General features: G+C 44.9%; 5 protein-coding genes, 4 long non-coding RNA genes and 7 other non-coding genes across 23 annotated transcripts; 9 read left to right on the top strand and 7 right to left on the bottom strand.

Annotated features, from left to right (window-relative positions):
• Positions 1 to 16,082: 16,082 nt before the first annotated feature.
• LOC120894849 lies at positions 16,083 to 29,410 on the top strand. Its single transcript, XR_005738246.1, has 3 exons — positions 16,083 to 16,266; positions 28,714 to 28,829; positions 28,898 to 29,410. It is a non-coding gene; the product is annotated as an uncharacterized LOC120894849 (long non-coding RNA).
• An 18,567-nt stretch (positions 29,411 to 47,977) lies between these two features.
• LOC120893954 (zinc finger FYVE domain-containing protein 9) lies at positions 47,978 to 53,598 on the bottom strand. Of its 2 annotated transcripts, none has more exons than XM_040296208.1 (5): positions 53,492 to 53,598; positions 53,077 to 53,309; positions 49,236 to 53,011; positions 49,000 to 49,161; positions 47,978 to 48,919 (listed from the first exon to the last, which is right to left on the bottom strand). In XM_040296208.1, exons 2-5 carry the CDS (start codon positions 53,159 to 53,161, stop codon positions 48,758 to 48,760), a joined length of 4,185 nt encoding a protein of 1,394 aa, XP_040152142.1. In that variant the 5' UTR covers positions 53,162 to 53,309; positions 53,492 to 53,598; the 3' UTR covers positions 47,978 to 48,757. The 2 variants fall into 2 exon arrangements, with proteins under 2 accessions (XP_040152142.1, XP_040152143.1); XM_040296209.1 differs by lacking the exon at positions 53,492 to 53,598 and adding an exon at positions 53,369 to 53,478.
• Positions 53,599 to 53,745: 147 nt separating this feature from the next.
• On the bottom strand, positions 53,746 to 54,412 carry LOC120893955 (protein UXT homolog). 4 transcript variants are annotated; one of them, XM_040296211.1, is made up of 2 exons: positions 54,331 to 54,412; positions 53,746 to 54,275 (listed from the first exon to the last, which is right to left on the bottom strand). In XM_040296211.1, exon 2 carries the CDS (start codon positions 54,245 to 54,247, stop codon positions 53,804 to 53,806), a length of 444 nt encoding a protein of 147 aa, XP_040152145.1. In that variant the 5' UTR covers positions 54,248 to 54,275; positions 54,331 to 54,412; the 3' UTR covers positions 53,746 to 53,803. The 4 variants fall into 4 exon arrangements, with proteins under 4 accessions (XP_040152145.1, XP_040152144.1, XP_040152148.1 ...); XM_040296210.1 differs by having other exon boundaries at positions 54,352 to 54,412; XM_040296214.1 differs by having other exon boundaries at positions 53,746 to 54,269; positions 54,331 to 54,400.
• Positions 54,413 to 57,105: 2,693 nt separating this feature from the next.
• On the top strand, positions 57,106 to 57,647 carry LOC120894428. The gene is made up of 2 exons (XM_040297001.1): positions 57,106 to 57,217; positions 57,299 to 57,647. The coding sequence occupies exons 1-2, from the start codon at positions 57,137 to 57,139 to the stop codon at positions 57,557 to 57,559; spliced, it is 342 nt and encodes a 113-aa protein (XP_040152935.1). The 5' UTR covers positions 57,106 to 57,136; the 3' UTR covers positions 57,560 to 57,647.
• On the bottom strand, positions 57,615 to 197,530 carry LOC120894427 (mpv17-like protein). 4 transcript variants are annotated; one of them, XM_040296997.1, is made up of 6 exons: positions 197,259 to 197,529; positions 164,376 to 164,455; positions 114,714 to 114,774; positions 105,143 to 105,207; positions 80,636 to 80,694; positions 57,615 to 58,360 (listed from the first exon to the last, which is right to left on the bottom strand). In XM_040296997.1, the coding sequence occupies exon 6, from the start codon at positions 58,307 to 58,309 to the stop codon at positions 57,755 to 57,757; it is 555 nt and encodes a 184-aa protein (XP_040152931.1). In that variant the 5' UTR covers positions 58,310 to 58,360; positions 80,636 to 80,694; positions 105,143 to 105,207; positions 114,714 to 114,774; positions 164,376 to 164,455; positions 197,259 to 197,529; the 3' UTR covers positions 57,615 to 57,754. The 4 variants fall into 4 exon arrangements, with proteins under 4 accessions (XP_040152931.1, XP_040152930.1, XP_040152933.1 ...); XM_040296996.1 differs by lacking the exon at positions 105,143 to 105,207; XM_040296999.1 differs by lacking the exons at positions 105,143 to 105,207; positions 114,714 to 114,774.
• Positions 59,020 to 59,092, top strand: Trnak-cuu. Its single transcript has one exon. It is a non-coding gene; the product is annotated as a tRNA-Lys (tRNA).
• Positions 81,155 to 81,236, top strand: Trnas-gcu. Its single transcript has one exon. It is a non-coding gene; the product is annotated as a tRNA-Ser (tRNA).
• Trnaa-cgc lies at positions 81,441 to 81,512 on the top strand. Its single transcript has one exon. It is a non-coding gene; the product is annotated as a tRNA-Ala (tRNA).
• On the bottom strand, positions 108,200 to 108,271 carry Trnat-cgu. The gene has a single exon. It is a non-coding gene; the product is annotated as a tRNA-Thr (tRNA).
• On the top strand, positions 156,042 to 156,113 carry Trnap-cgg. The gene has a single exon. It is a non-coding gene; the product is annotated as a tRNA-Pro (tRNA).
• Positions 173,035 to 173,106, bottom strand: Trnat-cgu. The gene has a single exon. It is a non-coding gene; the product is annotated as a tRNA-Thr (tRNA).
• A 29-nt stretch (positions 197,531 to 197,559) lies between the features above and the next one.
• On the top strand, positions 197,560 to 198,846 carry LOC120894429. Its single transcript, XR_005738197.1, has 3 exons — positions 197,560 to 197,796; positions 197,872 to 198,010; positions 198,090 to 198,846. It is a non-coding gene; the product is annotated as an uncharacterized LOC120894429 (long non-coding RNA).
• A 17,547-nt stretch (positions 198,847 to 216,393) lies between these two features.
• Positions 216,394 to 218,316, bottom strand: LOC120894987. The gene is made up of 2 exons (XR_005738266.1): positions 217,276 to 218,316; positions 216,394 to 217,173 (listed from the first exon to the last, which is right to left on the bottom strand). It is a non-coding gene; the product is annotated as an uncharacterized LOC120894987 (long non-coding RNA).
• Positions 218,317 to 229,595: 11,279 nt separating this feature from the next.
• Positions 229,596 to 229,667, top strand: Trnaa-cgc. Its single transcript has one exon. It is a non-coding gene; the product is annotated as a tRNA-Ala (tRNA).
• Positions 229,668 to 254,902: 25,235 nt separating this feature from the next.
• Positions 254,903 to 256,015, top strand: LOC120895271. Its single transcript, XR_005738305.1, has 3 exons — positions 254,903 to 255,045; positions 255,118 to 255,662; positions 255,755 to 256,015. It is a non-coding gene; the product is annotated as an uncharacterized LOC120895271 (long non-coding RNA).
• A 6,144-nt stretch (positions 256,016 to 262,159) lies between these two features.
• LOC120906614 (centrosomal and chromosomal factor) lies at positions 262,160 to 270,726 on the bottom strand. The gene is made up of 2 exons (XM_040318451.1): positions 266,784 to 270,726; positions 262,160 to 266,687 (listed from the first exon to the last, which is right to left on the bottom strand). Exons 1-2 carry the CDS (start codon positions 268,764 to 268,766, stop codon positions 266,433 to 266,435), a joined length of 2,238 nt encoding a protein of 745 aa, XP_040174385.1. The 5' UTR covers positions 268,767 to 270,726; the 3' UTR covers positions 262,160 to 266,432.
• Positions 270,727 to 288,358: the final 17,632 nt, after the last annotated feature.

Here is a 288,358-nt window from a genome sequence, read left to right as displayed (position 1 = left end):
AACGGGCCAGTCAGCTTCCAAACCGGGCCAGTCGTCGCCGTGAGGGAAGTACGAAAATTGGCTAGGATCTGAGGTGCATGTTAAAGGGCGAAACACACGAATGCGCCTTTTCAATAATAAGCGAAAGTAAACATTGCTCGGGATCGGGTGGCATGGTGTGCTTGCAACAGCAACCACCACTGCACCGTACGTAATACGACGAAAGAGAAACAGGGATATGTGCATAAAGTGCGCAAAAAAGGGCCCCACCGAAAGCGAATGTTTAAATGAAGCTCTTTTGTAGCTTCTTTGGCATCTTCACAGCGACCACCACCTTGCGCCTCATGGTGGACAAATGCAGATGCAAACGGGGATACTACCAACGCACCCTTGAACTGATACAGATTAAAGCAATGCGTTGCGGCATGATACTATGCACCGTTTTGGGAACTGGAGATCGAATGGACAAGGAAGGTGTTCGATAATGTGCATTGCAATGGTTCGTCTGTGCCAGGTTGAAGTGTGGATTTCAGTTGATGACACCTGCACAGTAGAAAAGCAGCAAATAGTGGACAAAAATATGATTCTATTTGGAGAGGAATATGCAGCAGCCCAAATGACGCGAAGGAATCGTAGTAAGTAAAGTTTTATTAGTATACCAGGCATTTTTTAGCCAATTTTTGCATCAATTGTTCGATGATGTTGAACATCAACTTACCCTAGTTTCCCCTTTTTTAATAAAACTTCTCCACACAAACGTATGAAGAATCCATATTCTTCTTAAAGTTATGCATTGAATGGTTTGTGTCCGATTGCAGCAAGATTTCGCCATAGTTGTACTGATGAATTGTAACAACAATTACACCGTAATCAACCTATCCGTCACCTGCACCACATCCACCAATTGCACCCCCTCAGCTGCAGACTCCACCCCTACCCAGGCACCCGTTCCACAAACGAACCATCCTGCAGCGTGTATCCTTCGGCACTCCACTGGACCACTTTTGCTTTCGTTAGGCCAGTCACGAAGCCGACAGTGCATTTGCCCGGCCCGCTTAGACCGCTTTCAAGGACCGCTGCACCTCGTGGTGGCGTTGTATCACTTGAAAATCTTGCTTTTTCCCAGAAGCACAACACGCATGCACACGCACCCATCCTTCCTTCTGTCGTGAACCGTTCATCACCCACCGAACCAAAACCTAGCGTTCGATCCTGCTGGTGCTCGTAATTACGGTTAATTCGTAAGCAATTACCGACCCGAGGCGTTCCCTCTCTCCCCAAACATCCGAAAAACAGCAGAGCTAACCCCAATCTCAAAGAGTTGGACCGAGATCCGGAGGGGTTCCGTCAAACGAAGGCAAGTCGTACTACATTGTTATGCCGTTTGATGTGTCTGTGTGTGTGAGAGAGGGGATGTATTTCTGATGCCAGTGTTGCAGAAAGGCGAGAAAACGATTTCAAACTGCCTGCTCCGCGTAGAATCTCTTCTTAGATGGCGTATAGAAGCGCAGCAAATTGCAAAGTCCGCTGCTGCTGCTGCTGCTCCTGCTGCTGCATGTCGTGCACCCCTACGTTCTGCACAGAGATTTGCATCCGAACGAACGAAGTGCTAAGCGGCGTTAAAGGAATCCCTTGAAATCTAGCACGAATTCGACTACCTTAACCTCCCAACCGTCCGTGGATTGTGTCAAATAAAGGCGACTAGCAGGAAGACGACAAGCCCCCGCCCGCGTGCTGCTAAGCGCCCGACGGAAAAGGCATGAGGGACCAATCTGGAGTGGTTTGCCACCGCCACAAATGAACTCCGGTTCTCATGCCCAGCGCCAACACCTGCAATTCCAAACCGATTCTGGTGGCTGGCATTATCAGACACCCCCGGAACCCGGGCAATAGCGATGCTCACCGATGCGAATTGCGTTGGAGTGCGGTTACAACCGGGCGTCCGGGGCGGATGAGGATTGTTTGTTTCACACCCATATAATGTTTGGGTAGCACTTAATGCCTTTGCCACATACACTCTCTCACACACACACACAAACATGCACTCTCTGTCTTCCTCTCGCTCTTTCTTCTGTGTTTGTTCCGGCATCAAATATCCTCCATCCCAACACAGAACGTGCATTTTGGATGGCCATATTCGGTATCCTCTCTCTCTTCACTGGCAGGCATTCAAAAAGTGCACAAAATCAAACTCCCGCTGCATCCCCTCGTTGCCATTTTGCCAGCTGGCCCACACGCCCTCGTTCACTCAAGAGTATGTAAATTTGTTTGTTTGATTTGATTTCAAACATTTGTTTCGAGAGTCTTCGGGCGCACCGCATTCCGGTGCCCTGTGTTTGTGCCTCGAACTCGTGTTTGTGTCCGGTATGCGCTTTTGGCAGGCGTGCTCTGGTTGCATGTGTGTCGACGCGTCCCTGCCATGAAGGAGACTGAGCGAGATAGGGACAGTCGCATCCCTCGCACCCCTCTCTTCCAGCAGCGTCCATCGGGAGTAGGGAGAAGGGATTAAATCGCATTATAACTGTGCAATAATGAGGTTCCAAACAAGAACATCATCCCTCGCATCAGTGGGTGACAGTGGGAAAGCAGGAGAGCAGGAAAGGTGGGCTACACGATGACATCAAGCGATTTCGGGAGGGTGGATTTTGATTGATCATTTCAATAAGTATGGTTTTGATTAAATCTACGTATTAGCTTGCAGGGCAAACAGATGCAGCACTCGAGAGCTTTTGAAATCGGAGTCTCTTGCCGTGCGATGCGATATAAGCCAGCGGTCCGGACTAGGCACACCAGGACAGACAGAACTGGGAGCTGCTGGGTTGCCCATGTTCCGGCCATTCAAGGGCTAATGTTCAAACGGGAAGCGTTGTAGGCAGTGCCTGGACGTAGCGGGTGAGGCCATGTGCAAATAGCTGACACCTAAACCCAAACGTACCCACTTGAGCCGAATTCGCTCGCAGAAGATTGTGGACAGTGTCAACAAACCGCACTGATCGGCGACAATCCCTAACCCAGGTGCGGTGCTGTTCAAGGGGGCTGTAGGCTTTGTACAATCATGTAGCAGGTTACACGCATCGAGGGCTTATCCTGCCGTGTCCCAGGGGTTTGCCGAGTGGTGCTTAGAGCGTGTTGTTTCGTCTAGTGTTAATTGAGTGTGTGATAAAGTGTGGCTACAATGGGACAGATCCGCTGAAAAACTGTGCTAATTTGTGTTTCAATATTTATTTATAGCTTCAAAACAATATAATGACGCGTTTTAAGGGTTTGGAGGTTTTTAAAGTTTTGAATCAATCACATCATATTGAATTAATTTAATAACATGGGTTGTTTTATGTGCTTATTGATAATGCCTGAAATTTGAAATATACACTCTGTAAAAACATTGAAAATGGTAGAATCAATTTTAACATTTCCATTTATAGTTACTAAGAGAAAATAGAGGAATAACGTAAATTTATTTGCAACCCAAGGTTTTATATTGATGTCATATGAGTCATAATCGATATAAGCCCAAATTTTAAAGCGTTTTAATAAAAATGAAAAAAATATACAAAACTGTAATTGCAAAATCCATGAAAATTATTGAAGGCTTACAATATAAAAATTATGTATTATTTAAAATCACAATTTATTATTTGTTTATAATCAAAACGCTTTTTTATTCTAATATTGAATTAACTCTTCGATATACACATCATAAGAAAAATTATTTGTAATTACAATGATTGTTTCTATTAAACGTTTGTTCATCTAAAGATGCCCTAAAAAGTGTCCTCATTATTTTGTAGCAATCTGGAAATTAATTTGTGGCGAAATTGATGCGCTCAACCTACTCAGCGCTGTAATTTTTTCTGTTTCGTCTAGGAATCTCAGGCAACATAAAATAATACGTCACATTATCGTAACACTTTTGGTCAGTCACTTCCGATAAACATGAGGAGAGTCGCCTTCAGTCAAATTTACTTCTTCTTGTATTTGGCGTAACGTCCTTCGCGGACATGCCGGCCTATATACAGGCTTTCGAGAATTAATTCATTACCACACAGCCGGATAGTCAATCGTTGTTACGGGGTGACGGTTCATTCTAGATTTGAATCCATGAAGTTATTGAGTCTTACGAGTATGAATTTAGTATGTCTCAATCTACGTTCCGTGAGCGTTTGCGAATTCGTCAATTAAACTAAATGTAACGTCCTGTAGCTTGCAACCACTTAGTTCACTAAGACTATGTTCGATGAACAAACTCAATAAATGCTAAATACCAAATACTTATCCTCGATCCTTATATATGTTTTATTCATACTTAACATTGATTTTGAGCTTAGCATTGAACCTTCTTAAATTCGTAGTTTGGAGTGTCTGTAATTTGTACCACAGAATAAGTTTGCGTTGGATATTGGATGATGTGGATTCCAAATCAATATGGATTATTTTCTACAAGGTTTTGGCATTGTTTATAAACGTAGTCGCATTTGAAAAATAATCCTCTGATCTATATGGTCTTATATAAAACTTCACTCCAGACATTTCAAATCGTAAACCACTCAGAATATTCCTGATAATTTCAAATTCAAGAAAAACGTATTACCAAAAAAGCTTAATTAAGCATTTAAATAATACTTCTCCCGGCCGGCTCTTCGAGATTGAGCGTTTAAGTTATTCTCTTGAACAATAAACCAACCATAAATTTGTCCGCAAGCTTCACCGGATATTGCCCATCAAAGTTGCTGTGCCGCAAATTGGTTAAAATTCTTAGAATTAAAACTTTCGCAACCCTCCAAAAAGTCGTCATAAACGAGTAACAAACATTGTAGTGCGTGGACCACCATCGTCCGGAACGAGTCGTCCGGTACCGTAGGGGCTTTAAATCAACGAAATCCACCAAACCAACCGATCCTACCGAGGACCCATCCTACCTGTTGAGCTGCAACATTGTATCACCAGTTGCACTCTCCGACCGGTGCCATTAAACTTAAACACATTAAATATTTATTGAACGCAAGGATTTCGCCACAGATCCTTGTGCGGATACAAACGCAGCAAAAGAAAGAACGCATGCAGAACTTTTGCCGCCAGTGTCTGCAATCTGCACCCCGGACACCCCAGTCCGGCCAGAGGGCTGGCGTCGCCCCCAAAGCAGCAGGAAAATAAAACCCGCGTTCCAGTGCCGAGAAGCTTCGCACGTGATTCAGGGGGGAAAAGTGATCATCGCTTGGGGTTTTGCGAAAGTAAAAATAGCCACAAAAGCACAAAGCACACACACCCGTACGCACCGATAAGCTATAAAAATCAATCCATATTTTTATTGCGCGCCAGAAATTTAACTTATTAGATATTCAACAACGCAACTTTGTTGCGTGAGCGTCCCGATATCCCAGGAATGAGCGTTTTATGATGATGATTTTCTTTTGTCGACCGACATTTCAAGGTAAGCTAATTCGGCGCGTCCCTCGGCGCTCACGGCTAACGCTGAAAGGTGATTTTGTTTTCATTTTGGCAGCGGACAAAACACGTCTGAGGAACGAATTATCCTCAACAGCCGGCCGAGCCGATACATCATTGCGGTGTGTTCGGCAAACCGCACCGAAACACCGAAACCCGAAAGCAATAAAAGTCACCGTAAATTAATTTGTATTTGATTTCTGGTCGATGGACCTGAAAGCTCACATACAAATGTTTGCCCGCCCGGTCTAAAACGATTGATGGAGCGACGGCGGGCGACGATGAGGCCTGCTTGGAGGAAAGGAAACAAATTAAAATCATCGCTCTTTTACGTCCAAAATGCAACCGAAACGATGGTGGCGTCGATTGACTGTGGCTTCCGCAGTGGAACGCAGTGGGGCTTTGGCAGCAAAAACCGCCCAACCTCAGCGACTCCCAAACCAACGACCACCGGGTTTGGTCGACCAGAGGAAGATGCAGGACTTTTTAATGACGAGATTTGACGATTCTGACTCGCTTGTGGGACTCTACGGGCTTGCATGTTTGCATGTCGGGACGAAGAGCGGGACACGAGCGCGTGTGGCAATGACATGCGATGATTTTTCATAACCAGCTCAACCGATTTTTTATGAGATTTAGTAACCCTCAAAAAAATCTAGCCATGTCCAGTCTGGAGCGAAAAACGCAAGCCTGGGACGATCACAAGAAAACGGAAAAACGGAAACGGGGTAGGGCCCGACGGGACGGGTCAGCAAAAACCAAACAGAAACTGTTTGCGCTCGAAAGAAACCCCGAAATGGGTGGCCTTTGAAGCAAATGCAGAAAAAGGGAAAAACGAAGAGCCCGAAGGACAAACTAGTCTATTTCGACAGTGCCACACCAAAAACACGTTAAAAAGCATGAACAAACGAATCGATGTGGAAATAAAAACCGTGCACTCCGCAATGTGTGTGCATGGGGAAAACTCCAATGCTCATTTCGAACGACCCCGGCCAGGCTAATAAAGATCAACTGCTCAACTGAACGGGTTGCTGTTGTTAAAGGGTAGAACGAAGGTGGAATGTACAGATACACACACAAACAAAACCGTGCCCTGCTACTGCATTTCCTGGTGCGCCTCGTGTGGTGTGGCCTTGAGGTGCCAGCCCGCCTCCACCGCGAACGCGTCGTCACACGCGGACGATGCATATTAAAAATATGATTATTTTGTTTTCGAAATTGCATCGTAAAAGTTTACTTTATACCTAAAATATATATTTAAAATATATGAATTCAGAAATCACTCAAGCCGAAAGCTATATATGTGTGTGTGCACACGTTGCATTTGCTTTGAAGGGGGGGGGGGACTGTAGGGAGTATTTTAGAGCTGGCTGACGAAAGGAGCCATAAAAACTTGAACCTCTAGACGACGAGATATAGTGCAAAAACGGTCGAAGGCTACACTCGCTCGTGGCTGGCTCCCCGTTATCGCCAACCGACTACATCCGTGTGTGTGTTTGTGAGTGAGTAAGTGTGTGTGTATTTTTTTTTTCAATTTTTGTTGGTTTGGTTCAGGAAATGAATTATATTTTCTTCTTTGTGCAAAGCGCACACGGGACGGAGCCGAACCGCCCAAGAACACTTGAGCAAATGTGCACCTCGTTCCTCGACTGCAGTTTCAGGCGAAACGGGGCGGGCTCTCGTTCTGTTTTCCCATCCGCCAGGGGCTGCCAGCTTTGCCGGAAAACTTAAAGTTTCGACCATTAAAATCCGGTTTTGATGGCTTTGACGAAACGATTCCAGTCGCGCGATGCGGATCGTCTCGTTGGCGATGTCATTTATGGGTGCAACAGCGTTGAGCCAACAACAGTGGTGATGCATTTTTCCGAGCCGGTTATGGCATGCGGAAAAGCGTGTAGCTTTGCGACCGGGCGGGGAGGACCGGACGGAGAAGGTGTGACGTGACTGGGCGAAAAGCCCGAAACAACCCACTAAGTGATGGTGTGATGGATCTGTCACAAAGCACCACCGCAGTGTTGGGCGGAATTCCGAACGAAAAACTGCAATATTGCGCTGGCGATGTATGCTGGCAAGCGTTAGTATAATGAAGGGGAATTTATGACCCTACCGCCCAGACGTTAATGATAAAGTTTGCCGCTCGACCGCCCCAGGCAAAGGGCCCGGCGCAGAGGTGTTTACGGCTCTGGAGAATGCTCATTTCCTTCCAATATCACTTGGGACGCCTTTTTTGAGCCTTTACGACTAAAGTTCAACTAATTTTGTAATGCTGCTGCTGCTGCTCCTGCCGTTGCTGTAAGTTCCAATTTTAATGGCAAGTTGCAACGATAGTGTGCAGCATCTGGATGGGTTTTTATCCTTTTCAGATGTTTGATGAGAGTACACCGTCCACAAAACCGTCGGTTGACTCAAGCTGACAAAAAGCGTCGCGTACTGTGTACTGTGTTTCGATTGTACCGAAAGTAAGCCGGCCTAACGTTGTAGCACTAGGCCAATTTGTCAGCAAAAGACGATTGCAAAAGTTTCGGTTGTAGAAAAGTTTTCTTTCCTCTTCGAATGCTAGGAGAGGCTGAGCTATGATCAAAGACAGAAAAACGTAAAGGCCAACAGCTGAGTGGAAATTGCTGTCGCGATAGCGTGAGATTAGTCTTGTTTTTCAACACAATGTAAAACACCGTCCCAGTTGACACAAGACGAATTACACCTTTCCGGGAAAATAGCAACCGGAACAATTTCTATACACCAAAACGAGGATGATTTCAAAAGAAAGAAATGTGCTCACTGCAGGGAGTAATGCAATGGACAGGGCTAATATTTAATCTTATTTCATTACCGTCTTACCTCCGCTCGGGTCAAACTGGAAACGGGAGAGCTTGAGAATTGGCTGCTGCAGGGGAAAAAGTTGTCGTATTTACAATTGTTATGGAACTGGTGCATAAAACTTGGTCGACAAAGTACCGGGGAGCTTTCCAGTGAAAAGTTAATTTGTTGCATTAGCTTTAAACGTCTACAAATCCAAATATAATGGTCGACAGCTGAAGGTAGTGGTTCCGTACGCAATTAAACACTAGTCTTTTGGTAGGACTCAGAAGAACAATTTAATTTAACAACAACTATCTACCATTCACTGGATATCGTGGCATTTTTTTGAAAATATCATTAGGTAAATTGAAATGAGATATTTGTTTGTTTACCATTTTTTCGAGTTTTTTTTTATTTTAATTTAGTTTAATTTTAAAACGCCTTAGTAACGCATCCTTTCAAGTGAAAATATCGATCACGAATCATTTTACGCTAGATTTTCTTGTTTGTCATGATTATTTTCTCAATTCAATTAGCAAAACGGATGATTTTATGGAGAAAACTGTTTGTAAATTCTTATAGAAAATTTTATACCGGTTTTGTTAAATTAAATGTTTGAATACAAAGCAAAAAATTACAATTCTACAATGAGATTTTTTAAGACGACGACGATGCATTGCAAGCTTGGGTTACAGATCCAGTGAAATTTGTCGTGAAATTTGGTGGAAATATAAATCCCCAACTATTTAGTCTAATATTGATATAACTATGTAGAATAATATGTAGAGATATATTGAAATAATGAATTAAATGCATTTTCTTGTGATTCTCAACTTTGTTCACGGTGAAAAAATAATGGTCAGTGGGGAATCACAAGGAAATGCATTTAACTAATTATATAAATATGTTTACACTCTAAATAGGGGAACTGAATATTCCTTCTTTTGATGTACAGTATGCCAAATTCTGATAAATATGCAATGGAATATCGAAAAAAAAAATCACGTTCCCTTTCACGCAAGGTCTAAATAAACGATTAAATCGTAAATCAACAAAAGTTTCAAATTACTCTTTAACTGCAATCTTAGGCTCCGGTAGGTTAAAACCAGTCCATAAAGTTCTCTTAAGTCATCTTCAAGCATAGTTGCCAAAATTTAAAATAATAAGCCAAAAATAATAACTGTAATAACGGATTAGCAGACGACGGAAAGATTTCACGACATTTCTGTAGTATATCAATATCTCAAAATGATGGTAACGTACGCTAAAATAGTGGTTCAGTCGAATTTGAAAAATATTGAATTGTTAGAGGTATGCGCTGGATGAGTACGTTAGGAAGAATAGATTAATTTCATAATATTTAAGTATTGAATAGATTAATATCATGATATTAAGTAGTTTTGTGGATGCAATTTTAATGTTTAAATTCCTTTCAGTTCCTAACAATTCCAAATCCGGTTCCGATTCTGATTCCGGAGCCAACTCCGATTATGGAATCGATTCCGGACTTGGAATCGGTCCCGAAATCCAACTAGTTTCGGAATTGGAATTGACTCTGGAATCAGATTCAATAATCTTCATGAGAGTGGATCGTTTTGGATTCTTTACGGCTATCTATACAATCGAAGTATCATAGCACCTCAAACCCTATTCTCACGCCAAGAGATGCCGATATCGACTTCGATTTCAGAGTCGATTTTGATTCCGGAGCCGATTCCGGATTCAATTCCGGAATTGAATGCGAAATCTGTTTCAGGAATCGTTTACAAAAAAAAAAACTTCGGAACTAGCTGGAATCGATTTTGTTGAAAACTTCATTTTTCCCATCACTATATCATAGTTGTAAAATTTATGGGTCGTAAAAAAGTTTAATTCAAGATCCGTTCAATTGTTTCTTGGGGACATTACGGGAGAAAACATTAAGAGTAACTCTTACAAATGAAAATAAATAAATTCTTTAGGCATTGGGTGTAGTGCCCATATATTAATTTAATTATTGTTTGCTTTACGTTTTTGCACTTCAATTCCGATTCGCTTGACTATATTTTCTCTAATAGCCTTAACACTTCAACCCTTATTTAACCGCATACGAAACGATTAAAACATCGTTTGGGAAACATAACTGACAGTTCGGAAGAAACTTATAAAAGCTCCAACAGTAACTATATTACTAACTTTTAAAGTTGGAATGCATGTGTTAGATAATGCTTTTAGTAATACTCCTTTGACATTTTCACACAAAATTCCAAGCCTTCTGAGGAATACTACATATATTCCAACGCAAAAAAGAGTAATTCCGATAAAAAAGCAAATTTGTAAGTTGGATGTTTTTCTCTAACCTAATCACACTACCGATAATTAAAACTTCCACACCGGGAACCTTAATACCACCCACGGGACACAATTTATCGTTGTTCTTTATCACCGAACGGACTAACAGAATTATTCAATTAGCCTTTCTTCGTCATCGGCGCAGCACGAGCGTACGTTCGTCCTCGCGTCACGTCACAGCTTCCCTTCCATCGGTCACCATCGTTTGGTCAGTTGCTCAAGTGCAGCAATTAAGCTTTGCACTTCGTGTTGCATGATATCGAATCCATCCCGACTCACCCTCGGCACCGATTGACTTCGACTCGACTCTACGCTCATCGGTAAACTTTTTTCTTTTGCTCCCTTATCTGATTGCATTTTTCTTCATGACTGAGCACTTTCCCACTTTTATGCTTAGGGGCCGGTGGCGTCGAACGGGGTGGAAAAAGGTTGAGAGTTTGTACGTTATTTTTATGTTATTGCGCCGGTTCTAAATTATGGGACTTTTTACTGCTTTCTCTCTACCCCTCCCTTTGCGAAACGGTAGCGAAACGGAACAGGTCGGCCGTGAGAGAGGTGGCCGTGTTCCAGCTACCGTAATGACACGGTAGCATTCCCGTGTTTGCGGGACTCAGCAGTCACCGTTACTGCGACAACACATCAAACTTTCCTGCACGCTTATCTGATCCGGCCCCTCCCAAGCTCCCCGGCGACACCAGAACATGACACCAACATTTGCCAATTGTACCTCTTTGAGTCCATAATCTTCATCTTCGACGTGCTCACGGTTGTGACATCCACGTGAATAATTGATACAAGCAAATATGTACGTTGGCAGGTATGGTGGGGGTGGGACCGATAGGGGTAAGTTGGTGTTAATGCTCTCCGATACCGTTTCCCTCCCCCACCGTGCAGTGCACTCAAGATGCATAACTTTGCTCGTTAGCATAAGAAAATTCGTCGAGAAATCGTCGATGTGAAAGCAATAAATGTGCACCGAGTTGCTGCCAGTTATCACTCCATAGCTAGCAAACTTTTACGGCAAAGCAGAAGCCCGTAAAATTCGCGTTCGCCGACCAGCCAGCCGTACGGGAGCAGTAAAAAGCGGACATGTTAGAGATCCCGGGCACCAGCTAACCGACCAAGCCCGGGAAAGTGGCGAGCATTTCCCAGAGCCACCTGCCATCGCCCGGGTGCTGATGTGCGGCCGAGTGCGGTGGAAAATGGAATCGGAACAAGAAAACAGATGCTCCCTCCATCGAGCGGGTGGTATAATAGCGCAAAGCCCGCCTAATGTGTTTTCCACCCTGCTTAAGTCCGCCTCCGGTACCGTTCGACTCATATGGCTGGGTGGGCGGAACAAAAGTGCGCTTTTCCATCGTCTGCCCATTGCTCCGCTAGCCCTGGCCTGGTGGAAAAATACACGCAACGACTAGTGGCCAATGAAAACCTACCATCAGCATTACCCCTCGATGGGGTAGTTTAGCTAGAAACGCGTTTTTGTTTGCATTTGCTACGGCGAGCGTTTCGGGAAGAGTAAAATTTTAATTTTAATTGTATTTTATAACAATAATAACCATTAGTGATTATTCGTTTCCCTGTCCGATGAGGCCCGCACGGGAGGCGGAAAGCACAAAAAGAAGCAACAGAAACAGTGAAAGACGAGACGGGACGGGAAGGGATGGGACGGAACGAGGACTGTTATCTAAACTTGTGGAGACCATACAAGCTTCCAAATGGAGACGCTTCTTGTTTTGCCGTTGTTGTTATTATTTCAACTTCAGATGATGAGCCTATTGATTTGCACGAGCACGGTGCCCGAGTGCTTAGATGTTCATGTGTAGCACGGTAGTGATCATTGCTGAAAACTATAACGATTCGGTTAATTGAGTTCAGCACCAAAATGGAGGAAAACGGTGCGCCAACGGATGTTGCATACTTCCATCTATATTTAGATACTTAAAACTGAATGTGTACACATTACAATCGAGTATTGATGAGTAATTCGGTATGTTCGGTATAATACATATTATATCATCTATTATATCATAATGGATTATAAAAAATAATATATAAAACTTTTATTTAATAACTTTTTATAAGGATATCAACCAAACGTAAAAGCGATCACATGAATTTAATTTTAATGAATTTAAATTTAATATTATCCATAACACACACACAGGCTTTGCCAAACCATTGAAATGAATTGCTGAAATTGTGTTATTTTACAATATGTGGAAATTTACGATAAATTTGACGGATTATTCTTATTGCAATTCTTAATCATTGAATTTAAACGGTCAGAAGAAAGATTGCTATATTTATTTGCGAGATAGACGACCTACGAAGTTAAAATAGTGTTTGATGTCCCAGTATGTGATCCACCACATTTTCTGTACCGAATTACTTTGCCCTTATAAAAATTATATACTTTACAAATTGCTACAGTTTTTAAAATAAATATCAAATATCAATATGTACGTCACTAGTAATGTAAATTACAGCCTTGATACCTAAATCATTATCTCAGACTTTAGCGGGGAACACGAATTCAAATGTATTTTTGATATTTATAAAGTTAGAGTGCGAGAAACACTGATACAATAAATCGAAAGGCCAATTTTATACATAATTGAGTGCAGATGTTTTCAGTTTATTTTATCCTTTTTGTTCTATATTGATCCATTCAACAGTTTGGTATGTCCAGGAGGCCATTCTTCAGACTAACTAATCTAGGAATACACTAGCAAACAAATTTGATTTCGTCGGACGCCGCATACGATTTTATTTGTCACTGATTGTGTGGAATTTTGTAGGAACAAAATTAAATTATTTTATTATGATCGTTAAACTATTAAACTCATCCAAATAATCACTATAGTAAAAGATATAGCGTTTGACAGCACGTCCGATAATATCGCATCCGATGAAGTCCGAAAATCGCATCCACTACCACGGCTCTAACTGCAAATATTGAACTAGGCAAAGCTAACCAGATTTTCTAATCAGATTTTATAGTTTACAACAATAAAGGAATCCTTTATGTAATGGGTACAACCTTGTCATATGTGAATATCCACACATTAAAAATACATGAAAATAGCTCAATTTGATTCCAGTGGGAAAAATTTCATAAAATAGTGACACTCTTTTTCATAACACGAATTTCTATTCATTTTAATTGTGATAGTTTTAGTTTAGTTTCAAACTAAACTGTTAGCTCATTTCATATCACATTATGTTAATTTTCATTTTCCAACGTTCTTTCCAAGTTGTATAGAATTCTAAGTATACCTGATCGCTGCACCTTTGTTCCCTCCCCAAGCTTCCAATTAGAAGACGTCAAATTACAATGTCACCAGCAATGTTAAAGCTTTGCTCCGGCACATATCTTGCCGATATTTTGACATTCAATCGCACTCGGAACGCAACACTGCAACTCGTGATCTGATACACACGACCGCAGTCAGTTGCCCACGCCGAACAGTTGTTGATTGAGAATGAATGAGTGCAGTGTGCCTTGCTGCCACTGCTGTCCGGTGTATCTTTCCTGATTACTAATTCCGGCCTATACAACCCACCTTTCCCACGATGCCCCGTACTTGTTGGTCGTCGTCGCTGCCACACGAAGGCACGATGCAACCGTGTCACTTTTTGTCATCCCACTCTCCGAACCGTGTACCCATCATCATCATCATCATCATCATGGCGGCCGACGGCAACACTGACACCGGCTATCTGGCCATCAGTCATCTACCGTACACTAGTGATTTGTTTACGATCCCGCTGAAGAGTGATCACCATCGAGTGTCGGTTGCGGTGGGTTGGTGGGTGCTAGTTTGAAAATAGAAACCGATACGCTCCCCAACCAACCTGCAGCTGATTGCGTTTCGATAAGTGAATTGCAGCCGTGCACACGGGCAACCATGTACAAACTGCACAAACATACACACGCACAGGCACCCCGAGATCTGGGCTCGAAAAAAGGCAGATCTAATTACGACGAATTAATTGTATATTCATTAGTTGATTTTTTTCAGTGCCATTATATTTCTACCGGGAGCGATTTTCACGTACACCTTTTTTATTGTGTGGTCGTACCCTCCTCACGCTGGTCGTACACTCCTGTCCGACCAGCCACAGGTCCTCATTATCGTCTTCAACTTCCCCACCCCGGCTGGCAAAAAACTGACTTTTGACGGCGAACTTTTGACAAAAAAGCCTCACCTCTCACCACCCCATCAGTCGGTCGGTGTGTGTATTTGTCAAATAGAAGGACACAAAAACAAGGGACACTAACATACAATTATACACCTTGCACCTTGTCCTGGCGATGAACAAAAGCCACGCTGATTCCCGGAATCACTCCCGGGCGCAGTATTTGCGCGATAGCAATCGCGTTAAAATTGATGTTTGGTAAAAGCGAAGGCACAAATAATGCCGACCACAGACACATGCACACACAAAAACAGCAACAGCAACAACAAAAAAAGCGCGTCTATAATTGAGCAATTGCATGCCAGAGTTGAAACGAAGTCCGCGAATGGGGGCCGCTCTCGTGAGCCTCGATTTTCCAATCTTTTTGCATACAAACATTCACACACACACACACACGGAGGAAAGAAAATTCGGTTTGCATTAGGGAAGCATCTAGAGTGCATCCCTTCCCATTACCCCCCCCCCCAGAGGGGTACGCGTGTGTCGGGCAGGTCATGTCGGGGGGAATGATTATTTTAATAAATAGCCATCATTATTTGCTGCCGCGGCCGCTGTCCAAAGTATGATGCAAATGAAGGTTTTTCCTCAGCATCAAACTCGCGACATCAGGGGCAAATTGGATGTGGCGGTAGCCCATCATCACAGGCAAAGGATCGCTTTCGAGACGGGGGTGTGGGGCGGGGAAGCTCGGCAAATGAAAAGGTTAACGACGATTCACGACGCTACATAATGTCATTGGGGTATGGGAAACAAAAATGCACTACAAATAATTAGCGTGAAATCAGAAATTAAGGTTTTTCTACTTCCTTTCCCATCGATCCCAAGTGTTTATTTAGGGTGGAGGGTTTCTACCAGCATTGTTCGAGCATTGTTCCATCACAAGCAAACCAAAATGAACAAAAAATCATCAAATTAATCCTCCTAATCGATCAACGATGATTTGCCAATTTTAATCCCGAAATCGAAATAATTATCCCAATATCCGGCTGTGTTATTGAATTTAATCATCCTCACCGTGCCTTCCCTTCTTGCATCCAATTAGGGTCTGTTAACGAGAGAGAGAGAGCAAATCTCCCAAGCCGCAAGCAGCAAATCCGACCGCATTCTATCCTCTGCCCACACACGTACGCGTGTAGCTGACAGGAGAGAGTTAATGTTGTCACATTGTTATCACAAAATAATTTAAAAGACCTCGGTATTGGCTCTCAACGCGCCGACTAATGCATTCCGCGATGCATTGTGCCAAAGCTAATAGACCTGCAGCCCTGGGAAGCGGTGGATCCCCGCCACCGCCAATGTGCCAGTTATCTCTTTTGTTTGTCCCGGGATGGTTGTGCGAGTGTGTTTCTGTGTCCGTCCGACGACGTAAATCCTCCAAATCAAAGCAATGCCACGTGTGACCGTGGGCTGCCGGAGGAGGGGCGCATCCGCGTGTCTGTTGAATAAATTTATGGACCAGATGAGATTGGCTACCGGGGCAGAAGCGGCATCACAAACCGCACAGACATCAAATAGGTATATTCTTATGAAAATATCATTACCACAGGTGTGAACAAAACTTGTGCTCGACTCGCCTTTGCATTTTAAGTAACGGCTTGTTCTTGAGACTTTGAAGTAAGTGTCTGAAAAAGGGTTTCTGAATAACAGTTTGGCTTTTTATTATTAAAACAAAAATTAGATTTTTGTTTTCTACTACTTGTGTACCTAATCGTCTGTTAATAAGTGTACTTTTCTTTGATACTAAAAAGCGCAAATGCAACGGAATGTGCACCAAGCCCTGTAGATCTAACGGGCGCAACCAGCGCCCAGTGTTCTAACGCCATAAACTCGGAATCCTCTGTCACCTTCGAACATCACCGGACAGTGCTTCTACCTTTGGCGACCAACGCGACAGCCTTGTCTCTCTCTCTCGCGCTAAGAACCGAGCAATCGTCAACCACACCTTTATAGATTTGGCGCGGAATATTATGCTACTTCCCTGTGCACTGTCTCCTGCAACCAGACGCTTGCAGCCTGCCATCGACTCCGCCACCGCCCTGCCGAATGAAATCCGATACTGCAGCGCGACTCGGTACGCACACGGACGCACTGCTCGACCTCTGCTTGCGCCGCACAAATTATGAGTATTACTTATTCATAATCTAATTTAAACGAATTAGTCACAAATTATAATTTATATACGCACAACCACACACACACGCACACACATGGGCGGGCATTTCTCGGCCCAGTTGGGCCTTGTTGGATTGTTTGTCCCGCCCATACCCCCTTCGTCCCTTCCCATCGTGAGAAAAGAACACTCCATCCGCGCCAAGTGGAGGGCTAGGGCGTCTGATGCCCGCAATCTGGTGCTGGTGCGGATGATATGGATGAGATATTTTTAAGTGAACGGGGTACGCCGTGCTCGCGATGCACCAAGACTTGCGCTGCGCTACTTGATCCGACCGATCATTGCGCCTCATCCGCACGGGGAAAGCGGCCAGGGGGATTTGATTTCGAGCACACGAATTCGAACTGAAAGCAGCAGATGTGTATACGTACCGATCCTCGATCGCCATCCCGCCTCCCGCGAGGTCCCAAAAACGGACGACTAATTAGTATGACCTATTCGGAATTTAATAAACCATCGTGTTTGTCACTAGCACCCTTCCGCTTCACTACGCTTCCGCGCCACCCCGGCCCAACCGGTTTGATGGGAAATATTTTTAGCGCCATAAATTCTTAACCCAAAGTGCATACACACTCGCGCTGCTAGGGCAAGAAGCGACCGCTATCGATCCATCGGGGCCGGCAAATCGAGACATCGATTGTGTTTACAGTAAACCGCAACACCCCTGTCCCGGCACCGATCGTTGTTACACCACGATAACGATCCCAGCAGCTGGTTGCAATAATCGATTCATTTTTCCCGCCACTAATCCATCGCCCGGCCCTGGGCGCTGGCGGTTGGCTGCTCTTCCTTCACTTCGTCGATGCGCCCTTATCGTGCTGCCCATATCGCACGGCTTGTTAGTAAACGATGTGTCGTGTTTGACGTATGTTTACTAAACAATTCAAACCACCGCACAAAAACCGGCATCGAGCAATCCCATCGAGTGCTGCCGGGCCCGAGATAATGTGACAGAAAGTGTACGCGCCACCCTCGCCACCCTGCCGTTCGCGACAATAACGCTGTGAGTTTCGATTGCGAGAGGATTCATTTTCGATATGATGATTTTTTCTTGTTTCTCTGTTCATTCAATGCTTCTGTATTGCCTTTTTTCGCTTCTGTAAACTTCCCAAAACGGCAAACAATCCGATCACTTCTTCGCCACACACTGTAAACACTCGGGGACAAGCTCTGCAGCCGCAGCTCGACACGGAACTCGACGGCATCGGTCTGATGAAGTGCATTTTTTGTTGCCGCCTCCAGCCCCGACTAAAGGCAAGGCGTTACGGACAAAAAATGAGTTAAATATAAATAAATAATTTACACAACCAACCCAGCCGCAGCTCGATTGAAAATTTCCGTTGATGTGGATTAACAATTGCGTTTGCCCATCGGTCGGAAGCTGGCCCGCTAGGGGTTAATGAGTCAGCTATGAACTGCTGGCCGACGGAAAGCCGATACTTGTGTCGCGTAATCAACCGTACGGCATCCACCACACTGCACGAGGCCAATTGTTGTGTCTACGGACTGCGATTGTGATGCTGAGATTAATGTTTGTGCTTGACATTGATTTGCATTGATTTGCTGGTGCTGGTTTTAGTTGTGATTTTAAAAATTATTTGTTTACTATTTTACTGTTTTAAATGATTTTACCATGTTTTTCTCCAAAGGTATTCACAATGTGAATTAAACTAAGAAACTGGCTCATTGTAATATATTCACAATGTAGCAGATGTATTCTTAACGCTATGGATTGAATTTAAAAGGAACAAATACATTTGTTCACTCACGAACAAAATAAGATCGAAAAGATACTCTCAGTCGATATCCGTTAAGCTGAACTCGGATAAAGAAATTGAAAGCATTTAGAAAGTGTTGTACACGTGCTATCTTACAGCCACTATTTTAAGAAATGCAACGATAGAGAAGCGGTTGATACTTTACTTCATGTTTATTGTTATGATGGGCAAACTGAGTGTCGAACTCAAAACCCAGCAGCAAACAAATATTTACCAACACTCGATACATATATGATCATTAACATAAAAACAACAAATGCAGATTGAGCTGTACCAATCGTAGCACACAACAATATAAAAGAGTAATGATTCATCAGAATTATACTGAATGATTCATTCACCAGCTGCATTTGAGCCGAGTAATTTACAATGGTAAACACTTCAATACAACGGAAGTATGATTTTGTGCAACGAAATTCAAAACAACAACTTAAAATAAGAATGAACCATTGAACAAACAAAAAAAAATAGTAAAATCTAGAACCAATAACAACTAATGCATTTGTATGGAATTAAGCAATCGTAGTAATGTAATACAAGAGCTTCTATTATTGTGACTTCAATATTTTACACGTCGTCAATACATTCTACTTTAAGCCATTGAATTGAAAATGGACTTTGTTCACTTTGTTATTTTAATGATATTTTGTGTTAAAAAGTATACAAAGACGAATTATATACAAAGTGTTATCAATCAGGAAAGGCAAAAATACCAGGTAGGTAAAAATACCTACATACAAATAGGAAAATAATTCCATTAACACTGGGTTTAAAAATGCTTTTTCATATTTCAAAATTTTCGTTATCGTTAATGGATGTGGATGTATACGAAAAAATAACACGATTTACTTACATTTTATCATTTTTTTAATACGCCAAACACACACGCTCTTTGTTTTTTGTTCATCGATGATATGGTTTCTTTTGATTTTTTTAATTTTCTTTCGTTTTGTTGCGTTGAATATGATATTTTGACTGGTAAGTAAATCTGGACGATACAAGTCAAATATAGTACAGATCAGTTCTATTTAGGCCTGAATATGCATTTCTTTGAAACGGACATTCAATTCCAGACAACTCATTTGAATGAAAATGTTCTTAGCGATTTTATTAAGATACAGATGGCATTTCTACAGGAAACTCACACACCTTTACAAAAGTCTGGGATTGACTGAATTGCCTCGTTAATGAAAATTTACAATCATAGAAATAAATTATAGAAAATATAGAAAACAATAGTAAAATGCGTATATTTATTGAAACATAAATGAAAAAACACTATACAAAATGTTCTAACCATTGCACTTGAAGGTTGCTCACGAATCATTTCAACTTAGAATACTATAAACCGTCAATGTATTAGTGTTTAATGTTATTTTGCAGTGTTTTTCTAATCATATAGAAAATGTGTTCTACCTCTAGTTATTTGTGTTTTTCGATACACTTTGGAGCTTATGGTTCATTTCAAGCTTATGATTCATTCAATAATTTGTTTGTTCCACTTCCATTTGGTTGTTTATGACACATTCTCTTTGCAGTTTGTAATGTTAAGTGTTGTTCAAGCGCCCTTATTAATTATCAAAGAATCCTTGATTCGTTACGAATAACAGCACCAAAGCCAAACCGTCCCATTCAATCCTCATGCCATGACGCAATGCTTCGCTTCCAACTGCTTCCTTCATTCCATGCAGCTTGAGTGTATGTTTACAATCATTAGACGACAGTTTTAGCGTACAGCAGCCACGATGCTGTTTATTTTCTCTCCGCGAATGTCGCACACATTCTTCCAGTACATGACTGACATATCTAATTGGGGTTAGACCAGCGGCTACTTTATGAAACGATGCATTTCAACATAATTCCCAGCAATGTGTGCTGGCTAGGTCGTGAGTGCCGTCTTATCCCTTGCGATAATGTAGCGGACGGAACGAACACTCAAGCCAAGCGCTCACATGCATGATGATAGTTTCGGACCGCTCGGGCTCAAGCCGCCTCACAGAAACGCTATTTGGAGCCCGCTTTCGTTTGCCACAGTGCCACTAACGATTATTTATAAAGTGATTATAAATTGTTTCCATTTCCATCAAGCTAGGTTTGTTTTGAGACGGAAATTAGGAGCTCATAAATTAACCAACCCTTTTTCAAAAATAATTCCTAATAAATTGTGCTTTTTCTTCTACTTTTCTTCTGTCCTATGAATAACTGTAAGCCTGCTTGTATTTGTAGCATTTTTGCAGAAACTGTGAGCCAGACTTGGCACAACTTTGCAGTTCCGCTGCTTTGAAAATCAAACACATATTTGCGTCAATCCCTTTCCGTGCTCCCGGTTCTGCAACACATCGAACGGATCGAATGCAACAATTGCCAAGAAACTATCTATTTATGAGTTGCATTTGCGCCCGGTCTGTCTGGTGTCATGTCTCGGCTCGGGGTAATATTTCATCCGTCAGTCGGCAAAATCACCATCCCAGGGGTCCGTGCAAATTGTCCTGGGACCTCTCACCATTAATAAATAGTGCCTCGCACTAATGTCACACGGGCGATTCGGTCGGTATCGCTTACCAAAAACCCGTCCTGTGCGATATTAAAAATAGCAAATATGCAATGTGCCACAACACCGGGTAAAGAGAAACGGCACATGCATCGGTACATCGATCGAGCTGCTGCAGTTTTATGTGGCGTACGATCGAACGATCGATCAGGGTCAATGTTAAGAGGCAACGGACCATATGACAGATGACCAGACAGGCTGCAAAGTGGACAACAAAAAAGGTACCGAATCAGCTGTCTATAAATGTTAATTTCATGAACCGGTACAAAAGGTACAATTAAGAGCTGAGACGAAACAACATTGACAACAATCTACCTGCGGCGGCCCGATGGGAGAGCATTGCTTTCTTCCTTCCTAATCAAAGATTTGCCGTAGCGAAAAGGTAATAAAATTTAAGCAAACAGCCCCACTCCCAGCATCGTTCACCAGGCTCCACCGATTTGACGCACAGTTGATGAGCAACGCACAGTCGCAAAGCGCCGCAAGACACGAAAAAGGACAACGTTTGATGCAGCCCGAACGGCAGCCGCCACTCTTCACCATGGCTTTTCCCCTTGGCTGATAGTTCCGCAGCAGCCTCTAAGCGATATGTTTGTCGGTGCGCCTTTTTTTCTCGCATTTGCATTTCGTTTGCCGAGGCGGCTCGTCACGAGTCACGGCGCGGGGAGCGATTTATTCCTTTCTTCCCTCCGGGGAACCGGGGGTCCATGCTGTTCCGGCCGGTACGGCGGGGGTAACGCTTCGCTTGTCTCATCAATCGTCAGCATAATGGTGTGTCGGATTGTAGCGGTTGCCGAGTTGCGAGAGGACATAAATTAAAGATGAATAAATTTGCCATCATCATTACACCTCGCCGGTGATGCCGTGACTCTGCGCGCATGGGTGTTTGTGGTCCCGTTCATGTCCTGCAGCAATCGATAAGAAACGATGTAATAATTATCCAAAAATCAACGAAGCATTTTATTGCCCGTGCACCGTGCGCAAGTGAAAGTGAGAATGGATGGATGGCAATTAAGCATCCGGCATCTGTCCAGCAGCGGCAACGACGGGGATCCCTGTCACCCGATCCACTCGGCGCGCAGTTACATTGCACAAACCGTGTTAATCTAATTTCGATTATTTACGACACATTTACGGCGCAAGGTTAAAATGAAGTAGTTGCGCGTTTTTAAAACCCTCCAAGCTTTGGTTCGACCTTCTCGAAACACCCTGTATGCAAATCGGGCGAAGCTGCTTGTCTGGGGACGACAGACGCTTCCCACAAAACACGCACCGGTGGCGTCATGCCGGGCAGCAGAAAACCAGAAAACGGAATGATTGGATCGCGCGGGACATAAATTTGGACAGTTTATCGTTATGCGCTGGCAGCGCTGACGGGTTGACGGGGATTGCTTCTGTGTTGCAATGTTAACCGTCCGCTGTTTACATGCTGGGCAAGTGGAGCAGCGGATAAAAAGTGCATCGGCAAGTCTCATCTTCCAATCCAATCTGCACACATTCCAGGAAGTAAGGGAGAACCACTGCTCCCCACCCAGCCGGATTGGATTTGCATAGAAATCGGCCAGGTGCGAACAAACTTTTAATCGTTCGCCCCGTTGAGGCAACATTGCATAAAGCTTAATTAATAAACCTGCAGCCGACTGCACGCGACCGGTCACTCCGGTGCACTCAACAATCAAAACGGCCGGTTCAATCGGGACGGTTCGAAGTTTGTGTATCGAGGGCTAGGCTAACCACTCTAGCCAGGGCTCGTGCTCGTTGCATTCTACACCCATCAGAGTTGATCCACAAAGCAATCTCATTAAAAGTTTCTTCCGATGCGTTTTGCCGTGATTGAGAAGCTTTGGCAGCAACAGCGCCTTGGTTGAATGGTTGAAAGTGATTAGAGTTGATACCAGAAGAACAGAGCTATTGAACCCAAAATAACGCGTGGGAGCTCCTCATCTGTCGTACTAGTGCACTTACAGTGGAACAGGATAATGGAGGCTCCCTTCCCGGCTCGAAGGGGGAAATCGTTTAAAATTATTCTCGAGCGTTTAGAGTCGACCCTTTGGCAATGTTGGTCGTGGCATTCTGGTAGTTTTAATTGAGTTGCAGACCATCTTGCCCCCAAACCATAACCGGGCCCGTTTGTTCGCCCGATTTCGGTGGAAAGGAGAGTAGAAGGCACACAATACCCTCCACACACACATCACATCACACAAACTACTAACGAGATAAGCGATTTTTAATTTGATTATTTTAACTTACAACACGCACAGCACGGAGCGGCACAGGGCGCCCCCTGCAGCGGACAACGTTGGAGTTGGCAACCTGTATGAGCCAACGACAAAAAAGAATCCCCCGACTTCACATCACGCAAATCGAGCCGGCACTTCGATCCAGTTGTTTTGGCAACATTTTGAGATGGCTGTCTTGCGCCGTTTGCGTTTAATGCGTGGTCGGTTAACCAGCCGACCGGCGAAGCATTCCATCATCATCACACCATTGGACGAGCCTGGCTGCGTGAAGAGCCCATATCACGACATGAAATCATTTCCCGCCTGGGCCAACGCCGATCGCTATCGTACGCGCGCGATCGTTCGTGTCCTTTAATGATCGCCGCGGGATGTTTTTCGACACGTCGTAAAGCGAAGGAAACGTTGCGTTGGTAGAAGGGGCCCGGCTGGAGGGACTTCCGCCCGCCTGCTCTGCGCGCTGGGTGAGACGCGTTGGTGATAACAATATTAAATTAAATTAAAACTCAGCGCCCATCATTACCGAACCCCGGACGCCTGAACGCTTGACATTTGCTTATGCACTTTTTAGAATAATTTGATTAAAAAGCGGCCTGGCCCGGCTTGCTTCATGTCACCTGCAAAATCGAACGTGCGCGCTGCACAAGAAAAGATGGGCCCGCTGATTGGTGAAACGTGTGAGCGGGTTCGGCCATTCTTTGTCCCTGCCATTATTAGCCGCATTTTATCTCTTGCCTTCCGACCGTTCCGCTGCGCCTGCCTGTCTGTGCCAGCAGCCCAATTACAATCAGACAGATCGACAAATAGCGGCTCCGTAATGAACGGTGGCAGTAATGTCCGGACAGTTATGCCCGGAACATGCCTTGATATCTTATTTGCGTCGGAAAAGAATGCAAATGATGCAAACCATTACTAACCAGAGACCTGTCGGCCTGGGCCGTGTGAGACGTGTGCGTCGTAATTGGTCAACTCTTCGGCGGGAACGATGAGGCCGCCAGTTTGGAATTGGTGTTCGATTGCGGAATACCGTCGCTCGTGGGAGGGAAAGAAAGGATGAAGTAAAAAAAACACACTCACCCAAGACCCGCATACATTCGTTAGCGAGAGTGACAAATTCGTGAGTCGTGCTGCATTTTTGCACCGCGGCACTTTCACTTCTCAAGCAGCGGGCTTAAAAGAACCTACTCCTACTACTCGCCGCGCCCGAAACGCCCGCGAAGCAAGTGGACAACCATGATGGACGGTATAATTTCTAATCATTATATCGCTTTGCAGTGATACATACGCCCTGCCGGTGGGGTGTATGTTTCGCTTCCCAGTATCTGTTTTCTTGAAAAGGTAACTAGCCTATCAGCTCCCCCTGGAGCCGCCACCATTCCCAGGCACCGCGCTTCGTGGTCGTGATGATGTTGTCTTTTACACTTCATTGCAGTTCGGTACTAATTGGCGACGATTATGGTTAAATTGCCCGTCGCAGCACCGCACCGCCACCACACCGGCCCTTTTATGACTGTTACGGGCTCAGCCATCATCGGCCGCACCACGTGTACGTGTACGGGAAGGTGTCGTCGTGTACGTCCTCAAACCCCCCTTGCCAAACCTCGAGTGAGAAGTGACTTAGACAATGTGGTAAAAGTAGCTCCGTGTAGCTCATCAGACACACAAACACAGAAGAACCGGAAAATAAAACGGCACGACGCACGCCGCACGACCGCGAGGATACCGCGTTCGAGGTCGCATCCAGTTTAAGGGATCGTTTCCGTAATTGAATGCTGTTTCGCTTAATTGGTGCGGGGCAATCATCGCAATTGAAGCGTCCACCCTTGGTCCCGGCTATGGAGGAAGTGTTTGCTGTTTGCAAAACCCTTTTTACCAGATTCGGTGTGGGACAACAAGTGAAGGTGGGTGAAGTGCTATAGGCCATACGGCGATGGCTTTTCTGTTTTTCAAGGATTGTCTAATTTACACACCAAAACAAAGACGTACGGGTGGTAGTACAATCGAAAGGAAAGGATAAGTCATCTTTTGAAGATGTATATCTCCATGAACAGTAACATCTGCTACAGAAACGCTATGAGAAAAATATTTGGCCTTTTTTAGCATAATTATAGGAAATTGAAGGACTTGAAGAACTTTGTAGAACAAACACCATATACACACCATCATTGCTGACATTTGCAACCAATGATGATTGATGGTAAACATAATAATGGTACAAATAAACGCTTCTTTAAATTTCATGCAAAAATAGAGTTTTCAGTCTCAACTTTGCTCTAAAATGGTACGCTCCTCCGAGGATTCTGCAAAATCGGAAGCCTTCTATTACGATTCGCATAACCGTAGTTGGCATAACCGTTACTACGATGCTATAATTATTTTATTATAATTATCCCTCAACTGTAGTTTTGTCATTTTGCATTTCAAAATACTTATCTTTAGCCAAACTATCCATTTATGTTATTTTCTCATTTACTTATTAATTTGAATTACTTCCTCTCCTCATAAAATTGCTTCGTGGTTTTATTTGCTTTTGTTCCCATGTTTTGGTATTATATTTCATTTCGTTCTTGAACATCATTTGATATTCTTTTTCTTGTCATCTTCTTCTTCTTTTGGCTAAACAACCGTGACTTGTGAGGTTGGCTTTCAGTGACTTTTTGAATACCCCCCATAGCAGGATAGTCTTTCCTACGTATGGCGTTACGGTCTATTTGGAGCTTGAACCCATGACGGGCATGTTGTTAAGTCGTACGAGCTGACGACTATAGCCCGAAACCGATTAAAAGGACCGCCAAAGGACCGTTTATTAGTCGTACCTGCTAATATTTGTTTCATAGTTAAGCAGCTATTATTACTATTTTATTTCTATTTTACTTATTGATTCTCCCAGCATGTATAGTCTGATACCTTACATATATATGGTATCTGATGTTTGTGTAGTTCCATGAATAGATCATAAATACTTGATCTATTAAAAAGGCCCTCTTAAGAGTATCGTATTGTATAATAGGTAATAGGTTACGGTATACTATAAGCTATACAGTCGCATATTTCCAAACGAATATATAAAACTTGATGTTAAATATTATAAAATTCGAAACAATATGTTTGTGATAGACGATAAAATTCTTATAACCGGATTATTCAATTGTTTCTCCTAAGCGTTCAAAGTATTGGTTAAGCACATTGTTTGTCATTATGACTTCATTCGATCTGCATTGTATATGTGTCTAAACCAGGGGTCTCCAAACTACGGCCCGCGGGCCGCATGCGGCCCTCAAGAGCTTATAATGCGGCCCCGATGACTTTGCCAGATTTAGAATAAATATCAGGTTATTTTGACTTTTTCAAAAGAAATTGTATTTTTTTACATTTCTCAGACAAAAATCAAGCTTTAGTAACACGAACCTGTTCAAGTATCGTTAGTATTTTGTTATAAAAATAAGATTTAAACGTTCACTCATCAATTATAGGTAACATCAAATGGCCCTCAACATAGTAATGTTTAAAGCAATGCGGCCCGCGGACTGAAAAGTTTGGAGGCCCCTGGTCTAAACAGTGGCATCTACGTCGTGTCGTCGGTCTCTGAATACTAATATTCAATGCATAAAATCTTCAGAAAATATATCATTGAAGACTATTCCCTATTTTATAACAATAATTGGCAGAACTTCTGCTTACAGAGCTACCTCATTGTTGTTTGTTGTCTTACTAATGGCAGGATAACCAGTGCTATTCATGGGAGCACGGTCATGGTGGAAATCAACTATCATTGGGCTTGGAGTGCTTATCTACAAATATTTAGGCAAACCATCACTACTATTCCGGTGATTGCCTGTGCAAAATGTACCTTCTTCTTCCATTTGGCGTAACGTTCTACGTGGACATGCCGGCCTATATACCGGCTTTCGAGACTTAGTTCATTGCCGCGTAGCCAGAGAGTCAATCCTTGATATGGGGGACGGTCCATTCTGAGCTTGAACCCATGACCCCATGACGGGCATGTTATTGAGTCGTTCGAGTTGACGACTGTACCATGGGACCGCCCCGATGTGCCTATGTTAGTCCAATTTGTTTTAACATATTTTACTGACTGATTTATTATCTTAGTTTAGGTACTCAACTTGTTCTTGCAGTAAATGCTACAGATTGCTTGGACATCTTGGTGTCTCAAATCAAAAACATCCGACGTATCCAATCGTAGATTCTGGCTAGGCGTTCGATAAAATAGACCCATTTTATTTCATTATTTTACTTACACTACGCACGTTCAATTGCATCTTTTACAAAACCACTTGAGACAGAACAGATAAAAACAAAAGCATTAAATTCCTTCAAGAAACGCTATTTGGCTTGAATCAGTTGTAAAAAGTGCCGCAATAAAATCATAAAATGACCATGCAACCAAACACTACATTTTATCCCATCTGCAGTATTCAAATCTGCTAGCTGGACCGTCCAAAGATCAGCCTGTCCGTGCAAAACGGATCAACGTCCTCGCGGGCGCGATCAGTGTCAGCGTGGTGACCCGTCCTGGAACGACCCTCTTGACTGACATCCCGCGCTATCGATGCACAGTCGTATAAATCAAGTCGTCCATCATAAAATTGTTGCAATTCCGTGTGTTAGTGTTTGTATGTGTGCGCGGTTTGTGTTGGTGTAATTCTCACCCGCGTTCTCGCGAGATTCTTGCAAACCTGACCTAACGCAACGTGGACGCCCCGCTGATTTCGCTAGGATTAACCTGCTGGGAGGAAGACGCTCCAGGAGAGACAGTAAAAAAGCGATTTCGTCCAACTGCCAAGTCGGCAAACCTCCCACCACCCAGTTCACTTCAATTAATCGCCCTGTGATGGTTCGGCGAGGCACGGACGTGACTTCAATCACACACACACAGACATAGTCACCTACCCACTGATGGAGGCTATGGCGACTTAACAAACAGCAAACAAAAAAAACTCGTTGCACCAGTACCAGATGGATTGAAGTTTTATTAATTTGAAATAAATTGCGCTGCCTGTCCTATTTCGTCAGCGGTGTTGAAGTGCAATTTACTGCGCTTGGCCCGCCGTGCAAATGGAACTGGCGAATAGGACACAGGCCCCCGGTGAGAATCTATCCGCAACATTCGTCCAACGACAGCGCTCGCCAACGGCCCCGCCACGTTCCCCATTTCGCACTTGGAGCGTGCAGTTTGTTTTTTGACTCTCTTTACTTTATTTTCAGGTTTCATTTTCCGGTAGATTGTACTCGAGTACTGTTTACGCCAGTTTTACGATAGCCCGCAGGGGACCGTTCTACCACCCCGCCAGCTTACCCTTTCGAGGGGTTTCGCAGCGAAGGTTCGTTCCTTTTATTGTTATTATTAAGTATAACTTTAAAGCCGCTTCGAAATCTTGCACTTTTACAGCGCGAAAGACGCTGGCCTGATCCGGTCCCGGCATCTCGGGTATCCGGGCTCGGGATGCGCTAGGACGATGTTCTGCGGCTTGGCCCTGGGTGTGGATGGTGCGTCTGTGGTCTGCTGCTGGCTCTTCTCTTGCGGGAGGCAATAAAAGCGGGGATCGCACATACGAGAACGGCGCTACGATTACAAAAAATAACAAAACAGCAGTGGAAGCTGCCCGTGTTAAAATGTGCGCACGGAATGGGGCGGATTTAAACCGGCCGCACGTGAAGACTCCGGCGGAAAGGGAGTCCAACATCCAACCGACTGTGGTTTTGTTGGTCGATTGGGTTGGGAGAGTAAAACAAAACGCCTCGCCGATGGAGCTGACTCAGGACATCACGGTTACAGTATGTGTCATTCATTTGAACAATATTTTTCATTTTAGTTCTAGTTCTATTATAGAATTTTAGAATTTTATACTTTATCTAATCACAATTTGACCAATAATTTATTTCATCCTAACTGCTACAGGTAAGGGAGATGTTTTAATAACAGTTGTATTTTGAATGGCTTTTCTTAATTTAATAGAATGCTAGACTTTCATATTTTAAAAATCTTTTTAAAACTTTTGCACCAAAACTATCGTATCGATTTTAATATAATTTTATTCTATTGCATATAGAATAAACATTAACAAGACTGTTGAGGATATTCACTGTCCTTTTCAAAATTTAGCACAAAAAAAGATGTTACGATCATGATTTTGATTTAATTTTCGCTCATATTTTGACGCTTACTGTAACCATCTCAGCACAAGGATATTAAACCCACACTGCACACACACACACAAGTGCACTACTGCCGGAGAGCTGATTCTTTCTGCATGCAGAAACTATAAAGTCATTCTCAACGCTTTTTAAATTATAGCCGAACGGTATTTAATTTTACGACCCAGGTAAGGTTCATCTCATCCTTATCCCGTCGGTGTCGACGGATGATGCATTTTCCAGGAACGCTACAAGCCCGGTTTGACGTCCAATGTCTTCACTCGGAAACTCCAATCGGGCGTCCGATTGCAGCCACCCTTGCGCGGCCCGAGCAGAAGATACGGCACACAAAACAACACAAAACAGCAAAAAAAACCCAACGAAATCAGACAAGAAATAAAATGCTCCATCAAACAGCTTCTCGCACGGCAAAGGTTTCCCTTCTCCGTCCTTTTTCTTTCGCTCTCTCTCTATTTCGCCATAGTATATTCCACAAATAAATGCAGTTGCAACCTGCAGAAGAAACACACCCGCGTCACAACATAAAAAAAACGCAAACCCAAACGGAAACGGGTCGAGCGTTGGGTTGCTCATAAAAGCGCCCAGTGTTTATGTAGTGTGCCAAAGGTGCTTTTACGGGAAATTGCGATCTGGAGCGATGAAATTTGATTGTCCCCGTGCAACGTCATCCTGCCGTACCGTGGCGTACGGTTCCTCGATCTCTTTCTTTTAACTGTGTCCGCATTTTAATTTTAATTGTCCGCCAAGAAATGCTGCGCGCTGAATCTGAACCTCACCCGGAAGCGTCTGGTTTTGTTTTATTCGTTATCTGTTTGCTCCCACATGAATCAGCCGCCACCCCTCTCTCGCTTTTTTGCCGCCCAAAGTTCAACGGTATCGGGATAAACAAATGGGCGAGACAACTTAAGTAGCAGAACCTTCTTCTCGAGTTCACCTGATTTGACATCTACGGCACGGTTGGGATCAGTCCGGACGACGCTGGAATGTGTTCCCCATCGTCACCATTGTTTCATCTTGTCCTTCTTCCGGCAGGACACTTCACGACCTCCAACGAAACGAATTCGGAAGTGCCACCACACGACAAACAAGATTTGCGATATTGTAAAAATGCTCCTGGTGCGCATTACGCGATAAAACTTTGTCGTCTGTGTCGTTTGATGTGAGGGTCGTTTATGTGTGTGTGTGTGTGTGTTCGAGGAAAGATCGTCCCAAAACCGACGGCAAAGCAACGGCAACTTTAGCTACCGACGAACGGTTTGATGATGATGTTTTCATTCATAAAAGTTTCGGGTAAGTTTTATGTGTGGGAATGCGGCTCGGTGCGCTCCACCACGCGACGACCCCGCCTCTCCCCGTGTGGTACAGGTCGTTAACGGTTGTCAATGAAATTTGCCGCGAACGAGCGTTGCATACCGTGTAGCCGTGTGCCGTAGCTAATATGATTGTACGTGATTTTGCGATTCCTGCTCGGCTGGTGCACCGTTTGACGGTCCGTGGAGAGCCGTACATCCAAAGGGAAGTATCGCAAATTCGTGGGGTGTGTTCTTTGTGTTTGGGATTATCAGCGGTGAGCACTTCATTCGGTTCACCCGGATCGAATCGGGTGGGATTTCTTTTAAAGACGTTTGAAGCTAAGACCAGGATTTCGTTCGTAATTAAACAAGTGTGTGATCTGTATGCATTTCGTGTTTGTATAATTGATTCTTATTAGGAAAGAGCAACTGTCAAATGAGGGCAATTGTATCTAGATATTCGATGATACTTCTGGTATCCTGAAAAATGAAAATTTAAATTATAAAAGAATATGACTTAAATAAATAAAATTAGTGATATCGATAATATTTTAAACATGATCTAATGAGTTCCCGGCTTGGTCGTACGTATTGAATCCATTTTATTCATTATTGTTATTGCTCATATGTAAATGAACATTTATATTCTTGGTTAAGGGCCAGTTGTGTGGTAAAATCGTCCGCTCGTACGACTTAACAACATGCCCGTCGCGGGTTCAAACCTCATGTGGACCGGACCGTCTCCCATAACAAGGACCATACTATCCAGCTACGCGGTACTCAATAATTCCCGAAAGCCTGTATAACATAGGTCCTTACGCCAGGAAGAAGAAGAAAAAGTAATAAAGTATAATAAAGTTCGTTGTTACTCTCGCATAATCTAATAGCGTCCTTAAATGGAAATAGCGGATTTTATGGGGCATTGCTGGCCAGCTGTTTTTTTATGTTCGATTCAATCTCGTTGAAAAGCGTTTCGGTAAATAAGTGTTCATGATGCCTGGAAGAATTAATCTACGAATGAACCAAATATCAAGTGTAGTTGGCTCATCCATTCTGCTGGGCAAAGCGTGTAAGTAAAATTCTAGCACTGAACGAACAAACAACAAACAAATTTCACAAACAAATGTTCTAACATGTGTGCAGAGTCCTTAAAGTATGTTTCACAGCAGTATGTTTCATTCTAAGCTTAAGTTATGATCAAGTGGGGTTCCAAGATCGCTTTGCATTGCTTTATAGATAGATTTTATAAATTATTTACCGGATTTTTTTGCATTAGATATCTCATTTAACTACATTTAACTCATTTATAAAGCACAATGTATCTCAGGTGGACGGGTAGCAATCACATAAATCGCTTAAACATATTTGCAAAACATAAATATTAAATACATACTTTTTCTATTTGTCGCCCAAAAAGAATTAGTGTCATTTAATTGCTTAGAAAAATTTAGCGGTAAAACAAAGGACAGAACATAAAAAATTACATAAATCGGAGAGAACTACAAGCTTCAACCCTTACAAGGCATCCCAATTGAACCGGTAACATATTTTATAAGTGTTTCTTAAGCAGTCTTAAATGCTTGTTACGTACCCAACGGAAAGCCTTTGTACGATAGTATAATCGTAAAATACAAGAACATTTCATGAAATTTTCAAGCTTATTTACAATTCTACGATCGTAGAGGCCTTTCCGATGGGTACATAATGAGCATATTAGTTTTTATAATTTTATTTTGACGCCCCAAACATAATAGCTTCACACAGCTAATGCGTAGGAGTGCATTTGTGCCATTTCCTTAGCAACGATTTTCGACTGTATTTGAGTGATTACTGAGAATACTCAGCTCGACCAGTGTTAGACGCTTCCAACACTACATTTTTGTATTGTTATTTGTCTGTGAGGATCGCGAGAATCAACAGCGCCTTATAGAATCTACCGTTGATTATTATTAAAAGCTGGCAACAATCTTTTTTTTTTCATATTTCTACCTCATCAATCACAACTGTGTCTACATATATAATAAGGCGGTTTTATGTTTTTCGCATTAACTTCATCCCTTGACCAGAAGAGTGTTGGCGATGGCTCACGAGAAGAATATCTTGGTAAACTCCTTTACAAATGTAATTGAGGAAAATAAAAATATAAATGAATGAAAATATAAAATGCTTAATAACAGTGCGTCAAAACCGATACGCGACGCAAATAAAGTGTGTGCAATAAAACTAAGACAATTAAAACAACATCCAATTAAACGTACATATGGATGACTTCCGATTAATCACATTAGTTGTAAAGTATACACTATCACTATCTATTATTTTATCAATTAGGGTAATTTATTAAAAGAAAAACCTTCAATTACAAATCTCACCCAGCACCGGGCCGCTCGATCCGCCCGAGCCGGGCACAGCAAGGGCCACTTCCCTTCAGTTCCTTGTACAAACACTTGCATCTACATCTTCATCTCAAGCACGAACGCATCGGAGATGAATTATTTATAATAGTCCATCGTAAGCGTGAGCCGACTGTTTGCAGCCAAAGTTTTTCACTTTACCTCTTCTTTTTGCCTCTCTCTCTCTACGCTTAAGTGTGCTTCCTTCCAAACGCTCCCATGCACCAATCAATCGTTACGCTGACGGGCGATCGTCGCAGCGTGACAAGACACACTGACCAAGAGAGACACTCGGCGGAGTGTGCTACCCCAGCCCCGACTGCATTCCAACAGCACGAGCAGTGCCGAAGACTCGAGGTCCGCGGGCAACGAAAGGGAATTAATATTTTGCATACCACTTGGCGGATGCTGTAACAACCGAGATATATACAAACGTCACGCCTCACGTCGAGTTTGCTGCGGCATGCCGGAACGGTGAACCAGCGGACCTGGGTAGAAGATGCGGAGGCACAGTGTGGTCCACCACTAACCACACTTAAGAGGATTCTGTTTCACATTCTACTACAAACTGTACTGTTCCTGTATCCAGCATGACGGTGTTGCGAACCGCGCCAGTGAGCCGCACTCGTAGGGGGCCGAAAGTAATCTACGAAAATTAGGTTTCTCTCGCATCGGACGCCCACAGCCGGGATCTGCTGTTCTTTAATATAAAGTCATTTCTGCTGAATAAACACTTTTATCGGTGCGATGTTGGGTGCAAGGACACGAGACACCTTCCATTCGGACCTGACACATCTCTGACACGGCTCCGACACAGCTCATCGACATCTTTCCGAATTGGGCGAACCGAACGAGAGCGAACGACGACTATGACGACAGCGCTGATGACGGCTTGCAGGGGAAGAGTAAGGCCAGTTTTGCACCTCGCACCCAAAAGGCATAAATTTGCATACATTCGTCCGGACGGCACCGTACATATTGTTCACTTGTTTGCAATGTGATTACTTTCTCTAAATACGTTCCTCGGACTCAGATGTCACTGTGTTGCAGGCACATTCGATGCTCCGTGTATCTGGTACGACTATAGCATTGGTCTGGTCCACTATTGTGGATCTTCCATCCAGCCGTCAAAGGAGCGTATCGAACCGATTTCGATCGGACGAAGCCTGGTGCTACGAAAAAGCCTACGGGTTTTCCGCTTTAGTTTTTCCACCCGTGTACACCGAACCAACGTACGGAGAGTTTTCCAGTTACCGGTGCCGCACACACACACACACACAGATATATACACACACTCACACACAAGCACTTGATCAAATTGATGAAAACGATTGCACCGACCCAAACCGGACGACACTCTGGCTCACGGTCAGGTGTCGAGAATGATTTTCCTACACTGCGTCCGAATCCTCCACCGTGTCCTGTGCTTCGAACTTGGCGTTCCGGTGATGACCGGCGACGGTCCTAACCGGCCACACCGGCCACAAAACGGTGCCCACTTCTAGTGGAATAAGCATGTTGTGGGAAATCAGTTAAAGGCTTTGACAACGAGCTAATAGAGTTTCCGTTTCTGGTTTTAGAAAGGACACTCCTCCAGCGCACCGATCCAAGCTGGCCGCGTAACCACCTTCCCCAGTTCGGTGTCGGTCGCCGGCACTCGGTGGCAAAGTTCACAGCTCATCCACAGCCCAACAATCGCACCGCTGCAGTACTGCAGCCTTTCGCACAGGGCTTCGTTGTCATCGTTGGTCAGCAACGACAGCAACGTTCCCCGGGCGGACTCATCCTGCTATCACATGTCATCGAAATTACGTCTAAACGAGCGTTTAAATGATTTCGAATGGACAACAACAAACTAGCAGGGAGGATGGGATTTCACACACATTAGAGGTTCCCCCGGTTTGCAGCACTCTCCTGGCCGGTGGTTTCAGTTACAAGGACCCGAAGTGATCATCGCCCGATAGGATGGAACTTGATGTGTGTGCCTTTGAAAATTAACCTTCTGGTTTTCTCCTCGAGAGTGTCAGTTTTGGCATCCATGGGGTCGTGATTTGTGTACGGGGTTGTATTCTCCTTTCATCGGGCCTGCTCACAAGGTGACAACGTTCTCTCGTACCGCCGGAGGTGCAACAGATAATCTGTCAAAAGTGTGAGAGATTGGTTTTCCAGCACGTTAACCGAAGGGTGAAGGACGTTTGATTAAAATTATATAAAATGTAGTAATGGTAGAGGATGTTCCGTTGCTGTTGCGACTAAAGCGCACTTTCTAGGGCGCAATATTTTGCTAGATTATAAGTACAGAATATATTTATGTGATAGGGTACCACATTATTGTAATCACTCTTAATCCGCCACTGCCCTCTGCTTTAAAATACTTCATTTGGCTGGTATTTCATTCCTATGTTGCATAATTAATATTTTTTCCAAAGGAACAGTGAAAGAAAGTATCCATAGTTGATTAGGGTAAAATTATTTTTAAGGGAATTTGATTTTAAAAAATTAAATGATAAATTTTCAAATATTTTCTTATTACAATAGCAATACAATACAATACAATAGCAATTTCAAAAGAGCTTCATCTCTAGGTGAAAAAAATTGTTTTATATGAGTATGCGATCTGTTGTTAGATACATACATACATATAGAACACGTAGAGCTCATGTACCTAGGCTCTCCAGAATAAATTGGTCAAATGCGAGAAACTGTTTAATATGTAAGGGACTACAAATGTACAACCGAATGCCCAATCACGTGGTTCAAACATGATTGTACAGCTTTAAACAATGTTGTGCGGCATATATTAAGTCAATAATTCAAACCTTGTTTTGAAATACTCAAAAAACCTTAAGTGGCCAACTATGTTGCAGGCTGCGGCTCTTTTCGAACTATTATATATGATACTGTAACTCCCTCCTTCAATACGTACTAGTTTTGTTGTGTTTTGTATCATTTATTAATGAAGAATGTCTTGTTAATTTAAATATCCTAGTGATACATTCGTTCCTCTCAATCCATTGTCGGGGAAAGAGATGGGACTCATCATCATCATCATCATCTTGTAAGATTTAAATTCAATACTGATCTCACGTAGAGCGGTCCCGTGGTACAGTCGTCAACTCGTACGACTTAATAATATGCCCGTCATGTAATGGTAAACAAACATAAAATAAAAAACTGTGCATGATAGCATAACATACCGAGAATACTGAGCTGGTTTGGCACATATGATAATTTAGTCTAGTGGTTCAATTCCTACTTACACCAAAGATCATACCGCATTGTGATTAAGTGTTCGATAATTCGTCTGGTGTACCGCTAAGAAGTAATATTGTTCCAGTATTGTGTGTCTTTGTATTTGTACTTCCTAATTAATCGTTACTAATGTATGCAAACAATATCAAGATGCGCCCATTAGCAATAAAACTGTTCAATACTCCAGCTCAGTTTAGACATGGTTGATTTGATGCTCTGAGAATCCGCTCGCCTAGTATGTCGTTAATTGTGGTGTGATTAGTTTTGCTTGTAAAAAGATTCTCACTGGAAACAACTAAATTCATGACTTCAGTTTAGTTTTACGTAGCACAGGAATTAAAGTCATCGGTATTACTTTTGACTCTCCTTCCGTGAACAGTATTATTATGGTATTTTTTATGGGCTGACTTCTGGTTTTAATATCCTAATCTGCTTTGTTGGATTTTTCGTTGCAACAGTCCAACCCATAGCAGAATTTAATGTTGTAACATAGCCAACACATACTAACAACTGATCTATTTTCTATATTTGTGCCAGGTCTGTATAAGGTCTGTATAAAACATATTCAGAAAATAATTAGAAACATGAGCTGAGTTCCTAGACAGAATTAGCACAAACTTTTTTTGTAGCTAACTCATGAAATTGAAGCACCTGAGCTTCTACCAACTGACCATTTGTATGCTTCAGATCACGCACTACGTCTCCGTAATGTTCTGTTAAGAATTTACCAAGGCGAACTTACAGAGGAGCTCATGATCCATCTCGCTCTATGTGGTACGCTTTCTATGTGCTCCTTTTTCGCTATTGTCACGATCCTTGTTGAAATTTTTGCTTTTGATTGAATATGTAGCTAATAAGCTCATCTAAGATGTTACTTAAAAAATCAAAAGCCCCAGCGCGAGTTAGGCAAATAAGTGTGAATAAAATAAATAAAATAAATCGGCAAATATTGCCATAATTATAATCAAACGTAATCAAACCCAACCAAAACAGTTTTCTTCAAACAACCAAAATTCAGTTCCAACTACAAAATTCGTTTGTCCTTAGAATTTGATCACCAAGAACAAAACATAATTCTCAATATTTGAAAACCGACTATCTATCGCAGTACCGCGTTTCAGTACTGCCTGCTGCATTTCTGCGCAATTTGAACCGATTGACGCATTTGACCTTCGCACGTACCATTTAGTGTTACTTCTTGTCTTAAATATCTCCACGTGCAGACAAATTTGATGCCACACCGCCCGCCCGTCATCCCCGGGTGTGCTTAGAGCTCCCTGCGTCGTTCTAAAATTGCATAAAAAGCACCCCCTAACCCTTCGTGCCCACCCCTGCACACCCACTCACAACCCAACGCGCACCAACACCCATATGTCGCGCTAATGTTTCGAGCATTAATTAAAATCTCGTTGAAACGTTTCCCTCCGCTGCCAGCCAGCATTAATCAAATGCGTGAAATCCACATTCGAAACAGACGGACACACATTACGAGCTACGGGAAAATAGATCATCACGGATCCCTTCCTGTGTGACGCGCCGCAGCTCATCTTGCGCACGGGGCACTCTCGTGTTACAGCGGCGTGACGTTGGTTTCACAAGCAAAATGGCACAACACCCGATATACCCCCCGCCCCCCACCGCGACCGTTGGCTGGCAAACACAGGATCGCGTCTAGGGTGTGAGATCGCGATCGTGTCACTATCAATTCCGTGACAATTTATTAGAAATAATTTGGTGCAACAGGAGCGCGCTGCAGCACATGACATTTGCGGCACAACATCCTCGAGGCGAGGCGAATTTACGATCACCATCTGCTGACAGACAATTGGCGCACAGATCGTCGCAGGGACAGAGGCGGGCACGGCACACAGTTTTGGATAGATTCATTTGATATATTGTAATTGCACCTCGCGTAGATAATTGTTGTGATATTCCATGCGAGAAATTTGAGCACTCGCTGTGCAATGACGCTCCGAAGCCAGTTTGGGTGAGATATTTATAAACCTCTGCGGACGTATTTGAGGTCGTATACCTGTGCATCATGTACCGCCGATCGAGCGAGACGCGCAGGATAATTGAATTTGAATGCAACAAATTGCAGAGCGAGTCGCAAAGCAGGTTTGGGCTGGGCGAGCCGAAGACAAGTTCGAAGCCACCCGTTTGGCTTAAAGACTTTTTTTTAATGAAATCCGAACCCGCTTTCCACCGCGCCGAGGAAACATAATTATTGGCCAACTTTCAGGCCCACACGTCACAGCCACACGGCGTTTCTTGGGGAAGGAAACTGAGTGTGCCGGACTGTGAGCTGAACGGCTCCAACGGATACTTGACATCGCCCAACCGCCCTCCTGCCAGGTAGATTGTAACCGAGCAAGAAATGCATCTCATTTAAAATGCTTCGAGACTGCTCTGCCCAGCTTTCTGCCCGCTCTCAACCGACCGCTTCCACCGACCATCCGAATCCGAATCCACAGATCCCTCAGGGGCAGACAGAAACTATTTTGTAACGTTTGTTGCAGCACAGAGTTCGTAAACCGTTCTGCAGCGCAACCATTTGCTCGTTGCAGCGCAACGGGATGCCACTTTTCCCTGCCCAGTCCCCATGACCCCCTTCCTTTTGGTTGCGTGATAGCATAGATTAGAGTGATTTGAAATGAGATCGAGATCGTTGGAAGATGGATGGTCCCGAAGTGATCGCTGACACGCCGTTGATTGGAATGGATGTGTACAAGTAAACTCGGGCGGAACTCGGGCCGACCGGCCGAAGGAAAAGAAAGGTCCATGAACTGGTGTGCCGTGTCGTTGCCATTTCCCAAAAGGGGCTCATCAGGGCAGTGGGTAGGGTGGTAGATTTCAGCAGGAAAAATCACCACAAATCGAATGTTGGCCGGCGCGCTGCAGTGCCCTTTCTGCTCACAATATTAACAGTACCCCAACGCTCCACACGGTGCTACAGTACCTCACGAGGGGATTGAATGGAACGAACCAATCTTTCATAGTCATCCGGATTGGCGCAGGATAATCCAATCTCTGTTTGCGCCACTCATGTAACGGACCGACGCTCAGGCGTTACTCGTGCCGCATAACCTAGCGACCGGTAAAGACACATTATTCAATGTGTTTCGAGTGTGCGTGGCACATAAGTGCACTGTATCGCGGGCACTAGATGGGGGCTAGAAATTAACGCGCTCCTACCCAAGGATCTACATCACTCGTCCGAATCCTTCCCACAACGCCCAAACCGGCCCAACGCGCAAAGTGCACACTGTTTGACATCAAAGCATGACAGATTACTGGCTTCTTTAGCGGATCGTGCGGCCCAACTCGTTACAATCAACGAGCCTCCTGTCCGGCCTACTCCCCTCCCTCCAGTGGGGAGGCAAAATTAGCCCACCGGACGACCACTTCCCACGAAAGCTCCCAAGGGCCGGGGGTTGATATCAATCAAAACGTTGCTGAGCCAGTAAAAACGCGCTCCAACAGCTGGCTGCCGGTTACTACTGCCACACCGTGTACAGGTGCTCACGCCTGCTCGGGGCTGGTCCTTGACCCGCCCGGACAATAGGGGGACAGTGAAATTCCCCCCCTACATCACCTTGCCGTCAGCATCTCGTTGCATCAAGTGAAGAGAGTAAAATGATTAAAATTAATGATTCAATTCCACGACCGGCCGCGGGATTGGTTGACTCGCGTCCTGGGCCAGTGCCGGCACTGCGCTTTCTTTTCATTCTTTTCCGCGGCCCGAAGAATCCCTGCCGATGTTGCGTTCTTTATTAGCTGCGGTATTCGTTTGTGCACAAAAAGCTTGTGTGAAGCGCGTCAAGTAATTGTTCACGCCTTCACGTTTCAATGCCGATCGTCCATTCATCCAGCGGCCCCGGTAGGATAAACGCACCGGTGCCGATGGTGCCAAACCCGCGCGACTAATGCGAAGTTTTGCCCGGCTCAAGAGATGGGTTTAATCCCGCTTTGATGGAGCGGTTATATTGGTACCCGGAACGGCTATAATCGGTATCGGAATTAAGGGCAGCTGCATTCTAAGGAGCGGTAACATAAACTATTTATGTATCGTTTTTTTAAGGTTTTGTTTTTTTACTTCAAAGTTTGGGGTTTTTGAAAACGTAAATTTAATACCAATATCTTTGGAAGTTTAACTTAATGTTTATGCGTATTTTGAATATCAAACATCCATAGTATTTGCCGTTGCCGAAGACCTGTCTCTGAAACCCGCTCAGATTTTATGGACTTCATTAGATACAAATGAATGCCTTTACGCTTACCCGGATGTTTTTGGCATCATCGGTGTGTGATCCTTCCCCAAAACTATGCAACAGATAAAACATCCTCCCAAAAGTCATCCTGCAGTTCTCCAACTTGTTGTGTCCATTATTGGCTGGAGCCGGCCGATTGATACTGCATCCCTATCATTAGCATCGGTTAACTTTATGGCAACGGTTCAGAACTTTATGGTCGCATCGGTGCAATGCCCTACTGCCACATCGTTACAGCCACTCAGGTCCAATCAGCGTTATATGATGCGAATCAAATGTTAGTTTGTAATTGTTTAACCAAAGCTGATCGGATATAGCTTTGAGGGGTCAATATAGTTCGCAGTGTAGTTTATAATGAGCTATTTATTGCTTTGGGCTTTCGTTGATCCATACAATAAAAGGCGGTGAATGTGATGATAGATATTTTTTTAGCAATAAGGTTTGGTCGTTTTTAAATGTTACGAGGTTATTATGGTTTTTGCATTTTGCAAATTGATTAAATTTAACATGTCATTTATAGTAACAAGCATTGATGTAAAACATGTTTATATTGAGCTCAAGACAAAGTTACTTGATCCTTTTTTTTATTTTCTTCTCCTTTTCTTTTCATTTTAAATTCAGTTTATTTTAAACATTGCAAGTAGATTGTACTAATAAGTGAATAAACAAATAAATAAATCAAATTTAATGCTTACAACTATCAGTGCTTTGCAGATCGTAGTTGTCTGATACAAAAATTTAATACATTTTTTTTTTTGGTTTGGCATAGATCTTAAATTGTTAAGCCGGATTAAAATAAATTGCATCATAATGGTAACAATGCTGCCAAAGAAGAAAATTAGTTTTTCTGTATTTGCTCCATAGGCATGGACATAAGGGTCAATAAACCGAGGGTTGAATGTTCAGTCATCACTGTTAGAAACTGGCGCTCTAACCAAAAAATAAGAGAACAAAGTGAATTTGATAGGTAAGCACTGAGGGTGCACCAAAAAATTAGTTTATTTATTTATTCTCCGTTATCGTCGCTCTTGGGTGTTTTTATCGCAATTATCCCATTTTGCGCGGTTTTCTCCCTTTTTATGCTTATGTCCATACACAAAACATCGCCTTAGCTGACAGTTTGTTGGAATCTTATAACAGTTTCCAACAATCACTAAACACTAAGGATATAATGATTTTTTATTTCATGAATTGGTTAAATGTTTATAGGGTTTCCCACGATTTATTGGTCAGTTCCCATAATTTTTTGGGCTCGCCTCACGATTTATTCATCGTGTCCCATAGATTATTGGTTTTGATGAAATTTAAACAAAAAAGACTTTACAGCTTTGATTTGAACTAAAAGAATGAAACTAACATGTATGTTCGAGTCTAAAATCCCACAAAAAATCTACCAGACAATATTATCCCGAGTATTATTACCAAACTCGATTGTTGCATGATTTTATGACGTTAGTCAATTCAAGAAACAAGCATGTTTTTCAAACCTATGGTATGATATGGTGTGATAAAACATATGAAATAATGAAAATGATAGGAAACAATATGTACAGGTTAGTCTTAATTTAAATTGTAAATACAAATATGATATAAATTCTGATATCCTAGGCAATCTAGAAAAATGTTTTTGAACTCTAAAAATGTATTGGATGTTTTGAACATTTTTTCTCTTTGAACTCGTTGTTGAAGATTCATAAGATACGATGAAAAGTAGCACTATTCCTCAAGGATATTAATGCACTGCAACCATTATTTTTACTTTTAACTTCACTTATTAATTTCACTTTTAACTTCACTTAAGTTTTAGTTTTCAACTAAATTGGTTCTGATATATGTAACCTAAAGATCATCTCACTTTGTTACATCAATTTGTACAACTGTATTGTAGAACCCACTGTAGCTAATAACCTTCGCATGCAGTTTTTGTTTGTTGCGCTTTCATACGAAACCAGAGAAATACTCAAGAAGATTAACAAGTGTACTATTTTGTAATATTTTCACAGCATAAGCTCCTATAACCCGATCCACATCTTTCAAACATCTCTTGTGCTTTATCTTTCCTCCGTTACTCTTTCTTTCTCTCTTTCATACTCTTTGCCATCCATACAGCGTACGATGATGATGGATGCCCCTACTGCTTCACTCTATCAACCCATCCATTTTTTCACCTATCTTCCCCCGTTCACCCGCGAAGAAATGAGCCCTAGATTATGGTCAACCTCTTTCCCACCACTTACTAATTGAGCGTGAATTAGGGCCAGCCCCTCCGCACCGTGCTGATAGAAGGGGCGTTCCACGGGGCTTCCATCGCGATGGCATCGCGATCAATCTGACACCAACGCCCCACAGCATCGTCCTTTTGCTTATCTCGCCCTGCTAAATCTTGGCCGCTTAAGGGCCGCAAACTCGGGCCACAACGCCTCACAATCGAGCCACAATCGAGAGACAGGTAAGACAGGCAAGCTCTAGCCGCCAGTAGCCGCAACGGAACGCTCGGGAAGCCGGCAATGCAAACGCACGGCAGCTTCTTGGCCGCACGCTCTTGCCACGCGGATGCGGTACGGTTCGATGCGCGTGAGATTAATTGAGATAATTAATTTTAATTATGAAATAAATTTTATCTCCATCTGCTCGCTCACACCACACGCGCTCTTTGCCCGGATGTTCTTGGACGCTTCTGCACGGTGTTTCTTGACGTGTTTTGGTGGTGTTTGCGATAAGCTAAAATGGTTCTGTGAACAATCTTTTTGCGGGCGATTGGACAACACTCCAGCCCGCGTTGCAGAATAACTCTCACGCGAAGATAACAGCCGACTATGGGCTTCTGTGCGTTTGACATGGACTTCGGTGCGATCGTAGGCGATGCATTCAAACTTGTACGGCTTGTGTAGTTCAGCATAGGGACAGCAACATACTCGGACGAAATCGAACCTTCCAATCCGTTCACTAGCAGCTGCTTGCAATTGATTGATCTTCTTTCCCGGGTACGACTGCTCGACCGATCCGTCCACCCACTCATCCCACCCATTGGGTGCAATTCCGACGTGTCGTTAATGTCGCGCCCGGGAACATCCGAGACACGCTTGTGTTTCGCGAGATTGAGATAGCACACACACACCGTCAGCTGCCAACTGGTGTCCACCGTCAACTGGCGTAGATCCGTCCGGCGACGGCACAGTGGCCACACACTGACCCGTCCGTTCGTCCCCTTCACCCGAGATGATGCGGGGCGCGGGACACTTTTTCTCGCATGCTTAAAGTGACATTTTGACTGTTTATGGATTAAGTCTGCCAAAGACCGGGCTGCGTGCGTCAACTTTACATTAGTGTCAGTCAGCCCCACTGCCACGTTCACTCCCAAAGACTCCCCATCCCGTGCACCCGGCTCACGCACGCCCGTTCGTTTCGCCCGAGGTAGAAACCCGCGCAGACGATTAGCACACCGGTGATACGATTGCGGCCGGCGAAGATTGATCGATCCTGCCCGGCAACCGAACAGGAGTCATAAATGTGCGCGAGGATCAGTTTTAATTTATTTCCCCTTGCCCTGGTCGCCCTGTCGAACCGATGCCGAAGCCCCGGATGGACCCATGGACAGTCGTCGTGCCGCAGCGGCTTACGCCAGCAACAGACCAGAGATATCACAGCGGTCCGCTCGTACAAAGTTGGCTAGGAAAATGTTGAAAATGCCTCACCACTTTCCCGGTCGGTGGCAGCACTTCTCCCGCACGGTTGTCGCGGGCGTGAGGGTCCTTTTGCATAATGTTTGCTACTCAGAGCAAGCCCTCTTGGCCCTTGATCGCAACTATCTTTCGCTGCGCCGCTGGTTGTTGCGCCGAATGGGTCACAGCGCGCACGATGGGATGGTTAGTGGACATAAAAAGATGCATTATGTGCACGTAACAAATGAAGGAAAAATATAAGAGAAAATAAATGAATATAAATATTACACTTTAAGTCATGAAGGCCTTTAACATTCAACAAGCAAGCTATTTAAAGTTGTTGTTCCTATATCTTATAAACTTGCTCGGAACAGGTCCTAACGAATTCAACAAATCAATAGGAAATAACATATAGAATTGTTACATTCATAATCGAGTTTCAACATCAAATAAATCATCAAACATCAAATAAATCAAAAAAAGATTTCCCCACACATTGAAAGTAACACTCCTCATCAAATTATTAAAAATGTGAAAAATGGTTTTGAAAAATTATTAAGAAAAAAACGCTTTCTTTCTCGTTTACTTTGCCCGGACACTTGACATGATCAAATGGTTTACCGTAATTTAAAACCATGGTAGCACCACTTAACCGGGATCCTTGGGTGATTTTCTATTGGTCATGCTTCACCAGTTTTAACTATGAAACTCTCTTATCGTTCCTCTGCACATTTTACTGGATGAATCTTTAGAGATGAGAGTCCCAATTATCATATGCTGGAGCATTTTTATCGTGGTTTAAATTTTGCCTCTCAAATTCTGATGAATGCGTCGTTCAAGTACACAAAGTTTGCCTGCAACTTCAGTGTGTCAGCTTACGTTTTTAATATGTTTTCAAAGACTTTTGAACCTCGGAAACCTTGGCATTCAGTTTTTACGAGGATACACTTGTTACTAAAAGCTACCAAAGATAATTTAACTTCGTAGTCTTGCTAGGTTGCTATATTGTACTAATAATGAGCAATGAGCAATGAGCAATTATGTTTGATGCGAATATTTCTAGTTCGTTCCGGCTTTTTGCGACTTCGTGTAGTTAGGAAGGAGTTTACTACTCCTCGCATGACATATGGTCTATGACCTATGGCATCATTGATTTTAATTCGGACTGCAATGAGGGATAGGCAGACCATTCAATCATCTGACCTTACTGTAGATTTATAAGGATGTTATAAATGCCCGAAATGTCGCATGCGCAGTCTAATTAATGCTTTTGTCGTTTGTAAACTATCGAATTTGGTAGATACATAGAATCAATCAATACATTTGGAGATGTCGAATACATTTCAATAATATCAAAAGTAAAATTTAATGAGTAATCTAATTTAATATTTAATGATTACTGCTTTTGGCGCCTGATTTGCTGGATAGAGCACCGCAATTGTTCATTAATCTTGAGCATAAAGTTTTAAATAGGAAAAAATATTCAATAATACTTTTGCATTAGCAGCAATTATAATACTTACACATGTCCAGGTGTTGTTTCCTCTCCAACCCACTGTTGAGCGCCGTTTCATGATCTTGCCCGGTCCCGGCGGAATGACAATCGTTCATTTTCCATGTCTTGTGGGTTTTATTCGCTGCTTTCTTCATTTTCATCTCAAAGATCAGTCGTAACGTTGCCTCGCTGCTGCTGCTGCACCGTGACAGTGGGTGTCAGACTATCTGCTGCTAGCGATCATCTTCCCGTCCAAGACAGAAAAAAAACCTCCAACCCCGGTTGGCACTCCGGCGCGTGAAGGGCTCTTGCAAAAACTGCGCAACTGAGAAGTGAATTTCTTTCGCACCATCTGGCCAGCTGCCACTCCAGCGAGCGAGCGAGTGAGTGAGTGGCTCCTACTGCAACAACCGTGTGTCTTCTAATCCTCAGCCAGCATCGTACTCGATCTTCCGCGATCGGTGGGGGTGAATGTGTATGTACTAATAAAACATTCGATATCTTGCAACGTTAGACGACGCGATGCTCGCTGTCCTTCAGCTGGCTGCTCCAGCGCGTCGACGTTCCCATCCCCGCCGGAAGCCTCTCGACATCTTCGACAAACAGGATCATCGTCATGAAGGCGCGCGATCATCATCGGCATCTGTTCGGGCTCATTATCGTCATGACTCGACGCGATTGCGCGGGAAAAGGGCCAGCCCGCCGACGCCGAGCCCCGTTACGCCGAGAGGGTGGCGAGATCGCACGCGGAGAGATCGATGATCCTTAATAATAAAAAGTACCGTTTCGCGCTGGCAACCAATGCAAAGAGGATCGCAACCTCCCTCTCTAACCGCCTCGGGCACCCAACACCGAAGGCGTTTCGAAGCGAAAGTGTGCTTTAGGGCGCACATTATTGTATGTCATTTGTAATGCTAGCGGCGGGAGGAGGTTTTCTTTACTTTGCCATCTTGGCCCTGGCTGCTCGCACCACCCGCACACTTCGCGCTGCTCGTGTTGTATATGCATCCATTTGTGGTTCTTGTTTTGTTTTGTCCGTCCGGCCTCCTCCCCTCCCCGTTCCTTCCGTGGGGCACCGGCCCGCTTATCGCAGACGCAACGCCGTCCCGCGCACTCTCTACGATTCTGTTGTTTGGTTTACTGCTGCTGCTGCTGTTGCTGCTGTTGCACGATGATTGTTATTATTCTTGTTGGACGATTGGTTGTTGCTCACGGGGAGCGCGCGCGCACCTTCATTTTTGTTGCCTTTGCTGCACTCCCTTGCGCCCCACACTCCCCTCGGGATCACGCTGCGAGATCTGGAGGGCATGCAGCTTGCAAAATCTTAAGCTGCTGCAACGCTGCCCTGCACCCTCTCTCGCTCTCTCTCTCTCTACACACAGATATATGCAAATGGGGGTTGTATGCACTCTCCTAGCGAGCGTTTGAGTGATTGGATGGAATGCTGCTCAAGAGGTCACCGTCAGTTGCCTTCCCGCCTTCCGCCGCCATCGTCAGCTGCAGGGCCGTACGTTTTTCCAGGGCCATTGGCACAAGTTATGCCCGAGCGCGGTACGCATTTGTTTCCTTTTCCAGCAGTAGTAGTAGTAGTAGATAGGGCAAACGGTTGGGCATGTACAGGCCGCAGTGTACCCGCGCAATAGTTAATTATGCCGCGTGACTGACGTAATTAGGTAGGAAGAAGTTACGGATTTTATCGTGTTTGCTGTTGTTACGCGCAGACCCTTGCTCATCCATCTACTAATCGTGTTAATCGCTCGACTGCAGCTTTTAACGGACACAGACCATGAAGCCGCCAGAGCTTGACCTACGGTTAGGATGCATTGCTTTTCATTACAGAAGAATAAAACAATTTATTAGCGCGTTAAATCAATCATAGATTAAAATTATACACAAACCAAACTAAACAAAATGACTCGTACGATTCGAACCGCATTCTCAACAAGGGTTAAAAGATCACGCTTACACCTCTGCAATACGTGGTAGGTGCACTCGCGTGCACTAATATATTTGCTATTATCATGCTTGCAACTTGGGCCAACGTTCCGATTTGAATGTAATAACTATCATTGCAATGCCAATTTGCTGCCATTATATTGCGTCAATCCCGTTTCTGTTGTTGTTGTTGTTGTTGTCCGTCGGCACTAAAACTTCCAAATCAAATATAAATATACCTCCCCTTCCACCGCGTCTACCTATAAACAGCGACATAATAAACTTGGTGACTGGCTCTCTTCCTTTCAATAATTTTAACTATATATAAGAAATATATATATCTATATCTATGTATATATGTATACTCTATATATACTCTATATAACTCACGGTGTGCACCTTGGTGTGAACGTTTCCTTCCTCTCTATCCCGCTCGACTTTTGTCGACTACTTCGGTTTGCTATGCACCCCGTGAATGTGTGACCGCGTCCGTTTTACTCTACCTGGGCGGCCAGGCTAGCACTTGGTTATTATAGGGGTCGGTTTGTTCGAAGCAAATAATACAATCCTCAATACATTCGCTCTTTGGAGAGACCCGGCATGCCGGTCAACTGCCGGCTTGGCTGGTGAATGAAAAACACGAAGAAGCAATCTTCTAATCAAATCGTAACGGAACCGCAAAAGGAAAACCAACCGATACTTTTCGAACATATCGTATAGGCTCACATGGTTGGCTGTGGTCGCAGGTTCAGGGACCACGCACGGGTCGATTCAGTCCTTAGCGTTTGAATAACTACTTGTCAAGAATGTGGAATATCAGTTCGAATACAATATCGTGCAGATCGAGATGTAGCGCCGTGGCCTGCCGTTCCAGCAGCTCCATCACCGCCTGTCCGAGCGCGTTCGAATATAGAGGAGCTAGCTGGTTTCCGCCACTTCCCGCCACGTACGCCATCTGGTGGGAAAAAAGAAAAGTTTTCACCTTTTTTTACACGAATCCTTACAAGGAGAGGGATAACGCGCGCATCGCCATACCTGACCGCGATTGGAGCTAATCCGCAGGGCTAGTTTGGTGTGTCCGTTTGACGCCAGCAGATCCAGATACTCAACCAGTGCCTTGCAAGCCGTTTTGGCGACCGTTTCCGAAATCTTCGACATGTTGATCGGATCACCGGGATGGTTAGATTCTTCGTCTCCCTGGAAGAAATACATGTTGATACAGCTGTTAGGAACGATCTTTTACACTGTTTTCACTACCGTTTACACCCTACCTTTAAAATAAAGACCTCCGTCCAGCGGATGATGTGGTTCGAGTTGGAATAGTCCGTGCCCCGGTGGACCCGAATGCTTGGCACACCGTCGAACGCCTTCCGATCGATCGGCGACGTGACGCCTATGTTGAAGTTCAAATCGTTCGACGTCCACTCGATCGACACCAGCTCCTTCTGGCTGTCGTCTCCCTCGGTCGGCCCACACACGATCTGATAGTCTTTCATCGCTTTCAGCGCCTCCTTGACGAGCTGCAGCTTCACCGGCGGTATCAGCACCCGCAGCCCATCCTCCAGGATGGTGCACCGGCCGGTCAGGCCCGAGTTGGGCTTGAGCGAACCGTCCAGCACGAGAAAGCTGGCACCGGTCACCTTGCGCGGTTGGCTCTCGATGTCGATCGCCTGCGTCGTGTACTGCGTCGCTTCCGGGCATCCCGACTCCGTGTTCTGTATGCACACCAGATGGCCGTCCGCCAGCTTGCTAAAGTTGCCGCCCACCGCCATCAGCTGCTCGCTGGACCCGTCCACCACCTTCACCATCTGCTCGTAGCGGTTGCGCGGTATCAGGATGCTCGTCTTGTGATCCTCCAGATGGATCACCATGCCCCGCACGCTCGGAATGGTGTAGCTAAAGTGCCGAAAGTCCGCCAGCAGGTTCACGATCGTTTGCGCAATCTCGACGTACACGGATTCGCGCTCCCGTTCGCTCACGTGCGGGCACGGATAGTACTGGTAGAGGGCGCCGAGGCGCAGCATCAGCCGCAGGGGCAGTATTTTCGCCCACGGCACCTCCCACCGGTGTATCAGGATGCCGATCAAGTACGGAGCTTCGGGCGCGATGACCGCCTTCATGCACTGGTAGGTCGGGCGCACGTACAAAAACCCGCCGTGGTTCTTCGAGCCGAGAAAGTTGTTCGACCGGGCGGGCGAAAACCCGAGCTCGGTTATGATGTGGCCCCGGTCTGCCTCGCAGTAGATTTCGTTCAGGTGCACGAAAATGTCCTTCGGAAGCACGCGCGAATCGCCCAGCACGAGCAGGATGATTATCTCGTCCTGGCCCACGTAGTGCAGCCCGCGGGTCGTGAAGTTGATCACAGTTCGATTGATGCAGCACGCCAGCTCCACCACCGTCACGAGCACGTGGAAGTTCTTCTGGATCGCGAACGTCAGCGTTACCTCGCGCAATCCCTCCAGCAACGATGCGTCGTTTTCGATCTCCACCAGCTTGCTCTCCGTGGGGCTGATTCGCTTCAGCACCGGTGGCAGTTTGTTTTCCTCGGCCGGAATCAGCGACGCCAACTGGCCGCCAACGCGCGGAATGGCGTTAACGTCATCCTCCCCACCGGGCGGTGTCTGGACCCTCGGTTTGCGGCCTCTCGGGGGCGAGGTGCGGGTCGGCACGGCGTCCCAGTTTTGATCCAGCTCGGTCAGATCGCAACCCGGCCGTATACCGTCGCTGAAGATGACGTTCTTATCCTTGCGCATGTTCCTAGGGGCTCCCGCACGCTTCAACACTCCCACCGGGACCATCACCGAGATGGGCGACTGGGGCTGGTTGCTGGCGGCCGCCTGCTGCAACGGAGGAATCACCGAGCAGTACTCCATCGGGTTGTTCGGATTTGGCTGCCGCTGACCGCTGGCACCGGACACCGCCAGGCTGCTGCGGCTATCGCCACTCTGCATTCCCGCCAGCTGATACTGTTCGGCCTCCATCGCCTGCTGCTGCTGAATGCTCAGTATCACGTCGCACTCGATGCACACCCGGGCCTCCGCGTCGCCCAAGTACTCCAGCTTGGCCTTCAGACAGCAGCACGTCGAACAGAGCACCTGACCGCATGCCCGACAGTGGTGGCGTCGCTTGATGACGGAAAACTTTTGGTTACACTGCATGCAGAATTTGGTTGAATTGTCCGGCACCCAGAACGGCTGTATCTTGCCGAGCTGTGCCTGTGCCGGGCTTAGCAGCGGGACGACCGGCACTGGAGCGGCTATCGGCGATTGAATCGGATCGGCAATGGCTAGCCGTGATGCTGCTTCCTCTTCCGCTGCATGTGATGCGGTCCGTGCTTCGATCGACGTTCCAAAATCATCCGAGCTTGTGGAAGATAGTGCAAGCCCCTGCTCGGGAACGATAACGCGGGATGAGGGAGGCGTGTGTCCGAAGGAGGCCGTTATGCCACCATCCGTCAAGCCGGCTTCGTTCACCACGGCCACACTGCCAAGTTCTAGCGAGGTTGGCCGTTCCGGATGCGGCACAACGTTCGCCGGGTCATCTTCGCCGGCAGCCGACTGTCCCAACCGACGCTCCGACTCCGTTTCCGTACAATCGATGAACCTTATCTCGCTTCCATCCTCATCCAGCGTAAAGTCACCCGGTTCCTCCGTATCGATTGGGATGGGAATTTCCAACTCCGACGCCGCTGCCAGGGCTCTATCCGATGGATCCACGGCGGCAGCTACTGGTGTTGTTGCGACCACTGCCGCAGTTGCGCCCATCGCCAAATCGTTAAACTCCAGCGTTGATGCTTGCGAAATCAGATCGTCCTCGTTCTCGCCACGGGAGGAACTGGGACTGATTTCATCATCACTACGACTATCGATACTGTTCTCATCTGCAGCGCGATCTTGCACGATCATTGAACCGTGCTCCACATCTCCACCAGCAGGGGCTTCAATCTCCGGTTGCTGTGATTCTGTGGTTACCGCAAGGTCTAACTCGGTAACGGGCTCTGCGTTTGGCTTCGGTGGCATCGCAGATTCTACATTCACGCTGCGAAAATCAAACTCCTCCAGCTCCTGCAGATAGCTCTCTAGCTCCGTGTCGGACACATCGTCCATCGTCGATTCGAACCCTATCACCGGTTTACGAGCATCTTCGCCCTCGTGCGGCTTGCCCGGCCGTTCCACATCGTCCTGCGCCGTCGTTTCTATCTCATCCTTTGCTACTGGCGCTCCCTCCACCACTTCATTGGTTTCGCGCACCAGCGGCACCTGGCCGCTTCGCGACAGATCGACGGCCACAATGGAGGAGATGGACGAGATTCCTTCCAAATTTATCACATCATTGCTCAGCGTGTCCGAGTACAGGCTGTTCTTGTAAGAGAACGCCGACGTATCCTGTGCATCGCCAGCCGTCGTGCCCTTTCGTGCCCCTCCCTCATTGGTGGTGGCCAGCGTGGTCATCGACGATGTGTCCAGCACGTAATCATCACCGCTCAGGGACGATAGCTCTTCGGGAAGCTTTTCATGAGCCAGCTCATGCCCTTTGGCTTCCTGCTGCTTGTCGGCCTCTTCCGCATCGCTGCTGGACGCCGACGACGAGGACGATGACGCGGAAGAAGAATGCGCAGAAGACGATGCCGATGAGGAAGCGACCCGTGACGAACAGCAGGACACCGAGGAGGCAGAAGAATCGGGCGATGTTGCCGGAGTGGACGCGACGTGCTGTGGGGAAGTCGGCACAGAGGATGACGTAGCCGCAGCGGAGGATGTTTTCACTTCCGATGAAATCGAAGAGGTCGACGGAGGAGTCAGGAGTGGCTTCCGCTCACTGGGTATGCCCAGATCATGCGAGTCCGGGAGGCTTACATGCTTCGTCACTCCGCCCAACTCTGTTCCGCCCGCGTTCACATACTCGTTCAGACTTGAAAACACGGTTGACACATTAACTACGTTGGCCTTAAATTTTAGCTTTTCCTGCGCAGCTGTCGCCGGTCCGAGAGCAGCTACCACTGCCGTCTGTCGATCCGCTGCCGTGCCATTCACTGTGGCCTTGGCGTCTGTAACAAAGCACACAGAGGATCATCGCAATGCGCTGTTTACCTCCACAATATATCATACTCACCCGCTGGCCTCGTCGCAACGCTGTTGCCGTCGTCCTCGTTCAGTTCAAGATCGTCCAACACCTTGTCAATGTCTACCAAATCCATTGTGTGGCGGGGGTAGCTTCCGATGTGCGCAATCGGAACCGCCCTCTAAGTGGTCGATCAAGGACACCCGTTTGCCAATCCTATCCGCAGCTAGCACGGTACCGCTTTCATAGGAAGAGATTTTCACGCAGATTTTTCACTTTGCGAACTGGAAGCAGAGAAAACATGTTACAGCTAATTCCAACAAAACATCGAGGACATTGCTACCATCAGCATCATGTTGCGGCAGTTGCAATGGCTTGGATTGTTTTTTCAATCGTGAAACAAAGTCAGGGAACAAAGTTAAAGGGTATCGTTACAATTTGCACACATTTTAAGCGAGATAATTACCTAAATCTTCCACAGAAAACTATTATTACGCCGAACTATGTCTAGACATAATTTTCCTTTTGCTTACAACCTGTTTATCATCTGTCAGATGACTTCAAGAGAAGGTGATGTCATTCGGACCGATTTGACATCTTAATGACCTTCACAGGATGACAGCCAATGTGCAGCGATCAACAGAAACAACAATCGTTTGTTGTGTCGAAACGATTCCATTTAAAGCTCTCCTTGTGCAATTAAACTGAATCGTGAGGTAATTAGTTAACCATAAATTGTGTATTTATTCTTTCAGCTTATTTTACCGTTTAATAAACCTCACCGATTGTCTTGCATCGTGTGAAGTCGCTGTGAGTCGCCTATCACAAGCAGAGCGAGCTTAATATTGGCTCTCGTTTCGATGCTTTTGTCGCGAATAGTGTCTGCCTGTTTGGTTAACACTTTGATTTTCACGTCCACATACCGTGAAGCTTCTTCAATCGTAAACTCTACATAAACCTTTAGCCCAACGTCCACCAGTATGTGTTCGACGCTGTCAGCACGTGCCTTCATGAACATGTTCCCACCGATGTTGACCTGCGTCTTGAACTCCTCGCGTCGCTCCTGCCCCAAGATTGTTTCGATCATATTCTTTAACTGCACATACTCCATAATTTCTGCGTTGATCAGCTTCAATTGCGTTTCGTACATCCGTAAATCCTCCTTCAGATGCTCGTGGACGAACGCTTCCACGTCCTCCGTCGACATACGCTGTGTGACCATTTTGGAATCCGGCAAAGGGTACCTTAAACTAAAACATTTGATGAATCGATTGAACAACTGCTTTTCACCTAAGTGTGGCATACCGGTTATGCAGCCAAACCTACTTTATTGCTCTAGGAGTTTTTGTGCCCGGCAAAAACTGCTGTTTGTTTATGTTTAGCAAATGACATTTCATTCGGCATTCCCAACCAACAAAATATACGTTCCAAAATAACAAAATGTTTAACCTTTGTGTCAACAGCTGCCAGACACTCTTAAAAACCACCGCAACGAAAAAATTTACAGATGAAATATAACACATTGTACCGCTCCTTTTTTCGGTTGACCGATTTTAGTCCACCCATCGGCGATCGAAATTGCTGTAAGAATGATTCTGCAGTGCAAAATATCAATTTAACACTAAATGATCTCAAGTTTTTTTTTCTATCCTCGTCTAAAATAAATAAAACAAAACACTTTTTTTCTTTACAATAACAAGCGTTATTTTACCGTAGTCTACCTTTTTCGTTACGCTACGGGCCTTAGAACAATTATCCGCTATACGCGATTCTCGATGCGATGGGGAAAAAGTCTTTCCCCAAGTTGCGGAAATAATGCGTTCCAGAGACTTTCGCGTAACTTGGATTTTCGGGTATACAGTAGAACGTCGATTATCCGGGGGCGGATAAACCGGCGGGCGGCTTAACCGTGCACATAAATGTGACAGCTGTTCAAACGTACAGCGAACATTTGCAGCGATAGTCAAGTGGGCAACCAGATTTTTGTGCAGCTCTGAAGTGTCTAATGGTATTTTCAAAATTCAAGTTTTTTCATGAACAGTTGTTAAACCTATAGTTATCGATTAAAATAATATTTTACTAACGACTCATTGAATGATTCATGTTGGGTTAATCATAAAACTAGTGAACTTTATAATTTTTATATGAATTTGACATTTTTAGGACCATTATCCGTGCAAATCGATTACCCGGCAACCGTTCGGTTCCAAGCTGCCCGGATAATCGACGTTCTGTTGTGATATGTGATCAAATGAAGAGACACCGAGAACAGCTAGCATGCGACTACACAGTTTTATTGAAATCCAAGTGTATACCCAATTGACATTTTCGAGCACGAATAACCGGGAATTCGAGCAAATTCCCTTAAACTGGAGCCTTAAACTTCCCTTAAACTGCACCAGTTTAAGGTAATTTAGAAAAAGTCCTGTAAAATCAACTGTGATGCAACTTTTTCGTTGATTTCTTCCAAATTCGATCGGAAACGATGTTTCCTATCGTTATAGTGGGTCATGTAGCCATTTTACACTTAAATGAAATCGATTTTTTATTAAAAAAAGTCACACAAAATTCGATTTTATTTTTCATGAAAAATCAACGCTACGAATGTAAAATGAGCTCGACGGCATAGTCCATCGATAGAAGAAAGTCAAAATTACGAACACGCCAAATCTTAGCGCATTCAACACATTTGATCACACACAAATCCACAATTTCAGGCGTATCGAGTACTAATCGAGCAGATATGGAAAAACATTATCGAGCAAATGTCACTTGGGTATATACAAAGTTCATGAGGCCGCGTTTACACATACAGTCATTCCCCGAGTTACGTGAATAATGCGTTTCGGAGACATTCGCGTAACTCGGATTTTCGCGTAAGTCGAATATCACATGTTACAGCAAAAATATACTTTATTTATCATAATTTTTGATTGAATTTAGTTCATTTATGTAATTTAATACTTATTTGATGCAATTGGTGTAGAAAATTTGGTTATTTATCGGTAATTATTTTTCATTTGACAATTGATGGAGAAAATTGTACTGATTTGACATCTGACCTGTCAAAAATAAAAATTCGCGTAACTCGAATTTGCGTAACTCGAGTGTCGCGTAACTCGGGGAAAGACTGTAGTTGTTGTGTTTACGTATGGATAGTTCGATACTTGAATTGACACCTTAACACGTTCTACTGTATAAGCTTTCTTTGTAAAACACCAACAATTATTTATTTTGTGAAATATTTTACCACTATAATATATCATACCTAAAATGTATGATATATTATCATTAACGCTTGGGCTGAGACAAAAGCAAAAAATTTAAAAACACATCAAAACGTTATTCTATAATTCGCACTCAGTGTAGTGCGAATTACTGAGCGTGAACTGTACATTCAACATGCCTTCATTTTGTATAATAGATTTGTCCTTGGATGGCCTAAATTTATCGAAATGCTTACTCTCCTTGCCTCATAAAAACCGAATTTTTGACATTATGTATAAATTTTCAGATTTTCTTTCAACATAATAAATAATCATATTTATTAAAATAGATGTGTCACTTCAATTTTATTTATCTTAATCTGATTGGTAACATTAATTTTATAGAATTTAGTTTATTTTTACCTTTATATAAGATCAGCAGCACATAGTTTTGAACATGGTACTGCAAGCGCCATCTGTTGCGCATATTATTTAAACGAGTGGAGAAAAAGCGACCTCACTTGTCACACAACGGAACTAATCTTTGGTTCATATAACAGATGACAGCCGATGGAAACCGGCACGTGTTCAAATTTTGTTTGATTTGATTACAGAACAAACATTCTTTGTACTATTTCTCACCACAAGCAAAATTTGAACAACCTCGAACCTTGTAATGTAATCGAGCAAACAGCCCTATTGTGTAATTTCACTTCTATTTGCTCATTAAAATGGCCTGCAATTGCAGCTAAAAGCTTGTCATGCGACAAATTAGATGCACAACCATCGCATGCACATAAGTTGACCAAATTTGTTTTACGTTTACCTGATCGTTGTTAGTATAAAAGCCTGAATTTTGGATGGAAAGTTTTTCCATTGCCAAGGAATAGCAATAGAAGTGCAACATGTTTCATCTGCGCTGTTGGATTGGTTCGGCTACATTGCTCATCTGTGCGCTTTTGCTCAACGCAACAGCAGGACGAAGTGTAGGGAGTCTCGTTACTGTGAACTGGTGTGACTGTTATAGGAAATGATATCTGTATTTTATGTTTTGTGTACTATCTTAGCTGTCTCGTCCAGTTCGTGATACGGTGACAGATGGCATCGAAGTAGAGCTGTCCGCTTCGGGAGAGGACATGCGGTCAGCTATTCCAGTGATCAGCGACATTCAACGTGTGGAGAAAATTGCCGATCTGTTGATTTCTATCGGGGAACACGTAATTCCTGCCTTGCTGGATGGGTTGGCCGAACAGGTAACTGCTGCTAATCCGGAACGAAGGCTTTTGCACCACATCGACAAAGCAGTAGCGCCGGATCAAACATTATAGCTGCGCATAAACCGAATGCCTTAATGGTAAAATGTAAAACGCTGGAAGATAGTAGATAAATACAAACTATCTATTTATTAGCACCATCGTTGAGAGATACACTTTACAGTAGCTCTTTAGAGATACATTGCAACAACCTAAATCAGTCTACCACTGTTGTAACCAATCGGAAAAGTCGAAAGAATTTTTACAGTTCTACATCGCTGCTGCCAACTCGGTGGTCTGCTTTTTGCTCGTCTTTACGTACGCCAGAAACGTTGTCCAGATGAGACTGAAGAACCCGGCCACGACGATCTGGTTCTTGGGTTTGACCAGCGAAAAGTTTACCGTCTGCACCATCGGCCAGTAGAAGAACCCGACCTTATAGGTGTCAAAGAACTTGTCCCGTACCTCGTCACCGGCTTGTTGCTGCGACCGGCGCTCCAGGATGCTCATGCCGTAGAAGAACAGCACGATGGCGAACGGGTCGTATGCGGCCTGCTCGGTGAACGCTTTCGCCAACGACGACCGAAAGTCCGTCCGGGGCCACATGATGTTGGCGCATCGCATCCAGCAGTAGAGCATCGGCGCGGACACGAACGTACCGTATAGGCTGTAGCGTAAGCATCGCTCCCAGTCGTAGTTCTTCAGCCGCTTGCCCTCGAACGTCTGTTGAATGAGACACCCGATCGGCCAGAGCGCCGAGTACGAAATCATGCCCCGCAGGATCTTGTACTCATTCGTAACCTCGACGATGAATTTCCACCACATGGTTAGGGTGTGTGGGTCGACTAGTGTTGGAGCGGCGGTAGCAGACAGTTACTGAAACAAAACAAAAAAAGAAAGAATCAAAATAGTAGCAACAGAGGGTGTGAGAAACGGTTTGGCATGATAGACAGCATACGGGGAAAGAGAGGTTCATACGTGGCGCGACCGACCATGCTACTGCCCATGCACACTGGAAGCGGAGATGAAAAATCAATAAACTTAAAGTAGGCCAACGCCTACCGGTCCCGGGAGAAGCGCAAGACCGCGACGACGCGTAATCCATTCACCTTCGACGAATGGGTGCCCGTCGTCAGCTGACTCGTGTGCGTTGATGGTCAAAAGCAAGTTCAAGGTTTTTGCTTGCCCCCTCCTTCGCGGCAGTTTTTGCAGCCAGTTACACGACCGCGCGTTAGGGCTTATTCCATACCGACCAGAAACGTTGTCCTGATCGAAAACGCGTTTGCATGCGCGATTTAAAAAGGGGTGAGAATAATCAATTACACGCAGATGTATTTTCGGGCAAAGTTATATGTAGAATAGCAGATGAAATTGCAATGCGATATTGCTCACTCATTAAATTCCAAATAAGAATTGCAACCAAATTTCTAACTTGAAATTTGTTTACCGGTTCAGAATAAGGTCTTCGTAATGTTTGAGCAGCGTTCGGGGCGTGGCTAAGTTTTTATATGCTATTTAGCACCTCCTCACCAACAGCCCGGCTAGCTCAGTCGGTAGAGCATGAGACTCTTAATCTCAGGGTCGTGGGTTCGAGCCCCACGTTGGGCGCTTGACTTCTTTTTTTCACACCCCAGTCCATACACACCACTGTGATTCTTTTTATTTTCCAGTTTGCAGGATTTGTATCACGCCCACTATATATTTCCTCGCTGCAGCCATCTATTTTCTTTCCAAACGCAGCCAGAAACAATGTGAGAAATGGTTTTAACTTTGGCGCAAAGTTAAACTTGCTTTTATCAATCGTCGTTGTTCAGCGCGCTGTGTGGCAAGGAGGTTGGTATGATGCGAGAAGAGGGCGGTCCAACCCGCCCGAAGACATAGTTGTGTGCCGTGCAACTTTTGTTGAAAGTTTTCTAATTTATGCACTCCGTTATCTGTGATAAAATTGGATTTCTCTCCCTTGCTGTGGTGTGTGCGGGGCAGTGTTCGTAGGCTTAGACACTTCCGTCCTAGGCTTTCCGTTTGGGCAGCGCTATATAATTTGCAGAAATTGTGAAGCGTTTACTAGCGCACTTGTGCTGTATAACAACCTGTGAGTGTTCGGTTCGTTGTATGCAAATTCTACTGCAATTGCATTCGGAAGAGTGGTCGTCGGCCTGTGGGTGGGTGGTGTTGGTGTGAGTACTTCTTATCGGAGTAATAATTTATTATTTCATTCAGGAATGCAGTGGAAAGCCTCTTCGCTTCCGGCGAGTTATTCAAGTGGGGCTTAGCAGAGGGGGTGGTAATATTTCTCACCAGTGGGACCACTCCATCCAACAGCATAGCTGCATATTGATCGAGCGGGACGAGGAACTGGCTTGTGCCGTTGCATGTCGTTTCGTGAGAAAATCCTACCTCAAAAGCGTTTTGTCATCGTTAACATGATTCGGAATTTTTATGCTCCATCGCCGGAGTAACACGAACGGTACCAACACGGTAAGTTGCCATCCAGGTAGCGGACAGGCACTGTATGCATCATCAGCATCATGGGCACGTGATAGTGATTGTTAGCAGCCAATTTGGACGAATGGTTGCCTACAGCACCACACTGCCGCCACACTCGGTCAAGGGCCAAGTAGCTCAAATGTTAGCTGCCTTTGTCCCGCACAGTAGAACGCATAAGATAACGACAATCTTTCGGAGGCTGTATGCGGAAAGGATTTTTCCAGACATGGAAGAGAACATGCAAGGTGATAGAAGAAACACAACACAATCGTAGATGCAGCTGTGTACTCAACGGCCCATACAGACCGGACCATAGTGTTTGCGTCTGATTTGATCTATTTATCTGTCGTATTTATCTGCTCTCGTCCACAATGCCATCGCCATCAATGCAGCGCGTCTTCTACTCCCCATAACTTCGTGCACAAACGCGATTGAAAGATGTAGGCAATCGCAGCCCATAATGACACATTCCACGAGGTAAGGCTGAGAAAGGAAACACGACTTAGCAGGCGTACGCTAGGGGCCTGCAAGTGACTCTAAAGGCAAGCGGCTGCTAACAGCATAATTACATATTTACTGTTGCTCTCGCTGACACAAACAACATGTGCACACAACAGCGCGACTTTCGAGATTTCATAGCTGAACCGTGCCATGGGGTGCGCGTTAGAGTGGTTTCTCGCAATCAGCCGGCAATGCGTAGAAATGAGATCAAATTGATGTATAATAGGAGCAAACGGCAGCAAAACCGTACGCCGAGTGCAATGCATTACCTTCAAGTGGCGTCGTACGTCACTGCAACAATTGAAACTGGCTGAAATGAAGTTACATTAGTTTGCATAAAATTATAGGCAAACAATGCATTAAATGGCCAGGGATTGTTGAAGCAGATAAGAACTTTACGAACGTACTATTCAAATTATGGTTTAGTATCTCGTGCTTAAAAACAACATATACATTAACATATACATATACAGAGATGAAAATACATTTTCATTAACTACTCATTTATGTATTTAGCTTGATGCGATAAGATATTATACAAAAATCAAGATTTTGCACTGGAGTAGTGGGTTGAAAATATTCGTTCTGCTGTTTTAAGCCCATTCAAGTTAAATTGCAAAATGTTGAAGAGAGCCGGATGATCCCATTTCACGGACTAGTCTCTAACAATCTCTGGTATGGGGCACAATTTGATTTCCAAAATTGATAGTCAAGTTTAAATGGAATTTTAAGAATATTTGATAAAAAAAGGCCATAACAAAATCATTTATTTGTGTATTGCCAATTATCCGCATTGCCTCTTATGAGGCTTCAGCAACTTAAGAACTATCCTGCGCTATTTATAAACGATTAGTCTGTAAAGAGCTGGCGTCACGATAATTGAAAAGAGCTAATAGTCGATCGTTTGAAGAGGCAATGGAGCAATCAATGAATAAAAATATATGGAGGACAAATTGAGACTTCGAGACATAGAATTCCTGATGTCATTGTGCCCTAGTTGGTATATTCATGTTTGGACTAGCTAGCAGATCTGGGGATCATGAACAGAAACAATCTCTGATATTATAATTATCATCAGATATATACTTAAAGTACAGTGTGAATGTGAACTTTGACGCATTCTATCTTCACGGGATCAATTCGTTGATATGTTTCGAGTTTTGCATCTTCGTCGGCATATTCTCGTAGAGTTTAAAGCGTTCAAGTTAATGCTATGCCTTTTTCTATTTCTTTTTGGAACACAAAGAAAACATTCCTATATGACATATAGGAAACTAGCTAATATACAATAGCAAACATGGAAAGAGATAATACATAAAATTGTTTGTTTATGTAATTCAAATGTAATATAAACCAAGAATATATAGTGAACGTAATCGTAAAGATTTGATTTAATAACCTCATGAACACAATTCAAAGGCTGAGTTGAAAATCTCGACAACTGTCGCCTTTGCTTTAATTATGTTAGTTTAACCAACACGCGAAGGCTATCACTCCAGGATGCTCTCTGCGTGCGTGCGGCAAAGCTGTTGCCATTCACACTTCACAACATCTAATTCCTCAAACTTTCCGCATTGGTCTGTGCGGGGGTAACGTACGGGCAAACATTACACTCTTCAAGCGCCACACTCTCTGTGCAACGTGGAAAAGCGACAGGCGACACCTCAATTGGCACCGAATGCACGCTGCTGCTGCTGCCGTGAGATGATGGCAGTGCAGTGGCCACGTGCCTTGGTAAAATGCTCACATCGTGCACCGAGCGGTGATGGTGTGTGCGATGAATTATTACAATTTAAAGCAATCACAGTCGCAGCACACACCAGAAAACTGCACATTCTTTGCCAGCAGCGCACGACGAGCGGACGGATTTTTGGATTCCTCACCGGCTCTCACCAACGGTGTCGAAAATGGCAGGGAAAAAGATGGAAAATTGTCCCTCCCCCTACCCCCTGCTTCCCATGGTGCGTTTGAAAAATGTGCGCAGCGTAGAAGGCAGCGTCGGTGGAGTTGCCTTCACGTGGTGGAAATTTGAGGGCGATGGAAGGTGTGGTAATGGGTAGCCCAGGGGCGTCGAGAGATGAAGGCACGTTTGTGTGCGCACACACACGGGGTTCATATAATTTACGTTCATTTAATCATACGAGCTGATGAATTAATTGTTCCGACAGCGATAGCTAACAGCAGCAGCGGTTGAAACACTGTCCGGGCACGTACAGCGAACCTGCCCCAGCGAGGGTGGGTTACCGTGTGTGTGTGTATACTGTTATAAATTACCTTGGATTACACTTTGCAGCTGAAAATCGGTGGCCCACTTTTGCGACAGGTCACACACATGCGAGCCGCGTGCACTGGTTCTTGTGGAGAGCGCAGGAAAGGCAGGAATGGCGCGAGAGGCTCCAACCATACTCTGTTTGGCGTGTGTAGTTAGGTGTCTTACTCATCCATTAATGTTGCTGAAGCATGCAGCATACATTGTTATCAATGAAGGTTATTAATTCCAACACCAGCAGTTTTGCCGCATCATGGCGAAGTGCAGATGTTTTAGCGGAAACCATTTTGCTAATGCACGTTCGTATAATTTTGAGGCAAGCAAAGCACCAGAGCGAGGTGCTCGTCAATTATAGCATCAAACACCAATGCTTAAACGCAGGATACCACTCATATCTGGCGGACTAACACCCCGCGTTGATGGCAAAAATCGATAGAAAACTGACAGCCGACGCACAGTGCGAAGAGTGAACTTAAAGCTGATTTAATAATCTTATTCTTTGTGTTTTTAAACAAATTTTACGACAATGATGACCTGTTTTCTATTTGAATATTTTATTGTATACATTTTTTCAAACTAATAAAATTTAAGCTGCAAATTTGAGTTTGGCGTGTGGTTTTGTATGGTTGACATTATTTCAGCCGCCAACTGTCAAACTCCATATAAAAGGGCTGGTTAGTCTCGAAAAACCCCCAAATATGAGAAAATACTGCGAAGTCCTTTTATAAAAACGGTTACAAATATGTTTTCCTCACCGAATATTAATTGAATCTGATCTTGAATTTAAGAAGTATTTATCGCTCACATCTTTATTGAATTGTTGTAACCGCATACATTGAGACGTGTACGGAAATATACAAACAATTTATATTATAATATTATATTTATCAGCTTATACAGGACAATTTGAATAACAATAAAATGCTTATTGTGTTCAATTTTCAGTGGATTGATTACAAGTAATTGTTGTTCATGACTGACCCCAAAATTCATAACATCATTAGCTCCAAAATGCAAACCATCAAATATCAAATGTTTGTGTTGCTCATATTCTAAACGTAGTTTGGATAAACTCTTTACGTAGGTTTAATTATCTGTATTAGTGATTAAGAGAATTCCCCCGTAATCCCTTAGAACAGAAGGCATAGTCCATTTGAGATTTATACCAGGTCCCGATGGTCCATACTAGCACAACTATTTTCAATATTAACGTTGTCAGTAACCAATGCACGTAAATCCCTTTCCTCTTCTAATTACTGCACCTCCAATACAGAAACTATGAAAAAGGATTGCACATTGTGAAACAGTAACGAGCATGCTTATTACAAGTAATGGATTGTTGTAGTGCGCCATTCGTCCAAAGCATATCTGTAATGAATTCATGATAATTGTAGCGTAAAATTAGCCATCCAATTGAACAGCACTAAAAGAGTTTGCGTTTAATGCTCTGCAACTTTATGTTGAGTCCTCGTTTGCACTCTTTTTGCACACTTGGAAGGGTGGCACTTGGCAGACCTCATGCCCATTGAACTCTCCCCCACGTTCCTATATCTCTGGTGCGCAGTGTTCCGGGTTGTGTCCGAGTTTGTGCACGCATGAAAATAAAATATTTAATCAAAATGAATCCCATGCGTTTGCCGCTTGTTCCTGCTCTAAACTCCTTTTGTTCGGTAAATCCCCTTTTTGCCGCCAATTTCCCGGACTGGAGAGCCGGCATTAAGGGTAAGCACCATCAGCCGGGTTCACTGTTTTATTAGTTTTGTTTGCGAACATTAAAAAAAGATGGACAGAAACGTGCTGACCGATGCTGAACCGTATCCTGCGTCGTGCAGGAAGAGTGTTCAGTGGGTTCGGGGGACGTCTATAAAACTGCAACAGCAGCAGGAAAAAATTGAACGTAATGCGCTTGCCCCTCCTGCCGTGTGGGCGCCAGGGGAATCGTGTACGGGAATTTGTGCCGCAGCTTAAAATGAACATAAAATTTCGAATTGCTTTTCCTCCCGACACTCCGGGAAATCGTTCGAAAGGGGGAAGAGAAATGGAATGAGTTTATCATGCGCACTTGTATCGAGAGCATGGTGCATTCATAGAAAATGAGGTATGAGCTGTCAAATAGAATCGTTATCATGTTATTAAAGCTGCCTGATCCATTCGAATAGAACTAGCGCTAAGTGAAATGCTAAATTTACAGTAAATTTTATGATTACTGCACTCATTTTGCAAGAAAAATTTAGCATTTATTGAGTCTAACCCGAAAAGGGCAAAGTTCCGCATCGCGTATTGAGACTATAGTGCGAAAACATCAAACGCATATTCCATTTTATGATTGCAATATTTATGATGGTCGCGTTTATTTATGGAGTATAAAATTAATTACGTTTAATGTTCGACCACCGCACGAAGTCAAGGCGCGGGAATGCTTTAAAGCCCTCGACTGAGCCGCCAATCTCCCTCAGCGTATCGTGCCTTCTTACGAGGTGCGATAAAGAACGCGTTTGAACTTAGCGTGGCATGATTTCGGCCGAACGGATACGGTTCCTTGAAGGTGTGTGTTGAGAGTGTTCATTTAAAGATCGGTTCTCAGTTCCAAGGGTCGATTCTAACTGGCCGGCGCCGCCGTCTTCACACGAACCAGCCAACCACACACCGTCTTCCAGGATCGAAAGTTTTACGAGCGAGATCGTCTTTACGTTGTTCTTTAAGCATACCTTTTGGGCATGGGTTTGATGAGCGATCCACCGATCGTCTATCGTAATCGTCGGATTGGCTTCGCTAACCTTCTGCAAAGTTTGTGCACTGTGTTTACAACGGCAACCGGCACCATTTTCACCAATATATGCGTCGGTGCCGTTTCGTACCCACTTTTGTGACCCGATCGACGGGCAGAGAATGGTTGATGGTTATTATTTGAACGTTAAAAGATTTTTAAAGTTATTTTTGCTTTTATTGCGCAATAAATTTACCACAAGGAAACCATTCCGTTTGAAGGAAACCATTCCAAGAGGCCTCATGTGCAGAAAGCGATAAAAATTTCATCATTCTGCCACTGATTTCATTCGAAGTGCTTTGGTATAGTTGAAAAAATGCAATAATATATTAATACCTTGATTTATCGTTCAATCGTACGATTAAATAATGAAGATAGTTTCAGTATGAATTTAACCCCAACGTTTCATGAACTGATCAAACTAGAAATTATTAATATAAATAAAGAAAGTATAACTAAGATAACGTCAATGTTTATAGTAACTTTCAAACTTTTATAATAACAAAGAATAAAATGTTCTTTGTTTTATAACAAAAATGTATGTGAATGGCAGAATATCGATCTTTCATCCTGTTGTTTGTTTATTTTATAAATACTTTGAGTCACATGGTTTTTTTTTATAAGAATCCGGTAGCATCATTAGTCACATTAGAATTAGCTTCAGCTCAACATAATTTGTAATAACTCGTTGATCTTTTCTCGTTGAATTTACCTTAACCTTATTCTGGACATCCAGACGACTACGAATTAACCTATGCATGTGAGTATTGAAATGATACTGATGATACTGTAAATATTAATTTACAGATAATGTGACGGCGAATTACAACAGACTATCAGCAATAGAATCTGCTGATTTAAATATGCCATACATTATGCCATTTCCCAGTAGTGTTTTTACATAATTTAAATTTATTTATCTGCTAATGACTAATGCAAGATCGACAAGCGAATCGAAGTCATCCTGGCGCGTTTATCATTACTGTTTATATACCGCGTTACCTTTACTGCGATCATAGATCACAAGGCCCTGTAAATAATATTTAAAATCATTTTAGACCCTTGGCTCTAATAATATTCTGGTCTGCTATATTTAAAAAAATCCGTATACACATTTTTTTATATTTCTTTTATATATTTAACAAGATTGCCGACCACTGCCTGAGGGTGTTTCACTGTTGTAAAACACAATATTCGATGTTAGTAATTAAACTATTTTGAAAATTTCATTTAGCAACGGGGCATTATTTCCGGGCAACGGGCATAGAACAACTCTGTTACGTGTACCGTAAAATGATAAATCATTTCGAAGTGTGTCAAACTTCCCAACTAGCGATCATGCTATCGGTTATCACCCCAAAGGAGTTCCATATATCTCAAACATCTCAAAGTTTAAACATGTCGTGAATCATGGGGGGACGTATTACAACGCCTCGCGTCTGTATTATCGCCGCACGTATGACACGAAGGGTCCCTTGTCCACTGAACCACTGCCAAATCGGTTGCGGTCATCGTGACGGCCGGTTTGTGCGGTCATAAATTTTCTCGCCTTATCGCACTCCACCCTCCCCCCTCCAATGTGCCATCCAAACCCCAAATCCATTTCGTTCGCTTTACCTTGTTAATTAACGGCAACGGTCTGGTGCGCGTCTGTGTCTCCGACCCATCATGACAGGCCCATGCGATAGTCAAACATCAACCCACCGTACCATCATCATCAACCTTATCTGTGTTCTCTCACGTGCGAAATCGCAGCACTGACGTCCACGGGGCGTTAGAAAAATGTGTCGTGGTCGCTCATACGGTGCGCGATTCATATGACCTACGATTATTATCGGCGCGGGCACAACAACAACCACAACAACGTAACAGCTGATCACTCATCGGGCGCGCATCAGCTGATTGTCTCGAGTCGTGGACCGCTCGGGCCCACTGGTCGTCATTCCCCACTGCTGGTAAAACCACACCCGTACCAGACGGAGCGCCGAGGAATTGGCGCCACCAGCGGTTGTGTGCGGTGCTTTTGCGTCGTCTCCACACTTCGGCCTACGTACTTAGGAACAGGCTCAGAGATAAGAACTGTGGCCATGTCTACGGCAGCAGCACCAGCAGCAACAACCGCGATGGTATTTAATTTAGCCTTTTTACGAGTTTTATTTTTACCGCAGGTCCAGGTTTATTGCCGTCCCGCACATCACATTGACACAATCTTCGATCGTCGGCCCCGGCCCGCCCTTCGATCGTCGCCCTCTTTAGGTAATGAATGAAGTGAGCTGCTCCCGCGTGTGTTTGTTAGGGCCAGACAGGGGAAGGGACAAGACGAAACAACCAGGTTATCGATTGTTGACAAAACAATTGAGTCGCGGAAATTGCAGCACCAGTAAAATGCCCACCGTTGTAAGCGGTAGCAGGGCAGGCAGCAAGATGGTAATGGGTTTATTGCACCGCTTACGGATCGGATCGTTCCGCGGTTGTGACCATTCTAGATGTTGTGCGTGGTGTTGGGTTGTGAGCCCCGAAGGAACTTCAACAAGGTAGACATTTCTCAACCTCCCCAACGGCCAACGGTAACCTTCGGAAGTGGTGCAATTAATTCATAACTTCATAAGAGGTTGCTCTTTAAGTGGTTGATTATGACATTAAAGATAATCGATGGATTCTATATACTAGTACCACAGCTGCAATATGTTGGGTTGTTTGGGGTACTATGAAATCAAAAGTTGTATAAGTTTGCACTCAAATTCATTAGTAGACAGCTCGTATCCACACATCAGAGTTTGAAAATATATTGACCATTTTCCATGACAGCTCTTGGGTTAAGTTTCTAAAGGAGATTTTCATCGGCAATCGCGATGCTCATGTGATCGTACAAAAGATCGTTATTGTAATCATATTTTGCCTGGCTGCTATACAGGCTGTATCAAGATAAACAGGCTGGCAGTAGAAAGAGACCCGAATCGAAAGCAAATCTTTATCACGGTACGCTCTTAAGCCTTATATTGATTGACATTGCAGGACAAGCCATTGTGCCCCCACGTATTAATTACTTACTTTACCACCACGCTTTATAAAGTTGGTAAAAAGGTCCCGCCGCTCGCCGAGCCGGACCGAGCGCTGTCAGCTTTGTGTTTATGATGTGGCTATTGTTTCGCTGCCCATATTGGCAATTACCGCCTATCTTTTCTCGTTCGCTCCATGCCCACCGATGGCGCGCGGCCATAGACGCTGAAGATAGCGTCATCTTGAGACGGAATTGTGCAGATCGATGAGGGAGAAACCATTGCTCGCACATTATTGATGGGTCTCAGCGATTGGCCAGTCGGCCGTGTGCTGGTCAGCGCCGTAATGGGTCGCTGTTGTTTGTTCCGCCGATGGAAATAAACGACAAGAGTTTAAACAAGCCTTTCAAACAACTGGCCACTCCTGACAATTGTGTTTTCGGTTTGTGGGTTGGTTGTACGGTTCGATTATTTTTGTGTTGTTGTTTTTTTACCTTGCGTGCCCCGCTAGGAAGGTAATTTATACTTAGCTCAAATTGAAGCTGTCGCCGCAAGGCATGTTAAAGCAAGGCACAGCCGGTACGCAATATTATCGGCACGTATTGTTTGGCAAAGCAGTTTTATTTATTGAAGTCTGTAGCCAGCTGCAAATCATCCATCGCCGATGCACTGGAGGGCGAATTGTGCTTTCCCATTATGGATGGGGCTACATTGTGGGCGAAATTGTCACGAGAGACGCACGAGTCTGGAGAGCGGCGGGGGTAGCTGTAATCGATTCGAATTGTTCCTACCAATAATCGAATTCACTTATGAAGTTCATGGTTCGTTTGATGTTTCGAATTAAAAATAACAAATCATTCATTCGCAACAAAAGATAATAAAGAGCCTGCCAATGGTGCGGGAAAGAGTATTTGTTCAATCCATCAGCATTCAGCTCTTGTTACAAAATTAACGTAAAAAAAGCATGTAGCTGCATACAGCACTTTATAATTATTCTAATTCACACATGGTTATATTCTCTTTTACTATCAGGATTTGGACCGTTTGGATGAATCGAAAATAATACGAGCCGAATGCATTAGTGCCTTGATGGTACTTCATATTAATTGTGAAACAGTATATGCTTGTTAAGAGTCATAATACAACTTAACAAGCATATACACTTTCACAATTAATCTAAAGTACCATCAGAACACTAATGCATTCGTCTCGTATTATTTTCGATTCGTCCAAACGGTGACACATAATCTACGGCACAATGTTGTTTCACCCCTATCTGATGGCGTTTTCCATACAAAGGACCCGTCCAAAAGCCAACAGCACAGCCAATTTAAGTATTTTTCGAGCACTTTTTGTTCGCTGATTGGGTTAATCAATCAATTTACCCAAAGAATGTCCCCGATTATATTGCCATCTGCTTTGATTTGACCGCTCGACTCAGCAGCAGCAGCAGCAGCGTTGCGTTGCCACCCATAAATCGGCATCGTAAATTGTTATCTCCATTCTATTCTCATGGTGAATCTAAAATTATCGCTCGCTTGTCCCATTTCCGTTTTTGGAATGAATGTCTGTCCTCTATTGCCCTCCTGCCCTCTAGCAACGGCTGTTTTTTATCTGCCGAAAGCCGAGGGCCACAAAGAACCCTAAAAATCATAAACAAGGGCCAGCAATTTTAGAAAATGAGCACATAATTGTACACTTTCTTCTGCACCGCTCAACGCCAAACGCAATAATCAGCTGCGGGCACACGCGGCAAGCAGAGGGAAATGGGGTGGGAAAACTGGGGTTTGAACGTTTGGTGTCTTGTACGGCTCAGCAATCGAGTCAGCCACCCGGACGTCGAGGAAGTTTGCTCCTCGTTACCGACCAATTCATCCGTGTCATTTATCATTTTGTTCACGTTTTCCGTCGACGCCGTGGAAGCCTCCCCCGACTCTCCAACCGGCTACGGTCCGTGATTGGACGGGAGGAGCAGGAACAGGAAACAGGACAGGACCAACAACCGCCCTCTCCACGAGCACGAAGGTCCTCCGCCGGTAGGTTTTCCATTTTAAAGGGAGTCCCTTTTCCTGCGCCCATTGAAGAATGACCCATTTGCTCGCACTGCTTTCTCTCTCATTCGTTCATTCGTTCTCGCCCATTCGAATTGGACATAAAAACGGAAAACCCCGACAGGATAGGAGAGACAAAAATTGGTCAGACAACATCCCCAAGAAGTCGGAGCAGTCGTTCCCGCTCAACCTCAGCGCGCACAGGAAGGTAAAACAAGAGCAAGATTATTTATGACAGTTTTCAGCGTTTCAAATTAAATTATGAAACATTGGATGTCCCCATAAATTCATTTCATCCTTCCGTTTATTCGGCCCCGGGACACAGCAACCTCCGACTCGGGCCTATCGTGCACCCGGTTCCCCATCGTACCGGAAGTCACCCTCCTCTCTTCCCGCCAGTGTACGAAATGGGTTGCGAGCCGGCATGTTACTGGTTCTGGGCTCTCTGCTCTGCCTGCTGCTGACCGGATTTGATGCCGAAAGGCACACTACACCACGGACGACTCTCGCACGTCAGTGGCATTAAATTTATAATTTCATTTCATTCGAATCCTTGAGGCCACTTCCGGGACGCTGGAGAAAGGGCGTTCCACTCGGAAAGTTTTCTGATTTGGCTGGAAAGGATGCCTGCTCCCGTGGTTGCCTGGTGCCGTTCAACAAGCGCGTTCAAGCTGCACGTGACGCGGTGCTCTTCTCTCCCCATGACAACACACGCAACCCTTGAGTTCTTCTTTTTTGTCGACACACGACAAATGACCACTTAATTAAAGGTCAATGTTTCTCCCGTTGGCAAATCGCAGCGACGGACGGTCGGCACTTGGAGGCCATCGCCGAAAACATTTCCTGTCACGTGTGTCCCTCTTCGCCGACACCCACCTACCCGCGTACAGCTAGGTAGAAACCTTTTCACGTTCACACCATCCTCTCGGCGTGTGCGTGTGTGCCCCTGTGGCAACGTCTAATCAGAGGCAGCTTCTTCACAAGGATAATCTTATTTCGCCGAGCAGGCACTTGGGGATGGTGTGAATGTACTGTAGCTGTAGGTTTGAGCATGAGCGTGGTGCTTCCAACTGGAACAGGACGAAAACCGGGGGGTCGAAACTAAAGTACGAAAACTTTCCGTTGCCACACAGCAACGACTCGCGGCTCAATCCAACTCGTCGTCCAGAGGGGTTTCCGATTGCTGTGCTTCAGCTGCGCACCCAAGGGGTAATAAATTCAATTCCAAGGGGGAAGTGTGCCTTGGCAACACCCACCCGGACCCGACCCGGACCGACGACGACGGTGACTCCCTTTAGGCGGAAAAGGCCGAAATTGCTAGATCGGAAGGATAAATATTTATCAAAACTGTCGACGTTCAAATGATAATAGCCGTGATAATGCCCGTTAAGTGTGCTCTTTGCCGCGCCAAACCCCATGCCCGTGCTTCCTGTCCCCTGCAGAACCCACCACCTTCTTTTGAGTGTTTGTGTTCCTTCTATTTGCGATGAAAAAGCAAAATTCCTTCACGAAACGGGGAAGGAAAAGGAAGAACGGGTTTCTATCGCAATCACGATGTCATCGTCGAAGGAGCGCTTTGCTCTCTGCTCGCCAAGTATCGTCATTCGATGTCGATTTATCTTTCTCCACACTGGTGGGGGCAGAGTGTTAGTGAACGATACTTTCCGTCGCGGCACCTTTCAAAAGAAGCCCTTTTTGATGGTTTAAAATCCCGCGTTTGAAGGAAATGCTCATCAATTTAGTGAACCCCTTCTTTCCGGCAGGGCCACCAGACCAGACACAGAGCTCAGGACACATTAATGGTTGCGCTATTAACCAGCTAGAAGCCGCAGGAAGGATGTTTGTACAGCCGCGGAGTGCGCGAGGGAGTGCGTTAATGAAATGATCGCGACGCTTGCGGGGATGAAAGCGAAGGTGTGTAACTCCTATTCTCACTTTTGATGTGCCGCTACACGGGATAGGCAAGATTCTAATTATGCTACGGCTCGTCACGTTGACATCTAATCCTTTCACACCCAGCTCTCAAACGGTTGTGTTTTTGTTTCCCCTAAAGGAAGTGTTTTGTAATGTCCTCCTCCCCAGTCCAGCGCGAACCGACTTTAATCCCGTATCATTACACGATACAAAGCCAAAGAAGCGTGCAATTGTTTTCGCAAAACTTTTTCCATTCCGAGGGGTTGTGTCTGAAGGTACAAATCGTGCAAACAGCCCTCCGATGTGCCCTTTTGGTCGGTCTCTATCTGGAACTCTTCACACTCCCATCCGAACCGTCGTTACGAAAGACGGCCATCGTTATAGCCATCGTCTGCTCCCGGCATCTCAACTAATCGATAGTTCACAACCAAGTGGGTTGAGGGGCTTTCATTTTTTTTGGAACGATTCTTTCGAAAAGGACACTACCGCCGTTTGCTTTTATAGCTCAGGAACAGCACACAAAGGAAGAATTCATTTGCTTTAATTTAAAACACATCAGACGTTTGGCTTTCTTTCTCGAGCCGTTTGTAGTTTGCATTCACAGCGGAGGGGCCGATGGTGAGGATTTCCAAAAGCCCCGCCATCCTTCTCTTAGTTATTTATTCTAGCCATTCTTCTTGTGCGTCGAAACTCTCCCGTTTATTCCCCATTTCACAGGATGTGCCTTTAATAAGAAACATAAAATGAGCCATTCCCTTTGATGTCACTTGGGCATGGACGCAAGAAGGGTGGAGGTCAGAGGTAGGCGATGATACTACTCCAGAGCACGGCAAACAACACGATGCCTCGTAATGGATGGCGCAAAAAGTTGATGATGGTGATGGTAATGGTCCTTGGACCAGACCGTGTAGTGGGGTTGCGGAAAACACGAGTTTTTACTTTCTTTAACACACTTCTCCCATCACTTCCCCGGTGCCCGCCCTTTGCAATGGATTCGTTTGACGGAATGTTTGCACAAAGTTTTCAACCATCACCGTTCGTCGTTCTCCTGGCCCAGAGCCCGCCATTCGGAGGCGGTCTTGTGTGTTTCTTTTATGATTATGACATTCAATTTTGATACTTCCGTGCGCTGTGTTTATAATACCATACGGTCGGAGCACCCGGCCGGCTCGTCTAGCTGTCGACTTTACTTTGCGATTAGTTTTGACGTGGTGTGGTTTAGGGCGAGGGGAGCGAGGGACTAGAAACTACTCCGGAACAGTAGTGGGTGTGCGAGATGTGAGCGATAAGCGATCGATATGGTGCTGGCGATGGAAACGATTGGAACGGTACAATCTGTCGACGACAGTTTATCGATACTGCTGACCTCCGGCTTTGCGGCATACTGTGCTGCTTTTATTTTCCCCGGGCCATAACACAGTCGCACCACACCGACCGACCGCTCGAGCACGTACCAGCACGCGAGGGGTAATGTTGATTCCATAAAATCCCGACACGTTTCGGAAATGGTGGAATCTTTAACCCATCAAACCTGAGGCCAGAATTGATACTTCAATTGTGCAAAGTGCCGAGCATCGTTAGAATAATTTTGGCCACGGACACAAATGTGTTCCAATGTTTAACCGAACAAATGGTGCGCGAATGCTTAGACCGTCCGCGACCACGATCCCACGGTTGGGGACGTGACGGTCCAACGGCAAAACATCAAGAAAGCGGCTTGTCACAAATCGGTCGTTGAAGTAAACGACCCAGACGAAAAGGGGGAGAGAGAGAGAGCAAAAGAGAGTCTCATTTTGTGCCATGCCCCATCAGCGAAGGTCAACAGAAAAGGCCTTTTCTGGGGTGGTTCAAAACAAAACAAGCTTATCTTTGCATACTCATCGATTCGCATATCGAAGGATGTCTTTTCGGGCAGAAGTGATTTGTAAAAAGGTTTTTCCGCTTTTTTGGGTTTTGTTCGGACCATATCAGTCGCGCTCGTTTGGGAATGTGAAATGTGTTTTTGGTGCGCGCGATATTTTCGAGAAAAAAAGGCACAATATTCTCGAAAGCGAAACACCGTAACCGGCACACACTGCATAAGCAGCTCGGCGCTCGTTACGAATGTGCATTAAAATATCAATATTGATATGGCGAAGTTTTATGCAAACGAGCAAACACACGCACCAGCCGGCAGCAGCACAGCGTACCAAACGAAGCATTGGAATGGAATGAAGGAACACACACACACGTATGCACATGAAGCCAAACTGTCATCCCCGGCGGGTTAGACCGAACCGTGCCATGTGTTCGAGGATGTTGTGATATGCAAACTGCGCGCGCGGCAGTGTAAGAAATTCAACGCGGTAAGGGGAGAGGTCAGCCCGAGGGGCACATCAAAATATGAAGCCGAAGCAGCGCCGTTTGAAGCGGCAGCATAAATATGTTGAATAAACATATACACACACACACACGCTCAGGTCGCAACGTGGTCGCGATGCCGTTGGACGGGAATCGTTGGCCCGGCAACCGGACGCGCGATCGATTGAAACGTGGGCAAACAGACACACACACAAACGGGACACGGACGGGATAATCAAATGACCCCGGCGCACTCGGTGGTGTCCTGCGTGAAGTTCATTTATTTATGGCCTCGGCTGGAATAATAACAACAAATGAATAAATAAATATTGGCCTCCAATTGAGGACGCCCATATGCGTAAAGCGACGCTCGGGCTGCGCTCGCTACCGTTTGGCCGGCATTTCATTTAATTTCACAGTCGGCACTCAACTTCACCGCAGAGAACCCGCACACCGAAGGCAAATCACGCTTGGATGGTTCAAAAGCATCATGCCATGCACGAATAGATAGTCGAGCAGCCCTCCTCCCAGCTAGCCCCTAATGCCTCCGAAGTGCCCCAAATGTTGGGTTTGGTAGCGACACCGGGTCAACCATCGTACATCGGCCAGGGCAGGCGGACGAACTGCCGCAAATCAAGCATTAAATTCAAATTTCAAATATTAAATTGCCGCTAGTTTCCGCGAAAATGGACGGATTTTGTTGGCTGCAATGGACGGGGGAAAGGTACCTCGTTAGCTTCATTGCTAACCCTTTTCGTTTGATGCAACTATTAATGGTCGACTGGGTAACGTTGCAGTTGCACCTTTAGTTGCATGCTTTAACCGTGTGTGTTTGTGTAGAGCGAGCGAGCGGTCGGAGTCGGAAACCCGAGATTCGAGACGGCAACGTTCTCTCTAGTGGGCGTCACTTTAATTCCCTTTTTACGAACCGATCCGTGTCCGGATGGGTGTGGTTTCCCGTGGTAAGTGTTCTCGGACATTGAGCGCGCGGGTTTCAATTGTGCGTTTTCGCTTTGATGTTTGATGAGCGAAAACGCTGCACTATTATCCCCCTTCGAGGGACAGACGCGCGTTAGTGCGAAACACTCATCAACATTATGTTGCTCTCGAGACAAACAAACAAACGCCGACGGGGGACGTTCAAAATAAGGAAAGTTTATTTATTTAAGTTTGTATTATGCACATGATCAGACGGCTCATCGGCGTTTCGACCAATCGATTGATCAAATAATCCTCTTTTCATACTGGATTGAGCATGGGGTGAATTGTAAACTGGAAATGCATTAGGAACGTGTTTGTGTAGCTGTTTCTAACGTATTTTGTAAACTTAATTTAGCGAATGTTAGTTATCTGATTAGTCGTCGGTGTTGATTTGAGACTCACAGTTCAAAAGCAGAGTGATTATAGCGCCAGAAAAGATGTGTTTTATTTGATCTCGATGGCGAATGATAGTCAAAGACAGTAACGTTGTGACAAAAGCTTCAATGATTTGTAGGTATATAAATTTATTGTATTGCTATCGTTGATAGATTTTAACGCTCATATATATAAATACATTTACGAACGCAAAAATTCATTACCGTACCTGGCTATAGAACCAGCGACGGATTAAGCGCTAAGCAAACGAAGCGGCCGCGTAGGGGGCATTGAGTGGCCACAACAAATGGAACCCATCCCCCGCTCGCAAGTAAAATTGCTACTTAATCCTTCTCTGGTTGAGAACATTTCGATGCTAGAAGTTTCAACCAAGCCTACACTTGTGTGATCGCTTAGGGCCTCCACTCGTCTTAATCCGCCACTGTATAGAACACGTTCTGGTGAATCCGAGCCTTTAACCTTCATGTGCCGCGTAATCAAAGAAAACTACGGTCAAAACGACTTTAACTTTTCCCAAGTACCATTAGGGAACGACTTAGACAACAGTAGTTCCTGACGTACAGTAGGGATCCTGACGATGTGTTTGCGATTTTGTTACTTATTCATTAACTTCTCCTTCATCCGCTGCAATTAAATGTCTTTCGCGATCTGTCTCACTTAGTAAGGATCGACTTAGTATGTCAATTTAAATATTAATTAAGTATTCGCGTAGATTCAAATACGATGAATCAAATAAACAAATTAGCAAATTAACAAATAAGAAACAAACTCATATGTGACCATTAATGTCAAAAAGACACAAGGTAAATGCAAAACAAAGGGACAATTACATGTCGTGCAATAGAAGTATTTATAACATAAGGCACCAGCACACTTTATTCATTATTCTTGAATTCGTCGTAACTCAAATGTTAACGTTTCCTAGCATATATCCCCAAATAACGAAGTGCAATGACTTGAAATCTGGAGACGCTGCATGTCATTCAGATGAGCTGATGAAATTAAACAAATTATCCTAACAAAATTCCTTTGAACGATTGAAGCCTTATGGGCTGGATCTGAATTCTATTGAAAGCAAGTACAATTTTTCCAAAAAACATTTGTGCTTTGCGCAAGACTTCAAATCGTTTTTAATAATGTGTTGCAAATATTCTCCTTGTTTAGTTTTACACCTCTGTCCAATGTGGATAACCAAAGCAATTTCACTTTTGTCGCTATAGCTTCCCTAACCATCGAAGTAATGCATTTTGATATCATTCGACTGCCAGGTATATCACGAAGACATACTCAATTAATATAATCATTTTGCTTGTTCGAAGTTATCTCCGATTTAATCAATTTTTCGTCCAAAAAACTATTGTAACCAGCGCGGGTTTTCAGCAGCTACCAAGATCTGCCTACATTACTACTTTTTGAATCCATTGTATTTTTTTTGGAGCTGAACTGTAAACTGGTTGTGTTTATTTGAAAAAATATTAAACAACATAATATGTCAAAATTTTACTAATGTGTTCGATACGCAGTGTCAAGAAACGCAATAAAGGGAGGCTCGAGTATGTGTATCACTTCCACGTTATCACCTCGTAAATAAATAGGGAAAATTAATAGCAATTGTGCCTACAACTTGAAAGCAAATATCCGCTCATCCCAAATATCCCATCATTGAAATATCGGAATGTTTTGTCATGTTCTGTTCTTAATTAACTCTCCATCTACATGATATTAAATTAAATTTAATCAACAAATGCATACAAACTAGTCATACAGAGCTCTCCTATTATCACGCCTTGGCTGGAGGAGATCTACCACATGTTCATTGATTTCGCTTCATCTCCGGAACATTTAGAAAAGGATCTTTCCGAGAAGTGTGTTTTCATTAAACTCAATTCCATTTACTATACGAGCTGCTATCGAACGAAATTCCATCACGCTGGAAGACGGCAGTGTTATGGACCGCCGCCATCGGTTGGCATTGCTTGTTAGCTCCCCATCCGCACTAAACTCGCTCGCCGCCACATTCCGCCCAAAAGAAAACAGTTCGGACCTAGGAAGATGCGGTCGAACGAGGAATACCTTTGCTGTATAAAATAATTAATACCGAAAAATGCGCTCTCGTTCCGTCCGACAATGGAAACCAAACACAGAAGTGTTCGTAACCGAAACACTCTTGCCACGGTATTTGCCCTACCCAAAGAACCGGAGCAAAAGCATCTTTTGGAAAACGGGTCACATGCCGACGAGAAACATTACCGGAGATGTTGCCGTTGTTGTTGCAGCAAACTTTGCACTGGATGTTTCCTCCCTACTTTCGCTTGCAATGAAATGGATGTTCACTTTCGAACCGAAAACTTGCCCATTATATCGGTGGTCTCTGGTGCTGCCAACTTACTCGAGCTTGTATCTGACTCGGAGTGCTGTTTTATTATTCGCGATTCGGCTTTATTGCGCCGGTACAGTGCCAAGGGTAGCGGGGTTGGTACTCCTTTCCGTCTTGCACAACCTTAGAAGCATTCCGATGGCGCGCGAGCACGCTCTTACGTGTCTGTGCCCGTGGATAGGTACGAGTTCTGTTCTATTTTGTCGTTTTCGTTACTTTTACGACCGAACGTGTTTTGCAATTACATAACGACACTTTATTACCGAAACACATGTTTGCCGAAGGGTTTTCCTCCCTTTTCTGCTGTACATGCTCCATACCTGTGTTGGACGCCGGCTTTAACACAGTGTGCTCACAACATATTGCGCGCCAAGGCAATCAAACGGTGCTCTCGACCGGATTGGTCGGAAAGGGAAGCAATCCCTTCGGGGATAACATTCTGCATTCTGGCATTCCGCTATACGTGTGTATGTGTCGTCTGCTTTCGACTATGCCGGTCACCAACTTGCATGCATAGTTTCATATCTTATTATTTCCGTACGTTGTCCCATCATTTCGATTTGATCCGGAGCGTTCTGCGGAGTGTGAAAGGGAAAGCATAGTGTTGCTCTAACAAGGCTATCTGGTAATGAATAGGACTCCACTTGGATAGCTTTATTTGTAAAAAGTAAAACGGCGCACAAATAATGTATTTCATACCTTGGATTATTGACAACGATGCTGCATATTTTTGACACTTTAGCTAACCATAAGACTTGGAGCATCGTTTTCTATATACTATACATTTTGCAATCCTTGCAGCTCGCCCCCTTAAGTCCAAATTTAAACCTTCCGCACATTTTGTGATGTAACCATCCTGTCCTCCGGCAAGGAATGGAGTTCAATTGAAATTTCACTACGCAAAGAACATTATTCGTGTCGTGCCATACTACCCGTACACGTTACGTCCGTGACTGGAATATGACAAATAACGCAACGTCATCACTTAACTCCGAAAAAGGGATGTTGTATGCTAGGCAAAGGGGCCTTATACCACAAGCAAACAGCGTCTGAGCAGCCGGGACAAAAACTGTCGAGTAAAAGTTTTGCCCCAAAGCGACCGAGACGACGGGCGTGTACGTTATTGGATTTTGCTTTTGGCATGACTCGTTCCGCTGCCATCACTTCTTCCTTTCCTCGAATCCCACGTTTGCCTGTTGAGAGAAAGTGAGCTCTCCTTGCGCTAGAGATGGGAACGAACATATTCCGGATATAAATCCTCCCCAAGAAGGTTTAGGTGGAGTGAGCTGTTCTGCCAAACTTTCTTACCGTGACAGTTCATCGCTTGAAAGGTGTGCACACACATGTGCGCATTACCACATGTAAGTGATGTTGCAATAATCTCGAGAATGTGTATATTACGCTATACACAACAGAGGAAAAAGCAAAAAAGAAAACATAAACTTTTCCAATCCATCCTGCTTATGGAATAGTTGGCCGAGCTAGAGAAAAGTTTTAATTTTGCTGAGCGAATGATTCTGACTCTTTATATTATACCAAGGAGATAAGAGACACACAAAACCATTGAGTTTTTGCCGTAACAGAAGAACAGTCAGATGTCAGATGAAGTATAAAAATGGTATTTTATAAAAGTAGAGGCAATTAAATGCAATTAATAACATCTACGACTCTACTTTCATTTACGAACAAATTGCCTCGTCTGTTACGATACCATACTGTACTTGGAGTAAGTATAGTCTCTCCTGGGAATAAATTTGAAAGTTATGTACACCATAACATTATGTACAATTTTATTAGTCTCGGTAATGCATCCCATTGGAAGCCACGCTGTAGTATCATCGATCGTTTTTTATGGGTAGTTAATTTTCTTCGCTGTCAAAGGAAAGATATAATTCAGGGGCTAAAGAGAAGAACTAGAATGGCATAATCAGATCGGATCTGACGGATGCTCGTAATTTATCGGTGATTTAATATCTAAATGAATATTTCAAAGTATTACACAGCTTTACAGCATGAGATTGCATTAGATAACAGTTTCGGAGATAAATGCAATGACCCTTAAATCATACCACTGTCAGGGTCGATACGTTGGTAACCAGGGAGAAAATAAAGGAAACGCGGCCTTGCCCTGAAAGCAAAAGAAAAAAGGAAATACATTAACTTCAACATAAGACAGAGCGCTAATGTGGGTAAGAAGCAGTATCGTTTGATGTTTTTACTCAGAATGAGATGATAATATTATTATAGCATTATGCTTAAGTAGAGATCCCCTCCCCCCCTTTACACGAATGCAGAGCCAGAGAATCTAGAGAAGAAGAAGAAAAACACCACTCTCAGGATATTGGATAGGGCTGAACGGTTCCATGATTTCAATGCAAAAGCAAAACACTCTAGCAGCAAGAGTAGAAACAACATCAAAGCTAATTTCGATCCGTTCCGCTGAATAAATACAGAACTCGAAGGTCTCGCATCGCATCGGAAAGCGCATCCGTGTTCTGGCGTGGATGAGCGACGTTGTACGCTTTCGCGCGATGAGGCAACAGGAACTTGGCAGCTCTCGTTGCAAGGTAACGAGCGGAACATACAGTGACGAGGTGGCCGAGTGGTTAAGGCGTTGGACTGCTAATCCAATGTGCTCTGCACGCGTGGGTTCGAATCCCATCCTCGTCGGAAAGATTCTTTTGCCGCACAGCTTGCGCGGGGTTTCCATATTTTGGAATACGTGTGCCTTTGAATTCTCGTTTGAATAATTTTGTGTTCATCTTTTTGTTAGGATTAGGAAAACCAGACGTTAGAAACGTTCTTGCTCCATTCTGTTCTTGGTACTATTTCCGCAGCGATGAAAACTGTGTTTGAGCAGCCCTCTATCATCACGGGGATGTAGCTCAGTGGTAGAGCGCTCGCTTCGCATGTGAGAAGTCCCGGGTTCAATCCCCGGCATCTCCAGGTGTTATCGATACTTTTTAATAACTTTTTCATTTCTTCGTTGCGGAACATCAATTTGTTTTGTCGCTTCCGCCATCACACCACCCTGCTTCACCGTACCCCTGACCCTGTGCCGCGGCACTATTGATTCATGGTGTTGTGAGCGTTCTTTTTATTATTAATCCCGTCCCGTTTCCACATACCCATTTCACCCTTTACTCCCTTTCATGGACGTTATTAGCCTATCACGGCACCATAAATCTGTCTACGGTACGTGCATTTGTTTTGCCTTTTGTCCTTCCCCCGACGGCAGTTTTCGCTCCCTTCGGCAAACCGCATGTTCTCCGTTGCTAGAGTTTGCTTGTGCTAGAAACGACCCCACGGCCGACGGCGACGCAACGTAAACCGTCTGCCACGCGATGAGAGATCGTTTATAATGTTTTGATTTAGGGTTTGAGCATCAAAGCAATAAGGGTGTTGTCGGAGGGAATGAATGCCGCTGCGTTCACTTGCCCGAGGGTTTCTGATTGCGGTAGGCGTCATCAGCCCCTCGAGAGTGAATGTTGGTCACGTTGCATCACCTCCCCCAGATCTCGTACCACATAGTCGCTTCAATATTTCACTGGGAAAAAGTAAGCGCCTGAACCCTTGACGGATTGAAGAAGAAAAACACGGACGACGGGAAAACTATCGGCTACTGTTGTGTGTGAGTCGGACATGAAAATGGGACGAGACGCGGGGTGCGGTGTTGCGCAAATTATGGACAGTCAAGCGCGCACACGCAGAGTTTACCCGAGAACGTGTCTGCCGCCGCTGTCCGGCACAAGACAACTCTCCGCTGGAGACGACGAACGTGCCAAAAGGTGCCCGAGTAAATGTGCGCACGAGAAGAAGATTTATCGATTCGCTTGATTTCCCACTGCCACGGTCGCTGGGCGGCAGCAGAGCACAGGAGATGGGATTATTCGATATCATTGGTGGTATGGTATGGTGGTGTGTTTGCCTTAAAGAGTTCCTCTTCGACGGGCGTACACTGGAGAATTGTATTTCCATTTCCTAACGCGCGTGCGATCGGAAGAGAATTAGGAAACCATTCTTAGGTTAGAGTGAGGTGGTCGTCCGGGCACTTGCGAGAAGCGCACAAAATTGGGTTTGCAGTTAATTTATCATTGACCGGTGGGATTTTCTTTGGCTGCTTTTCTGCATTGCAATCGACCTGCAGAGAGGGAACTGTTTTTCTTTAATCTTCTTTAACCTTACAAAGCGAATACAGTAGTCCATTAAATTTAATTTCCAGTATCGCAATTAAATTCCAGGAAAGCAGTTGTTTCATACATTATTTTACACTCCATGAACGTGAGTCTATTTTTAAAAACATTAAAAAAAGTCATCATGCATATCGAAGTTTTGGTATAAATTATTCAAATTTAATTTGAGCACAAAATGCATGAGCTTCCAACTGGTTTCCTAATCAATGAAACATTCATGCAAATGCACACACATACTGTAATACTGAACAATTTGTAAGAAAAGCATACTGAAACGTGTATTGCATGAAATCAAGCAGCGGTGCAAAACCTATTAAACACACTTTTCTTAATGATGGTCCATTCTACCCAGCACAGCATGTTTAAATCGCATCCATTTTCTGTGCCGTGCCGGGTTTCATAATGGAGCCGAATTCATCCCTTAATGCGCGCCACATACGTCGCTGGAAACTAACGATCCCATTCATTTCGTGCTGCGTCCTTTAATCCAAGACGGAGTTGTTATTGAAAGAAAAAAAAATCGTATCCGCGCGCACCATATTGCCATCGCATATTGGAATCGTAAAAAAGAGGTATTCATCTGTACGTCTTTCGCAGAGCGTGTGAGTGTCTGTATATGTGTATTTTTGCTTCATCGACACGAATTCGACAACGATAAAGCTAGCTGGAAGTTACAACGTAAAAAAGGGAATGCTGCGGACGCTGTCAACCCGATAGAATCTGTATTGAAATGTAAGCAAGCATGTGTGTCTCTCTCTCTAGTCCGATCCGAACACTGTGTTTGCATCCTGTGGGACTTCACTATTCTTTGCAGGTTTCATTTAAGCTCTTGCTCTCGTCTCGCCATCATCGCCCATTTTCGAAAGGACACACACTTCAAAAACGGATAGATGGAAAATGGAAAAGATTCGAATCAGACATTACATTACTAGTTTAAGGACCGATCCCGGGAATGAAGGGTGTATAAAATATGAATGGATCCAACCCATCCAGCCGTGTCATTAGATAAGATGGCTCTCGGTTTAGAGGCGGCCACTGGGAAAGGTTAGTGTCCTTCCAACCCTCCTCCTCACTCCTATTCTAGCTGAGCGAGGTCGAGTATCGTGTAACATGAAGCCTCAAAAGGGACGGCCGTCATGTTATCTGCCAAGATCAGATTAGTTGATCCGGTTAACAGGAAAATCATATGGAAAGCGGACAAATTAATGCAACGAGCACGTTAGACCCTGCCAGCACTACCAGGCACGGCTTTACTTAGTAACTGTAGAAGTAATTGTGGATTTTTTTTATATGTCATCATTGTTTTGTAATGTGTATCAGTGGCCATGATGAAACAAAGCAGTTCTATGCTGCTCTAAAACGAACAATCTCTTTGCTGTGTTGTATTAAATTGCACCCAGAGCGCACCAAAAGAAACATATCATCCAAATACTGGTTTGGTGGTCTACGAAGGGCACCGGTAGCTACCCTGTATACTGTTACACACATCCCTTTCATTTTCAACAACACAAAACACAAGGTTCTCCCTGGAAAATAAAACCACAAAGCCGAAATCAAGACTTAATGCTCTTGCTTTTTCTTTAAAAAGATTTATACTTTCGACGGTAAAGTAAAGAGCTATGAAGATAAAATATGACACAAGAAATACGTCGTTTTTTATCAACCACTGCGTCCCTTTTCTTTAAGTAACAACATACACGGGAATGTTAGCTCACAGGGTTTACCTTTTGAATCATCGCTATACAAATAGCAAACACACAACACTTTGCTATAAATCACATAACCTTACCATGCAAGAAACCAAGGACGAACAACGGAATACAATAGGACGTTAGGAAAACGGTTCCCGTGCGATTGCAAGCGTGAAAGAAGCCATCGACCGAACAGAGCATCCTGATAATCAACCGGATGCGCAAGAAGCATCTTCAAAGTCTACTCTTTTGCTATGGGGAAGCCTTTGTTTACTTAAAAATCGATTTATTTCCACATCCCTGCCACACAACTCGTCCTTGTGCACACGTGTTTGAGATTCCACGCCATATTTGAACAGCGTGGCACGATAGCAACGAGATGTGATAAAATTATTGATCACCTTCCTTCGTCGGGAAGCTCACCTACCGTAGTAGTATTCAGCGACATCGATACTCACTAGACGCCGGGTGGTTTGCGATGACCTCCGAGTTAGAAGTAGTTCACAACGGACAGACTCGTTCGATCGCAAGGCAGACTAATTTAATTAAAATATCAATCAACGCGCGACCAGCTCGGGACACGACACCGTGACATTATGGGAAAAAACGGGCGAACGATGGCGAGCACATAGTTTTACACACACTCAAAACTTTACTGGTAGCATTCCAACGATGATTGGTGTGACAGCCAGCGGTGCGGGTGCAATCATGTATGCCGTCGCCACCTTTTATTTATTATTGGTCAAACCTCTACCGAAGTCGGCACGGATTTTCCAGTACACAAACGTTGTACGACATGGACCCCAGCTACCAGAAAGGAGGATTTGGACGGTTCTCGGACCTCGGGTCCTTCGAGGAAGGTTGGAACCGTTCCTGTGCCGTGCGTATAGTATAGCACACAGTGACTGGCAGACGTTGATAGATTGCACATTTGGGCAAAGTTCGTAGGCGGTCGGGTTTGGTTGTTACTCAGAAACACTTTTTTCGCACGTGTTGTTTGTTGATGATTTGTTTTTCTACATTTTACACATCACGTTACGTACTGCGAATTATGATCAATGTTTTTTTTACTGATTATTTTAGTTTTCTGAGAATTGTTTAGGTGGTTATTTGTTTGATTAACTAGAACATTAAACAACTGTTGATGTTGTTCTAATTATGGCAGATTTTACATTATTATACTCAAATTAGTTTTTTTTATGTGAAATTTTATATTTGACTCCCAAAAAAATGATTAGTATATAATGCCAGTTATCTTATTGGATTTTGTCATCAAACGTCTTTTATGATATTATTTATTATTAAGAAAGAACGTCTTCGGCCGTATTGCTATCTTTTATTATATGGAAAATGATAAATCAATTTAATCGGAATTAAAATAGAATAATAATTAAAAGCGTATGAACCGGACCTAAACGTAATCTATAAAATAATGTAATTAATCATTTGGTTTAGCTACCAATTCCAAGTCTGCACCACGGAAGAGTACAGCAAGGTCACATGGGTAGCATTTTAAAACTAATGACACTGATATGAGTCATTGGAGATATTTTTTGCAACACTATTTACATCACTATAGCGACGATTTGAAATATAATTATGATCATAATGATCAGACGAAACATACACGATTCAATTCACATTAAAACACTCGCTCTATTTCTTAACCAACCACTAAATATAATACACATGTCTAGAACCGAATCGTTCTTTGCGTCTCAACAAACAATCATTTGTTGTTAAATCTAGAATAACTCCTTCTGTGGCGCTTCTTGTACACTCTTCCAAACCAGTCTGTCGCACGTCACGATCGATAGGCGCTGCAGTTTCCGCACAAAGCAACCTATTGTTGGTCGATTTTACGTCAATGTCCTTCAGGTGGGTGGTGCTTGCAAATATTTGTGCTGGAACATCCGTTCTGAAACGGTTGGGCGCTGGAAGACGGGTATAAATTACGCCCTCAGCCGGTCAGATGGATCAAGTACCGCACTGTGCATTCTTGTGCCAAGGAACACTTCCGAGTCGAACTTCTTACGTCGTGAACTTTTCGCATTCCAAAATGAGAGCAATCTTCGTCCTGCTTTCCGTACTGGCCATGGTGCTGCTTGCAAGTGCTGCAAAGGTCCAGCAGAGTGGCCGAAATCTGGTAGTTTCGCAAATCCGCGGCCGTCCAGGACAGACTGCCACGCTTAGCTTCCGTGATGCAGCCACAGCGTTGAAGAACGTTGGCCCCATCACTCAGGCCTTCACTAAACGCGGACTGTAAACAACATCCCTTCCAGCAAGGACTATCCCTTAACAGGACGCACTGGACGGACAGGACGAGTCTTCCGGGAACATAAACTCCGTACTTTCTCCCGGGAGAACAAACGGGAACGCGGAATGAATGCAATCGAGAGAAAATCCGCTTGGCAGGCAGATTTTTGTTTGGTTTCAATAAAAGTTTGCACCATCTGACAAGCATTTTCATGGAAGTTTGTGTTTTTCTGTGCAGTTTTTTTGCAAGTCTGATTTTTTTATGAATTCGTGTCGTCAGGCGAGGTTAAGATAAATCATATCAAAAAGATTCAAATGTTAAACTCTACTCAGCCGTTATGAAGTGTTTGGTCATTAAAGGTACATTGAATTCAATCACTTGGATCCTCCAATAAACCAACGTTGTATGTAAGGGGCGAAATAGTAGAATCGATTCAATTCGATTGATCGGTTTAAACCGTAAAGTGATTCTTATCCGAAAAATATTGAGAATATAGAAAACACACCCTTATGGATCCAATAAGAAAACAAAGAAGAATAACAGCATGAAAACAAAACAAGGCAAACAGTGAAGGTAAACGATGATGACTTTTGAAACTATGGGCCAAATTTGGACCTGCATACGCTAGTTGTGAATATCATTCGTCGCATAATGTATGGTTTTATTACATGCCGGGATTTTATTCATGTTTGTTTATTTATATAGAGCCGTTAAGCTGCAATAGCCTCTTGGCCAGGATTTAAAATTAATCATATTTTTTGCATTTCTGAAAATATTCAGATTTGATTTTCGAGAAACAAACACGATTTAAGGTTGTCCTTTTATACCATTTCAACGTAAGTAAAGAAGGAGTTTCAATTTATTTGCCGTAAAGGTTTGTTGGAGTATTTTTGCTAGTTCTCAACTGTTTTTTGTTTTGTTTTCATTGTAACAGATTGTTGGTTTCTTTGACGATTGCATTATTGGTTTGTTTGGCAAATATCATCGTCTTTTTTATCTATTGACCAAGAGATCATTAGATTATCATTCTCTATTAGTACTGCTTGTTCGTAGTTTTCAATTTTTACTTTTTGTGAAAAGGACAATTTTAAAACTTTCACAAGTTATAAATACATACATACAAACATGTCTTACGAAAATTTTTCTCTCCTTGCACAAAAAAACATGCATACATACTACATGCTCGCATGCACTGGTTATTTCAACGCAAAATGTTCAACAAAACACATTAACAGCACTTACAATTACACATAAATCGTATTATGGTATCAATCTTGGGATGGCTAAAATGGGAAACTCCCGTCACATATAATCCCATGGGTCGTAAACTGTTATGTTGCCATTGCTATCTACTCCAATGATTACTACACATACACACACACATACTCGTCACACAACGCTGCTGCTGTCTAAACAAAATGCAGGCAATAAATCATACCCGGGAGGGATAAATAAAATCATAACCCAAATTGAGATTGTGAGACTGTTATGAGGCCGTCCGTGGGTCCTTCTTGTGGGCCTGCCGTCACAGCAGAAACACGAACCCAGGGGAAACGGGACGACGCGGTAAGGTGTGTGTGACGCTGACAACCCGTCGGTAACAATTGAGACAAACGGTAGCCAGCTCCCGTTGAGCGTGAGAGCAACCGGCGGGTGGGAGATGGTATTTGTCTCGCAATAAACACCCAAGGCGAACTGCAGGCGAAACTAACTGTCGCGACACGACGATCTTGCTGTGAAGGAAAGTGTGGTGTATGGGACGTGGTTTGGTGCAAAGCTGTTGGTGAAGAAATTGGAGCAACCCCACAGCCACCGAGAGCGTATGCTGGGTGGTGGAAAGAACCGAGCTCCAACAACTAAAACTTCCCGGTTGGGTGAGGATGTTACGCGGGGCGTCAAGAACTGGCAAAAACACTCCACCAAGCATAAGAAACGCTGAAACTGTCTACAACGCACGGGCGAAACTCGCAGATGCAAAACAAGATCACTGAAAAGAAGGCGAAAGGGAAACGAATGACGACCAAAAAAAAACAGCCCCGACACAACGCAGAAAAGATAATCAAAATTAATGTTCTCATGTTTTCCGTCCCTCGCTGTGCACCCCACGCGAGAGAGCAAAGGGATCGTTCGATTTTTTTCCTTGCTTCCTTTTTGCCGATCATTGCCGCGAACGGCTGTTTGGGGCGTTCCTCGGATAGGGGCGGAAGTTCGCTGCCATCGCTGAGCAAGAAACAGCGCGCCCGGGTGTGTTAATCAATTTAAATCAAGGTTTGCGTCCTTCCGTCTTCTCATCGTTGCCGGACCCCATCACCGACGCGACGGCGTAGGTCGAACAACATGAACGAGATTTTTTTCTGTTTCTTCTGCTGTTCCTGCTTGGCGTCGTTAAAAAAAGCCGAAGTCAGTGAGCGTAATTGGACATTTAAATTCAGTTATCACGAAAGCCGCAGCGATGATGAAGCTCTGGCGAGGCTTGAGAAAAACGAACTCCGCCACTATACGGACACAGGCCGCACCAGCTGCAGCAGTGCCGCATGTCTATTGATGTGTTTTGTGCCTGTTTGCGTGTGATATAGGACGCCAGCCCTATGATGCAGTGAAAGGGAACTATAATGCATCAATCAAGTCGCCTTCGATGAAGCTGACGGGATCGGCGAATGGGATGGGGCAAGTCGCCCACTGCTCCTACTAGCGGGGACACACTTTAAGATGCAAAATAATCTGCCGATTCCATTGACAAGCGACGGCTTCGAGGGTAAAATGGTTCCGATCAATCAACGTGAAACACACAACAGAAGCCCCTCCCCTCCTCTGAAGTAGTTTGAATGTGTAAAGTTGCGCTCTAAACGGAAATGGCATGAACTGCTCGCCAAAGTTTACGTCAAACCTTTTCGTCATTGTCAAGCGACAACAAAAGTGAGTAAATTTCTCATTGCCATCTACCCTCGGGGAGCAACTTGATCAATAGTTTGCAGTCGAATATCCTTCCCCTTCATAGGTCTGGCAACCCATTTCGAATGCAAAACAGGCTTATACACATACAGCGACGTCTTCGGGGTTGCCAAAAATGTTGCTATACCCTCCCAAAATATAAGCCGATTAGTAATTCTGGACCATTTGCGGCATTTCGGGCGTGTCGTGTAGAAAGGAAACTGGCCCGCAAAACTATTCCGCAATATTAGCATAACCTCCAACAAATACGACCGCGATGTTTCAGCCATTCCTTGGGCGGTCGATTATCGATCGAGTGGATAATAATAAAAGACCGTCAACCGTTCGCCCGTAAATCATAACTTTCTCCCGGTTGCCAGCATGAAATGCAATAATAAATGCTGAAAAGATGCAGGTGGTGATCGATTTTCACGACGAAGAATGGAGGGATTTTGGGAGGAAGAACCGTACTACCCCGAGGCTCGGTTGCAGTCGATGCAGTTACACAGGACCGTGGACTGAACCGTTTGGTTTGTTTGTTTGTTTGTACGCTTCAACGGTGAGCGATTATTTATTTTTTCCCCTTTCCCCGATTGGCGGCTGTAAGTGGTTTCCTAAAAACCGCAGCCAAATGCATTCATGCGATGGTCCAAGCGCACACGGAGCAAAAAGGGTGTCTTCCCACTCTTAGATACCTTCGGAGTTCTGTCTTTATGTTATTTCTCGTCGCTAGATAGACCAACAAAATAAAAACGCAAGCACTGCTGTTGTGTTATTGTTATTTTCCTTTTTTAGTTGGTTTGGATAGAAATGCACTTCACTCCGAGACTGCACTTCAGTGCAGGCAGCACCGGATACGGGTAAACGTTTCACGATAGAAAACAACTGTGTAAATAATGAATAATACGTTTTGCTTCGTTTAGAATTATTATTTCAGTCGGTGGTAAAGATCGAAATGCAATAATTTGCCGAGCGACAGGGGCAGGTGTTTCTGTTCAAAGTATATGCGACGAACCGCGAACTTCAATGCCTCTCTTCTTTAGATGGCAAATAAATAATGCATCTTTAAAAAAAGTAGCTTTAACGCCACTTGGAATAAACGCGATTCACCGTGCAAAATCAACAGAACGAAAAACACTTTACGTCGTTCGGTGCGGCCAACTTCTGATTATCAAAATGACCACATTATAGCGCACGTGAAAAGCAGCAGTCATCGTTTCGCTTTTGCTCTCTGCCCTCCTATGTCGACACACCAATTGAACGGGAATGTTTTGAATGCAGTTCTACATTCCACAGTGTTTCTTTTTTTTTCACCATAATCTGCAAACGCATTGCGCAGTAGTCGACGCAATAGGGGGAAACGCTCGCAATCACCATTCGTTGATGATGTTGATTATGACGCTGGTGCTGCTGCTGCTTGTGCTGATGAGGGCATTTTATGTCTGTTTAATCGCACGTTGTGGCATATGCTTTGCCGGTGCTTGCTTCAGCATGTCTGGTGCCAAATGCTAGTCACACAAATTGGCTACCAAGCACATCCTAGCGTTCTCGCCTAGCCGTGTGACAAGCATACGCGAATAGGGAGCAGGTGGGTTGTGGTTTCCACGCTTCACGAACCTTCCGCTAAATGATTGATCGAAAAGGGCTACCGCCATTTGTGCAAATAATCAACCAAATGAGCTGTTGGAATGCGGTTGATGTTGACGATGACGGCTGCAATAATATACCCGCGGTGGGACGATGTGGAAGCATACCCTAAGAGCAGAATTCTTCTTACATTCCTCAAACAAATAGGAGTATTTATGCTGAGTTTTCCTTTTCCGGCTACGTCGTAGCGTTATGCACGTTGAAGATTGAAATTTTGGATTATGAAGCAAGAGAAAACTTATTTCTACAATTCTGTGTGTCAAGGCAAACGTTTCCGATTATCCGGGCGTAAAATAAACTAATAAGCTTATACCGAACCAGCTTATGCTATTCCATAAACGGACAAACTCCTCATATACATTCCCTATCCCAGACATTGGAGTCGTTAGGCCTGCTCTCTTTATTTGCGGTCGGTAACTTCACTTTAGTCCGGATTTTTGAGTAGCCTAAAAACGAAAACTAAAATCCAACTCTACCATCCCGACGCACACGGACGACCCTCTCTCCCTACACAGATTCACATTGGCCGGAATGCACACTGCTCGCTCGAAGCGGGTTTCTCCCGTACACACGTTGCACAAGGCAGACGAAACCGACCAGAAACGGCACTGAACCGTGCGAGGTAGCAGGAATGTTTATGATCCTATATTGAAATTTAAAATTAAAATTTTTGGTTGTTTAAACAATGTTCTCTGGCTCCGTTTGTACGGACCGCCCGAGAGGATGCCCGTCCCGTCGGGTAAATTTTTCAGGACCGAAGAGCACAGGATCTCTGAAGCGAAAAACCAGGATAGGAAACTGGTAGCGTGGTTAGCGTGTGTGTAGTATACGTGTATTTATTTTGAAGTTTTCATACTTTCGTCCTCAGCTTCCTCACCTCTTTGCCGTGTGGTGCCTCTGGATTACCTAATAAACTTGATGTTTTCTTCCTTTATCGTCATGTGCATGGAACGTTCTAGCGTGGTTGTGCCGCTGGAATCTGTTCACTCGTACGGGAATGAAATTCTCAGTCTCTGCCACCTTGGTGAACGCTACCGTGTTTTGGGACTTGTACCGTACCGCAACTAGCTTTGAATGTGTCAGCAAAAGTGGATCGCTTGATGGGAAAAGTTATACCGGGAAGTTATCCCTTGCGGATATGACTGCTTGTGTGATTCGTGGACGGCTTTAAGAAGGATGGAAATATGTATCCTTTACTCTTGCATTCCATAAAACGAAAATACCTGTGCGGATTCCTAAAGCGATGGTTTATTCTAACTAAAAACATTCTTACCTGTACTCATTGCCACACACTTGAGGGAAGAATTTTACTGTTATAGAAACGATTCTTCGTCACTAAAGGATAAAATAAAACGACCATACGTTTTACAGTATCCAACAACAGCACTGAAAGTACTCACAACTCACTAGATTCCTCTGGATATCCTTGCAATCCCCTCGACCACAGTTGGTTCAATGGTGCACGTACACAATAATTTTCCTAGTTTATTATGGCGAGATAGTGGAGTATTGGAGTATTCTCGAGACGGTCCAGTTACATTGAAATACTCCAGAGTCCACTAGAACATTCCGTGGTCGTGGTTGTTCTGAAACGATTCCACACCGGAGGAAGACAACGGTTTGCAATGCTCCTGCAGATGCTTTTGCCCATTCTCTCTATCTCTCTGTCTCACTCAATATCTATGAATACATTCCTGAAATAAATGTGCAGCGTTTCCCGGTTGGGTCATTTGGCATTCAAATTTCTTTTCATGTACCCGTGGTCCAGTCTCACCCAAGTGGTTATGCAGAGACGGCTGGTTACAAGTCTCTGCCACGAGAATGGGCGAACGAAATAATAATGCATCTCCTGTCCTCCGGTCCTCCTTGTGCCGATCACAACCCTTAGCCTGGGGGTTGGGAGCGGGAACGGTTTCCCGGGTGCAATAAATGGACCCGACCGGACACCGGTCCGGAGTGCAGCCGAAGAAGACGAAGAGTTTCTTTTTGTGTGTGCAAGACTGAGCAATTAGGTTCTAAATTTTGCAAACGACCTCCAACTTCCAAATAAACCATTTTCCTTCGTTATGCTTGAGCTGCTCCGCTCCGTGCTGTCGATGGCAGTTGGGCAAAGTTCCCAGAGCATTTTGCCGATGTTTTATTGCAAAGACGAACCCATTATTCATTCCGGTGTCCGGCTGTCTAGAGAGGGAGAAATCGGTGCTATTTTCGGAAATGGCTTTTGGGAAGGGAAAGATTGGCCAATCTTTTCTTGCATTGTAATTTAGGCATTTTACATGCATAATGATTGAATTTTAGCCGGTCTCGTAGTACAGTCGTCAACTCGTACGACTTAACAACATGCCCGTCATGGGTTCAATCCCCAAATGGACCGTGCCGCCATACGTAGGACTGACTATCCTGCTATGGGGGGAAATCTATTAGTCACTGAAAGCCAAGCCCACAAGTGGTACAGGCAGGCCTTGACCGACAACGGTTGTTGAGCCAAAGAAGAAGAAGAAGAATGATTGAATTTTAATGAAACTGTGTACTGGAGCAGCGTATCACAGGGTTTAGAATTTTACGGAATCCTAATGTAGGCTAGTTCAATTATGTATGTGTTTTTACATAGCTTTTAATAAGCACATGCATTCAAATTTAATACAATAATATGCATTAACAAATTGAGGCTGTTATCGAATTTCCTGAACTTATACATTACTACTTTGTTACAGATTGGCTTCATGCAATCAATTTTGAAAAAACTGAGGTTAATGAACATATTAACATTTGTTTAAGTGAACAACGTAAACTCCGATGCTTCTTCCATTATGACAACCAATACCAACCTCATTGTGTGCAATGCTTGAACGAAGAATGAGAACATTTATAATCCACCCTTCTCACAGCCAAGATCACTAAAATCTTTAATAAGATTCAAGCTTATGAGATTGTTCTAATCCCTTCTCCAACACCTACGATTTCCTCCCGATAGGTGACATACACGTACGTGGGAGAGATCATTATTATGATTGTCGTTTCATCCCACGTTTGTGGTCGACTTTTCTTGGGTTAGAACCTTCCTAACCAAGCGGAGCTCATTCGTTTCCAACCCCAACACAAACACATATGCTAGCCCTGCACACGCCGAGGTGCACACACTGCATGGATCATAATTTACGTCACATTTTTCAATTAAAAGTACAATTTTAAAGCACCATAAACTGCATCCCTATTCACGGCCGTTTTCGGTGCCTTAGCCTTTGCCTGCGTTCGCTTGGAACTAACCTAACGAGACAGCCACTGAGCAAGCAAAGCACGGTTACGTTGGGGATAAGAGCTACCCTGGCTATGATTTTCCTTTCGCTATTCGTACTGTTTACAGCGGCTCTGCTGGAGGTAATTCTCGACGAACCAAGAGCCACACACCAAGACTTGTTGTGTGCCGTCCCCGCTCGGTAGGTGGAACGTGAGGAACGTGAAGCCCGTAATCTTGGAGCGTTGCCGTCATTTACGACCCAAGTCAACCCGTTGTGACGTGAATTTACAGAACCTTCAGGACGTACTGCCGCCCGGCACGACGGAGGTCGCTTTAAAACGCTATGGTTTGGCATTTGTCGTCTCGACTAGAAGGCTCGATTGTTTTGTCGTTTTTTGAGAGTGACTCTTCTCCGCGACGGGTGCCCTTCTGTACTGTTCCCATTGCGAACAATCAACCTCTTCTCAAACACCGCACAACGGAGTGCTATAAACAATGCATCCACTGTAAACGAACCGGTGTTCCATTTGAAAATAGAATAAAGGATTTAACTCTACTGAAAAATGTTCTTTCCAGTTGCTTCTTAACGCATGCACACGCAGGCATACTCGTGGGTAAAGCTGTAAAGCGTTTCGGTCCCGCATTTAGGTCCCTAGCGTTGGCAGCCGCGACAATGGTTCAAGTTTATCCCGATTCATGCTACTTTGCGCTATCTGCTGGTGACATATTTCATCTTAATTTATCTTCATTCTGCTCAATTCCAGCACAACATATACACAACAAACATCCCAAAAATCTCGGGTGAGGTGGTTTCTGCCTGCTCTAAACGGACCTCCATCGATCGAGATGGATATCCTTTTGTTGCCAGTTTGTGTGTGCGAGTAGGTGAAGGCTGTTTTCTCTCTATCTTCACTGTCTGGAATTGCCTTAAACTTCACAACATGTGTATGATAGTGGCAGCTATCTTTTCCCTTCGTTTGGCATTGTAGGACCGTTTTGTTTGACGAGTGATGCTAGCGTACGCCTACTAGGGGTGCATTCTACGCCCAGGAAGTGAAGCTCCTCGCACATAAAGAGCATATTATGGGCTCTTCTCACGCACTGATGGTCTCGCCGGAAGGGCGTAGGCTTCGGTCATGATGAGTAACCATCTTCGACTCCCTCGATGGTATGATAATAATTGACTTTGGCGTTGTTATCTGTGGACACGTCCGTCCTAAGCGAGATACTTGGCAGGAGGGGTCTGCAGTTTTAGAATTCATTCCGCTAGCGCTCACAGCGCAGTATGCGTTCATGGCTGGGAACGTGGCCACTTGGATAAACAAGTTGTCGCTGTGTGTACAATGAATGTTTCTTTATTTCTCGTTCCGAATCGCCTGTTGGTTCTACAGCTACACAGAACACAGTATGGTGCTTAGTTTCAAATAATTTTAACCAGCAGACGAGCGAGGGTCAGTTGGTCGGTTCTAGCATCCGCATCCAGTACGGTCAGATCGCGGAGAGTAAGCAAGTTTCCTGTGTTGTTATCACACTGCTTCCAGTACAGAGCAATCGGGACGAAAAAAGGAACTTGCTTGTTGTTTCCATAGAGCGTAATGAAATGGAAAATTAACGACGCTTTTTGTCTCACCCGTCTCGTTATCCCGCGCCCCGATTGGGGATGATTTTATCGACTCGGCCTCACGCACGGCGGGCTTGTACGCGCGAAGGTTCACCTTGCAATCAACGAACGCAACGGACGGATGGAATTTGTGAATAAATGTATAGTTTATTGTTATTTCCAACAATCGATCATTATTCGTAATTTTATGTTTACGGCAAGATGAATTATACATGTACCGTTGTTGCCTCCGTCCATTTATATCCCCAAACCCCCTTTTCGAATGTCAGTTACCACCTTTCCGTTCGCTTTTCCATCCCTTCGCGTATATAGGGGATCCGAAGGAATTGATTCGGTTGATTTTCCTTCTGTGACTGATGAATGAAAATCAGATAATAATAATATTAATAATGATAATAATAATAGTGCTCTGCGTTAAGGCACGTCGTTGTCGCTGTGTACGTGTGTGCTGCGAGAGACACATGCGGCAGTTGAAACATGAAATTGTATAAATTATTCCCACAATCAAACTGGCGAGGCATTCCATGGTTCCCTCTTTCCCTTTTTCTCTACTGTATGCAAGCAAAGGTTTGCACCGGGTATAAAATATATGATTAATAAATTTATGCTAATTAACCTTGCCGGCCACACTGCTGCGGTTAGCATTTCGGGCCCAAATTCAATACTCTTTCCGCTCGACCAGCTCCACAGCTTCTCGGTCTATGGGCCCAGTCCGGTTATGTGGCCAGCAAACGCCTGCAGTTTTTATCCTACACCACGGATGTATTTTATCCTCCCAACTCCAGATCCTTCCATCAGCTCCGTTTATCTGTTTATTTTCCATCTCCAGCATAAGCCCCACCGGTCGTGTACAGAGCCAGTCGCCACAGAGATTCCGTGTTGCTAGTTCCCTGGTTTCACTGTTGCCTTATTTTATCTTCTGTCATATTTCGGATTGGAATCGCTGGTCACGTTGGCGCTCTCCGAGACTATCGAGGGAGAGGAGTTCTGTGTGTTTCTCGATTTCGCGTGTACCTCAGAGTACGGGCGTGCACATTCGGGTTTCGGGAGTTCATGGCTTCATTCATCCGGAGACTGATTGCTTCCAATTCGCTGAGCCTTCGGGGCATCAATCATAATAAAACAAGGGAATGGCTGGCTAAAACTCTACCGCCCGGCTTTACAAGGGGAACACAAACAGGAAAAAAACCCATGCATGCCGGTTGTCGGCCAGCAAAACCATTCCTGTCTTCTTCTCTCCATTTCGCTTTCATTGATAGACGCTCCGCTCTTTCTTTTTCCGCCCTTCTTCCGTTTCGATCCCAACTAAACACGTTGTGGCCCTTTTTGGAGCGTTCCCTGGCCGTAGCCGAAAATCGATGGGATGTGATTGATTTTCAGCATTCCAAAACGGCCAACCACCGCCACCAACACATGGTCCAACCGGTAAGCAGTTGCTAGAGAGAGGGACCTGCCGAAAAACGATTTCATGAAATGGCTTGATTGATGCGATTGTACGTTCGGAACAATCGGCGGCCGCACACGATATTTACAAGTCCGGCGGTGCTGCACCGCAACCGCGGGGAATGCGAGTGGATGAGTTTGGTCATAAAAATTAATCTAGTTGAGATTAGGAAATGGAATTCCTGGCCATGGGCATGGGATTATGGCTTAATGCGTTTTGCCGCATTGCATCGGCTGAGCGTAGAATTGATGGTGAATTTGTTCTTCTGCAGGCACAGGCCCGACCAACCACAACGATGTTGTAATCCATGGCAGGAAGAAACTGTCTGGAAAAAGGTTGAATCGATCGTTAATGCAGATTAAAGGGAACACAGGAGAAACTTAATTGCATAGAGCTGGCAAATGTTAGCCATTTGCGTGAGTTTTGGTCGAGAAATGAGTTATAATGTGCCGAGAAAACGATAAAAGTGTAATTTTTATGGTTTGACAATTTAGAAAATTTAATTGAATTGTGAGCTACGCCATGTTCTTAGTTATGTTCATCTAAGAATACCTTTATTTATTTTTGTCAATGTCAATGCAATTACAATATTGCAACATTTACTCCAACTAATTGCAACTACCCAAGCAGTCTTTCGCAACATTTCGCTAATCATGTGACACCGTTCCCTTTATAGTCTGGCTTTAAATTAATTAATGTGCTCTTTTACGAACGAAAAATTTGCACTTTTTAGTCTCTTCTGAACGTGCCTGGCTGTATCATCGTTACTTTCCCGCCAAAGCTCTTGCCAAACCGTCAACGAAACCCGAACGCACATGACACGGCATTCGTATGTGGTTATGCATTTCCATAAATTACAATTCCCCCTTGACACATTTACGCCCACTAGCACCGGCGTTACTGTCATCCCGCGGTGGTCGTGGCGTCCGTGATGGGAACATGTTTTAGTTTTCCCAGCGCGCACATCACACGCATATTTTAAACTCCAGCTTTCTTTTGCGCTATAATTTTACCCCCAAACGCTCACAGCATTGTGTGCGCGTGTGTGAGTGTGTGTCGTCAGTATGCCTGTGTGGGGTTTCATTGAGGACAGTTTTATGTCAGCCACATCCGCGCGCGATTGCGTTTGCCTAATAACGAATATTAATACTTCCCGAAATCAGCTGGGTCCGCGCCTGTCGCCGCTAATGACTTCACCACGTCGATGCTGCTGCTGCTGCTGGCAGGCGACATTGTATATCAAACAAGTTTGCCTAATGTAATTCCAACGATGGTAGTATTAATGCTTTACCCGGTCGTTTCATACCATTCGCTCTTCTCGGGCACCACATGTGTATGTGTGTTTCCTGTGACAAAATATAGATGATTGTTGTCAAGCAACATTTTTTCTTCCCTACACCGTCTCCGTGGCACGCACAGAAGAGGGAAGCCATCGCGGGCCGTGTGGTGGGTTTTTTTCCCGCCCTTCTCGTGTGTCAGAGTTTTGCATTTCTACGGCGGCGGCGGTACTGAATAAATAATCGAGTGAAGTAAAGAGACTCCGCACTCCATTTATCATGCCCTATAGAGCTGCGGGCTGACAATGCCATCCTAGTGTGCGCACCACCATCACCACATGGCCCTTTCCTTGCGTTGGCCAATGCCAACGGAACGCGACACATTTCCCAATCGCTGCAAGTGCTTGAGTAGCATCTGTGCCCTCTCTGCAGCGGATGGCTTTTAATCGACGGCTAATTGTGCATCGACGACAATGCGTTGTTCAATGCTTATGATAATGCTGTATGTGCTGTGCCGTAATTGCAGTGTGTGTGCGGGGTTGTGTGAAGCAAACGCCCAAATTAGATAGAGTAGTGGTACGAGCGGTTTTTCTTTTACCATTTGCTACATTTCCGAAATAATTCCCTACCAAACACCCGGCTGCTGTTTCCTCCTCTGCGAGCAAACCCTGTAATTGAGCTACGCGACTGCTACGAGCGGTTGGTTGGGCGTTGGGGATAGTTACTCTCTTAAATGCCATTTCCTGATTGGTTGCAGTTTGAAGGGGGTTTTGTTTTTCTCACAAGTATCACCCTGGGTAAGTGGTCGGTAATGGCCGCGCGTCCTTTCCTGCGAGCGCTTTCCTTTCCTTTGGCCAAAGGAAGACCGTGGGGCATTTAAGTTGTCGCAATCATCGACCTACGTTCACTTGCGCTGCAAAAACGAGCTGGCTGGTTGAGCGAACAACGCGAGCACCGAGTAACAACAGATGTGACTGGGCTCGAGCTGGTGCAACCGAAACCTTCGGGGTGAAAGAAGGGTTTTGCAATGAAAAGTGCATTTATTTAATTACTGTGGTTGTTCATTCACGAAAGTGTTATTAAAGCATCGCTTTCCTACTGCATTTCGTGTAGTTTCGTGCACATGTGTGCCGTTTGAAGGGGGCCGTCGGCAGAAGAAATGTTTACCAAGATTAAATCGATGTTTTTACAGAACAGAGCACCGTACTAATGTTAGATTGTATTTAATAGGATTACATTATCTTTTATTGACAGTAAAAGCGACCTTCCTATCGTGCACCTGTTGTTTGTTATTGTTCTTTATAATTCGGTTCTTTGCAAAAGTAGAGGAATAACTCGCAGCAAAGACAAATCAGCTTGATGCATTGTTTAGGAAAATGTTTGAATAGTTTCACTTTGGCTGTATCGATAAGCTCCCTTAAAATATTCATTTCAACACACATTCTTCTGTATGCAAACAAATATGTTTTCGTTCACAATTGAAAATGTGAAAAATCATTTTTCTATCCCAAAGCATTATCATCTTTCCACTTTTGATGATTATTTATGGGTTACCTTTAAACTATGAACTAAAGAGCAAAGCACTACGCATTGAGGCCATTCATTTTAAAAATTGAAGCCATTCAGAAATATTTCAGAAATTAAAGGTAAACACTGAGATACGACTGTATTTGTAAAAAATGTCACAAAGCAAGGTGCAAATCGAAAAAGTCGCAAGTCAAATATCTTTCAATACAAAGTTTATCATCCAAGTTGAAGAGCCGAAATCTATTATATGTTGTATTTTAACTCAAACAATGTAGTAATGTATTAGTTTGATTCCAGAAGTCGCTTACTCGATATCTATATTCAAGTTTGGGTAGTTAGAGAATCTTCATAATTGTGTGTGTAACGGTTATCAGTAAGAAATAAAAAAAAAATAAAAACTCCTTCCAAATGACAACTTTAAACTGTCAAAATAAAAATCAAAATCATGGTATCTCGAGGCTTGCCTGTATATTGGAACGAAATGTATTATGAAAAATATAATATTAATAATGATATAATAATAATAATAATAATAATAGATAATAATAATAATAATAATAATAATAATAATAATAATAATAATAATAATAATAATAATGATAATAATATAAATAATAATAAAAATAATAAAAATAATAAAAATAATAATAATAAAAATAATAATAATAATAATTGTATAATATAATTATTATTATTATTATTATTATTATTATTATTATTATTATTATATAATTATTATAATTATAATTATTATTATAATTATTAATCATTATTATTATTATTATTATTATTATTATTATTATTATTATTATTATTATTATTATTATTATTATTATTATTATGATTATTAAAGAAATAATAATAATAATGGTAATGATCATAATAATAATAATAATAATAATAATAAAAATAATAATAATAATAATAATAATAATTATAGTAATAATAATAATAATACTCATTTATTAGATACTGTACCACGCTATTCATAGAAGAAAACTATAGCAATTGAATAAGCTTAACAGAAATAGATAACAAAAATGTGATTGTTCACATCAGAAAGATTTCAAAAGCACAATAAAATGGAATATAATTTGGCATTCATCAATTTCAAACACTAAATTCCCATCAAATAAGTTCATTTTACGGCACATGAAAGGGCCAATACTCAGGAGCAGAAATATTATATCAGAAAATATGCACAACGGAAACTGATTCTAATTTTTTATCAATTTTTTTCAGTAAAAACTTTAAAAGCATGGAAAAAATATTTCCCTTTTATAAAATAGTAAAAGAAGTATTTTTAGAAGTCAATTTCACCCGCCAATAGATAAATAGAGGTACACCGAATTATTCGCTTAAGACTAAGAAGTACAGAACGTTATTATTATATAGTAATACAGGGTTTCCCACGATTTATTGGTTGGTTCCCATCAATTTTTGGTGGATTCCCATATTTTTTTGGTGCGTTCCCACGATTTTTTGGTCGTTTCCCAGATTTTTTTGGTCTAATTGTGTTGATATCCAATCGGAAAATACCAATAAATTATGGTAACGAACCAAAAATCAATGGGATACGACCAAAAAATCGTAGGAACGCACCAACAAATCATGGGAACTGACCAATAAATCGTGGGAAACCCTGTAAGATAAATAAGAACATTTTAAACAGCAAGAATAGCAAATAAAAAATAATGAATATGTTGTATCCTGAATAAAACATTCATATACCAAATCCTTCTAACTTTTAACATACATAAGGCAGATTTTGTATATAAATTCAATCTGCATATCAGAGTGTGACTCGAACTGGAAAATCTCACCTATTCCAGTAATTGTGAAGAATGGATTAAGAAATAAGCATCAGTATGCTCCACCCTTGACATCAGGCAAGTGTCACCTTACTTTACGTCAGCTATCCATTCCTCCCCAGCGATAACCACTCATGCGGAAATGCGTGTCGACAGGCAGAAATGTGAGAAGTGTGCACCCGCAGCGAATGCACTTCTCCATCAAAGCAGACATACTGCCAATTACCCTTCAATCTACGACTGGCAGGCTTGTTAATCCTATCCTCCGACCGAGGCAATTGCATCTTTACTATCGACTTAAACACATACTACTCCCACTCCCCCTCCCTTTAAACCATCACCCTTCCACCCAACGAGAAAGAAACGCCGGAGTAGTAGCTGCACCACACATCATAATCATCATTCAACGCGGGAGGTTATTATTTAATACGGCCAACGCACAGGCAAACGGCCTTCACCGTCACACGGCACACATTGTGTTTGAGGGCGCGCGCGGTTCTTCACTCTCATTCGCTTTGTTCGTCACTTTGTGCTCATTTTCCGCGATCCGTTTTGATTGCGCGCTGGGGCAAACGGATCCTCCTATGGGCCGATGCTCGACCGTGGAAAGCAAAAAAACAAAATATATATATAACACAAGTTGCCACCTTCTGTGCACGCCCGCATCGTATCGCAACAATAGTAGGGCAGCGGAGCACACTTGGACACAAACGCGGCTGTGCGCACGAGTGTGGTGGCAGCTTTTTAGCATTCCCTCCCTATGGTTGGCGTGGTTCGTCGTGCTCGGGAAATCCGTTTCCCTTTATTCATGCAATCAAAGCGGACCAGGCGCCGTAAACAATGCTTCCTTCACCGCCGCGCACCGGTTAGTCGAATCATCTTTGCCGATAAAGGCACACACAGGCACACACAATTTACGGCGACCGGAATAATGTTTATGTTGCGCGCGTAGTAAGACACGCGTGCATGCCTGCCGTTTTTTGTGTTTTGTTTTTGTTTTTCACTTTCGCACTCCGTTATCAAATAATGTCAGCGCACGAGGCCGTGCGAAGACACAGCAATGTTATGAGAGCAATCAGCCGGAAGAGCATGCACGAGCTGAACGAGTAGACCGATTGGTGATAGTGAACTATACACTTAAAAAAAACAAAGAAGGAATAGCGCAACTAACCAAAGGGTAAGAAACGGTGTTTTTATTTTGCGCATTTCTTTCTCCTACCGAACCGGACACACATTGTAGTGGTGTCTTCGTAGTGAATTCCGATCCAGTGAACGTTTGCCGAACGCCGTCGATTTCATGCCATCCACGTGGATGGTAACTGTCCGTTCGGTAAAACCGCCCTGTAAGCGGGCTGTAGAACGGCGACACGTGGGCGCACTCACGCAGTTGTCATATTTTCCTGCCAACCAGCCGAGACGACCACGGTTAGCATCGTGCATTGCCCATGTCTGTGCATGCAACGAACGGATCGACGATACACGCGAATTCACGGAGATAAATGTACTTTATTGTTTTATGGCGGAGTTTGCCTGCAGCACGGGCAAGCGCGCCGAGGCTAAGGCACTAATTCCTTTCCCAAAGGCAAACGACCGCAAACCACGTACCACGAAAGTGCTATCATTCGTTGAGCATAAGTAAAGACGGGAAAAAACACACACACAAAATACATCCACTGCTATAAAAAGTGTCCCCCGCAGAGCATCAGCTCCGGGGGTACGGTGGCTCGCACGGGGCTGCGCGTTTTACACACGTGTGTATGTGATCGTGTACGGAAAAAAATGTCACGAAACTTTGCGCTCAAGCGGTGTGATTTTATTTATGGCAATTACATGAGCCCAGCAGCCATAGGGTAACGCCTTGTTGGGCGTTTATTGTAAACGCGGTGCGTGTTCGTATTACCATGGTGGAAATTTCTTTGGGAAATTTTGCAAAGCTCATCCAGACCACTTGTTATCGTTTGATGTATCTTTATAACATTATTAAGTAAGATATGTTAATGCCCTGTTTATTTCACATATTATCGAAACACGTTGAAGGGGTGACAAAGACAAAGGGTAGATCAAAATATTTTACAACCATTATTCTAATAGCCTAAAATCTGTAAAAATATCTAACTTTACAGTCGTTGCCGCTAAATGTTGACTCTACCTCACTTATTTTTGTCTCGAAGGCAACAATTTTTGACAGTGTGTCACAATCTGAGTCAAAAATGTATGCGCACTATAAAAAATTGATGCCTTACGGCCAAAATTAGGTGGCAACCTCTGTATGTGCATCAAACAATCTTTAACGTTTGGTGCCATATGTCTTCACTATACAGAAGTGCTTTATTTGCTAAATGTTAATTTCAAAACACTTTTTGACAACAAATCTCACCATCTGTCCCTTATCTTACGGTCAAAAGCGATCGCACGAATTTTCATCAATGCAAATAATTACAGAAAATTACGTTAAATCACAGATGAAAGTTCACTGTGTTAGTAGCCAACAAAAAGGCAGTGTGAGAATACAGAAGAAAAGCAAATCTACGTCTGTTATGAATTCGAAAAAAAGGAAAAAAGGAAATGAGCTCCATAAGGAACACACAATATTTGAGCTTATATTGATCGAATTCCGAACAGTAATTTTAAAATTTGTCTAATTATACGTAATGCTTATTTAGGGGTCTAAAAATGCTGTTTGTTTTCAGAAAACTAACAATTGTTATACTTATTTGGTACCATTCAGTTACTTGTTTATATAGGCTGGGTGGGCTGTTAGTATAGGTTCTCCTTTGTTTTCGTTTTTCTATGACAATTTTGTTATGCGTTCTGTGTGTTTATAAACCGTAAATAATAAATAAATAATTATACCGCATACTCAAATAATCTGCCATGTAAATAATACATGTTCTTGATAACACGCGGCTATTGTAAGTTGGAATTCACTTTCGACTTACCTAGAAGTACTGCACACAAAACACTAGCAACAACAGTGTTAGTACTGCACACAAAACAGACGTTACTAGAAACAGAAAACATACTTTTAAAAAGCACGTCAGTAGTAGACAATGATGAATCGTTAAATTAGAAGTTATTCAAATCAAGGAGTAATATCTTGAAGTGAATGTATTTAACTACCCTAAATGAATTTTCATGAATGGAAAACTGATAAAAGCAGATGATAGTCGATGGTTTTAACTCAAATCATACAAAAAACCAATTTCATACTAATAAAAATTCATCAAAACCAGACCTTATTCGTCCTTATCCACGTATTCCGTGGATATACAGGGTTTTCCAGGGGTTCTCAAAGTTGTGGGACACTTCCTTGATACTTTCTTATTGGAAGTGATTGTCATATGTTGGAAAATGGACTTTATGGCACCCTTTTGGACAGGCTCCTTGGAAATTCTTATTGGTTTGTCCAACAATGGTGCTATAGAGTCCAATTCCCATTACAATAAGTTAATTTCCCTTAAGACAGAGTAAATTAAGCGTCCCACAGCTATGAGAACTCCTGGAAAACCCTGTAATATTCTCATTAATCTACACGCCTTTGCTAAGCCCTTTATTGACAGTCTGGAAAGTGATGCATGTCAAACAAACGAACCGTGATCTGTTCTTCACCATCAGTCACAAGAGAAAACGTCCCAAGATTGATTGATTTGGCTCACTTTTGTGGAATACACAGAAACCTGCCAGCGCAAGTAATCAAGCGAGCCCATAATCACACAAATCCTATACACCATCGATGAAAAACCGCTGAGCGTTTGGTGTGATGCAGAGAAAACAAAAGGCCACCACTCCGTTATTAGTATGGAAAAATCCGCGCAATTTGATCACAATGGTAAACAGCATCCGAGCCATCCGATCTGTGGTCGTCACTGCCGTCGTCTAGTATTCCAACCTCCCATCAGCCTCATGTCCTCCTCCGGCATGCAAACCCACGTCCGTGAGACGCTACATGCATGAGATGGAAACAAACAAAATATAGTCTACCGAAGGGAGAGTGGGTGCTGTGGGTGGATGGGCGTGTGATTTGAAAAATGTATTCACCCCCTACGGCAATACCCGGCAAACACTGGCACAACGAGGCCAGACAGAGTCAACAACACAACAGCGCGACCCAGCAGCAGCCGTTGTTATTTATGCTAAACAAATGCGCTTCCTTCCCGCACTGAATTACGTTGCCGGTACGTGACACGATAACGACCGACATTCGCACAAAATGGTCCACGAGAGAGTGGCAGAGTGGGATGCTGCGCCAAACAGGGTGGAGGAAGGAAGGACAAGTACCCGCAGCCGTGGCAGCTCATCCGAATGCTAATTTTGAACGATGCTGCCATGGCGCCTGGGAGCTTGTTCGTCCTTTGAAAGTTAAAATAGTACGCAAAACAGTAGAAAAATAAATCAATTAAAAATTACTAGCCCGTGCAGCTTAACAATTGCGTGCTCAGTTACTTAGATTGGGAGATGTATGCAATGTGAATGGCTGGAAAGTATAATTTATATTCTTCGTACCTTTAAAAGCATTGGCCTATATATCCCTATTTGCCGTGAAAAACTGATTAAAAATCAAGGTAAAAACTCCAAAACACTTTACACTCTTCAACGTGGCCTCCAGCAACTTCCATTCGCTTCCGCGACTTTCTGATTGATTTGGCCCGACGCAACCGCAACCGTTCGAAATTGCTCCGTTACGTTGTGGCCTGCGCCGTTCGATTGATGTTGGGTAATTAGTTTTAAATAATTTGCATTTTGCAAAATTGAATTTAACCCTCTTCCAGCTCACAGCGTTGCTTGCGCTCGCTCTAATTGTTTCAAACGAAGGACACGACAAACACACACACACATGCTTCGCTGATGCCGATTGATAAATAGCTCGCTCAGACCGCGATCAAACGCAAAAACGGTTCCGGAATGTGCACGACCAACGTTATTATCTCCAACCGTACAGGCCCACAGCAACCCGCATCATAGTTGCCGCCTTCGCCGAAACACCCCCCATCGCTTACCACCCTGGTTTGTGACAGGGAAGCCGGACTGCGGCTGTCCAGTCGAATGGCAGGGAAACGAAATGGAAGATAAACAAGCAGCACAGAAACCACACGAGCCGACAACACTCCGACTGGAACATGCCGTAGGGGAACTGTATTAAAATTAATGACAAAATAATATAAATGTCATAATTACTGGCTGGCAGGAGGGAGCGACGTGAAGCAGAGCAACGCGCAGCGGGATGACAAAACAACGAATTTAAAAACCCGGCAAAACGTCCTTCGAGCTTGAATTTTGAGGAGGGTTGCTACATTGAATGTGTACGGTTCGGGGTTTATAGCTCTAGGAATTTTGAAATCAAGTGCAACAAAGGGAATCTAGTAAAGATTTTTTTGTTACATTTCACTCTTTTACTGAACAAATCGATATAGTTTCGGAGATCGGAGACAGATAGGAAAAAAAGTATGATTGACCACCCTTTACATTGCTCCAGCATTGCACTTAAAGACCAACTGAGAATGCCTTGCAAGGAAGAGTATACCGTATAAATCTGTAAAAATGTTTTCATTAAAAAATACACTTGAAACATTATTGTCGTCTTATTATGTAAGATAACTAGAACTGATAGACAATGTACATTTCTGCACAACGAACATAGAAGAAAAGTAGCCTCTTATAACTCTATTTTAACTCTACTTTAACTATGATTACACAGTCCCACACAGTTCCACAGAAATTTTGGACGTCAACATGACAATACAGAGGTTCAAAGGTCAGGGTCAAAGTCTGTGTAGTTCATACCAGAGTACATAAATCAGTACATGAATAAAAAAATAATACAATGTACACAGTTACTTATTTTGTTTATAACATGTACTTATTTCCGTTTTATGAAACATAGTGAAGGTAATGAAAAAAAATCATAGACCTTGCTCAATAAAACATTAACAAAATACAAATAAAATAATGCCTGAGATCAAAAATCAAGCAAAAAGCATCCCGCTACCACAGCATTGTGCCTCCTGTGAGGTTTGAACTCACGACCGCTGGTTTACGAGACCAGCGCTCTACCACTGAGCTAAAGAGGCTCTTGATTTTCCGCCGCTTAAAAGCTTATTTCAACACAGCCTCTTCCAAAGGTGCCTCATGCGCCGAAAACACATTCGGTTGCCAATCTATTTTTAGAATTTATGCTCATCTTCATCCCAACATAACGATGTGTTTCGGCTCAACATCGATCTTTTTCAACTCCTGCGAGAACATGTCAATCCAAACAAGGGCAGTTTTGACGCGACATGCATAAAGTAACCTTCGCAAGCACACGTGCAACTACACCTTTACCGGCAATATCGTTAAGAGCTGCCAATTTTGAGGATAAATTAGACTCCCGATGCCCCCATAAGATAGGCGGTAGATTAATAGCAGCTTGTGCACAGCCCTGCGTTTGGCCAAACAGCGAACCGCGGCCGGATGACAGGAAATGGCGGTGGGTGATGCCTTATAGGTCGCGCACAGGTACACGTTAAATCAATTATAATCGCTCGTAATTTATTATCGATAAACCATAAATTATACACGACGCTACACTGTTTTCTGCCATCGTTCCACTTCCCGCCCCCTTTACCCCTTTCTGAGGGGTAATAGCTTCCACCAAAAGGCATGCGCTAGAGTGCGAGGAACGGGTGTATGCGTGTGTATGGTCGCACCTGGGCCACGCTGGTGCTGCTGGGCGTTGAGAGCGTCGTATTAATTCCCGTATTTATTAAATCCACTGCATGCATGCACACACAACGTCAACGAGATGCTGCAGTGCAGCATTGCACGCGAGCGAGCGCATGATCTACGCCCATGTGTGTATGTGTTTGCGCGGAACTTGAGACAAAGTGCTTCGCAAGACGCGAACAGCCTTCGCAGTAGAGAAGGAGCGTTCGAAAAGGATCTTAATAGTAACATTTCACGCCTCGTTTTTATTAGACATCGATTACCCTGCACTGAAGGCGCGAGCAAGGCAGAGATGGAGAGAGTGAGAGTTCGGTGCCCCCCGATGGGCATGAACTGACCAATAATAATACACAGATCAATTAATGTGTATATAGAGGTTGGTGGCATAGAGGTGGGGCCCATGTTCACCTTTGCCGCCCTCTATATTCGCCTCATCTAATGCTCTTTATATTGCTCTTGTAACGATACATCAAACGGAAAATAATGTTCTACAGTTCTTTCACTGCCTGTATGCGCGCGCGTGTGTTTGTTTCGAGCGGACAGACAATCGGGCTCGTAAACTAAGTGGCCCCTTTGGCCGCATTAAGCAAATAAAGATAAATTAAGCTGAATGACCGACAACGTAAACACATATTCTCTTGGCTCGGCGTTCCTCTACGCATCGGCCTCGATCTCGATGGATCGAGAGAGGCTGATAAACGGATGGACGGACTCGACTGCCGCCATGGCCGGGCCGTAATCGAACTTTACACAATTGAAACGGAAAAATAAACGATTCCCTCCATCTCCGGCCTCACATCTGAAGAAAGCGGGGAACCGCTTCTAACGCATAAAGACGTTACCCGCCATGCATGATTGTGCGCGCCCCGGACGGTATTCCAGCGACTGTTGACATATGCGAGAGTGGATTTTAATGGCGCCATTTGCTAGGTTTGATTGTGGGGAACTATGCCCCCACCATTCGTCCCACTTGCTTCTCCCGTGCCACCTAAAGCTGTACCAACCAACCAGGACATTGACCAACGATTCTCATTCCCCTTTCATCATCTTCAACCACCTCGCCGCCACCGTTCAGGGGGGTACAATCGTGTAAACGAACACTTTTGATTGATTTACCCCAGGAACGGGAGAACTCGACAGTGCCACACACAATCGGTTGCATTCTCGTGTGGCTGGCTGTGATGTGCGTGTCCCATGTTTGTCTGTTGTGTATGTGTGTTTCCGCCCGGTGACCGCTGGAAGAATGTCCAACATTATCAACCGGCAAAGCGGTTCGATAGTTCCGTGCGCGAGGAACCGGATGTGAAAGGTGTGTACCTTCCTAAATGAGTACATATTTCCTTGTCTGTCGCCGTCATCTCACACCGCCAACAAAGGCGATGGTTTGTTTTGCATCTTATCGTGACTGTTACAAAGCTTCCCATTTAATTTATGGGTCAGGGTATTGGATTTAATGACATTACCATCGGACAGCGTGTGAGAGCAGCATATGCAACGAGACTGTGGAATACGGGTAGTAGGTAGTGTAATTGTATATGAAACAGATTGTGTTAAAACAAATGCATAGCCGCATAGAGGTTGGTTGTGCCATTCTTTCGACTATTAGTGTCTTTATTTCAATGTTCCAAAGTTAAATTTTCATTAAAGGTTTACTAAATTATTCGAAACAAAAGACAACAATAAAAGCAAATCAGTTTTAATGAATTGTTGTAGCTTTTCAAAACTTCAACAATAACCTAAATGAAACAGAAAGGACCATTTATTGATCGAGCGAAAATGGACAAGATTATTTGTTACAAAATATACATGTTTCATCTAAATGTGTAGTATAATATATTCATTTTTGCGTCACTAACAACATTTTAGTTTATTAAAAAAAAACAATGCTGCCTTAAATAACACGAACAAACAATTAATATTGTGTGATTGGAACATGTGTTTTGCTTCATTTTGCAATTTTGTTGTTTGTTTTTCGGTAATGCACAACCATACGAACAATCAACAGCAATGTGTATTATGTGTAAGTGATTTGTTTCATTGTTTGTTGCAAATAACTTGCCTGACCTGTAACAAATAGTAGATTGGAAATGTGAGCTGTAAACAGAACCAGATAGTGTTGAACATAATAACATAACATGTTGTTATAAACGAACATGGTTTTACATTGTTTTATAGCATAAGTAATATCAATAATTATTGTAAACAAAGTAAATAATAAATATCCAATGCGGAAAACCATTTGACTGCATCATTGAATCCGTTCGTAGCGGCGGCTTACGTCCCGACGCTCAGCTTCACTCATTTTTCTGCTGTTTTCTTGCGTACTAGATGATTGCTTTAGTAATTCCCGTGAGGGATTTAGAGGGATTCCGCATGAGCGCATAAAGACGTTACGTGAAAACAAGTGTCGAGACGTACGCCATCCCTACGAATAAATTCAATGATAGCAGCCTAAGATCGTGTAGTTTGGGCTAATCAAAGTTGCAGAGGGCTTCAAGAAAAAAGAGGAGATCTGAAAGCGAGGGAAGAATTTGAGTGCTGTATTCTAATTTTCGTCCAAATGCTAACCCCGAGACACTCGGATTTCATTTCAGCTCGTCTTCAGAGATACTGAGATCGACTTAAGACGCAGGCTATTTTGTTCGATCCCGTGATCTTGCTTAGTGTTGGCAATAATCAATTCGACGTTTCATTCGTGGGACGAAACCTCCAACAGTTCTTCCATCATAGCATCAACGTGCACACACGAAGATACAGGGGTTTTCAAACAAATAAATAAATAAATTGTTGTACATTTCATTTACAACAGCGCGTAGCACGATCTGTCGAGCCAAACGAAATGTAAATAAAGTAATTTGGAGTGAATTTTCATATGCTAATTATTTAGTGAATAAAAAAATGGATCAAATAACACATCATTCACTTATTGCAAAATTACTTGAAAAACTCTGTAACACTCATACAGATGTCGTCGATACGGAAAATGATCGGCCAAAATAAACGACCTGATTGTGGCGTACGTGAGGTTCAACAGTGTTTATGATACATCTCCGATACGATTTCATCAAGCGATTATGAAATTCAATTTATCTTCCACCCGGATCCATGACTGGCGTGCTGTGGAACGAAATACATTTATTTACGAACCATTTCGATCGCATTTCATGGGATTGTGAAGGACTGCAAAAAAAAACGCCGCACTCACCCTGCAAGTTCCCACGCACACCCAGCGAGGGAAGGAATGCTCCAAGCAGGAAGTTATTTATTGTTTCGACGAGTGGTAAATGTGGACGAAACGCCACGGTAAGTAAAATAAAAAAGTAAAGCCGTAATAATAACCGTCAGGAGCACAAGCGAAACGATGTGTCGTCGAAGTGTATGTGTTTGTGTCCCCCGCCGAAGCCAAATCGTTGCCAACGTGACCGTTTGTGTACTGCTGCTTGGCTGGGGAAGTCGCCGCGTAATCGTAGTCGGAATGCTGAATCAAACACATTGTGCGGGGGTGGCTGCAGGTATCACGCTACTACTATTGGTATACCGCATCCGTCGTCGTCGTCGTCGTCCCCGGAAGGAGTCGGGGATTTTCCATAATCCGAACACGCACCCGGCATAAAGTCGCACGTGGCGTATCGTCTTAATTGCAAGACGACCTCCCCCGGCGTTGCTAACGTCGTAACGAGATTTCCGATTATTTTTTCGACGGAAACGCAATCGTTGGCCTTTCTCCGGAATCCCCCCGTCCATACTAGTGTGTGGTTGGAGTGAGGGCGAACGGTGGATGAATGGTCTAATTTTATCATGCTGCCACACTGCACGGACGGAAGCAAAAACCGACCTCACATAAAGGAGTCGTCGATTGCGTCGAAATGCTAAACAAACAACCACGCTTCCATCGAGTGCCACATATGGTGAAGATACTTTTGAGCGGGCCTGCACGGATGGCACTGAAGTAAAAATATATCATCTTTCCAGCATGTAGTTGATAATCGTGTTACCGATAGCAACGGTTTCGTGTGGCAGCAATTTCGCTTGAAACGGATCATCCTCAACCGATGTTCCGAAGAGGTTAACACGTTCCGGCAGTCCTGTTTCCATGAGCATCGTCGTTGGACAACTTGCTACAGCTCCCCCCCCCCCATTATGTGTGTTCGATACCATCAGACGTTCCTCTACCTACAACTTTTTCATGAAGATCAATATCTACGCGTACCATTTAAATAGAACCAAATTCAATTTATACATTAAATCCTAAAGTCGTGGAAAATACCTTCACCGAGCAAGGTTTTCTCCCTCCACAAGCTAATCCCCGTTCTTGTTAGCTCAATTAAGTCCACTCTGACCACACCAGTCAGTCTCGTTTGAACAAACCTCGGACCCTGGGTCCAAAGAGGGTTAGTCAGAAGGGACTTCAAAGCGATTTCATCATAATTCGTTCTCACTGTGCTCCAACAATGTAGGTCGGTCGGTGGCCGTTGTGTGTGTGGCATTTAGCGGGTGCGTACCCTTCTTGTTGACATACCCGGCGAAGAAAGTGTATCCGAAGCAGACGACGGGAAGCGCAAAGAGCGAATTATTTACAATCGCTACACTAATCCCGGTCCCGCGTGAGCCCCACCGAGCTGGTTGGGGAAGCTCGCTGCCCGGAGCTGCTAAGTGCAATTTGTTGCCACAAACGGTTAGTAAACAGTCGTTACGATGACGACAACTCCGTTTCACTATCGCGGCGCTGATGGTGCTAATGGTGGCCCGTCGTCCCGAGAAGGGAGGGAAGGGATATAAATTGCCAACTCCACGCTGCTGTTGCTGCTGCCGAGGTCGGGTTGCGTTTTCTCTTCTGGATAAAACTGGCAAAAGACAAACATAAATTACTGGCATAATCCATGTTTATTGATTGGAAGCGGTTGATTTAGTTTCCAGCGTTTCGAGCAACTGGGAGAGCTGTGAGTCTTTCAAATACATGACGTAAATGCAGCCTTCGTGTCGCTTCTCTGAATCGGCATGCGAAGGAAATTAGTTAATTTAATTTGCAATTTTAAAATTATGAGACGCTGAAATTATTTCAAACAAAACCATTTCAACTTAATCGTAATTAGAGAGTTTGAGCTATGCACGGCAATACCAGCAAACAAATATTTCATTGAAGAGGATCACAACTTAAACAGTTGATTTTCTTGTGTAAGGAAGGTTTAAAGAAACAATTCTAAGCCTGCCTGTTATTTCTGCCTCATTATAAATTGGGCTGACAGTCCTCACCACTTGAGGCCAGTGAAAACGAATAGTGGAAATTGAATGAAAACAAGCCTAGATTAGTTAAAAGTAGAGTAACGCCTTATGTTTTTAAAAATAACAATCACCATAAGCAAGCGATTCTGACTAGACTCCGAATAGAGCACATTCGTCTCACACACAGGTCTAAATCTGATCCCGAAAAATACAGCTTCTGCGAAATTGCAATAACAGAGTAGGTAGCAAACGACACGTAAAGGGAAATACTCAATTTAGGAAACAATATAGATGAAGTATTATCAAACAACGAAGAAAATGAAAGCAATGAAGTGAATTTCTTAAAAGCGGTAAATGTATATAACAAAATTATATCGAACCATATACATCGCCGTTAGCAATAATTTGTAAATAACAATAAAAGAAAAGCTTCGAATGTCAGCCAAAAGGCTACAAGATTCTATAAAACAATAAAAAAATCTTTATCTTTACAAATATCTACAATAAAGTGTTGTTGGGTTACTATCTCTCACTTACATTTATTTATATACAGGATGGTATAAAAAGACCTTTAAAACCATTTACCTTTAAATTTTTGCAGCAATATCGCTTTGTAATTCCAGTTTAGCGAACCTATACGATCAACCTGCAAAAACGAGAAAGTAAGCCACATTGAACAATAAGCATTTTAATTGAACATATATAGTAGTGCATGTAAACATGATTGTTTGGATAGTGTACAACTGCTTTTTGCTAGTTGTTGCTGTCGCCTAGTGTATTGAAGTCTATTCTAAAAGCTAAAAATAAAAATAAAAAGAAACAAAAACACACTCTTAACAGTATAATGTGTTATTGAATAATATCATAATAGTATTACAAAATGTAAAATCTTCTGAAATATTTATGTTTTATACTCGCAATGTATTACGTTTGAGAATTTGGTGAATTTAAAATTGAGACCTTTCTAAAATCAACAAATCCGTAAAGTGAATTTTTAACTATCTCTATTTTTAAAATACAAATGATCAAAACTACTCTTCATTAGCTAACAGTTTCTGAAACTTTATGCTAACCATGTCTATATAACCAATGAATAAAAGGTAAATTGTACAGCAACTGAACACACTTTTTCTAATCGAGTAAAGTAAAAGATTGAGCTTCATTATGCAATCCCCTTCTGCCGAGCAAATCAAATTGACAAGTTTTGACTGACTTGCGACTGCAATGACCGAGCGCTGCTGCACTCACTGATTTCCCTTGTTTCTGCTTTCAAGATTGACATTGAGATTGTAGCCGGAGTTTCTCCGGGGCCCAAGACCACCTGCCCCGGTATTCCCTAGTACCAACGCAACAGCCCGAACCAGTGTGCGATTGCCAAATACATCTCAGTTGCAGTGATTGCTGTTCTTGACGCTACAAACAGTCCCCGGAGCACTGCTCTGATCGACCCGGGAACCAACTACGAACAGGCAGCATCAACAGAGAGAACGATACGAACGATGGTCGCAGGCCCTCGTTTACCACCTGCTGCGAGTAAATTTTATGCTACACAGTGGTAACTCTAACCCCGTCCGATGGGTTCCGACAGCTCTGACGGTTGAAAGCTGAAGGTGGAAGCAGGCAAGCAAGTAAACTCCACTTATGTTACGGTTGCCCTTGCACCTACCATGCCCCCGTACACACCGACCAGTTACAAACAAATGAAGGGAATTATAAATAATGGTCTTCGAAAATATGTATGTTTGCAGTGTTATTATTATTAAGACCCGCAGTGCACAGCGGCATTACAAGCCATTCAGTTGTACACGATCGGTGCCGCACCATACTGTACCCTCTCTCCATCATGCTGTAACAATGTCCCACAGGCAACGGGGCAGCACACACTGATGAGTTGTCATTTTTCTTGAGCGTTACAGACGGAAACCCCGGAAACAATGCTTGGCTAGGCACGGCGACCACGGGCACGGGACGAGTGTGTTCACAGAAGGATGTGTGTAAATATATTTTGTCGATTCGTCGTCATCCGTTGCAATTGATTTCGCTTCGACCGATTCGTCACGAGCGTCTGATTTGCTACGTCTGGGATGGACATTGCCTGTGTCGGGAGTGCAATGGCGCACTGACGTGATATGCACCCCTAGTAGGGGTCCATGCTGCGTTAACCTCTTCAGCAAATCATCTTCGTGGAAGGTAGATTATGTTTTTTTTTGTATCATTTGGAAAGATGCCACACGATGGCAACATTTGCTGCGACAAAGGTGCGACACTACGGGGTTGGAAGGTCACTTTCTCTTCACTAGCTGCATGCTATAAGGCATGTTTGCAGTGTTTCATATACTATTGCATGTTAATATCTAATAGAAAGTTAGGATACAGCGCGTTAAAGGCAATACTCAACCAACCTACAAAGTGTGTAAGTAAAGTGGTAGAGTGTCTTTAAAATGATAACCAAACATGCAACTGTGCTGATGAGTCAGAGAAAACACACCAGCTCTGGGCAGAATTTATGACACACCATCAACACCATGCCAACAACATTCTGTTCTGCCAACAGACACACACACTCTGCAAGCAGATGATGCTCCGGCGGCTGCTGCTGATGATGATGTTAAGCATATCAGTTCCATTTGTGTGACATTTTAACAACGCAGGCCCCCGGAGCTATCTGGCCCGTGGGAGAGATCTGCCTAATAAACCATCGCTCGCGGACAGATAGTAGCCATTAGGGAGTAATAAAATGTGCAAAAATGTGTTCCTTTCTAAAACACACGCGCGCTGTACCCGTCAGCTATCCGGACGCGTAGGAAGACACTTTGAAGCGCACAAATCCGCTGAAAGGGCAATTTAGATTGTGTGTGAGATGGAAGAAAGGAATGTTGCTAGCCAAATTTACACACACTGTACCCTTTTTTTAAATGCCTGCTCGTATGAAGATGCTGTGCCATCCAGACACGAACAGGGACGACTGCTGCTGGTGTGTTTGGCAGACATTAACTGAATCATGGTCAAGATTTGCAGCACCTGGCACTGATCTCGTAGGGGAAAGAGCACACTTGACCGTCTAATTTACGATTGGAATCAAGCGTCCGTCATCTTTCGATCGTTCAAACCGCACAAGATGAGTACCCCCGATGGGGCTGTGCAAACGCGTACGTAAGTAAGAACTGGCCGCACATATGCATCGTCATGTGACAGTGTAATAATAGGAACAAATTTCACAACACACACATTGCGAGTACGAGCGACCACAGGTTTCTTTATCGTACGCAGAATCACGTCCCACCAGGCCAGTCGATGAAACCGAATGGAAATGTCAATCGCTTATCTAATGGCCCAGCCAGACGCGTGATGGACCGGACAGAGAGCGAGAGAGAGCGCGCAAGTGTATGGTCATGTGGCCACAGGGGGAATTAAATCTCAAATCTTGTCCGCGTGTGTGCTTGTGAATCATCGAGACACGCACTGGCACACGGGTTTTGCATGGTTGCAAGCGGAAAGGAAAGGACGGCCACGAGGAGTAGACAAGGAAAATGTGATATCGTGGAAAAATAAAGCCACTCGCTGTCACCAACATACCAACGCGAGCAAACAACGACAACCAACCACGGAGAAGAAACGCCACTCCAGTCACGTTCCAGAAATAATGAAATGCATCAAATTCAATCGCCTGGGGAATGCCGTGGCTTGAGTACGTGTCCGACTGGGTCGAAGGGGGAACCACAGAATGAATTATGAATTGAGCCGACATATTGGCAATCGATGTTCCAAAATTTCAACCATCAATATGGTGATATGCCGGCAACCGGATTGTATGGCAGATAGCTGATTGTATGACACATAAACGAAAAAAAAAACGCACATCAAACCTCGATGGAATAACCCCGAAACCGATATCTGGCCATTAGCACCGGCGAGAAAGCTACCTCCTCGCACAGGGGAGGATGTGCATGTGGGAAGGAGTCGTACGCAGCGCAATCATCTCCAGCGCGACACTTTGAAACGCTAAGCGACACTGGCTTTATTATGCCAGATGTTTTAATGAGTCTTGCAAACGATGAAAAATGTGCCTTCGAGTACCCTCCCTGGCCGATCCGGTCCACTTCCGGCGTGCGTCATGCGTACACACTCTCATCGAGCTGGGCCACTACTATGACGTGACCGGGGCTGCTTTACCTTTCCGCTTAACACAGCGTTTCGCGTAAAATAGTCGCAGCAACAGTGCGCAAACATAATCAAGAATAATGGCTGCACTCTTTGAAGCAGCACCTTTTGTTTGGCTGTGTTTTAAATTCAGCTGCCATTGTACCGAGGGCGTGTGCATAATTTTCGAATAAAATCTAAATAGTAATGTTGACACGTTAGAAATTGTCTATGCGTAACGTGACGCGGCTTGCTGGCGGTGGAGCTGCCGGCTTCTTGCGACAAAACGGCAAACACAAACCGTACCAAATTATCCAGCAAACAAGATAAAGGAAGCTTTACATGCAACAATTCAGGCAGCCGCTCGAGAAATGAGCGATAAAACTGCACACTACAGCCATTACCTTCATAATGATGGGACGGTGGTGGTAACTTCAGCGCGCACAGCCATTTGCATTCAACGTGCGGTGCGCTCTCGCGACAAAGTTGGCCTTTCTTCGGGTTTGAGAGAACGTAAAGTGAAGCAAAGTGTGCCATTGTTTACTGGTGTGCCCCTGAATCGGCAAGGGGATGCCGTTGCATAAAGAGAGCTACATAATATCGCGCTGTTTTCAGCCACAACCCACAAGGCAGAGGCCGTAGGTCTTGGCACGGCTTTTCCAACATCTCGCGATAAAATCCTTAGCAATTCAGGCCTACGTCTAATCTCGGAAAACTAGGCAAGGCAACTCTTGAACGCCAAGAGATAATCTCTCTACCATTCACGGGCGTAATTCGAATGAGAACGGAGGGAAATCTAGAAAAGCGGTCTACTGGCAGGGCAGCAGCCACACAAAGCCTTACTTTTGCCGCTCGAAGTTTGACATGGAAACGGGTCGGGGTCGCTTATAGCCGTCGTGTCGTGCCACCCCTTAAGTGTCAACCGTCCCATTAAAGGGTCTCGAAGGACCGGGACTGAGAGATAGCAACCAACCGTCGGCATAAATATTCAATCTAATTTCCAAACACCGAAACAAACAGACCCGCCGCACAGTCTCGCTTCGCATATCGTTGTTGATGTTGATAAGGGGAAAATATTTTTGGGATAGCTAGTTTTTTTCTTTCTTCTTTGTATCGTTTTGTTTTTGGCCAGAGGTTTTAGTGCCACCGCTGCGTTTAGTCCACGTTTAGGGACAGAGAGTTTGGAATTTATTTAAACCTCTGCGCTGGCCGGTGAGCCGAGCGTGTTTCTTGCGCCAACTTCAACATTAAGGCCGCTCCTGCCGGTGGTGCTACTGCTTGATGATGATTATAATTTAATCATCATTATAAATTCAACAAGACCTGCAAAACCAAACCTCGCTAGCGAGGGGTGCACCGGCAGCCGCCAGAGCCCAACGGAGGACGACCACTTCTGGGTGCGCTGCATCGCTGGGTGGGAATCCCTTTTTCCTTATCGCAGCTGCTTGAAATGAAGGAAGCCGTAAAATTGCAAAGAAAGGTCAGAGCTACATAATTTGTTGAGGAAAATAAAACCTGAATCTTTGGCTTGCCACTGGTCGTCGTCGTCGTCGCTAGTGCTTTCACGTGCGCTTGAGAATCGAGCCAAAAAGAAACTCACGCACACCGCGTATCCCTTTCACTTGAATGGGATGTTTTTGGGGCTGGAAGGAGAAGAATGAAGTGCGTTGTTTTTGGTTTATAATGTCACCGTGCACCGCGTGTCAGCGGTTGATTAAAGTTCGCCATAACCGTTGATGATTCAAAGCTCTTGCAAGCAAAATTCGGCAAAGTTTCGGCAAGCTCCAAAAGCCGAACATCGTTAATGACACATTGAAATGAGCCAAACACACACACGCATGCTGGGGCCTAATGAAATTGTCGAACAGGCAGTGACGACTCGGCTCACGCTCACGGCACAATATCTTTAACATAAAACTTTCCGTGTTGCTCAATTTCGTCCGCATGATTACCATCCCGGTAACTGGTAGTACACCTCTCCTGGTGGAAGCTACAATGTGAGGTAAAACACTTGTTCGATCCCCAACAGCTTGCTACCTCTGCTACCATCCATCAGTAGGCTATTGCCATCAGAATTTCCAAGCCCGAAATTCGGCATGTTGTTTCGGAGCTATTTCGTCCTGGCGCCAGGAACTCGCCCCTCTCAGCCTTCACGGCTCACCGGAGTAGCGGAAATGTGTGTTTCCCTTGTACAGAGCGAGCGCTCTTGCCACCTCAAAACCTCGTCTCCTGCCGACCGACGTGAAATGAATGGTAATGGTAATTGTATGATTATGAATCGATTTAAATGTTGTACCGGTTTATCTGGCATTACCTACGGATATCGGCCCCTGCTTGCTGCACGTCGAACTTCACCGCGAAGGTAGGAAAGGGGCCGACCAGAAAACGAACACCATAAGGTAGCAAATGATGGGGTTCGGAGCGCGATTGTGCCATAATTTCGGACGCTAGTTGCTGAATATTCAGAGAAATTAAACCCTTGAATTATCTCAGCACTAAGGGAGAGTACTTTTTTTGAAGGTTCGTGCTTGTTTATTGTTGCCATGAGTTTGTGTGCGTGTACTGCCTGTTAGCTCACTTCTTTATGATTGCGTTAGTGCGGTAGTTCGCGTTGCTGCTTAATGCTATAGCGCCGACAATGTTGCACAGGGCGGAAAGTAATGGCAGCGGAGAGCGTTTGAGTGGAATGTACACGCAGCTAATGGCACATTGATAAGCGGGAACTGGAGTGGACTGGTCGCTTGTAAACAAAAAAAAAGGGGAAAGGAAAGGGTTACAGCATTCAAATTGCTAGCCGATTGTTGGCGGAAGTATTTTACATATGTTCTAGTCGCCCCAGTCGCCACTGTGAAAACATTGCATGATTTATGATAAGTTGGCGCTGATAGCAGCTTGAATAACCAAAAAAATCAGCCCACTCTACTGTGTCTACGGGCTCATTTCCGGTGCAGTATCGGCTGGCGAAGAATTTTGTTTGTAAATGAGGTTTTATATTTGGTGGAAATGTGGATTGTGTGTTTTACTGGGCTCGGACAGATGTATTTCACCCTTAAAAGGATCGTTATTAACGATTTCAGTGCATGCAAACCTCCAATTAGGAGCACTTACCAAACGAATATGCACTGTTCAGGATCCTGGTACAGGCTCAGTGCAGCTTGGACAAAGAATATTTCCATTAAAATTATGGTTGGTTGTAATTATATTAAGGACTTTAATTAATTAATTGATCTTGCTCGGAGCGTACAGCTCTAATTTAGCCCGTCCTTTTCTTTACTTTCCCTTCGAACAGCTATCCATCTTGCAGTCGCCGCGGGGGGGCAGAGCTAGTTTTAAAATGTAAAAAATCCCCAACAGCATATCATTACCATGCGCAGGTGATTAGCTTTTACGGCCACACCGGTGATACTCGTTCTCAAATCCTAGAAAACTACACTGAATAGCTCATCAACTTTAACGACATGCCAAAGATGACCGAATGCGCCCGACGCGGGACTACTTTACGTAATTTGATGCCCGTTTGAAGGTGGCAAGCGAGCCACAGCACAGCACAGGAAAGCGAATGGGGAGAGAAAGAAAAAAACCTTCACATGATTGTAAAATTAGTTCATTTATATTCGGTTCGTTTCTGTCGATTTGCTCCCCAGATCCCCTGACAACCCTGGGACGGACTCACATATCGGTAACTGTGGGATAGCTGACTGCTGCCGGGGGTGAGAGTAAGAGAGCTGTTAAAAAATGGATTAGTGTTATTGGGTACCACACTGCAGCGATCTCCTCCTTCCAGCCCCACGCGACTATTTCTCGGGGCGACTCATCCGTTCTGCTTATAAATGGCTAATAATCATAAAATTGGCTTATTTGGCATGAACAATTGGCCAATTTCAGAATCGGACAGCATTTTGCCAAAAAAAAACCCGATTGAAGCGCTGCTGCTGTCATTTTCACCGGCAACGAGTCGATTGGATCGCTCGCTTTGCAGCGAATGTTTTATTTTCTGTTTTTATATTAGCTGCTTTCGTTCAGTTTTATTACACCACTGCAATATCATATTTCCCTTCCCTTTCTGGTGCTGGTGTAAAGTACCGAAAAGGTACCAAACAAAACCCATTTGCTTGGCCCAGTCGTATGGTGACCTTCCTTATTCTATGGGTAATAGATAAGATGCTTTAAAGCGATTTGTTTTTACAACCACAGTCAGGAATAGGACTTAAGGTAGGCAGATGTTGATCTTGTTCGTTGCGTAAATGATATGCAAATGAAAGATTGAGAAATGATTTTCGACTAAAATTGTGAACTGTGAAATGGTACAATTAGAGTTTATTTTTTATTGTCAGTTTTATTTGCCTTGACGAATAGCAGAGATACGAATCATGAAATGTTCTTTCATACTTCCCAAGGTCGGATGTATAAATTTGTTGTTTCATTTTGTCGAGATGATTTTCGAAATACTACTTTGTTATAAATCGTTGTAGCCGAAATGTGTTTAAAGTGTCTGATTGACACGGTTTGGTAGTTGGAGAAAAAAGGCATATTTTGTTTTAATACCGGACCCTTCGAGCAAATGCTTACATAGAAAAATATTCCATACACCCTGCAAATGATATATTTATTGTCATATCACTTTAAATGAGTGAACTTGAAGAATGAATGAACTACAAACTACTCCTAATACTCGAAAGATTGCAACCATGAACCCAAAACCAACGTACATCAGGTATTATTTTTTTAGGTTAAATTCGCTAATTTAATTTTATTATTAAATTTCTAGGGCAAAAATCACAACTAAGAGATAATTTTGATCTTCCGATTGGATTGGAAATCATGCCTTGATTTCTTGACGCTTTTCCGGCAAGTAACCGTCACTAAACCCATCTTTAAATCCTTCCGAATCTTCGTGCAGTTATTCTGCATCGTCTCCCCAAACCCAAACAACCCCCTACGAGACCGAAGCCTTACGATGTTTCGTAATGACAATCATCTCATCTCTCCCGCATGGTTTAAATTTATCCATTCATTGTACCATCGCCGGGCCGCCGCCGGGACCTCTCGCCGTACGGTTGGACGTTCGTTCGTTGGCCCGTTCGCGTTCGTACGTTCGGCAGTAATCAAATCACTTCATCAATCTTTCTCGATCTTTTGCGCGAGATCTCATTATAGTCCAATTTCCCTTCACACTTCCCACCCACGACCCGGGAATTCCACCATCTTGCGCGGCCGTACTTTGCCGCTCCCCGCCCTTGCTCGCTGTGAACCCGTGGGTCGATCAATTTCCCGAAGGTTAGAGCACTACGGAACTACGGTGTGGAAGCGATATCTCGTTTAACCTAAAACCTCTGTACTCGTGTACCGACGACTTGAATGGTGGGGGAAAGATCCACGCACTGGCGATGCTGCAAAGTGCCAGCCAGTGAAGCAGGATGGGGATGGTGGAGCGATTCGAGCGGCCGACGTTGGAGGCAAGCGCACAATGTACGCGGCCGGGTCTTACTAATTTCACGAGCTCAATGAATCAATTTAATTTAATAACACACTCTTTTAATACCCTGCTTTTTCACCTCGACCACCACACCGCCTTCGTCAGTCCTGTTTCGACTGATCGTGCGCAACGGTGAAATTGCTTCGACCGGCGGCGCCAATCGAAGGAAAATGCGCAAAGAATTACGAGCCGAAAGGCGAACAACGAGTCTCGGCGTATATTAATATCGAGTGGCCAGTCTCGATGGAATGGCCGCACGATGCTTCAAACCAGACCCTTCCTCAACCCTGCGTGGTCACACTTACCCACACACAAGGCACTGGCTCGCACAAAAAAACACATTCAGGCACGGGCTGTTCTCACAAGCCGTTCGAGAGGTTGGGACGATATTCCCCATGGGGAGACTAACATAGAGAGCTAAAACAATCGAATGCTGGTTTCATGCTGGAACGAAACCGTGCTCTCCATGCGGAATGCTATCGATCGAAAACTGATGTCTGAGTCATTGCCTTGGCTAAGGATGCCCCACACATTCCAGGAACACACTTATTCAAGGGGTAGGTCGAACGGAAAGAGAAAAACTAAACCATTCGTTCTGAACAAATCGATAAGAGAGAAAAAAAGATTGTGCTTCGCATACACAAAGTTCCCAACATTTTTCCCTTGTTTCCTTCAATAGTCTCTAACACAAAAGGCTGACATTAAGGTTGCTAACGATCTATCGTTCAATGGCATGAAGGTTGGGTTTTGTTAAGCCGTTCAATCTTTTGCAAAAATTCCGCACAGCATGAATGATGGGGCAACCAGGCTGGGATGATGGTAAACGCATTACGGAATGAAATTAATGAAGTTTTTTGTGTGAATAATTTTAACGCTGGCAGCTTAATAGCCCTTACCTAAACGGCTTTTTAAAGTCAATGCCAAATGCGAGCAAGAAAAGAGATAAATTGTCTGTTAAGTTTATTACACATTGTATGAAATTATACCAGGCCGAGAATACATTGGCTTGGAAGCATTTCATACAATGACTTGTTTCAATAAATAATCTGAGAAACCAACTCTTACATCAATGGGTTATTATTGTTAATTCCACATGATTTGAAAAAAACATTTAACAATTGAAATTATAGATATACTTTAATCTACAACTAAGAATCTATGACCATGAAATAGGAGGGATACTTTTGAGACTTTCTACTTGAATGTCTCATGTATTTATGAGACAGTTCAGTGACCAATGTACAATAATTGAGTGAAAAGTAAGACTATCCTTGGATCACTATAATTCATATGATAGATCAGCTTATCAGGTTAGTATCATCCTTCATCACATTTGAATATCAAACAAGATAATTTCCAGTCCATCAACTTCATAGATAGAGAAAATGCCAAATTATTTATGATTTGTGATTTTACCATCAAACCTGAAGTGATAATCCTGTAAGATTTGTGAAAAAACACACAAGTACATTACGAGCCTTTTAAACTTTTTGTAAGACTCTATCCAGATCACAACGAACTGTTTAAATGAGGATACAAACATTCGTAACCAAAAATTGTATTATAGTTCTACTGTGGCTGCTTCAGGATGAATAAAATCCAAATCCTTCTAACCACAACTACTACACTAGAATAATTACTAACAGAAGAAGATTAGAATACAGGAAATACAATTATATAATGTAAAAATAACATGGAAAACCATGGAAAAGTATTTCAAAGTTCGTTCGAAACAGATTTTACAGAGCATACAAAATATTAAGTTTGACGAAAAGATACACAACGGCGAACCATTTGTTTTCATCCGTCTGTTTACCCATTTAAACCAATCACTCTTCCAACACCAAAAGACTCATAAATTCTATACTGTGCTTAGTGGATTGAACCACAAATCCTTTGGCCGGGTCATGCGGGCTCTGAAGGCTGTTCTTTAATAACCTCCATCGTTCAGGTAACTCATTTCGTTTGCATACTAAGTGTGTTTGTGTGGCTGTATGCATCAACTCGAGCCTGAGTGGTTGAGGCTGCTTCAAATCGAAGCTCGTGCAACATCTTAACAATACGGCACACGGCAAACAACCTTTGAATCAAATGCTTGTGCGCTCGTTTCAAGAGATGACTCGCGAAAGTGATTTGTTTTCTTGTCTGCGGCAGACTCTTCGAACCACTCATTTACGGCCTTTTACGGATGCTGCATCATTTCCCGGTGGTGTAGTTTTGACGGAAAGAAGCAAACCGACAAGAGCATACGGCCGCCGCTGCCCGTTTTTGTGTCTTTATGCTCAGGCAGGGGGTTGAAACTCAGTCGAAATTGTATGATGAATGATGATTGAAGCAGACACGATGATGATGCAGCATCCACACACCGAGAGAAGAGGCACACACAAAATTGTGTTCTTGAAACGGTGAAACCCCCCGCAGCGGAACTTCACTTGTAAGCGCACTTTTTTCCAAAAGTTTGGGTATTGCATTCAAACTTAAATGAGGTAAATTCGGCAACATCCGTAGAACATTGAATTATTTCAATGTTTCATTGGGCGAATGGCAAATCTTTTCCATAACATGTGGTCTAATGCGCCCGCATCGGACACGAAATAACCAAGGCCGCATCGGATTCCGCTGGGAAATCCTATTATCCTGTTTTGCGAACGAATTCAATTGTTCGTTCCACACACGCAAGCACATGTCCGTAGGACCCACCGGGGAGTGTTTCTGGGCTCATTTATGCTACAGAAAATAAATCTCGGCCCTGCGTAACCCACACGACTGGCGGTTGTGCGTCTAAACGGAGAAAGGCTCCGTGCAGCAGGCTCTTCTTCGGTTGTGCGTGCACTCGTGGCAAGAATAATTTCTAATTACTATGCCGAGTGGTTTAATTGCGTTAAAGGAAACATAAAAGCCCGTCCTTCGCCATTAATTGATCCTTCCGAAAGGCTTTCCTTCAGCCGGAACGGATCGTGCTGTGCGTGTGTGTATGGGTGTGTGCTTCCCTTCCGAGAACCAATTCATCTCGCCGTTGCCAGATCAGTGTAAAAGCCCACAGGGCTTCCCGCTCTCTTTCTCTTTCTCCATCACCCCCTCAATTTCAATGCTATACAACGCCCATTGTTATGATGTTTTTTGTACCCCCTTTTGTCCTTTCCTTCACCCTCGGACTAGAAATGCTTCACTCCAAACCACGACGGCACAGGATCGGGGATGTATTTAAATTCAATACTCTTAGTGGTACCTTCAGGCTGGTTTCTCTCTCTCTCTCACTCTCTGGCTATGCTGCAGCGCAACTTAATCGTACCCTTGAGTGTTAAAAATTTATTACTACTCTAGCTTATTTATCGATCGTTCCATTCGATTTCCTACCCATTTGTGCAGCAGCATGTGTATAGGTGTCAGAAACGATGCGAGGATGCGATGGCAGGGGTGGCCAGGGGTGAAGCCCAACACCACACAAGGGCAGTGTGTAACCGTTTCCTCGATCGATCTCTCTCAACGTCCGATCGGTTACGGTTGTATTTTTATTCCATTTTTTTTAAATTCCATTCTGCCCTTAGCACGACCCTAACAACGGTTCCAGTCTTCGCAGTTGTGTGAATGCGTTGCTGGGCTTACAAACCTCAATCCAACAAGCAGCATATGGTTAATTATGAAAAATGATTGATTTCAGAAATAAAATTCTCCACAGGGCTATCCGAACAAGAATCGATCGGCCCGTCCCACTTCGCCCCGTTATTGCCCGTTCGCACATTTGTCTCGGTTCGGCTCGACAGTTAAGAGAGATTGCTGCAAAATCATCCATTTTAAGGCGCACATCCTGGCTGGGCTCGGCAGTGCGCCGCTGAATTATGAAAAGGAATGGTTCATAACGCCAACTCACCGGCCAACAATCAATATTTTACACGCCTGTCCCAGTTCTGAAAGATCCGAGCGCGGAAGAAACTCAGAAACTCGAAAACCATCGATTGAAGAACAACACCCGGCTCCAGCTTGTACGGCACCACTAATGGATCGTTTTTGCAGCGTACGCTTTTATTCGCTTAAATTAATTTGCAAGTACTATTAACTCTTGTTTCAATCTCAAGTTCCCGGTTACTCATATTTTGTGTGCTGTTCTACAATTTATAAAAACAAAAAACAAAACCTCGATACGATCGATTTCTTTGATGTTTTACAGCACCGGACCTATCTGTACATCGGAGTGTTGTGTTCGTGCAATCGCAAAACCGATACTCACTTACAGTAATAGCAGCTATATCCTGAAAACTGCCATCCATAAATCAATCGCAAACAGCATACCAATTCCATTTTATGGCATCAGAAAACTTCAAAGTTCCATTTCGTTGAACGGTTACAAATCTCCCGCCACAAATCACATGTATTGCACTGATGTGATCCCTTCTTCTCCTTTCGCTGGCTGGCTTGTAGTAGTGGTGGTGGTGGTGGTAGAGGCATGCAGCATATGATGGGCAAAGGGAAAGGCGAAAAAAAAACCCGAAGAGCAGTGTGAAATGACTGCAATCCATCGCCCTTGATATCCGATACATCACGCGACCATTTCAACACAGCCAACAGCATCCCCGAAATTATGTTTCCATTCCTACTTCCACGCCTCCCCGACCCGACTGCCATAGAATCTGAGTGACAAAACACAAACCGGAGCAATCACTTTTCCTCCCTTCTACCCCCCCCCCCTCCCTCTGTTTTTATCGAGTGACGCTTCCCCTTCCCGGTGTTCGCCATCGGTACACGCGTCTGAGTGTGCATTTGATTTGGAGGTGTTTCCGCTGGTTTCAAACTTTGCATTTGCAGAGCCTATCGTTTTTCTTTGATCTTATGAAATCGGGGATAAGGATTACAGGGAAGGTGTGCTGAAAAGCGTTCATACCGCCTGTCGGCTGCAAAATTCCGTACCCCGGTGTGACTGCAAACCGTGACATGATTGTGTGTCAAAAAAGGTGTGAAAACATTACATTCGCTTCTGTTTTCTTTTCACTTCTTTTTTTCAAGAGCATGATTTTATCGAAGGGACCTTTCTATCTTTGTTTTGTTGGTATCACAGCAACGAGAAAGTGTGTTTCGCTGATATTAATCATACCCGGAGGAGTTAAGAGAGTGCTCAGCTTTTAAGTAAAACGAGAAGTTTGATGTGTTGCTTGTTGTTCGTGTTTCGTTTTTTTCCAAACCATTTATCACGATAACGATTTCAAATGGAAAACGATGCTCAATGAATATACATGTGGTTTTTAAGTTACATTTAAGCTTTGAGGTTTATGATAAGTGTCGGATTAATAATACAGTTTTTTTGCTTTCGAATACTCAAACTTTAGAAGATTTAAAATAAAATTTTCACTTATTGGAGTAAAAAAAGAAAATTTCAAAAGAAACACGATAACATCAGCAGTATCTACGATATCTGCAACTATTATAAACAAACACATGTTCGTTTAAACTCTCTGTATTTAATTCCTTTAGTATAATATTTTCGCAAGTTTGCTATCAAACGTCAAAAGCTCAACTTATTTTTACTTCATCTCTATATATTTCTACTTTATTTAAATTGAAAAGATTTACACTATTCATTCATCTATTTTAAATAGCGTAGCAGCATTATTTTTGGTACATCAATTCATTAATTGATTGATTCATTTATTTATTCAAGACATTTTATGGGTCTAATACTACATGAACTATGACCCTTGCCCCTTATTGCTACGTATTAAAACTATGTAAGATTGTAGTAACCCAGTTTCGAGAGTCTGCGTTGTCAAATTAAAGTCAAAAGTTTCGAAAAGAGCATTCAATAGTTTACAAAGTTTCAAAATAGAGTCGTTGTACGAGGCTAGAGTTCCTTCATACATTCTCATTTCTGATTGGAAATAAACGCACTCTGTGCAGCTTTGCAGCGATGTTCAAGAGATTACAGCCGTGCAGCGATCGTGTACGGTAGTTGGGCATGTTAAAGTTATCTCTCCAAGGTAAGCAACGATGTAAAATCCGCAAGAAGAATTGTTCATTAAACTATAAGCTATTACAAAACAAAGCGGAAGAAGAAAACATATTCTACATCAAATTTATTAAAGAATATCTCGGAAAAATATTTTAAAATACATTTTCCCCGAGTTTACTTTTGTATTACGCGTTGCATTGTCAATGAAATCAATTATATGTTTATTTAAATATTGATAAAATACTGTTTCAAAAAATCAAACCCAATGAGGTCCCTCGACCTAATAAGAAGTTCATGTTGGATTTAAATCTCATACAGAAAGCGTAACTTAATGTCCCACTATTTCCCATAGCGAGTTTACCCAATCAGAATGTTCATAAGTTGCTAATAACAGATCTTTATTATAATCAAAATATTAATAGTTGCTGTGTACGTTATTCTTTTAAAATCAAAATGTGTTAAGTAGAAAGTAGAGCTTCGACCCAGTTCTTATTCTTCATCTACTTGCCGTATACAAAGTATAGCCTTATTAATATAATCCAATCTAATTGGTATTCCCTGAGTATAACAATAAAGTTTAAAATAATAATTAAAAAACAACATGGATTTTAACCATACATCGCTCCGAACTATTCATATCTGATAGTGCAACTGCGAACCCATTTGTAAGATAATCATTATAAAGCACGTGTCGAAATGCTCGCCTAAAACCCTCGGTCACGAATTCGACACCCTACAGTTCACTTCGCAGGATAAGATGACAGGCGCAAACAAAGTAACTAATTATTAAGCCAAACAAACTACATGAAGCCCGAAGCCAGTATAGGGCCCCGCACGCATCATAGATTTCCCTCACATCCGCGTGCCAACAGAAATGATGCACACACACACACAAAAAAGAAAACAAAACTACAACCCCTTAGGATTGCGTCAATCACCGCCCTACAACACCCCTCGAATCGAAGAAGACGCACAAACAGCACACACACACATATCCTTGCTGTTCGCGGCCTTGCGACTGTGTTGTGGTTCGACTCAAAACGTTGTGCCACAGAAGGAACGGTCCGTGACGAGAACGCATTACCCGTTAGAGCGTGCCCGTTGCGTATAGGTCCAAACTATGATAAGAATTCTAATTGTAACTAATTAGGCACAGCCGTGCTTCCTACTAATCACGGCTTTCAATCCGGAACGAGAGCAAGATGATGATGGTTGGCGGTGGTGCGTTCATACTTCGACCCGTACGCGTTCGATGCACTTTGGCTCACCGGAGATAGAGCGTACAGTGAAAAGGGGTGACAAGGCAGCAGCCTGGCGTAGTTTAACATGCAGAACCCCACCACCAGCAAAACAGAGCAGCCAGAGAGCGAGTAAGTGAACCGTAATAAATCATGCATGTCATATTAAATCGTATTACGCCACACTGTTGTTGTTGGTGGGTTCGCCTCTGCAGCCAGCGCACGCCCGCTGACGACCCCCGTGTTTCCGGACAAACAACAGCGCCGGTGACCGATTTGTCGTTTGTCGATAGTAGAATGGTAGGGATGGTTATTTTGCATCATCCAGGACACAGTAACAAGCAGTCGGGGGACCTCGTAGCTGCTAGGTGCTTTATTGGAACAACTGATGACAACCGATGGCAGACGCGTCGTCCTAAGGGATCATAACTAGTCAAAAGACCGATGAGGAAAAGAACGGCTTTTCTAACGTTACAATACACCATTACAGAAAGGCAGGCAACGGTTCGAGAGGGGCTAGTTCTTTAACCGCCTTTCGTAATCGCGTAATCGTATCGGTAAACAGACGAGCAAATCGGAAACGGTAACGTTATTACGCGAATGCAAATAAACGTCCGGAACTGCCGTCGTTGGACGATTTTGTTTTCTTTCGTTTTTTTACTCGTTTTGTGTGAGCAAACGTGTGCGTAAGCGATTGCTTAAATATGATAATTTACTGTTTCCTTTCCATGAGTAGGATTTTCGTAAAACCTGTTATGATGACTTGGAATGGTTCTATGCACTATTTACGATTGCAGCAACAATGTGAAATGTATTTCGTACTTTTATTATTTCCTCTAACGATTGTTTTTCCATTCCACCCCTGTATGATGCAATTCCCAAACAAAAGCCCCACGGCAGTGGTCAAATAATTTGCAAAACATTTTGCTGCGTTATAATGTTTGCGCAGTTGTCGATGCAGTCGTGCCGTTGTACTGTTTACAAGCGCACCTTCAGCCGTTGCGCCACCGCTTACCGCAGCAACGCAGCAAGTCCGCAGCTCATCAATAAACGAGAAATGGAAACAGTTTTATTTGGATTGAATTTGACGCTGAGGGAGGAGAGTAAAAATTGGAGCAGTAAATAGCGGGATTACGTGGCGGTTCGGGAAATCATTACCGGTCCGCGGGTGCCTTCCACCCTGTGCGCGCTCCACCGGGATCAATAGCACCGACCCGAGGGGAAAAAATGTAGGCACGACCATTTCGATGCGCTCAGCGGGCAAAGGTGAGTCAATACTGGAGATCCCACCTCTTTACCTTCCTTTGCCCCGTCCACCAGCCGGTGTTGTGGTGGCAGATAACGAATCCGTCTGTTTATTGGTGCCATTAAAAACGCGAACGCCGGAAGTTGAGTGCGCGGCGACGAGTGTGCGTGCGTGCCCGCCTGCGGAATGGTTGTAGTAATACGATATTGCGGTTTATTGCAGTACAGGGCAACATTGCACCATCGCTTTTTTTTCTGACGGGCTCGTCATCGCTATGGCATGGAATCGAGTAACTATGGATAAATTCAATTTCCGGCCACTACACTCAACGCGTTGCGACTCGAAGCGTGGAAAGGTATCGCGGGGAGTCGAGCAAGGACTTACCTGGCGGTGGTAATTCGCTTGGCAAACGAACCCGATGAGAACGAACTGAAGGTAGAAAAAAGATGATAAATGAAACACCAAACCTGCACCCAATGGCACGAAACACAGCACTAACGGAACAATTAAGAATTTCTACTTGTCATACCATAAAGATTTATTGGTCCTCGTACATAAATCGTGCTGGATTGGCCCTTGGTTTGGATTTTGTTAACAGTCGGTTTTAGAGTTTTTGGAAAGGAATGGTTTTGGTTTTTATTTCGGGTTGCAATTCCAATGTGCTGGTATAGGCATTCACACAGATGCAATTTGAACTTCAAACAGTACTTTGTAATGTATGAGAAAATATTACTTTCAAGATCAACGTATCCCTTGGTGCGCATGATTTGTTCAGTAACCCTTTTTAATAGCATTATATTACATCAAAAATTTACAATTCTTGAAGAAACCAAGCTACACGACAATGCTCATAAAAGAAATTGTTAAAACCTGTGACTTATTGTAACAATTGTGTACATAGTGCATCTATTACATGTGCTTCAATGGCTACGTATTGCTATTCAATTAGACAAAATGTGCGTATATCTTACTCGTTTTTTATTATTCAACAACTCACACTTGTATACTTTCCTTCTGTAACTCCACTAATTTGAACCAACTCATTAACCTTTTGCAAAAACAGTTCTGCGATCGGTAGGATACAAAACTCATACGAAGGAAGATCTTAAAACGATATTATATAAAATAAGGGAGTAATGATACTGCAGGTTTCTTGTTCATACACAGCAATACATCGCGCAATATTTAAAACAAACACAAATAATACCGAATGCCACATTTTACAATTCGCGCAGGAAGGTCTGTCAATAACTCATGAATATCAATCCCTGTATTCTGGTGAAAGGAATCATAGGCGCTCTAGCAACGAGATAATACGATCGTGATACACAAGACACAATTACTACATTGAAATTTCAAATGCAAAATTGCACATTTCGAAATTTTAATTGCATCAATATATAGTATATATATTACTTGGCTACATAAATAAATAATTCAAAAATGCAATGTTGACAGTAGTAAGATTGCAAGACCAATTTTATAATTAAGAGTCCAGTGCTTATCATGACTCATACTCTGTAATGGGATGGGATCCGAAGCCCTCCGAGGGATAACATAGGCTCTCCCATCCAACTCCTATTCCGACACGTCCTCGTCGTGCAGAGTGGTAACATGTGCCTCCATATATCCTAGCTTGGGTACACGGGCTAGATCCAACCCCTTGGGCGGATGGTGGCATATGGCGAACCAGGAGGGGGGTGGGTATCCCGGGAAACTGGGTGCCTGAACGTCGGGGGGAACAACTGAACAACTGACTACAGAAAGCATCAGAAGGATACGAAACGGACTTAACGATACCGACCCAACGCAATGCCCCCGGACAACGATAAAAATGGGCTCATGGAACGTACGCACTCTTAGCAAAGCCGGAGCCTTGAAACAACTTGATGACGCCCTAGCCACACTGAGCATGGACCTCGTAGCTCTACAAGAGATTCGGTGGCTAGGGAACGGTGTGCACAACAGGCGTGGTAAGCAATGCTACGACATTTACTACAGCTGCCACGACCGCCACCACGTGCTCGGAACGGGTTTCGCCGTAGGTCCCCGGCTGAAATCCGTAATCATAGATTTCAAGGCTATAAACGATAGGCTATGCACCCTGCGCATGCGAGGCAAATTTTTTAATATAAGCCTCATAAACGTTCACGCCCCTACCGAAGATAAAGAGGAAGAGGAGAAGGACCTTTTTTACGGCCGCCTCGCTAGAACTATAGATGCGTGCCCCAGGCATGACCTCAAAATCATCCTGGGGGACTTCAACGCAAAAGTCGGTAGGGAGCCAATGTACCGCCAATACACTGGCTGTCACAGTCTGCATGAGCACAGTAACGATAATGGTAGTAGATTGGTCCAGTTCAATCTACAATCTGGTTGTAGGAAGTACCAAATTTGCGCGGAGGGACATCCACAAAATGACGTGGGCGCACCCGGATGGCGAATCCTTCAACCAGATCGACCACGTGTTAATAAGCCGCCGACGACAGTCGAGCCTGTTAAACGTCAGAACTTATCGAGGAGCCAATATCGATTCCGATCACTACTTGGTTGGCTTAGTGATACGTTGTAGAATCGCCCGCCCCGCGCCAATGGGGGCGGAGAAAACACGCAGCCTCGGCTCAACACGGACTCTCTAAGGGACATTACTGTCCAACAGGAATTCAAAGCCGCTTTAGACGAGTCTCTACTACCAGAAAACAGATATGAAACTACGAGCGAGAAGTGGAACGCTCTAAAAACAAAAATAATAAACTGTGCAAGAAATATACTCCCACCAAGTCGTGGCAACACCAAATCTGGCTGGTTCGACGATGAATGCCGACAAGTGACCGAACGTAAGAATACTGCATACCGAGCAATGCAGCAACGGCATAGAACGCAGGCATGCGCAGGGGAATATTCACGGCTCAGACGCGAAGAGAAACGAGTTCACCGCTCCAAGAAGCATGCTTTGGAAGAGCAAAACATGCGGGAACTCGAGCAAACCAGAGAGGCGTACGGACCGACACGAAAGTTTTACCAAGCGATAGCAGGTCACCGAAACAACGTTGTACCTAAGGTAACCTGCTGTCGCAACAAGGATGGAGATCTGGTCAGTAACCAGCCAGAGGTCCTCTCGCGGTGGGCTCAGTACTTTGATGAACTACTCAATTAAAAGTTTAGCGAACAGCTAGAAGCGCCACTAGCAGATAATGTCATGCTACTGCCACCTAGCATAGAAGAAACACGAAAGGCTATCCGTCGGCTGAAAAATAACAAGGCACCCGGAACCGACGGAATTGCGGCCGAACTGGTCAAGAATGGAGGTGCACGACTAGAAAACGAGATTCATCAAATTGGTACTGAGGTGTGGGATAGCGAATCGATGCCTTGTGATTGGAATCTCGGCATCATCTACCCCATATACAAGAAGGGAGACAGGTTGGACTGCAACAACTACAGGGGTATTACGGTGTTGAATACTGCCTATAAAATATTCTCCCTGATCCTCCAGGATCGCCTTGTCCCGCACGTCGAAGAGATAGTAGGAAACTATCAAAGAGGATTCCGAAACGGAAAATCAACCACTGATCAGATCTTCACCATGCGGCAGATCTTGGAGAAGATGGCTGAATACAGAAACGACACATACCATCTCTTCATAGATTTCAAAGCCGCATACGATAGCATAGCCAGGGTAAAACTGTACGACGCTATGAGCGCTATGAACCACCAAGGGTCTGCGCCAGGGGGACGGGCTTGCCTGTCTCCTATTCAACTTGGCGCTAGAGAGGGCCATCCGCGACTCGAGGGTGGAGACTACGGGAACCATCTTCTATAAGTCAACCCAGATCCTGGCATACGCTGATGATATAGACATCATTGGTCTGCGGCTCTCCTATGTAGCAGAAGCCTACCAAGGGATTGAGCAGGCGGCAGAGAACCTCGGATTGCAGATAAACGAGGCAAAGACCAAACTGATGGTGGCAACATCAGCGGACCTACCAATAAATAATCCAAATCTACGTAGGCGTGATGTACAGATAGGTGAACGCACTTTTGAAGTCGTCCCAGAATTCACCTATCTTGGGTCAAAGGTCAGCAACGACAACAGTATGGAAGTTGAGTTGCGCGCAAGGATGCTGGCTGCCAACCGGTCATTCTACAGCCTGAAAAAGCAGTTCACCTCAAAGAACCTGTCGCGACGGACGAAGCTGGGACTATATAGTACCTATATAGTACCAGTACTCACATACGCCTCTGAGACATGGACACTGTCCAAATCTGACGAAGCCCTCTTAGCCGCGTTCGAGAGGAAGATGCTCAGAAGGATACTTGGCCCCGTATGTGTGGAAGGACAATGGAGGAGCCGCTATAACGACGAGCTATACGAGATGTACGGCGACCTCACTGTCGTACAGCGTATTAAGCTCGCCAGGCTCCGGTGGGCTGGCCATGTTGTACGCATGGAAACGGACGACCCAGCCCGTAAAGTCTTTTTAGGCCGTCCACAAGGACAGAGGAGGCGTGGTAGGCCCAAATTGAGGTGGCAAGATGGCGTGGAGGCGTCCGCCATTAAGGCCGGGATAACGGACTGGCAGACGAAGGCGCGAGACCGTGAGCGGTTTCGGACACTCCTGAGGCAGGCCAAGACCGCAAAGCGGTTGTAGCGCCGGATAAGTAAGTAAGTAAGCTTATCATGAAAATCCCATGGAGAAACCGTCACAAAGAAAAGTTCTTCGGTTACCGAAGCTATGACCATACTACATTCAAGTGGCGTCGACCTAGCTTGTAAAGTCATTTTCACACATGGCTGTTTCTGATGATAGAAAAGGCGTCAGCATACGATGTAACAAATAAACACGCATAATATTCATTTTAATGCTAACTACCATTTTGTCCTTCTGATTAACAACTCCTATTTAATTAAGACTCTTAATGTGAGTGTGTAACATTCACTGAAACTACCAAAAGCTGAAAGAACTTCCAAGCGAAAGAAGCTCTCCACAAAACACAGCCCCCAAGTCCACCTGTACCGGTGCAGTTGATAAATGAGCTTGGTAATTAATGAGAGCAACATCGTAAATATTTCCCTTGCACACTGAAAATGACTGAACGCGTTTTTTGGACAGTCATTCGAACCTAAAAAACTACAACATTAGTTTTTTCTCATTCTTACAATTACCTTTCGTACTTTTAAGCGCCCCAGCTTGACAAAAATAAATATCACAAGCAAAGTCAAAACTCGGACCATATTGCCGAATTGCTGTTAGTCAGACCGCGACAGTAGCGCGTTTAAGTTTTAAACATCGTTAAAGAACGGGACAAGGAAGGAAGGCGCATTACAGAACCACCACCGACCGGATGCAAACCCTTCTAATGACCATTTCGTGTACTGTCCAGCGCGTGCACCGACCGAGGTGGTCCCGGCATTAGGGGCTGGTGTATATGTGTGTATGTGCAAGCAATTTAACTTGCCCAATGGTGGCGCTAGCAACTAGCAGACACGGAAAAACGCACTGCCCCGTGTTGGCAGTGGTTCGTTTCGGAGCCGCGCCGTTAGATAATTTATCGCTACCGTTTCTGGTGGCACCGTTTGTGCGGGAGCAGCTCCCGATCCCCATACCATTGGTTGCCCGCTGCTCCACTCTGCTGTGATACAAAATAAAACAGGAAAAACCAACGGCAACAGAACAGAGCTCGGCAGCAGCGCAAGCTGAACCGAGTTTTGTTGCCGACGAGCGAACCACAAAGTTTTCCTCACGTTCGCCTACAGTAAGGGAAATATTTTATAGACGACTTTTACGATCGACTTTTATTGTTTCTCTTCCGGCTCTAGTGGCTTTGCCGGCGGAGCAGCGAACTTCCAATGTGTGGGAGGCACGCTCCTGCCTTCTCCGTCTGATGGGAAGCCGTCGCAAAAAAAAAACCGCGCCGTGAAGTTTGTGTTGAAGATTCTCGTGCTCTTGCTCCGTGCAAGAGATTCATGCTTCATTTTGTTTGCCTTCCCCTGCCACAGACCGTGCCAAACCCGTGACGAAACTTGAGCCAACGCCCGGTAACCGCTTCTGCTGTATGTTGGGTAAGTGAAAAACGCACCAACCTGACAAGATGAATGGGCGAGCAATGGTGGAGGGTAACCCCGATCGATTTACAACGATCGATCGTCTTGTTTTAACGTCTTGTTACGAGTTGTGCCTTTCATTCCGCTTTCGATCGATCGAAGGCGAATTTCGGTTTGTGGGCGAGAGCCAACCGTACCAAAGCGGTTCTATGTGTGTGTGTGTAAGTGTATGTGTGCCGTAAAAGCATAAATCCTTCAAGATAAATCATCGGAAGTAACCTCGGAGCGCGCTGCACTGTTCTCGCTTTGCGCTTTCATTTCAGACACGTCCTGTGTCTGTTTGATCAGAGTGTGCTGGAAGGAAGCAAAGGGAAAGCGAAGAACCTCTACCATATCAGCTCTTAGAACATAGCCCAACACACTGACACATGCACAGGGTATGTTTAGCACTTAGCCAATGTATCCGAGCGTATGTCAAGCAACGAAAACAAACGCTAAAACGAATGAACACGCACAGCCAGTGACACGTCGAACCTTCGCCGTCGTGTGGTTTATGTGTGATTTTTTTATTTTCTAAGTACGTCCACAGTTTGAACCACTCCAACTCTCAACTCAGCCCACTGCTATGAAGGGAGAAATAGAAGCTACAAAGTTTTGATAAATTGATTCGCCTGCCAGCATTCCCCCGCTGTCAGCGGTGCCTTTTAGAAGTAATTGCATCACCACCAGCACTTCTGCGTGACACACAAACGCGATGACGATTCCAGCAAACGAGCAATGCGAAGGGGTGAGAAAAAAACGTTCGGAAGGGTTATTCGACTGGCAGCCGAAGTGTGGCAGCAGCGAACTGCTTGCCAAGGTGGCAGCTGGAAAAACAATAAATCATGCTCAGGATGTTGAATTTAATGCTTCAAAAATTAGATTAACAAAAGCGCAACGGGGAAGCGATCGAACATAACACCCGAGTAATCCCGCAAACATCTCGAACGCAAAAGTGACACTTGTTTGGAATGAGAAAGTCCGGTAGCAGGGGTTTTTAGTATCTCGGTGAATGCTTGACCTTGAAGTTTCAATGTTCCAATTCAATGTACACTTAAACATACTCGATCATCGGGGTAATTTAAGCATTGTAAAAACAAGTGGAAATGGGTTCTTCAACACTGCTGTCTCAGGAATGGGTTCCATAACAAAATGGAAATTTCTTCCGTAGCCACCAGAGCATTTCCGATCCACATCACGGAGAGCGTCAAGTGCGCACCGTGTGGTTTACAATTACCAAACAAATTGTTCCTCCTCATCGACAGTGTGGCGAATTGCATTCTTTCTTTATCCCGAACATCTACGGCTCAAGAACGCGACGTCACACAGGTTGTGACCCAAAACTTTACATTGAAAAATCCAAAAACTTACAACCAGCTGTCAGGGTTGTTTCGAAGAAAGTTTGCCCACCTTCCCTTCGTCTGTCGCGGGTCTCGCAGCGTGTCCTTGAGCGCCCCCGGACACGTCTCACGTCCAATTAGTACTCCGCACAGCAGCAGCAACACTGCTGTTGCAAACGGTGAAACTTTCAGTCGACACCACAAATCTCATTTCCGGTAGGTTCATACAGCCCCCAAAGAACCGAACCCAAACTCCACCGAATCGAACGGAACACGCAGGGGGAATGAATGCAGTCCGTGCTAAACCGGGCCGGGGCGGAAAATGTTCCAAACTATAATTAGAGCTGGAAAATTTAAGTGGAATTCCTAATGAATCGAGAAATGAAGTACCTTTGCGTCGGTGGTGCTGCCGAGCGTCAGGGAGTGGAGGAGTCTTCTTTGCCGATGAAATCGTTCCACCCCGTTTGGATCTTTTTGGCTCTGGAGTATCACCAGCACCAGGGTTCCGGTGCCACTTGGCAGGGTTATAAAAATGCGAACGAACGGGGGAAAGGTGGTGTGAAAAACTTCGAGAAACTGCACGTTGCGGCAGTCGAAAAACTCGGGCAAAGTTAGGTTCGATTCTGTTATTTTTATATGCACCACCATCGCCTTCTTGTTCCGTCTCGTCCGCAGGCTATCGCTCGTCCAAATTTCGCCTTCTTTTCCCCCTAACAATGTATGGATGATAATTTCTGCTGACTGGCCTGCTTCTCTTGCTCCTCCTCCCAGTGCCGAGACTACGCAATTCGTTTCCGTCCATTTGCCCCGGCGATGGTGCCTATCAATTAAAACTTTTTCCCTTCACAATCCGGCGGCGCCGACCGGAGGGAGACACACGAGCTGTCCGTGGGGAAGGCCACGGTGCGTTTGCGTTTGAAGAAGAAATTAAGTTTTTAATTATAAATGACGACTGAGCGCAACCGACGACCGGACGGCCATTCCTCCGCGCGCGCGCGTGTGTGTGTTAAGCGATATGATGGACTTTATTGCTGCCGCCACTCCCGCAGTCCGGCCCCGGAGCCAAACAAACTCCGAAGTGAAGTTCCGCTTGAAACGAACATGACATCATACACGCAATAACAATAACAATAACAGTAGAGAGCATTAATAGCAAACTGCTTGATGGTCAATATTAATGGGTCACACATATGTGTGTGTATGTTAGCAGCAAACACGCGCGCAGTCTATGGGCCTCCGCTTTTCGCAGGGTGGTGACTTCCATGGGTGAATCTGAAGAGAAAGAGCGCTAGACGGGCACAACGAAAAAGCGATCGATAATTAACGGTATGGAAAGGCGACGAACGCTCGCGCGAGGGCTGGTCGGCGACAGGTGAACTCCCACGAGTGCTGGGAGTGCATGAAGAGGGCCAAAACAAACTAACCTATCCCACCGCCAGCGGATAAGCCGTGTGACGAAGGAGATCTTCGATACAACGAAACGGGTTCAGACAAATTCAGATGAGCAACGGCAGCAGCAGCAGTAGAAGCAGCAAAGGAAGAAAAAAGGCCAAAAGAAACGATGAAAGATCTTCCACTGCTTCTTCTCGGGCTCCCAGAATGAGGCAAAAGGCATCTTGCTTTTCTCACACACCGCTTGAATTGCTTTTGCTACCGGACTTTAGCTACCGGTCCCAGGGTTTTTTTTCTTGTGTTGTTGCCTCGACTTGCACTCTTCTCATCTTTCGGGTTGCATCTTGGCATTATCTTCTTCATGCTTTTAATTTTCGTCGGAGAGATCTTCCGTCTGACTCTGAAGACAACTTTGTTGTGACGGAGACATGAGTTGATAGAACCGCAGTGCAGCAGCAGCAGCAGGAAGAGCACAGGGAGATGAAAATTTATTATTTAATGCCGGATGATCGTTTCGAGTTTGTTGCATCATTTGCACATTTGCCTTCGACTGTGGCTTTAATTAATGCTGCACCGTTGATGGAAGAAGATTAAAATTTTGCAAAGTTCGCATTTATTACTGCTCGGTTGAGGATCGGTTTTGTCATAAGCGTTTTAAAAATATTTTAGCAATTAAAACATAAAACCCGCTCGCTTCCTTCCCGGCAATTATTCTACAGCTGCGTTTTTCCACAACCACCAATTAATTTTTCATTCACGCATGGCTGTAATTTTAACCACTACTGCCCCAACGGTCACCTCGCCCTGGTAGTCATTCACGCAGATGACAGATTCGGCCGCAAATGCGATATTAATCAGAGGGCGTTGATTGGGTCCCAGCCGAAAAAGCGATTGATCTCCGCAGCTCGCAGGCGCAGAGACGCACCACAAACGCGCAGATAGATCAAACGACCGGCATCATAGGCCGAAAACAAGAAGCACCAGCAATTTGAAAGTCGCCCGCCACGAACACCTCCATTTCCTCTCCGCTCCTCAACAGTGGAAGAAGCGTAATTTCAGAAGAGATTCCGGACCCGACGGCGGCAGCGGCTAAACGCCAAACGCCGTCAATAAAACATCACCTTCTTCTGTTTGTGAGACCGTCTCGTCGTCGTCACCGCCACCGTCTCAAGCCGATCGGTGTGAGGGGTCCTCACTCGCTCGGTTCCACTTTGTCCACGGCCGGTTTGCTTTGGTCGGCCGTTTCGCTGTCTCGTTACGTCACCTTCCACCGCTGAGTCAGTGTAGTAGTTTGGGCGTAAGAAGGAGATGGCCACCCTCCATTTCCCGGGCCAAAGAAGAACCGAGAACCTTACGCGACCAAACAACAACAACCACAACGGAAAAAAGGGTCAAAAAGTGAGAATTGTTTGTTTCAAATTAAAAGCCATTTGATTTAATTAAACAGTGTTTTAATTTCTCTTCCTGTACTTTTACCTTTGCCAATGGGTTTGTGTTTGGGCTCCGGCAACCATCAGCAGGTTTCTTTCTCCGTTTGATTTCCCATTTCACGGCCACCGGGTGGTGGGGGAGGGTGCCACCGGTTCGTTGCCTGTTGCCGGGAAAGTGATGGCATAAACGTTTGAGCTTTTGGTATTCTGGCGGCTTGAATTTCCCGAGAACGGAAGATTGCTAGGGTGCGCCAGAGGGTAGAGGGTGGCTTTTCGAAATGTCAGCATCAAAATCATGCCCCAACATTTCGGGAGGAGGAATGCAAGGACAAGGGGCAAGTGAGAAAGTGGGTGGCATTGTGCGGTAGGAAATCAAATTTGAAAATAATCTCAATTTTGTTCACTCTCCCCCATGCCGGCTTCCTTCCTTTGCAAGAGGCATGAGAGGGTGTTGTAGTGGCACGGCGAGCGAGGACTTTCATTTCCTTCCCATTTTGGCGCTGCTATTGGATGCTTCACTCAAGCGTTATCAATTTTTGGCGCTCGCTCGAAATGGCGAGATTGAAATTTGTTCCATTTTAGATTTCGACGCATTCGAAATCGATTTCAAGCCGCTACCGGGGGTTTGGTGGGACGACGATGAATTGAGTGAATTGCAATGCGGTTGCGAAAAAGTAGGGAAAAAGTATCTGTCAAGTGGCTTCAGGCGGGGTGCGCCTGCCTACCAAAAGCAGCATTTGTTAATAGACAAATCGAAAGTTATTGTGCGGTTTTTTGTGAAAATGTAGCAGCTGTACAGCAAAATATATGTATGCTGTATTGAACAACTACTGAACTTCCTGTAATGTCGTACGGGTTTCCCGGAGCACGATCGTAATCGATTTCATTTTCGCTACTCATTTTCAACCAAAAGATTTCGAGCTCAGCCGACTATCTCTTTCACAGCACAAAACAGAGAAAAATAGACTTTGTGCGAAAAATTTGAATATAGATGATGGTGATACTGACATTCGGGCTACTCGGCATTCCTGTTTCTTCCAACCACATCAGCCCACGTTTCGCCCGCTTTAACGGTTGAAGCGGCCAATAAAAACACTGCAAAACTAGCTTTATCTCCGATCTGCCGGAGGAAGCGAGCACGGGGCAATGGGATGCAAAGGGAACAGGGAAGGGCTGGGTTTGGAGAGCCCATTAAACGACCTCATAAAATGAGAGCCTGTCGAAACAGCGCGACCAAACGAAGCATGAAAATTGGACCTACTCACGAATAGATGAATCGATGCAGATAGGCCGCCACAAACTGAGAGAGAGACAGAAATAGAGAGACGTAGAGAGTGCTGCGAAGGGGAGCATCATCATCGTGTGGTGCCCCTCCTCCGCCCATAAACCCACACATGGATGGACATGGGGTGAGGGGAGCGGAGTTGCAGGGAACAGCCGGTTAGTTCGCTCAGCACCACGGCTATGTATGCGCATAATTGACGTGATATAAACGTTCGTAATGGTGCACAATCACCCAGACATAACTTCCCCTCAGAACAACAGACGAACGGGATGAGATGTGAGGGGGAGGGGAGTAGAAGGAGCATAGTTTTATTACGATTTCTGGTCGTAATAAGATTTTTGTGCCCGTCACAACTGGATGGTGGCACAAAGCAATATTTAGAAGGCTTCCCTTTCGCTTCTCTGGCGACCAAAAGTAGCAATTTAAAGCACGACCCAGAAAATGATCTCGGAAAAAACGGGAAGGGGGCAGTGCTGATGGCCCAACACAGTCGCAGTTCTCTCTCTCTTTCTACCCCCTGTGCAACTTGAGACACAGTTTCCATGTGCTAAAATGCCGACCACACAACAGAACGTCCCAGGAGTGGGCACGCGTCGACTGCATTGCATATGGGGGTCGTGGTGATGACGGTTGGAGGTCAGTAAACAGGCTCACATTTTCATCTTTCCCATAAGTTATGATTTCAACAGTGAATTTTGTGTGCGTCACTCCAACCGGAACACGCTTTTGAAACGAGCCGAGTAGGCTCACGGAGTAGGGTAGTGCGTAACGCTCAAAGAAAAGCCCTACCCCTCTAGACAGCGTTCGACGGCCAGCCTGGCGAAGCTCTGTAGCTGTCGTTAAGTGGTTAAAAATTTACAATTGCACAGGAAGCTATTAAAGTACGGGCACGAGAGGACACAGGCCTCATTCAACGGTGAAAAGAGGCAATAAAACGGGTGCGAGACGGCTCTTGAGAAAACTTTCCCAGCTTGGGCAGGCGGGGCAATACTAAGAACGATTTTGTACACACGTTCCTTTTTTCGCAGCATAAATTGAGTAGCAGTAGAACTGCAACCGAACAAGAACACGGCAGCACAGTTAAAGAAAAGTAAACCAAACTCATTAAAATTAACTTCACCTGATGGTGGTGATGGTAGAGGAGCTGTTGGTTGGTAGTTGCCTCCCAGCAAATCCTCTCATTCTCGTTAGACAAATTTTAACCAGCACACACACACACACACATTACCTGGAAACTCTTCGAGTTTCTGCCACTCAACGATCCCAATTCCAAAAGCCCACCGCGCGTTTGCCAATTGGGACGTTCCAATTATGCTTATCTGGCCGGTGTTATCTTTAATTCGCTAGTTGTTATTTCCCTCCGCACAGCATTGCCGGCAGTTGATGATGCGGCTGACTGCTGCTGTTGCTGGCTTTGTTTCGCTAACGAGTCTTCTCTTGCCAGCTATTTGCCGTCGGTCCGGGAGAGTGCGCGATGGCTGACAGGATAACTACTTACTCTCTGCCCCCACGCTCGGAGAGCTGCAATTGGAACTTTAATTTTGCCGATTAAACGGTACAATACTGGCGAGATGGGCGGTAACAGATAGAGCGAAGGAACTAGTATTGCACAAAACGTTTGATTTTTCTTGCAAAATGCTGCGTTGTGATTGCTTGCACTTTTAGCTAGCAGTGCCGTTCCAAAGTCCGTTCTTAAACAATGAGTGTGCGGGATGGAACAGCTATCCAATTCGCTGCTTCCAAGCTGCTCCGCTTAAAAGGCAATGAAAAAATACAAACCGCTGACTCACAATCACACAGGAATTACCTTCACTCAAGAAAGCATTTCGTTTGCTGTGCTTTAACCATGGTACAGCTCAACGGGAGAACCCGTCTCTTGAAATTGAAATGAATCATTCGCGAAAACCGACATGCCGGCGACGGCAGGTACCGCCAGTGGCTCCCAATTAAATGGCGAGGTCCAAAAATAACGACTCACGAACGGTCGGATTAATTACAGCACGGCCTCCCCAGCGCACACAGTGAGATGGTACGAGCTGCTGACGAAAGGAATGTGAAGAATGTGTTACGCTTTCCCTCTCTTCGCCGCACAGGCCCGTGTTTCAAGGGTCAGCAATCGCTGGCAATCGGTTACGCGGATCTTGCAAGATGCCCCTTGGAGATTCGGCCGGCTCTCGGTGACTCGCGGAAAGGGCAGTCGTTCGCTACGCGCTTGATGCGCTTGATTGATTCACGAGCAGACTACATCTAAATGATAATGTGATGGGCCCCGTTTGTGGCTTGTTCGCGTACGATGACTATCGATCAAAACACAGGCGCACACAAGACGAACTCATATTTTTCGGCGTAACATTGATTGAATGTCCCTCGGGCATGGGTCAGCGGATTCTCGTTCCCATCGCCGAGGCAGCATTTCTTACCCTCCACCACAATCTCACGTCTCCGTCCATCGGACATGGTAGATTCACTCCTTCTCGATTGAAGCATAATTTAATATTCCATTTTATTGCATCGATTCGTGGGTAAAGCTGCATAAGAACCGAGCCATTGCGATCAAGAGGCCATGTCGAGGGGTTTCGAGTTTGATGAGAACTAAAAAAAAAAACAACAACCATCAAACGTGCGTGCTAGGCTCATATGCATGGACATTGCATTTTGCAACTCGACTCCGACGATTCAGTCTCACGTGTCCAAATCGTGACCACAGAGAGACAGAACGAGCGGAGTAAGACGGGATGAAAGCAAAAAAACGTTCCAACAAGCTTCTTCCCTTAAGATCATGGGGTTTATTATTGCGTGTGTGTGTGTGTGTGTATGGCTTGGTTTAGCATTTCATTCGCCCCCAGCATGGTTGATTTTTATGTCTGCTTTGCTTTGAAATTACTAACCCAGCAGGGTGCGGTAGACCGCATCGGGGCATCAGCTGGTATCTTCGAATGAAGGGGTTTAGTTTGCAGGATATGGCAGGATCTTTGATCGCATCAGGGTCAGGTAGAATAATGGGTGCTTCATTCGAATCAGGATGTAAACATGAGACGAGTTTTGACTGCACAGCAATAAAATGAAATGAAGACAAATCCCAAAAGCTCAGACATCAAACTACTGGCTATTCTGTTGTCTAGTTTGATCATGCAATTCGGATAATTTGTTGCAGAGTAGCTTTGTATTACTGGATGCAATCCATTACATTTACGCCCAATAGCTAACAAAACTAGATTATTTAGATTAATTTTTTATAAAGTTAAGGTAAAACATTGTAAAAATCTGAAGTATAAAATGATCCAAAGTGGTCAAACCAAAGATGACTAATGTTAAAAGTCATCGCAAATTAATGTAATAGAATATAACTGTAATGTAATGTAATGTAACTTGAACCAAATTCGACAATTTGAGGTGTCCGAAGTGGTCATTGTTTTGCTTATCCTTTAAGAATTCGCAAAATCTTATGTACATATTTCTAACATATATTTTTAACTCCTTCAATTTCATTCCACTCTGTGAAAAACGTATAAAACGTCATGTTTAACACACTCAACCTAACCCACCACCATGCCAACGATTCCTTTTGTCATCATGCTCGGGCTCTGCACGTTAGAGAACTGCTCCCGGCCAGCTCCATGGTGTTTCGAACGCATCCGAGCATGCTTGATATTAAAATGATTTTCAAACTCACCAGTGCGTAAAATATTGGAGGTACTTCTCAATCGTCCAGGTTTCAAGCATCTATGTTAGACGACAGAAAGTTTGCAGGGTGCTGGGCACCGCACAACAAAACAGTAAAGTTGAATAACAACGTTACTGTTTATTTCGCAACCAGTACACTTATTCTTCGCACAAAAGGCACAATGACATCCTCCTCCATCACTAGCGTCAGGCCACACCATCTTGCCTGGGAACACAACAGCTACGTCCGTTAGTTTGGTGAAGCTTCTTGAGCTATGGTTGGGAAGAAGCATCCCCCATTTGACATCGCACAAAATGGCTTTGAGTGCTACGGCAGGAATCCAACAGAGCGGACTCGCCGCTGGTGTTGGTTGGCTATCAAATGCTTTTATTATGTACCGGCCGGCAGTCTTCCGCCGTCGTCAATTGTGATTCGGTGCTGTGCTGATGCTCTCGCACAAAGTGACGATGGCAGACGATTGAGCGAACAGCACTAGCAGCAACACCACCACATAACTTCTACTTTCTTTTCATCTCCATTGCCTCGGTGCACACGGTGTGATATTCTTTGGCCTTTGGCCTGAGTTGCCTTTATTCTTGTACGGTTTTTTCCTGTTTAAAATACATTTCTTAATCGAATCAGCTTCGAACCTGCTGGGGAGTGTGGAAGCTGGTGGTGTGAATGAAAGCACTGGTAAAAGGAACTATTATTTTATCACTTCCCTTCGTCGTCTTGGAAGCAAGTTTCGTCTCGCCTTTGAGGGAAGCCAAGAGCATGTGTCTGTCTTTAAAGTGTTGTATTTTAAATGTCCGTTGTTTGGTACTTGGTAAGCGCCTTCTGTGGCAATATTGAATAATACTTGCTATATTGCGATAGTATAGTGAATTGTATATTAATTGAATACAGCTGCGAACTATGCCCTCAATCCATCAAATTCGAAAGGATCCAGCTGCAATGTTCAAAACAAACTAAAAACAAATGTTCATCAATAACCTAATGTATGACCTAATTAAAATATTTCAATAAAAATCCGCGCGTTGAATGCACGTGTAGATGACTTGCCAGATACAAAACATCTCCGCCAACCATTAAACGTGATTCTTCCGTTCTTCCGCTATTCGCTTTTGATCTTCATCTAACATTACAATTATACATAATTGCACCCAAAATTGGGATCACAACTTCTCAAGCTCCCAATCAACCATCTTCCCTCTCCTATTGTGGCATGTCTGATGTTCTTTTTTATCCTTCGGCTACCCAATACCACTGTGTAGCCACCTTGGGGTTGGGAAATTGCTGAAGCGGACGGACGGTCTCGTCTGTCGGTCATCTACAACACACACTGTATATAGACGGGTACGGTTTTCTCTGCCTTATCCCTAACGACCATAAATTCCATTCCGACAAGGTTCGCCTCTTTCCGGAATTGTAAGTCAAATGAATATAAATTGCTATAAAATCCATAAATTTATAGCTTACAACGGCCACCACCACCAGCAGCACCAACGGAGAAACGGGGCAGATGACTGTGTGTACAGCACAAACTCTTCCCGGCGGTGGTGCGCGGTTGGGTCGTTCCGTGGTGGGGTTGCTGCATATCTCGATGAAACCGCTGCTCCATTCTTAAATGGTGAGTGGTGTAGAGTGTAGTAAGAGGCTGTTTACCTTTCTTGCTCGCTTTTTATGACAGAAAAGCCTTCCCCGCCGTACAGACGTGCTTTATCTGTGATCTCCATTATCTTGGACAACGAGAAAGATGCGGGACAAAAAAAAAACGCAACAACAAGTCAAACATCCGAACAACTTTCCATCCCGGGTTCAGCCGGCACAAAACGTGACACTGAGTGATGGAAAATGTTCGCTATTCTTCCTTCCCGCTTCCAGGCGAGGTGGTATCAAACAAAACCAGCAACAACAATAACGGAGACAACGACAAAAAAGTATTCATCCATAAAAGATGACAACACTTTCCTCTCGATGCATCTTCCGATATCTTGTGCTCCCGTGAGATTACTCAACACCGGTTTCTTTCTTCCAAAGTGGAACCGAGTGTTGATGGCTGTCGTTCGTTTGCTGTCGGGACTGTGTTCTAGTTTTCGTGGAGCAAACAAACACACCAACAAAAACACAACACGTAGACAACCTTTCCTCTCGGTTCGGTCGGTTCTTACTGCGAGCCACCTTACCTAAGTATGCTGCCTGTGCCGTTTTGTCCGGGCTTTGCCGCAAAACTTTACAAACCCATTAAAACCACTGATAACTCGCGGGCTTGATAATTAAACATAATTTACGACATCAGCTCTCGGCTCGTTCACGTTCGTTAAGAAATTTCGAGTGGAGGGAAACACAGGCAAATGATAGCCGGGTTTCGAGCAATAACTTAATTACCTTTCAAGCAGCGCACACCAACACACACGAATTAGTGTTGGAGGTTGTGCTTCACATCACAAAAGCTATAGGAAAGGAACGCGTAGAACGATCGCTATAAAATATAGCTCAAACACCACCAACCGTAGAAAAGTCTCGCGCGCCACCTTCATCTTTCATTAGTCCATCGTCGAACATTTCTCTAGGCTGATTGCCCATCGAGAAGCATCGTAAACATAATTAAAGGCACTAAAACTCTGCGCCGATATGAATCACTACCCCTTGGGAAGACTTTACTCGTTCGAGGCGCACCATTTTAGGATCTCGCTTTTTATCTCGCTGGATAGATAGGTACTGTCGTATCTTAAAGTTTAAATTAAAAAAAAAACGTAAGCTCAGCTCCAAACAATCAATCCAGCCCACCAGAAACCCAGAACCACCTTAGCCCTTAACGACCGCATTTAGAATGTGCGCTTCACCTAACGTCATCATCTAAATCGCGCGGCTCACACAGTTTACAGTCGAGATAAATGTGTCCCTCCCCACACACACACACGTCCTGCGCTCTGCCATGGTGGGGATTAGGAATTAATGCGCGACTTCTCCTCAGCCAAATGAGAGTACATTTCCGAATAAAAGAGTGATGGCAACATCCTCGCCGTGGCAGAGAAGAGGGATGAAAACGTATCGATTGTGCCTATTAGAACGATTACTCCAAACGGATCGTAAACGAGCTTTGGCTTAGTTAGGAGGACATCCAATGCAGAGCCGTGCTGTCATTCTGTGTTCCAGACGTTGTTAAGGTACACTCATTGCTACTTTTATTGCACCTAGTTCCAACCAGGTTTACTGCATGCGATCCCGAACCTTTCCCTTGATCTATTGATAGATCACTTTCATCGTCCATCGCTATGTGTCAGCAACTGGATTCGGCAGCAAGGCCACAACATTTTCTACATGATACTTCTTTTACTGCACACTATCTGGCCTTCAGCCTCGACGAACGGCGATCGATACTGCGATTCCTGTACGGATGTGTTTTTACCATCCCGCGCAGCCGCATCGCTTCACCGGACAAGCTAGTGAAGATAAAGTATAATTTATGGGTAATTTGAATAAATTATTTTACTCAGCTCTAAATTCTGTCGAGCATTATACACCACCGTTCCCTGTGCATAGTTTATCCGTGATTGCCAACCCTTGCTCTTGGAAGATGATACCACGCTGCCAAGATATGCTGAACACAACACCATCGTCAAGAGCTATTGGCATAATCCTATTACCATCCAGGATTTTTTTATAGTGTCCCAGTATTGCTTGCGACTGGATGAAGCAGACTTAAAGCGCACTGAGCGGGTTGGGTCGCAAACAAAACATAATAAAGTAAAACCCATGCTTGACGAGCAGTTTTCGAAAAATGGTAATTTTATTCAGAAAATAATAAAACACGTCCTCAAACGTCGCAATTTTACTTGTATAATGTTATTCCATTAGCAGCGCACTTATAACCGTAGTTCATGTCTGTATGGATATCAGTTCAGAGTTGAATTAACGATTTGATGACGGAACTTAATGTTTCAAATGAATGCCATTAAATTATTTTTGATACCAATTTTCGATCTGAGTCACAAACGGGAACTAGAAACAATTACCAAAAAACACAAATTATTCCCTGGGGTCAGTATTCGAAGCATTTAAAAGCATATATAATACTCTTGCCGTGCTTTCCAGCGTTCCATAATGTGAATAACCAGAATGGAGTTGCTACTGTTGCCAACACTGTGGCTACTATCTTCGGCCTCTTTGGCTGACACGTACCAAGGTAGTCGCGTCTCGTACAGCACCATCCTTTCCGGACAATATGTGGAGTTTTTTTCCCCGTTTTCCCTGTGCGGCAGCTTAACGAATTTCACCGAGCAGGATGCTCAAAATACCATAACAAATGTGGGCCTGAACGAATCACAGTGCGCTATCGGCTGTGTGAATAAAACGAATGACGCATTCCGCATCGGCATCTATGCGTGCGGCAAGGGTGCGGACTCCTTCACCCTGCCGATCAGTTTAACTGACATGGAGTTCATGGTGGACTACACGGATGAACTGTTTGTTACCAGAGGGCAGCACGGAAAGCTGCGGATCGAGCTACACCTCAAGCCGAACCTTACCTGTCTACAACGTGCGAACGTTGTTTGCATACGTATAACGAAGTATGAAATGCAGTTTGAATCGCTGGACGAGCTCAGACAATTCCGGGCAAAAGGTAACATGGACCTCGGCGTCAACAAAAACATTTGGAAAATGGGTTTAAGAAATAATGCACTAAAATTAAGACATTTTTCGGATGTAATGATGGTCATAAGTTTGATGATTTGTGTGTTTCGATGCGTCAAGCATACACACGCGTAAACAAAAATATTATTCTCAACGCAATAAATACAGAAATTACTTTAAAATATAAAACCTTATAATTTTTAGTGAAAGAATTTCAAATCCGATTGAAATATTCACCAAAAGTAAGGCACACAAGCTGTCCATTTACATCAAGACTTCATTGTTGAGGCTCTCATGCACATAACAATGAAGATATTATACGTTTAACTATTACGTAGGGATTACGCGAACTGTCTTACAGCACTTATTTCCTAATCGATCCCTTGAGATATGCCTCTGAAGATATGCTTCCTTCCGACGGTATAAACTTCTCCAGCTTATTCGCTACTTGCTCAGTACATCACCAATTGCTACAGAGTAATGAAGCTACCATTCTTCCTTACCATTATCTCCGGCACACTGGTGCTTTGTTCCGGCACGGAAACGATGTGGGACCTTTGCTGTCTGCGCCAGTATCTGGGCGGGTGGCCTGTCGCCCAATTCAAACCATTTGCCGTTTGTGGTAAGGTGTCCAACCTTCGCGTTTCGCGTTCTACCCTTTACGTCTCGTATGTGCAACCCGGCCGTCTCGGGTGCACAGTTGGTTGTGTCAACAGAACTGCCGATGCAGTTAGGATTGAATTATACAATTGCAACGGTGAGGATGAATTGATGCACTTTCCAATCACGCTGAGCGACATGACATTTTTCACCTGTTACACGGACGAAGAAATTATACTGCGAGCGGATAATACGATTCGTTTCATCGAGTTTACGCTAACGCCAGATTTAAACTGTTTGCGCCACAAGCGGCCAGAGTCGTGTATGATCATATTCCGGTATTATAAAACATACTACACAAGTTACGATACGGAGCTTAATCACATTGCAATCGGTGTTAGCAAGTTTAACATCAACAAAGCGAGTTGGAAGCCATACGCATACGAAGTCGCTAATAACCGAGCTAGATGCTTACGTAGTAATCTGAAAATATCAGTACTTGTTTTGTTGTTTCTGTACATGTATATATCATATTTTCCTCATGTATCAAAAAAGCCATTTGAACAATAAAAGACCATTAAACAAATATCCAATTATTTATTCCTGTGTACGTAATACTCCAAAAACTGTTTATATCAACCAATAAAAAGCATAACAAAAATCCTCAACCGTCTTGAAAAAGATTAATGTCGGGTAACGCGTAATAACACGTGAGCTGGGATTAAGTTGCATGACATTTTATTATCACTATACTCATTCTCAGCTATGCTTCTAATGCTTATAACACTATTTTTGAAATCAAGTCAGACAATCGATCCAGTAATTTAAGTGCTTTTTGGTACTTACAAAATTACACCCCAGAGACACACCTCACACGACACAAGGACATCAGTCTATGCTCTCTATAAATCAAACTAACATCTACTTAACGAATGCCAGTCGGTAGTGGGACACACTCACGATGTTCTATACTATTCTGATAGTGTTCACGGTGATAGATCTCTCGCTCCAGACCGAAAAGTTATGCGACCCGGAATCGACGAACGGTACCTTCCTGATGCAGTACAAACCTTTCGAGTTCTGCAGCAAGGTGACGCATATCAGCTCTCCATTGCTCGGGTACATGGACATCCACATTCCTCCCTTATCGTCGGGCTGCTTAATTAGTTGCGTGAAGCGAACGAAACCCACTGTCACGATAGAAATGGTAGACTGTGCCAGTGATATCCAGTTTATACCTTCGCTGTTCTTTGCAAGGATGGAATTTTACGCATGCTTTTCAGAAGGGGAAATTATTCTGCACGGATTTGATTCGTCGTACTGGATTGAGTTTACGCTCCGCCCGGATGTTGACTGTTTGAGGGGTCGATTTAAAACTATTTGCACACGTATCCTTACCTACACCATGAAGTACTCATCAAAGCTGAAGTTTCGCGGGGTAAACGTTGGCACACTGAACATGACGCTGAACAAGCGCGTTTGGCGTGCGTTGGCAAAAAATAATGCCACTTTGGTACAAGTGAGGAGTGAGTTGCTATCATTACTTGCTTGTGTTTTGTACATGTTCCGGCGTATAGCCAAAAAGATCTGTTTTTAATATCATGAATAAAATAAATTGCTTTTGCTTTCCTAACTCCTTTGATAACGAATAAAGCAAACCTGACAAATTGTGTAAGCTATCACCCGACCCGATTTAAAATCATCACCTCCTCACCTGATGATGACAACCGCCGTTGGAAAGCACGACAAAGAGCCCTCCGAACGATCGAAAAAGTGACAGACGCTCGCCAGGAACCGGTTGCAGGTAATTGCCTCAATCAAAACGAACTGGGAATGTTCAGAATCATTGAAAGCAGAAATTATTACCCACCAAAAAAAAAATCCCTGGTCCGCTCCCTCAACCAGTGCTTGGTTGCACTTCAAACCAGTGAAACACTGAACATTGACCGGGACACGATACCGACCAGTGCTGTGTGTGTGTCAAAGGCCCGAAAGCCCCCAGGCTTCTCGACAGGATATATGATGGTTTTCCGACCCCGGCGACAAGAACAACACGATGCGCACATTTCAGCACAAAATTGTAATTATCGTTCTCTGCCCGGGACGTGGATTAATTACCGACCGTAACATCTGTCAGTTTAATGGCACACTGGTTTCGCTGCTCTGGTTGCCTCTGTCAGCCGGTCCCACCAGATCCATCAAACGAGTGCGCACTTGACACCGGGAGGGTCTGGTTGCCCGGGCACACGCCCGCAGCGGACAGAGATGCTCCTCCGTGTGCGGGTCGATAAGTGTCGAGCATTGTCATCGAAAAACATTAACCCACCGAACAGAACCTGTTGTAAGTTTCGTGCGACATTGTAATAATGGCCTTTCCCCTACGCTGCTATTACAACTCACCATATTCATTGTGAATGGCATTTTTGTTGCAAAAGTTTGTTACCCCTTCGTTGATTGGTCGGGACGAAGAGTAATTCGCGAAACCATGTGAAAGAGTTGTAACAGAATAAATTTAATAAACGAATTGAAAGTAGAAAGTTTGTCATATATTGTATAACCTAAAAATGCTTATGTTTAAACTTTACACAGCGAAATATTCAATGAAAATCAAGCTACAGCAAACCATTGCTAGATAAACAACACGTTTGTCACGTGTAGACTAGAATTTCAAAGTTTTCCAAATCCCTATCGCTACCCTGCAGAACGAAAGTTCCATTGAAAACACATTTTTATTCCGCCATGAATGTTTAATCGGCTCGCAGCAAAGTTATGAAAGATTCATCCTTTATATCGTCCTCGTTCCCAGAACTATGCTCGACAAAGATATGCTTTGGATGTTTGTGACATTCTACTTTTTCAAGCGTCCAAAACAAAGAAGCGCCATTTCATTCCATTCGTTGGACTTCCCCTCCATTCCGGTCTATTGAGTCTGCAGTTCCAACCCGGGGGGACACGTCAGAAAGCAGAAAACAGGGTTCTATCGGTAAAAACTAGAAACATAATACTTTCAATTCTACGGAAAAGTTTTCATCCAAACATAATTCAAAACTCCGGATTGCAAAGACGGATTCTGCGAATTTGCACAGTTTGCAATCACAACGATACTTTAATACGTGGATGTTCGTGGAAATAGAAACATCGGAGAGATTAAATCAACTCTTGCGCATGACGCTGCACAACAATCAACATCTGGTCCCACAGTATCTAACAACACGCTGCGAATTGTAAACAATGCGCAATGGTATGGAATTCCAAATTCATTCCAGGCATTAGAAAAGCATGGATGGCGTTGTATTATTTCGTACCACGAATGCAGACTTGACTTTATTTCCAATTATACTTTGATTTGTACTTTCTCTTTTAGTATGACGTTCGAATTGTGCAGCTGTGTATGTTGCCTCGATTTCTGTAGCATAATAAGAGCCGCACCACTCGACCGGCTCGTTGGTCTAGGGGTATGATTCTCGCTTCGGGTGCGAGAGGTCCCGGGTTCAATTCCCGGACGAGCCCGCGATGGATTCTTTTTGTTGGCAATCGTCTTTTATTTTTCAAGCACATAATCCTTTGTTGGTCTGGTGGGTTAGTACCCATTTTCTTTTTACTAAATAATTTTTGAAACATTTAATAGCCATAGCATTTAACAATAATTATCCTTCGAACAAATTACCATTAAATATTATTTGTAAGCTTGTCTTCTTTTTTGGTATTTCGTGTAACCTAATTGGATTTTATTACCCGCAGTTTTCTGAAACCACTTACAAAAGCGCAATATTTTACCAGCTGGTGAAACAATCAAAATAATGAAAAGGTTAAAAAGGAGCGCACAAAAAAACGATAACACAGCATGGAAAGTTTAAAATTATTGTAAATGCGGCAACAGAAGCAAATTTTCTAACCATTTTACTGTCATTTTATTATAGGGTTTCTCTGCTTTCCCTTTTACACACGAACAGTTATATACTGTTCTCTCTCTCTCTCACTCTTTTTCTCTTACAATCCCTTACATTTTCCACCGTCTCACGATAAAGACAACGGTGGCGTCGTCGAAGAATGGAAATAAAATTACCCCCATTAACCATTAACGACGATTAACACATATCTGCCTTAATTTGATCTCGACCTGTCCTCGCCCCTCGCCGCTCATCATCACCCCACCACCAGCCCCTTCACTTCTATTCACTCCGTCCACTACGCCACCAGTGGTCTGCGTTGTGTGTCAGCATGTGTTACTATGTGCTCGAGAGTATGTGTGTGTATGTGTGTTGCTTAACGTTTCAAGCCCCCCAAAGCCGCAGCATGGCGCGAGACACGATGTTGGCTGCTTGTTGTCCGTCCGAGACTGCGAGATGTTGTTCTTCGTTTCATTTCTGTTTTGGTGATTCTTTTCGCGTTTTGCTCTCCAACATCATCCTGCCCCATCAACCATCGCATCGTATCGTTGCCAGGCAACCCCAGCACCGGCGTTGTTGTTTATGCTCATTCCGCTAGTTGTTTGGGATTGTTGTGTTTCTTTTTTTTTTACTCCGATTTCTCATGATGCCGTCGTCGTCGTCAGTGGCGGGTGCGCGTCCGGTGATTCGTTGCATTCATCGTATCAGGGAGAGTGTTGTGTATGTTTCTTTCTTTTTTTTCCTACCTCCCTCTTCCAATGAACGCCATATACGACAGTTTATCTTGAGATAGGTCGGTGAATTTATTACGACCCAGTCAAGCATTGCTCACACATAACAACTCCCGGCCGCTTACCATCACCCTCACCTACACCCCTTCCCACGACCGACCAATCCCCTGTGATGTGTGCTCCATTCACGACGTGTATTATGCTGCCCGGTAATCGATTGATGGATGCGATAGCGATCGAAATAAATTCAGTGCAAAAAGCACTTAAAAGGGAGAGAGACATGTACGCCAACTTTGGATGGATAGTGTTTTTGTTTGTTTGCTTGCAATGCTTGCTGCTATGGGTTGAGTCCACGGAAACCGAACCACAACAATCTCCTTAAAATTGGTGGAATCTTTTACAATGAAATCGTTTATTCAATCGTCATTGTTAAGCCTTTAGGCTTAGGGGGATATTGAGTTAAATTTTCACGAAAAAACATTCTCAAGACATTTCATGACGTGTCAAGGAAAAACATGCATTGAGTACCTAATGAGCTTACACCAAGTTCTAATCTTGCTTGTGTATGAAATCAATCTAAATAAAAATAACATATATGTGGTAAGAAAAACTAACTAATTAGTCTTGATAAGAACATAAAACTATTCAACGAATGCAATAATTCTCAAGATTTTCACTAAACGAATGGTACATTTGCACATATTAGACTCTTTTCATTTCCATTTTCATAGTAGTATGACATGAGTTAGGAAGTAGGTCTAAGGAATTATTCAGTTTAATGGACCTTGTTGGCCCTTTCAAACGAAATTACACTCAAAGGCTTCAATTTGAAATGGCAAAATTAATTAATTGATGATTAAATGACATAATTGAATAACATTACAAATACCATTCACAAGTAAGCTATGACTCAGTTTAATCATGTTGTAGATTAGATTGGACTAGATACTGCATTAGCTGTGCTGCTTGATATTATGCCAAAAATCTTTATTTCTTAATTCTCTCTGGGAGTAGTGTCAATGTTAAGATAGAAAATGGGAAATTCGTGAGATAATATATTTCAGCTATATTTCAACGAATCTCAAATACATGTTCAAGCAGTTAATAGTGTTTATTACAAAATGAATAAGAAACCTCCAAAACTTTCGAAAAAGTGCTATATAATGGTCTTTAAACACAGGAGTCAGTCGTACTACAGTTGACTACGTAGAATCGCCACTAGCCGTACCACGGTTGATTCTTACACAAAACCCTCTTGAACCTTGTGTAGTCATCAGCAGTTAATGTAACGTCAGTGCATCCACTTTCTTGTGCAGCCGTTTGAAAGAAGCTACACACAACGACGTTCCCCGATGAGCTCATCCGCCAGAGGAGAACTATTTACCCTCACCTCCATCCACCAGCACAAAAGACGCAAACAAACGACTGAACTAAACTTCCGCTGCTCTCGCAGAACAATAGCTGGTAAGCCCCTTAACGTGCCACACAAATACCGGCGAGCGTAGGCGAAGGTATAAGATTAGGTTTCACGATTAAACTTTTCTACCGAGAAGGAAAACCAAAAACGGCAACCACAGGCGAGGTGAAACGGACGAAAATACACCTGGTTTGCGCTCTCTGTCCGTCTGTTCGAGACTCCCAGCGGATGAGCGCGGAGGTTTGAAAGTTGAAAAGTCGTTTCCTGGCGTTTTGCTTCACGTCGTGCTGATTAAGCTTCCCTTTTCGAACCGAACCGTTCGAATTCGATCCGGCTCGTCACAATAAAGCGCCTTTGCCCTGCAGCGGTCGTCGCAGGTACGACGATCGAATGGGGATGGCCATCAAACAACAGTGCTCTCCAAGGCGGGACGGTCAGCGTTTCTTCATTTCGAGCCATTTCGTTCTAGACAAGGGGTGGAGGAAATCGAAAAATCGATTCGCGGATCGAAATCCGCCACCGGAGGCGTATCTAATCACAAAGGGAGATTGGATACCCCTGCCTGTAGCAGCCCTTTGTGTTCCCAGGAGGAATGTGTACTAAGCTTGCGTGGTATCCAACTTCCACTGGGTCCATCCATCTCCCCTCGAGCAAAAGCGGCTTTGAGTTCCATTACAGAACTTACAGTGCGTCTAAGCTGAAGGCACTGAGAAATTAAACACCAAACCACAGACTTATCATTAAATCCATTCATTGCGGAGAAAACGAATACCCTCCTTTAGGAGATCAAAAAAGGATGAGCGAAACTATGCGATGAAAGGTGTCAGATTAGGATACCGCAGGAACTCAGATACTAAGAAGTACATGTTATTAAAATTACTAGTCCCACTTTTTAAGTCCAGCTTATCGACATGGCGTTAAGCAGGACTAAGGGAATTTACGTTCACTAAGCTTCCGATTGTTCGCTTATCACGATACTCAACCGATCCAGCTTTGCAATGGGAACACACATTCCCAGGATTAGGCGCATACTTTAACGCCCTGATTAGTCATGCACTCATTACCAAAACCAGGTTACTGTTCGGTTCAAAGAGCCGGTCCACGCTAAGCCTAAACCAACTTCCTTGCAATCTCTTGTGTACATCTCGTTAGATTTACAGCTCATAAAACGTTATCAGTAGGCAAGGAAGTCGATAAGACCGGAAGTAAACTTCCCAAATAGAAATCATCTGTACCTCGGTCCTTAATTGAACCACCACCACAGGTAATGTGTTTTGCCCGAAAAAAGTACCAGATTAGAGCCCTGGAGAACAGACAGCAAACCAGTAAAACTAAACCTATCTCCAAGTATAGTAACCAAACATGACCATTCCACTCCTATCGCTATCTTCGACTAATGAGCCAGACGCATCGAAGACGGCATTACTACCGACCGGTTGAGTGCAGAAGGATTTTCAGGTAATCGTCGGACCAGTCCTTCACGTAATTCCTCTTCTCGTCTTGCCACTTCTTCTTGTATCCCTGTCTCCCTGCCTAATCTGTCGTCAGATCTAATGATATACGTCGGGGCGATAAGACGGCGGCATTTACTTCTGTTGCCTTGCCCGTTGTTAAGACTGGCTCAAACAGACCGATCTACTCCGTAGCCTCGCGCAACTCACGCATGACCAATTTTGAGCTACCGACTTTTGGTATGGAATCCCCTGGCCGTTTCAAGTCTGGCAACGAAATGCAGCCCCGGTAGCGGGCAAATGGAATTAAGGCATTAAGGGTGCATCATCACGCATAGCTGCTGTATCCTCCTCGTTGCCCTGTCGCAAACTGCTTAACGTTAATGATACTAATAAGCATTAGCGGGCAAAGCTTGCCGGCAGCTGATAAGAGACAAACACGTAACAAAAATATTTGTCTACCTTACCCCTAGTATGATCATTGCCTCGCTATGGAGAATGCATACATTTGTAAATTGGTAAACTAAAAAACTCTAAATTTCAGAGCTTTTGATTCAATATGTCATAAAACTTAGAGAATGAAAAAAAACACGTAATAAATATCGATCATTATAGCACAAAAATCGATCTTACATCAAATTGCCGCCTTATCTCCTCAACACCCGCCCGTAATGAACTAAGCGTCATAAACTCCCAGCTGCAGCACCGCGTAAATCACTTAATCATTCTGGTTTATTTGATTTCAAAACCCCACAGCTCATCCAGCCGGGGTTTGCTCTGGACCGGACCATTTCCCAACCCATTCGTTCCGGCGGGGACTTCGGCCATGACTCAATCATTGCTGACATCATAATCCATCACAGGCATTTCAACTTCTACCCTACTATCGGGGACCCGCCTCATCGGGGTTTTGTGTGCTTCCGGGGCCCGTGGGTTTAACCTAAGCCACCGTCGTCCACTGCGGTCCGTCTGCCGTGCGGTCAATTCCCACCGTCCAGGGCTCTGGCTCCCCACAAACTCATGACAGGGAAAAATCGATCAAAGCTCATTAGCGTCAACCAACGGGACGGGATCAGTGGTTTTGAACGTTCGATTATGTCTTTCGCTGTGAGGTCTCGTGCGCAACCCTCTTTTGTGCGTTGAGCCTTGATACGCAAATGTCACGAGACATCCGCAGCGTTCTAGAAACCTCTTGGCCCTAAGCTAGAAGATCCCCTCCTGTAGAAACGGAACGAAACAATTACACACGGCGACGGTTGGCCGACTCTTCTGTGGTGTGAATGCACTGGCGCAACACTGACCGCAACAAACGGAATTTTGTTTACTTGCCGCATAGCCCACCAAGCATCGCATCCATTTTGCTGGGGCGCGTGAAAACGGATCCATAAAACATTATCGCTTCATTTAACTTTTTTAAATCTCTGGGTGCCCCGGTGTCATTAGCGGCCATTAGCATTCCGGACCGAACCAACCCGAACGGTGCGATATGGTCTCTTACCTCGCTCGGGACATTGCACGGCACGGCAATTTCGTATAATTAGGGGTGTGAGTATGTCCAACTACTCGTCACGGAAGAATCGTGATGTTTTTGTCACGGCTCTTGTACTCTGTGTCTGTTTGTCGAAGAAACTGTGATGAAATAGATCAAGACTCAGCTTGGGCGAAAACTTTGATGGAGAAGATTTTGGTTGATTGTACAAATCTGAAATTTCTAGACGCAAATGACAAGGTTTATGAAAGCTTCCGTGGGAAGAAAACAAAAACAAACCGTCAAAAAACAAAAGGCCTCGACAATTCGTTCTATTTTGGTAACAACACATCACCATCGGCTGCGAGATTAGCACAGGTCGTTAATGTGAAGCACACGACACGACTCTCGGCATATTAATCAAATGCGCGGCCCCTGCACTTCCTGCTCTCGCGTTTTGATAGCATTCCAAATTACGATTGATTAGCAGCACTCGCTCGAATGTTGATACATTTTGAGCGGCATGATTTATTTCACGGTTTTAAACCTCCATTCTCCTACTATCAGCTTACGGGGCTTGTGGCCTTAATCAAACTGGAAGTTTGAACAATGAAAAAGTTGCTTCGATCAAGGTAGAAAAAAAACAACAGCAATAACAAAGCATGATTAAAGCGAACATTAACATGTTTCAAGTCTGTTTTCACTCAACCGTAAAACTTAGGCACGATGATCAGGGCATAACAAAAAATCGAGAGAGCGAGAAGTAGAAAAAAACCCTGCCCCTCACAGCCACACGTTTGTTCGATGAAAAGTAGCTCATTGAGGGGGAAAAATGCGAGTTGAAGGAAACAAAAAATAGATGTTTAAGTTCGTGTTTTTTTCTTCTCTTCTTCGTAGCACTGTATTTTATTGCCATGATTAATTTGTAATGCAGAGCAATTATCGTGGAAGTAAAACAGCTGAAAGTTTCACACAAGGGCACCATAATGCTGTAAAATACTACCTACATTCGTTGGGCAAAATGTAAGATGAATCATGTTACAAGTGTTTTGTAAGCATATTCATAATAACAAAACAAAACAACGACCATACTTTAATATATTTAACCAGGTTCAACGTGCACGAACAGACTAACACAAAACATTTACCGCATACCAAACAATGCTGTGTAATCGCTTCGCCAGCCAAATGCAAACCCTTAAGCCGGTTAACGGAAGAAAAACGGAACGGTACGGCATGATTAGCGATGAAGGCGCAAACAATAGAAAAAAAACCCATTCTATTCAGCTCAACCATGGCGACGACGACGACATCACAGAGGTCTGTGCTAACAATGCAAATGCGCTACCAAGTTTACGCTGACGACTGTATGCCTTGCCCTTACTCGGGTGAAACTTAAATCTCAACGGTGACATGGCCAGCCTCGGATCGATTTGCATGCGCGGCCCCGTTCTTATGCTAAGCAAAAAGACAGTTTGATCCTGGTTCCGATTACAGTGTTGTTGTAGTCCCAGTCCCACCAGCGTCACGGAAGCGTGTGTGTGTGTACTGTGGCGTGTAAATCGATAGTTGATCGAGAGTGTCTCGAGGCCTCATTCGACATTTGCTAAAAGCTAAAACATGACAATTTAGGTTTTGTGTCCGGCTGGAGTGTTCCTCCTCACACCTGCTGCATTTCCCAAGCACCAATTCCGGACCAACTCGAAGTGCCATGAAATAAACACATTCAAAGCGTGCACCTCCATGAACTGTAGCCGCACACACTCTGCGTCAAACTCGCAAGTGATTGCCATAGCGTGCGTAACGGCAGCGACACGGGTTTTCTTTTTTTGAGAACCACCGCGTTCACTCACAACTAGCCGAGTTGTGACTCGTTTTATGACTTTATTTATTTACACCACTTGTCATACTGCGTCAAGGCAAGGGTTTGCACGAACCCTGCCCTACCGCCTGTTTGTCCATCAACATGGTTCTCGCGCTATCTTGGGTAAGTATTTTTAGCTTTTTCTTTTATTACTTACAACCCTTCAAACCGCGTTCGGCGTGATTTGGCTGTCGCTTTGGCCTGTGGAAAGAATGGACTTTTGTAACTGCCCAGAAACAAAAGCAAGAAAACATACACACACAGACACACACACACACTTCCCGGTGTGCAAACGCAACGATCGCAATCGAATCAAAAGCCTCGGACACGTCCCTTCCAACGACAGGAAGTCAATTAGATGCGGTGTATGCCGCCCGAAGCAACAAAGGCAGCCCCGACTGGGGCCTGCGTAGTGCGTGGCCATGGGGGCTAGGGGTAATTTAGCTTTGCGGTTTTAAGTGATTGTTTCTCAGCCGCCAAACGAGCGCTGCGAGGATTGAGGAAGTGCTGCGCAGAAGAAGATTTGCTGCTTCACTCTTTCGGTCGGTCGGTGGTGGTCAGTGGTCGCTTCATTTCATTTATTGCCGCTTGATTGAAGACGAAATGTGTCCGCCACGTTCTTGACTTTCCACCTCTACGCGAAAAAAAAAATCCACTCGTATTTCCACCAACAGTTTCCCTGTAGTTGGCGTCCTGAGGGTGGGCATTAAATTTCTGAAATTGATTATAGGGGGCTTGCAGCAGCAGCAGCGATCGAGGATGGACCCGACAAACTAGGGGAGTGTAAGGTGAGCAAAGATGGCACGAGAAAGATTGCGGAAGGAGCAAATTACACACAGACCTGCTGCTGCCGTGGTCAGTGGCGCACCGGTTCGTCGTTCGGCGGGTCGGAGGTTCTCGTAGACGATTTTACATAACAGCTGAACGATGTAGCCAACCGTCATTACTCACCTTCTAGGATGCTCGACTTCCAACACGCAGTGAGCGGCGGTTGTGTGTGGGCGGTACTCGCAATGGCACCCGGGACGATCCTGCAAACGCGCGTTATCGGAGAGCAGAGAACATAAATTAGTAGGTGTTACAGCCAGAGCACATGAATTATGTGAAATTATTTTTACTAACATACGCGCGCGCACTGGGGCAGACCACGGAAGAAGTTCTCTTTTCGGCCTTAGATCAGAGGCAACAATGGTATCTTCGCCGAGAACTGTTACGTGAGCACTTTTCAATTAGTTTTGCAGAGCTTTTAATTCAAATATTTGATCGGATGGATGTGAAAGTAAAGAACTATACCTTCTTTTGATTAAATACGGTAACTGTTTATAGCAAGCGTTCATGCAATGCAGGATATCCATTAACTGAGTTATTTTCTAATCCACGTCTGCTTGTTCTTCTACTACTTGGCCTAACGTCTTACGCAAACATGCCAGCCTATTCAGGCTTTCGAGACTTTTTGAGTTCGCAGTCGGATAGTTAGTCCTAACTAAAGTTCTCACATGATAACAAACATTTACACCCTGAAGATTTTGTTTCCACAACAATTCGAATGATGGTATCTAAACTCCAAACTCGATTCATAAATATCAATTCAATTACAACGAATATATGTATAGTAATATTATACCCTTATCCTTCAGTTTTGCAGATGCTAACTCAATCAAAACATGATTAGTTTTAGTCCAGGAGTTACATTTTAACACATAACACAGAACACTCTTTAAAAGGTTTCGATCTTTATCAGGTGAGAAATCTTTAAATAGAAAACCAAGTATTTTTAAGTGATCGATACTCAGAAGGACCAACAGTTTTCTTATAATATAGAGAGCAGTCTTCATCTCCTATCCAATTAATGACCAAAACTTGATTTCATAACGAGCCTTTTGATTTGCAATATGATTCAATCAAGGTACCAGTGGAAAAACTCAAAGGTTTAAACAAGTTAACACATCAATCAAATTAACTACGAGCTATTCTGTATATAACCTTGACCTTGCTAACATTAGAGTCTATCTAACTTGCTAGTATTCTGGTAAAAAAGAAACAGTAAAGTCAAGATTATATACATATCCTACGCTTTACAGCCCACGCACTCGTGAGGATCCCGATAGCAATTGAAATTCGTGTTTATAATGTTCCCATTCAGATGAAAGCTCCGGATTAAAATGCTCGCTGGATATGCTGACAATGACTAAGTTTAGCATAAAGTTTAAAATCATATTCTTCTTCGTATTTATCCTAACAACCAGTGTCGGCAAAGGGCCGGCTTGCCTGTATCACTGATGGGGCTTTGCTTTCAGTGGTATATTGATTTCCCATTGCAGGAAGTTAGGTCTACGTATGGGGGCACGGTATATTCAAATCCATTTCCGATACGGACCTAATCTTTTTCTATTTCAAACGCCTCATCAAACGATTCCGCGAAAAGAAAAATGTCTGAATTAAAATTTTTTTGCGACACACGAAAACAGTAATAAATTGTATCAACGGCAGCTAGTACTGCCTGTACTCAGTCCGATTGGTTGTGGCTCTAATTTATCGCACTGCGTGAACCCCGATATGCTATGCGGTTACACAAAACCCGCATCAACAAAGATTGAACCGTAATGCAAGATCGAAACCAGCACAGACAATCGCCGCTGAGCATTCACGCGAATCGACAGTTTTTTAGCTTTGAGCTGCGGTTTTACGCTGTTGCACCACACACACCCGCCTACAGAATGGGTTTGGTTGGTAGCAAGTTTTACACGGACAAACCCTTCATAAACTTGCTACGAATTCGAATAAAGTGTTCGCCAGAATAGCTGCCGACTGTTGGGCGCACTACTTGCATTGCAAACCGCACCACCGCCTCCCAAACAGCACCGAAGCACCACCTCGCGATGGTGAAAAACAGTCCCCGATCGAATGCATTTTGGAAAAGCAAACCACCGAGCAACGGGAAACCGAAACCCTGATCCCGAAACCACTCGATCGTGTCTGCATAAATATTTAATGCTTTGGAAAATGCATATTTAGTTTCCTCCTTATTCCGTACACCGTGCCCTTTATTTAGCCACCGTCGGCGGCCACAATAACCACTCTGCTCATATTTCCTATTCTGCGGGTGCATGGGGAGAGGTAAAAGGAAAAAAAATAACACCAACACCGCCAACACTCCGACTGTACCCGCTCACGGTTGTACAATTTGAAAATTTAACTCTCATTAAACATTCATTTATTGATTTTGGATCTTTTTCGAGAGCATTTCGGAGCAGGAACGAAGGGCGCGCGCGAAGGTGAAGGGAAAGAAAAGCCCGACCGAGGCCAGCAGCAGCAAAAAAAAAATCCTGCTGGAAAAAGAAAACAACGACACGACGGAACCGAAAACGCGCATTCTCCAAATCTCGCCGCCAAGAACGTGAACGTGAGGCGTTCGCTTCATAAAAGGGTAAATATGCTTTTTGGAAGCAAATAAGCGCGCGGAAAGGAAAGATAGTGAAGGAAAACAGCATTCAGCAAATGGCTTAACTGCTTCGTGTTAACCTTTTCCTGTCTGGCCCCCGGGAGGAGGAAGAATGCATTCCCGCCATTGAAAGGTGCACCGGGATCACACAGACCCGGTGAGAAGGAGAGGCCGCCGGGCAATGGAAAGGGGGCGCGCGGCGGCTTTGTGTGTTTGCCAAGACGAAACGGATCGAATTCCGGCTCTCGCAGGCTCTCGTGAAGGGGGTGAATGAGGGAAGTCCGCGTCACCGGCAGGGAGGTTCGGGGCCGCGCGGACCGTTTGTAAATATTTATCTTTCGCCCGCCAGCGGAAAAGGATGATTATCTTTGAAAAACCCCTCGCCAGGCCGGCGGGCCTCGGTGGTATGTGTTTCGGGTTCTGCTGCGTTGGTCGGAGTTTGGTATTGTGTTTACCCGAGCTGGAGAAGATGGGTTGGTTTTTGTACGTTCACCGTTCTCTGGTGAACCGACGCAATTCTTCGTCTGTCGGAAATTTCGCACAGAACAGCCAGCTGGCCAAGGGCGGAGGACAGGGAACGACGATGCATCGGGTAATGGTACCTGCAGAAAATCGATTGACTAATTCATCAATTGCACCCTGCCTGACCCCGGACACAGAACGAGGATCCGTTTCGTTGGCCATTCTTCCCCTTTTGCAAGAACTCTCACGCTCACATGCAACTTCTTGACGGGTGTGTGGAGTCGCGCAATGGTCAATGGCAACGGAATGTGCTGTCGCGGCCCCGGTCTCCCGGTGTGCTCGTGGCCCTTTTTCGCGCTGCGGCCGCTTCTGCCTCTGTACACATTTGGCCCTCCCTCCGAGTGTCGCGCCAGTCCAACGCGCTAATGTTTGTTTGACCACTTTTTGTTTGCTTAACCTCGTTTACATGTGCGAAAGGGAGGGGAGGGGGAGGGGTTGGGTTTCGTACGGATCGGGACCGAGTGTGGTGCGGTCGGTCGTTCGCTTGAGTTGGTTGACACGGTGTCTAAAATGATTGTTATTTGGCAAACGCTCTCGTTGTTGCTGCAGTGGCCCCTGATGTGGCACGAAATAATTAGCACCGTGCAGATGGGGGAAACCGTGCAGAAAGGGAGAGGGAATGGAAGAGCGAAAGTTTCGGTCGGTGTGGTCTTTGCACGAACAGAAAAGCAAATGCCAAAGTCACACTCACGCCTGCAGCAACGGCAAACAGCAATGTGCGCGCAGCACTCGCGGGGTGTTGGAATTTTTCGCAACCGAAACCCAAACCCATTCGCCGCGGACACACACAGGGTGTAATCGAATCTTGTGTACTTTTACCACGGGTTGTACCCTTACCTCTTCCACCCCATTCCACTTCCCTCGAATGGTAGCGAACAGTGAGCTAATTGCACTGCGGCACAAATGACGCATGTAGTACGATGCTGTGCCGCGCAACTTTTGTTTAGAATAACAAGAGTCACATACTAAAAACCTTTTCGGGCATTCAGTATCTTACTGTAAGGATAAGAAGTGATAGTGCGTTGCGTCGTTAATCTTGTTTCGTATCATTAAAACGCAGTCTTCATAGTGAACTAAATTACAATTGGCACTGATAGTCTCGACTAGATTTTGTCAAGAAAACGAACGTTGAAAAAGAACTTTTCATTACAAACTTATATTGACACCTACGACGAAATTGTACTGTCCCAATGTTAATTTCACTCGTTGAACAATAATTTTGACAGGTTTTTGAGGTGCAGCTTTGTCTATGGATTTTACACTGTTCTACACACTTTTACATATTTCATGCACAAACTTAAGCACATAAGAAACTTAGGGAAAGGAGAGGACATAAACTATTCAATCGTTCAACCCATAACCCATATTTCTTCCACTAAATAATTAGCATTTACAAATTCTGCCCAACATTGTTCGTTAACATTTCTGTGAATTGAATAGACCGCGTTACGCACTGTAATATCATGATATGTGAAAATTAAACTTGGACGAATTATGTTGGGCCAGTAAAAAATAGTCACAGCTGTCAAACCCTAATATGCAGCACACTTCGCAAAATAATTTCAAAATCCTGTATACAACACGACACATTGAGTCGTCTCGAATATAAGGATAGAAAACACCTAATATTCAAATTAAAAATCGAAATAAAGAGTAGTAATTTAGACCTTCCCATTACAGTATAGGTAATCCAAACACAGGTTTAACTCCAGCAAACGTAATTCAAAGTTCTCTAATATTATTATTGTTTATTTATCCAAAGATTTAATGTTCTTAGCGCAACAGTACAAAGAGTCATTTTTATGGTACACATCGAAGCGGTCAGTATGGAACTAATGATTCACCGAGATTTTACAATGTATTTGGTTTTAAAGATGAGCCGAGAGTTATAAAAAATAAATAAAAATAAATTATTTTTTTCCGAGGAAAAATAATGTTGATTTCAGTCACAGTTAGTGTATCAGTCATTATTAGTAAAGTTAGCCTATCAATATTGAAAAATTATGAAAATCTGTTTATACATGCAATAGTATAAAAACTTAAAGTATAATAAATAGTGCAATGAACTGTATGTTCCTTTGTTTTATTTTATAATTTACACTTTACACTAAAGTAATGAAAACTTTTGATTATTTTTCTCTATTTAATTTATATAGTTTATCTTTACAATATTTTAAACATGAATCAATCCAAAAACAATCGTCTGCAAATGGACGAGCCTGACAATAAATAAAACAAAACCCGGCGACCCGAGACAGCCTGCCTCTCACAGAAACAGTAAATTAAGTGACATACAAGCATCTATTATTGGTGACTTTTTTCTTCTTCTTCAACTATGTATATCAGGTGATTTTCAAATACTGCTTGTATTTGCATAGCCCTCCACTCACCGCCAACTTCAATACTGCGTTTCTGTAAACCAAATTGCGAAGCCAAGCTGGTTTCGATTGATAAATCTAATAAATGAATGCATTCCCCTTCAATCCCGCCTCATTTGAAAGGGAAAATCCCTGAACTGCCGCGATGCAAATCACAGAAACGAGTTCTGGCAACCCTGTGACTTGCGCTTACACACGAACGCGGTGCGGCTAATCTATTAATCAGTTCAGTCAGTCAGTCGATGCGCGATTGCACAAAACGGACGCACTCGCGCGATGTGTGTGTGTAATATCGCTGAAACTGGGTTCGGATAGTGATCGCAAGGGCAAAGAAGGGACACTCCCCCTTTGGTCGCATCAAAATACCGCAACGAAATGCGTTTCTTCTTTTACAGATTGTTCATCACAACCTCAGGCCAGCCAGCTCAGCAGAAAGCCACCCATTTTGGAGCGTTTCGGATGTAGCAGCGGATTCGTGCCGGGTGGTTGCTGTTTTGTTGGCACTAGCCGGTTTTGTTTCCCCCTCCCTCCCTTCTTCCCGCTCGCATCTATCGGCTGCTGCATCCCATCCCTCCCATTTGCATCGTTCATTAGCATTTCATTCACGGAACGGGCACGCAAATATGGACAAGTTCCGGCTGTCAACGGACTGCGACGCTCGACCCCTTCGCCACACTGCACGGCACATCACAATGCACCGGGGCGCACGTGCATTAGCATTTTGATGGAGGTCATCCTTTCGGTTACATCTTGGTGTGGTGTGCTTCACCATCTTCTTATCCGTTGGCCAGTTTCCGCGGGCCCATGGCACTCGTCCATGTCTCTGTCGCTCAGCTGATGGCGGGTTCACAAGCACTGCCACAGTCGTACACATTTCACAAGCAAGCAAGCAAAAATCATTGCAATTGCATTGCCGTTTGGTTTCGCTTCCCTCGCCCCTGTCCGGGGAGTACACATTTTCCATCGTACAATTCTCGTACGGTGTTGTAAATGAACATCTTTCTCGCATACACCAAAGCACATACGCACACGCACACACTCGGTCGCCATCTCGCCGTGCTCGGATCATTTATCTTAATGAATATACAGCGTGTAAAGCATGATTTATGAATCAGATTAATTATCACCATGTACACAACACTTTTTCTGCTTCTTCCCATCTGCCTTCGCGCGGCCCGAACTCCGTCTCCTCGCTTGGTGGGCTTCCCCTCTAGCCTCTTCATGCGCGCCTACCCACCCACCGTTCGCTTCGTACATCGTTCGGGGTGTGGAGGTTGTGCTGGCGAAAGAAATGTGGCGACCGTTCGGTACAAATAACGTCCGACAGAGCTCGGGAGTGGCATTAATTTTGTATCGATGACATTTTACTTCCCACATGCGGGTCTCGGGCCTCTCCCATTGCGACGACGACGACGACGTCCATGACGACTGCATGGGAAGCCAATGTAAGACGCGAACGCCAGAAGAACTCGTCGTATTTCGCTGACATAGATACGGCTTTACCCACCCGTTGCCTTGGACTTGGGCTGAAAATGAGGATCAATAAAAATTTAGAATTTCTTGGCGTGTTGGAAACATGAATCAGATTGATTTCAGCCAGCGCACAGCAACCAACGACATCCACATGGTGCAGTGTGTCGTCGCATTAATCATTCCATTACAAAACAAATCGAAGACTTTCTCTGTTCCAGAAGATCTCGGCCTTCGATACTGGATGTATTGAATCATCAAACAGACGCTAACCTCATCAGTTAATGAGTTTCATGTCGAAATGAACGCTTTTGATTGTAAAAGGAAGACAGTTTTATGTTTTTGAGAATGTTCCCTTCCATAAATTCCTTCAAAGTAACATTATTTGCATTTCAGTGCTGCTACACATTTTCCTTACTTTCAATGTCCTCGTAAGCATTTAAACCAACTTGAAAACTTTTCCACAATTTGTTACAGCACATGCGACGGCCTTATCGTGCCTGTCCCAGCAATGGGATCGTTCCCATCCCATCCCGAAGAAAGGACCCCATTTATCATTGAAACGAGCGATAAAAATACCACAAAATCCCTCCAGCGACGCCTTACGGGGCGCGGAGACACAAAGAAAAGGCACCACCACTCTCCCGAGCGGAGATAAAATGAATCGATTTGGCTTTTCTCTAACTCCTCTCGTGTCTCGGTGGCGGCGGCACTTGGAGACTAAGATTGGCATGATCGATCGGTACGCTTCCCCGCCGCCCGGGGTACGGGGAACTTTTCAAACGATGGTGAGAAATTGAATCAATCGCTCCTGTTTTGCAGCTTGCTTGTGTGTGCATGCGAGCGCGTGTTTGCGAAGATAAATAACGCTGCACACACGCTAAGCTGAGGCACAATTTCCGGTCCCGGGGACAGAGTTCCCACTCCCCAGTCACACAACGTACCGTCCACGACCCTCAAAACCCCTTAGGAGGCAGTAGACGGGATGTGTTCGGATTCGCACGAATATAAATCAATTAAAATTAATTAAACGCGAGTTGGTGCAAAGTTTTTCACACCGGCGCGTGAATGGATTAATAGGCGAGGAGGGAGCACGCAGATGCTTCTTTACGAAAATCGAACGCAACGAGCAACGCCTCTGTTGCCCATCATTTGGCATGCGAGCATAGATTAAAGGGGCGAACGGGGCCCACGTTTTGTCACATCTTGTCACATTCGCTGTGAGAGTTTGCTGAATAATTCAACGTAATAACGAAATGAACATGAAACTGTCAGCCACTCTCGCAATTTTGGACCAGTTCTAATGACAGCATAAGGTGGCCATAACCCACTGTGTGTGTGAGAGACGTGACGATTATTAGTTATTTACTTTCAACGGTGCTTCGGCTACTAAAGAAGGGAAGCGAAGGCCTCGACCGAAATTATGTAGCAAAACCAACATAAAAGCACGTTGCCATGTGAGCCAAGAGAAAAGCAATTTAGGTCACCGTACTTCTGGGCTCGAGTGTGTATCTTATTTCATTCCAAAAGCTCTTTGAAAACAACTGTAGCCTCGTGATACTTGCTACGAATGAACCATCACGTTTTTTGTCAGTTTTCTGGTCACGTGATAATCTTAAATGTTTCATATAAACTTTACGTTTATTTAGTGCCGGTTGCATTATGGCAATGAATTGAATCCAATAAATTATTCAAATAAAATAATTATTTGCTTTCAAATTATTATGATGTAAATTATAAAAATAATACCAGATGATACAGTTTCTGCGAAATAATATAAAAAAATTATTATCTCTACTGCCTCCTGTGAGGATTGAACTCACGACCGCTGGTTTACGAGACCAGCGCTCTACCACTGAGCTAAAGAGGCTTCCATATCTTCCCACCGCTCCGAACACACGAGACCCGGCCCGATCGTTCCAGAAGCGCATCACGACACCCAGAATCGGTTAAAACCTTTGCATTGCCTTAATAGAACGGTGTAAAAAGTAAAATTTAAAACCCTCGCCGAACGTAAACGAAAGTACAACACGCGTTGAACAGAAAAGCGAACCATTATACGTTTTCACCTTCTCCGCCGTCCCTTAAAAGGTTCGCGTGTGTTCAACCACCACCACCACCCCAACCATTTGTTCAAATTTGGGGTTAAGTGGGGCCTCCCACCCCCTTCCCACACTCTTCTTTATAATTGCTTTTGCACACATACACAAACACACCCGCAATTGCTTGCCGTTCCGTGTGTGGCTCAGTGTTACCGTTCGTCGCGCAGTTTGTTCCTTCACCATTTGGCCTGTTAGATTAGTCTGCGTTTTCGCCGTTCTCTTTTGCTGCTTCCGCTTTGTTGTGCTTTTCTTCCCTCCGACCATTCAGTCAAGGTCGATGGAAGTAGCGCAGTAGGGTGAAGGGACAAACGTGTGGCCCGGTGGCGTCATAATTCATACCCCGACCGTCTTGACTAAATGACGGAGAGTCGATAGCGATCGACGACGATCAACGGTGCCACAGCGAAATTATTCATTAAAATAGATTCAAAAACGCGATCGTGTATATCCAATCGTAAGAGAAAGAGCAAGGGGATCATAAAGAAGAGATGGATCATAAAATCAGCATTGGAAATTCGTTACTGGGTGTTACGAGATGTAAGACCGGATTTCCCTATAACCGACCGTACGCCACAACTCTTTTAGCGTCACTAATTCGTGAGCAGAATGGCATTGATTGGTGAGCGGGATTGCGCAGTATGTGTGTGTCTGCGTGTAGCATACTTGCCAAAATCATGCAATTTTCCGTCCCCTTACTCACTCCAACCCTCCCCTCACAATCGTCTATCACAAAAACGTTGATAATTCATGCGCAAAACGGTTTCTGCTTCCCATCTTTAGCGATGCATAGCGAACAACAACAACAACAACAACACAAACCCATGGCCAAACTTCGTCAACATGCACGACAGAGAACAGGCAGCCTTAATAAATCACCTGAATATGGCCTGGTCGTGTGTAGCACGGATGCGATCGTGCACATTTGCCCGGTGTTGATGATCGTCATATGCTAAAGGGTTTCTTCCCTTTGATTCGAACGCGCTTGATGCTTTTACTTTTCCTTTCGCTTCACCAACCCTCTTTCCCCCCTCCAACCCATTTTTTGGGATGGGTTAGGATGAGCCAACCGGTGGAACGCCTTCGTGGAACGTGATCGTGACTGGTGTAGGATGCGCGATGGAGGGAAAAAAACGGTTTAACCGCCGCTTTAAAAAATCACGTTCATGTGCAATGCCCTCCCCGACCGTGATGCAACAATTTATAGCAACACGCTGTGAGTGGTTGTGCTAGTTGTGCTGTTCTGCAACGCAATGGGAAGGAGCCGGGTAAAGGTAGCAATTTGAATTTAATAAAGATCTTGTTGTTTTTATAGCGCACCGCGCGATCGGATTGATTTATGAGGGCCTCTGCATTTACTGCCGGCATGGCAAGCGCGTGATTGGATGCATGCGATGGCTGTTTTCATTTAATTATTGTTAGGAAATTCAGCTCGAGGTCCGACACCGATCGAATTAATCAGCGTTTCGCTATTCATTGCAAAAAAGCACCACACTACATCACCATTACAGATCAAGGGACTAATTAAAAGTGTTTGAAAATAGCTTCTCCAAACCACCAGCGTTGTGCTGCGCTGCAAATTGGTTATTGTAATGTTATTAAATAAAAAGCCCTCCAGCATCCCATTCTTTCGCTGACGCATAAATTTAATTTACGACGCCGCTTGAGCGGTTGAGAAACGGTTCAATAATTTCAGCTGCATTTTACTTCGTTCGCCCAGTTCGCCCATTTTCCTCCCATCCATCAAAACTCAGGCACTCAATCTGGAACGAATGCAATTATGGCACACAGTGACGAATGAATTTTCAATTTATTCTTCAGAGGGAACTACTATAACTCGCACACATACACACCATCAGCGCAAAAAAGAAGATAATTTATATTACATTGAATGCAATTAAACGGCACATAACTCCTTCCCTGCCCCAAAATCCGCGCTTGATGCATGAAATCGTCGTTTGGCACATTGCAATTTTCGTCCACTGGGTCATCGAGCACGCAGAACTGAGCTCAATAAATCGGCCAGCATTTAATCTTGCATTTTAAACATGCGGAGGATCTTCATGTCGCTACAATCTCATCAATTCGATTTGGTGAAAATGGCGGTGACGATGCGAGCGGAACACCGAAACATGTGAATGTTCTTATAATTACCGACACACTTTTCAGCAATATTTTCGCACCGATCGTGTTGGAAACGAGCCGTCATAATCTGCAAGCCATTGTATTTATTTCACTGTCAACAGCATACTGTCAAACAGCTCAAAGCGCAGAATTTGATTTTATCTTGCAGCGAGGATATTCCGAAAACAAGAGATCCACACGTTCGATCCAACTTGTAGAGGGGCATACATATCTCGAGGTTTTGTTTTTCAACGACACTCAAATGACAACAGCAAATTCCATTATGCTTTCTATGATTTTACGCATGGATATACCCTGATAAAAACCAATTGACATTGGTCGGAACTACTGTCAGCTTCCGCGGAACGATACCAAATCGAACCAATAAGCAGAGATGTGTTTAGTAGCGGATTACAACCGCTTACTGCAGGTTCCCCGGTGTGACCTATAATTTTGGCCCATTTCCGAAAGCTGACACGCCGGGCCAAACCGTGACCCCTATGACTGCTGATGGGTATGATATTTTAACATCCATCCAGGGCCACATTCTCCATTCCGGCCGACGAATTGAACTAAATTCATGGGAATTGGCTCATTTGGAGCCCGGCCCCGGCCTGGACCGGTCCGGTACACATCTGTGGTCTGACAGTTTCAATTGCTCTTACTGTTTCTGCCACTCGAATTCTGCTGCTGCTACCACTCGTACCAGTCTGGCAAACGTGCTTCAAACTCACGTGCCCTTGCCGAGCTCGCGCCCGGCATCCGCAAGCATCCAGCAGGCCAGTAGTAGCATCCGTGATGAGAATGGTAAAAGTGCGCACCAGCGGAGGGTTTCTGGGAAAAGTTTATCATACTTGCGCTGGAGAATGTTCTGGCGTTTCTCCGGGCTACGAGGCCTGTGGTGCTGCACGGCCAATGTGTGCCGAGCAGGCGCGCGTCCACCATGATTTATTCAAGTGAGTGTACATTACGGCCAAATCGCAAGCGGCGATAAAATGTGAGTTGATTTGCACTCCTTCCTACGAGAAAGGGAAGTGGATGAAATGAAATGTAGCAATTTGAAATCGGTAGATGATAGCGAGCAATGACGGTAGGTTCCTTGTCAAATTATTGAGATTCGCTATACCATGAATTGCAAATGAATAATGCAAAGGCATTAAAGGTTAATATACTGTTAGCGGAAATATGTTGTTTTATATTCGAAAATAAAGTCAAATGTAATATTCACAACTACAAAAAGTGAAGTCATTCTATTGAAGCACCATTCAGTAAAATTGTTTCAAAACATTTTTTCGGACAAATTGTCTAGGCGTCTTTTTACAATAAAAAAATCATTAAAATATCACAACGCACTTAGTAGCATCAAACTGGGAGTTTCAAGGAAAATACATATTCAAGGCCTGTTTGTAAGTAAACAACACAATATAGATCCACGCATTAACAACACATGTATCGTATTGTATTAAACTCCTACAGACTTTGTTTATTCTAAACAATATTTGTACTTCCCCATAATACACACAGCGCAAAATACAATCCCGTTAAATCGCTCTTCAAAAACTCATTCTATATAGATGTTTTCCTCTGCAAAAAGCATTAGACTCGGTATCAACAAAGACATGCCAATTTGAGTCTTAGTTATCGATATTGCCAATATTGTATTCTGATATTTCCGTCGTGCCTTACCATATGATCCCATTATCTCAAACTTCTGAGATATAATAAAAAGATTACTAGTCCAACAACATTAAACATTGATAGTTTCTAGTAGTAATTAATTAACCTATTACTCAATAAAACTACCATGTAACTGTTCTTCCAAGTCACGATCGCTGGAAGTAATATTTTTAAGAATTGCGACAACTAATTTTGAAAACTGAAGATTTGATATTATTTACTTGATTTATTCACACTTCACACTTTCAATATCAACACGACAATGGATTGTTTCTTTGGACCATTCGTTTATCTTGCCTAAAGTACATCGCTAAATTATTAAAATATTCTACAAGTTCGTCATTCACCCTCTCTTGCGGTCTTTCATGTTCCCCAGCACATAAAAACATGCTTTAATTACAACATTTGTATAAGCAGGTCGATCGGTCTTGTCGGTACATTTGAAACATTTCCTCAAAACGCTCCCTCCCATACCATGGAACACGGCACCAATCCTTTCTCAATCAAACACAATAAAGAACACGTTTTCTTGGTTCAATATTCATTACCAAACATGGCCATACCACTTCACGGAAACACGGTTCGCATTCCGAATCAATCTATTTCGAAGTGGGCCATGATTGTGTTCCATTCGTCGCATCCCTACCCACGAGAATCCCAAAGCCTTGCCCCGTATCTTCATCACTGCTTACGGGAGTAAAATTAGATTTAGTAACAAAATTCTCCAATTAACTCACAGCAAGCGCAGCAACATTGTTCGCCTGATCGTCGAGCTTCGGAGGTTTGCCGCGTTTCCAGGCCGGCAATAAAATCCTTCTCCCTGGTGTGTCCCGTGTCCGGTTTCGCGATTGGACGTGCGATGCTTCCGACGTTCCGAAAAAAAAAAGAACCAATGCCAACAACCTCAAAACCTCAAACCCAGCGAAGAAATTGACATTAGTTCGCGGTTTGGAAACAGTCCGCGGTTTGGGAACAGAGGGAAAACCGGACCGATGGTCCCTCGACGGATGGGATGAAACAACACAACAAGCCGTCATCGCCTGGCTTGAAACTGAAGCCTGCTTATGTATATGAAATAAATATTAATTCGATTCGTACCCCGAGCTTGTAAAGCGCGATGTAAATTGTGTTGCGGGTGGTGTGCTGCTCCTCTCGGTCGTGTTGTTGTGTACGGCCGACGTGGACCCGCATTTGTGGCGAAACGTTCACTTGTCTGGCTTCGAAGCCCTGTTCGGTTTTTCGTGCCAAAAAGGTTCGCTACTTTGTAGCGCTCACGTCGCAGAAATGGCTTCGCTCTTGGCTGGCCGCATTTTCTTAGGACGTTTGCCCACAAAAACCACCACCGTTGTTCGCCATTCGAATGTTCGAAAGTTCTGTGAAACTTCAAACGCAGCACCAGCCAGCCAGCAACATGCAGCCTGGTACAGAGTTTGTTTATAGCACCATCACAACTGCCTGCACATCCATCTTTTGCAAAGAAGTTTCGGAGAGGATATTCATCTCTCTCTCTCTGCACTACCTCTAGCACAGCATCGTCAGCGTATCCTGTGCGTTGGAGATAATCAGCAAACGTCTCCATAGAAGAACCAGATCCCTCACTCAACCCCGCAGCAGGAGAAGCACGATATCATTACAGAGCAGAGCGTTTATTTCGCCCCATAAAAGAAGCTCTTGCAAGCCGGCACACTGTGTCCCGGGTGGTTTCTCGCTCAGCTTGCTGCTTCGTAGCTATCTTGCCAAGCGTAAGATAAATAGAAACGATAATTAATTCGAAATTGTTCGCATCGACATCGTTGCCGGCGTCGTCGTCGTCGTCGCCATCCGACTGCTACTTGCCAGAGCCGGGACAGCCCGACAGCTCAAAGGCTTTTCATTTCCTTGGAGATATCCATCCATGGGGCGAGATACTCACACTCATCAAAGACGCGCTATTTATGCGCAGCTTTCATCATCCCCCAGTCGGCAGCGTCTGAACCGGGACTGCCGTCGAAACCGAGTGCAAAAACCGATCTATCGGAGGAAAACGGTATCCCCGGACGGTGGCAACGAAGAGCGCACGGTAAATAAAACCAAAAACATCCCGACGCTAGAGCTCTCTGCACGTTCTTGATGTGTACTGGCACGTACAGACACACACAGTTTTGCAGCACTCAAGCAGGAAGTGGAGTTGTTTAAATATTGTACGAGCAGAATAAATAAGTTTAGCACAGTCGCTTCCTTTCCACAGCACCGCACTTCTTCCCCGACTCTTCCGGTTGTTTTCACTTGTACGTTCGCATTTGCTTCCCAGCAATCTTACGTCTTCTTGCGAAAGAACTTTCGCAGCAACAATAAAGTAACATTCCAGCACCGTCCATCGGCCACATTTCACTATTTGCTGAATGGCACCTCAATAAAGCTGGAGGAGAGGTTGGTTTTCATTCCAATCTCGACTTAGAGACGCAAGCGCACCGGAAAAGCGTTTTAAATCTTCAACATACATTTCTACTTCTGAGAAATGAAAAAATGAAACGAAACAGTTAGGGACAAAAAGGCGAAACATAATCGCCCGGTTATATATACATCTAAGGACCTTTCTTTGTCCGCTCGCTCTGACCTGACCCATCTCTGTCTTTCTCTTTTCCCTTCGCTACGCTTTTGAATATGATGATAAATTGCTTCCTATTCACATTTCGCACAATCCGTCCGTCCGTCTCAGAATGTGCATCCAAATTTGCAGCAACGCCCAAGACTCGACCATGCTCGACCATTGACGAAACAAAAAAAAACGCACAAATATAGTAATTAATAGCATTGGCTTCCAGCAGACTGGTGTGACAACGGCTTTTAAAAATACCGGAAAGCAAAATTGGGCTTTTCTTACAACCTTTCGCAAACGGGCTCGTTCCTACGGGGTAGTAAATAACGCATTTCTAAGAAATCCCATTAGTGTTTCCTTCCATTCAATGGAATTTCCAAAATCCATTGACATGCATGAAAGATCTAGATAAAATGTTATCTGCTTCATCCAAAAAACCACGACCTTTCCTTGTTTTTGAGGACGTTTCGCCATTCATCTGCACACGGGAGACTGGGATCAGTGTCATCACTGCAACACCCTATTATGACATCGATCGTATTTTGTGCTCTCAAAACATCCTCCATACCCAGCAGAGCCTTAGACACAATCACGCACATAACATCCTCATAAATTACGGCTCCGTTTCTAGAAACTCCAAAACCAAATGCCCCCAGAGATCTATCCCAGCGTCTCTGGGGTGAAATGGACGACCAGCCGTGTTTTTATGCAAATCAGCTCGTTACCTCCGATTTGGGCACCAAGTCACCCCTGCAGAAGAATGCAGCCGACAAAAGGGGGCTGCAGCTAATGCAAAAAGAAAGAAAAACACGCACACAAATGCCCACCCCAGTGCGAACACTCCTGCTGGAGGGGAGGCGGGACGCGCACACAGCCACCGCACCCTTAAATGGTCGTCGTCGCATCCATATGTACTCGGCCGCCCCTATCTTTATCGTTTTATTGCATAAAAACATTATCACCTGGCGTAGAGGTAGTAGAGCAGCGGGACATCCCGATGCACCGATACCGTCCGACGACGACGACAACCAAACCCGGACGCATTCCGCAAACGCGCGCGCTACGGCGAAGAACATGCGGCCATCGTAATAATCAACCAGCCCGAAAAGCTGGGTGTAATTAGCCCGACTCGGGGGGAGGGCGCACACCATTTGGGGCGAGCCGTTTTACAAACCCGCCTGGACACATCATCACCATCATCACCGATTGGACAGCTGCGGCGGACGTGCCGATCAAGCTGGTCGCTCCTAATCATGGTGGTCGCGGACCATTCATCTTTTGGACTGTTGTGACCTTCCCCGGTGATTGAGCTTTTCGATGCGTGTGTCACTTGCAGTTGCAGTCAATGCAACACTTGCACACAAACACAATTCTGCAACGTTGACGCGGTCCCATGGGCCAGGCCATGCCGTGAAGGGTCCTCCCTTTTCGATCGTTTACATTTTTCCCGTCCCATCCGTTACCGTTATTTATGGACACTAATTGCGCGCTTTGGCAGGCCCGGTTTCGATGTTATGCGATGGTTTCGCGACGAAACAAAGCGGAAAGAAATTCGTTCCGGCTCACCGTATGCGCGCGATCGATCGCTGGCTGGCTGGCTGTGTAATAATAAACACTAGCACCGCGTTTCGCTTTAATTTAATGAAACATCATAGCTCTCCCCGCTGCATTGATCAGCACTTTTTTGTTTGTTGTTGATTGTTCGTCATCATGTTTCAGTCGTCGCTGGTACAATTAAAGATTGCAAATTATTTGTGGCTCACATTGCACCATTCGTCGCCAAACTTGTAAAAAACAAACGCCAGCCCTCTGGACAGACGCAACACGAGCGTCCGGCTAAAGGCTTCGTCAGCGGGCTAATTAGAGCAGCGAATGGTAATTTAGAAGGTGCGTTTTTTCCCCTTCTACTCACTTCCCACAGTGGTGAGTCATGGCTTGCACACTGTGTGACATTGGAGCAGCAAACAGAGGCAAATGGATTGCTGCTTTTCGCTGTAAAAAGTCGCGTCGGTGTGGCAGACGTGAAATTGGAGCTGTGATCAATTATTCGCGCAATCGCATGAAGCCATTAAACCCGCACTGATATCGTCGTGCCGTTAAGATGACTAAGGTTGGTCGGTCGGTCACCCCAGGCAGGAGGGTGATGTTTCGAAAGGTTTAATGTGTAATTTTAATAACACGCTACCGGCTGTATGTATCAAATGCAAGCGGGCTGGAACTCGCCGCGAACACGTTTGCTGTTCGCAACAAAATTTACAAGGAAATCCTGTAGCTACCCATGAACGGCGTGACTCTTGAAACGGGCTCGCATTTCTCGTCCTCGCCAAAACCAACCGTTGACACTGTGTTGGCACATGTTTCGAAAGTTGTATTCGTGTCTAAGATAGTGATGATTTAGATCGGCACCGATACGATAAACACCGACGTGGACTGGTTCTAGTTCTTTGTCCCTGACGTTTCGAAGCGAGCGAGAATGATCCTAAAAAAGTGAAACCACAAAAAAACATAATTGCATTTCTGTGGCACTGTTTAATGTTCATTCCCTCCAGTGTGCACAGCCCTTTATAATGTGAAAAATGGCAGAGAGAGAGAGAGAGGTAAAGCAAAAAAGCACATAACGACAGCACGATTGCAATAGATGCACATAAATGGAAAATGCCTTTCATCCTCGAGCGTGTCACACAAAAACACACGATTTCCGCTTTTCGAAAACCTCCGAACCTGCGAAGAGAATCACCATGACGAAAGGGGAAATAATTACCCGCTCGTCGCTGCTGCTTGAATGCTGCTGCTGCTTAAAATGCTACCAATTTAAGAGATAGCGTCGTCATTGATGGAAAAAGCCCCACGGGAGATAAACTTGAATGAAAAAAAACCCAATGGGCTGAATTACAAAGGCCCTGTATGGTGGTGCGTGAGCGATTCAATGTGATTCTCATCGAAAGGGAACACACACACACACACGACACTACAATCTGTCGCTCGGCGGTATTAATCGTTATCTACCCCTGCCAGCCTGAGACCGGAAAACGCGACATTACCAACAGCCACGGGTACGGGGGCATCTCGCCGAGGGGACGTGGAGCATTTTAAGATGCTAATGAAGTTAGCAGGTTTACGCAGTCAAGGCAGCAGCTCTCTCTGCGTAACGCGAGAATTCCAAATGATGAAATGTCCCACCTCACCACGACCCTCACGAGTGCACAACTTTGTTGTGCGTATGTGCTGCGCTGTTGGTGCTATTACTTAGGTCTTATTTCGTTTCAGCCTTTTTCTTCACATGCGCGGAACTTTTATTACAGCCATTGGGGCTTGTCGCAAGCGTCACGTTGCCAAAGTCCACCAGACTGGACTGAAGGCGTTTGGCCTGGTAATTACATTAATACGAGCTGGCCCCCCTGCGCCATTAGTGGGCCAGTGTGCGCGCGGAAAGGCCCCGTAAGGCGATCATCATCATCATCTTCTTAGAACCCCTAGTAATGAGTCATTCGACCGTGCGTGACACCGTGATGGAGAAGTTTTCGGGTCGCCGTTTCGTAACTGGCACCGTGTTTTTTTTTTTCTTCTTTTTGCACCTCCTCAGCCTGACCAACCACCCCGTTGAGGCCACCCGAGAGCCGTGGCACGTCTCGGTTGCGCTGGATGGTGAAAGTGGTCGTTGCACGCCGGGTTGTTTGTCCACGCGCACGCCAGCCAGCAGCTGTTGGGAAGAAAAGCTGCTTGCCACATTCATGTGCACATCGTTAGCTTGCTGTTTATCGAGTTATTATAATTCTCACGCACCACCCCGCCAGCCGGAAACGAGGGGTTTTGGGGGCATTATTGTGCGCCATCTGCCAGCGTCTTCCGGCAAACCATTTTGAAACGACCCCGAGCGATTATCGTTTTAATTTATCACCTTCGTGAGGATTAAACGAATGAAATGCTGACACACGCACACACACGAGCGCGAGCATAAAATAAACCTGCCACGGCGTGAAATGTTAAGTCAACATGCTGCAAACGATTTCTGTTGCAAATGGCAAATCCACAAGCTGGAAATTCAAAATCCTTGTTTTGGCGAAGCTTTCTTCTTCCCATTTGAGACGAGGACACTTAGACACACACATACACACGTACCGAGACAGTTCCATTCACGAGCAAAAACAGAAAGTTTTAGACAAATATACGCAGACATGGTCCGAAGGCGGCAAACGTGTTTCGTTAAACAAAATCATACTAATTAACATTGAAAATGTTGGTGCACAGGTTGGGTGTGGTTGGCGCTGACATGGAGTCTCGACCGGGTCCCGCCGGGTATGCTCCCTAAGCGGACGAACAAACGAGCATTCCAATCATTCGATCAATCCAGCAGCTATGCTTACCTCCCGATGATCATTGGCTAAGGCGAGTGGTTGGTAAAGGTTTTTTTTTTTTTATACGCGCCCGTGTGTATGTTGGTAGACAAGCGGCCCACGAACGACACAGCGTATTGACAACACAAGAACATGCCAGCCAGGGTGAAATAATACATATCCAAAATTTAATTTGTCGCACGTGACAGATGACAGGAGAGCCGGAGCTGCCCGTTCGAAAACTTCCTGCTCCATCTAATCCTATTTTCGCTCCTCCATCCACCACCTTACTGCTGTTAAACCAGGTCCGCTAGTGTTCCGTTGGCGACTAAAGACTGCCGGTACTGAAGGGAGCGCGGTTGGGGGGAGGCCTGCACTATAGGTAGATGACAAATCCATTCGAATCACTCTTGGCTGGTTCCGAAGCCGAGCTGCATAATGGAGGGAATGGAGAAAAAAGCACCAACACACATCGGGCGGATGTCGCCATTCCCATGTTTCATCCGACTTTGCTGGAGGAAAGAACTTGGAAATACTTCCAACGATGAGTGGCTTCATCACACCCCGAAGCAGCATCATGTGAGGGTGCGTGTGTGTGTGTGCGAGTAGCAAAATTTGGCCAACTGTGGCCATGAATATTCAATTTCCTGATGCTCCTTGGTGTCGTTGTCAACGTCGTCGTCGAACGTAGGCCCTCAGCCGAGTTTGCCACACTTTCCCGGCGGTACATTTTGCCAATGGCCTTCTAGCCCAACTGTCAAACTTATCTTGTCGTCTCTTTGCACCAGAGCCTAGCCGCAGTCGCTGCCGAAAGTTGGCTGGTCTCCTCCTGGCGCTCCTCCGATGACACAAGTCACAGACACACACGAATGTCAAACCTCCCACCGAACACATAAGCAATTCAGCAATCCACCGACACACCGGTATGCATGCGTGGTTCCAACAATCTCTCGGCTCGCCCCTGAATAACGGTCATGGCGCAGCTCAAAAGGTTTGGCCAGATGAGGGGTTAGACGAGTGGCATGGTGAAGAAACAAAAGAAAGTTAAATATGAAAACATTTGAATATACACGTCGTCATCGAATCGAATTTGCATGCAAACGGATTGATGGAATTCCAAACCGAGGCGTCTACGAAACGACTGCTTTGTGCCGTTCGCTCCCGGCTCGCGAATGTGCATGACTGGTTGGTTGGTTGGATGGCTGCCGCTGTCATACACTTCCGGTTCTTGCCATTTGTCGCACTTGCCTACGCCGATTCGGTTTTGGAATCCAATTTCCATTTTTCATTTCATGTCGCTCAGGCCCCGCACGGAGCCGCTTTAAATTTCTAATACGCTAAGACCTTTGCCAACAACTACTACTACATCTACTTATACTACAAAGCGTGTGCGTCACTGCATCGCTCGGTGCTATTTCCGGTTCCGCTCGTTCCGAAAATGAAGTGAGCGGACGCGATGATATTGAAGATGGTTCCCAGAGTTGGAGCAGATTTGACGACGACATCAACGACGATGACCGGGTGTGTAGGAGATTAGAATTTCAAAGTCGATGGTTTTTGGAATGTCCTTTGAAGTTGCACAAGTGATTGGAAAGAAGAGTTTAAACAACGAGTAAAATCAAAAGTTTGCTAGAAATTCTTATATGACATCTTGGAGACATCTTCAAGACCATTATTTCAATATGACCTGAATTACGCTTAGTCATACGCAAATAAATTCAGAAAATGAGTTCTTATTAAAACTTAAACTTCAAACAATAACTTAAATCTCGTTGACGGCAATATAGCTGTAGTCGTGCAACACACAATGTTGATGGGTCATCGAAAAACCTCGGCGATGACACCGTAAGCTCCCCGGCCTCCACATGCTTTGGTTTTATTTTGAAATTTAATTAGTGCCAGTCGCTGGAAAAGCTTACCACTGGTCAGGTTAATGTAATTTAGAGACAGCTTTCTTGGAATCATGCTCATGTTGCAGAAAGTGCTCGCCAGAGTGCTCACGTAACTAGGCGCAGAAATTTCTTCCCCACGTACCGTGTTCCCAATGTTCCCGTCTGAATGTCTGAAATGCTCCAGGGAAGTAGTTTCTTTTGCCTTTTTTTTAAATAAATATTGCAACCGTCGTTTGTCGTTGACGCAGTAGCAGATTACCGGTCGTCCAATGACAAAATAGTACACGTACCAGCGACATTTGATACCCAACCGGGTGGATAGAGCGACGCTGTACCTCTATCGGGGCACTTGCGCTAGCTGGTCGGCCACAACACAACACACAAGGGCACACGCGATGGTCCAGACACTGGCCCAGAGATGGCTGCAACGGGAAACAAGACATCCTGTGAATTATGTTTGCACTCACGGCATGCCCGCGTCCGTCCTTCTGCGTTCCCGCGGACACACTCGCCCACTGGAGACCCGCAGGTGCAGGGGCTCTCTCTCTCTCTCCGTCGAGGACATGGTCTTGCGGCGGTGCAGTATCAGGCACAGCGAAACACCCGTCGCCCCTGCTCGATTGGAAGACAGCACTGGCGATAAGAAAGGGAAAATGAGAAGGAGAGTATCCAGCACCAAAACAACGCCACGGTGACACATTCGGTCTCGGCATCCATTGAGGTGACACAAAGCAAATATTTGATGACGAAATGGAATTTTGTGTATGTGAAAATAAAACTCACACACACACACACACACACAGGTATGGCGAGTGACACATTCTAAAGTGGAGATAGTGAGGGAAGTCGGGAGGTTGGTAATCTTTCCTTCCAAGCTGGGCTGGGGGGGCTGGTACCCAAGCAAAGCAAAACCTCATCCTCAGCTAAAGGTGACAGAAAGAACGATGTAAAATAATAATAAAAAAACACCGTAAAACCTTCCTACTCGCAACAAACATGACAGTGCTGCGATTGCAAGGGAACCACGACCGGAGAGGACACACCGGGCGTGTGGGACAGAACAAAAAGAAACAACCCCTTTCCGGAGCACCGAGGTGGACACACAGGCCACAGACCATCGCAACAACAACAGCAGCAGCACAGCCGTGTGAAGGAGAAATACGCACGGGCAGCGACTTTTGGATTGGACCTCGTGACAGACTTACTAACAAGCTGAAATTGTTATGCTGAGGAAATAAAAATAAACGGTCGCCCCCTGTCGACCCGCCAGCCTGTCTCATTTTCTCACCCCTCTTGCACGCCCCACAACCCTCCACCCCCCTCCCCCTCGCACACACAATGTGAGGTGTTTGTAAGTGGCAGAATTCTAAGTATGGTTTGGAAATGTATTTATTTTGAACGCAGAAGGCAGCAGGCCAAACCCGCCGGCGACACGGCGACCGGCAACCTTGATTCCTCCCTCTTCCCATCACCCCTCTCGCAACGGCCCAAAACACGTTGCTGTGCCATGAGCGCGCGCTCGAAAATGGTTGCGTTTTTGCCCGATTTGCGCTGTCGGCTGTCGAAAATCTTTAATGCGTGCCTCGAAATTTGCAAGTCACTCGCAGTCGAACGCAGTCGAGGCTTGGCGGGGACACGGACTACCGTTCGGTTCCGTCGAGCCGTGATGTCAGTAAATCAACATGAAATTAGGCCAACCGACAGCGCACAGGAAGCATGATCACAGCTGCTGCTGCGCGCCGTTTTATACTCCTTTGCGGGCGTCGCTTTCGACGCTCTGGTTTTCTCCTACGAAATGATACTCTCACGCGGTTTTCGCCACTATTACCCGTGCGTATGTGAATTGTCATAATTTTTAATCAAATTTACTGCTCACAAAGTGGCCCTGTAGGCGCCCGTGTCAAGCAACAAGCGCACGTTCTGTCTTCAGCATCGAGCTCATTGTAGATCGAAAGGATAAAGCCGTGTAGCGAGACAAGGATCGACCACCGACGGGCCTCTAATGAACCGGGCCGACGGGGTTTTGTACCAAAGGGGGTTTGCGTTCATAGACGAAACGGAGCGTCCCTCACGTTGCTGCAATCAGATCCGAGCGATCTGGGAGCGTTTGCGCCACAGTTGTGTTCCAAGCGATTGCATATTGCCCCGTCCTAGGACCCCCGTTCGATAGCAATCGCACGATGGATGATGGTTCAAATTACGCCAAACAACACCGTTGCATCAGCTGGCAACGGAACGGGTGTACATGTACACTCCCCGCCCGTACCGATAACCTTTTACGGCCAACGGGCGCACCGCACACCACAATGCCCGTCTGGCAATGGACGAGAGAACGATCACGAGACGAGCCGGGCCCGATAATCTGCCATCTGTTTCGCGTATGAGTGTGTTTTTTCCTTCTTTAGATTCGCAAAAAACACCCCAATTTGGTGGTTTGCTTCTTGGCCACCGCTCCGAACAAGGAACGGCTGACCCCGAAGAAACCGGAGCCACCGTCCGCTGCCCGAAATGATGTGTGTTGTTTTGTTTCATTTGAAAAAAAAGCCGCTGATCACTCTGCAAGGAACGGTGCAGTTTACGGTCATCTCTTCACAACACACCGACAACCAATTGCAACCAACATCGAACAGTTCCGGCTGACCTAGAGCGGCAGCAGCCGGCACATGGCGTTTACATAGGCACATCCTTGTAAAATTTATCAAATTCTCATTGCTTTTCGCTTTCGAGCCGCTTTTGTCTTCTGCCCCGGGGGCCGCCCCGGATGAGAGCGAAGATTGTGCTGCTCGGCATCATTTATGACTATAGCTGCCATCTATCTATCCACGGCCATGGTCGGCTGATTGGCTGACATAGGGACTGGAGAATGCACATCACGGGCTGGCAGGCCTTTTTCCACAGCGCAGAAGGTCCCCTGGACTCCTGCGAAAAGCAATAAAACGGTGTTTGAAAAGAAGCAAAAATAACATGTCTGGTGCGTCATCCCCTATCTATAATGTGTTTTCCTGTCCGACTGGTTCAGCTTTAGAGCACAATCGGCCCAAGATTGTTAAATAAATAAATCGTATTTGCTTGCAATATTAAAAACAAGGCCAAAAAGGGTACGCGCGTGAAAAAAAGGGATGCTGAGCACCGTCGGGGTCGTTTTTCTGTCGCCTCTTGTCGCAATGCTGCAAGGCAGTGCCGAGGACCGATCCGAGGTTGTTGTTCATGGGAATCGGGGGTACAATAATAAATTGGATTTAGAACTACCGCAGGGCACACCCAACTGCCGTTCGATCCTAATTTGGGCCGGCATTGTAGTGCAAAAGGAAGCTCAGGCTTTTTTACTTCTCCCGTTTTGCAGCGGAAAAAAGGTGATAAATATTTATCTAATACCATCCGCTGCTCCGCTTTTCGTACCAGCCAGATAAAAAAAAACAACAAATCCCGTACCCCTGTTAAATGGGAAAGAATTCACACCATCGTGGTGCGTAAGCTGGATGTATTGCTTGCACCACACCGCCGTGTGTGTAATCATTCACAGCTTTTCGACTCACTGCCGGCAGCAGATCGATTGGCAGCCGATCGCTAACTGTCGGGTGCGGTGTGGGGTATCCGGGGCCAAGCACTTTCGGACCGAGATTCGATAAAAGTGCCAGTTTTGAGATGCTGCGAATGAAGTTACGATATTTATTCTATTTTCACCTCTTCGCGCAGCGCAGCGTTGGAACCTAGGCCAAAGTTGCCCAAAGTCGATATTGTTTTTGCAGCTCGGGGGGTAGTCCCGCAGCCGGTGTGTGAGATTAGATAAAAACAAACCTCAACCTCAAGCCGGGTTTCGACCAATCCACAGCGCAAGGCTGGCGGGATGGACATAAATATGTCAAAAAGCACTGATACGCCCGATACATTATGGAAGGTGTTGGAGGAGACGCATCTCTCTCCGGAGCACAGCCGTGTCGGTGTGTCTCGACGGTCGACGATAGGGCGTTCGTGGCGGTGAGCGCAAGATAAGCTAAACATTGAATAATATTTTCCCAAAATTAATGTGTTTTTGCCGAGCCGTGGGAGGCAGGGCGGAAAGGTTTGGCATTAAAAATGTTGATGTCTTCAGTGTGTGTGTGTTCAGCTACAACGGGGGCCCGACGAGCACCACTTCATCGCCCCGCGCTGGGGTGTAATGTAACCGGGTACCAGTGTAAACGTGAGCCATCGAGGCATAAAGACCGCAAACAGAGCAGACCCGAATTGCCCGCAATATGTATTCATTATTATCGAATTAAAATTAAATTATATAAACGATCTTGTATGCAATTTGCACTTTGAAATGCGGCACTCGGAATCGATGGAGAATCATTTTGCTTCGGAAAGCCCCCTCCAAAACGGTGCAAAAGTTCGGCCTCGTCTCGAGCGCGGTTATTATTCTAATCGAGCCCGTAATCAAATCTCTCACACGCCCATGACGCTGCTGAGGGACGCACTGAGGGAAACCGCGGGGAATAACAACATTGAAGAAAATGCACACACACACACACACTCACAATGTGTTATGGATGTTATGTCCACGCGGCGCTACTACTACCCATTTTATGCTACAGATCGCACAACTCCCTGCCTGCCCGGTGCACGATGCGTCACGGCTGCAAGAGCACGTGTGCTACAACTTCCCTCCAATTCGCTGAGAAAGATACACACACCGATCGCAATGTACGGCCCCCCCGTGCTGGGGAAGGTGTAACGGAAGAGATTCGGGCCGGCGGCAGTACCAGACCACAGACTGCTGCGCAAGACTGGGGGGGGGCTATCTTTTTAGCACATGTTCAAAATGCGATTGGCCATGTTAGGCCGCTGCCCCGGCCACGGCCACATTCGCTTCATGTTTCCCCCCCCCCTTCCCCGGGGCCGCCAGTAGTAGCGGTGGTACAACGAAGAAGAGCTTAGGTTTCGAACAAATTTCACACAAGAGCACGGAGAACGCCACGCAAGAGGCCTCGTTCCCGAAAACACCACCACCGTTGCTGAACAACAACCATTAACTAGATCCGCGATAGATCGAACCCCCCGCCCAGCCACCCTACTACCATGCCCTCCCCCAGCAGAAACACCCAGACATACAGAGAACGGTGTTGCGCTGCTGGTTGCTGCCCTTGCATAAATTTACCAACCCAACAAAACGGAAGAAGACAGACAAAGCCCCAAGCGAAGACGCGCACGGGGCCAAGCGCGAAACGCAGTGGGAAAAAATGCATCCCCCCCTTCTGTCAGTGAATCGAAACATACACAGACATATTACGCAGTACGTACACACGGCACACAATTTATGGAATGAGCATTACACTTTTATTTACACGTTTTTAGCGTTGCTTCGCCTCCAACACCACCCACCGTTGGCATCATCATCAGCAGCAGCATCATCATCGGGGTTGTGGATGATTATTATGGAACCTGACTTTGTATGAACAGGCGCGCTGGAGGCGCTGTTTAGCACGTGGTGTTGCCTGCTCTGCTGCCATGCCACCACGCCGGCACAAACGAAACTCGTGAGATTGCATTTAATTTCAAACCCTCCCCCTCTCCGTGAGCCATATGTTTAGAATGTGGCTCCCCCATTCCCCGTGTTTGATTAACTCTTCATTCTTCACGTCGTGAAGCGGAAGGGGGCACGCAAACCCAAGCGATGCAACAGGCCGGTATACGTGATCGCTGATGGAAGATGGCACGGAATCATAGAACGGATCGTCATCGCGCACCGTCAGCAGCTGATCAGCGTCCTCCTGATCGATCGTCCGTACGAGTGTTGGCTTGTTCGAACGATCGGCCCTGAAAGCAAACACAGCCTTGCCTCTTTCTCTCGCTAAGTGTCCGGGATGATTAATGCCATCGGCAGGGAAGCAGGGAAGGGCGGAAACATTCCCTCCTTAGAGCAGACGTAACAAACGTCACGTCAGTGAGAACGAACAGAAAACCTCAGCAGATTAACATCGTTGTGTGACATGTGACACCCCGTTGCTTTCCCCAACTCCCCTTCTCCGCGTGTGCAAGCAGTGTGTAACACATCACATTTTCGGACTTCTCGACCTTCTTCACCGTCCAACCGTGAATGGGAGACGGACGACGAAACGCATTCGCATTTGGGGCCCCCCGATCTCACCACTTCGCTGCCGTGCGCGATAAAGATAACTATCAATTAATGAGGCAATTAACATTTACAACGGAAATAATAAAAACCTTCGTTACCTTCTCGCTATCAATGAAAGGAAAGAAAAAGGCACACAGGCAGTCCCGGCACGGAATGGCCGCAATGTTGGTAAGACACGGATACTACAGACAGACGGCTCGTCATGGAGCCTTGGAGCCACAGCGGGATTAGAAAGGGATTGAGCGATGAGGAACAAGGGGGAGAGACAGTAACGAAGGGGATTTTGGGTTTTCCATCCACGATCAACAAAAACTAAAGCCGATCGTTTTGGGGGGGAGCCGTGATACTACCCAAAAGTGGTTCCCGTTCCTCAAAATGATATCGATGAACGTTGTTTCTGTATTCTTTCTTAATCCTTTTCAATTATGATAAGTGTGTTGCGCAAAAAAACAAAACTGAATGAAAGAAAAAAAGAAACATAAGCGATGCATCATTAATGCCGGCCAGAATGCATTACACACTCGCTCGCGCTCGGATTTAGAGCCGCGTTAATTTGCATTTTTACAACGTGCTGCCCCCGACCGACCGACCGGATTCCCTCCTTCGGCAAGCGGTGCGTGGCCTGCGAACCAGAAAATCGAGGCCAGCTGTGTGTGTGTTTGCGTGGCTCACGGAAAGCGAACCACGATGACCACACCGCCACGATAATTTTGATCGTCTGTGACCATCATTTTTTGCTGCTGCTGTCTTGGATTGGAATGGATCGTTTAGTCGCGTAAGTGTCCGGTGCTGTGGAATTGGAATGTTTCCCATTTTAGTAGGCTGATTTGGCTCGAGGGCTGGGCACGCAGCGGGACTAGATCTTCATAAGGAAGTGTTGTGGTAGAAAGTATCGCCATGTGTTTGGTAAAAATGGTTCGACTGCTTCTCGTCTGACGCTACTTCTACGGAGCGACGGTAGGCAATGTGTCATCATTTTTATGACGCTTTAATGGTTAGGCAATGCGAACCGAGAGACGCCGGCTTTGTGATTACTTTATTCCACTTAAATTTATTACATTTGCGCTTGCACAAACAGGACCACGATGCAAGCGCTGGCTGCATTAACATGGCTTCAAAAGGTTTCCTACCCATAGGCCGGACGGTTTTTTTTTAAACTCGCTCCACCATTCAGCCATCTGTGTGTGCGCACACACAACACATATGCCAATCAAATCATAAATACCACGGCGAGCGAGAGAGGCCAACATTCTGATTGCGATAGGTTAAAATCATAATCATGTTTCAAGCAAGTACGCTTCGGTGCGCGCATGCAACCAAACCTGACTGCTGATTAACACAGTTGCGGGGCAAGAGAAGAAAGGGAGGGAGAGAGAGGAAGGGGCCCCACTGCTCTCCGAACAGTTAAAAGGTTCGTGATGGATTGTGACTGACCGTATCAGCACTTTATCACACTGCAACGCCAGCAGTGCAGCAAGAGCAAAAGCTGAGAACCTTTCCATTGCAGTAAACGGCTCATATTTTATTGATGTCCATATGTCGGTGCGCGCCACCAGCACCAGCACCCCCTTTTGGCAATGCGCAGTCCCGCTGCCAAGCTGAACGGGACCGGTCGTTGTCGTTTTACCCGCAGCAAAGTGCACTTGCAGTGCAGGGGGTATCAGTTTTGGTTTAATTTTTAACATCGCCCGGTGTGGGATCGGTTTATCATGGGATTTTGTATTGACATCGCTGATCCTATCGCTTTCCGCCCGGCACCACCAAACCAAACCACAACCCCTGCGCACATTCGCACCAACCACAACATTAGCATCATCTGCGCCAGAGCATCGTGTCGTGTCGGGGGGGGATTTTAGATTCAATTTTTATTTTAATCATGTCATGCCGGCCCGGTGTGTAGCGGCGTGGGGACGCAAATCCGTCAGCAGAATTATCAATTTTAGCCTCGACGCTCTACTAGACAGCGAAATATTAAGCCGCAGCTAATGAGCTGAAGCATGAATAATTAATATTTCGAGGCAATTATGGACTGTCGCTTAATATGCATTTTGTCGCTGTTTCTTTTCACCGTTGGGTTTTATTTTATTTCGGTTGTTTTTTTTTCTTCTTCTTTCTTTTCTTTCGCCATCCCTCGTCCACAGCTTAAGCCTTTGGCCGATTATTGGCGGCAGCCGCGGGACGGTAGTGCTGGGCGCTACTTGCCGATGTAAATTTATGGAAAACAAAATAAACGCAACGCAGGATAAAAGTGAAGTTAAATACCTCTTGGATCGAAAGCTGTAGCCCATCGGTGAGGGGGAACACGCGCGATCCTGGGGGCTGTGTCTGAAAGCAAACAACACAGCAGATGTTGCGCAGATTGTGGGAAAAGTTGCAACTGGACCTGGCGGTAGATAGTTAATGCAATGCACACCACCACCGCGCACCAAGAGTGTGGAAATGGAACATAACGAGTTTGGCACGGGATTGAAGCGGATTGATTTGAGCGTGTATATACCTGAAAGGTCAGCCCTAGGCTAAGACCTCTCGCAGGAACCGCTGGCCGTTCGGCGGGCCCAAGCTCGATTTTAATTTAATTGGTACGTGAACCATGCTGCTGCTGCTTCTGGCCGTGCTTATTAAGATACGGTCACGGTTTGATTCTTCCATCGTGCCCTGGATATATGGTTGTGTGTGTGTGTGTGCGCTTGTGTTTGAGTTTAAGAAAAAATGTTAATAAGAAGTGTGTTTAAGCGTTAAATGGTTCGCCTCTCAGTTGGAAAAATAAATTATGTAAAGAATGATTATAATGTTAGTTCAGCGATTAAGAAACAAATGACTACTTGCAAGCCATCACAGCTTAAATGGAAATTTTGCTGTACATACATAAATACACCAAAAATGATTATTCTCAATGCATAAATAAAATTGTGCGGAGCTTACCAAAAGCTTAAGTTTAATTATGCTGCTCAATAATACTCACATGGCTTTTAAAAGTTTTACAATAAGGAACCATACGGGGAAGCGTATTTAAACAGATAATTTTTAAAGACATACTGTAGAGTATGTATAATTCATGGAATCGTTGAAAATGTTTGATAAATATATTTAATACATATCTATGGCAAGCAAATACTTGAGTCTCACACAAGAATAATTCAATAGCTAACAAAGGCGTTCATTAGTACGTTGCCTGTACGTCTAACATTTAAAATTTAATTAGTCGCCAGACACTCCGAACACCCGGTTCATTATCAGAAGTTCTTCCCCCAACGCATGGATCGAAAAGAAGCATTTTAATATATAAATCACCGCTACAAAATCCAAATCTAATCAGCCCAACATTTATTACCCATTCTCGCTCGTTTCAATAACAGCCGTAAATTAACAAAAAGACAAGCGCGTTTTTTACGCTGCCGAGACGCTTCAGAATCAAAATCATCCCACAGCCAGGTTTTGCTGCGGCCCTTCACACCCTTTCAAACCAAGCGACCAAGAAATGCGGAACAAAACAGAACAACCCAACACACCCCGAGAAGCGAAGCTGTCAAGAACAGTCGAAAGCACGCCCGGAGAATGGCACATAAGTGTGAAAAGAAAACCGTGTGCACGCAATGGGGTGGCTGTAGTACGGAGGGGCGGTTTACATTTTCCTACCCCGAAACGTGTTCGCGTCCAATTTCCGACTCAAATCGCATCCGGCGGCGGCAGTGTGGGGTAGCTCGCGTTCGCTGCTGTGAAGGATTGAAAAATGTAATAAAACCCCAACAAATTTCACGACCCAGCGTGAAACGGTTTTCCACGAACAGCCCCCGCCGTACCCTTCGCGTAACCTGCAAATGTGTTACTGCGCTGCGTGTCGCTTAGAGGGATGGTTTTCCCTTTCCCAGTGGCAGGAGCAGTGTGAGCGGCGGGCTAAAGAACAGGTAACTTTCAAAATGTGAAGAATGGGGCCCCGAGACGAGAGGGCCCATTTGAGCCACGAGAAGAGTCTCGAGTGTATCCGTCAACCACTCGTGCAAACACATACACACGCACACACTCGAAATCCTTCTTTCTTTTGGCTCTTGGTGAGAGCACTCGGGCAGGTTTCGAGGAATGGCGAATGGCCAACCAAGGTGGTTCGAAAATGCAGCTTCTTTACAGCTCGGTGCGAATGCTGCCAACACGGTGCACACACACACACGCACAACGTGCCCCGGCTAGTCAAAATGAGCCACTCTGTGGCATGCATAGTCATAACCCGGTGCGTTTGCGGTTCCAGAGCGCAGTGCTCTAGATTTGCGCCCTCCGTCAAAGTGGCAGAAATGATGGAGCCGCGTTTTCCCGGCCACTCATTTCGAAACGCTCGCTAACAAAGCGCATGTGTTATAAATTTTTAACGAAACTAATAACAATCATAAAATGCCCTAACAGCAACTCTACGGCCGCTTGGCAAGTACTGCCGAAGCAATGGGAATTGATAGTGCACGGCCGCCATCATCATCATCGTCGTTATGATCATTCTACGGGCGCGAGTGCTCCTTATTTTTATAGTTGAGTTATACCGCAGCCGGACCATTTGCGCAAGGGCCATCGATATCTTTAACCTCATTCCAGCGCGCCGGTCAGAACGAGCGAAAGTTGTTAAATAATAAAATTTATCATAAATTTATTTTATATTTATTTCTCACCCGCCACTCTCACCTCCCTTTCGACCCTCCTACATACATTATTGTTACCGTTTCAATCGAATAATTCCAACCCGCTCCACACCACTCCGCTTCCCCCGACCGGAATATCGAGGTGCGATCGGTTACCCCTCCTATTTTCGAGGGGCCAGAGCAGGTTGCGAGTTTCGAGTATCGCGTATAGTTTTAATGCTGATTTATGACAATTTTAAGCACCAAACTATCAGCCCGACGCCATCCGCTGTTGCGACACACGGACCGGCGCGCAGCAATTATCGACCCTCTCGAGCGCAGCCATTTTCGCCATTGCGGTGCGTCTCCCTTCACTTGCCAAGTGACTTCGAGGGTGTGAGGGGTTTCTTCAGGGTGTGCTCGGGCGTGAGCTAGTAAGGGATGCGCAGTTTTAATTTGTGCCAATTTTCTTTACTACCTTCCGCAACCGCGCTATCCCACAGTGCGTGATGGTGCTGGGGTCCTCAAATTGCTCTGCACAAATTCTCAACACAAAAAACACCGAAATAAATGAAAACAATGACAAAACAGCCACTTACTTGGGGTTTATGCCACTCCACAATCACTAGCACTGGAGCACAATCGAAGGTTCAAGCAAGAATCACGTCCACACAAACGGCACAACAAACACGCACGCAACACACGCAGCACAGCAACCGGAAACCGACCAAACCCGGAACGAGACCCGTCGAAAACTCCACGGACGCTTTCGTAGCGAGACAGCAGGAGAAAAGTTCACCCGCTTCCGCCGGATTATGAAACGGAACCACAGCCCCAAACTGACAGCTGCTACGCGATCGCCCGCAGGCATTTGACAGTTCGGCTGCAAGTGTGTGTGTGTGTGTGTGTGCGGGTTGCTGCGATGTGTTTATTTTGATTCTGCATGCAATTGCTCGCAGTGTTCGAAAGTAGCCATGGCTTCGTGTGATTGGCAAATGGCCGTGAAAACCGACGAAAATCAGCGCATCTCGGTGTGTGGCACCAGTTTTGGCCGGCGGCCACATTTACGCGTTACGCGAATGGCACGAGATCTAAGGGTCGATGCGGATGGCCGCGCAGAGAGAGAGAGAGAGAGCGGTAAGTAGAGGAAGATGGAGGTTGATCTTGTGCCATGAAGCGGTCAGTTTGGCTCACGTGCCGTTCTTCACCCAGAAACAAAATGCGGACGAACGAAGCGAAAAGGTCAGTGTGTCATAGCAGCAAATTGAACACAAGTGACATCACGTGATGTAAGACATCTACAGGGGCCAAACAGCGGATATCTTCTCTTCCTACAGGACCTGATGGACTGGTAAGAGATCGAAGCGGTGTTTTTTTTCTATTCTTAAGGCCTTAACCAACTCTCTCAATGGACTGTTGATTTCCCACAGCAATTAGATGCGAATTGAAGACCCCTTGTCCATCCTGGGGTGTTATGCAAATGATCCCAATGCTGGACGGGCTTAAGCGAGCTACCGAAACCAACCTCGGCCTCTGTCTTGTCCGCTCTTAAGCCTGGACAAGTTCGACACGTCTTTGGGATGCTGAAAGGGAAAAAGCGTCCCTTGCCGCAGGTACAGGGCCGGCGTACATCAAAGGCTTTGGGTTCCATCATGCCGGCATCGTCCATTCTATGTGTGTTTGTGTTGCTGCTAGATGGGACAAATGCTTCATACCGACGATGAGGTCGCATCAAACGTCTCTGCCGCGATACATGCGCGATACAACAGGCCGCGAGAAACCAAACAGCACGAGAGCAGCCTGCGGGAACAAGAGTGCTATTTTGGAATGAACAAATAACTTACATTACTACGACTTTCGGCACCACGTCCCGAGACGCGAACGGAAATGAAACGGTGCTGGTGACCGCTGCTGCTATCCTCAACCCGCGATAGATAAGAAAACAATCCGATGAGTTTCGGGCCGTTTTTCTCGACCCGTTTCGGAACCGCCGGTACGCACGAAAATCGGGAGGAAGTCACCGCTCACGATCCTGTCCGATGATCCCTAACATTTGAGTGGTTGATGGTTGTTTGTAGGGCGGGCTGGTCTACGGCTTACGGCTTTGTTTTCGAACTGACACCCCAGGTGCACACGCAAAAAAAAAGCATGCCAGTCAAAGCCTCACGCAGCCCGCACGTATTCTTAAACGTATCTTGCAACTAGCCTCGCACCGGCACGTTTGCTCCGGGTGTGTACTGCAGTGTTGCTCGATGTGTTGCAAAATTTATTGCTTCATTTATGGAATCTACTGATCCGTGGGCTCTGATAAATGAGCATGGAAGGCAAAATTTATAGTTCCTATTGCGCGCCACCTCTTGCACCCTATTGCACCGAACCGCCTTGGAGGAGCGCAACAAACCGGGCGCGAGAGAGAGGGCTCGTGTGTTCCTTTGCTGGCCTTTCACGTTGCCCGGGCAGCACGTTTGCTGCACCGGCGTGTGTGTGTGTGTGTGCCTTTCGTCTCTGTCCCGTTTTTGGCTGCGAACAAATTTACTGGTCTTGGAGACAAAAACCGTTTGCCCGGACCATCGGTTCCGCACCACACGACCCTTTGCCAGCTGGCTGGCTGCCTCCGGGGGGAGTGTGTGTGTGTGCATTCTTCGCCAGTTCTGTCCGGTGTTGGCAGGATCGGGGGGGAGCAGAAGAACGAGCGAGGAGAGCGTGCATGTAATTTATTATGCTTACACTCACTCTCGGCAGTTGTGCATAGATAGTAGGATAATGTTGCGTCTTTTTCGGCTGTACCTCGGATGGCCTCGAGGCCCGTGTGTGTGTGTGTTTGTGTTCCTGTGTGCGCAAACCGCATGCCGTGACTCCAGGCCACTATCCGCTTGGAAAGAAAAACTTTATTGTCTTCCCCATTCGTTCGGTCGGTTGAGAACTGTGTGTATGTGTGTGTGTATAGAGTACTTTGCGAAAACCCACGGACACACGAAGACGAAACCGTAAAACGCGGACCACAAGGAAACCACCAGGTTTATTATAGAGACGTGCTTTTTGAATTACTGCCAATTTTCGACAGACCCCCGTACCTGGCTGTGAAAAATAGACACCCTTTCGAAGCAGTTCGAAAAAGTGTCATGCGAATATATCGGAACACCTGCGCGACGTTCCTTTGCATTTAATGTTAGAGCCGTGCGGGGTTAGAGCACCGTGACAGCATCTGCGTTTACGGTCCAAGCAAGTGCGCAAAAAATAAGCAGCAGCGAACAAACGAGGCTAGAATTCAATGCTCGCAGCGTGGCGTTCGTGATTGCAACGGCAAACCACCATCATTACCCGTTGCCCATTAGTGCGAAAATCATTCAAAACGGGAACACACCGCGCGGGAAACTTCCACTTCAATCTTCCACGGGGTTGTCACTTCGGCTCGGTGCCTGCTTCAGGGAGCCGCGAGGGACGGGTGAGCATGGGAGGTTGCTGAGATGGACAAATGACTCGCGCGATTGGAAGAGTTAACCGACGGTCGACCTGTCAGTCAAATGATCTGAATAATGAACGACACACAACCGCAAGTGGGAAGCGGGAGGAGGTTTCCAATGGAGGTCCAACGGATTCGTCCGGGATAGCCCGCGGGTCTCGGGCCTCGAAACGTCCTGTGTGTCGCTGTGAACTAAATTCTGGGCAAATTAGATTCAACACGTATTGCCGGCTCCGCCACACTTCCGTTCTCAGCGCTATTGTCGGCTCCATTTGCTGGGCTGAAATGCCGGGAGCAGCTGGGCTAATCTACAACTACTGCAGTTGACCCGTTCCGGCTCTCACGCGGCCTCACACAACCAGTGGACCCATCGGCCAGCGGCGCTTATATCGGGGTGGATGTGCATAACACTTAATTAAAAGCACAATTAAACTGGCCCGTGAATGGCATACGAAGGGCAGATCGGGGACTTGGCGAGTGAAATTACACACGCCGACAGTCGCCGATGGCGGCGGTGATGCTACGGGCAGCATTTTTAATTTGGATCTTATTCATTTTTTCCCCCCTCTCGCTCGGTCGCTTAAACATCATTCAGGGGTTGTTGTTTCTTTTTTACTCTCTGTCGTTGCGGTTGGCATCGGCGAAACCCATCCATTACCATTCGCAAACCTTCCCATTAAGGGAGCGATGGAGCGATGCCTGCGTAAGAACCAAGAATTGGTACGAATTACCCCAACCCCCCCCCCCCCCCCCCTTCGGGTTGTTTTGAAAGTCACTTGCGAAAGATCGTTTGGTTCTTTCGCCGCATTTCGTATGCCTCACCATCCCTTTTCGCATTCCGGCACGACGAGGCACGGGATACGGGGCACAGGTAAATCATACCTAACACTACTATTACGGGCTGAATGCCAACGCTGCGCGATCATTACTAGCGAACCGTAAATCGTAAGCCGGCCTTTTTTTTCTTTTTTCTTTCACCAATTAATTCCAATTCACTTCCGCCTCTGGGAGGAAGGATGTGATGCGAATGTGCAGCACGTATGAAAATCCCTCCAAAAACTTCACAGGCGCATTGATTATTCGATGGTTGGATGGCGCATTGATTGATTCGATCAGATCAAAGCCGTGGGTAAGATTTAGATAAAGTATCAGATTATACGCTGGCGGGTGTTGAGTTGGCCCGCGGCGCTGTCCGTCCCCATCAATCTGGCGTAATAGCAATGTGTGCGAAGCGAGCAAGCATCGTCTTTGAAGCTCATTCCGCGTGCGATATCAGTTTAATTTGGGAAGCGCTAGTGATGATCGGTTGAAAGATGATATCTTTCACGTTTTCATTTGCTGAAATGATTGCCCAAAGATTGGCACAATAATGACAAGCTTTTCTGCAAATTCTAGGACACGATCAACCGATCGTAAACATTTATTGATGTTTCGTGTTATTCCTTTGGTTGCTTGAATCAGAAAGATTGTGCGTTATGTTTCCGTTAGAATTGGATGTTACGTGCACATGATCAATCTTTGATGATGATCGCTTCGTGCGATTTCGTGCCTGGCTAACTTCTTGTCATAAACAATCCGACTTTACTTTTTAAAAAAATTACAAACGAACGTTGCAAATAAAACTGAAATTAAATCTTCAAACCCAATCAAACGACGTCGTCCGAACAGCTGTGCTGTGTTTGAAACGCACCAAAGACATTAACCGCACCAAAACGCACCGAACGACCGTGCAAGCTCATTACTGTCTGCCCCCAGCCCGGCACGGCGCCGCGCTCTCGACCGTTAAAGATTCGTCACTGTGGCGGAGTGTTGAAAATTGCCCGTAAGATGATTTGTATGCTGGCAACAATTTATTTCGTGCCTCACGTACCGAAAGACACACTAACAGCGACCAGTTATGGCATAATCTCTTCGCAGCCACCACCAGGCTAATGTGTGTCCTTGTGCGAGACCCGTACGGCCGGATCCGATCCGTAAGCAATTTCAACAACAATTGGACCAGGGTGGCGAGGAAGTGTGTGCAAACAGCAACAACAACAACAAGAAAGGAAGGTAAAGGTATTTAAAATCAGGTCGTTAGTAATGGATATTTTCCTGCCCGGCTTTTCCCGCACGTCTCTCCCATTCGCTCTCTTCACACCCTTCTTTTGTTCGGCAACTGCCAGACCCGCTTTTTAATGCTTTCCCGGCACACACACACTGGCAAACTGGCTAATTTCCCTTTCCCGGACGGAGCAGTTTTCTCGGGCGACCGTAAAAACGAACTCTCCGATGCACATGGGATGTGTTGCTTCAACGAAAATGGTAAAAAAGTAAAACAACCCGTCGAAATGGAACCGGAGCGGGGGAAAAGGGCAAGCAGCGCAGGGAGGAAATGCTTCTCCTCTCCCGGCAGTGCTCTGTGTTTTCGCTTTTGTTGCTTTACTTTAATCGGATTATTTATAAACTCGCCATCGGTGGTACGCCATCGCATTAAGTGCGATTTTGCGATTATTTTCTGTTTCAACATCGGCCAGCACTCGAGTTTCGAGCGGTTTTGGGGAGTGCGATGGGGGAGGAGGGGGGGAGATTGCTGAGCCTGTATACTGCGCCAATGGCTTAACGTGCTCTGGCGACTCTAGCAGGAAGGGCGGAAGCGGGGAATGTGTTTTGCATTCCATATCGTGCCGATCGGCCAACTTGGCCGGGTCCCTACTTGGCCACTATCTTTGCGCCCCTCTCCGTATCTAAAGCGCACACAAACGCAAGCAAGCAAAAAAAACCCCTCGCCGGATCGCCGCTCACAATAGGCTTAAAAGAGTTTAAAGTTAGGAAGAGACCGTTTGAAAATGCCTGCCAGGAGTGCCAATGCTTTGATACAGGCGACTAGTACCCCCTGCCGCTCTGGCTGGCCGCTTCGTGCCAAATTGGAACAATAATTTTATTTACTTTCTTACTACTTTTTTTTTGTATGTTGTTGAATGGGTGCGATTTGAAGTGCGGGAAACCACATTCATAAAGCCGTGTGGTACATCTTGGCTTGGTTGGAGAGGTGCACCAACATCAACCATCAGGCACTCTCTATCTATGTGCACCAGGAGGCTTTTTTCCGGTTTAGTTGAGCTGTTTGAGTTTGGTACCGACTCGACCAAAATGGGGATTGGGTTTTTTTTAGTTCATCTCAAACCCCTTTTCCGGAGTGCAACAAACTTTAATCGTTTTGCTCGAATCTGCTGGTATGGCATTAAACAAAAAAGTGCCTTCCAAACACTCGCTTTCCGCTGCCAAACGCCATCATACACACTACTATCAGCTCGGTTTTATTGCAGCAAAAATTGCAAAATGCGCTTAAGGTCTCATCTGCCTACGACCAGAAAGGGGGCTGAGTATAAAGGGTAGTGATGGGTAAAGTTGGCAAGAATCCGGAGTCCGGACTACGATTCAACTTTGAAAATTTCGTAGCCGACTCCAAAAATAGGTCCGAACAGTATTTTCCTGAGCCGTCCGGAATCGTCCGGAGATGTCCAGAGTCGTTCGGGGTCGGAGTCATCTGGAGTCATTGTCGGAGTCATCCAGAGGCGGAATCATCCAGTGTCGATGTCATCTGGAGTCGTCTGGAGTGGTCTGAAGTCGTCCGGTGTCGTTTGGAGTCGTCCGAATTCAGAGTCAACCGGAGTAGCCCGAAGTCGGAATTGATCGCAAACCATTGTTGTAGTCGCTAAGCGCTATTCACGAAATGCGCAAAAAAAAAACAAAATGAAATATCAGCCCGACACTGACCGACTCCGAGCGACTCCGACTCCAGTTTGATTCTGATTTCGGACTCCAACACCGGCCGACTCCAACTCCGGCTGACTCCGGATGAAGCTATTGGTTCCGATTTTGTCGGAGTTGACATCTGACTAACAATAACCGGAATCAGATCCGAGTCATGGATGCGCTCCAGAGAGGACATCACTAATAGATGTTTGAACGTGCAGCGTTATGGCACGGATAAAATCCCGACCCCTCGTGCTCATTACCCCTAGAGGGTAATCGTTTGCTTGCCAAGTACCAACTTCTGCTTAAATATCACCACGAACCGTAAGGCGAGGCAGTCTCTCCCGCCACTGCCCCGGGATGTGTGTGGAGAAGGTTAGTTTGAAACATTTGCAACATTTCTCTGCTGTTGCTGATGGTCCCACCATCCCGGTGGGGTTGCAGATATTGGATGGAGAAGCAACCACCCCAGTCCCGCTTGTGTGCCGGTACATAATCTCCGGGAATTTTACTGTCATCCAAGGTGGGGAGAGGAGAGAGAGGTCCACAACGCTCAGCTATAGCCATGCTGGGGGCACGGGGGTGAGAGAGATAAAAACGTCCCCAACTTCTCTAGCCCGGTTCAACTTTCCCATGCACGCTAAATGTCACTTTAGTGCGGAACTTGGTCGTTTATTTTGCAGCCGGGGCAGCGCGCGGACGTTGCACCACCGCCGCACGTTACGGTTTCAGCTGTCACTGCCGATTAAAATGCTTTACTGTCAGAATAAATGAAATGAGCGCGGCCTGGCCTGTCCTGTCCTGCCGAGCGTGAACTTTTTGGAACAAAACGCTACTCTAGCACAGCACGAGGAGAGTTAGCGCGGTGTGGCCGGGAAATTCGTTCGTTCTTTATAAGAAACTGTAAGCGGCCAAAGTTTTTGCTATTAGTGTGCACCAACCAAAAAAAAGAAAACCAAGCCCTCCAATAGGGACGTGATGCAATTTTCAAGGCGGATCATATTAGCTTGCGAATAATGCAGAGTGAGCGCATTTTCGAGTTTCATTTTCATTTCAGCCAATGTTCAGCCACCGCTGCCGGCGTGTCACAGTGTGCCGTTGCTCGATTGCTCGATGAGCATAAATAACTCACGCAAAATTGCTCGGCTCCAGAGTTAATAAATAGTGTACCCCCATTGCATCGTTAACTTCGAACGCCCTAGCCACCCGGGCGGTGGAAGGAAAATGGCACACACCGGTCACCCGGTTTAAAGTTTTAATGATCGTTCCAACTCGTTCCATTATTGATGGCCGATCTCTGCTGTGCTGTGTCGGTCAGTGTTCGGTGGGTCAGGCGATAAAGTTTACCATTTAATGATTGCCGCTTAACGAGGAACGGCTGTTCCCCGTCCAAAAGCGTGCCAACATGCACTGGCAAAGAGTTTTAAATTAATAATGATTTTTATCATCATTTGCTGCTTCTGCTGCTAATGCTTTTCTATACGACTGTACAAAACTTGAATGTAATGAGTGTCCTTGAAGGAAGCCAAAACATATTCGATGCTGCTGCTGGGTGTTACTTCAGCCAACGACTAAAGTGAGGATGTTATTTTTATTCTTTTCAGTGCTGATTACACCTTACAACCTTTCTGTCTTGCATCATTATCCACCCCGTCTGTCGAGTTCAGGGCGCTGAGTGCAGAAGAGGAAACGGTTCGAGTAGTCAGCTGGATGGAACGGATGGAACGTCTGGCGGGGACAAGGTCGTCGAAAGACTGAAATCTACTTGAAGCACTCAGGTTTAACAAAAAAAAAGAGCAACCCGACGTCATCGACAGTGCATCCCACACGCCGCGACTGGCGCAAACCTGGCGTGCTGTAGTGATAGACAAATTACGCTGAAAAACCTCAAACCTCATGTCGCTGCCACAAAGCTAGACACATGTCTGACAGACGCATACGCCGAGGTCTACGCGGTCGAGGTGGATAGGAATCAGCGCTTGTTTTTTTTTTTTGCTCTCCCCGAACAGGACCACGATTTCAACAACGTTTACGTTTTTCCTTTCCTCGTACGCAGCGGTACACGAGAATGCCGACGATGATAGACGACGAAATGTAGGTTATGTTGCGTGCCACTACTATTCCTGCTGCTGCTGTCGGTGCCGTTGCCACTGCATCAGCGCCGGTTCGACTGAAATGCTTCACTCCGTCTGCACATTGCAGCAGCGCCACGGTTGTCCTCGACGTTCGTTCGCCGAGGCCAGCGTGCATAGCAGGAAGCAGCATAAGCTTTGGAAGAAGATTACGCGGATGCGCACCGGCGGCACCCGTCGCCCCATTTGCTAGCCCCCCCCCCCTTAAACGAACGGAAATTGGTCGAAACCGTTCTCTGTGCCGCCATTGCACGGTCGCTTGCTGCGAGCCAGCGAAAGGGAAAACCCCGGCTCGCCCGTCGTCCGGTGTGGTGGAAAGCGAAGCAAAGTGTATGTGTGTGTGTGTGTTTGCGAGCAGAAGACTTGTGCAAAATTTACTGCCATTCAAGGTTCAAACGAAATTAGTTTCAACAACCGAAGCAAAAAGAAGCAGCCACCATCACCACCACCACTTCCGCCGGCTCACGTTATCTTTGGTTCCTTGTGCGGGAAGGTTATCTTGTCCGTCTGTGCGCGCCTGCTGTTTGCCACCCAGCCCAGCTCCCTCAATACCAAGCCATGCATTGCGAATTCGGCTGGTCGAAACCGTTTTTCGTGCTGGTGGTGGTGGTACCCGACGCCGGTAGGGGTAAGCAGAAACTTATGGCATCCATAATTTAGTCTCAATTCAAGTAGCGCTCCTCCGTGCGGTGGGAATTGGCTACTGCGGGCCCGTTTCGAGCACGTTCACGGGGCAGTCCCGGTCCGTGAGAACTCCCGGGCCGCGTGTTTGCGACGAAGTGAATTCATTTTAATTTGATGTAGATTTATCGTGCACCACGCTAAACGCATGCCCGCTGCTCAGTGCGAGTGCTGACGTTGTTGTCCGGCGTTCGTCGACATTGCCGGGAGCAGCCAGCAATCTCGACCAGGGGGTTCGCCTCGTTCCGGGATTGATGGCAATGAAGATAAATTTTGACTTCCCGTCTCGAGCACTACTCCACTCGCTTGGGGAACGGGTTTGATCTAGTTGAAGTGATTCATTTTTAATTCTACCACATCGAGCACACAAACACACCGTTTCGAGCAACAAATTAGCCTCCCATAGTGAAACAGTATTTGCACACGAGCCAATTCACGATGCAACGAGTAAAAAGTAAAGGAAGTTGATGATCCCAACTAGATCAAGGCCATACCAGTGCCAATCAGCGAACAGGGAAATGCGTTATTGCTATCAATAATCACGCTTCGTGTTCTGCTCGGGCAGTTTCAACTCTATATTTGGCCGTTTGAATAAAAGTGTCCTTGTTCCTATTTTTGCGCCGACCTAATCTAATCAGCCCGTTTACTGCAAACGCCCGTTTCGAGTTTGAGTTTTGAATTTCGCGCCGCCGAGATGTGGCCGAGGCCGAGAATCTCGCACGCCACGGAAAGCACTGGTGAGCGTTACAGTAGCGTAACGCCGCTTAAGCTAAAATTAATATGTAAAATGTAAAACATGCCAAAGAAATGCGAAAACATGAACAGCAAACGGGCAAAGAGCACGAAGCACGCAAAACGTTAAATTCAAATAAAAAATAAATGTATTTACACTCTACGCAAGGGCATGGAGAGGAGGGAATGCCCTGTGGCAGCATACCGGAACGCTGCCGGCTTGAGTGTGTACATAAAGCACTCTCTGACGAGGCCTCACTCACGCTGGATGATGATAGCAATAAAATAAACACGGCACGAGAAAGCCCTTACGCGGCACCGGTGTAGGGGTGCGCGGGCCCCATGCACACTCGCAGGCCCCGTTGAGCATACGCTCGGACAAGAGGGTAGACAAACACAAAGTAGAAACATGGCCAACCGGGGGGGCACAGAGGAGTAGCGAATGAGGGAGCCTAGCGAGATGGATAAAAAATTAAACATAAAAGCAAAAGTAATTTCCTATCTCCGGGGCCGCATTTCATAATTCCGTTCACCGTGCTAGGGAGGGAGTGGATGATTGTGCCCAGTACGGCGGACTGGGGCAAGATAGTAAAGAACAAAACTATTCTTTAGGAGAAGGAGAAAGAAAAAATACACAGGAAACGTTTAGTGGCTCTTCCCTTAGCTAGACAGAAGTGCGCACAAGGACGAGGCAGTGGTGCGGTTTGAGCCATTCAGCTAGAAAATGAGCTTCTGCCAAGTTTCTGCTCCCTACCGCACAGACGGGAGGATCCAATAAACTACCGGGTCGTTACGAGGGTGCATTTATTGGATGGAATTATACGCGCAGAAATTGACGGCACGTAAAATGTGGAATCGATATCGGAACCAGGGACACGGACGGCACACCGAAAATAAATAAAATTTGGGAAAACATCAAACCGTGACGGCCGCGCCGGAAGGCAGCGGAATTACATCGGCTGCGTGCTCAGCATTTGCTCCGGCTGGCCAGACGCAGCACTGCAACACCAAACGCCCCGGCAGTGGGTGGAGAAATGGGTATTTTTTCCGTCTTTTCCAACGGGGGCTTTAGATCATAGACGAACCATCATGCACACCGAGTGGCACCGAGTGGCAAAACGTGTCTTGGCGGTGGCTGGGTAGTGCGTAGTTTGTGCTCGTACTTACACGCCCCGCCCTACCGTACCGTCGAATGACGGTTCACGTCGATGACTATCGAAACGATGTGCGTGGCAAGTGGTGGTTCTACGGCTTTCAACTAAAACGGCCTGATGAGCTGATAACCGTGGGTACGCGTGGGTCCATCAACGCGCCCGGAAGAGGACACTCGAGAGTTTTTCGGTTTTGCTTGTGAGGGAAATCTACAAACACGACTCTTTTACTTGCTTCTTGCTTCGTGCGGTACGTGTATCGTCGCGCTGCAAACGCTTTGCTGTTGGCCGCTGGACGGGACAGATGTTATAACAGTGTGCTGTTTGCTGATTGATTTGGGTCGGACCGGGTTTCTGTGCGTTTGCTTTTCTACCACCATCTCCACCATCATTTCGTGCATCGAGAGAGGTGACGGGACAAGCGAAAGCCGTTTTGATTTGATGGCTCTCCGCTCGTACTGTTCATCGTTTGGACGAAAACGAACGGAAGACACTTAACGGTCGTTCTTTTTTGCGCTCAATGGAAATATGATCATGCCCAAGTGATGGACCATTCTTGTTAGCGATCGTAGAGGAGTAAGCAAAGTGATGTGTACGGCACATTGAGGATACAGGAAACTGCCAAAGAGGCGACTCATTGTTACCTTAAGCTGGCATTGCTGTATATTAATTAATGTCGCAATGATCCAACACAAGTTTATTAAGTAACTAATATTATTTTAGTTTAGGTTCTTGGAAACCCTTACACAATTCATTTCATTGCTAAAGATTTTGTATTAAATTATATGTTACAGTTCATTTTTCAGAGTCTAGTTGGGATGAGACAAATCCTATTGATTACGCTCTAGCTCTGCTTGATGTTGTAAACGAACCTGTCCCCTATTTTGATTTCTCATGATGCTTCTACTTCTGTTCGGGCCAAAGGAAAATTCCAGAACGCATACATGTCTCATTTTCTGTACATGTTAGTCACTTGTACAAACCATCTCTACCCAAACAATCCCATTGCTGGGCCCAACCTATCGTTCGGCTGTGACGCAAACTCAAATCTCTTTAACCGAGGTTTTCCCCAGTTATCAACAACAAACCCAGACGCAGACCGTCGAAACTTTATTTCCCAAACTTGTGGACACCTAAAACAATACCACACGTTGGGACGGGATGTCTGCAACCGTATGCTAACAGCTGATAACCGACCAGACCTTCCAAGTGCGGAGGTGCTATCGATTTTTTTTCTCGCGCAAACAAATGTTGCCTTGCGCGTTTGTTTTAGTTGTTAGGCTCGTTGTGTGCTGCGTTATGCTGTCGTTTCTTCTTCATTTCGATATCTCGCAATCCCATCGATGGATGAGCCGTTCTTCAGCACACACCGGAGACCCAAAATATGCTTCTCGAATCAACGAAAGAATGTTGGACGAAAATCAAATAAATAACGTCCATTTATTGGGTCATTCGTTTGATAGTGTGCGAGTCTCAAGGCCCAGGGACAAACGTTACTAGAAACTGGTACAAATACCCGTACTTCTAGAATCTGTCCAACGTGTGCAGAGCGTGTACGCAAGCACAGGCAGCGTAGAGCCGTAAAATTTATACAACTGTGCGTATCGCGACAACGGAAAGCTTTTTCTTAACTCATTTTATTTTGGGTTGATTTTACCTTTGCAAGGGGTTTGGTGCTGACCGCCTGAAACCGAACACGGAATGGAGGTCTCTAAGGGCGTAATCAGTAGTATCTTTGCTCGAACGTCCGGTTTTCCGTCCGTCCGGTGGTCGGCGTTTGCTTGCAAACCAAAACGGTTAACAATGACAACCGACAAGACGACCAGTTTCTTCACTGAAAAAAAAACACAAACCCTTACACTCGGCGCTCCTTAAGCAGTACTTTAGCAGCCGCGAAAACGTGCCGGCGCACACTGTTCCTTCGACGGATGGGAAACAGTTTCAAGGAGTGGCGAATAAATTGTACACGGGTTGGCTTGCCATACCGGCCAAACGCCATTCACACGCGTCACGTTTACGACTTCGTTGATTAGAGATACTTCTTGCGGCCGCTCCCGAGGGCCAAATGCACGAAGCAAGGCAACGCAGTGCCGGATAGCATCTTAAACTATCGTGACCCGCAATTACCCGGGTGTGTTAGCGAATTTAACGAAGGAAGTGGAATTTTGCCGTCGGCAGAAGTTGCGTTTGACGACGATTGGGCAGCTGCGGACGTCGCTAATGAAATTGATATTTTTGTTTTTGTCAACCAGAATTATCATACTGGTTGGGTCATAAGATTACCGATGAAACGATCTCTGCTAAAGTATTTAATGGTAAGCTTATTTATTAATTCCGTTATAATGGAAAGACTGAATCATTTTAATGGAGATGTTGTTGGCAGAGTGGTGTTGGTGCCTGGATGATTGGTGCCAATTGAATAAATTTTCGATAGATGTATCAAAGCATAAGCATTATCAATACAAATAATCGATAATTTGTAAATAAAAACTACTAAAACAAACAAGTAACTTCATAATATAAATCTTTGTATCCTCTATACCAGCGGTCTCCAACCTGTGGTCCGCTTAACAGATGTGCACCGCGTAAGAATTATTTTTGAAAAAGGAAAGCTTTTATACATATCGTGCATTTTTGTCCCCACCATTAAGATTAAATTTTTGACAGGCATGTTCGAAATAAGATTCAAACATATTTTTGACCAAAAACTTTGAACTAAGTAAAAAAAAATTATGCTCTCAATGTATGTGGGTCGCGGCAAATGTGTTTTCAAAGCCAATCGGTCCGCGATTCTAAAAAGGTCGCGAAGCACTGCTCTATACCATCAAATTTATGTCGTCTCTGGTCTTTAACAAATTACATTTGCATAAAAAATGCATATAAACGAAGACATGCGTGTAGGGATATTTTTGAGTTATATAGTGAGGGAGGGACATATTAACATATTAACATTTAGCTGGAACTACACCCTATGTGTGTAACATAACTATATGTTGGTTTTTAAATCAACTCCTCCTCAGTTTGCGTGCCACAATTGTTGAAGTAGATCTTAGGCTTCAGGTTAATCCTGGAATTATCCATGGTATGCAGCTATGAGGATGTTAGGCTGGTTCGCTGAGTAGCGTGTCACATTGATTTTCAGACAGTTAGTTACCGCGTTAGTTACGTAACAAAATATCTAATCACTCGTAGAGCATGCATAAGATAGCATAAATAGCATAAATCTTTTCAAACAATCACTTCGGGTTGTGGCGTCATTGCTTGCCACTGCGAAACCAGTGGACGCGACGTCCAGTTCCTGACAAGTATGTTGATGTTTTTCAGGTACTTTTTCGCTGTTTGGCTAGTTCTCATGGTCCTCCGTTTCTGCTTCCTTTGGAGCTTCCTGTCGCTCGGCAGCGACGGCCGTCCGGATCCGGGGTCTTTCTTTCGATGCTCCGATTGTTGTCTAATAATGCCAAGAAATTGTTCTGGCTTATCCGTAGTCCAAAAACTGCCGCATGATGTCCGTTTTCGTCTTGTCACAGTGCCGTTTTTATAACACGCACGCATCTGAACGAAGTTAACATTTAGAACTAACAGTTTAATTTCGACTGATAGAGATTTTGTCCACATTTTATCTGCCGTTTCATGGAATAATATTATTGATACTACATGGGTAGTTTCGTTAGTGGGAACCAAGATAAACCTACAAAAAAAAACGAAAAATTGTGTCCTTTTTTATGGCCAGCGTGATTAGCCCCTTTAATGTATTAAATAAGAAAGGTGAAATTTCGAAATGTGTCATTGGAGATATTCAATAACTGTAATGTATATTTCATACCTAATTGTCAGTTTGGCCATATTGGAGTTCGATAGTTGTGCACAAGCTAGATTCTAAAAACTCTTCAATGAATTAAAATGCCTAAACTTCAGTACAACTTTGTACAATATTAAATTTTCTGGGCTGCACGTATTGTTGAACATTGTATAGAGTGTTTGCCACGACCCTGACCCCACGATAATGCCGAGTATAACGAATAAAATCATTTTGAAGCCGTCACCATTAAATGCTTCACTCAACAAATCTCTTGGAATGCGGATTTTACCTATCAAAAACGAAACCATTCCACATTTAAGTGTCGGTATAAAACTCGCTTCTCTCCAATATATTTTATTCGCTACCCCGTTACTTACTCTACGCCCACCGCGTTTGCGTAGCAAAATATCAAATCACACGCAGAGCATGCGTACGATAGCATAAATACACCCCGCGCCCCTGTGTGGCTATAATCTGTGCCAGGCTAAAGAGACGCTCCTGGCGGTGTGCTATGATTTACAATTCTCCGCCACGATGACGGCGTTCTTGGGTGCAAAAACGTGGAAGCCTTCTTTTTTTACGACCGCCTTGCTAAAACTGCCATACTTATGCGCAAACGTTTTTCGTCAAAAACCATCCCGTACCTGGGCGAAGGAACCACCTTGTGGCGTGGGGGAAAAAAACCGCCGGTGCCGTTGTTGCCGCACTTGAAGATTCAACAACGACGATGTCGACGACGGCAAGAAACGTTGCCTAAAGTACCGCCATTGAGGAACGTTGTACGCCCATTCCCAAAATGAAATGCCGAAAATCCGATGGCTTCGCATTCCACCGTGGCCAAATAGCCGCATCTTCCCCATCGCGCTCGCGTCCGGGTCCGTGGCAAAGAAGTGGAATTTTATGTCACTCATCAAATATTCTAAATAGCATTTCGATTTCGTCCGTGCCGTGAATTTGGGCGAAATGTCGTGAACCGATGATGGTGTGGCGATGGTCGGTGGACGGTTTGCAAGACGTGAGTAAATTTCAATCGACGCGCTACGATTGACGAAGGATCGTGCTTTTTAGAAAACGCGAAGGGGGGGAGGCGAATTCGATCTCTCGCAGCTACCGACGGCGGACGATCCGATGCGGGGCGGTTTTATCGATCGAGCAAAGCATTAGGCATTAGTATGAGGAGAAGGGAAACACTCCGCTCTCCGTAGCATACGTAACCCGGTTTTTTCGCATTCACTGCGCTGCGATGTCGTTTGGCGTTGTTCGGCTTTGCGCTTGCACGGCAAAGTAAGACATTTCAACTGGACGCGGGCAGTGGCAATGTGGTGAGAAAGGGAAGAGAAGAGAAGAGTGAGGTAGGGGTACAATTCATGCGGCCACAGGCAGCATCAAAGGGAAGCAAACGGCACAGCAACACAGGGGTTGAGTTTTGTGGTTTTTGTGCTTCGCCTCTCGTGCAGCAGCAGTGCACATTGCACGAGACAACGCGACGAGATAAAATGGCGATTCGGATCGTTTGCCGCAATCCGTCCGTCCACTCAGCACACACACACACAGACAGGGCAGCAAATGGGCAGGATGCATCTAGTGGGGGAGCAGGAGGAAGTTGCAGCAAGACAGGACCGGCAGGCGTGATGTGATGTGTGGCAGCGAACCAAATTGCCTAAAAACGCAAACGGCAAACTATTTTTATGCATTCGCAATCAAACGAACACACTGCACCGACGGTGGTCGGATTTCGTCTCCGATTATGCTTTTTCGGATCGTTTTTTTTTCTTTCTTTCCCGTAACGGATGCTTTTTCACTCCGACTTTGGGATGTCATGAAAGGTTATGATGCGGCAGGAAAAACCACAGTACCAGCAGCAACCCATCAACAACCGCCCTGAATGTGCGGGAGGAACGAGTGGGGTTTGATACGTGCATATCGCTCGTTTTCATGGACTTGCGGTTATGTTACAACCATTGCAAGAGCCCACCATTTCCAAACCCATCGTCCTCCTGGAAAGCAGCGCACTCACTCAATGGAAACTCAATCCAGCCGCCGGACTGCTGCTGCTGCTGCTGGTGCGGTTGGCTGGTCTGCCGTCTGGCGTAGTAATGATTCCATTTATGCTCGGGTTTTCGGCTGGCGGTGCACTAAATGCTTTTTCATTCTGTACGGCCAATGTCTTTTCTTGTCACGTTCAAGGATACAACTGGTCGTTTTCTTTGCTGCGGTTGTGCTGTTGTGACGAGACCCTCGTCTCATTTCACGCGCCCCTGGTTGGATGTTTCGGTTCAGAACGAGGGCTCAGAAAATAGTGAGCAGTCAGAATAATGATAAACGAGCATCGGAGCAGTATTTTTACTAGCTTGGTACATTCCAAAATGATTTTTTGTGTTTTTCTATTACATTTGCAGTGCCTTCTTTGGAGCAAAATGGTTTTTGTTTTGAAAATAAAACCACGTAACTGCAAACTGTGGCCGTGTGCTGTGTTGCGGGACATTTTGTTTTTTTTTTTTTGTTCCGCCCAGTGCTTTCCAACAGAATCCAATTGCCATACTTATAGAGGTCTCGACAGCAATGACTGTAAATACATGTTGCAACGCAAAACCGGGCTCTGTTATTGCAGTTGCTTTCTTATAACCTTTTTGCCAGTCGATACAACCTTGTTTTTTTTTTTTGCTGTGCCACTATCTAGAGCACCAGAAGCAGCAGCAGCACTAAAGAGCTTCGGCATCGAAATCGGATGATGTTCAGCGAACCAGAGCTGGGGTTGGGTCTACTGTGGTCTACACCGGTGCGCTACCGGTTCGGAGCTGTAATCAATCCGCACAGAAATGCAAATGCATAGAAAACATGCCAACTATGCGCAAACCAAATTGTGCCCCAGGCTCGAGATGTTTTGCCTATGTGCGTCCTCTCTGTTGGGACCGTGTTTTGATGACCGCATTGGCAAATGTGCGGCTGCTTTCGGTACCCTTCGCCTCGTCTGATTTTGCAATCAACTTATTGAGCGGTCCTATTCGACGAGAGCTCATTGTTAAAGGTACTTTTACATACTTTGCTTTTATGTATTAAATTTAACTTTATCAGCAAAGGATGCAAATAAATGGGGATACTATCTGTCTTCTACCAATCTTTTTTCGCGAATGAGCTTCACGTATAAAACGTTTCATGAGCTTCACGTATAAATGTATAAAAAGCTTCGCGTATAAACGCTAGAGACTTTAGAGATCCTATGTGCCTGCAAGCAGTCCACTTCTAGCTAGTTCACTCAATCCTGTGGTTAAACTCCGTAACCTCAAGTTTGGATAGGTAGAGCTGATTTAATTCACCGCTGGTTTCCAAACTATTACTTTTTTGGACGTCAAGGGCAATATTAGTAGGGTTTTAGTAAGGCCGATAAAAAAACTAAATTAAGATTAAGATAATGAATTCAAACTGCCAATAACTAGACGTTACGTCCATTGAATATAAGCAATAAATAAATTCACGAAAAAAGAGTTTTGCGTATGAAACATACTTTACCCATAACTGGTCATAACACCATGTTCATTGCAAATGAGCGCAACTCATTCGTTTTAATGTACATAGATGTTTAAGTTTGTGCAATGCCCGTCGGCTTTAACATTGTTCAGTAATAATGCATTAAACCATTTTATGTATTAACATTTAAGTAATGCTTATATCAAAGACTCTGTTTCGAGGATTTGTTTATGGAAATTAAAATAAGTTATCTTGCATTGCAAGCGTTAAAACCTACCTACATGCTCATCAGCTATACGTTCATACAACGAGGTTTACTTGTGATTCCCATTGAACAAAACATTATTTACCACGTTGGATCTACTTTACAGAGTTGTGTATAATCAGATATCAAAGTACGAAACACGACGACAAAGATAAAAAAGAAAAAAAAGAACTATCAGCATGGCATCATTTAAAAAAAGTCATCTACTCCACAGTCCCAAAAACAAAGAAATGACGTTTTCAATTTCAATTTCTTTATTTGGGAAATTTCTTTCTCTCTCCATTGTTGTAAAATACTTCTGTCAATCCATTTTTATGCAGTATATCGTATATTTGGCAGGACAAAATCTTCATCACATCCCCTTTTTAATTTTTATGAACTGAGCGCAAATGATAAACAAAAGCTTTCCTGTTACTCTACCTCATTTATCAACTCTCCGGCAACCGATGTAAAGCCCGAAAGCAAACGTATGGCCAATCCTTATCTACTCACATTTCGACTCCCATTGCCCACGGTCACGAACGTACAATTTCACGGAAAATGTTCTGCCCATTTCCAGCAAACCGTCCCAGTATCCTGGTGTGCCGCAGAGACTAATCCACACATCATTTGGAGATTTAGATACATTGCTAACGAGAGCGTCCCAAGAATAATACACCTCCGCTGTGCGCCGGTTGCCGTTTTCTGGTGTCCTTTTTCCCTTCCCTCTCTGCCCTCGCATCCCAAGCAAACGCTTTATCACGTCCATATGTCAGGACCGTCAAACAAAACTGTAATAATAAAAGCAAAAATCCCTCCGGATAGATGTAGGTCATAAAGATTGTTGGTCGTGTCCTACTGCGTCCCACTGAACCTGCAGTAGAAGAGAGAAACCAAATCCCAGCCCGAGAGCAGTCGAGCGAGTCATTCGTAGAGAGTTGGTGTCTAGTTGAAATATGATCATCTGTGCGTCTGCGGCCAGGCCTGCTGTGCCCCTGTGCACCGAGCGACAAGCGACAAACGCACCAAAAGTCCTTAATTCCTTCGGATCTCGTCATCGTTTTCTCCCATTCTGCCAGGGTGCAGGTTTGTTTGCCGCTCGTGGTCTGTGGGCACGGAGGAACGGTGGAGGAAAGGGCGGAAAATAGTATAAAGGATGAAGAAAAAACACACACACTGAGCTGAGTTAATGCATTTTCAAAACATACCTCCTGCATTGCCTTTGGGTGCTGGGCAATACGATAGATGGATCGGATTTGGGGTGGTTCAAATCCGAAAGCAATCTCGCAGCACACTTGTACCAAGTGAGTGGAAAATATCGTAAACATTGTTCTGTCGTCCAAGCAACGCCACCTTCCTTTACCGGCAAACGTCTTTCGGATTCGTTTCGTGCAGGTCTAATCGTAAATCTTGCTCCTTGAGCTTACACAGGTCCCTCGGCAGCACCGGTATAAGCTGATCTGATCGTGCCTGATGTTCCAGAGCTGCTGCAAAACATGTGCTACATGTTGGAAATGGAAACCATTTTTATTAATGCATCAAAACACAATCAGATTGTGTAGGTCGAAAAACTCGTTCAAAATCTGCTCACACATTGTTCCAAAGTAATGCTTTCCCACTGCTTATGTTTCCTTGCGTTGGCATTCTGACCTGAACAACGTTTGACACGTTTGCTCTCTTTCTCCTTATCGTGCGGTAATTATTTGCTGTGGTTCTCTGTTTTCCATGACTTTGATAACGTTGCCACGGGGCAGCAGAGTACGATTTATACATTCCATTTACGAAATTCTTCTACCACTTACCTCTACAAACATTAATAAACGCTTCCAAAAAGGAGGCATGCACGACAGGTACGAAGGAAAAATTGTCCGCCAACACGAATGAAACGCAACGAACGCGAACGAAATCAGTAAAACGGTTGTTCAGCAGCACACGTCGCAAAGTGGGAAACCTACCCGGTACGTACAACGGGGCACAGTAAATCAAAAACAAGGCCATCAATTTGCTAGGATCGTAAAAAAACATGCTCACACACATACACCCAGTGCCCAAAATATCCTTCCATAACACACACTGCGCAAAAGGATCGATTGCTCACAGCTGAGCCGTTGGAAAAGGCGAACGCATTCACCCAGACAATGCGTTGATTGTGACACCCAGCACTCTGAAAAAGGGCACAAAAATACCACTCCGAGTCCGATAACGTTTCAAACAGAGAGAAAAATAATACCAACTTCCGTCCGGCCCCGTACAGCTCGCCTGCCAGTGACAGAACAGGATACGGAACGTCCTCCCTCGAAGGCATTCAGATTACGTACCGGGGTTCATGTTTCCTCCGTAACGTATATAGGTGGGTTATAATTTATGCCATCGCTTTTGCCAGGAACCCCTCCCCCCGTGTACGAAAAAAAACCTCTCGTTACGATTGAAAACGTGCCTGTACGGGTTGGTGCCTTTTTTGTTTTGTTTGGGACTTACTTTATGACCCGAACGACATCAACGACATCATCGTGCCACCTCCTTGGGTTGGGTGGTTTGTTTGCAAAGCAATTTGTTATCCACTAGCGTGAAGGAGAGCGAACGAATGGCGTGGCCGGTAGAACCGTTTCGATAAATTAGTTTGATGGTGAGTATCAGAGAGGAGACAATTTTTTGACAGTCTGTAGAAGTTGTAATAGTGTTTTTGGAGTATTTCAAGTCCGCTGGTACAGCCCCAAGGCTTGAAATAGCAACTTGATGATGCAAAAACATTCGCAACACTTCATAGACCCTCTGCAAAGCTTCTCGGCAACTAGACGCAGACACAAACAAACTTGTTGGTGCTGGTTGGCTATCCCAACTGCCTTCTTGCTATGGACTGAAACGAGCAGTTTCGTCCGGCAAATGACCAGTTCTCGCTATATTTATGGGAACAAACCGTTGTAAAGGCGAACCCAGTGCAACTGACCGGATGCGCTATCGTTGTCGGATGTACATGGCTATTTGAGTTGCTGATGGAACGACATGACACACGGAACAGCCCATCATAGACTTACACAAGACTACCGGGAGTATTCGCACTCGTAAATTGGGGACACAGGGAACTAATAGTCATCGATCGGACGACGGTATAGCATCGGGTCATACTCTCCGCCCGCAGGAGACATCGTTCCGCGAAAATCCAAAGCCGCACACTCCGCTTGTTGCGTTGTAGTTGAGTTGGATCGCTTCATTAGCACGCCACCCGAAACACAGGAACACTGGAAGTTGACCTTGCAGCAGTAGCAGTATTAGACCTTAGCCGGTCCGATTATCCGACACGAGCCGCATACCATTTCCCTGCAAGGAACTCGGATACAGCAAACGCACGCCTGTTTGTGCTGTCATTACCCCAACTGCTGTCACCTAATTCGTAACGCTCATGTAAACGCCGGCACAATTCACATCGCCATCGCTCTAGCTCCCTTAAAGCGTTGTAATTGGTTTAGGTTTATATTTTGCAACACGTAACAAGCTCGTGCGTGTGTGTCTCTTCCGTTCGCAAGTTCCAATTCGAGTTCGACCAGCTGTAGCTTGGTGGTGGTTCAACACGAACACGAATCCGCCTGACCTTTGCCTTGCAGCTCAAAGATTTGACAGGCTCGTCAATCAGGGTTGTGCGATTGCGGCCCTGAGCACTACCCTCTCCCCAATTCTCAACCTTCAATCCTCACCAAGTAATTGGATTTCGTGAGCTTTGACCAAAATTGAACTGAGCGAACCGAATCGGCGAGCCCCAGCCGATTTCATTCCCAACTCCAAGGATTATTGATAAATTGAAACGCTTTAATCCATCCGAGTAGAGCCTGAACTGGGCATAAATCAAACTACGCCCTTGTTTACCAGATGGCTGCCACGGCGCGGCATTATCGAACGAGTAATTGGAAAATTAAAATCCCAGAGGGTTTTGGAGTTGTGCTCTGCTGCATGTTTTGCGCCTGCAAGGGAGAGTTTGCAGGCTTGATTGATTGAAATTTAGGCAACGTGTAGCGGCCATCATACTATCAAGCAACAATCAATAGAAATACATCACAGACAAGAAACGTGCTCAATAGAGCTTAGGTTTTTGGTTTCTGGTTATGTTTTTGCGATTCTTTATCTGTTCCATCTGGCAAAACGATTAATGGTGCTTGGTTGCTATTTGTGAGTCGTGAACTAGAGCCAAAGAACTGTTGCGAGACTATGAACAGTCGAATCAAGTAGAGCCTCACTATTTTCGATGTGCTGTGTGCAATGATCTAATAAGAAGATACTGGAATTCTAATGAAGTCAGCAGTTCGGAACTACTTCAACAGAAGTGGGCAATTTGAAACTAACTTGGCACTTGGCTTGCATCTCTGAGTCAGACCAAAAAAGCACACTAGATACAGCCAAAGCCATATGACGTGTCTCTAGTCGTGAAGAAGCGCATCGTCGTTGTCGTCTCCTTCGCCGTTGCTTGGGTAGAAGGGTCCAGTTAAGTGGTAGTAAATGGCAACTTCTCCGTTTTCTCGATGAAGCAGACAACATCATCATCATCATCATCATCACGATCGCAATTAGTCACACGCTACTTCACCCGGTTCGCAAGAAAACGCTCTCCCGCACACCAAAAAGGCGCACACGATTGGGAAGACAGCCATGAATGTTTTGCCATCGACGATCACATTGTATCCGTTGACCAGCATGTTAGTGTTGGCATGGCTAAGACAACAAAAAATAATAAGAAGAAGCCGGACCCCGAACGTCAAAGTTCATCGACGTCGGAGGACGAACCACCGATGTCATGTGCCCGTCTGTGTGCCCTACTGCCAGCTCACTGCTGTACTCCGGTGCAGGCAAACCCGACCTGCGTCGGACCTGGCAACCGACCATCGGTTCGATATTGGTTGTGCCGTGGTCAACAAACCGGATAATTCCCATAACAACATCGGGAGGGTTGCTTACTCCGCCTTCCTCCCGCTTGGTCCCGGGGCCACACAGCTCACTCCCCACAACCCTGTTTGGATTATCGTTACCGAGGGTAAACAACACGATTTCACAGATTGTGTTTACAGTTTTGCACAAATCTCATTAACGTGCCTTTCGTCACGCGGCCAGAACCGCTCTGGTAGGAAACGCGGCGGGACGGGGGGAATGGAGAGAATGGCTCGAAGCGAAGGAAACGGCACAAACGTCTGCTGACCACCAGATCGAAACGATTTTCGAGTTTTCGTTATTTTTTTGTGCGCGTTCAGCGGGAAAACTTTTCCTATTTATTTTACAACCATTTGAAGATGTTCCCCCTCGCAGGCCGGAAGCTGTACGAGGTGAGAGGGTAGGGGGAGGGGTTCATGGAACAAATCGAACGAAACCCCGTACGGCACACCGGGGACCATCCGGAAGGTGACAAAAGCAAACGAACAAGCACATTCGGCGTGTGCTGCAGGTTGCTCTGCCGGTTCTCCAACGGCCCCTGCCAACCGAGGGACAGGGAAGTTACACAACAACCCTCGGGCAAACGGTTCGATTGACGCACTAAGACTATCAGCTACCGTCGTTTTCCTTCCGAGTTGCGAACGTGAAAAGAGTTAAAGCAAACTGCTCTTAGCCGTGCGCAGAGGCGATGGGGGAGACGAGCGTCCTGTCCGGAGGGTGAACGTATCGGAACGATGCGAAGTGCACTAGAAACGGAAGAAGCCGTAAGCATAAGATTCAGGTGGTTGGTTACATTGTGTCAATGTGTATGTATGTGTATGTGGATGTCGTTATCATTTGGTAGGATGGATCCTAAGAGCTCAAGCCAGTCGGAAGAAAGCGAAGTGATACACGTACACATCACACCGTGCTAACTAGGTTTGGCTTTAAGTTGGATGGCTTTAACTTCACAAGACGGTGTAGTTTGCTCAAGAGAAATGTGTTGAAAATGGGTAAATCGGAGAGTCGAATATTAAAACTTTATATTATGTACAAAATTAAGTTGCAAACTTAAAGTCCAACAGATTAAAAAAACGTTTTGAATTACTCATGTTGACAGTTTGCAATATAAACATTAAGGTTTTGATTCTGTTGATTATTTCATTGTAAGAAGAAGACAAACCTATTCAAACAAATTAATGATTTGCTTTTTTGTGTGAAAAAAGTGCTTCATAACAAGCGGCAACAGTTTTTGCGCAAACTATTCAATGAAAAGGATCATTCAGTTAATCTGAATGATCCTAAATAATTCTGACTATATCTCACAAAGCACATATTACAATATAAAACGTTAGATAGCAAACACAATGATATTCTATTCTTCAACGATTTAAACCGTTTTATTATCAGTGCCTATGCAATCGTGATTTTTTTAGCATAATATGTAAAGTTTTCAACACAATACGTATTTGAAGTACACCATAAATTTGATAAATTGCATGGCACAGTTTAGAGTCAGTGGAACATTCTGCGAAGTAAAATAATGTATACACCAATTCCTGGTTACTTTACTGTTATACCTATCAATGCAGCAGTGATAATGCAACTTTATGACATCAGCAGTTTCTTCAATTTTTATTTGTTTGGTTAGATATCTATTTCTGAATGTTTCTTAAACGTCTTTAAAATAATAACATTTGTGAAGGAAATCAACTGTTTTAATGCTTCATTTTTATGAGCTATTTATTAAAACAAGGCAGATTAAGCATAGAATAAGCAAAGTAAGTAAGTAAGTAAGTCATCGTTGATTGTATACGAAATGTTTGAGTAAACGAAAACCGACCAAGACAAACGTATGGAACTGTATGGAGGTGCCCAAGATCAACCTTTCAAACATGATAATATTTGTGTCGTAAGTCGAATCAGTCTGTATTTTCTATATACCTCTTAAAGCATGTGTTCTTGACACGTGGATACGTCCAAATGTACAAGATCGTACTGGAATGAGCAAATATACACAACTCCCAATAAAGACAATAGAAGACTAAAAGCAGTAAACATCCAACAAAGATGCATGTTATTGTTCTTTTTCACAACACAGACGTTCTATGCCTTTTAATTCATTAATTTACTCATACCATGATATAAAGTACAGCATATACTAACGAAATTTGAAATATTGATACTTAACAACCAATAACTTATCACACAACTGTTAAATTGAATCTTCTTCTTTGGCACAACAACCGCTGTCGGTCAAGGTCTGCCTGCACCCACTTAGTGAAGTGAGTTTGGCTTGCAATGACTTATTGTTACCATAGCAGGATAGTCAGTCCTAAGTATGGGGGCACGGCCTATTCGGGACTTGAACCCCATGAACCCATGTTAAATTGAATAGTTGGATTTTTACTAGATACACATTTACTGCAACCCAAAGGGAAACAGTTTATACTATTAAGGGTACTTCAGGGTACTCTTTCAACGAATCTGTTTGCATTAATTGCTATCTCATCTCCCAGAGCAGTAATTACTCATTTCCGGCAGTGTACGCAAATCTTCCCCCGGCAATCCCTATTGAAATGCACTGAACTGATGCGATTGTTGAAATGCACCAAACTCTGCCTGCAAGCTGCCAGGCACACATCATTTTACATCGGCCTCAACCGAACCGTGATAAAGTGAAAAGATGCATTCACTCTCAATCCCCGATGCAATCGCCGTTGTCGTGCACTGTAAGCAGCCCAGCAGCCCTCGTTACCATATTTCCTCCGTGTCGAGATCCGTTATCGTCTATGTGTGTGTGTGTGTGTGTGTGTGTGTGTTACGCCTGTGTGCAATAATCTTGAACGCTCGTCACCCCGTACTGCCCGTATTTATCCTTCGCCGACACACTCACCATGGCTCAGCTATTGTGTTCCGGAGCGAAGTTTGCTATTGGTCTTTATGCTCCCTTCCCGTCGGGCGATCCGCATTGTGCGGCGCATTTTCTTTCTGCGCCACACCGGGCACTAGCTTTTCTTCGCCCTTTGTTTTTGCCTTTCCCAATCTGGATGCTTGCCCCAGCAAGCGCGATGGGTGGCTTAGGGCTTTTTCTCGAGAACTGCGCTTTCTTCTTTCCCGTGTTCCATTATGTCACCGCGTGCCCGGTGCGTTGCCCACCCGTTGTTGACCAATTGGAAAGGGACCACTTTCCGCACAGGCAGCCCAGAGCGGCCATGCAATATCGCCACACACACACACACGCTGTAGCATTGCACAGTGGGGCCCCGGCCATGAAAGGACAGCTCGTGTATGGAGCGTTACGAACCGATGGTGAAACATAAATCACAGCCACCGGGAGAGTCGCATGAAATTAAATCATTCATCATTCCGATGGATGGATGAATTGTTTATCGGAATACGTTGTATTCCCTACTACCACAACCCCTCCTTCCCCTTGAGCTAGCATAACAAGTCCTACAATTTACTTTTCCTTTCCCGCAGCCATCGTTATGTTTGCCATCAAGTAGCGTGTGCCCTTGTCGATCGAGCGCGTTGCATTCTTCTGGCGGTAGCCTGGCGGCATGTGGTTATGTTTCCTCCCTCCATCCGAAAACCTTGTAATCATTATCAACGCTACTTCTCTTTCCGTTTCTTGCCTGCGCTGATTGTGTGTCCCCAATTTGTGTGTGTGTGTATGCTCGCGATAGTTCCGAAAAACAAAGCCAGTCCGACTGTTCCTTAATCTTCGGCTGCCGGCAGTGTGTGTGTGTGTGTAAAAATAAACTCCACGAAATCTGTGGCCGGCGGGCGGTGGCGGCCCAAACGATAACACCACCGCCTGCCCCGATGCCTCGAACGTCGTCCTTCGTGTGCATTTCTTTTTGCTCGCGCACAATCACCGCACGTGATCGCGCACAAGAAAACGAAAACACACGCGGCCTTCAAACACACACCCCACGGGCGGCTGCAATGCAGTGCTGGATCGAATCGAGCATGACAACATTGCATTCGCTAATGCCACACCAGCGTGCATCGGAAATGGGTGTTTGTGTGTGTGTGTGTCTGTGCTTTTTGCAATTCGATAAGCCATTAAACAATCGCGCGTCAACCGGCGGGAAAGCATTGGTAATGCATTTCACAGCGCATTGTGCACGCCTCTGTGCGCAGTGCGCAGTGAAATCATGTCCGCTTCGATTTGGACAGCAGAAAAAAAACTTTATTCAAACTGTGCGGGAAGGAAACATTTAATAAACGGCAAGCCAACCCCCATCGCTCGATCAGCTGTTCACAGCAATGTTCCCCATCCCGTTCGCATCGGAATCGGAAACCGTGCCAAAATGGGACCATTAATCGATGGGCGAGCGCTTCGGGGACGTTTCCACAATGCCACACTGCTCTGTAATTAGGAGAGCAAACCCCCACGGAAAAAATGGCATGGAGGAAACATCCTTGAGGGCAATTTTAGAGCAGCTTCGCCACCGTATTAAGGTTTATTCTTTTCCTCAATGAAACGCGGAAACAATGAAAAGCATGAAAAGCAGTCGGAGATCGTTTCGTTTCTTCCTACGAGACGAGACTGGGAGGATTCAACCCGGATGCTCCAGAGCGGAGGCCTAGGAATAGAAAAATACGGGAATGGGGAAAAAAAAGAAAAGCTCAAGATGGTCTGTGATAAATTAGAGAGAATTAACGAGCATGGCACACACACACACACATTATCATGGATGGGTCGTCTGGTTCGGTCCATTTTCTTATACTGAGCAGATAAAAAGGCCCTAGGTGCCATGTGCGCCCTATTGGTGGTGCTCCGTGCCGTGCACGTACGACGGAAATTCTTTCTTCGGCGAAGTTTTATCTCTCTCCACCTCCATTCCGGGCATTCCTGCAGTGCCAAAAGGATCGCTTTTCTCTGCAGAAAGGCAGGAAGCGCAGGAAGAAAATTAATGATAGATTTTCAATCGCACCTTCACTGTGCACCGACAACAGCACAACGGTGGGCACAGTTGCAGTTTCCCTTAGAAAATCGATTCGACGCTCGAGTCTCTGATCCGATCTGAATATTTTGGGACAGGCATGGGATGTTTTTGGAAGTGGCATTTTTCACCACACTCACATACAACCGATGCCGAAGAGCCCATCGCGCCATGGGCAAAAGATAATGCGGCAAAAATGTGTTATGGTTCCATTGTTCTCGATCCCCGGGTATCGTTTACTTGAGTTTTTGTTTTTTCGTTTGCCCGCATTCCCGCCTGCCCGGGAGAGCTGCTGCTACGTGACTCTCTCTCCCCCCCTCTACAGCCAAGCCGTTAATCGCATTGTTTATCGTTCGGATCAGTGGTTGTCCCCGGAATTAATACCTTCGTTACGCTTGGCTCGCGCGCGATTGACTGCCAGTGCCACAAACGCCTGAAAGGAGCAAAAAACAATAAATCCCAAGATGTGGTCCGTTGTCACCACCGCCGGAAAGCGTAAGCCAGCCATTCCAGGAGGTTGGGTCGGTGTTCAATCAATCTCGAATGACTTTGGTTACGCGCTGCACGGGGTTCAAACGGGCTCCACTTTCAATTATTACTGTAAATCACACACAGTGACAAATACCGTTTCAAATACAAACCTTGCCCTTGCTTCGTCTGTATGTGCCATGTCTTTGTTTCGCGAAATGAAACTTCAATTGCACAACTCTGCCGTGTTTGATATGGCAAAATTCCACCTCCTCTCGCAGCGTGTGAGCGACAGACGGCGAACCTGAAGGTGTCAGAAAAATGCACCCAAAGCCTCACCAAAGGTGACACAGAAAACGACCAGTAAAAAAAAACAAAACCAAAGCGGGGGTGGAGGGATGTGACGGCCAAAGTTTGAGGCATTAAAAATTAAAATGTTCGTGAATGCTCTACCGGGGAACCAACAGACATGGGGGGGGATTGAGTTAGGAGGGTGGTCGTAGTGGGAGGAAGCGTAGAACCGACCGGCTGGCTCTTGCAATTTTTAACGACATCCGTTTGATGGCCTTGCTTTTTTCCTTTCCTCGCTCGAAAAATCGATCGCATTGAAGGGAAAAAGGGACTGCCGGGGTGTCGTGGAGCGGTTAGTCGTTGTTTCGAAAACAGCAATTGACATAAAATGGCAAATATTGCAATGAAACGAGCGAAAAACAACTGCCGCCCTGTGAAGCATCTGCACGAACGATTCCTCCCACTGGGGAGGGAAATCACACAGAGACAGAGACAAAAGCAATTTGGAGCGGCAGGGGAGAGGGAAGGAAGGTTTGGTAAAACTAAGGAGCAATTTTCTTCACCATCCAAAACAAAGCACGGAAATGGGTTGGCAAGCAGCGCGGTACAAGTCAGCCAAAGGCCAGCCAGCCCCAAGGAAAGGAGTGAGTGTGTGCGACGCCATCGTTCGCCCAAGAGAGAGGATTATACTGCTTTTGGGGCCCCCGGAGAAGAAGTGCCGATTTAAGGTGGAATTTATAGCCAATTTTAGCTAGATTTTATGACCAGCCCCTAAATGCTACGGAAAGATTGTTTCTCTTTTGTTTTTTGTGTTTTCGTTTTTTCGGTTGGTGTTTCGCTTCGGTGTCTTCTATTTTTATTACTCAGTTGCGAGCGCCGCCTGACAGCCGCCCGTCGATATTGTTGATGTGTTCGGGGTGAGGTTGGAGTGAGGTTTTCCGAATGATTTCGGTTCTTTTCGCCGCGAAGAACATGGAACAAAATTGCAATTCGAGTGTTTCCAATCAGAAAAAGTCCCCCTCGGGGTTCACTCACCGAGCCTGTTCCGTTTCCGGCTGATCCCCGGACGGGGTTGATGAATAATAGAATTAAAATGAGTTGCTGCTTCGTTTAATAAAATTTAAAGCAAAATGAGGCACGCACACGCGCGGGGCTTTGTTCATTGTTGATGCAATTATATGCTTGAAACGTTTCTCCGCTCTTCGGCGCCCTGTGAAAGGTAGAGAGGAAAGGGTCTCTCAATTGTCATGCGCACACAAACACACACACACGCGTGCACACATACACCGATACCCAAGGCGGCCAAACACCCCAGGAGGACCCACTAGCGCATTCATTTCGTTCCTTTCCTAATGATGGTGTTTGCAGCATTTTCTTAATCGCTGCCATTCGGTCGGCCTTTTAAATTGGCCCTTGCGACGACGATCCGGGTTGTCCGGGTATGGTTTTCCTCCTTCCTCTTCCACTCCGCATGCACTGAAGGGGAGGTGTGGGTTTTTTTTGTGTTCGTCTGTTCAGTCCGTGCTTCACATGCCGTTCGTTAAGTCGCAGCCGCTCGTTCGGAAATCGTGCGAACCCCGAGATTATCCCCCGAGGAGTCAACACGAGCATAACCAAACCGGGCGGATGGCGACGCACCATCGACTAGAATTGGAAAATGCAATTAAAAACTAATTAAACCTCCCTTTTTGCTGCCTTTAAATGCAGCACTCATTTAGCGATAATCAGCCGTTTTCGTGATGAGTTCTTTCGGTTAGCGCGCGCTCGCACCCGCCCGCTTCGTGGCCATCTCCTCTTCTTGCCTCCCCATTCCACGCGCACGTTCTTCACACCCCCTTTGGTTCGAGGGAGCGGGTGGTTGGTGGAGAAGGAGAAGGAGGAGGAGGAGTGGGAAAACAGTTCCTCAGGTCTACCGAACATCACACTAAATGAGCTTAATTTTTCGTTTTTCCGTTGATTCGTTGGCCAGCGTGGACAGTTTGTGCATCACACACACACCCATACCCACAACCGAAGTGCACAATAGCATGTTCTTTATCAATTAGCGATGTAATTTTGTGTGGAGCCGTTGTGGTGTGGGAAAGAAAGATGTGAAAAGCTCAGCTTCGGTTTTTGGCAGTCTAAGGGGACCGAAACCGTCATGTTTGCTGATCACAATAAGCGCATAATCACAATACCAGACGGAGACGGACTACGGTCTTGCAAAATGTCCCCTTGTCCACCAACAATTGCAGTGTGCATTTGTGTGTACATACTCTAGTGTCGATGCGAAGAACCACCAGGGTGGGATTTAAAGCTTCCGCTTGCCGCAACAACGACGAATTTTTTGTTCGCTTCTCCAAGGACGGAGCGTATAGGAACCGGATGAATTAAAGGTGATTTGTTCGAAGCGCTCCGCCTTTGATCGTACCGAAATTACACACACACACACAGAGATGCCGGACCGAACGCCGGCGGAAAGCAAACGGAAAGAACGGTAGACACAGAGAGTAGAACGTCGCGACAACGCCTCACAGCGATCGACTAAAAATAAACCGACCCCACGCGGAGTGAAGAGAGTCCCGCGGCCCAACCCACCACCCAAACCCACCCCCGACGGTCCAAACCCAACTCACCCGACGACGGACGGACCGCGAACTTCAACCACCCTCCCCGTGCACTGTGTTGTGTGTCCTCCTTGTTTTCTCTTACCACCGCCCTCCCTATGCAGCGACACCGCTAGCTTGTTATGAATGAACGTAACGAGCGCGCGTATCGCGCGGATGTGTACTACTGCCCCGCGCGAAAGAAGAGGGCGAAAAAGGTAGGTTACGAGAGCAAAAGTGCCCGCGCGTTTAACAGCATGTGTCGTCGGCGGGAAGAAGCACGTAGGGAGCGACGCGTAGTTTTTATATGCGTTTAAGCAGCAGAGAGACATCGATGGGGACGTAGCTCAGTGGTAGAGCGCTCGCTTCGCATGTGAGAAGTCCCGGGTTCAATCCCCGGCGTCTCCAGAGTACTTTTTTTTGTTTGTGCTTACCTTTTTATCGGCTCGCTTACATGTTATTTAGTAAATGTTCATACATATCCGCTATTTTTATTGCAAGGCAACGACTAGGATATTTTTTACTCAAACTTATCCTCTAAAACAGTGTTCTCCAACCTGTGGTCCGCGAAAAAAATACTTTTGACAAAGAACAGGTGTGTCTAGAATAAGATTTAAATATATTTTTGATCTACAACTTTGAGCTAAGTCTACAAAATGTATACCCTCTATGGATGTGGGTCGCGGCAAATGGATTTTTAATGCCAAGTGGTTTGTGTTCCTAAAAATGTTGTAAGGCACTGCTCTAAAAGACCTCAAATGCTTTCCTTTATCTAGCTCATGTATGCAATTTAAATTAGACTGAAGATATTTTTTTTATAGAAACAGAAGCAGTATGAGAAGCAGAAGAGATACTTAAATTTTAATTAATTTAAATGAAAGTAAATACAATGCAACAAGAAAACGAGCTTTGAGCGAAATACGCATAGTTCTTCATTTGAAAATAAATTTGTTCACTAGCTTGTAATGATTACAAGAAAACTGTTTCAAAAACCATTACAATTTTTGTTTGATGTGACAGTCGCACACGCAATACTCCACACGAAAAAAATCGTGCTTTTTACGTAAACCAATTGTTCATATCTTAGTTAGATCATTAGTTTGAGATGTTTAATTTTAAACTAGTTTGATGTAAAAATACATTTAAAATCAATTATTATATTATATTGATGTAAAGTATTATTGAAAAGTAACGATTTTGAAATCAATAGGGCCAGGTTACCGCTCAAGAATGAATGGAGTGAGAATAGCTTTTATATATGTTTCACAACCAAGTAATTCGTATTCAAAAATTATGCAGAAAATTTGGTTTCATATTTTGAACCTTGTTTCTTTATGGAATTTTGCATGCAATTTTCGCAAACGCAATTGTAATCTCTTGTAGAAACAGTTGGAATCTGTCGGGAGTTGCACATTCGACTAAACCATAGCGAATGCTTAGAACTAATTTCATTTAACAGTATAACAAAAATATCTTACCAAAATGACCTTCACTAGAAACAAGTATGGTCGGCTTCCAAGCTAACGTTTTGCATTATTTTAAATATTAACAAAATGTGTCTGATTGTATTTCTAATTGTGATTGTAATTTTCCATACTGCAGTTTATGTTGTAACTCGACCGTCCTCACTCACGTACACCAAATAACCGTTCGATCGACACTGTTGTGCTCAACAAAGTGCAACATGCACCTTCAGATCGTCGAGCGGATTGGTCAGTGTTGTGTGCATTTTAAACACTGTTACCATTAGCCCGAACCGATCAATTTGCGATCTGTTAATCGATTTGCACAATCGATGTTGCTTTTCCCTCGACAACTGAGGGCAAGGGCAAGCATGCAGACAAGCAGGCAAGAAAGGTGCCGATGAGTAAAGTCATTCACTGCTCCGAGCGATGCACTAACCACGCCGGAAAGATCAAAATCTGCAAACGCTAGCGCTACAAATGCGAAAAATGCAATCAAAGTTGTACAAAGTACGGCAGCAAAAAAATAATAATAATAATAAAGAAGTATACAACACATCTGAACAGTTAGCAACAACAACACCATTTCGATGGAGAGCCCCACTTTCAAACGGCGCACTTTTAAAAGCGTACGCTCACACATTTAGCATTGCGCGCGGTGAAACAATAACGCAGGTGAAACACGCCAATAACACGGCCGCGGCGCGTAACATAACTTTGCGCACCCATCCACAGTGGCTGTGTGGGGAGGGAGAGATGAGGAGAGCTAATCGTCGTAGCTGCGAGGCCATAAATAAGGCCATTAATTACCTAATCGAATTTAATGCTCCGCAAACAATCGTCGAAGTGGTTGATAAAGCACAGGCGAAAAAAAGCGCTTGCTTTGGAGTTCCTTTCGCATGTTTTCAAAGGGGGGGGGGGGGGGGGCAGCAACCTCGAGATACTCTTCTTTTCCTTTCGCGCTACGCACACACAAAGAAGAGGCTTAGTAGTGCGCGCCGTCCATGTGTGTAGTAGGCCGAGCGAATGCTATCCTTGCGCTGTGCGTTGGCTTTGCGGTAATGTGCGCTAGTGCACGCGCACCACTCAGTCAGCCATAAAACGGCGAGTGCACAGATGCTCTTCAAACAGCTGCCTACTACTGGCAAACATTCTTAGCTATGGCCGGTTTTATGGACGCAGCGCAGTTTAAGCCGCTGCTCCACATCGGAACTGCTGCTCGTGGGCCACGGACACACGGTCCGCGGTGTTTTGACGAGGATTTAGTTGTAATGCAAGGCAATTGCGATGCCGCCAGTAAAAAGTAGAGTAGAGGTGGGAGGGTTGGGAGTGATACAATGTTTTGAGTGTATTTAATGGTGGTATCCCCGGCCCCGACAACAACCGGGTGGTGAATTAATTTCAAATTCATTTACGCCCTCTCGCCATTAAACGATCGCCTTTGCGAAAACGGTCCGCATTTAAGTCAGACAGACTGAAAAAAACAACAACAATCAAAATGAAAACACTCTCAAAGCATTCCGCAGTAAACCATCCTCGACCTCTAAACAATCATTAGGCCACCAGAACTCTCGTTGACCTTCTCACCGTACAAACAATCCCCAGAAGAGACCCAGACAAGATAGTGCCGCGAACACAGGGCGCAACTCCGACGAACGGGGGCACCGCAAACCACACACACCAAAACATAACGTCTATCCGTCTTTCCGCCGTCTTTGCCCCGTGACAGCTTGACTCCGAGCGGCCCGACGGCACGGGGGTTAATCAATCTTTTTTTTTTGCTTTTTCGAGGCGCCACAAAGCAAGCGATAGTAATGATGGAGCAACTACAATCACCCTTCATACGCATTACCACCCCGTTCACAGCCTAGATTGAGGTGGTGGTAAAGGGGAGGCAATGGAGCATTCGTACCGAAAACATCCACCATGGTTTGTATTTTGCATGTAGCGCAATCAGGGGCAGGAAGAAGAAAAAACTGTTCGAGCGTAATCGTGTCCGTCCGTTTGCCGTTTGACACGACGTGAAGGCCCTTCGCTTAATCCTCAAGATGGCTAGCAGCTGCATCCGGTAGTGGGGAGCAGCAACAAGCAACCAGCAACCGCGGCCTGAGTTCATACTATTTGGAAACTGTTCCATTTTATTTGAACGTATTAAAAAAACAGCCTACGTAAACATTGCTCTCTGCAGTACAAGCAAACCAGACAGACGAAACAAGCAGCAAACGTGCGCGAAAGCAGAAGGGAAGGGACAGCGAGTAAAAAAAAATTACATACAATCCAAACACATCACAACAATTTCCTACCGAATGAAAATAAAAGTATAAATCAAGCTTAATAATGCGAATTAAAGCCTCCACCCTTCTTCCCGCCGACAATGGTCGCTAGTCGTCCCACAAGCAGAGGCGGGGATGATGGCTCAACATGCTTCTCTCGCGCATACCCCGTCGTGCTTTCATTTCAACCATTTATTTCATCATCCCCATTGCCCTCCCATGTAATACGCCAACCGGGCACCATAACAAAGTCTCTTCTTTCTGAGGCGATTATCTTCTATTTCCAACTGCCGCTGCACTGGCGTGATGTGATAGAATTAATGACGAACGGAATGTGCGCGATGTGCTGTGTGTGCCGGGCTACGGTGGCTACGGTGATGGCGTTGCCATAGCAAAAGCGAAAAAGGGTTTCGGGGGTGTGAGATGCTGAACACACACACACACACATAGTAACAATCGCCCTGTCGGCTGGCGGGTGTTGGAAATTAGCGCAAACCCCGACCGACCGCAGCCACAGAAACAGCAAAGAGATTACACATACATACACGCTTCTTCCCTACATTGCTCTCCCCCGTCCCAAGGGGTGTAAAAATGTAATGAAAATGGTCCGCGACCATAGAGACACAAGCGGAGTTCCCTGTGGGAGAGAGAGGAGGTGTTGTGCTTCGATTGTAGATTTTAATTAACGCTGTGTATTGCAAGCTACCGACTATCATGTCCGTGCACCGTGTGTGTCGCGCTGTGACAATCAAGATAAAGCCCCAGAAGAGCTACTGCTGCTGCTGCCCTTGTCGTCGTTGTCGGTGGGGATTGTCTTTTGTGTGTTGTTGCTCTGAGAATAGGCATGGTATGGTGATTTGACCAATTTTATGATATCTTTTTTTATCTAGCTGTTTTTCTTCGTGGGTTCTATCGTTTTAGCGTTTTAATCGTTGCTGGCGACAACGTGGTGCAGGGTGACCTTTCCGCTGAAGTCTCGCATTGCAATCGTTGGCCCGAGGCTTGCGAAACGATCACGATTTAATAAACGATCACGATGGATACTTTATTCCATTGAATGTAAAATTTGTGCTGCTAGCGGTATCATTACAGGGAGCTTTTTAATCCGCTTGTGCGAGTTTAATCCTCGTTGGTTTTTTTTTCATTTTTGGTCATCATTACCTTTAGGAAACTTCAATAATTCTTTCTGATGATTACGTTCATTGCTGACGTTGATGAGTATTGAAGGTGACTGATCACAATTGATTTCTGTTTCTTCTCTGGCACAGGAGCGGATTACGCACTACGCAAATTAAGCGGCCGCGTGGGTCCCGAAAGAGGAACCCATCCACCGCTTACAAATACATTTGTTTTACAATTCTTCTCTAGTTCGACACTTCAAAAGGCCTGCATTCGTGTGACCGCATGGGGCCTCCACTCGTGTTAATCCGCCACTACTCTGGCAAAGTTCATTACTTACTGATGTTCGTTGGTGAACTGATGTGTGAAGTAACTTTTCCTAGAAGCAGTTGTAGTAAATGCTTACACTGTATAAACAGGAAGTACAAATACAACAGGGAGTACAATAAGTAGTTGTGTTTGGACAAAAGGGATACTCCTATAATTACCCAATCAATCTCGGGCTTAAGTCTAGATGACCTAGTCAAGACATTCGAATGGCACCGGATGATACAGCTGGAGACTTTTCCGGGTATTCAACAGAAGGCATTGCAGATGGCTCAGTTGGTACGTCCTCTGTTCAGATGTCTTGGGTTGAGTTCAGATAGAGCAAATAGGTATTCCATGAAGAGTGTGGTTCATGGGGAATGTATTCCATAATGATATCAGAAGTAGATACTAAGCTGTTTGAGTACTAAACTAACTGTAAGGCTATATTCTGCGTAAGCAAAGTAATTCACAGAACTTTTGTAAAGCGAAACACCATTTCTACAGATATGCTCTATGTTTTGATGACCTAAACGTAGTTCTCACACCCAAGAACTCGTTCTCTCGTAATGCAATCATCAGCAGCTGTCAATTAGATATGACAAAAATGAACAAAAGGAGGCACCTTGTCCAAAAAATGTTAACAAATCAGTGTTATGCTTGAGGAAAAAATTCCTTTCACCATTTACGCATTGGCTTTTGTACGTGGGTGAATAAAACAGGCGTAACATGCCAGTTCCTTAAGATAATCTTGTTGAGTTGTCTAAAAATGCTGTAATTGCGAAAAATGTTATTATATAGATCTTAAAACTATTATCTACAAGTGAACGGGATTTTTTTCTGTTCACGAGTAGGAATCAAAGCCTATTGATTAATACCCTGTGATGACTCATTGATTCCTTTCCCCTCCAGCTCAAGGTTACGGTCGTGCGGATGATGGATTACGAAACGGATCAAATGGTCAAGCAGTTAATGTGCGCAGGGATTTGATGAAAAAGCAAATCGAATATACGTTACACCTCGATTGAACGTCAGTTTCTCTCCCCTCTTGTTGCCACCGCTTGGGGAGAATGGTCTCTGGTAGGAAGGTGATCATGGGAACTCTCCGCAACCCTCAACCGGATGACAACACTTTTCTAATAGTGCACACGATCATACCCATGACCTGTGAGCGTGTATATGCCTCCGTTCCCTTTGTAACCCTTTTACGGGTAGCTGCCGTGTGTATGTTTGTTTTTTTTTTTTTTGCAAATCACAAAACGGTTCGCTGTTGTTCTACGCGCGTGACACACACTAAAACGGGAAGAAACTAGATCATCATGATAAATGTAAACGTTAGTAATTTATCACGATTTAACCCCTCCTAGCGAGCGTACACTGACGTGTTTTTTCCTCCTTTTTTGTATTTGCACTAAACCACCCATTTCCTTCCAGCGACAGGCCCATGACACTGGGGAGCAATTGCTGCAGCAACACTCGCCGCATGACGCACGGAGTACGACGACGACTACGACGGCTCCGGCACCACCACCAGCAGTAGATGGATGACGTCTGTGGCATGCGGTGCCGAGGCCGTAAAGGTAAGGAGGAAGGAGGTAGTTGGGGAAAACGGAGCTTGGAATAAGTGCACGCAATTCACGATCGAGTGGATTTATTCGCTTCGTGACGCGATTCGCTGCGTTTTCGCGACCGAAATAGGAAGCTTTTGCAAAATCGATTGAAGATTGAAGATGAGGCCGTTCGCTTGATGAAGCCGCGTGATCCGCGCTGCTCTCCGCCATATGGTTTCAGGTTTTTAAAAGGAAAAAAACACTCCAACACACACACACACGAAATAAAACCCTTACAGCCCCGTTGTCTAATTGAAGGTTTTCGTTCGAGGAGCGATCGATTGCATGATTAGAGCGAAACGGGCCGTAAAGAGCGATACATCGGCACGGCACGAACCCCAAAACCTTCCCTACCACAGCATCAGACCACCGTGTTGTTTCGGTGGAGAGGAGGCAAGCACCACTCCATGTCATGTTTGGCTGATTTTCGAGACGTTGGAATGTGGGTTGCAGAGAGATGTGGCGGACAAGATGAGCAAAGTATACACCTTTCCCGCAACGACTCTAATGATACGTTGCTTGTCGGGGTTCCCGAAAGGAGATAGGGAGTCATAGGGAGGGTTTGGTCATCTTAGAGGGAGAACGAGGGAGAGAGAGATACTCATCGGTGCTTCACTCACAAGCAGGATGCTTCGTTAGTTCCAGAACCATTCTACCGTTGGAGATGCAATATGGGACTTTGGGGTGGGTAGAATTATTCCCCTTGCGCCGCCGTTCTTTTTACTCCAACCCTTCCACTTTTATGTTGATGACACAAACACAAATGAATCGACGATCGACGCGTTGTTTCGACTGCAGCCTTTGAGCGCGATTTGAATTTATGAATAATTCGAAGCACAATGGCACAGAGGAGGATGCCCTGATGTGATGAATGGCGCGACTGAGTTCCACCGCCACCCATTCTTGGGGTCGGAATCAAATTTGACTAAATAAATGCTTTTGTTCTGGATTGTTTGGCTTCAACAGTGGAAAGAGAGATAGACATAGAGAGGGATGGAAATCGTTACAAGACATTTATTGTGTACGACATGGCCGCGTTGTCGTCATTCACAGTAAGTTCTCGAATTATTCAGCACCGAATATCAATGCGGAATGCAGAAAAGGGACGAGTGTGATCTCATCGTCGAAAAAGAGCTTTTTGAGATGAAAGAACTCTTTTCCAGACATAAAGGGTTTCATTTTTTTGTGGTAATTGTTGATAAACACCTTTACCTTTTGGAGGACAAAACGAGGCGCACATTGGCCCGTACAGTACGCCCATGCTGAAAGTCTGGTGTTGGGTGAGGCTGGCCTACATTCGGCTCGTCGTGTCATGCAGGTCGACGACGACGTACCCAATCAATCGCAACACATACTTGCAACGACCCGGCTGACATCTGGGCCCTCTCGTAACAAGCCGTTGCCATATTTACATATTAATCGAGAACCTTGTACGGCGCGAAGTGCAGTCGCTTATCTCGTGCCGTTGCTCGCCCCTCCTCTCGCCACTCAAATCACCACATCTGGGCTGGGCAACAGGCTGGCGGTCTAGGTACATCCGATACGACCCGGGGGTTGCTCGTGCTCTGCCCCTCGGTGACTTTTAATCAGCCTCAGGTAGAAGATATATAGTTACACCGGCTGGGTAGGTTTTCATCGCAACCGTACGGGGGACAATCTGTGGCTGGAAACGCTGCAGGAAGCCTCACAGAGATCCTTTCCCGATACGGACACCCACGTTGACGTTGCAGTGCAGTGTGCTACCGTGTGTGCTGCTGGACTCTCCCCAAGGGCCCGCGTGTACCGCGACACGAAACGTGATCCGAAACGTTCGTTCGATCGGATTGCATCTCTCACGATGGTGAGGATGGGATGCGTGTGTGTTTGTGTGGGGGGTTTGAAGTTACCGAGGAGAAAGGATCGCTCCGTACGTTTTGGCTAACGCTCACTTTAAACCAGTGAACAGGTCGGTAGGTGAAAACATCCATCGTGTGACCGTATCCGTTGCCTCGTCCGTCGGACAAGCAGATGAGAATGATCAAAAACATTCCTTCGCTCAACATCACCACCACCGCTCAATCGTCATTCGAGCAGCATCAAAACTGTGAAGAATGTTAAGCACACATATATCGCTGATGTCGCCTTAGCTGTTTTTGTTTTCTCGCTGGTTCCATTTGCTTCCCCACCCAATCCTGCTGTGTTCCGCGGCGTGATTTACGTGCAACGGCTGGTGTGACCGGTGTGCGCGTATTTTGACGTGACCTACCTCGATGTGAGGGAATTTACTTTTAATTCGGCAATTCACCGGGACGATCTTAGCTGTAAGCTGTATCCCACACCTTCTGGGGGGGCCATTAGCGCCCCCGTGCGAGTGGGTTGAGATTGTTTTTGCACAGTTTCCATAAATCTCGCGATCGCAGCTCGACTGATGTACGGCTGAACTATGGCCACGATCAGGTTGAGCTATTTTTGCCATGCCCTCTTGCCCCGGGGTAAGTCCTCGATTTGTTCAACGATCCGAAGGGAAGAACGTGCTGCGTCTCATTTTGGTGTGCCTAACAGGGCAAACTAAGGGAGTTTGGTGGGGAGGGGGGGGGGAGGCAGGTGGTATCCCTAGCAATCGTGTTTCAATTTGGCTCGCTTAGCCTGTTGGAATGGAGGTGTCTGTCAAACAACTATAATTCAAGCTTTTTAATTTGCACTTTTAGCTTTTTGTTTATCAAGCAGAAGGAACATAACGTTTCTTCTTTGGCGATAGCAGCATTTTGTTTTCCCGGTAAATGGTTATATCGTTTTGTAGGAGATTACGCAAACATTGAATTTCGTTTGTTGAGCTCAGAAATTAATTTCGTATACTTGAAATTCCACATGCAGCATTATTGGGTGAAAAATTCTATAAATAAATCATTCATTGATGTATGTCTTAGATAGGAAAATGTTTTTGTAAATAAATATTTAATCGAAAGCTAATCTAAAATGAATTATTGTTAAAGTATTCGGGATAGGTGCATTTAACCCATTAGTAATACTTATGTTGGTTACAAATTGTCCTAAGACACAAATCATTTGAGATGCAGCAGGATGATTCAAATTTATCTTTCCTAACCTACAAATAAAAGCAGCAAAAAAAATCAAACTCGTACAAATCCTTTGAAAAGACCCCCTTATAGCATATTTTACAATTTTATCTTTAGAAGAAGAAAAAACATCTCACCGAAAGCACCTATTTAAACATTCTTCCCAAAATGCTTTCAGCCGCATTCCACACACATACGCAAACACAACCCCAACTCAAGAAAGGTCGAGTTGCAGATCTAAGAAAGACTAAAACCCATTAACAGCACCGTGGATCTTCGCTTCGGACTGGGTTGTGCCGCACCATTCTGGCCATAAATCTGCGAACAACAACACCAGCACCACCTCCTCCACCTGCCTGCTGCCTTCATATGATGCACGTATGCTCGCCCGGTGCAAGTGGGTTGAAGTGAGTGAATGAAATTTGATTCCTTCCGTGTCCGGACGTACCGGGCAACCTCGTCCTACTCGTCGTCGTCGTTACAGTGCGTGTATTTGCTTTTTATCTTTCCCATCGTGTGTGCATTCCATTTATTTTCTCACCTCGCCCTCTGCACGCGGGAAAGCGAAAAGGGGCAAAGGGAGGGAAGAAAAGATCGGCAAATACTACGCCATGCCGGGAGGCAACCGGTCCCCACCGCACCGGTCCTCATCGACAAACAGCCGAAAGTGGAGTAAAGTGGATTTGTCTTTCATCTCTCGTTCAAGTAGCTGCGGTGGTATGCTGCCTTCGCATGCGGAATCAAGCTGTACGTGAATTGAAGAATAAATATCCAAACTCACACACGGACATGGAAAAGAGAAAGAGAGAGAAAGGACACTTTCAAGATGGTACTAGCGTTGAATTTTCAATGGAAACGATGGGCGAAGGTGGAACATGACACTGAAAACTGCAAGCTTTTGGCTCACGAACCTCCAAAATCGTCGAAGCAAAAGGCGACCCGGTGGTTCTTATGTTTTTACCGGCAAGCATGTTACGAAAAGCTCCGCAAAACCCGAAACGTATTTGCTTGACAAGTGGGGAAAGTGAGTCCTTGCAAAAGGGGGAAAATTGAGAACACAAGACACTCGACTATTGGTGTTGCTTATCTTTTCAGTTTCATTTTTCACTGTTGCTTACAAGAATCTTGGATTTGTTACAAGAAAATACTTTTTTTGCAAAGAAACATGAATACTCCTCAGTAAATGAAGAGTTTTCTGATGGATATTTCATTGATTTTCACAAAAAAAAGTGGAATCAAAGGGCGCCAGATGTGGCTGATTCATTCGTGCAAGACAATAAGAATATCATATTGTTGTTTTCGGTTCTTTTTTATTTAACAGTTTAAATCTTTTTGTCTGAAACCTTATGCATTTAAAGTATAATTAAATACATAGAAATAGTATTGTGAATGGAACACACACTAAAATCCTGGATCATAAATTAAGAAAACTCTTTTCATAGAAAAATCCCAGCTTTGGGTGGCCATTTTGTGCAGTCCACACACGCCCAGTTCGAACGCCCAAGAAAGGCATACGCTGGAAAAAAGAGCTGTAATTAAATAGCCTTTCATGTTTGTAATCCATTTTCCACAGCAAAACGTTTCACCGGGACCTGGGGTTGAAATTTGATTTCCTACCACCGGTGCCAATTCTGGGAAAGGAAAACCCCTCGATACCCGCTTGAAGATCCACTGTCTTCCTGGCTTCCTTACACGCACACACACACTCACACATACACACGCGCCTTCGCCTCCTTAATGGCAACTTCCGACCGGCTTCTATTTCATCAAACCACCACCCTCTCGACCATCCGCCTCGGTATCACATTTCCCGCCTCATCCATCGTGGTGATTGCTTGGTGCGATGCGCGCCTAGAGTTCTTCGTTGCCTCGACGACTTACAGCAAAAAATATCAGAAAATTAAACTCCCCTCAAACGTGTTTTGTAGTGGAGAAACCTGATCTTAACAACAACGAAGTGGTTATAGGAAGAAGAAAAAACACATACACACACCGAGACGTATTCGGTTCGTTCCTTTTAGCCGCCCGTAGCCCAATTAGGCGCTGGTCCGGAGGCTCATCATCACCACCCGCTGTGCGAGCCCCGTGTGGGGTGGATCGATGGCAGCAGGTTAATCAATTGCAAGCGGTGTAATTAATTTTCAATTTCATTGCAACTCCAATCCGGCCGTGCACTTAGCCAACATGCAAGAGCGAAAGAGAGAGGTTGAATGTTTTAGATTCACAACTAACAGCTCGGCAACTCGGAAGAAGAAATTATCCACTCTAAAATACCATTTCCTTTGCCCTCTTCTGTGTGCGCTTTAATTTTGTGCTATTTTGCTTTTGTATCGAATTTTCCATCAACTATTCCCCTTCGCAATCGAATCGAGCAACATGTATTGAGTTTCGGAAAAAAGGAACCAAAAACACGATTTCTGTTTCCTCTCTCTCTCTCTCTCTCTCTCTCCCCGGGAGCGATTCGTTTCTTTGCCAACGTCTTAAGAAGTAGAAGAAGCGTTTGTGCTCCCGCGTAGATTGTACAATTTTCTGTGTGCGAGTGTTGGCAAGGGTTTTTGGCTCCTAATTCTTCTTCACAGCCACATGATGTAATAAAAGTCTCTACCAAGAAAATTACTACCACCACATCGGTACAAGTTTTGTGGAGTTTCTCTTAGGACTCGTCCAAACAACCCCCCTATTTTCGAGCGAAACGCAATGGCCTCGTGAATGGGACGCGGTCATGGCAACCGCTTTTTGGGCCGAAGTATGCAACTGCATGCTTCGATGGAGTATAATTGGCTAAGGAGTTGCGAGAAGGAGGGGAAAAGAAAGACAGAGAGAGACAGAGAGAGAGAGAGAGAGAGAGAGAGAGAGAGAGGCATATAGACGCAGAAAGAGTGGAAAAGGGACGGGAAACTCGAATGAAGAAACAATAACACTAATGTGATTTATAGTGCATAAATTGATTTTTAATGGCCTCATTTTTGTAACTGACTTGTCTGCGCCGGCCCGTCCGACCATCCGGGCTACCACCACCTTCCACCACCACATCTAACCATTACGCACCTCTCCTTGCTACCCCATCCTTCCCTTTTGCTAAGGGTACAACAGCACGTTTCAAGGAAAAACTATTGATAAATGGTTGGCCGCGGCTCTCGCAAGGAAAACGCAGCTGGAGCTTCGGCCGAATTTGGCCCACCCAATGGCAACGGTCCGTTTGGGGACAATTGTATCCACACCATCGTCTACGGTCGGTTCAAGGTCTCAATGACGAATGTTTGCTTCCCGAGAGAGGCGAGATACATCGGGCAAAAGGACACAACTACCTAAATCCCAAAAAATAAGGTAGAACGCCAACACTTGCACATGGGGAACACATCCTGAAGTGGGAAGCGGATAGAAGGAGTCCCTTTATCACGCATTGTCGTCGGGCGCTGGGACGTTAATAAAGTACAAAGAGCGAAATGCGTGTTCCCTTCACTTGCTTTATACTCTGCACATCAATTAGAAACACTTCCGGCTGATTTGGAGGCTACGCGAGAAGAGTTTTCCATTTTTTTCTCTTTCCTTCCGAAGCATATACACTTACCGCAAGACTATTATCGGCACCCCCGCAGACCCGGCACACCGGAAGCCCCACACGCACCGCTCACTCCCAATGTGGGCATTTGGTGGTTTTGTTACTTTATTGGGAGGGACACGTAGGCGCCGAAACGTGCAAGATAAAAACAAAACGAAAAAAAAACCGCGATCCAAGATAAAATTAGATTGCTTTGTCGGACAGGGCGAGGCCGGAGGAGTGTGCGTGTGTGTGTCTGTGGAGCTGATGTGGGAAGTGATAGTTTTGAAAGGTTTTCGGGCGTAATTAAACCATTCCATTCGCTTATTGAGGGAAATTAATATGAAATCCAGCCTCGCGCCAGTTATCATCGTCCGATCGTTTGCCCGTTTCCTTTTGTCTGGGGGCGGTGGCGGCCCCGTGATCGTGGCCGTTGATTACGTGGCGGAGAGGGTGGCGATGGTACGACGGGGAATAATTTCCCCCGCCCAGACGGGAAAGGCACAGGCGCAGCAGCGCCTTTCGGTATTAATTTACAGATAAGCATAAGGTTTTGTAATGAGGTACACAATTTTGGGGGGGAGGAGGGTTTATGTATGGGTACGTTACAGCAGCCTTGATGCTGCTTAATGTGTGCATTTTAATTTGCTCACGGGTACGAATACAAACGACCCACAACGACTCATATTGGCCCTTTCTTCGGACATTGTATCCGAGCATTAGCAGGTTTTTTTTTCATGCTCTAATCCTTCAGGGATGCTTTCCGTAAGCTTTCTTACGCTGATTCAGGTAAACCATATGAAATTGTTAAGCACTTTGCATACCCTTGGAACGGATGATGATGAGCTTCGCTATGGAAGGTGTTCGTGCAAGTGTGTATTTATTACCCCTGTACGATTTGGTTTAGTTTCATCTTTTACTGCGTGACGATTGTTCTAAGCTTATTTATTGTGTTGGTTCCTGGAATAGTGTACACCTTGAAAATCGATGGTCAATAAATAAGGTTTCCTAAAAGAAGCAGCAGTAGCAATAAATGTTTAAAGGTTCAAACGTTACCAAATGGTTTCCAAAATCCCTACCATCAGGCAGGATAATGTAAGATTCATATATAAAATAATAGGTGATATTTCTCTTCAATTGGTTTTAGATATACCAAACAAAAAAACATACATTGCTCAACCAACATGACTATAACTATAACACAAGAGCTATACATTCATACAACAACATCGTAACATTGAATCGTACGATTATTTTATACATACAATTACAACTCCTTCAAGTGTACAATATATACCTATTTTATGTTCAAATTCGATACAAGTCGTTATCCGAAGATGACTTTAAAGTAGGCTTACACTAATGAGGCGTAAGCTAACGAATTTCCTAGAAAGTGTTACATTTATGTTGTAGACATGTAATTGATATTCGAGTCGACGTGGGTGATTTTACCGGGAACACTCGACTGATTGACACGTGTCTATGTAATACTCGAATCATCTGTTCCAAGCAAAGTGTCGTTGTATTCTAATTGCAAAGAAAATTCATTTTTCCTTAACGAATTTCAACTCAACATCTATACAGCTAGGCCCGATATGCTGCACAGAGAGCTACTCAAAACATGTTCTCTCTGGATCTCAAAACTATGGCAACATCTGTTGAATTGTTGATGTTTTCTACGTTTTGGTGAAAAATTGTAGATAAAAACCATTATACTGTTCCTGCAGGGAGATCCCTTTGATGGCCACGAAGAAGCCAGCGGTATACTTGTTATTTAGAGAGACCAGAAGCAACCGACAAAAAGCCGACCTTTAAACTCTACACAATGAGATCACCAATGTGCTGCGCTTTAAACTCGTTTAGGTTCCAGTCGGTTGCTCGCGTCATTGGAAAACTGATTGTTATGTTGCTGCGCTCAGAGGATGCGTCTGCCATAAAGGCAGATGGCTGATTGGCAAAACAAGGCACAACATCGCATTGCGGATGTAGCGGCTTGATAAGTAAAGAAGGAAGTAAGCTCTACATGCAACCAATGTTCAGGCTCGTTTAAGCCTTCAAGCGTAACGTTATCCACTCATCCACTAATGTACTAATTTCCATACAACAAAACACAATCCAGCATTGATGCTCATGAATGCGAAACATAGAAATAACACCCAGAAAAAGTATCATTATGCATACAGCAGGACACACAACGTTTGAAGGTTAATTCCGCCAACCTCGTTGCCAAGCGGCTTAAGCATTTCGAGAGGCACACCGGCACTACAGATTTTAGCATAACCCGTTCGCGTACACAGCACCACCCCGTTAGCATGCATATTCGAAAGCCCAACCCTGGGCACGGGAAAGATCTCTAGCGATTATGAGTGCCAAAAATTATTCCAAAACCCAACCCGACCCAACGAACGCATTCCGTCCTGCTGCTGCTGCTGCTGCTGCTGCAGTAGAAGGAAAAAAGAGCTGGGCGAGTCAAATTCCATAAAATTAATCCCTCCTGTATGCAGAAGTGCGTGTGTCGGTATGTGTGTGTGTCCAGTTGGAAAAGGCCAACGGGTAAACACGCACCAAATATCGCGCCGAGACATTCTCCAGGCCACTACACACTACTGCGTGCTTCATTTGCAATTTAAACATTTAACGAAACACAGACCGGCACGTAACGTAACGAGGACGGGCGCTTTTGTGGCCAGTAATTTTCTTCACTCTTTTGTCACCTTCGCAGCTCAATTGGCCGATTGAGCAGCTTTTTCCTGCTTCCCAGAAGGCACAGGGGTGCGCCCCACCAGGGTTGTCCCGTGCCTAATACGGATCACCATCCACTTCACAGTCGTCTCTCTAGGACACTATCCCAGTTTTGACGATGATTGATTGCGTGTGCGGTAAACCGAACCGAAAAAAAACAACTTGTACACAAAAGGGCTCTCTTTTCCCCTTGCTATGGACGCCCCCCTGAAGCCCTTTTTGTCAAACGGAGGGCCACGAACGCGAACAAGAAAGTGGAAAGCCGTTTGGCAGCAAGCGATTTCGCTCGATCTGTGCAACGTTCCAGGAAGCGGAGAAGGCCCGTTTGTGCCACAGTTGGTGCGTTTTGGCAGTGGCCACTTTCCCAGCAATGGTCGCGGCTTGGCAGTGGCAGCTTAACGAACCAACACTTTATATTTTGCCCATCTTCTCTAGTTTCCTCTCTCTCTCTCTCTTCGTTCCCGATGGCCGCAGCGATCGAGCGACAAACATCATCGGTTGTCTAATTAATGATCACCGTGGTTGCCGCCGTGGTCGTCTTCGTTAGACGGAACCGTGTGGGCTTCCTTCGCCCGCGTGGCTTCCCTTCCTCATGCAACGAACGATACGATGAATTTAGTCATTCACCGAGATGATGTTGCCCTTTTTTTCGCCCTCTTGCAGCAGCTCTTCTCATCGCGTCTTAGCTTTGGCGTGCCTTTTCTTACCCGTCGCGCTCGGCCCTATCTTAAGCGCTCCATGATTCCTTTCATCGCGTTAATCACTGAGGAAGTGTGGAGTTTCGTGTTTTGTTTCTAGGTTTCTTTTTTGTCTGTTGCTGCTGCTTTGTATCATTTTGGATCTTTCCGATTGTCTTGCCGTGCCCCTTTCCTCTTGCCTTTGCGGGCCCAATTCTCGGCGCACTGGCGTCGAGCGTAATCGATCGCCGATTAGTTGCACTTCTCAAAAGCACCCAGCTCCGGCTGCGCGCGTGATGCTGTCTGCTTGCGTGTGTACCCCAAACACCCGGCAAATGGTACACTTACAATGGATTTTTAATTAACCCCATACGGAGTGTCTGTTTCACAGCGGGAACCGGAGCGAGAGACGGGCCGACCCGAAGAATAAGTATGTTAATGAGTAGTCGATGGTAAGGGTAGATTTGGCGTGGATGAACTCGACCCATCATTGCACCACACATCGGGCTAGAGATTGCAGAATTAATACAACTCTGGTGCGCTTTTGTTGTGTTTTGCTAAAGAGAGAGAGAGAGAAACTTGAGGCCGGCTGGAACGCGAAAAATCACTCACACGTGATTATCACTAATTCATGCGCAGAGCCATTCGATGGGGCAATGCGGGCGCCAAACACGATCGCCAGTCGCTTAGTGCTGCATTGATGCCACTCATCATTTGGTGCTTGAGGCAAAAAACGTTGAGAAATAAAGGCACGCCATAATTCTGACATCTAACGCTCAATTTATGGAAAAAAGCTAAGTGTCTTTTGTTGTTAAGAGTGGTATGTAGAGACCATATTTAGCACAACTAAGCCCATCGTCATCGTCACACAATACCACCTTGAAATTGGCACAACTTCAGTTTGAATCAAACTAATAAGCCAATTAGTCCGGCTGGCTCGTTAAAACCTTACGGTCATATCGCTACGATACATTTCAATCAGCTAAGTACAATTTACGACAAACTGCTTAGAGACAGGTTCACACAAATTCCGGTTGATTTCATTAAGATTTCATTAATATTCATCGGAAACCGTTTTGAGTTTTGTAATTATTCATACGTCGACTGCACCTTATCTAGCAGTAGTGCAGTAGTGCTTGATATTGAACTACTCACTCGCTCAGGTCATGTTTGTCATTGATGGCCGACATTGAGCAATGACTGACTGACACCGGACAGTGACCGAATCGCTTGTTAACACTGGCGTTGGCGCTATATGGTCGTCTCACAATGTCTATCGTGCGTAATTGATTGGTTTTGTACAAACAAACTGTAATATTAGGGATTGATAAAGCTCAAGGAGTGATCGTGGGAACTTTGCAATGGTAGACGACGATAGACCATATTTGAGTACTGCGACTATATTTTATGGTAAATGTCAACACTTTCGCTTTCAACAAATTTCTGGGCACACATTATTTCGTCTAAAAATCGCTGAAAATTTTACAATATCCTTAGCCCGTTTTATGATTTTTTCACGCTAGAGCTTAGAGTGTTCGTAGCTATTTTCTCGTATATGTTTTCAATCATTATGTATTCCAAACATCTCAGTACCAATATTAACATCAAATTCATTTTGCTACTGCCTATTGTGAGTGTTCTCACCGAACTGGCGACTTCCTCCTGCGATAATCGAGACTCGTGAGGTATTGATGGATTGCTGTTTCTGACTGTTTAGTGCCACAACCGTACTCGATAGTCAAGATGTTTGGCCCTAGGCATTTACTAATGAGGCTTGGCAATCCTACGACTATTCACTTCACCTTAGGCACCGTAGCAAGTTAACCAATGCTGTATCGCCCGAGTATCTTGATAATTACGAGAATTAAAGACAAAATGGTCATGTTATTAAGTAACGCATCTTACAGTACATCCGGTTCAAAATATGGAAGACGAAATCTGGAAGCAAGACCATTGCGATGAGGAAGCAGAAAGAGCTTCGATGTCTTATGGTTAGATACTGTCAGCTCGGATCAACTCAGACTTAGATAATGAATTATAACGTAAAGCAACCCATGTTGTCTTTACTGTGGATGCTGGAAATCTTGAAGACTTCAACTAAATCACTATCTCAAAACTATCATAAATTTTGGCCGACGTTAGATCCTTGGCATACAGTTCCTTTCTAACACTTCTTACTCCGTACTTATACATTAAGCAACATTAAGCAAAGGTAAATGTACCCTGCAAGGTGTTTGTCCGGAATGGAAGTAATTTGAACTTTTTGAAGCACAATTTCCAAGGTTTTCTTGTTTGACTACCCTATCCACACGCAAACCACTCCACTCAACGCATCGCAAACACCTCATTCTATTTCTTATTGAGTGCAGATTTGCTCAATCTCCCTCCGAAAATTAACACCTCCGCGTTGCAGCTCCGCGGTTGCGCGCCGTCGATAATGGAAGTTTCTTTCCTTTTGCTTCTCTAATTTGCCATTACTTCAGCCAAACGAACGGTGGCCAACGCGGCTCACCACCGAACTGAAAAAGTGTGAAAAGCCACTACTATTGACGGCACGCTGAAAGACGGCGCCTCATCCACTTCATCCATCCCAGACCGGTGACGGTTTCGGAGCGTTCTTTGCGAAGCGCAATGCGCTCTGGGAGATGAACAGCGGCCATTTTGGCGAACAAAGTTCGGTCATTTCAATCAGTGTGCCTTTCAGCATGTTATGCGCAAAGCTCGATTCGTGCGCCGGCAGTTTTCCCAGCATCCATTCAGCCAGCCAGCCAGCCAGCCAAAGCATTAGGATGGATGCCTGCAATGGACGAAACTCTCATTATCTGCTCGTTTCAAAGTGATTTGCTGCGGTTATTATTGCGCTATCGGATTTATTTTTCCTTTCAAAGCTTATTTTTTTCTCTCGCTTCCACCGCTTCGCGGCTGCTTTCAATGCAGTCCAATCAGTTGCCCTCCCGCTGCCGGGGAAACATTGGCCGATGAGCACGGTGCAGAGATGCTGTCTTCTTCTTCTGGCCTCTTTTTCTTGGGGGTTTTGTTCCTTTTCACCACCTCCCAACCGGCCAATCATTTGCAATAGATCTTGCTTAAATGGAGGAAGCATGAGTGCACTCACGGCAGGCGACCACACTAAAGCCCGCACCGTGGCGCGGGAATGAGAAGAAAGCTCATTGTCGTCAATTACAATCGCTTTCCGATGGAGATCGATCGATGCAGCCGGATTGATGCTGCTGGTACTGGTGCGGTGTGCGGCTGGCGGTTGGCAAAATACAATGGGTTCGCTTTTTGCTATCGAGACAGTTCTCCCATCGCCAACTGCGACGGGCACTGTCACCGAACGCGGGAAACTTGATCATTTAAGCGCCATTTCGCATTTGGGCCAGCAATCATTTCAATGCCAGTTTTGGCACAGTTAGATTAGGCTTGCGATTCGCGATTGGTTTGCTGATTTCAACGCTGGAGCGAAGGAAGCAAAACAAGTTCAATCAAATGTGGGACGGTATTATCATAATCGCGCTCTTTATGGTTAAAATGCTAAAGGAAACGAGACGATGGAAAGATCGTCCCTCTCGTTTTTATAGTCAGTTTGGCAATAGAAATCCACTCACAAGAGAATTATGAGAAATGTGTTAAAATGTTTGTTTTATTTGGAATTTTTTGATTTCACACTACATTTACGGGCTTTTCCATGGGTCCATGATGCATTTTTTGCAAAAAAAAATCCGTATTGGCATTTATGTAGCTTCCGTATTATCTCTAGGAATGGTTTAGTATTACTGCTAGGGCTAGTTTTGTTAATAAAACTTTAATTGACAGGTTAATATAACTTTAAAGGGTTAATCTAGATTCAGAATTAACTTCGGAGTCAAAACCTAGAACCTAGAGGAGTTTAAAATCTGATTCAGATCTAAAAGTGGTAGCGGATCTTTGTATCTAAAATTCATCTTAAAATACGATATAAGACCTTAGCCATTATTTCTTCAATTCTTTTAAAATGCCCTTCTTATGTTATCGAGTGACATCTAATTTTATCAGTATGTTAATGTTAGACAAGATCAAATTAATAAAAATATACTATTGATGCTATTTTTCTAATTGAAGCTTTAAGACAATGACAGCGATCAAAACAACGTTTTATTCGAAGATCAGAAGCTCCTGAATTGGTTTTTTTCTTCGTTTATAAGTGTTTTACGACACTTATTCAGAAATTACGAAGTTATCATTATTTTCTTAAATCATTTTTTTTCAATAGGAATTAGTAATAAAACTATTGTTTATTTGGTGTATTGCCCCAGCACCCCAAAGACACAACACTGGACGAAGCAATGTTTTATGAAACGCAAGTCAAAATAGAACAAAAATTAACAACTCATCGATGTTTTGATCGATGCTGTTTGGCAAATAGAAACCATTCCCAAGAACTTTTATTGCAAAACTATCCCGTCAACTAGCATACGTGGGTGTGTGTGCATCGGTCTTGGCTGGTATTTCAATGCAATTGCACGCGCAACTGCACGGAAATTAATGGACAACTCCTATCGAGCAGATGCCTCGCCATATCGCCTGATAGGCAGAGAAAAGCCGTCCCGAGCTGTAGCTGTAAATGCAAATCGGTGTTTACATCGCTTCGAACCAGCTCACGATGCTTTTGTGTATGTGTATCTTGTAATTTCCTAGCTGCCCTGCATCCCATCTAATGCATCGACACAGTCGTTTGCTGGTTTCTTTTTTTTTTGCGAGAATGCCAGATGCCAACGATCGAGATTGAGAAGGTGATGGGTTGATGCAAATCATCATCCCAATTGTTTTGCCCTCCACCATTAACCTAGATTGATTTACGGACGGTGGAGCGCTTGATTCGATTCCCCATCCACCCTGACGACCGGGAGATGGGAGGCATTGTACGATTGGAGCTACCGAAAAAAAAACCAACCACACAACAACACGCCATCGGGCAATCGGGCAGTAGGCAACAACAATACGCAACAACACGCCCCCTCCTCCCTTTTCTATTCAATTCCCTTCATGTGTCCCGCATGCCAGTCATTGTTCTCGGCTCGTCTAATGATGATGGATTCTGAGGTCGCTTTCCTCATCGGCCCCGTACTACGCTCTCCACAGCGTTTTATCTGCCATCTTGCAAATGAGCCACGGTTTGAGACTCGCCCCATTCCGTGCGTTCAGAGAGTTCGAAACCTGCCAATAAACAGTAACAACAATAGCAGCCGTATGGCAGTCTAGAAACCTCCATCCATTATAATATTTATTAAACACACCAAAAAAAATCCCCTCAACAACCGTTGTCGGTCAAGGCCTGCCTGTACCACTTATGGGCTTGGCTTTCAGTAATTGAGCAGGATAGTCAGTCCTACGTATGGCGGCACGGTCTATGACGGGCATGTTGTTAAGTCGTACGAGTTGACGACTGTACTACGAGACCGGCTCAACGCCCCTCACACGCACCGAAAGTATAATTGAGTGGAGCAATTGGCAGCGAGAATCAATTATCACACACCGCGCACACCGGATCGATAAAAATGGCCGTAACACAATAGGGACTTGTTGTGCGTAGTAGTTGCGCGGTTATTATTGCCATTGCCATCTTTCGCGAACATTCGGGTTGAAGTTGTGTGGACTTGATCCAAAACTTTTCCATCCATCTTTTTTTGTGTTTGTAGTGAAGATGGGATGACAATCAGGATCGAGAGATAGAGAGAAAGGCATCGGATGAGTAACAGCAACAGCAGCAGCTGCGTCACGTTAAGCGCACTGACGTTGTCTATTGTTTTTTTTCTTCACGATGACGACGACGTTGGCACATAAACTCAAACTGTGGCCATAAAGCAGTGTGCTGCGTCTGGCGATGACGCACCATCCTAATGCCGGTCGAGTAGAGGCTGCTGCCAAAGACAAATATTTACCAGTTTTGTAAAACTTTCAGCTTATCACCGACCGCTACCACCGGCACTACCCGACTTGTGCCGGTGCATCACGTTGCTACCGGTGTGATTCCCGAGTGTGTGTGAAGTGCTCAAGACCGCTCCGGAAATCTCCCTGACGTCATACTGCAAACGGTGGCAGCAGCGAAACCCCCTGCCGTGCCAATGGCATGAGACGTTTGGCATTCGATGGGAATTCAATTCAATTACAGACCCCCCCACCCTACACTATCCTTCCCAGAGGTCACGCCATCAACGTCGGACAGTAGCAGCAGACGGACGTAAACACTTCGTTGCATCGTTTCCTGTTTCCCCCAATCCCTTTCTAGCTGTGATAAATTAAGCCTCAGCACACACGCAAAACGAAAACCCCATTAACACCGATCGATTGAGCGCTTTCGGTACCATCCGGACAGGACACGGTCAAATAGATTTTTAACACCCTTTGAAATCGCGCCAGACGAATCGCCACTCGTCAGTTTTGGTTTTACTACTTCAGCTCACGGGTAAAGGGCGAGACTACTCCGGTGGGAAGATTCTTGTTCCAATGCGCTCCCGGAAAAAAACCCTTGAACACGCTGGCACAGTGACAAGTGACCGGGAAGGAAGGAAAAAAGAACACGACTTCCATCACGACCAGTTCATCATCTCACAGTTCCCAGCGCACTGTGTGACGGATCGGAGCGGAGGTTCGTGTGTGAGATGTTTCGCCAAAATTGCTGCCATTCGCTGGCAGCATTTTGGCCATTTCCCACGGGTTGGAGGGACCACCGGATCCCGCTCCGAGGTGTATATCCACCCTGCCACCACGTGACAGAGTCATGTTTTATGAGTCTTTCCTGCAGTTTTGTTTTTTGGTTTTACTTTGCGCTATTTCTCTAGGTTTCGGTGCGCTCTGGTGTGTTTTGACACACGCCGTTGGACGAACCATTAACCCGACGGACGAACGACGCCTTTGCTTTGGCGCTTCCACCCTGAAGGACGCAGGCCATTGGAACGCGAACGGAATTGTCAAAAAAACCTATTCCCTCCCCCTCGGTAGTGTGTACGTGCCCTGTTGATGACACTGGGACACAACGGGGCACTGTTGCACGCTGGTCAGCCAACCGGTGAAGGTTATCGGTCTGGCTGGCTGTCGTCTGACTCTCTCGGCCCTTTTCGCTCACTGTCACCGTACTGCAGTTGGGGGTTGAGTTTTTGGTTTTGATGTTGTTGTAGGAAGCTGTCTGTCTATTCTCGTTTTTTTGGACATCTCTTTCCTGTGACAACATCGCCCCTCTAGACCTCACGCTCGCCATGAGGGTGTCCCAGTGTCATTAATTACAAACATCGAGCACTTTTTCAGCGAGAGCCTACCCTTGCTCGAGAGCTCGGGCTGGCGTCACATACTTGGGCAATGGAATGAAGTGTGGGCACAAGTGCTTCACTGTCGTTACGTTTTGTTTTGTGCGCAACGTTTATGAAGTGGTGGTGCTGCTGCTAGTATATTTTTCTAGGACAAATGTTACGATGAGGCACCCGCACGGACATGGTGATGGTGGTGGTGGTTTTGGTTTGAAAGTGGAACTTCAAGGCACTACTGCCCTAGGGTTCAACAATTTTAAGCGGTTGACTGGATTGATTGATGATGATTTGCGACCATTTCGATTAGCTGTTTGTGGTGAGGTAATTCTTTCATTGGCTTTAAACTCCATGTACGAAACATGGAAATTCAAGGCTAACCTTATGACCTAGCAGAGCGCAAAAGACCAAGTCGTCTACGGTTGATATCCAAATCAAAATGTTTGCTTATTATGACTCTTTTCTGTTCCATGACCTGACCTCCCGTGCAGCGTTCGATTGATATCAATTTAACAACTAATTACATTCAAACGAGTCTGGTAATCACAAAAACGTCTTCAGTCTGTAAAAGTCTAGAAACTGTGCCAACTCCTAATTTACTGTGACCATTACACAAAAAAGTTCCATAGTTCCAATAATTCATCTATCTCGACTTTCTTACTCATTCTCAGGAATTGAGATAGATGAATAATGTTATGATGAAGTACCTCAATAAGGTTATTGAAATGTTTGTTGTAAAAGAGCATGTAAGCTAAGTAATATGTCGAAATTAAACGGATGTTGATGATGCGGGCGGTTTCGGAAAGATGAAGAAAATCAGGACACGGATCAACGTATTATTCAAGCTTTTTTTCAACATCCAAACAAAGATACCCCAAATAAGTCATGTCGAGTGAGTGAGTTGTTAATATGCCGCAAAGAGGTAAATCGCAAACGATCTCTCTCTTTGAGATGATTTACTCAACTTCTTTCTCCACAAAATAAAAGTCACACACTCATTCGAACACTAAGAATTTGTGTACCAAAAACCATCATAACTTCAAAATTCAAACTCTATAGTAACATACAAATTCAAAACAATGTGTTTTCCAAGAACTTCCAATAACTTTGGTGCTAGCGAATCAGTTCATTTTTATTATCATTTGTATAATTTATCTAATAATAGCTTTGCGCCTGCGCTTACACTAATCATTCGACGAATAACAATATACGTCATTTTACTACATTAAACTTTACTCTATCGTATATAATCAAGAACTTTGCCTCACCAACCAACCCCATCACCTCACGGAACAAACTTATTTAATTCATCCCAATTCTTTCCGCTTTTCGATCATCGTCCAAACTGAATGAGATTGCCGCCCTCCGCCCCAATTATCGCCACCGGCCAATCTCTTCCAAATGGTTCCAACCGCTCATTCTTCCATTCTTCAATTAAGTTTATCTCCCAGCAGGAATCGCCGCAACAGTGCAACGACGTGTGCATTGTGCACGCCCGAGGGCCGATAAACTTTACGTCTAATGATTATGAATTGTACAAAAAAAACGCTCTCTCAGTCCCGATCAAACGCTGTTGATAAACCCCTCCCGATACGGCAAGTTCCATTCCCTCACGACCAACGGCGCAGACACTCACTCACTGCTGCGAGTGACTTTTGCTAATCTTACCAGGAGCCATCTCGCATTCCACTCAGCCAACCATCCCGCCTTCGTAGATATGTTAGTAGTTTGAAGTTAAATTTAATTCCAAGTCATTTCACTTCTGGCCTTTCTTCCTTACCTTCCATCCAGTGCAAGCACAAAACTAAAAGACTGCCAACAGATAAGGATGTCAACGTCAAGAACAGAGACAACAGTAGCAGCATCATCGCCGTCATCATCATATTCTGCACTAGCCCGGGCTAAGAACCTTGCCGGTGCCGATTTGGGAAAGCGATTACGAAAAGTAACGACCACACGACTGTCCGAATGTTTCCGACGGCACTGCAAACCCTGCGATCGATAAGAACATCATCCCGGGACGGTATTGGCTCTTAAAAACTAGAACGTAGTATGCTGGTGACTGTAGTGTAGAGTTATCTTATCGTTCGAGCGACAGCAGAAAGACATTCCGGTTGACCGATTCGATTGATTCGCACTTACCGATAAAGGTTGAAGTTGCATTTTCATTGGGAATCCCTGTCCCGGAGGAGAACGGGCAAAGGATATTGACTGAGCCTAAGGACTGAGACCTGGCACCTGGCAGGTATTGGGATAATTGCACCGGAAAAACGTTCCCCGAAAATCTCCGGTCGCCATGGTTTGCCGCTCGACAGCTGTCGGATGAGGATCGAAAGGTAAAAGTATGATAAAGCTTTCCGAGTTGGGCTTTCGATCGATCGATCGAACCATGGCAAAAAGGTTCTAAACAACAAGCCAATCCTATTAGCTGCTGATGCTGGAGCGTGGAGAAGAGCGTGCTGAACCGTAAAAGCGTCATCCAGCCGCGGGGTAAATCTTTTCCCATAAACCTGACTACCCGCGTGGGCCGTGGCTGGGCCGGGCCAGGCAGCCTCTCTGTTGTTAAATCCTTCCTCCCACCGTGCTGTTACGCCAGCAGCTCAGAAAGCATAAGGAAAGTGATAAAAATGGAAAATGGGAAAGATTGTGCTGCGACCCTTGGCCTCTCTGTGGCTGTAGAACCCGCTGCTGGTGCTGCTGGGCCTGGTAGGACGTAGGGCGAGCGCGTATAAACTAATAAAATAAAAGCGAATGAAGCAAATGTGGGCCACACCGTACCATTCCGGTTGTTTCTGCCTTTTTTTTGCCAGAAGATGTGTGGTGGTGATGGTGGGCTGGCTGCTCCTTTTCCATCGTGTTCATGCGGGTGCGTCGTACGTGTCTCTAACATCACCGAGACGAAGACGACGAAGGGAGTACACCATATAAGTGCAGTGTGATATTTCGGAACTTTGCCTTGCTGCTCCTTTTTGGCTGGATTATGGTTGAGGCCCCTATTTTCTCTTGCCGCGCTATATGCTCCCGGGAGAGTTTAAAATAATAACAATAAAACGGATTTTTATATGCAGCTCGCGCGCACTGTGGAAGAAAAGTCGTTAGACGGTACGGGGCGCACGGTATGCTTAGCCGTGTACCGTTGTGTTTAGTGCATGCTCTTTCAGTCGACGTTCGTGTGTGTGTGTGTGTGTGTGATGTTTTATACCCTTCATACCGAATGTTGCTTCGCCGAAACTTTGCTATTTTGTAGTTGTTTTATATCTTTGTGTGGTGCAAAAGTTTTATATTGGATGGCTTTTGCATTTTCGGTATGTTGGGATCGGGATTTTAGCAGTTAAAGTTAAAGGAAGTTTTCCTGCTAAAGAACGACGAACGTCTAACAAATGGCTGACTCGAAATTGGGTTAGTTTAAGTTGAGCAAACTTGTTGGCGTTGTTGAAATTGAAAGACTTTGCGACAGGTGCATATGAACGTTTGAGAGTTTCTCTGTAAACTCATGTACTGTGGGAAGGTTCTTAAAATAGTTCAGATCACGCTCAACTGTCGTAATTATACTGAAAATTGTACAAATCATATTTTGTTTGCTTCTTTATCGCATACATTTCACTCTACTCGACTAATTAAAAATTAATTTGTCCAGTTTTCATCAACCTTCAAAGGTGCTTACAACGAACTGCAATTTCGTATGAAGTTATGATGTTTCTGCAACCCTTGTACTACCTTCCTGGAACTAATGTTGGCATCGACAGGTAGTTAATTGTTCCAATAGATACTTATATTTCAAGCTAAAGCGAAGGTAAAGGTGGCTTTATCAATGCAGCTAAAACAGCATTAGATTAGTACAGAGGAAAGGCCTGTATGGATGGTACTATCAAAATTATGTCAACGTCCTTTCATGCGAAGATTGTATTGACGTTTCTTTCCTTTTAAATTTATTTCAAAATTAAAGTTATTCACAAATATTTGTTAAGTCAAAAGTAATTATTTTCTTACCAAAAAATATTCAATCATGCAATTTTTTAAAAGATTTTATTTTAAAACATGATTCCATGTTTTTGATACTTCACCGAATGATTCACAACCTATCCACCTGTACTATCGTTCCTTTTTATCGTAAACATCAGCTTTAATCGGGTCGGAGGTGAGTTTGGATACAATGAATCATTTAATATTTCCAATAAATGGTACGTTTTACTTTTAGAATAAGGTTTAGGAAAAATAAAGATACATGATGCAAAATTTGCCTTTCTCATTGATGAAAGGATAAAACTCAAAATGTTATTAAGATAAAATATTACCACGAAGCTCATCGCAACCGAAGGCACTGACATGAAATGGATTTAAAACTTCTTTGCTTTAATAATCAAATGATCTTCTGCAGACTCTGCCATTAATAATTAATTATTTTTTATTATTTGATTCTCTTTTATTCATGGAAACAAATCCTGTATCCTGAAATTTTTCGAAGAATGTCTCATATGAATGAATGAATTAGAATCACATGAAATTATTTCTAAAAATAAACAAATCTTCAGTATTGCATTTATTGTTGATGATAATATTGTATAAAATATATAAAATGCTTTTTGAAAGAGATCATAAATTAGGATACAACATAAACATAATAATATGTAAGAGAATTTAGAATTAGAATAAATGTTTAGAATAATAATAAATAATAAGGAAAAAATACAAAAAAAAACAAAACACAAGAATAGCTTAAAAAGTTCTCAGTGTATGTCAACCATTCCCAAATGTATGATATCAAATGAATTTTTAAACAGTTTTGTTAGCTTCATCCTTACTAACTCTACAAAATTATTCGTGCTTAGTAATATGTGCTTGGCCGCTTTTTGTGAATTAAAACAAATGTTTCGAGCATCTCACGTTAAAACAGTCCATCGATGAACGATGAAACCAACGATGAAAGTCAAATCCCGATTCCTTGCCTTTGCCTACTTTGCCAACATTCGCCTTCATTCGGCATTATGTGCAAAGTTCAACATACTATCAGTGTATCCCAAATCAAACGCCTTCGGGGCCGTCATTGGGACCGTCGAGATCAACTTGAATGATGAAGCAGCAGCATCAGCAGCTGGAAGGACAGACGGACGGTTTCCTCGCAATCAGATTCTCGAATTTTATGTTGCCAGTATGCATGGCTAACTTCGCAGTGAAAGAGCGTCGTCTGATCCGTCTTCTGTTCCTTTTTTATTTTAACCCATACACACACACACACACGCAAAAAAAGAACATTTTCAACGGCAGAAGCCAGATCGGCCCCGGAGGAGTTTATCGCTTAATTTATCTTACTCTGTCTCTCGTCCATCGCTTCGTCGCTCATTTCCTGCAGAGTCCAGGAGGGCTCCTGAAGGGCTCCTGGATGGCCACAGAGGGAAGAGGGAACGGTCACACCAACACACTCTACTGGGGCTGTGGCTCGGTTGTGTTAGTGTGCATGCTCCACCAGGGGAGAACTACCACGCCCGATGACGTTAAAGGGGGACAATCGTTGGAAGCGCGCATGCTACCCGGAAACCAGCTGTTTTGCTGCCTGTCGGCCCTTTCCTTTACCTTGTCCCTTCCCTCTCTTGTTCCACCCTCCCTTGTCTGTCAGTCTGCGCTGGTTATCCTCCCCACCCGGCTTTTCATTTGGTGGTTTTGGTAGCACCGGCTGATTGCGAACAATTGCGCATCATCCGCTGGCGCACCGAACGAACGGAACGAAACCGAACGTACGTACGAACCCGATTCCGAAGCTCCAGCGAAAATACGCTCACTTATACGTAAACGGAGCAGCCCTTAGAGGAGGATGAGGAGGGTGGGGTGAGGGGGGAGTAGGGCAGACATCTTTCGTCCGCCAGCCAGCTGGTGCGCGCGGTGGCCATTTTTGTTTTGATAAAAGCTCTCTCTTTCTCTCTCTCTCTCTCTCTCGCGCTTGTTCTCTTTCTCTGTTTGGTAGTGTGTAAGTGTATCGACAACTGTAGGGCTCACGCACACACACACACTAAAGCGAACTCTTGGCCAGGATCGATTCAACGTCGAGGTGTTTTTTGCAGAGTTTTCCAGTTGGCCACTGTGTGTGTGTGTGGTTATGTCTGAATTCCAAAGAGCTTCCCATACCCTTTTTCTGTGCTTTTCCACGAAGCGCATGAGTGTGTTAGTGTGAGCTTTGGCAAGGTCGACGAACGCGCAGCCAGAGGACGACATCCACCATTCCGGGAAAAATCCACCCTCAACCCCCACACACTATCGATCCCTAATCCCCTGAACCAAAACGGTTATTCAATTTGGAGTCAATTTAACATCCCCTTTACCTCAAAGGTAGCCCTTTTCATTCAAAGGCCATTTCCCAGAAGGTGTTGTTAGAGAGCGCACATCCACTTGCTGTAATTGTTGCAAAGCGAAAAGCGAAATCAAAAAGCATACGTAAAGCTTAATTTTCTGAGTTGAAAAGTCAGTACCGCATTCCGATTCCGCCATATGGAATCGCCGGGGAAGGGAGACACCAACCTATTCTCCGCCGGGAAAAAAAACAATTCACCTCTCCTCAAACGAATGGTAGTAAAAATGCTTCATCTCTCTTGAAGTGTTGTGACATAAAGTAAAGTGGAAGCCTTTCGCAAAATGGGATAATAAATAATAAATACAAAATTGCAACATTCAACTCGCACGAATTATAACTCATGAGGCGAAACATTAACTAACACACGAGAAAACGACTAATAAACATGAGATGACGGTTTTTAAATCACATTTAAACACAGTATCTTTATGCGCCTATTTTAATGCTCAATCCCTGATCTATTGCACACGCTAGACCATTGGATGGAACAATGACCCACGTTTTTTAAATGCTTTGGTTGAATTCTTTTTATTAGTTAGCTAAGAGCACGAACATCGTGTAATGCAGTATTAGGTGTCTACAATGACGATTAAAGAAGATTATGGCATTACAAATCATCTAGCCATGGCTATGGCATAACTTTAAGGACTCATTTACCATGTTCATACACCGTTACGGCATTGAAAATAAATACAATTTCCAATTTTTGTCTTTTGTCAAGCAAGTCAGTCTCTTTCGCCGTTTGTGGAGCGAATCAAAACAGTCTAATGTTTCTATATTCAAAATCAGGAGAGCATATAGAATCGCACAATTGCCCCTTCTATGTTTTAAGCCAACAAGCTGAATTTTCAGCCTGTCAGCGGTACAATATTGATCGTCCGGGTTCTATCCATTTGACAGTAACGCTCCGCCATATTGGATTTAACCATTAGTATACAAACACTTATGTACTTAAAAATAATGTATTTGTCTGTTTGAAATGGTTTATAGTAGATTAAATAAATTTTAAAATGTCGATTCAAACAATGTTTACACTTTCTTGACCAAATATTTATGCTTCAGCGAAAATATCATTCCTCCATGAGTTAACCGGATCGAACCTGCGATGAATCGACGTTTGTTTTCATATTTTTCAGGTTGAAATAAACTAGCCTGAAAATCTCGTTTGTCGTATGGTTTTCTCTGCACTGTGGACATAATTTCAGTTGCCAAGTGTCAAACTCTATATAACACAGCTGGCTAGTATCGTAAAAAAACCAAGGTCGTGAAATGGATAGGAAAACCCTTTATTTAAATTAAATTAAAGTTGTATTTGAATAATTTTGACACGACTTGAGAATTTTTCTGTTGAAATCGGTTGATGCTCATAAAGATTACAATTATTTTCGCTCCAACTGACATTTTTCCTCTGCAATATGTATGCTAATCGACAGGAAAAACGACAAACTGCACTTCCTTTACTTACCATTATTCTTTCCTTACACATCCCCTTCCCAGCAAAGCATAATAGCCGAACCAACAACCTGACCCACTTTATCAAGAACCGAGGCCCCCTTCACACACCCACGAAGAACGGATCGGACCAAACTCTTCTTACCTCCCTTGCGAACCCCAACCACCCTCGGAAACCAAAGGAAAAGAACAAAAAAACGACGATCCAATCCAACAACAAACCAACATCTTCATTTTGCGCACTGTCATCATCGGCGTGGTTCGGTGGGCGCACACTCCCTTTAAATCATTACGCACCAACACCAACCACCACCCACACATGTGTGAAGAAAACATAAAAATAAAACACCATTAAAATTGCGTTTTGTTTTAACCTTTTTTGCGATTATTATTTTCCTCTTTGATTTCGCTTCGCGCTTTTCTCCCGCTCCATATGCCAGCCTTTCTCCTCACAATCCTCCCTCACTCCAGCGTGCAAAAACAATGCGTCTTTTCGCTCCCCTTTCTTCCCACCCTGCTGATCATCACACACTATTTCCCTCCCTTGTACGATACATACTACACACACACAAACACATGCACATACACACATACACCGTCGATGATCATATGCAACTCGATCGTAACGTAAGCGACCGAACAAACCCACGGGCGGAGTTCCTCTTCTTGATTACTTTCTGTGTCACACACACACACAGACAAACGTTGGTTTTACAATTATTACGTTTGTATGTGTGCCTTTGTATGTGAGAATTCGGTTTCTATGCTATGCTGTGACGTTTGATCGTCTTCTGGAGTAGGAGTACAAGTAGTTTGGCGTGTTTGAGTTACAGTTTTTTCTAGTAATGTCCCCCAGAGGTTCCGGCGATTCCCCGTCCAGTCCGTTCGTCCCTGAACTCGTCCTCGGCGTATATATGTGTGTGTATATATATGTGCGTGTGTATGCGAATATGCATCGTTTGCCCTTTGTGTCTGTTCGTTTAATTAAATAATTAAATTATCATAATTTATACACAGATTACCTTATAGTGGTTCTTCTAACTTTTTTGCAGTGCTGTTCTTTTATTTTGCCGTGTGTTTTTTCCTCCGTTTGCCGTTCTTTGCTGCGGTTTTCTTTGTTTCGTTCCGTACCGTTTGCATTTACCTTTTGCGTTCCGTGCTTCGTTCGGAAATCATCACATTCCTGTTGTTTTTACTTCCTTTTACTACAGCTTTTCATTCTTCATCTTTCCCGTTTCTCTCGTTTCTGTTCTCGATTAAATTCAGTTCCGTTTTGACACTGCCCTACCCCTTCTCTCTCCCGAGCATTCTACTATTTATTATCAGTTGTTTTTTTCTGTTACTTTATGCTTAACGTTTACTAGTTATAGTTCTACAGTGTCAGTTGTTTTTTTTTCATCTTCCCTCGTTTCCCGTTCTTCTTCGTCTCTCTCACTGTTTTCTTTTTCACTTTTTTCACCATCGTTTTACCACCCAGTTGGTTAGTATGCTTGACACAGTATGCGCGCGATTGGAATTACTAGCTTTTCCTATGTTTCCTCCCCCTTTGTTTTGCCGAGCAATCGCATTCACCGTTGACTGAACTTTGACTTGATGTCCTTCCCCTTTGGCTTGTATTCGTCAACCCGTCCTCCCCCGTCAGTATCTTAGTATATGTACAGCGAACACGACACGACGGCCAAACGCAAGAAGCGGTCCACCAAAAAGCACACAAGGTTTACCACACAGACATACAGACACACTCACCTCTCTCTCTCTCTACCCCCTCTGCCGTACTGATCCTGTCCTGAGAAGGTGTGTGCTTTTGTTTTTGGCCTGTGTCTCTTTGACTCGTCGTTATCAATTTGTTATCATTAGTTTTGTTTGTTTTATGCTTTAGAGATTTTGCATACAATCCTATTCTACGCTTTACATAAGACTTGTTTGTTTTTGTGTGGTATTAGTCGCTTTTTCGAAGAAGAAAAAACAAAAAAGGTCGGAACAGAAACACTAAAAACATAACCCACTAGCAGCAGCCCTCGCCAAACAAAAAAAAACATCAACTAACAATTGCACTCCACCGCATTTGTCTTCCCATTGCATTAACGTTTCGTTCTAGTTACTGAAATATAGTATACTTGTCACGGCTTTTTTTTTGTTTTTGTTTTGTATATGTCTGAGAGAGTATATAATTTTGCATTGTATTGTTAGTTTTCGTACGCGACCTAGACTAGGAGAGAATGTGTTCGAGTTGTGTGTTTGTTTATTTTCAGTTAATTAGTCTGTGTTTGTTTGTTTTGTTTTCCGTTACCATTAACACCTTTGTTTTTGCCTTAGTTTGCCATTAATTTCTAGTCTGAATACTTCATTTGCTTAGTGTAGGAGTCAGTGTGAGCGTTTGTTGGGTTGCATTTTATGTTATTTGGTTATTTAGGAAATTTTCATTAGTTTCTGTTATTTCTTTTTTCTTTTTGGAAAACAAAAACTCAAAATCGAACATCCTCTATCGAACAGTTTGCGTCAGTAGGTTGTTGTTTTTTCCGAAACATGCATAGTACGTCGTTGTTTTTTTTCTCTCTTTTCTTTTGTTCCAGTTCAAGTTTTTTTGTTTATTGATTTTGATTAGTAGTTTGTTTTGTTTGCTTCTTGCTGTATAGCTGGTAGTGAGTTTGCTGCCCGCTCATATTACTGCTGTCCTATTATTATTACTGGGTTAGTTTTTTTTTTTGCAGCGATCATGCAACAATAACATGTTAAATATGCACATTGTTTACTTCATGTTTTTACCTTTACTATGTTACCGTACCACCGCTATCCGTACCCTATATTTACCCTCTCGCTACCTTCGTTCGCTAAAGCACAACGTCGCCTATACAATAGTGGGTCGAAACGTAAGCCATTAGTAGCAGAGCTGATCGGTAAAACAACGCGCACGGGATATAATATAGGTGTTCGGGTTCGGTGCCGACAACTTGGGGGGCAGCGGTGGGTAAAAAACAACAACCCAGGAACAGGCGAAGTTCAAGGAATGATGCTGCTGTTTGGAACACTGGACAGGCATATGCAACATGGAGCTCATAAAGAAAGGATCAACTTTGCAGAGAAATCAATTTGCCTGGGGAAAAATGGAATTATTCGATCAGAATTCCACCGTACCTTATCGTAACCCCCACCCCGACCCGGCGGTATGGCAATGTTCGTCTATCACAATAGAAACAGGTTAACACACTAGAAGAAATCAGATCGGGGCATCAGTTCGTCGGAGAGTGAATGGTGCCAACACAGGCGAGGAACTCTTTTTGAAGGGGGAGGCTTTGTGGTGGGAAACCCCTTACACATCTGCACGGGAGACACATCAATACACGCACGAAACGAGAACGACAGCGATAACCTGGTGAAAATCAAAAGAGGAACTCTACTGCGGACAACCCCCCGGGGGGGACTGCACAACTGGACCACCAAAACAAAAACTTGGAGAAACAAAAAAAAGCACACACACGCATAAACCTTTGGACGGGAACAAAAGCCGCGAAAGAAAACGAACCCCCACCAAAAACACTCTCTAATGACTGTCTCGCCTATAACAACAGAACAGAACGTTGAACACGAGCTGCGCTTCTTTCTTTTGTTGGAACACAGAATTGAGAGCAAGATAATAGATTTTTTGTTTGTTTGTTTCATTTTTCAATGTTTTTCGATTAGTTTTTACTAAACGGGGGGCGTTTGTTTTTAGCTAGGTTTCTTCGTTTTTATTTTCAGTTCATGACTCCGCATTTTTCTTTGTATTACGTTACGCTTGCGCCTCCTGTCTCCTGTCTTCTTCTCCTACTTTATCCTCCATTACCACCGCTTACTACTCAACTGCCGTTTTCAATGTTTGTGTGTGTGTGTCTAATGTGTTATTTTTTGCTTTCTTTGCTTTTCTATTACAAGTTCATTTCCGTCTCAGGGTTGCTGCTTGTTTTTTTTTTTACTAAACGTACTTCTTTGTTTTGCTTTAGTGTATCGCGAGTTACATGCAAAGTTTACAGTTTTTTGCCTGTCCACTCTTCCGTTAGAGGGTTTGTGTGTGTTGTGTGGGTTTTCATGAGTAGAAACGAAAGGAATTTTGTTGAGGCTAGATATAGTTATGTTGCTTCTTCGCACATTTCTTCCGTTTAATACGTAGTATATATATATAGAGGTTTGTGTCCTGTGTGTAATGCGTATGTCTGTGTCTGTGTGTATAGATATATGTATATTTATCCCGTACTACCGTTCGATTAAAGCCAAACACTCACTAAACACGCCGGACACGTGCTGTCGTCCGGTTGTATTATTATTTTTCAGTTGGTTTTTGTTTTATCATCCTTTATCAACACCTAGGCAACATAAAAGTAGTCTACTCGCGCACCCACTCCCTCCCACATACAAACACACACACACGCGCACACAGTTGCGCCGTCCGCTAATCGGTTATGCTTGGAAAACAAAATCTACGACAAACATAAAACGGAAAACAAAACCGTCAGATGTGAATTTTGCGCGTGTCGCCTTCTCTAAAGTCATATATCAATTAGTCAATTAGCATAGCACTAGTGTTCTCTTCCCAAGACGGGGTGGGTGAGGAGAAGAGGCGTGAAGAGGTGTAGTGCTGGTACAATACCTTTCCACCATCCAACTCACCCTCCCCCCTCAGAGAGTGTCTCTTTGCGGTCAAAGTTGCGGTCGTTCCTTTAGTCGTTCCTCGTTTTTTTTCTTCTTCTTTTGTTTTAGCTGAAGTTATTATTTGGGAGTAAAAACTACTATCACATTTAAATTTGCAACAAAAAAGTTGCTGTCTATTTTTATACATGCTTGACGAGAGTGGCCGTCACCGCCAACGTCTCCTTCTTCCTCCTCTTCTTCTCTGGCTCCTCCTTCAACTACTGCATGCCCTTATCTCTTTGCAACTCTGGCACTCCTATCTAACTCGCCTTCTCTTTCTCTTTGCAGTGTTGGGCATTGGCGATTGGGCGAAAGAAATTTTCCATCTTCACGTGCTTGCAACATTGTTTCGTCTAACGACCAAAGTGAAATAATAATAATAATAATAATAATATTAATAATAATAAACAGAACAGAACAGAACAGCTTTGCCAGAAACAGAAAAAGCGCGAACGCGTTACAAACATCTCACTGAACTTCTTTTTCCCTCCCTGTCTCCTACTGCTCTTATCACTTGCCACCCCCACGCGTGCATACACACACACGCACGCGCGCACACCGGAAGGAACACACGTCAGCAACATTTTCATCCACCACCCGTTACCGATTGTTGTTACGGTTGTTGGCCCACCCCTTCTGCTTAGAATCACACGTTGTAGCAGGACACCTGCTGCATCGGGGGGAAAGCCGCCGTCATCAGCGGGGTAAAGCTGGAGCTCATCATGTACGGGTGGAGCCGATGGGAGGCGCGCTGGTGCTGCCGGTACTTGGCCGCAAACAGCAGCTTCTCGGACGCTTCGGCCGCTGCCGCCGCTGCAGCAGCGGCCGCCGCCACCGCAACCTGGTGATTGTGATGATGTTGCTGCTGCTGTTGCTGCTGATGATGCAGGTGTTGCTGCTGCTGATGATGATGCTGCTGCTGTTGCTGCTGCTGGTGCTGCTGGTGCTGCTGGCGATGTTGCTGTTGACGATGCTGTTGTTGCTGTTGCTGCTGCTGCTGCTGGGAGTGATGTTGCTGCTGCTGCTGCTGATGATGATGTTGCTGTTGTTGCTGTTGTTGCTGTTGCTGGTACTGTTGCTGCTGCTGTTGCCGTGCAGCTGCCAGCTTGTTGCAAGCCGCGAGATGCTCCGGACCGGCCGCGTGATAATCTCGCGGAATGGCCGCCGTCATCGAGCTCTTGTCCGGCAGGGTGGAGTTGGTAGTGCCGGCCCCACCACCGCCGTTCGCCGCCGCCTCCCACAGGCTGAGGTCCGTGCTGGGAATGCCGGTGGTGGTGGTGATGGTGCTGGTGGTGGTGCCGTTGGCCGCAACAACGCTGCTGCCGCCGGTGTTGCTGTGGCCTCGATTACTAGCGCTAGTGTTGTTACTATTACTGTTACTATTACTACTGTACACTGCACAGCCGCCGGCACCGGACAGCATCGCGTCCCGCTTGCCCCCGCTGCGGTAGGCGGAGGGCGGCGGCGGCGGCAGGTTGGCGGCGGATACGAGCCCGCCCGCCTTCATCGGGAGCGATTCGGGGCCGGCCTGGAAATCGCGCGGCACCGCCGCCGCCATTGAAGTCTTCTCGATGTCGCCCCAGCGGGGCCCACCACCAGCACCGCCGCCCTCGACCAGGCCACTGCTGACACCGTTCGCGGTGCTGCTGTTGTACACGGCGCAGCTGGCCGGCATCAGCAGCTGCTGCTGCTGCTGTTGCTGAAGCTGGTGTTGCTGCTGCTGCTGCTGCTGCTGGTGGTGTTGACTGATACCCGTATTACTTGCGTTGCTGCGCTTCATCGACGCGCTAGTGACACTTTTGGATTTGTTGCTGCTGCTGCTGCTGCTGTTACTGTTGCCGGTGTTGCTGGTGTTGTAGACGCTGTTGTTGTTGTTGTTGGACAGCTTGCTACCGTAGCTGCCCCCGTTGCGTACCACACTGCCAGCAACACCGGCAGCACCACCCCCGGAGCTGACGCAGTCCGCCGAACCCATGTGGTAGCGGCCCCAGTCGGAGGTTGTCACAGCTGCAGACTGCTGTTGCTGATGCTGCTGCTGCTGCTGAGACTGACTGTTGGTGAGGCTGTACTGGTTCGCGGACTGTCCAGCGAGATGCTGCTGCTGCGACTGGTGATGATGGTGGTGAGGTTGCTGCTGTTGTTGCTGGTGGCGACTGTGGTGCTGCTGCTGCTGCTGCTGCTGATGGTGATGCTGCTGCTGTTGCTGCTGCAGATGACCATTGACTGTGTTGTTGGCAGCAGCAGCATAGTGTTGTTGTTGCTGCTGCTGCTGACTGTTGACCGCTGACGAGCGATGCATTTGCCGCTGAACGTAATCGTCCAGCTGGAGCTGAAGGAACTGGTTGCTGGTGGAGACGGCAGCGGCGGCGGCTGCAGCCGCAGCCGCAGCGGCCGACGCCGACGACGACTTGTGAGCTGCGGTCACGGCACTCCGCCGGCTCGCGACAGAATCGACCGCGGCCGACGCACTGCTGGACGTGACGGCATTGCTGGCAACGCTGCTGCTGCTACCACTGCCGACGGCCCCCCCGTTGCCACCAGCCTTGGCCGCGATCGACGCACTAGAACTACGGGACGAATTTGGCATGTTGTTGATGAACGGGCTGCGCCGCTGACTCTCCATCTTGCGGAAGTAGCACGGATGGATCATCAGCAGCGGCTCCACCCGGGCACCGACCGGCGGCTTCGCCTGGTTCGGCAGCTCGTACTCCACGCTGCAGTCCACGTGCAGCGGTATGCTGAAATCCTTCTGCACCGCCGACATGTTGCTGGCGGCGGCTGCGGCCGCTGCGGCCGCCGCTGCTGCTGCTGCCGCGGCCGACAGCCGCGACGACAGATGGTGCAGCTGACTAGTGGCCGCGACCGGACTCTGTTGCTGCTGCTGCTGTTGCACGAGATGCTGCTGCTGCTGCTGCTGAGCCACATTTCTGCTGCCGCCGGTCATGTGGTCGTAGGTCGGATAGCACGCTGCCATGGCCATCGTGGGACACAACACACACTGTGATGTACGCGCACTCAATAAACGACACCCCGACACACGGCACACACTTATCTCTCTCTCTCTCTCTCGCTACTGTTGCGTGTTGCGGTGGTTCAACTCTGCTTTTTCATTTGGCACCGATCGATTATTCCACCGCACACACACACACATACACGTCACACTCGGGCGTAGATTCTAACACCTTTTTTACGCTCCGCACAAACGCGTTTGGTCACACTTTCATTTCAAATTACGGCTGGCCTTATTTCGTTTGCCAACGCACCAAACACACGGAACACCACCAAGAACACACGCACACACAACACTACTACTGCTGCTGCGTCGAATGCTGCAATTCTTTCACACCGACGGAGTAATCCTTGTGGTTGCTACGCACAACAGTGTTAATGGCTACTGCTGTGGTCTGCTGCTGCTGCTGCTACGATGTTGCTTGTGGTCAGTCTTCTGCTCCTTGCTGGCTGCTGCTGCTGCTGCTGCTGCTGTTCCTCAGTCTTCCGATTGCAATCGGCCGACGGGAATCTCTGGTACAACCGCCGTCGTCGAATTTGCCGTCGGGAGTTTGGCTTCCCTCGGTTCAGGCAAAAAGGTTTCTTTCCCGCTGTATCACACACTGTGCGTGAGGATTTGCTTATCACACACACACACACACACGCATTCAACACAACACCACAATGCAGAGCGTAAGGTGGTGGTCACAATGAAATCAGTGGTAAAACAAAAATCACACACTAGTGGCTGGAAAAACTTCACTTCTCTTCTGACTCAGCCGTGGCTTTTGAGATTTTACTTGAGATGATGGCGTTACGAAACAAAACTTTGCACTCGTTTTCTTTTCCGTGAGGTACACACTCCTTCCTCCTCTCTCGGTCGTGCTTCTGTTGCTGGTTGCTGCTCTGCTTGGGCCAAATTTTTACTTCAACCAAACTGTACAAAACTCACTGTTTTGCTCTTAGTTGTGCTGATTTTTTGCACCACTTTTGCCTTTCCCAACACCAAACATACACTCACCCACGCAGCCACACTCACTCACGGCAACCAATCGCTCTGGTAACGTACGGAGTGTGTGTGTTGCGACGTGGTTGCGTAGCCCTGTTGTTTTGCTTCGCTCTCCCTCAAAAACCGTTTCGAAGGACTCGGGAAGGACTATTGATTTTCTGCCTCTGCCAGCAGTGCTCCACACTCCACACTTCCTTCCAACACACAGAGAAATCCACGCACACACACACACTCTGCTATCACATGCACACACACAGCCTCTAGCTTGCTTTCTCTATCTTGCTCGCTCGCTTTGTTTCACTTCAACCTTTTTGTTGCTGATATTGTTGTATCGTGTGCTACACTCCGCTGCTAGTTCGGCCACACACTGTTTGCTCACTTGCTCCGAAAAACACTGCTCAACTTCCTCTTTCTTGCTCACTCACTCGCTCTCTCTCGCTCACGTGATCTCTCTTTCGTTTCTCACACACCCGCGGGGCCCTTTCCACCCTGTGGAAAAGGTACTTTCAGTCGTGTTGTTCTATCGAGCGCTCCGCAAGCGCTCCCGTGGAAGTTTCTTTTGCGAATGACGGCCCCGTCAGCCATTCGCAGCGGCACGACCGCTTTCGGAGAACCGTTTCGACTTCGGCGAACACACGCACACACACACACACGAGCGCACCGTGCTTTGTGTTGCATGTCGCACACGCACACCAGCCCGCCAGCCAATGAGCCCGTGAGCTTGCGTTCTCTCATTGCACTGCGTTCACGCGCCGGTCGGTAGCGCTCGATGACGTAGCAGCACGTAACGATGGGAATCCCGCCTGGTGGTGTGCGTGCCCGTACGCTGAAGTGGCAGAGCGCACGTTCCTTTCAAACGATTCCAGCTGATTTCAGTGACCAACCAACGCAGAGAATGGTGTGCACCACTACATGTGCGTGCGGGGTTTTTTTGTGGGCACGGCGAATGGTGCGCACACACACACTGTGCCCGAAAAGAAAGGCAGGGCTCGTAAACCTGGAATGGAAGTGGTTTTACTTTTTCAATTTAAAAGTCGTGATGCTGACGGGTAAAAGAGGCGCACAAAATACTTATTTTCTTAAGATTTTCTGTTTCTTAACTAAAACATTGAAACATTCATACATTAACGAAAGATTATTATTGTAGGTAACATTTAGCATATAATAACAACATAAAATTTAATACAACTTTTTCATGCGAATGTCCATCATATTTTAACTTTTCCATGGAAGCTGTAGGCAACAAAATTGTCAATGTTTTCAACCTCCCGGAATAACTGTACCCCTGGACTTCAGTTCCCATAATGCTGGCGGTATTATGCTACATCTGGCAAACCGCACACACGCACACACTCGCAGCTATGCTCAGGTCCAATTCTCTTGCTCAGTTCGTGTCTGTACACATTCGTAACATAGCCCCGGCAGCCTCTGCTGCTGCAGGTGGGAGCAGTGCGGCCGATAGCCGCTGCTCTCTTTCCCACTGCTCGCAGCACTATGGCAGGCTCATAAAAGTGTCATCTTCACGATTTGACCATCCAAGAGCCCGCCCGTCACGACCTGCTCCGCCCCACGAGGCGCACGAGCGACACAAGGGGTAGGCTGAAGATTTACTTTCTTTCTTTCTTTCCTTCTTTCCCTTTCTCGTTGCTGCCTCCCAATTTCTTTAGGCACGAAAAAAAAGAGCCAACCTCCGTCTTGGGCCGCAGGTACGGCGTACCGGAAAGCCATCCGCTCGATTAGTCGGCACTCTCTGATTCACATAATCGAGATGTCGTCATCCGTCCGCGCAGATTTCGCCTTTACCTTTACCTTCGGTCGTAAAATGAACCACAACAAAAAATGGAGGCCCGTCTACCCCTCTCAGATAACCCTTTCACTGGCGAACGGATGGTAGGGAGTCACAGGTACTCGTTTTCCAGGGCTAGCCTTAAGGGTCTGTTTTACTTTTAGGTGGAGTGCATGGGAGCGTTTGGGCACTGTGGAATGGCTTCCCCGAGTGATCGGTTTCCAAATTGCGGGAGGTCCAACGGATTTGGTGGTTTGTGGTCTTGGGTGTTCTTTTTGCACTTAATATTGGTCAGCTCAACCACGCATCTCATTGACGAATAGAATTATTGTTTATTTTTTATTCTTCGGCCAATGATAGAGAAAAATGCGGTGGTTGCAAACGGTTTAAAACATGATGAAAATACCTTTTTGTTTGCTTTTAAAAATACGACTTTGAAAGTGTTCGTAAGACCCTAGAACAATCAAAGCAAATCTTCGGAAGCTTCATTTATTAGGCAGCTTTAATCACCCCGCATAAGCAGCTGGATTAGTCATCACTACATCGATTCTTTCGCATGTCGCGCCGCTCTGCCAATTGACTTTGTCGTCAATCAAACTGTCTGCCACATCAGTTCATCGAGAAGCAACAACAATATACGCCTAAATGAAACTAGCTCACACAAACGGCAACGAAACCTTACAAAAAACGTGTCCCAGCAAAACACCAACTCCGCCTCTTTCTGGCACCCTGCATGACTGCCCTGCCAGCAACAGCAAATGGTTGCAATTTCGCTTTGCACAAACCCCGTGTGGCCCCCATGCTGAAGGAAGATATGTTGACATTAGCATATTAATGAGATCACCTCCGAAGTCAGCATAATCATCCACATTTAAAGTGTGTTGTTGATTTGTTTTGAATTTTATTACCAGGAAGCTGTGCTGGCGTGGGTGAGTGGATGGAACGCTGTCCCGGCGTGCTTTGAGCATTTTGACGAAAGTCAATCAAGACTATCACATGTTGTTCGCGTTAGAGAAGCAAAACCGGGAATTCAAAGGACGTGGTAACGAGCAAAGGCGTTGACATGAAAAGTGACAATCTGTTATTGTGAAGCCATCAGTGATAAAGATTAAATGTTGATGATTTTTGCATGATTTGCATGATGGGCAATTTTATTTTGGGTTTGATGTTTGATTTTTGGCAATAATTCTCCTTCTTTTGGCTCAACAACGGTCTATTTGGGACTTGAATCTATCACGGGCATGTTGTTAAGTCGTACGAGTTGACAAGTGTACTATGAGACCGGCTCAAATAATTGGAAATAATACATTTGTTTCAATGTTTTTTAATGTGCTTTCCCCCCGAAAAAATGATTCGATAAAGAGTTTGTTTGATTAGTTTCGTAGTAATACCATTTGAAGATGATATATTTTTTAATTTGATCATCATCCAAAAACATATCAAGATGTCAATATGATGATTGATATTTTAAACGTTAAAAACATTCAATAATCTTCACTTTTCACATGAACACACCGACTAAAGTAAACTGAATATTGAACATCAGTGTAAATTCATTTATGTTGTTGAATTAACTTCAATCATCTGTGTGTAAAAATACGTTTAAAGATACCATTAGAGGAAAACAAGATTTTCAATACTGTTGGTGTTGAAATGAATGTAGCATCCTTATCCGACGATGTCAAATTAGATTTGCTTGAAAAAGAGAGAAAAAGAGCCGTTAATGTCAATCATACTGAAGGGTCTTTAAAAAGTGACGATCAAAGCTTCATTGTAATACTTTGTATCGCAAGAACCTCAAGTTATGAGTAACATTAAGGTACGCTTTCCGAAATTCAGACACAAAGCCACTAAAATGAAAGATCGTTATGATGTGCTGCGTTAAGGAAAAGGAATTAATCCAATAAAAAATTCTGATAGCGTGAAGCACACACAAAACATATCCTTGGATCGTTTACTGGGGGGGTGGATCCGTGCTGCTCGTAGCACTTACTTCAACACAAACAATAAATCATAATGGGGACCCGCATAAAACATAAAAGATTTAATTTCTGTTCAACTCATCCCGTCCCACTCCCCCAATTTATGGTGCAAGGTGAGTTGATTAGTTTTATTACCCCCTCACGGCTTGATCTATTCCAACGAAATCACAGCAACATTGGTCGGTGGTTCGCGGTTCGAGCCGTTCGAGTGAGCCACACACTTCCGAGAATGACTGTTGTGCTGTTCTGCCGTTTCAATGTGTATCTCCAACTCTTTTGCCTCGGTTTGGGTTTGTTGAGATGTGTGACAATGTAGCTTTTATTTCATTATTACAACATCCACGTCCCAGAACCTCGCACGATCTTATCTATTTTACTGTGTACTGTGGAAGAAGCGAAGCGAACGCTCATAAAACCTGGCCCGGCTCTGCTTCATTACCATCTTCCCCGTCCATCCTCGTCATCAGCAGCATCATCATCATCATCTACATCGCACAACAGCAGCATGCCGGCGTCTTGATGGACGGGACGGATTGTCGGATCGGATCGGATAAAATCGCCCCATTCATCGAAACTAACGAGTTCCAGCCAGCCAGCCCAGCCAACCCGTTTTGCGTCGCCGGGCATGTGTGTGTGTGTGCGTTTGTGCATTCCAACAGTACAGTTTGCCCCGCACAATCGAAAAGGATAATTAATCCCGAAACGCCCGAAACGAAACGGCTCGACATCGATCGAAACCCACGGGGGTTGCCCGGGCCATAGAACAGGGGAAAAAAGGCAAAAAAAAGGTAATGTATAAATCCTTCGCGGGCTCCGCGGTCGACAAACAGGCAGCCAGAATCGATTGTTGAAACTTCCTTCCTTCGAGCGAAGGGAATGGCGAACAACGAGAGAGAGAGATCATGCACCGAAGATGACGGGACGGCGATGGTGTGCATTCTGGGCAACCGCGGGGCGGAACATGCCGGGCCCGGAGCAATAAATGGGAAACCGAACCGAATCATCTCCGTTTGAATAAATCTTTCAATTATTTTAATTAAATCATCTTTCAATCCCGCTCTCGATCGAGGCTCTCGATATACGGCTGTATATTTTTATTATAATCCTCCACCCCCTCTCATCCTCGCAATCACCCCAAGGTGGGCGAGTCCGTCCATAAGCTTGCGGGCCACAACCAAATGCCACAGTCGGAGATCAGTCGATCAGTCATCAAAAAAGCGAAAACGTTCAAGCGCAGGGAGGGGAAAAAATGGGAAGGCGCAAACGAATTGTGCACCCCTGACCCGAGCGTCAGATGAGCGAAACCACCCGCAGCCCGCGAGCCCCGTCGGTTCCTTCCTCCAGCCGAGCTCCAGTTGGTGTGTCTGTGTGGCTCTTTTGCGGTTGTTTGTGAGTCGTGTCCACAAGTGGGCGAGCGAGATGTTGTTGATGCTGTCGACGGTATCTTTTTCGCCGTATCTCGCCTGCAAAACTCTTCTGTAGCGACAGCGCGGCAAGCGGCTAATCCGTGTGTTCCGCCGTTCCCGTCGTTGTTGACTTTTGTGCTGTATTTTGTTGCTGTGTTTTGCTGTAACGGTGGGAAGTGGGTGGCGTTGTGTGCTTCGCCTGCACGAAGTTATTTATGAACAGTGTATTACAATTTATTCCATTCCTCCTCTCTTGCCAGCACATGGCACAGGCACGCACACACACACACCGCTGCCGGGAGGTTGATGCGTTCCGCGCTAGACATTTGGGGCTGTTTTGCTGGGCCGCGTTCCAAGATCGGCATGCATCAGCTGCCGTGGGCCTGCTGCTGCTGTTGCTGCTGCTGATGATGATGATGTGTGTGTGTGTTTTTTGTTTTGTTTTGTTTTGTTGCTGCTGTTCCTTCCACGCCAAGGCGGCCATGGTGGTAGTTCAGGGCCAACAGCGACGACCACCCGTTAAGGGACCTCCCCTCCGAGGGCTTGCCGCTCGCTGCTCGTTTCGGAGCAGCGGGCTCGAATAAAAATAATGTAATATGTATGTAGCATGAGGGCTCCAAATGCGATATTTATGTATATTGCGCATTCAGCCACCCAGCCCCCGCCCCGTTGTGATGTGGGGTTTTCTTTCTTCTGTGTCGATGGTGGCCACCGCCGGTGCTGGTGATGCTGGCTGTTTTCCTGTTTTCCCTTTCCGTGCCTGAATCCTGGGCCTGAGTGATCGGCGTTGGAAACGGTTTATTTTTTCGGCCGTGTTGTTGAGCGGTGGAAAGGAAATTGTCAGCACTACAAGCTACCTCAAACTGTCTATTTCTCCGACGAAATCCAGTCGGCAACGGTGGCCACTTGAGATGAGTGTGTGTGTGTGTTTTAGTTCGTTTCGGTGGCTGGTTTTTTTAACTTTCCGCGCATTTACACTTAAACCATGTAACTGAGCCGAAAAACACCACAAACACCAAGTGCGAACGACTTTGTTTGACCTGGATTTCTCGGGTTTAGGTTCGCATCAGCAGGCGTACATCAAGAACCGAGTGTTGTGTTGTGAACAAGTAGCTAATGTGTGTTTTAAATTTTACACAAAAACAGCTGCGTTTTTGCTACGCTACTAGGAGGCTAGCGTTTCGATTGCGCGAAGAAGGAATCGATTGCAAACGACACTTTAAGAAATATAAATATACACAGCCTGTAGCGTTACATGTTACACTTTGAGGGCAATATTTGCGCTGTTGTGCCAAGTTTCACACAAACAAAGGAGGTTTTTCTGTACAAATGAGCTAAACAAACATCGTGCTTTAACAACCCCATCACTGGCAAGGTTCGCACAGAAATGGGAAAGTTTGTAGCAAACAGTTCGCCCAAGCTGTATATCATAACACCACAAAGTGTCACTTGGTACGCAAATGTGCAGCAAAACATCCAAAAGGAAACACTCTTCGTAAGCAATAATCGAACGAATGTCATGTGTTCCCTCATGTTCGAGCACGGTGTATGTTATTAAACCGATGGGCCCGGTTGTGTTTGGCAACGGACAAATAATTTAAAAAAACCCTCTCCCACAGCAGCCCCCAGCATGAGCATGTAGAAATAAACACCAATCATAACCAATTGCAAGCAGTGCACTTTTGGGGCGCACACAAACGCGTTGGTGCTGCAATTTGTACCACACTTCAAGCAGAAATCCTACCCCAAATGCACCACCTTACCTCGCTCGGTTGCAATCTATCTCGAAGAGATAAGAGCGCACGAAGCACGAAAAAAAACTGCAACTGCAACCGAAACAAGATTGGCATACTTTCTTGTGTCCGCGTGTGTGTGTGTTTGTTTGCTGGCATTAAAGCAAGAGCAACGAAGCACACAGAGCATGGATGCACATTCCGCATTGCACTTTAAATACCCCCGAACCGGTTTTGCGTGCTTCACTATTCGCCACATGCCGATGGTTCTTGTTTCCTTCTTTTTGCGGTAAGGTTGTTGTTTGCTGCTTTTTTTGTTTGATGAATCTTCGTCACAAAACGATAATTAACGGATACGACAAGCGGCAGAGCGAGCGCAACGAAATGCGAAATGCAAGTTTCGCCTCAGTTCTAACCTTAAAACCGCTTGTGTGTGGTGATGGTAATTAAAATTTAATAACTCTTAATCATTTACGGCACCCCTCCCCGGGTAAGGGAGTGAGAAGACTGCATGCAGCCAACGGAGAGGAGAAACAACAGCAGTCAGCCAGCCAAACCCAGCCGTCTCGCGCTCTTCCATCATGTGTTTGGCATGTGTGTTCGTGCAGGTTGTATTCGTGCCGCATGTGTTTCTCCCTTGCCTGGCGTTTAATTTGGCGTTTCGATTCGTTTGCTGACTCAGCTGAGACACAGCCACTAGCAGCACACGTGAATGGGAAGGGAAGCGTGTTGTTGGAGCGGACAGTGAGCGGTGGCGCGCGGGGCAGCACAGTTTACCAGAATGGAGCATGGGAGCTACCGAAATTCTTCTCGACCTCGAACTCGGCTGTGAGGCGCCGAATAATAAAAGCCAGGGAAACAAAACGAACCAAAAAGGCCCCATCAGTGTGTAAAAAAAGCGACGAGAAGCAATTAAGGGTCGCTTCTACATTTCGAACAAAACCCTTTCCACTGCGAAACGCCCGAATGATAGACGGTGAGTAACACGGAACCACAAGACCTTGTGATCGTGTCCGTGTGTGTGTGTGATGTAGCACAAGATCTGCAATCTTGTGAATGCTCGCCAACTGCGTTGCAAACCCTACAATTTCCTCAAATCATATTTTCCACTTCCTGCTACCGTGCGATGAAGCTTGATAAAAGGCCTGTCCCTTTCGGTCTGACAAACGCGAACAACGCAACGAGGCGGAGTACCGGAGGAGAGGGCGGGCTCAGGGGGTACGAGTGAAACATCCTGCCCGATTCTGCCTCTTGCCGCTGCTGGAAGGATAATTAGAACCTGTAATTACTATGCAATTACATTACATCTCGGAAGCACTACCGGGGAGGGAGCAAACGCGGACTGTACCACAGCGGAAAAGGGCATGCTGGTGGTGTTTGGTGCCTTCTGGGTCGGCAGTTTCCAATGACATGCCAGTAGTAAAGGCGGTATCGAGGGAATCAACATTTCGGCACAAGGGGTCCTTTGTGGAATGGTTTTTGGGTAATGCGTTCCTTTCAAAACTTTGATAACGTTACTGGCAAGTCTGCCAAACGAAATGGTAATGCTAATGCAGTGGAATTAATGTTGGAATTAATTGTTTGACCACTAGAGCCTAAGCTCCATCTGGAGTGATCGTAAATGCACGAGCTTTTCGTTTGGTTTCGTATCAGAAACTGATGTCCAGAAGGAGAGCCTTCTATATAAACCGATCGGCTAAATCGATAACGCCAAGACTTGAAGGCTCAGAAAAACCAAGTCTAGGAAAGAGAAACTCAGCCAGTTGTCTTCATCCATAATTGGAACATTTGCCTCTTCGCTGAGAGAATTCGGGCGTCCTGGAGGACTAATGATAGAGGCGTTCAGTTCTCCAAGGCCAGACGTGATTCGATACTCATCAAAACAGATAGACCTCTAAAAATAGACTGTACAAGTCTAGACTGATTACGGGTAATTATGAGCCAAAAATGAGGAACAAACACTTGGAGATGATAATTTTCAGCATCCGTTCTTTGGAGGATTTTTAAAAAGGAGTTTTTCAACAAAACATAATGTTCATTTCATCAAGCCTGATATAGTGGAATGCTTTTCCGGCCAAAATCTAAAACTTGGTGCTCAATTCATTAAAGTATCCATGACACGGAAAGGCCATCAGAGCTGTTGGACCGATTTCGCATCACGCTAAATTTTGTTAAAATCATTCATCTTTCAAAAGAATAAGAAGTCTTGCTGCCAGGAATAGATTTCCGTGCGTACTTATTTTATCATCATAATTATAAATTCCAAATCGGTTTCACTCTTTCATTACACTCGCAGGGCTAAATCGTGCACGAATCATTAGTATTCAGCTCAGCTAACCAAAGCATTAAAAAAAAAAAAAACACGACGACGACCGTTTCCTGAGGCCCCCGCTACACAAGACAACCATTTGCGGGACTGATCTTTTATTAATAATGTTATTCGGTGATAATGATCTTCATAATATACTTTGTTTTTTTCCTTCCTTCCTTCCATCCATTCAGGTGTTTTCCTGCTGTCTTGTTACTTCCTCTCTAAATACACGCTTTACGCATGACAACAAAAAAACCTTCCCGATTGTCGAAACACGAAACGTTGGGTGCGCTAAATATGGTGCGGAATGTGTCCGGACACATACATATCTGCTTCATTGCTTCATTTATCATTCTCTATCGTGCGAAGTGCGTTAGTGTTGTGCCTTTTAAGCTGGTTGGTTTTGGGTCAGCATTTAAATGTTTCTACCTTCTGCCCGGTGCCCTCGAATTCTCTGGCACTGGCACCTTCCCCTTTTTTCCTCCTTTTCGCTAATGAAAGGTTGTTTCGGCATCCGGCCGGTTCTCGCTGGCATTTCTGACATCGCGTCCCGCGTGTTGGCTGCCGAAGCTCGAGGTTCTAAGAGTGAAAGCGGTCCCTCTTTTCGATTATTTGAACCGCGTGGGGCATAGGTATCATTACTATTATTATTATTTATACTTTCGGAGGGTAATTAACCCTTTTCGCAAAAGGATTGAATCTATTTTTTCCGTCCTTCTATTGCCCTGCGGAGCAGAATCATTACTGTAAGCCTTAAAGTATTAATTCTCGGCATAGAATCGTATGGTTATGGGTTTTCTGTGTATATGCAAGGTTTTGTGTGATGTTGCCTCCGATTTCTATTATCGTTATTAGAATTAATATTACAGGTCGCTCGGGACGGTTTCCGGTGCGTATATGGGGGAGTTCTCAGGGGGGTCGTGCCAGATTACAGTCATTGCCGTGTCAAGACGTAGGCGTAGACAACGAAAGGCAGGTGGGCGGGCAGGGTTTAGAGAAACTTATCCCTTTTCCATGACGCCCAAGAGGTGGGCAGAAAGCTTAAGCGCACGGGGTATTCATGAGTGGCATTAAGTTTTCCGCTGCTTAAATCTATGAAATAATGGTTCTTGAATTCCCAGAATTTGGCCGTGCGCGTTGCCGAACGGCGAATCGATGAGCAAATCTCGCAGGGAATGATAAAGACGCGACCATAAATTACAAAGCTTTTCTCGAGAAACGCGTTTGGCCAGACATTATTGTACTACCCCAGCTCCAAAAACCAAACCGAAGCAATCCATTTTCGAATGCCCGAAAACGCGGTGCTTGTCAAACGCTCCAGCAGGACGCGCTGCCTTTTGCTCGCAGACACTTAAACGAGCATCTGGAGACAGCATAAAGAGGTCACGGAGTTACCATTTCCCTCCCGAAAAAGGAGCAATGTGATCGCATCGTCATTTACAACGATGCGGAATGAAATCCTGTCCCCGTCCCATCACACCCCATACTACGGCTATGGCAGCAACAACAGGGAAAGGATTGTACCCCATCATTCAATCCCGTTCCATCGCTTTGCACCGCTCGTTGCTGTTGCGCCGGGGCGACAGTCATTGCTGCTCATCAGCAGCAGTAAAAATGAAGAAATAATGAAAGAGGCACGATGCGAACAAGCACATTCGTTAAAATCACTCAACAATAAAAGTCCGTAATTTACAAAATAAATGCTATACAGATGGGTGCCCGGCGATAGTGAGCCGGGATGGTGCCGTGACCAGGATGCGATGGGCGCTTGCGATCGACAGCACAGTGCGGGATGCGAAGAAAGTGACGAGGGCCGGAAGAATAATGGATATTATTATAACGATAACGACTTTGTCGTCGTCGTCGTCGTCGCCGTCTTTGACGGAAAATAGTGGGGAGTGGTACGAGGGGGGAACAATCGAGTAAAAGGGACAATAAGGGCCATCCACCACACGGAACCATCCGACCATCAAGCGGGATGGACAAAATGATGACAATTGTTGATGAAGAGACGTTCAATGAGCCGATCCGTTTCGACCGCACATCGCATGTCTCGAGCATTGGGCGTGGGGACGGGTGTGAGGATCTGTGTATGATGGGTGGCAACAGTGCCAGAGAACAGCGCTTTATTCTTGGCATTCTCACAAAACATACCATCGACCAGGGCAGGGCGGTAGGGGAGAATCTTAAGGACAGAACACACAAGTACAATGTTTGTTGCTGAACGACCGGCACTCGTGTCTCGTCTATGAATGCGTGACGACGGAACATCTTCTAGCGACCACTACACTCATGCACAAAGGTATGGCAGCAGTGCGCAGGGTGGAGTGGTTGTTTTTAAACTACGAACGATAAAAGGTTTACAGTTCTGGCCAGCATTTGTACAACTTCTGAAAGATAATACCCGTACACGAGGCTGCGTATCAGGCTGCACCGCCTGAATAATGTATTCACCTTTAATTGGATACGTTCAGTGCGGCCAGCAACACAGAAACGGTCACTGGTGTGCGCAACACTGTGTTATACAATCATTTCGTAACGACCGGGGGTACTTTAGCTGAACGGTTCTCATTAAAAACCGATCGAAATGTGTGCTTTATGTTGCTTGTTTGCCGCCAGTGACAGGAAGCGGACCAACGGACCAACCGGGGCGACGCCATCTCCCTAGTCGTCTGTCCCTCGCCTCGGACAGTAAAACCCCAGTCGGTACCGTCTTCCTGGTTTGTTCCACAAATGTCCCTGAGCACCCGGGGGCTCCTGTGCACCCGCGCACCCGCGTACCCGGACCCCTAGTAATCACGTCATTAACTACACAGTGCACTTTGTTTGTCTCCAACACGCGTGGCCGCACGAGCACACCGAGCCACGCCGGGAGTGTTTGACAGCTTAGAACATCGCCAACATGCACGACCATGAAGACACGAATGTTTTGCCGCCGCCGTCGCTGCCACCCGTTACGCTCATCGCAACCCCACCGTGTACGACGGAAGGGCGCAGACACGCATTTGCACGTCGTGCCTGCTCCGTGCGGTGTAGCGTGATGCCGTGGTGCACGTCTGCTGGCACCGGCAGTCGTCAGTGGTGCAGTGGTGCTGAGCGATGGAACGGATTCGATAAAACTGTACCGTGCTGTCATCTTCAATCGTAACGATTTGTTACGAATCGACGGCGGTGATGTGTGGGGTGGGTGTGTGCGGTGCTGCGGGCGTGTGGGAAATGATTTAAATCTGAATCTAATCGAACGGATTCCTACCAGCACACGCCGGCCACGGCACCTCGTGGCAGGGATGTACTCATTAGTACATCGTGGCTCGATCGTACTTGGTTGGTCATAATTGACGATTTGAAAACATCGTCCCCATCGAGCCAATTAGAAGTGTTTGCTACGAAAATAAACTTACCTCAGGTTAGGAGAAGAGGATAGCGGAAGGGGAGAGGCCAACTATTTTTCATTAGAATGCAGAATTTGATAGGGAGGGGGAGGGTGGGGGGAGCTAGTGGGACTTGTACTGAAGGTATAATAACAAATAAGACTAAATTGGGACTGGAAGATATTCATATGCCATTTTTACTTAAACAATTAAAATAAAACGGTGCCATATGTACGGCGGAATATCTTAATTTTAGTAGTATCTTTACTTAGTAGTATGATTAATAACTAGACCTTTCTCATTCATGCAGGTTTGTGCATGATTACCTTTATAAAGCAAAATAATCTGTTATAAAGCTGCTAAGAGTTTTAAAACATTATAAGGATGGAGGGTTTATGATTTTAGAAATGTAATTCTAAAATATTATGCCTGCATTTTTCAACTAATTGGATTGCTGTTCACTAAGACGTGTCCAGGATTTTTACATTTGTGAATGTTCATAAGACTTCAAATTCAATTCAATAAAAATGATAAAGATTTCAGTGTTTGATAACTTCAAAACAACGATGAAAAGTGTCTCCAGTTAAAGCCTTTTTGCAATTGTTTTACACCTGCTCGAACATTGTTTGAAGGCAAGGATTCTTCTGGAAACCAATAAAGTTTGTTGATAATATGTCATAATTTTAAGTTAAACATAGATGATTAAGCCAGACTGATTGGCTGCCATCGTCTTTATGGACGAAGTCTTTAATTTTTCGACTAGAATATAAGAGACATTGTAGTAATACAACATTGTGATAGGATTTAGGTCATTCTAGCTACAAGATGAAATTCATGTCCGAAAGTGACACTTACTCCTGAAATTAAATTATTTTCTTCACTATTTACCCATTGCTTTTCTTCGTTAAGTAGACTTATAGAGTTCTTATAGTTAAAAAAAACAATAATTTGAAACCCTTTTATGTATAAATATAGTAAATAAAAAAGAAGCAACTGCAGCACACACATGTGGCATGTGATTGACGGGCTCGTGGAAAGTTATCTGCACAAAAATAGAGAAAAAAAATACACCAGCTGAATTGGGACATAATTGACTTTATGCTTGAAAACAATTAATTCGTTCAACTTTTTATAATACCGTGTCTCGATCAGTGTGTGTCGAAATTGTCCGTTTCGCTAATCCCATTGCCATAGCGCATTCTCGTCACGCTATAAATATTAATTGAAATTAGCTTTCCCTGCGCGGCCGCACGCACACGGCACACATTCCGATGACAGAACCGAAAAAGGGAGATGCAAATAAAAGTGCCACTCTGATCGGCAATGCAGATGTTGCCGCGCAGCAAAAGACACTGTAGCTGTAACGAAAAATTGCCATCAATATATCAGCACAGAGCCGCTGGCTAAAGCACTGTGGCCGCTGCTGCTGCAAACCGATACACAGCCGAGCGTGGGAAGGTGCTAGCGGTTTTAATGAGCCAAAGCCATTATAATTTACGAGCGATTTGCAGTGACACACACACACACAATGTTGCCACCGAAAAATAAAAACAAAAACAGCACATGCAACAACCCCTTTGGCAGCCCCCCACCTTGGTTGTTGCGTTTCACACGTGTTCCGGGTGCGCTGGAATTGCACGAGATTAAACAGAATCGTTCGAAATGGCACAACCGAATGGCGTCATTGGGCACTACTGCATTACCGAGCGAAACCTTTGGGCCAATGCCAGCCATATGTTGGTCGGGGTTGGCCGGAAACAACACCTCCCGGGGAATAGCGTTACCAATTGCCGTTAAATGTAGAGCACATGTAAGGGATTTTCCCTGCCCGAAAGGTTTTCCATCGCTCCATCCCGGGAAGCTCGTTACTGGAATTGGTTGCTCTCTAGGGGGCGAGATCGAAAACACACACGCACAAACATGCATGCCCAGATGGAGGTTTGTCACTTGCCTGAACAGTATGCATAGCAGTAGTTATAATAGTAGTACAGCTATCTATAATGCGAATGGTATTTTATGTCGTCATTCCGTACGATGCGTACATTGCCTTGCAACGCAACGCCAAGAAGGCATGAAATTCCATGACATTGTAGTTTTTATTATGAATATTTTCCTCTTGCCTTGTCTGCCGTCGGGTTTGCATCCTACCGTGTGCCAGGAGCGACCGGGTTGACAGATACGTCATGTGACACACGGCTCAGCATTCGTCATGCTGCGTAGGAAAGACGAGACCGGCTAAGGCTGCCTCCTCGGATACGGTTTCGCCACGGGAAAATGAACGTCATTCGGCACCCCGGTTACGCTGCTAGGAGTTGCGGCCTTGCAGGAGAGCGAACGACCACGAAGGGAAGGACAGCAAGCAACTGGAATCCATGAAAAAAAAAAACACCGAGAGAAAAAAGTACAATAAACTAGGAACAATCCTCACCGACCCAGTGGGAGATCTCGTCGATTCGTCGGGTTCGGGCATTATTTGGTTTCCAGCGTAGAATTTATTGCCGTTTCGACAAAGGCCAACCGGGAAGCTAACCAACGTAGAGGCTGGCATTCGTTTCGGTGCGGGTTCGCTTAACGGTGCCACTTGAAACGCCTAGAACCAGATGATGATGGAGATGATGGTGCCGGAGGTCTTATTGCGCCGAGCCGTGAATAGAGCGTCTCGTTCGTTCGGAATTAATTGGTTTTCGGAAATTGTGCGCAAGATACAATTTATGAACGATTTCCTTTGAGCGGAACAATGTGCGCGTTTTTGGCATCCCCCTCCCCGACCATCGACCCGGATGGCTCGGCCTGTGGGAATGTGTGCTTATGTGACTGTTCCACGCGAGATAGTTTTTTGTTGTTGTTGTGCTGGATGTGTTGGACAGAAGGGCATTTCGAACTGACTGCAGTGTTAAGCACCGGCTTTAGATAAGGAGTACGCTTCTTTCCAGTTTCTTATGCATTTTAGTTGCACGATTAAAGAGCAACGAAAAAGGGTTGAAATGCGATATGCCATCTAATAGATACAGCGCCGTGTGACCCTTTTAGTTAGCCAACGTCCCTTTTGCCTGATTGTTGTCCAAAATGATGGTGTTTAGGAAATCAGGAAAGGAGAAATAAAATTAAATCCATTTCTTTCGTCCTAACGCTCCCGAGCGGAGGGAGAGCAGATCAAATATCGAGCCCTGGCGGACCAACGGCCAGAGAGTGGTTATGCTAGGAACGCTTATTGCCACAATCCAACGCTGTATTTATGCACGGCCGGCCGTTGTCTCGATCCTATCGCAAAGCGAGGCTTTAATAGCGGGACCGGAGGAAAAAAAGGGAAATTTAAAAGATAACAATAACACAACACAACCTTTTACCGGGGTTTGCCCTCCGGGAGGACCACTCCACGGAATGGGTACGGGTGAGGAATGCAGAATCTTTTAAAGCACCTCGAGCGATTTGTTAATGAAAATAAATACCACTTTGGGCAGGGTACGGAACCGGACTGAGACGGAAAAACGCAAACCAAAAACCTCGATGCATCGAACGCAAACAGCAAAGCAAAGCAGGAGAGTCTCGGAGCAGGGGCCAGACTGCTCAAGATAAGCTGCCGGAGATTAGCGACGAGGAGAGGAAAACCCTTCGCACCTTTCCTTTCGTTCGGATAAGGAAAAGCTCAATCAAGGCGAAAGATACTGGAACTCTCGTATCTCCTGGGGAATTGAGAAACTGGACCCAAAATCTGTACTGAATCATTTCCAAGGAGATTTTCTGAAGGAGTACCACGGTGGTGAAGAACAAGGAAAAGTGTAAACAACGTGTCTTGTAGCTTGGATGTTTTGGTACATTTTTCGCTTTGCTTCGCTGGCAGACCCCACCATTAGTTCGATTGAATCAAACTGTTCCCTTCTTGTTGGGCTTTCCGTTCTTACGGAACCGATCGCGGTCTGCAGCGAAGAGATCACGTCGTCGAAGAATGGACCAGGAGTACAGAGGCCTTTGTGCTGGGCGTTTGATTTATGCTACACGATTGCTTGCGGGACGCGGTTCGATTCCGTGCACGTACACTGCTGATCGATGTTTATCTGCACTCCAGGGCACTGATCAAAGATTCCACGCTTTTTTTTTAAAGGAAGAAACCCTTCGATAAGGAGCGTGCTGTCTTGTTTTGGAATGATGGTTTGTTTCAATGGAGAGAAGTTTAAAAAAGGCCGTGATTGTATGAAGATATTCTGGGGAAGGTACATTATCTAAAGCTATCAATTACATTAAGTTGGGATGTCTTAAAGCTACACAAAGTAAAGGAGTAACATTTAGACAATACTACTTGGAAAATAATATCGATGATACAGGATTTCTGGGAAAATGAGGTAATCATGACCAATTCATTTAACCAGACATTTAGGCAGTCTGTAAAATCTTCTTATTAGTAAAAAAATCGTAGAGATTCTCTGTTGTTTAGTCTTTGTCAAATGTTGAAGAGTTTTTTTGAAAGAGTTGGTTGAAATTGAACTTATTTTCATTGCATTCTTGAGGTCAAAGAACCCTTTCGAGCTTGGAGTTATTAGGATGGATATTAGATGTTCTTTTTTATTCAGAAGGCTATGTTCTTTTTAGTTAAAATAGAAAAATAGTTAAACGACTTTAATAATCGTTTTGTCTTGCGAGGTAAATTATATTTCTACATTGAAATAAACAATACAAAGAAATTGAAGCTCAGGCCAGCTTTCGGAAAAATTCGTTAAATAAATGATTATGCTTACAGATGATAAATATTCCCTAAATATGAATGATAAATATATAAATGAATAATTGTTCTATCTAAACTCGCAGCTTCTTAAATTCTACAATCTGGCTTACCATGAAAAGTTAGTACGCCTATTAAATCGACAATGAACCTGGTCTATGAACCTGCCGGTCTCGTAGTACAGTCGTCAACTCGTACGACTTAATAACATGCCCATCATGGGTTCAATCCCCAAATAGACCGCGCCGCCATACGTAGGACTGACTATCCTGCTATGGGGGGGAATCAATTAGTCACTGAAAGCCAAAGCCCACAAGTGGATACAGGGCAGGCCTTGACCGACAAAGAAGAAGAAGAAGAACCTGGTCTATGGAAATTAAATTCAACTTTCATAATAAGCATCAATCAGCTTAAGCTATCCTAAACCATGTAAGATAATCTTTCGATCTTTGTATGTACTCTGTATGTCTGTACAGAGAGAGCTCGGTAAGCCATAATACTTAAGAAATTTAATATGTTGCGGTTGTTTTTCATCCATAAGCAACGAATAAAATAGTTCAATATCTTTTCTTATTGTTTCTTCAAGAAGATATACAATTCTCTCTCTCTTTTGAAGATGTACAACATTGCATTTATAAAATGAAGTTTGTTGCAGACGTTATAGCACCCGTTGCAATACAGGTTTGCTTTTTGTCACTATTTTTTGCTCGTTGATTTATTTCTTATGACATTCAGACAAACACTGTCAATGTTCCACACGGGGATAAAAAAAGAAACAAATATCCTTTATCCCTGAAACCTCTCAATCATGGTGAACAATCTAATCGGCATAAAACACGTAGCTATTCAAACGGAGAGGGTATTTGTTTTAGAGCCTTTCCACGGTCGAGCCAACCACCAGCAGTGATTAAAAGCAGCAAGGACACGGGAGCCATGCACAACAGCACAGCACATTCCTCTGTCCACGGGCACAGGTAGCCGGGAGTGCGCTGCAAAATGGGAATCTATCTTTCAGAATGACACGAGCGGGTTTCGGGGCAGAACCTTCATCCATCATAGTTAGCCGTCGGCTGGTGGTGCTCCAGAGTGCTGACCAGCTGACCTTCATTCTGCTTCGCCAGCGCAGCAACATCGTGACGGATCATCGCAGCGCCATACTTTCTCACTCCACCCCACGGTCGGGTGTTTTACCTGAGCCGTTTTGGTTGTTTCGTAAGCGGTAGCAGTAACAGCTCTCCCTTAAACGGACCAGACTGTCACAGACGGGCC

Source organism: Anopheles arabiensis, chromosome 2 (genome assembly GCF_016920715.1).
Source record: "Anopheles arabiensis isolate DONGOLA chromosome 2, AaraD3, whole genome shotgun sequence".
Lineage (NCBI taxonomy): Eukaryota > Metazoa > Arthropoda > Insecta > Diptera > Culicidae > Anopheles > Anopheles arabiensis.
The sequence above is the reverse complement of the archived record's forward strand: the minus strand, read 5'-3'. Positions and strand labels throughout refer to the sequence as shown.

Excerpts from the sequence above, each read along its gene's own strand:
- LOC120893954 (XM_040296208.1), bottom strand. The coding sequence starts at position 53,161 with ATGGATTTGGTAGACATTGACAAGGTGTTGGACGATCTTGAACTGAAC. Across the intron at positions 53,012-53,076 it reads CGTTGCGACGAGGCCAGCGG|ACGCCAAGGCCACAGTGAAT; the intron begins GTGAGTATGATA and ends GCTTTGTTACAG. Across the intron at positions 49,162-49,235 it reads CGGAGGTCTTTATTTTAAAG|GGAGACGAAGAATCTAACCA; the intron begins GTAGGGTGTAAA and ends TATTTCTTCCAG.
- LOC120893955 (XM_040296211.1), bottom strand. The coding sequence starts at position 54,247 with ATGGTCACACAGCGTATGTCGACGGAGGACGTGGAAGCGTTCGTCCAC.
- LOC120894428 (XM_040297001.1), top strand. The coding sequence starts at position 57,137 with ATGTTTCATCTGCGCTGTTGGATTGGTTCGGCTACATTGCTCATCTGT. Across the intron at positions 57,218-57,298 it reads ACGCAACAGCAGGACGAAGT|CTGTCTCGTCCAGTTCGTGA; the intron begins GTAGGGAGTCTC and ends GTACTATCTTAG.
- LOC120894427 (XM_040297000.1), bottom strand. The coding sequence starts at position 58,309 with ATGTGGTGGAAATTCATCGTCGAGGTTACGAATGAGTACAAGATCCTG.
- LOC120906614 (XM_040318451.1), bottom strand. The coding sequence starts at position 268,766 with ATGGCCATGGCAGCGTGCTATCCGACCTACGACCACATGACCGGCGGC. Across the intron at positions 266,688-266,783 it reads AGCAACATCACTCCCAGCAG|CAGCAGCAACACCTGCATCA; the intron begins CAGCAGCAGCAA and ends CATCATCATCAG.